General features: G+C 36.7%; 2 protein-coding genes across 7 annotated transcripts; both read left to right on the forward strand.

Annotated features, from left to right (window-relative positions):
- The first annotated feature begins 9,191 nt into the window (after positions 1-9,191).
- PKHD1L1 (PKHD1 like 1) lies at positions 9,192-168,526 on the forward strand. Of its 4 annotated transcripts, none has more exons than XM_078441749.2 (78): positions 9,192-9,397; positions 11,255-11,344; positions 20,801-20,945; positions 21,878-21,986; positions 23,022-23,079; positions 24,650-24,743; positions 27,635-27,688; positions 28,306-28,379; positions 29,637-29,679; positions 33,551-33,621; positions 35,049-35,159; positions 38,311-38,400; positions 40,476-40,744; positions 42,531-42,622; positions 45,651-45,810; positions 46,115-46,250; positions 47,061-47,204; positions 49,140-49,297; positions 50,279-50,392; positions 52,361-52,510; positions 53,523-53,647; positions 56,666-56,829; positions 58,006-58,178; positions 60,097-60,244; positions 60,745-60,899; positions 62,597-62,719; positions 63,653-63,758; positions 67,162-67,272; positions 68,836-69,000; positions 69,972-70,093; positions 71,690-71,822; positions 72,531-72,726; positions 74,805-74,947; positions 75,355-75,459; positions 76,167-76,355; positions 77,128-77,298; positions 78,331-78,554; positions 79,337-80,321; positions 83,375-83,623; positions 84,265-84,414; positions 86,326-86,500; positions 87,480-87,642; positions 88,540-88,696; positions 90,384-90,463; positions 90,903-91,032; positions 92,343-92,472; positions 95,707-95,948; positions 97,004-97,140; positions 99,178-100,207; positions 101,754-101,945; positions 106,191-106,342; positions 107,430-107,589; positions 109,662-109,833; positions 113,297-113,385; positions 113,741-113,889; positions 115,891-116,020; positions 117,904-118,022; positions 118,685-118,814; positions 126,208-126,381; positions 130,728-130,831; positions 131,744-131,873; positions 132,802-132,923; positions 134,448-134,538; positions 138,111-138,259; positions 138,342-138,464; positions 139,249-139,360; positions 139,441-139,557; positions 142,664-142,829; positions 145,801-146,033; positions 146,230-146,397; positions 149,299-149,456; positions 151,558-151,693; positions 154,584-154,928; positions 158,073-158,224; positions 158,632-158,778; positions 159,121-159,274; positions 162,840-163,106; positions 167,132-168,526. In XM_078441749.2, exons 1-78 carry the CDS (start codon positions 9,325-9,327, stop codon positions 167,140-167,142), a joined length of 12,768 nt encoding a protein of 4,255 aa, XP_078297875.2. In that variant the 5' UTR covers positions 9,192-9,324; the 3' UTR covers positions 167,143-168,526. The 4 variants fall into 4 exon arrangements, with proteins under 4 accessions (XP_078297875.2, XP_078297876.2, XP_078297877.2 ...); XM_078441750.2 differs by having other exon boundaries at positions 87,480-87,636; XM_078441751.2 differs by lacking the exon at positions 162,840-163,106.
- An 8,114-nt stretch (positions 168,527-176,640) lies between these two features.
- Positions 176,641-203,053, forward strand: EBAG9 (estrogen receptor binding site associated antigen 9). 3 transcript variants are annotated; one of them, XM_060611165.3, is made up of 7 exons: positions 176,641-176,841; positions 189,004-189,101; positions 192,451-192,529; positions 193,506-193,664; positions 195,329-195,436; positions 199,518-199,609; positions 202,516-203,053. In XM_060611165.3, the coding sequence occupies exons 2-7, from the start codon at positions 189,019-189,021 to the stop codon at positions 202,634-202,636; spliced, it is 642 nt and encodes a 213-aa protein (XP_060467148.1). In that variant the 5' UTR covers positions 176,641-176,841; positions 189,004-189,018; the 3' UTR covers positions 202,637-203,053. The 3 variants fall into 3 exon arrangements, with proteins under 3 accessions (XP_060467148.1, XP_060467149.1, XP_060467150.1); XM_060611166.3 differs by lacking the exon at positions 176,641-176,841 and adding an exon at positions 177,088-177,406; XM_060611167.3 differs by lacking the exon at positions 176,641-176,841 and adding an exon at positions 187,807-187,915.
- Positions 203,054-215,181: the final 12,128 nt, after the last annotated feature.

Genomic DNA, 215,181 nt, shown 5'->3' on the forward strand with positions numbered 1-215,181 from the left:
TATAAGAATAGTTACCATTGTTGAGGGCTTCCTATATGTTAAGCACTATTATAAGCATTTTACATTTACTAAGTCATTTACTTCCCAAAGTAATACTATCAGTAAGTTCTATTCTCATTTTACATAACAAGAGACTTGAGGACAAAGATGTTAAATAGTTTGTCCTGGCTACTGAGTAGCAGAGTGAAGCATAGAGCCCTGGAGGGCTGCCTTCAAAGCCTGTGCTCCCAGCCTGTAAGCCAACCCTTCTCCTAATCAGTACTTCAAACTCAAGTTGGAGAAAACAGGGGTGTGGCTCACTGACCTCAGAATGCAACTCCTCCAGCCTTTCGATACCAAAGTAAATGATCCACCATCCACCTAGGCATTAATGCCCCAAACTTAAGACATCACAGGTTTCCCTTGCTCCACCAATGCATTCCAAAATATAATTCCAAACGTAAATAACAATGCTATCTTTAACCTATACCCAGGCATCTGTCCATTTCTTAACAATTCCAATACTTCCTTTCTTTTTAAAAAAAATGTTTAATGTTTATTTATTTTGAGAGAGAGAGAGAGAGAGAGCAAGCAAGCAGGTGAGGGGTAGAGAGAGGGAGACAGAGAATCCCAAGCAGGCTGCACACCGTCAACACAGAGCCCGATGCAGGGCTCAAACTCACGAACTTTGAGATCATGACCTGAGCCAAAATCAAAAGTCAGACACTTAATCGACTGAGCCACATCCAGGAGCCCCTCCAATACTTTTTTTCTAATTTCATCCTCATTATCTCTAGTCAAGAACACTACAATAACATACTAACCAGTCTTATGTCCATTCTTGTCCCCAATTTAATCCCTTACTGCAAAGCAGGTATAGTGCATTTTCTGAAACATAAATCAAGGTTTAAAACTTGAACAACTGCTTCCTTAGGTTTTAAAAGCCTACTTTATCTTGCCCTCATATCGCTTTCCAAACTTACCTCATGCTTCCTTCCCCCTCATTTGCTATCTCCAGTTGCACTGGCTTTTTGTTCCTTCCCAGTTATTTATTTAATTGTTTGTTTATTTGTTTTTAGTTTATCCTTATTTGTCATTATTTTGAAAGGGAGAGAAGAGGGAAATAGAAATAAAATCCAAGCCATCACTTAAAAATGTGGCCATAGGCACTGTTATTTATGTGTCATTGCATCATGGCATTTGATAAAAATGTTTCCTGATTTTCTTGAGATATGATGAACATATAACATTGTGTTAGTTTAAGGTGTACAACATGATAATTTGATATATGTATATATCACAAATTGATTACCACAATAAGATTAGTTAACACGGTCATCTCTTCATATTATTATAATTTCCACAAAAATCAGGAACAAGACAAGGATCCCACTCTCACCATTCCTATTCAACATAGTACTAGGCGGCACCAGGATGGCTCAGTTGGTTAAGGATCCAACTCTTGGTTTCAGCTCAGGTCATGATCTCACCATTAGAGAGACTGAGCCCCATGTCGGGCTCTGCGCTGAGAGCATAGAGCCTGTTTGGGATTTTCTCTTACTCCCTTTCTCTCTGCCCTTCCCCCACTCATATGCATGCATGTGCGCTCTCTCTCTCTCTCTCTCTCTCTCTCTCTCAAAATAAATGAATAAACTCAAAACAACAACAACAACATAGTACTAGAAGTCCTAGCCAGAGCAATTGAGCAAGAAAAAGAAGAAAAAAAGGCATCAAAATCAGAAAGGAAGAAATAAAGCTGTCACTATTTGCAGATGACAAGATGTTATATATAGAAAACCCTAAATATTCCACCAAAGAAAAAAAAGCCTATTAGAACTAATAAGCAGATTCAGTAAAGTTTAGGAAAAAAATCAACATATAAAAATCAGTTACATTTCTGTAAACAAATAATGAAATATCTTAAAGAGTAATAAAGAAAATAATCCCATTTACAATGGCTTCAAAGACAATAAAATACCTAAGAATAAATTTAGCCAAGGAGGTGAAAGATCTGTACACTGAAAATTATAAGACATTGATTAAAGAAACTGAAGACACAAATAAATGGAATTTTGTTTTGGTCTCATAAACTGCAAGAATTAATAGTGTTAAAATGTACATACTACCTAAAGTCATCTTTAGGATGACATCTTTAGGGATTCAAAGCAATCCCTATCAAAATCCCAAAAGCATTTTTCACAGAACTAGAAAAAGCAATCTTACAATTTGTATAAACTACAGAAGACCCCAAATAGCCAAAAGCAATCTTGAGAATTAACAGAGTTGGAAACATCACACTTTCTGATTTCAAACTATATTACAAAGTTATAGTAATCAAAAAACAGTATGGTAATGGCATGAAAACAGACACATAGATCAATGGAACAGAGACCCCTGAAATAAACCACTGAATATACAGTCAACTAATATTGGAAGAGGGAATCAAGACTACTCAATGGGGAAAGAATGATTTCTTCAATAAATGGTGTTGGGAAAACTGGATAACCACATGCAAAAGAATGAAATTGGACCTCTTACATCTTTCCAGTTCTTACTCATTCTATGTTTGTTCCTTATTTAAGATAACTGCTCTAGATGTTACCTCAGTTGAAACTTTCTTACTTGACTGTAAGCTCCATGAGGGCAAGGACTTTGTATGTCTTCCTCATTGACACATTTCTATTACCTAGAACTATTTTTGATGATCAAGCATCCTTAATAAATATTTGTTGAATAAATGCATGAATATATATATATATATATATGAATATATATATATATATGAATATATATATATATGAATATATATATATATATGAATATATATATATATGCTTCTTAGTGAAAATATAAATTAAAACAATATTTTATTTGAGTTTATTGGAGTTTAATACACCTAACAGAATGCTGGGCAAATAGTAAGTGCACAATAAATACTTTTTTGATGAACTGAATATGACCATTATATTGTTAACCTACTTTCAAAGTAATACAAATTGTTAATTATCAGCAATACTTGGCCAGGAAATACTGTGGAGTGTTTCAAAATATAAAGTCAAGATTGAAAGCTTTTTGTTTACTTCAAAACAAATAACAAATGGTTATTACCATTTGCCAAGGGCATATAAGATGTTGATTTGTTCTCAGTTCTGTCTAGGAAATGTCTTCTCAACTAGGATTATCCTAGCATGTAGATAGCTATTTGGGGAAGGGAGGCTTAATAACGTTGTGTCTAAAAAAAATTGGGGTCAATACAGTTTCCATATTTAAATCTCCTATATAAGGTTTTGGGAAAATAAGAATTGCCAAATGACTCAGCCCTCTGAGAACACTGCCCCACTGGTCCTTCACCTTCACCTTATTAAATATTATACCCAGTGAGGCATTTTTCAAATTGGCCTGTATCATTTTCCAGGGCTTTGCCCTTGACACAAAAGTATGATTTACTAATAAAAATGTTTTCTTAATTAGAATTTGGAGGGGGGGGTTGCAAACAAAAGTAACTAACTGGAAAACTTAAGCAAAAGGAAATTTATATAAAGAATAATGGAAGCTCCATATTCTCACAGGAAACGTGGCAAATCAAAACATGGAAACAGGTAGGAACCAAGCCACTTTCTTTCTTTTTTTTTTCAATGTTCATTAAATTATTAATGTTTATTCACTTTTGAGAGAGAGACAGAGTGTGAGCAGGAGAGGAGTGGAGAGAGAGGGAGACACAGAATCCGAAGCAGCTCCAGGCTCTGAGCTGTCAGCACAGAGCCCAACGTGAGGCCCAAACCCACGAATCAGGAGATCATGACCTGAGCCAAAGTCAGACTCCCAAGGGACTGAGCCACCCAGGCGCCCCTGTACCAAGCCACTTTCTAAGCCTTGGAGGAAGGAACCTCAGAACAGTCCTGTGTGAACAGACCAGTCAGGGCACCTCTGAGGCAATGAATGAATTCCAGCATTTACTCTCTCAAGGCTCCTCTGCCCAAGGTTCAAGCTCCAAGGAGAATCTGATACTCTGGGTTCCCCCCACCACACATATACACACCTTGGGTCACCAGACTACATTTAATTGGGAAAGAGATTATTCCACAAAGGAGAAATTGGGATGATGTTTAAAAGGGAGAAAAGATAGTGCTCCCCACATAAAAACTGTCTACTTCAAACAACAGAAACAAAATTCTCAAGGCATTAAAAAACAAAATAAAACCCACATGCTTGCCTGAGAACAAAGGTTTGTTCTATCAGTAGGTTTTAGTCTCTTTACCCCTTTACATTTTTCTAGTTTCCTGACTTTTTATTAGAGAATGCTGCCAACAGTGTCACCTAGTGCCGGCAAGTGCCTTAAAGATAAGTGAGTAAAACTACTAGCTTTCCCAAATTGCCTACTCTCATGCCTGCACATGCACACCTCCAAGTAACTGGAGAAAAGACACCATTCTTGTTGATTTCACTTTAATTCAAGACTGCTATGACCACTAGTCTGATTGGCTGCCTGCAGGGAGTATTTTCCGCTGACCTTTTGACTCTCCAACTCTTCTATCTTGTGGTGGATAGAGTCTAAGATGGTCCCCAAGTAGCCCTATTTTTTCAGGAATCTGCTCCAATCAGTATTTCACTCCTGCCATTTTACTATAACTGTTCTTAGAGTTTCCAATAAGCTCCACATTGTTAAATCCCAGGGTAATTGATAGCCATTACTTCTTCCTCCTTGAATACTTCTCTACGTGGCTTCCCAGGCAATACTCTTGCCTGATGTCTCTGCCATTTTTTGGACCACCCTTTCTCAGTCAGTTTTGCTTGTTTTTCCTCATCTTTCCTACTACTCAATATTGGAGTTTCCCAAGGCTCTGTCTTTAGATCTTTTCGTCTATATTCCATTCACTAGATGATCACATTCGGCCTCATTATTTTTAAAACACATGCTCATGTTTATCAGATTAATATTTCCAACCTGAAGTTTTCCCTGAGCTTCAGATTCAAAAACCAAACTGCCTATTTTACATCTCACTTGGAAATCTAATAGATCTTAAACTTGATATTTACAAAGGTGAGCTCTTGATACACTCTTCAAATATACTCTTCCCACATTCTTCACCGCCTCTTAATGACCTCCATACTTCTAGATGTTGCGGACCAAACCTTGAAGTCATGTTTGCCCCTCCTTTTTTCTCTTACCCTACATATTCCTTGTCAGCAAATCCTATCGACTCAGTTCTCAAATATACCCACAACTTGACCACTTTTCACTACCAACACTGTTACCATCCTTTTCCAAGATACTATTATTCTTGCCTGGATTATTTGCATTCATCTCTGAATTGATGTCCCATCTCTGAATTGATGCATCTGCTCTTGCCCTAGTGCAACTAAATAGTATCTGAGTGCTTCTTTGAAAACATAAGTTTAAATCATGTCATATTTTAGCTCAGTATTCTACAGGGGGTTCCCATCTAACTCAGAGTCAAATACATGATCCTGCATGATCTGTCCCACCTCCCATTACTTCTCGGTCTTCATATCTTATATACTTTGACTTCCCTGTTCCTTACACATCAAAACACACTCCCTCCTCATGGCATTGGCATTTGTTCTAAAATGACTGGAATGCTCTTCTCCCAGATGTCCACATGGCTAAGCAAATTCCCTTTAGACCTTCAGATCTTTACTCGAAATTCACCTTCTCTGTGACAATTTCCTGGTCCTTCTATTTAAAACTTCATCATACTCAATCCACCCCCCTCCCCGCAATACACATGTGATATACTTCCCTCCTTATTTTTCTCTCTCCAGCATGTATCACTTTCTAACATACTATATATTTTACTCACTTATCTTGTCTATTGGCTATCTCCATTAAGAATGCAAGTTATGTGAAGACAGAGCTTAAAAACAAAACAAAACTAGTGCCCTATTCCTACTGCCTACAATACTGAATATTTGTTGAAAGCATAATAAGAGAACCACCCTATTTTTGTAGGTACCTCATTTTGTTCATCTCTCATAATTAGTTCTATATTCAAAATCAGGCTCTCACACACAGCTCATTTTCCAAGTAAGGTGAATTCATAGTGAACCCTTTATTCCTTGTAGCTCTGCAAGAGTTCTTACTAACTCCCTATACTTTCTCATTGCTTTCAAATTGAAGGATAAACAAGTTTATAATCTGTCTCTTTTTCACCATCAAGGCAGGTAGGACCAGGCAAAATGAAAATGAGGATTCCCTCATTCCAAAATTATTTAGGACTTCACAATGGTGACAGCATGGATTAAATGCATGGGACCTATGAGACTGCACGAGTCATATGCCCATGATGCTGGCCCTATTAGTGGGGCTTTCTTAGAGCTGGAATTTTTTTTAACTTAAAAAAGCAGCATGGGATTTAGTGATCAGAAGTCACCTTCCCCTGTCAATGGTCCATGATGAATCTGTATTACAAAGGTTTAAATATTCTAAAGATAAATACAATTTAAATCATTAGTTATGGAATCTACATAGTCATTTTTTCTGGTTCTAAGTTGATTTTTCATTACATAAATTTTCATCTAGTTATAATTATTTATTGTCACATTATCCTATCCACTTATATTAATATTTTAAGATAAAAGTATCACTGGTGAGGGGCGCCTGGGTGGCTCAGTTGGTTGAGCGTCTGACTCTTGATTTCGGCTCAGGTCATGATCTCACAGTTCGTGGGTTCGAGTCCTGTGTATGGCTTCATGCTGGGCGTGTGGAACCTGCTTGGGATTCTCTCTCTACCTCTCTTTCTGCCCTTCCTCCCTCTATCTCAAAATAAATAAATAAATAAAAATCACTGGTGAGATCTTTTGCAAGACATTGATTTATCATCTAAATAAGAACTTTTAGTTATTTATTTATTTTTATTTTAAGTAGGCTCCACAGCCAACATGGGGCTTGAACTCACAACCCTGTGATCAAGAGTCACATGCTCTACTGACTGAGTCAGGCAGGTACCCCATAAATAGGCACTTTTAAAGTGAGAAATGTTAAAGATGCTCATTTATTCAACAAGAGTTGAGTATAAAATCTATATATGCAAATTACAGTGCTTGGCTTTTCAAGAAATTTAGGCATTATGTGGCAGAAAATCAGGCTTTTTGTTGAAATATCAATTTTCCTAAAACAAATTAGCCAAATGATCAATTTGCTAAATGACCAATATGCCAAATTTACCAAACTAAATGAATGCAATTTAACATAAATAATTAGCAGCTTGAACAAATTGATTTTGGTTACTGATGGTGAAATATATAGAAAAATTATACACACATTTTTGAGTCTCACAACTGGGTTATGAATTATATATGGATATGTGTATTTTATATTTATATATACTTGTTTCATACATATATGCACTTTTCCCTATTCACTTTATTGATATCCAAAACATAGAACAGTATTCCTCCTTGTTATAAACAATATGGATTCCTTCTATAGGAGGACTTTCTATAGAAAAGTCTGCCTATTTCAATGGTTCCTGGTTATAAACTATTCTAGTATAGGATATGGGACAAAGTTTTTCATTAACTTCTGATTTATTTGTTAACACTTTTGAATGACATTTACTACCTTTTTAATACTAAAACCACTTAAAATATTTTAGTATTATTTCACCTATTCCTCATATTCTTTTTTAATATATAAATTCAGAAGCATCTGAAAAAAATAAAAATTTTGAATTAAATTGTATTTAAATTACTTTTTAATGAAATCATCTAAAGTTTAATTTAGGTTAACTTAATCTAATTCTAATTTAAAAGCAGCAGAAAGAAATCAAAATTAACCAAGCAATTCCAACTTTTATTCCCACAGTACATTTTATTTTGGTTTTTGGTATTGAAATATATATACACTTCTACACATTTCACAGCTAATAATTTAAAGTGAGTATTTTTGAAAATGCTGCTAAGCAATTCTTGATAAAGCTGGTAATTATTGCTATATGACATTGCAGTCTTCAAATTTAGTAAGTTTGGCAAATAATTAATCAGCAAATTGGCATTCAATGAGCTGATTTTCTGCTAATTGACCAACTTCCAGATAGAGGAGGAAGGGTGAGTAAAACCTGCAGAAACATCAATTTTCAGGAAGAAGAAGTAAGAGAAAAATAGAAGATGGAAATGATTGGAGAGGTAGGAAGAAACCCAAGACTCTTCAGAGGAATGGAATTTCAAGAAAGATATTACCAGTGTCACATGCTACAAAGAGTTCCCAGAGGCAGTGGTACCTTGCAGGCACTAGTTTCTGTGGGATGGTGACATGGGGAGTCAGTTTGCAGAACATTATGAGATGAATGTAATTAACCGGATCTAACAACAACAAAAACATTCAACCCCCGATGAGCTAGGTATAAACTCTTGAAGAGCAAGGGCCTAATATTATTATTTTTCATATTTTAGAGTTCTCGCTTCTATTTCTTCTCTCTTCCCTCCCAGCTAGAGTAGTCAGGTTTAGTAAACACAGGATACTGAGTTAAATGTGAATTTCAGATAGATAATGAATAATTTTTAGGATGAGTATGTCCTAGGCATTGCAAACCCTCACTAGAGGTGTGCTAAACTGGGGGGCAGTGGAGGGGTTAAGTGCATTGGCTCTGGAGTCACTGCTTGGTCCTCACTGCACTTAGCTACGTGGCCTTGGGCAAGTCACTCAAAGTTTGGTGCCTCAGTCCACAGCTTGGAACGATGGGGATAACAATAGTAATTGTCATTAATTTTAATCGTAAGAGTCCTTTGGGGATTATTGTGAGTTGAAGTCTCTAAAGCACTGGGCATGGTGTTTGGGACATGCAGAGAAATCGATACATATTAGTATGATTGTCAATTAAAGGATCAGCACTAATTTATATGAATGTGAAGGGGAAAAAAACGTGTGGGGTTTGTGCATTAGGTGGACTTTTAGGCCCACCTGGTGATAATAATTAAAGCAGACTGGCAAATGAAAGTGTGTAGGCCTAGAATTGAAGGGGGGTGGGGAGTGGGGCAGGATTCATGGAAAACTTGCCCATTGATCTCTGTTGCCAGATGAAGTGGAGTCATTACACTCATGGGGACAGCCTTCAGACGTCAGCACCCAGGTTTGCCTGTGGAGGTCTGATCACCACAGACCGGTCGGGGCGGGATCAGTTCTCCCGCGCAGGGGAGTGTATCTGCGTGCAAATCCCAGAGGTGCGGCGGGACGACCCGGGGCGGGGCGGGCCTCGGGTGGCTGAGTTCGTCTGCGTGCGTGGGAAGAGCGTGGCGCGCGAGCGCGTCTCCGCCCGGACCCGAGCCCGACACTGGCTGCAGCTGCGAGTGAGCGGCGCGCGCGGACTCTGCGGGGCTGGCGCGGCGATGGGACACCTGTGGCTCTTGGGAACCTGGGGCCTCTGGGAGCTGCTCTTGTGCGCCGCGGACCCCCGCACAGGTAACTCATCCCGGGCACGGTCCGTGCAGACGCAACCCCTGATCCCAGGGGTGGCGTGGGAGAGGCGGGACTGCCTGCCACCAGCCCTGCGCCAAGGCTGCGAGTGCGGCTGCATGGCGATCCTGCGGACCTGGGACCTGCAGGGCAGGCCTAACAGAGAGACAGAGACAGAAGAGAAGAGGGATTGCTCTGAAGTCTTAAGAGTTCCTGCGTGAATTATGGAACCTCACCGCCCCCACCCCCAAGTGACTCCATTGAAAAAGACACTGAAACTTGGCTGGGGGTGGGGATGGGGGACACAGTCTGAGCCCTCTCTCTTCTCACTCTTTTTGGGTCCCTTTCCCCCAAGGTGTGGAGAGCAGTGCCTCCCCCCCCCCCCCCCCCCCCCCCTTAGGACAGGAATGGATCTCTGTGACTGGTGTCAGTCACTTTCAGGGGCAGCTGCCCTGTGCCTTCAAAGTAATACCCAGGAGAGAGTTGGAAGAGATGATAAGATAAGAAATTGGAGTTGTCCGTGGAGATAACAGGAGGATGAACCTGAGATAGGTGAGGAGCAGCACCGTCTTGGAGATAGGGTTCAGAGTCCTTACTGGAGTTTCCTACTCTTGGCTGTGAGCTGGTGGGAGTTATAAATGTGCCTGAAGCAGGATCAGTCTTGGAGCTCTTGGCAAAGTCAGACCTAAAGTACAGACACATCTGAAGTCCATACTAAACTTTTTGCATGCAGGAATGGACTATACGATTATAATTTCTTTAACCTTTTCTCATATATCCATTTTAAACAGTAATTTGTGTGGCCTTTCTTTTTGGTCTCCACTTAAATTTTTCTACCTACTTTGAGAATTGTTACTGAATCTTATAAGTACCAGATTTGTATAGTTTAAGCAGAAAACGAACTCTTGTAGCCAATGTGTATCTTTGAGTTGTTTTAAAGCATACTTCCAGTTCTCCAAAGAAGCAGTCCACTCAGTGACCTTGTGTATGCAGAGGCCCCTCCCTGTTTCTAGACCTCTTTATCTTTCCCAAACTTGGTCCAGGCCAGCTATTCACATTGACCCTGCAAGATGCAGCCAGGGTGCCCCTTCTTTCAAGAAGCCAGTATGACCCAAGCAGTCTGGATGAAGTGCCCCTTCTTAGTCACCCATGGCCCCTGTGCTGTCTTCTGTGTGCTGTCACTCTGTGCTGTCTATCCTAACTTTTGGAAAGTTGGGACTGTCAATACATTTGTATATCCCCAGGAACCTTACACCATTCATTGAATGAGTTAGGGACCATTAGAGTAAGAAGTTACTATCATCAGGAGGCTGAAAAGATCCCAGAAATTATCTTCCCTAAAGTCTTACGCTGTCACAGAAAACAATTTCTTCTTAAGACATATCATTACCTTTTGTACCTGGACTATTCTTTCAATTGACCCAGCTTTGCACTTCTTCTGTGCTCTTATAATGAACAACCCGTTTCTCCACAGTATTATTTCTGCAGCATTGTCTGCTGCTGTGTGGGCTGCTAACTGTAGTTATGGAACTGTAGTTAGTGAGCACTACATGAAATTAAGGGTTGGAATAAATCTTTTGTAATATGATAGGTAAGAGTGATGAGAATGATCATGTATTATTCCCACTCTTTGTGGCACCTAAGATAGTACTTTGCATAAAGCCAATGGGTATTAATTAAGTTAATGACTTAGTTTCTGTCAAATCATTGGTTAGTAGTAGAGCCACAAATAGAATATGGGTGTATTTACTTTCAGTCCTGTATCTTCATGATGTTTTTCTTTTAACATTGTAATATGTGGTACCATTTGATGCTTGAAATGAGTACTTGATGCTTTTACTTCCACACTGTAATATCTTTCAGGTGGCTCCAAAATTATTCCCAAAGTCACAGAAATAATACCTAAATATGGCAGCATAAATGGAGCGACAAGGCTGACTATCAAAGGAGAAGGTAAGGTTGCCTCTTTTTTTCTTTTTCTTTTTTTTTGGCCAAGGTTCAAGCATTTTAAAGACTATATCACATTTAGAGATTAGTGGTTTAAAAAAAAATCCATAAGAGTTGTTTCTCCATTTGGCCAGAATATTAACTCTACCCCTTTAACAAGTAACAAAATCCCCAACAATCTCTACCATCCTGATCATCTGAATTTATATTATAATCACTTGCTTAATTTAACTTCCAAGATCTGGATTATAATGACTGAACTGAAAGGAACATTTTTTTAAAAATGTTTATTCATTTTTGAGAAAGCATGAGCAGGGGAAGGGCAGAGAGAGAGAGAGGGGAACAGAGGATCCAAAGCAGGCTCCGCACTGACAGCAGAGAGCCCAATGTAGGGCTCCAACTCAGGAATGGTGAGATCGCTACCTGAGCAAAAGTTGGACGCTCAGCTGACTGAGCCACCCAGGTGCCCCCAAAAGGAAAATCTTGAATCCACCTTTGCAGTTATTTGCTTTGTTCTTCATGGGTCTAATAACATTTATCTTAATCAAATATAATATTTGGAGGGCTTGGGAAGTAGAATGTTTAATAAGAGGCTGTGATGGATAACTAGAATGTTAATGAAGGCAGAAAGGCAATTAAAAGCAAAACTTTGGATGGCTTCTCCTGCCACCCAATCCTTTTCATATACTTCATCAAAGCATGGGTTATGTATGACTTTCTCCTTGCCTGGTCATGGGTGGAAATATAGTAGGCAATCAGTGAACTTCTTTAATGAACAACTGTTCCTAAGATTAAATATATGGTTCTTTTAGTCCTAAGGCCTTTGCATTCTAAATAATAGTAATATTCTGTTCATGGATTTTTGAAGGATAGGAAAGAAAAGCATTTTTGAAAATACAAAAAGCTATTATTTAGTCTTTAAAATAAAAAGACAAATGAGAACCTTTGGGAGTTAGAATGGACAGAGCAACACATTTAATTATTCTGTCATACATACTGAAATGTCTTTCGATACTTCTAAGTAACATTTCTGCAGAATTCGATCTCACAATGACATATTTAAAATGGTTTATGCCTCTAAATTGTGAAGAATATATTTTGGACTAACGTTTGATTGTTGTTGTTTAGAGCTAAACACCTAAAGCCAATGTATTTGCTGAAGACTAATTTAAAAGAGGCTTTATCCATAGTTTCCTTGTATTGTAAATTGCTGTTAAGATGTGCTTGAAAGCTATTTGGTTCTTAACAGAGTTTTCAAAGCCATAAAGAAATGCCCAGACTAAAACAAAGCAAAACACAACAAAATAAAACAACAGAACACCACTCAACTATTTCCTACTGCCTTGAGACCTAAACTTTTTCTGATCTAAAAACCATTCTTTGAGATTAAGTATGTAGACCCAGATGGCCCTTAGTTATAAATACAAAACAAAACATTCTATTCTTAAGGTGTTTTGGAAGAACATCTTTATGAATTTAGCTGTAACCTTTGCTCTTACATGGACTTTCTGAGTCACAGTGTATTGTGTGCCACTCGTGTCATGGTGAATTTCTAGTTTTCCCATCTGTCTCAATTGCTGGATGCTCTTGCTAGAGATAGAGGATCATGGGATAGTGAAATCCTATTTGAGTTGCAGATACCTGCATCCCCACCTTGATTTGTCTTCCCTCTTCTTACTTTACCCACGTACTGCAGGTGACTAAAAATGTGTTAGCATATGTCTTTCTCAGAGGCTGAGTCCAAATACTGTTTTATATAGGTTTTCAGGGCCCATGATATATACAGAATGTGTATAGAGCAATGTAATGAATTTACAAAACACACCAGACTTCCAAAGCTAAGTGAATGTGCTACTTGAACAAACTTTTTTGAAGAACTACATACACATACTCCATCAGTGCTCTCTAACCCATATTTCATGTTTAGAATTGCATGCAGACCTAATTTATTAATCACACAAGAACACTTTCTAAATGGAATTGTCACTGCTAGATGATTACCTAAATGTTGGTCCCATATGACTATATAAATACTTTATTTTTGTAAAAGTCATGATGAGAAAATTAAATGTTATAGAAATGTTCGACTTAGAAAGTGAGTTCCTGAAATTCCACCGTCTAGAAAGGTCTACCGTTAATATTTTGGTGTATCCATGTGACTTACGGCTATTTCCACATATCATATTCACCATTGCAGGCAGAAATTTGCTGCTGCATTACTTTGTTCTAAAGGCTAGGCTTCAGGAGCCAAAGATATAATTTTACAATTATGTGGCCTAAGTAAAAGTGTTTTAAATATTTTTGAAATGTTTATTTATTTGTGAAAGAGAGAGAGAGTGAGACAGAGTGCTAGTGGGGGAGGGGCAGAGAGACAGGGAGACAGAATCCAAAGCAGGCTCCAGGCTCTGAGCTGTCAGCACAGAGCCCAACGTGGGGCTTGAACCCACAAACCACGAGATCATGACCTGAGCTGAAGTCTGGTGCTTAAAAACCCCTAAAAGTGTCTTGAGCAATGGCATGATCATGGAAATAATTGTGTCTCTGTCTAGGAGGCCTACTTTAATGAGGAGTGTTATCGTTTTGATTAGTTCTGGAGTGTTTCTAACTTTCTTGGCCTTGTTACTTTATATTCATACCTTGTATTTCTCAAATGTCTTTTTTTAATATTTCTCTTAAGTGAGTAAGATGGAAGGAGTAATATTTTACTTTTGGCTTTTTTTTCCTAGAGATTTCCCTATTACATATATTTTTGTCTAACCGAAGTATTGAATTATATAGTTTTTATAATGTTATGAAAACACAGGGACTTTTTGGTCCAGTCTGACTGGCTTTTGTTCCATCTCTTCCCCTTCCCACTGTGTGACTGGGGCCAGTTACTCCTCTAAGCCTCAGCTTCCTCATCAGTAACGTGGGATATTAATTCCTACCTGTTGGGGCTGTTGTAAATATTGAAAAGGATGATGTATCTAAGGTACCCATAGATACTATCTGTTCCGTAAATTAGAGCTATTTTATTTTTATTATTTTTATTTTATTCTTGCATTTATGTTATAGGTTTGGTTCCATTCTTTAGGAATCATCCTTCATCACACTGCACCTTTCCTTCTCATTGTTTTGAATGTTACAACTTTGGAGTAGGTTTATATGCTTTCAACTCTGCTTTGTGTTTAACTAGAGAAACCCAAATAGCCTGCATTGTGCAAAACGACTACTGGCCTTAACCACACTGACATTTTCCATGATAGCAGCACAGGTTGCTATCAGGAGAACCAGGTTTGTGTGCCTGGCAAGTCTTATCTCCAGTTTTTCTGCAAAAGAAAAAAATACATCAACATGCCAGGAATTTCCATCTGAAGCTTCAACGTTTTCTGTTTCCAGGGTACACCCAACCCTTCCTGTAATCTTTGTGCTTTGGAGTACTTCCAGAGGTATCTTCTTCATACTCAATTATTTTTTAGAATTATACTTTTATATTGAAATTCTTTCTAGAGGGGATTCTTTTTAACTCTTTGGAGTTAGCTAAAACATTAGAAATATTTCTATAGTTGTCTTTTTAAGTAGAATTTATGAGGATATTTTCAAATCTTACAGATTTGGCCTATGCTTTCCCATAGATTTTACTCCTGGGAGATATGTCTATATATGTGACATAAATACTGTATAAAATTTGTGTATGACATATATGACATTAAATATATATGTGACATTAAGTATATAGATGACATTAAAACAACTCCTAAGCAAAAAAACCAAACAAACAATATCTTCTTTTGTTGGTTTTATTTTTTATAATTGTATTTGCCTTAAGAATGCTTATGAACAGATCTGTGTTACCATATCAATTATGTGACATGTGCCTAATAGGAAAATAAATACATGCATCACATCCTGAACCACACCACTAGTAAAACTTTCCATGCTTTAGTTAGTTTCCAGCAGCCCTTCTGTGTACTTCAAACTCAACAGGAACTCCAAAGATAAGCATTAGCTGGCAAAAGGAAAGAACACGTTTTCAAGTAGCTAGCTTTCCTCTGTTTTCATGTATCTTTTCAAAATTCCATTTTAGCAGTAACTGCTATCCTAGAATCAAAGCTTCAGATTCAATGCAGATATCTTTTACATGTTAAATTGATACTTATATTTGTACTTTAGCCTATGTTGGATAAGTTCTGTTTGTTTACGGTTTATGCTTAGAGGAAGAAAGCGGTATTTATTGAAATCCCTCCCCTTTGTTGAGTTCTGCTTATGTTTTCTATGTTTAAAGGACAGGAGAAGAGCTAAGAACATAGAGTCCGGAGGAAGTTATGTATGGTAATGGGTAATAGCTTTGTAATGAACATTTTTTAATGTTATTTTTCTCCCAATATCATGTGTGCCAGGTTGACATCTACAATTAGATTCAAATCCTAACCACCCACTTATTAGTTTTGTGTTATTTATAAAAAGGAATATTAATACTGAACTTAAACTTCAGGATTTTTGTGACCAGTAATAAGAGCAAATATCATCTGAGCTCTTAACATGTGAGCCAAGCACCAAGCTAAGCAATATATACAATCCTTGGTTAGTCTTCCTACAATCTAATAAGTATGTTATTATGTTCATTTTTCTGATGAGGAGACTTAAGAATGAGAGAGTTTATGTCTAAAATTCTAATGCCCAAAGTCATACTCATACAACAAGGACATGTGGAGCTGGGATTTTACCCAGGATGTCAGGGTTCCTTTAAAATCGCTATCTCCTGGGGCAGCTGGGTGGCTTAGTAGGTTAAACCCCAATTCTTGATCTCAGCTCGGGTCCTGATTTCACTGTTCATGGGTTTGAGCCCCGCATCGGGCTCTGCGCTGACATTGCGAAGCGTGCTTGGAATTCTCTTTTCTCTGTCTGCCCTTATCCTGCTCGTTCTCTCTCTCTGTCTCTCTCTCTCTGTCTCTCTCTCTCTCTCTCTGCAAATAAATAAACTTAAAAAAATAAAATAAAATAAAAATAAAAGCACTATAGTCTAACATGTAGCTTTACCAGAGCTGGGGCTTTGGGGCTTTGGCATTTGATGAACCTCTGGAACAGTATAGTCCTACTTCCAGTCCTACCTTAGACAAGGCAATATTCATGTTTTCTCATGGACTTTTTAGAACACCGAAAATGAAAAAAAAAAAAAAAAAAGAACACCGAAAATGTTCAATACTTTAAAAAGAAGTCACGCCACAGATATCTGTTAACCCCAATTCAGCCACTTCAACTATTAAAGGTTGTTAATTGTGAGCACTTGTGGTAGTAGTGATTGTTTTCTGAAACAAGCTGCAAAACTACTGACAATTTAAAATTTTTTTTTTTTCCAACGTTTTTTATTTATTTTTGGGACAGAGAGAGACAGAGCATGAACGGGGGAGGGGCAGAGAGAGAGGGAGACACAGAATCGGAAACAGGCTCCAGGCTCCGAGCCATCAGCCCAGAGCCTGACGCGGGGCTCGAACTCACAGACCGCGAGATCGTGACCTGGCTGAAGTCGGACGCTTAACCGACTGCGCCACCCAGGCGCCCCAAAACTACTGACAATTTAAAGCAAGTACTTAATATTTATTTTTTCTAACATTAGTAATATATACACAGGATTTAGAGTTAAATCTACATCTTTGGGTTTAATATTTTTCGTGGCTTGCAGATTTTAAGTTTATTATGGTACTGTGGGACAATATGCTATGTAGGTGATTAGGTTCTGAAATTCAGATAACTTATAAATTTACATTAATGACATGTATGCAAAGGAAAAAAATTCATAATTAAAAAATATTAGTCATCAATTTGGCAATAGTGCTGTTTTAATGTTAAGCACTTGTGATAGTTAGAAAAAAAAATAACATTTAAAAACGCACATACTTTTTAAAACTAAGAATTTAGGAATTTTAGATTTTGAAGTGGTCAACTACTGCTCATTTACTAACTTAACTTTATTCCAGAAAATATTATAACATTAACAAATTCATAGATTCACTCTGCATGTTAGAACACTAAGTATCTTTTAAACATTTTTATTAGAAGAATATTTAATTATAGGACTTAATCAATAGAACATTATCCAATTAATCTTAACCAAAGATATTATTTCTTGGGTTATTTTCAAAATTGAATGTTATTCCAACTATATAAAATACTTACCTGTGGCATAAAATTACTTAATGGATATTTAACTACTTCCAGATCTAGTCTGGAATTTTCATATATTTATAGTAAGATTAAAATAATTTTCATCAATTAAAAAATAATTTTCTACTCCGTTTCACATCATCTATTTCTCTGGTTCTATTGAATCACACCCATTAGCATGCAAACATACTGTTATTTCACCAACCTAAAAAAAAAAACAAGAGCAAAATCATCAAGTTTCCTCTTGCCCCACAACCCCCTTCTGGCTACCACCCACGTCTCTGCTTCTGTGTACCGTAAAACACCCCCGAAAGGTATAAGTTTCTCTTCACTGATTGTCCTCCAATATTCTCTTGACCCCATGCCAATTATTTATCCATTGACCACTGAAATAGCATCTTCACTGCTGCCCCTCGTCTATATTCTCAGAATAGAAGCTAGTGAATCTTAGAAAATGTAAGTCACATCACGCCCCTCCTCTGCTATGAAGCCTCTAGTGCTTTCTCACTCATAAAAATAATCTAAATGCCTCAACTTCTGGTCCCATGTCCTGCCACTCTTCTCACACATACTTCTCCAACCGTGCTTGCTAATTCTTGAGTCCAGAAACATGTTCCCAGTATAGGACCCTGAACATCATGTTCCCTCTATCTAAAATGCACGCGCCATAGATAGTCTCCTGGCTTACTCCTTCCAAAAAGCTTTCTTGACCATTTATGTCACATGCCTCCTATATCCCAGAAACAGGGTTTGAAATCAGAAACAAGAAGGTCTTGGAAACAGGCATGTGAAGGGGCTCATGGTATGAGCACAAAGTATACAGATCTGTATGTCTCAAGTTAGTTCCTGCAAGAGAGGATCCCCCACAGAGGAAACAGAGCAACCACGTTGATGGAGTGACTCATTCAGGAACTTCTCTCTTTGTCCACCTCAGTGCTTGTGCAATGGGCCCATGAACAGAGGGGCCATGAGGTGAAGGCCATGGGCCAATACCATGGACTCCCTTTTCCCGAGGCTAAGCTGCTCACTGCAGTTGCTGAATACCTGACCTGCCAGTAGCAGAGACCAATACTAAGCCCTCAATAGGGTCCATCCCTCAAGAAGTCCACCACCTATTTAGTCACAAGTTGATTGCATTACTCCCCTTCTCTCATGGAAAGAACAAAGATGATTATTGCAGGAACAGACACTTCGGATATAGATTTTGCCTTCTCTATCCACAGTGCCTCTGCCAGTTCCATCTTAGAGCTTCCAGAGTCTGAGTTATTGCCATGAAATTCCACAGAATAGTGCCTCATAACAAAGAAAACATTTTATAGTGAAAAAGTTGTAATTATTGGCACATGACCACAAAACCTGTGTTACCCTGAAAGATGTGGCCTAGTAGAATGATGGAATGGTCTATAAAAGATAAGTCAGCTGTAAAAGGGGTCTATAAAAGATCCCAGCTAGGAAACAACGTTCTGTGGGGTGAGATGCTAGCCTCCATCATATGCCATATGCATGGAGCCATGGCAGATACATGCTGCTGTTTCCCAAGAGACAGAATACTTGGAGCTGGGAAAAAATGGTTACTCTCTGTCAGTATTGCTTCCAGTGATCTGGAAACTGAATCTGTGCTTTCTGTCCCTACAGTTTTAGATTATGCTGGATTATAGAATGCTTTTTCTTTCTTTTTCTTTTTTTCTTTTTTTAAGAGAGAGAGTGTGTGTGCACATGAGCTGGTGGGGTAGGAACAGGGAGAGAGGGAAACAGAAGATCTGAAGTGAGCTCCATGCTGAAAGCAGAGAGCCCAATGAGGGGCTCAAATTTACGAACTGTGAGATCATGACTTAAGCCAAAGTTGGACACTTAACTGACTGAGCCATCCAGGCACCCCTAGAGAATGCTTTTGCCAGGGATCCCTGTATGGCTTCCACTGAACTGAAACGACCACTACTACTTGATCTGTTTGAATTCATCAAACATAATTAGCAGACTACTAGAGATAATCAGTACTGATGATCATGGAGAGGTAGGGTTGCTTTCCCTAATGGAGATAGGGAGGAATATGTCTGGAATTCAGGGTATTAATGGAGTATCTCTTGGCTTCTGTGTCCAGTGATAACTGTGAATAGGCGATTGTGGTAACCATAGCCTAACAAGGGCAAGGCAATTAAGGGCTCAGACCCTCAGTATGAAGGATAGTGTCACTCCATTAGTTGAAGTACTGGTTAAGGGTAAGGAAATCTATGTGTGGTAAAAAAAATAAAATGGGTATGGTAAGTATTCATTATAGCCTCAGGAACCATTATGTTAGTGTGGCGTGTATCTTGCCCCACTAACCTTCTGGTATTAAATCTTTAACAGAGCTCTTGGCTTGAAAATGGATTGTACTTAAAATGTGGGGCATAAGCATGTCTATATGTTGTGAAGAGTTGACTGTAAGAGGTGTCTTTTACACTCAGCTTCACATCCTCTTGTTCTCACCTCTAATGCTAGCCACAGCCATGGCAAATAGTCCCTCATATACTTTGACAAAGTCTATGCTTGTAGCTCTTGCCTTCTGTGCCCATAGCATGTCTTTGTCTATTGTCCCAGGGCTTCACTGATGCAATGACTTGGGACATTGGAATCCATATGGCATGTGGACATATGTGCAGCCCGAAAGTGCAGGAAAAACCCTTTTCCCCTAGGGAGAACTCTCAACTAATGCGGACAGGATTTGATGAAGTGATGTTTCTTGCCATTGATTCTTTGATTCCGAGAGGTAGTCTGTAGTTTCCTTGGAAGTTTCCAGCAAGATTGAACCCCACTTGTGCTTTTGGCTCAGGTTTTCTTTCTTCAGGTTTTATTCTTTTGTCCCAAAAGGGTCATCACTTGAATAAACCATTTGCTTGCAAGTTCTCACCTCAGACTTTGCTTTGTAGGAACTCAAAGTAAAGATTCCATCCCTTATAAAATAGTGTTCGCCTCATCTACTTTTCCTACCCCATCAGGCCTGCTTGGTTTCATAGCATTTATCCCCAGCAGATACAGCAATTGGTGCACGTCTGTTTTCTCCAGCCTTTCACACCCTACCACTGGAATCTAAGCTATTTAATTCCATGCCTAACAAATAATACGTTCTCAAGCATTACTTTTGTGGAGAAATGAATTGAAAGCAATTTTTTATGCTTCCAAGGAGGATTATAATCTTGGGATAAATACAAAATAGGTTAACTGCTTACTTTAGTACTATTCCTTATTATTTATTGATGATTCAGTACTGAATGACAATTGTTAGATCTTTGAAAACAGAATTCCATTAATAATAATTCAGTGTTTTTACCTTTCCAGGTTTTGCTCAAGCAAACCAGTTTAACTATGGAGCTGATAATGCTGAGTTGGGAAACAGTGTGCAATTAGTTTCCTCTTTCCAATCATTTTCTTGTGATGTAGAAAAGGATTCAAGTCATTCAACTCAAATTACATGCTATACTAGGTATGTTTTATACTACCTTTAATAAGAATATCTTTCTCATATACATATTAGTTTTATATAGTTTTTTATATAATCTGTATATTAATAATATTTTCTGATGATCAGCTGTCTTTATTTCATGTAGTTTAGACTATTTTATAACTTTATTGTATTGAGTTGTAATGCTTTTTCCACATATTGGCACAATAAGATATATTCTAAATCTTCTCCCAGGTTATTATAGCTATTATCTTATCATTGTTGATCCCTTTTAGAAGATAAATGGCTACTATTAAATCATAATGATGCTCCTCAAAATATCAAAATTATGCTTTCCTGTCTGATTTGATTAATTTTGTTCAAAGTCTTGACATAATCATTAAGATTAAAGATGATCCTTTTGTAGAGTGACATTTCAAGTTCTTTACTACCAGCCCAAAATGATGTTTGTTATTAGCAACTTAGAGGAAAAAATTAATCATTATAAATGGCAACTTTTACTAATAAGACAGGTAGCATGTATTCTAGAGGATTTCATCTACATTGAGCTTGTTGGCTATTTTTCAGCAGCAAAAACTTTCTTAGAAATTTGATCAAACTTTTTAAAAAGCAAATCATAGCATAACTGTACCAAGGTGACAATGATAGCGTTTCAAGTTATTATTCTTACATTTGTTAATACATTTGTTTTCCTCCTCAGTAAGCACCAGTGCACTTAGAATAAGCATTTGCCTGAGGTCCATGATGCTAGAATCTGCAGTACAGAGTTCAGGATGGACCTCTCTCCATAATATAGAATGGAATTCTAATAATATAGAATGGAATTTAGCTGTACGTCAATTAGAATTTTTGACACTTTGTTTTCAAAAATGACTTGTAGTCTGGGGCAGTATTTTTTATTGATGGTATACATGAAATAAAAGGGTCATTGCATTCCTTCATTTGCTTTGCAGAGCAATGCCAGAAGGTTCCTACACCGTGAGAGTCAGTGTGGATGGGGTTCCTGTTACAGAAAGTAATACCTGCAGAGGTCGCCTTGACAGCTGGGCATGCACCTTCAATGTACATGGGATCTCCTCTTTAGCTTAACGGATAATCGATCTCGTGCTTGCTTTCTTGCAGAACTGGGCTTTTATTTTTTAATTTTACAGATTGTTATCTTTTCCACATTTAAAAAATATACTAGCAGGTAGCTAAGGATAACTTCACTCAGTTTTAATTATCTTCTATAGTAGTGGAATCTCTTTTATCATTTATTTGTTTCCCTCTTTAGTTTTACTATTGAATTAAACTTTTAAACTTTAAATTGTTTCCTCACTCATACTCTTTTTTCTCTTTCTCCATTTCAACTCTTAGTTTGATTTTCCTTTTCTTATTGTCATTGGATTCACCTTCATTTTAAATAGCCTATTTTTCCTTTCTTTATAATTTCTAATGTAAAGAGATGAAATATAACTGCACGTACCATAGAAGTCATGCAAAATGTAATTACCCTATATAGAGTTATTTACAATAATACATTTCTTCTAAGGATAATCCATATATTCTTAAAAATTATGTGTGTCTATCAAAAGTATTAGAGTTTCCATCACCCTTGTGGGCTCCCTGGACTTCTGCTCTCTCCCAATTCCAATCATGTTTGTCACAATTCTTAAGAATTATACCTGCATTGCTCTAGAAAGTTATCATTAGCTTAGTTACTAAAGCTTACTTTGATGGACTTTTGCCAGGTTTTACTTCTGTTTATGAAATATGCTTTGTTATTTTTTCTCCATTGGCTTAAATAAAAGGAGGCTTTCTGTAATTTTATTTCACCAAATTCCTAAAAGTTGTTACCAGAGAACCTTATTACTAGGGTTTGACTTACACTGATAACGAAGGATGATTGAATGTGAAAATTCCAAGCTAAAAACATTTTGAAATGAAAGAAGATTTTTAGTGGCTAAGGAAAAGATCTTGAATCATCAGAATAATATTCTAAACTTTATTTTCTTATATGTAAAAAGATATATTTTGTCAGTCATATTATGGATATTGTTTAAATGTAAATAATGTAAGGAGCAGAGATATTAGCTTATTGACAGTATTATTTTACAGGCAAAAAGTTTCAGAACCCCAACAATAAAGAGCATCACACCTTTATCTGGAACTCCAGGTCTGTTATAAGACAGCTGAAATATTTTTTTTGGTTTTTGGTCTTTAATTTTTAGTATATAAAATTATTATATCTGATAATTTATAAGTAATATCTTTTTTATTAAAGTATTTATTTATTTTGAGAGAGAGAGAGTGCACATGTGTGAGTGCAGGAGGGGCCGAGAGAGGAAGAGGGAGAATCCTAAGCAGGCTTCTCACTGTCAGTGCAGAGCCCAGCGCGTGGCTCAGACTCACAAACCGTGAGATCACGACTTGAGCCAATACCAAGTTGAACGCCAAACCGACTAAGCTATCCAGGTGCCCTAAATAACACATTTCTGATTGTACAATAGCTCTCAATATTGTCTCAAAAATGATTTTCAATGGGTGCATATGAATCTGCTATAAAGTATTTAACTATACCCTTATTGGACATTTAGCTGGCTTCCACTTCATTATAGTTATAATTATACCAGTGTATAATCCCAACAGGAATATGTGAAAATACCCTTTTCTATACTCTTGACAATTTTAAGTACTAATTTTTTTCAAGTATTTATATGAAAAATATAGTAGCTTATTTCTAATTTTTCCAGTTCTTGATTTATGCAGTTAAATTTACTCATTTATGGGGCGCCTGGATGGCTCAGTCAGTTGGATGTCCAACTTCGGCTCAGGTCATGATCTCTCAGTTTCTGAGTTCAAGCCCCACGTTGGGCTCTGTGCTGACAGCTCGGAGCCTGTAGCCTGCTTCGGATTCTGTGTCTCCTCTCTCTGCCCCTCCCCAACTGTGCTCTGTCTCTCTATGTCTCTCAAAAAATAAATAAATGTAAAACAAAAAAAAAAAAATACTCATTTATGTATATTTATTGACCATTTGTATTTCTTCTTTTATAAATTACTTGTTCATCACATTGGTTTAATTTAATGCTAGTCAGTTTTTCCATATTAAGTTACAAAAATTCTTTATATTTTAAAGATATATATATCTTTATGTGGAAAGTATTTTTTTTAATTTACCATTTACTTTTAAATTTCATTAATGGTTTTTCCTGTCATTAAGACATTTTTTATTTTGTAAATTAAATCTATAGCTCTTAACCATTGTCATTTCTTCATTCATTTTATGCTGTAGAAGGCTGTACCACCCCAAATTATATAGATATTTTATAAATTTGTACTTATTTTTCAAGAGTTTTTATGGTTTTAGTTTTATATTTAATTTTTATTTCTCTTAGGATTTATTTATTTTTTTTGGTAGAGATCTTATTTATTTTTTCAAATATGTCATTCATGACCCAGGCAGTATTTATTGAATAATTCATTCTGTTTTTCATGAAAAACTTCTTTAATAAATACTTTAATAAATACTATCTATAAATACTTACAGATAGTGCTTTAATACCATAAATACTCATGTTTTATTGTATTTGCTAGAACTTTCAGAACAATGGTAAACAATAGTGATGAACATGGGATATAAGTATCTGGATGCCTGTTTTATTGGGAATACCTCTGATGTTGGGTATTAAGTGTATGGGTGTATGGGTAGATAATCTTACACAGATTTTTTTGTTTGTTTGTTTTAGGCACACTAATAACTATCCAAGGCAGAATCTTCACTGATGTCTATGGAAGTAATACTGCATTAAGCTCAAATGGGAAAAATGTTAGGATTTTGAGGTAAATTTTTGATGTGGAAACATATGCTTATCATGGTATCTCATGATGTGATATTCCAGAATTAATGGTTGGTCCAATGATATTAAAAATCACTACAATGTGATGGGATTAAGCAGTGTATTTTCAGCCATATTATAGGAAGAAAAGTAGATTATTAGGTGATTCATCCATCAACATGGAAGCAAAGGGCCAATATGCCATTCTTTTTTGGTTTGATGTAATTCTTTTTTTTTTCTTTGATGGATATTATTAATGGAAGGAACATGGAGGCAAGTTCAATAGTAATTGAGTTAGTCATAGAACTTTATTACTGGATAACTTGTTACCTAATCTAACTGCCTCAATTTTATATATATGTAGCTGTGCAGCTTGGAGGTTTATAGCTTAGTCAAGATCAGCGGGATGGGGGAAGACGGGGGGGAGCCGAAGCCTCCTAATATGCAGTTTGGCCCTTTTTCTTCTACACCATGGTGCATGGGAGAGTGCTGAAACTGAAAATAGTTAATAACTTATAGTGACAGTGTAGGATTTGAACACTGGTTCCTCTGTTTACCAGCTATGGACCAGATGGTAATATTGGCTACTTACCTAATATCAAGAAATAATTGTCCACATTTTGGACCAGAAACTAGCATTATCTTTCTGTAGCATAGGTGTGCTACACCTGTTTCAGTCCTGCCTTGGAAGACATAAAGCCCTCATCATTTGCTATAGAAGGAAGTACAGAATCAGTACTATGGCTTTGAAGAGGCTCCATGCTTATCGAATACATGTATAAAATGGATAAATAAATTAGATAACAGTTCATACAGCAATTAGAAGTTTTTTTAAATACTGAAAAGGTGATATATATGTATACACACATATGAGTATATAACTGTGTAAAGCAAGTAATTTGAAAGGTTTTACTAAATGAAACAAAGGTAATTTAGGTGGCATTCTGTGAGGTAGAACTCAAATCACATTTGTATGTATGTGTAATACTCTGAAAATGTTTATATTGTTTCCTTACATATAATAAAATAAGTACTAAATAGAGAAAAAAGTACTTAACATTTTGTATAGATAGTTTAGCATAAAGATTTTGTTTGCTTCCATATAGTTGAATGCCATGAATGACTTATATTCTAATTCTTAGATGGTATTTTCTAAGTCATCCTTTCGTATAATAATGCCAGGAAATAGAAAGCTTAACTTTCAAGAAGATTCCTTTTTTCGCAATTGTAGCTGAAATTTCTTGTGTTTAGTACAGGGGAATGGATAGAAATTATTTCATGAAATCACAGGACTGCAGTCAGCAGCGACCTAGAGATCAGGCTACCTAGTCCTTATATCCTGGAGACCCTGAGATACTATATATAAATGTAGAAAAACTTTTCACACATCTATTGATGTGAGAGGTGAAGAAGGTCTTAGAACTGCATTTATCTCATTTCTACCATCTTAATTGTGACACCAAGTACCCCCAAAGCAGTTTACTGGGCTTGATTCCCTTAGCAGGGAGTAGTGGCCATGTTCTGAGCAGGAAGTCAAGACACCAAGGTGTTTAAGCTGCTTCTGCTTCTCACAGGTCTTGTCAATTCAGCCTAATCTCCAAACTCAGACGAGGTACAAATTGTAGAGGACACATAAATAACTAACAAACTTGGTACCCACTAAGGAGATTTTGGTATAAAAGATAAGATGGAAAAAATTTTATATATTTAAGGCCAAATAGGGTAGTAATCCCACGGATAGGCAAATCCAGATCACTGTGGGAATCACTGGGCATGGTTAAGAGCACCTGCTGGAGTCCAACTGCCTGGGTTTGAATCCCGAATCTATTCCTTATGGCTGTACGCTTAAGCAAGCTACTTAACCTTCCTGCCTCAGTTTTTTCATCTATAAAATGGAAGAGTAATAGTTACTAACCCATAAGATGGTTGTAAGGATTAAACATAGTAAGTGCCTATAGGTGTTCGCTGCTAAATTTATTATTTAGATGCAATAAAGTGGGAGGTTAGAAGGAGAATATGAATCCATAAATCTCATACTGGGTACAGTAATTCAGTGTACTTGTATTACAAACCTAATGTAATGATAAAAGATTAGTGTGTAAGAGTATATTAAAAAGTGTAAAGTTCTCTGCAAACTCAAGTCCTAACTTTAAGAGTTCATGTTTGTATCTGCACTTACTTTGAATTTGGGATTTGTTGGCACGGAAGCTGGGTGGTTTGTTCTGAGTGCAGCAAAGAATACAGTACCAGTCATGCCTGCAGGCTTCCAATAGCATCGGGGTCTGTCATCCTTAAAGCAGTAGGTTGACCTGGTCATCTAGGGAAATGCACAGGCAGATGTTTCCCTCAAGGCTAACCCTGCCTCTTCTCAGCTTTTTATTTCCATTCCAGTGGCATTGAGGATGTTAGTTCTTTTCATCCTGATTACTCTGTGGGGTTTCTGCTATGGACCTTGTGTAATTCCTACCTGTAGGAATTAAAGGAACATACTTTGTATTACAAAACACAAAATTCTGTTTTGTATTTGACTTAATTGAACTTCTGATGGAAGAGTTCCCATTATCTGTTTCCACATTTTCTGTTCCTGTGGTATTATAACTTTCTAACACACCAAATGTATTATGATTATCATGTTTGTTATCAGGTCTTTCCCAGTTAGAATGTCAGTCCCACAAGGGCAAGATTTTTGTTTTATTCCCTGATGTGTGCCAGTATCTACAGCAGAGACTGCAACATAATAGATGTACAATAGGTGTTTGTTGAATGAATGAGCGATGGATAATAATAAGTGATTGTGAGAAAAATATAAGGTGTCAGCGAGCTTAGTCGGAGGAGAGCATTTTGAAATGACTTACTAAACATAACTTGATCTTTTCCAATAAAATATTTATACAGAGTTTATATTGGAGGAATGCCCTGTGAGCTTCTCATACCACAATCTGATAATTTGTAAGTAATTCAAATAATTTTATTTAGAATATGAATAGTAGGTATACACATGCCAGTGTAAATAGTAATATCTAGCAATACTGTATAGTTGAATACTCTAAAATACAGTTAAAATTATAATATTTTGTACGGTAAATCAGCAGTCATTTATATAGTTAGATGTAACCTGATATCCCCTATTGTCTCCAGTACAGTATGATATGAACGACTATTTAGATTAGTATGTTTTAGGATATTTTGAGAAATATCTGTGTGAAATGACTATTTCATTTGGTAGTATTTAAAAATATTTAAAAGGAATATCAATGGGGATAGCCAAGTTAACTACAAAATAATTATAAACTGAAGCTTTATTCAAGTATCTTCAACCAAGGCTGGGAAATATTTTCATTTTACAGAAATTTTTGTTGTAGCAACAGTTTCTGTCCTGATAGATATTCTAAAGTCCCTAAGATGTTTTCAAGGAAACAGTTATTTTATTTTATTTTACTTTATTTTATTTTATTATTTATTTGACAATAAATGGATCTTTATTATATAGATACTTAAGGGAAATACAGTATTTAAGAACTCTATTGTCAATCTAAACTTTGTAATTAACATATATATTTTATTAGGTATGGTCTAAAACTAGATCATCCAAATGGAGACATGGGTTCTATGATTTGTAAGACGACTGGAACCTATATTGGTAAATGTTGATCATCATTCTTCATAATTCTCAGAAATGCCTGACTGACTCTGTTTCCTTGTTTCATATTCTCTTAGACCTCCCCTGCCCCTTCATCCCTTTCTTTTCAACATTTCCTCTTTACCTTGGCTTCTTTTCAGTTTCATGTAGGCATGTATAAATTACCTTTTTCCTAAGGTTTACATTGAGGGTAAACTTCTTCAGATTTCTTTTTTTTTATTCTTCTGTCATCCAGAAAATTCCATTACTAATTTAGCTGTTTTCCCTTTAGCCTTAATTTTTATGTTGTTTTTTTCCCCCCTTGGTCTATGTACTCCAGGCACAGTTCTTTTTTTCCAGTTTTATATCGACATAGATCACTATGTAAGTTTAAGGCATACAACTTGATGGCTTGATACTCACATATTGTGAAATGATTGCCACAGTAGGTTCAGCTAGCATCCATTATAATCTTTAGTTCTAGAATGAGCTTCACTTCATTCTGTCTCAGAGCCTTAACAAGCCTCCTCCCATCTTGAGAATTTCCGATAAAATGTCATGTCTTCAAAACAGCCTTCACTGATGCCCTGCCTTCCACTCTCAAAGTTCACTCTCCTTCTCTTTGATAGCTTTATCACAATTTTTAGCTCTCTGTGTCATTGCGCTTGGCTCTTTCCTCTACTGCACAATATGCTCAGTTTGGAGAACCGAGAGCTCACCCTGTGTCTCTCATCTCCCTAGCAGAGTGTCTCCCCCAAATAAATAGCTGTTGAATGAATCAAGGAAATTTGAGTGGTATATGGTTATGCATATGTTCTTTTATCATCCTTCATTCATTATTATATTTCATCAGGTTTTTCTAGTTATATTTTTAAAAAATTTAAGTTTATTTATTTTTAAGAGAGAGAGAGTGTGTGAGTGGGGCACAGGCAGAGAGAGAGGGGGACAGAAGATCTGAAGCAGGCTCTGTGCTGACAGCAGAGAGCCTGATGTGGGGCTCGAACTCACGAACCATGAGATCATGACCTGAACTGAGGACAGACACTTAACCGACTGAGCCTCTCAGGCACCCCTCTAGTTACAATTTTGAGACATCTTAGTGTGTATATTTTAAAATACTTCTTTCAGATAATGTCTTTGAGGATTAATAAATGGTTGTATAATTACAGTTTTAATTTTAAATGTCTTTACTTTGGTTTTAAATCAGCTTTATAATGTATAGTTATTGTTCTCCTGTGATTGGGAATTTAATTGATTGTGTATTTTAATTAATTCCAGGTCATCACAATGTCAGCTTCATCTTGGATAGTGATTATGGAAGGTAGGTCATTTTGTAAATAATAATTTTCATAATTGAGTCAACTGGGTAAATAAAATAAAAGTATATATTTACTTTGTGCTATAGATCCAGAGATTAAAGAACGGCTAATCACTTTCTTCTCCCAAATTAATATTTAAGGGGTCCGTAACTCCCTTTCTCCAGTTTGTATCTCAGACACAGCCTTTCAACTGTTGGGAAATCTGGCATTACCTAAAACAACAAAATAAATCTTTGATTGTGATATTGAAAAGGGTTCTTTTATGTCTTACGGCTTTTCTGACTTAATTGTAATTCTTTTGATAACTGAATAGTTCAGTTTTGATGTGAACTAATGTAAGAGTAAATAAAATCCCACAGTTAATATTATCGCATAAAGGTATTCATTTAAAGCATCAAGACATACAGAGTGATGAAAGATGGCAGTTACAGCTCTCAATTGTCCATCTTAGCACCAATGTTAATCACTTATAATCATGATTTTTAATAAAGCTAGAAATCATCTTGGAATCAATCAAGATTTTATTTACTCTTAACATTAGTTCACATCAAAACTGAACTATTCGGTTATCAAAAGAATTACAATTAAGTCAGAAAAGCTGTAAGACCTAAAAGAACCCTTTTCAGTATCACAGTCAAAGATTGACTTGTTGTTTTAGGTAATGCTAGATTTCCCAACAGCTGAAAGGCTGTGTCTGAGGCACAAATTGGAGAAAGGGAGTTATATGTAGATATCCTACATCCTAATTTCACTAAGAAAGACTACCATATGTTTATAGAAATATCAGAATATGCAAATCTCAACACATGTTGCAAACCTCATATTACAGATAATAAAGAACATTTAGTCGCAGGCATGGTACTAAGCACTTTACATATATTGTCTAGTTGAATTCTCCCAAGAACCTATGAAATTGAGTGTTACCATCTCCCCTGTGTTGCACACTGGGGACAATGAGGCTCAGGAATGTTGAGTAATTTGCCCACGGATATTCAGCCAGTTGGAAGGAGTGCTGGAATGTGAACCCACACAGCTTAACTCCAGCCTCTGAGCATTCCGTTCCAGTGCTCTGCAAAGAGTGGTGGAGGGTTACAGCCATAGAACCACCATTGGATCACTACGTAACATCCTGATCCAGAATTCTTTGACCATGGCAGGATTACCCCACCTCTCTGTGCATTTGTAAATGTGTGGGACATCTGTTGGCTGTCACACTAACTGGGGCATGCTAATGGCCTTTTATGGGCAGGACCAAGATGTGCCAAACCTAAATGAATTATTCTGCCCAATGTATCATAGTGTCTTCCAATGAGAAAATGAGCCAGTTAACAGAAATCCAAATAAATCATACTATCAAGCCATCCAATACTAACATAGCTGTAGTAGATCAATAATAGGATAAGTCTTTTGATTTCTTTTTTGTTTCTGAAGAGAGATGAATGATTAGAAAAGATTGAAAAAAGATGAAAAAGATTGAGAAGAATGGCAATATTACAATCAAAGTAGGTGTTATTCCTCACAGACTGCAAAATAAGGATGATGTTTGATCCTTTCATGCATAGAACCGTAATTGAGTTGGTGAGACCAAATCCATTATCATTGTATTTGAGGATCATCTGGTTCCAGACATCCAGAAGGAATAGGTTTATAACAAAGTGATGATTGGATTGCATACTTTATTATAGACCAATACAGACTGGACCAAAACCATGAAGAATATTATTCAAGGGCAGACCATAGTGGATGGCATGTAAATGGTACTATGACTCACTGTTGTGATTTCCATGGGGCAAATGACATAGTGTCCCATGATTTACCAGCTTTTTTTTTCAGCAGGGACAGTACCTACATATGTATATAGGCAATAGGATTTTATTGAAAAAATTAGAAAATCATGTTAGAAGCAGTAATTACTGAGTTTTAAATGATTTCTTGAAACATATTTGCTTTTTTTTAATGCCACTGCCATTCTTCTTCAGGTGAAAAAGATGAATTCTTAGTTCTGAGTCTGTGTGAAAGGTATTAATTACCAAATCCATCATAGATTTCTCAGAGAAATAATTATCTAAAAATAGGTTTGAGTGATCAAGCTTGAATGTGATTGATAAGTATATATAAATCAGCATGTTGCATTAACAAGCCCTAAACTTTCAATTTTAAAAAGCCAGCAAATTTGCACGTAATATAGGCAAAAATATTGCTTAAAATAGTTGATTCTGTGATCTTGGTGTATAATTCCTTTTTTTTTTTAAAGCCAGTAGCTTTTCTTTTGTATTAATGTCTCAGAATTGAGGAAACTGTGTTTCTATATAAAACAATCTTAGGACTTTAAGGTAACTGGTAAAAATATGGCATATACTTTTTAAAAGCCTAGTTTTACGATTACATGGCATTAAAAAGTTAAATCATTTTATAAATTAAAAAATCCATATTTTACAAATTTCAGGAGTCTTCCTGAATATCAAATGAACCAATTAAAGACCATCGTGGCTTCCATTCTCTATTTCTTTTAATAGTTCACCTTCTCTCCTCTATTACCCCAAGTTCAAACAACAGCTGTTCCAAACTGATAAGGTTCAGATGAGGCTGTCTTAATTGAGAAATGCCTAGTCATTATCAATGAATTAGTGAAAATCACCTCAGTGTCATACCAAATAAATTACATTCAAATTTTATTTCAGGAGGCAATTTTCCCACCAACGTAAGAAGCAGGGTTAATTTTTCAGACGCAGGATCTGGCCACAGACAATATTTTTGGAGCTGGCATCATTTCAGATCTTTGAGAAATCAATTGAAAGGCTTATAGCATACAAACATGAATCCAGTATGAACTTCTTAAATAACTAACTTAGCATTCAGTATTTGCAGAGACCCTTTAGTCTTGCAAATGTGGATCATAGTGCTTGGGTCAGATTTGTAGTTCACTGCTGGTCTCAACCACAAGATTTGCCTTATCCTTTTAGATTCTAGTTTGGTGTGTTAGAAATATAATGAATGGGCTTTCAGTCTTAATATTTGAATTTCTTAACTTATCTAATTATGAATTACATTGAGGTAATTAAGGGAACAGCATTTAATTTCTAGGATCAGATTCCTTACCGTCCATGCTCTCCAGGCTATGAAAGTGCAAATCTTATGTCTGTCAAAAAATGTGAATAAGTTCTATGTTTGTGAAGGGTGACTTAACTCTGGTGCGTTACTGTTAACCTGCTTTCATTCATTGTGCTTTCATGCAGATTAGTGAGTGGCAGGAGAAGAGAACTGTGTAGGATACAGGATAGGAGCCAGAGGTCAGGACTCAACTTGCCTGACTTCAAATTCTATTTCTACCACTTACTCTCCATGTGATTTTGAGTAACAGAAGTAGATTCTCTGACTTGTACCTACCTCATGGGGTTAATGTAAGGATAAAATGGCATAGTAAGTTTAAAGCTTAAAAAATCTTAGATTAAAAGCTTAAAAACCTTAGCATGATATCTGATAAGTGTTCAGTAATGTTAGTTACTCTGATGTCAAATGGGTTATAAGAGAGGACAGACAAGGGCCGTCAACACAAGAGTCTGCATGAAGGGTGATCCTATTTTTTTACATTAATATGAATTCTTTACTGAGGTATAATTTGCATATAATAAAATGTACATAATTTAAGTGTGCAGTTTAGTAAGTTCTGACAGATGACTACTTGATTTGTATACTGTTATATTTATGTAACCAATAAGTACATCAAGATATAGAACAATTTTTATCTTCCCAAAATGTTCTGTCCAGCTCTCTTGCAAATTATGACATGATTTATATCACTAAAAAAATAACATTTTCCTAAAGTAAAGTTTATTTTAAAGTAAGGATTTTTACTTTTTTTTTTTTACACAGGAGTTTCCCACAAAAAATGGCATATTTTGTTTCTTCTCTAAATAAAATTTCAATGTTTCAAACATATGCAGGTATGTGACCTGTGTGTGTGTGTGTGTGTGTGTGTGTGTGTGTGTATGTGTGTGTGTGACAGAGAGAAAGAATGAGAGAGACAGAAGGGGGATATGTGTGCTTTCATCAAATCGAAGATAATAATGATTTAAGGGTACTATATTAATTTATGTATTGCTAAGAAAGGAAAAGCACACAAGATGGGGAGCCTAATAGGAAGCCCTGACATTAAGCTAAGTCCCTGAAAACTATATTTTAATATTTATTTATTTTTGAGGCAGGGAGAGAGAATGTGAGTGGAGGAGGAGGGTCAGAGAGAGAGGGAGACACAGAATCTGAAGCAGGCTTCAGGCTCAGCACAGAGCCAACGTGGGGCTTGAACTCACGAACCGTGAGATCATGACCTGAGCTGAAATTGGACGGTTAATGGACTAAGCTACCCAGGCACCCCTGAAAACTATATTTTAAATAGAAGGTTGAAAAACCAAGGGAAAGACAGAAGAGAAATTTGCATGTCTCTGCTTGGGCTGTGGGTTGAGGGAGGAAAAAAAATTCTCCACTGTCAGTTTAATCTACGAGGCAGTACTCTCAGATTTATGGTCTCGGTATGGTCCAAAAGAATCCTCAAGCAGATTATAATTTATTGTAATTTACAGAAATCTCAGGTTGGTAGACTCCTAGGAGAGTGTCAAAAGCAAACACAAACCCTCCTGGAAGAATTACACTTCAGTCCAGGTCAGGAGTGATTGATGGAATGGCACATTCAGATTTCAGAGATGTTCAAACGTGAAGAAAAGTGTCTTGGAATCAATCACATATGACATATCCTGGCTTTTTCTATTTAATGTGAAACTCACATGTAAAAATACAAAGAACTTTGATAGATAGAACTAATAAGAATAAATTTCAATAAGAATCTACCATATATCATGCACTGGCTGTTTTACTAATATACCTAAAATTTTTATATATGAAGCCAGAAGACTTCCAATCATAGTTAATGCATTACCATATGAGAAAAATACAAATATAAGATGTTGGCCCAGAAATAGAAGAAAAACTTATTATTTAAGAACATAGGGGTAAAGAGGCTGTTCTCTTGCCTTCCTGTGTTTTTTCTTTGTTTGAATCAAACAACTCTGCTCAGCCCAGGTTTTCCTTAATTTCTGCATTCTCCATTACCAGTATCTCTTTAGTACCAGTCAGCACTAAAGACTGGTTCCCACGAGATGTAGGTCTCTGTGAGAGCCATATTAATTGTCCTTTTTGCAGGGTTGCACCAGAGACCAAATTGAAACATTTAATTCATTCATTTAGTAATCCAGTGCCTGTGCTGTGCTATGTGCCAAGGCTAGGTAATCTAGAAAATTTATAAAACTCAAGCATTTGGGTTTATGTGTAATGTTCATGAAATTTTATTTAATGTGTTTCTCCTCCCTCTCTCCAGAGGTCACTATGATTTCCCCATCACGAGGAAGCATTCAAGGTGGCACCATGCTAACAATAAGTGGACGATTCTTTGATCAGACAGATTTCCCAGTCAGAGTTCTAGTTGGAGGTATTTCTTATGACTTTTAATATATTACATTATAAGAATAGATCCTAGCTTTTAAATAATTTGTAAGCAGAATAATAGTCTTTTTTCAATTAATGTCTTACATTTATTTAAGTTTATTTATTTATTTTGAGAGAGAGTGCAAGCTTGAGCCAGGGAGGGGGAGAGAGAGAAAGAATCCCAAGCAGGCTCTGCGTTGTCAGCAGAACTGTGACATCATGACCTGAGTAGAAACCCAGAGTTGGACACTTAACTGACTGGGCCGCCCAGGCACCCCCTTAATGTCTTACTTTTAAAGCTGAGTATTTTCACATGGGCATTTGGTTTTGGGGCTTGATACTTTACCCATTGCTACTTTTCAGTGAGGGCTATTTCTTGCAGCCTTACCTGACCAGGACTTGGGCTCTGAGTTCATCACCAAAGGACATTGTGTGGTAGCATCGTAGTTGCCATCCACAAATTCCCCACCATACTTTGAGACACATATACCCTCTATTTAGCAAACTTTTAAATGCCTTTCTTGAACTGTTGTATAATTCTCAGGGGGTTGGTTATGGGGAAATGTAAAGTACATGGGGATACTCTTCTCATTCCCTTTTCACTGACTGTGTTTTATCTGGACATCAGGAATCACTGATGATGTTGGCTCTGGAAAGAGCATGAATGTGTTCTATCTTTACAAATGTACATAGGGCTTGGTTCTCTCGTTATACATCATTTTTATGTGTCTGTCTGGTTGAGACCAGTTCAAGGCAGGGAGCTGTGTAGCTCAAAAGGAGATAGAGGATGAATGTAATAGAGGGGATCTGCCCACTTGGTCATAATGATCTTACCTACCTTGATGAGCAGAGGACTGCATGTCTGCCCATGCAATTGGGTACATACTTTTTCTGATACAGCCCTCTGCCATGGTACTTTCTACTTGTAAGGAATATACCCATGAGCCAACCAAAATGTGATTTGAAGAAAAGAAATTAATATAAAATAACCTCATCTAACATTTATATCTCTATCTCTATGAATCCTTACTGATCACCTGCATAAATATTAAAACTGAGGCAATAAGATTTTTAAATATCATGTATGTTATTTTGAAGTTTATATATAAATGTTTCAAATATTAAAACCAAGAACATAAAATATTTTTAATTTATATACTGTGTTTTAGGATCTGATATTGTGATACAGTTGACATACAAATATAACTATAGCATGCTAAATTTTTATGGTACTTCATTGCCATTAATGTGGCAACCAGGTTTAAGATTTTAAATCCTCAGTAATTCCTTTTTCTTTTAACTTGTTACTTTTTTTAAAAGGTGGTTTTTTTTTGCATTTTTTTAAATATAATTTATTGTCAAATTGGTTTCCATACAACATCCAGTGCTCATTCCAACAAGTGCATGCCTTAATCCCCATCAACTATTTAATCCATCCCCCATCCACCTCTCCTCTGGTAACCATCAGCTTGTTTTCCATAGTTAAGAGTCTGTTTCTTGGTTTGCCTCTCTCTCTCTCTCTCTCTCTCTCTCTCTCTCTCTCTCTGTTTTCCCTTTGCTTGGTGGTTTTTCTCTTAAATTCCACATATGAGTGAAATTATATGGTATTTGTTTTTCTCTGACTTATTTTGCTTAGCATAATACTCTCTAGCTTCATCCGCGTCATTCCAAATGACAAGATTTCATTCTTTTTATGGCTGGGTAATATTCCATTGTGTGTGTGTGTGTGTGTGTGTGTGTGTGTGTGTGTGTGTGTGTATACCATCTCTACTTTATCTTTTCATCACTTGATGGACACTTGGTCTGTTTCCATAATTTGGCTATTGTAGATAATGCTGATATAAACATTGGGGTGCATGTATCCCTTTGAATTAGTATTTTTGTATTCTTTGGGTAAGTACCTAGTAGTGCAATTGCTGGATCATAGGATAATTTTTTTTTAACATTTTGAGGAATCTTGTTCTGTTTTCCAGAGTAGCTGCATCAATTTGCATTCCCACCAACAGTGCAAGAGGTTTCCCCTTTCTCCACATCCTTGCCAATAGCTGTTTCTTGTGTTGTTGATTTTAGCCATTTGACAAGTGTGAGGTGATATTTCATTGTAGTTTTGATTTGTATTTCGCTGCTGATGAATGATGTTGAGCATCTTTTCATTGGTCTTTTGGCCATTTGTGTGTCTTCTTTGGAAAAGTGTCTATTTGTGTCTTCTGCCCACTTTTTAATTGGATTGTTCATTTTTTGGGTGTTGAGAAATCGTCAGTAATTTCTTGAAAATAATGATTTGTTTATGTATCTTTCCCTTGCTCCAAACAAAATGGGCTAAGCTGGTTTAATATACTGTTCAAATGCACTGTTTTCTAGTTCAATTACCTTGCATTCACAGAGCGTTCAAAATCATGACAGGTAGTGTTGAAGTATGTTTTCCAGGCCACCAGGCAAGACTTGGAAAAGATACCTTCCTCCATTTGCTAACCCTTGCCTCACTTTTCATGGGCTGTGATTCCCATGTCAGTAAATACTTAATGGACTCACCTTACATTAGGCTCTGACTGTGAGGGACACTTGGAAGTCTAAACCATAGACTCTTTGTTCAATTCAAATTGTGCTTTTGTATAAGTATAATCATTCTCATTTAGACCCTGTCTGTTTTGGTTTCAGTCTGCCTGTGAAAATACCATTTACAAATTATTATCTCTGTTGTTTTCATTTGGAGAACTTGGACTATAGGGCCATTTTATTTATTTATCTTACCTAAGAGGGCTGGGATCATCTGCTATTGCAGATTCTGAACATCATGAGTTTATTCAGCACCTTTTCTGTAGGAGACAAAATAGAAAGCTTCACTTTGGACTCAGAGTGAAATCTCTTACAGTGACATAGTTTTATCATTTTTTAAAAATTTGTTTCTCAGAAATTACAAAATTTTCTAACTCAGGCTTGTGATGTTTTGCCAGGAAAACATTACCATGTAAAAGTATGACAATTAATGAGTGATAAGCTTTCATGGAGAACATATAAAGGAAATGAAGAACCCCCAGCTTTGTTTCTTTGCTTATGCAACTTGGTTTTTATCAAAAAAGTATTTCAAGATAAGCTGATTGTGATTCACATTATGGAGCTCTGTAGTAATAGCTTTACACCTTGCTTCTTTCTAGGCCAAGCCTGTGATATTTTGAATGTCACAGAAAATAGCATATGCTGCAAGACACCCCCTAAACCTGATGTTCTCAGAACTGTATATCCAGGTAAGTTACCAGAAGAGAGAACAGCCATTTCTGCATTTATGTAAGAAGACATATATCATTAGGGCTTTAGTACATTCAGGCTGCTAAAACAGAACACCATAGACCAGGTAGCATATAAACAACCAACATGTGTATCTTACAGCTCTGGAGGCTGGGAAGTCCCAGATCATGGTACCAGCAGATTGGATGAAGGCCTGCCTCCTCATAGATGGCACCTTCTTGGGTCTAGAGAGCTCTGTGGGGCCTCTGTTATAAGGACTCTAATCCCATTTATGAGATTAGGTCCAATCTCATGACCTAAACAACCTCCCAAAGGCCCCCCCTGCTAATAACATCACATTGGGCATTAGGTTTCATTATACAAGTTTTGGAAGGGATACAAATATTCAGCCCATAACAATTAGTAACAAAAAATATTTGAACTATTTAGAATTTGTGGTGAGAATTATAATAAATTTCTTCCTAGTTTTTGGATCAGGAAATATTTGCATTAAAATAGCTGCATCAGGGGCGCCTGGGTGGCGCAGTCGGTTAAGCGTCCGACTTCAGCCAGGTCACGATCTCGCGGTCCGTGAGTTCGAGCCCCGCGTCAGGCTCTGGGCTGATGGCTCGGAGCCTGGAGCCTGTTTCCGATTCTGTGTCTCCCTCTCTCTCTGCCCCTCCCCCGTTCATGCTCTGTCTCTCTCTGTCCCAAAAATAAAAAAAAATAAAAAAAAAAAAAAAAAAAAAAAAAAAGTTAAAATAGCTGCATCAAAGCTGCACCATGCCTAAATTCCTCAGACACCCTACTGAAAACAATACATCTCTATTGAATGAGTTCAGTGGTGAGTTTATTTAAAATTAAATGAGATTACTAAATGTTGGTGCAGGCTACATGGAAATTGTATAAATGCCTTTCTGTGGTTAAAAAATAAATGGGAGAGGTTAAATCCTTACTTGTCTGGAATGTTTTAAGAGTGATAACGGGATGGGAGAAAGGGGACTCAAAATTCTTTCCAGACTTTGGCCTGTGACCAAAGTGACATCAGCAGTGATAGCACTGAGAGGCTGTGCCTGGATCTGAGGGTGTGTTTCTCATATCTTGTGCACAAAGTGAAATTGATTTATAACTGTATCACTGGTTGGTATTTGGAGCCAAGAAAATTACATTTATCAGCCTCTTAAATTTCCTTGTTTTGGATGACTTTAGAAAAAAATGACCAGTTTCAGAAGAGAATTTTGATAATCACAGTTGGTAACTTTAAAGAGAGTTGTGTATATCAGAGCACACTGCTGGTGCAGAAGTTTCAGACGCACAAACTTCTCTCTGAACAAACTCCGCTGAAGAGGAGGAGCCTTTGTTTTCTAGATCCAGCCGCTCCAGAACAGCTTAAGGCTGCTGAAAGAAGGCATGTGTCTGATTGTTGTGTTTCAAGGAAGAGAAAAAAAAAAAAAAGTGAGATGGCTCCCTTATGATTAGGAAAAAACTTTTAATTACAGAGTTTACATTGGCAAGTGTAGGTTCACTTTAATGATAATTCTCTCTGATTCTGTCCAAGAAGGAGATGAATTCATAGCAGATGTAATGTCAAAAAGAAGAACAAATAATGACAAATCTTAAAGCCAACACTGTCTGTTCCTTGATTACTTGTAAACCATTAGTAGAGTAACTTTTGTTAGAGTAATCAGGCAAAGGTTTTGAAATCAAATGGTCTGAACCGTGAAGTTTTGAGATTTAACTATATAAAACAACATGAGTCATGTCATAGGTAATAATTATTATATTATTATCTTAAGTAAAGCACTAATATCTAATCCCCATAGCAACCACACAAATAGTAATATCACTCCTATTTCACATATGTAGAATCTGAGGTGCAAATATATGAAGTAATCATAAATAAATTGTAGACTATCTTAACAGCACTCTAAACTGTGGATACAGGTATATGTACAGGTATGTGCAATTGTTTCGTTAACATGCATGCTCTAAAAATGTGAATAACAGTAGAATAATCTATAACTACCACCCACATAGAGGGCCATTGAGACACCACATCAAAATTCTGATGAGAATACTTTTTTGTTACATTCAGGTGGGAGAGGCCTAAAGCTTGAGCTCTGGAATAATAGTAGGCCAGTACATCTTGAAGAGATACTTGAATACAATGAGAAAACACCAGGGTACATGGGTGCCAGTTGGGTAGATTCAGCTTCCTATATCTGGCCTATGGAGCAAGATACATTTGTCGCACGCTTCAGTGGATTTTTGGTGGCTCCAGAATCTGATGTCTATAGATTCTACATTAAAGGTGATGACCGTTATGCCATTTATTTCAGCCAAACTGGACATCCAAAAGATAAGGTAAGGAAGACACAGAATACTATTCAACATTACAAAAGCGATATGGCAACCTTTATATGTATCTCATCTATTCTAATCCAAACCAATGCATATATTAAAAAGTTTATGAGAGATATTTTCATGTGATTGGGTTCTTGGCTGTTTTAACATGTGTTACATGAACTATAAAGTCATCATAGAAAACCCATGGCCTAAAAAAAAATGCTTTCCTGTATCTAAATTTGCTCTAGGAAGGGAAAAACATGCATATTTCCTTTAAATATCATTTTAATTATGGAAGAATTATAACCATACTTAGGCAATTTGGGAAAGAGTGAAAATATTTCACTATTCTACTACATCTATTTCACTGTTACTTGGTCATGACATTAAAGTCTATCATTTCTTTTTGTGTCTATTTTGTTTTTTTTTTTCAATAAAAAAATTTTTTAGCATTTATTTATTATTGAGAGACAGAGAGAGAACATGAGCATGGGAGGAAGAGACAGAAAGAGGAGGAGACACAGAATCTGAAGCAGGCTGCAGGCTCTGAGCTGTTAGCACAGAGCCTGATGCGGGGCTCGAACTCACAAACCGCAAGATCATGACCTGAGCTGAAGTCAGACACTCAACTGACTGAGCCACCCAGGCACCCCAACTTTGTTTTTTATATACATAAGATCACACATCCAATTTCATAGTCATTTTTGTCACATATAAATATTTTCACATTTTATTAAATAATTTACACAACACAATTTTTAATGACTGAAAAGTGTTTTATTGCATGGGTTTACTAAACCTGTATAACTTTGTGCATGTGGGTAAAGTTTTTAGTTTACTTCTGACTTTTCATGACCACAAATAATACTCCGTTGAACATTAGTGTTCATTAAATTATTCTGCATTTAAAAAATTTTTTTTTTCAACGTTTATTTATTTTTGAGACAGAAAGAGACAGAGCATGAACAGGGGAGGGGCAGAGACAGAGGGAGACACAGAATCTGAAACAGGCTGCAGGCTCTGAGCGGTCAGCACAGAGCCCGACGCAGGGCTCGAACTCACGGGCTGTGAGATCATGACCTGAGCCGAAGTCGGACGCTTAACCGACCAAGCCACCCAGGCGCCCCAAATTAGTCTGCATTTTAATTATTTCTTTAGGAGTTTTCATAAATGTGAAACTAATGAACCAAATCAAAAGAACATTTTATGACTCCATGTACATGGCAAGATTGCCCCCCAACCTGGAGGAACAAATTTAAATTGTTGCCTGTAATATATGACTTCTAATTTTACCATAGCTTTTCAGCACGTTTCCTCCAAAGATAGTATAATCTTTCCTGATGGGAAGCCCAGAATTTTCTCAATCTGGCATGCAGACCCATTTAGTGACCTTGGCATCTTTCAGACCTACTTTTGGTGATCTCTTGTAGATTAAACCCCTAAAACTTCTCCACAGAGCAAGAGGATGTTTTATTTAACAATATCAACCTTCCTCCTGGTATATATCTTTCTATTTTCCATCGCAGTACTAATTGTGGAAAAGCTGTGGTTTGTGTGTATTTATGGTATAGTGGTTCTGATGTTAGGTAAGGGTGGAAAGTATGAAGTGAACTTTGATAATTTTTAAACACTGGATTTCACCATGGATAACAGATCTTAGAAGAAAAATATGTAGTTTCACATTTTCTGTTCATGAAAGTTCTAGGACTGACAGAAATAATAAATGATAAACAAATGCTGAAAAGTTTATTAATAAGTTCTCCTCTCTCTCTCTCTCTCTCTCTCTCTCTCTCTCTGGGATAAGGTGAAGATTGCGTATCATTCTTCCAATGCCAACAATTATTTTTCCAGTCCAACACAAAGTTCAGATGACATTCATCTTCAGAAAGGAAAAGAGTTAGGTTTTTTAAATTTTCATTAAACTGTTATGTGGTATTTAAAAACTGTAAGTTTATATCTAAAAACATTGTCAATTTGTTTTATTGGTAGAAATGATGTTATTTCATTGGCTTAATTTATAATTGGTCATTCTCTATAATTTTATTAAAAATTGCTTCTGTAGTTCCAAGAATATTGACATTCATTTAACCAGGGAAATTTGAAATCTAAATATTTCTGTTGCAGAAATTATAATTTTGTGAAATTTACTTGATCCTGTTCTTAGTTTCTTACTAGGACCTTTCAGTCAATTCAGCCATCTAAGCTGAGCTCTTGAATATTTCTAGAGAAGAAACATAAAACCACATGAATTATTAACACAGCTAACATATATTTAATATTCACTGATTTAGATATTGGGCCAGGAAATTTAATACAAAAATATTCAAATCTAATCCCTACCCTTAAGGAGTATATCACTTAGTGCTGAAAGGTCAAGTCCAGGGAGAAAATGAGAGTTTCATTCAAATATGAGATACCATTCAAAAAGGCATACAGGATTCCTGGAAATCAAGAGGTAAAAGACATGATAAATTCAAAGTAGCTAAGTTACACGGAGATCTAAAGACTCTGTGATATCATCTTCCATTTATCATTTGTATGTGTTAGGTTTTGCTGCATAAGATACCACCCCGCCCCCCCAAATTTTGTAACTTAAGCAACTCAATTTTGTGATTGGCCAGGCAGTTCTTTTGGTTCTGTCTACTCTAGTTGGTGATGGATGGCCTAGGATGGCCTCACTTATATATCAGGAGCCTCAGTTGGCATGGCTGGAACTTAGATATTTGGGATGTCCCACTCCACATGGTCTCTCGCCTCCCAAGAGCTACCCCAGGCTTGTCAAATTTGTGAATGGGTTTCCAGCAGTGAAGAAAGAAATTCCTACTGTACATAATCTTTTTAAAGACTCTGCTTGTGTCACTTTTGCTAATATCCTGTTGGCCAAAGCAAATGGCCAAATCTAGATTCAAGGGGGGTGAAGAAATAGACTTCACTTCTAGATGGAAGGATATTGTTGTTTTTTTCCCCCTTCATTCTATCACACCATCTTTCCAGATATTGACAGCACCATGAAGATCTGTTGGAACTAGACAGAGAGGGTTGGGATTAAAGGTACCTGAAAGCAATTACGCTCAGTGTTCTCACTGAAATCTTAGTAATAATGACACGGGGAAAGTGTTCCATTCTTTCTATCCTCCTCCTTCTACTATCACTTCTTTATGTACTTAAACACTTGCTTTTTTAACCAGGATCAGTGGGCCAATTCAGGGTAAACGGAACACCTAATTAATCCCTACTGCTATTAAGTGTTAATACACTTTCAGGCTTTGCCTTGGCCGTGGAAAATGCATTTAGTTTACCTGCTTGGCAGGAGCGTAGAGCTTACATGAAAGTGAGCCCTAATACATCTGCTGTCTGCTTTCTGCAAGGCAGCTTGGAATTTACACACTGATACTTATAATGATGGCTGTGAATTTTGAAACTGAGGCCACTGTACTGGGCTTATTGCACAGTGGTCCCTAGACCTTTCCAAAGGTAGCTGCTCATTTGCCAAATTCATCCTACTCAGATAATATAGCCCCATCTCTAAGTGAATTTCTTTTTCATTACCCTGTTCTACTTTGAATCAGTTACTAATTTTTAATAATCCTTTAATCTTTAAAACTCTCTTAGTTTCTGTTATTCATATGAACAAAGAGAATTATATTTTTTACAGGATTTTGTGAAGATTAAATATGATGTCTATAAAGTGCTCAGTTTAGTGTGTGATACATAGAAAGTGCCTAATTAATATTTTTAAGCTGCTAACAGGGTACAGAATTTAATGGTTCTTCTCTGAGCCCTACTTCTTTTTTTTTTTTTAATTTTTTTTTTTTTAATTTTTATTTTATTTTTGAGACAGAGAGAGACAGAGCATGAACGGGGGAGGGTCAGAGAGGGAGGGAGACACAGAATCGGAAGCAGGCTCCAGGCTCTGCGCCATCAGCCCAGAGCCCGACGCGGGGCTCGAACTCACAGACCGCGAGATCGTGACCTGAGCCGAAGTCAGACGCTCAACCGACTGAGCCACCCAGGCGCCCCTGAGCCCTACTTCTTAGTATTGCCCACATTCATTTGGTAGAGCTGGCAAACAGATTCTCAGAGCAGCCAAGAGCCTGATGGAATCCTCCTGTATCAGTTCTATGAGGAGGATGACCCAGAGCCTCATCATCCTAGAAAGATGAGAGGTGATAAATGTCCCTCATTCAGTCTTTCATGAATTGTGAATATTTATTCTTCATATACAAAAGGGTATCTGTTAAACGATGTGAGGCAATTTAGAGGAACTCCCAGCTGGCCTCTCCAAAGATGGGAGCAATGGTGACATTGATTGAGATTTAAGTAGGTAACCAGTAGCTTTTCACTCACCTGTAACAGCCAGTCAGCAAATGCCTTATCCTGGACATGCAATTAGATGATCCAGCTTGTTGGAGAGGCCATGATCAATCTAATCAGTAATAGTTTCCTGAAGCAGTGTTTTATTTCCCCAGTTATAACTGGAGTCATTATTCAAGGAACTAGAAAGGAACTTCCATCCCTGACAACATTTAACCACTCAGATACAAAACATGATATGTCTAAGTTTGCCTGTTATTTTCTTATACACATTAGAGTATTTAAACTCTGTATGCCTTCTGTGTTTTATGCCAGGGAGTTTGCATTATAATCTACAATGTAATTTTGTTTTAAGCTCCTTGAGGATAGGATAGGGGAATGTATCTTTTTTCAATAAATATTTATTGACAAAACTGAATGAATTAGTCACGAATGGGGACAACTCTGTATCTCTAGTGCAGATACCCTACATAATTCATTTTATTTTAAAAAACTGCCATGAAAGTTTAATATTTAAAATCAGGGATACTACAACATAAATCATTTAATAGGCAGGTATTTTATATAGTGTTGAAATTTTATTCATTGGAAAAAATTTCATATTTTTCAGGTACTACATTGAAATCTTGCTGCAGGAGTATAGACTGAGTGCCTTTGTTGATGTTGGCTTGTACCAGTATAGAAATGTCTATACTGAGCAACAAACAGAAGATGCAGTAAATGAAGAACAAGTTATCAGATCCCAGTCGACAATTGTCCAGGAAATACAGGTTTGCTGTGAAGATAGATCTGCTTTGTAGAAAGTTAACGTTCCAAGATAGCTCTATTCAGTTATTAAATTTACTGTGGAAGATACTACTTGAGGGGAAAGCAGTCATGGAAAATTATTGACTTGTGGTTAGAAGTATCTGTATTATAAATGAAAGAGGCTGTTATTTGATAAGACTGAAACTTTAAAATATTTTATCATTTGCAGTAAAATAGAGCAATAAAGAAGCATTGAATAATTGACTATCATGCTTTTTAAATGTGCTTTTCTATACAGTGAAGGTTTTTTCTTTAACTGGGAAATAGGTTATAACATTGGAAAACTGGGAAAGAACTACTGCAAGGAGTGAAGTTCAAAAGATAACAGTAACCAGCCCATGTGTGGAAGCTAATTCATGTTCCCACTACCATTATAGATTAATCTATAACATGGAAAGAACTGGTAAGTTGCAAATAATAAAGGAGATTTCATGTCTCTTCATTTAGAGATGAAATTATAAAAATTTAGTCTAGTCTAGTTCTTTCTGGAAAATATTGTTTTAATAGTGTGCTAGACAAAGAAGCTAAAAATGTATTATGAAGAAAAACCTTTGGACTGGGATAAAAAATGGTATCAGTAAAAACAACTTCCTGGTATATACTATCATTTTCTTTTGTAATGATCACAATAAATGTATATCTAAGTGCATAGAAGGATTTTATGTATCTGTGACTCACAGGGATAAGTTAAGATAATAAGAATTAAATTCATCATTACAGAGAAGTAAATATTCCAATTTCTCAAAAAAAAGCTATGAGATACTAATTTATCTGTTAACAAAAACATTGAGTCTCTATATTTTATAATAAACCTGAAAATATAAGTTTTCTATTTCTGTTAATTGTTTTAATAAGTAAATATTAATGGGTGATTACTGTTTTCCAAATAGCTTATATAACAATAATAACAATGGTAATAACAATGCTTATTACCATGGGAATATTAAAACAATAAAATACGATCCTGATCTTTAGGAAATTACAATCCAATGAAGTAGTCACTATTATTGAACTCAAATTACTTTCAAAACACAATTTTATTAAATGATAATATATGATACAGACTACGGGTGCTTTAAAAATTCAAATATAAGACATCAGTGCTGGCTGTGGTTAGTGCAGAAAGATTGCAACTCTTTTCTTTTTTTTTTTTTAAATTAAGGCCCCTAATCATTTGCCTTTTTATTTTTATTTTTTTTTTAATTCATCCAAGTCTTGGTACCTGGTGATGCTTCTGACTTCATACTGCAATCAGCTTTAAATGACCTCTGGTCTATAAAACCAGATACAGTTCAAGTAATAAGAACACAAAACTCCCAAAGCTATGTTTACATGGTAACGTTTATATCAACTAGAGGTAAGCATGTATCTCATTTTGTACTTCTGTAAATTTTTCTCTAAGAAACAAATTTATATTCTCTAAAGCTCCACTGAAAAAATTAAAAACTCCATACTACGTGGCAATGAGAAAGAATGAAATATGGCCCTTTGTAGCAACGTGGATGGAACTGGAGAGTGTTATGCTAAGTGAAATAAGCCATACAGAGAAAGACAAATACCATATGTTTTTACTCTTATGTGGATCCTGAGAAACTTAACAGAAACCCATGGGGGAGGGGAAGGAAAAAAAAGAAAAAAAAGAGGTTAGATTGGGAGACAGAATCAAAGCATAAGAGACTCTTAAAAACTGAGAACAAACTGAGGGTTGATGGGGGGTGGGAGGGAGAGGAGGGTAGGTGATGGGCATTGAAGAGGGCATCTTTTGGGATGAGTACTGGGTGTTGTATGGAGACTAATTTGACAATAAATTTCATATAATAAAAAATTAAAAAAAGTAAAAAAAAAGTAAAAATTCCATAAAATGGCAGAGAAAGAAGTGGATTCATAGCCTTGATCACTTTTAGGAGAAATAGAAAATAAATGGTCAATTTTTTTTTCTATTGTAATTAAAATTTTAGTCCTATTTCAAGGAATGTACAGCTTCAATGCATGAGAAACACTATATATACCATAAATGCACTATCTGTATAATAGGCTACTTCATATTTAGAAAAAATAAGCAAAGATATGAATTCTGGAAATGAGCTTTAAGTAGTTAGCATGTCTTAGGAGACACTAGTCTAACCAGATCTTGCCTGATGAAAGGATTCTGTGGTCAAATCCACATGGGAAACTGCATAACCCAGCTTATCCTTGAAGATTGACAGGTCTCATTAGAATAATAAAATCCCTGAGAATTCCTACAGTGAGAAAAAAAAAAAAACATACAAAAACAAAAACTGAAAGAAAACATTTCACCTGTGTTTAAGACACCATTTACCAAAATTATTTTTACCTCTCTGTCCTTTTCAAGCAATAGCTATTAACTTCCTATTAATGTTTTGCATTTTCAAGTCTTAAAGTCAAGTTTAACGACCAAATTTAGTATTTGGGCTATGTAGTTCAAAAATAGGTCCCTGAATATGTATGTGTTTACTTTTCTTTGGGCAATAATTATGTTCCAATTCATTGTTTATTTCTCATTTTATAAAATTGTTTAATTTGCTTGTTGGATGGAGGGCAAAGAATTTCATTTAACATGAATTGAAATTCTAAAAATTTCCCAAAGTTTAGATTGTCAAAAATGCTGTATAAATGAAGATATGGTGATCCTTGTTCTCCGAGGAATACATCTATAGTTCAGAGAGAAATTTTACAGCTTCAGCAGCCTTAAGAAATATAGTACCAAAATCATAAGTACCAAATCAAATTCTAGGACTCTACCCACCAGAGGTCAGTGGGTTTCCAATGGTGAAGCATCTTCCCAAAGCAGAGATAAATCTGAGGACAAGCCCTTATTTCTCTTAAAGTGAGATTGTATTAACAGGCCTCCCAGGCCTCGGGCTATTTCCTGGAATTCAGTTTTGTACTGTATTCATGTTTAAAGAAAATAGCAATATCCCAACCTAGCCCTCTATACTATGATAATGGTACTGGGACAAAACGAAAAGAAGTTTTGGAATATCCCACTGGTCGTTGATCTTTACCTCATGGTCCCAATACCTCCTTTTGTTTATCCCGTAATACTTTATTTTAAGCCATGGATATCAAACCTTAAATGAATAGCACTTTACCTGCTATTTTGCTGTTTCTGCTACGGCTAAATCTTTAGCTCAAATTCAAGGATCCACATCTTCCCCATTCATCCCCCCTTTTTTTGTGATAATACAATAAAACCAATTTTGTTACTCATGGATATATTGGTATTTTATTAAATTAACATCTTCAAATCCTATTTGGTACTTCATCACAGGAGACTTTGATCTGCTTGGTTATGAAATGATTGAAGGGAACAATGTCACCCTGGATATTACAGAACAAATCAAAGGAAAACCCAGTTTGGACACATTCACACTAAACTGGGATGGAATCACTTCGAAACCTCTGACCCCATGGTCATCAGAAGCTGAAGTATGCTCTTAGCTAATTTATTAAATAGAAAGCTATTTAAATATCACCTTTCTAGTAAAACAAAAGAAAACAAAATAAACCCCACACTTTAAGGAGCGGTAATATACTCTTTTACTTGACATGATGTGTCGGAGCCAACCCATAGAGAGTGGAGAAGGGAGGAAACATCACAGAGACACAGGGGATGAAAGGGGGGGTTCTTAGATCTGTGCCAACAGGATCCATTGTATCTCTGTGTGGGGCAGCTGTTTTTGTAGAAAGAATGTTTGCTTGGGAGTTATTGAATTTTGACAACTATCTACACAATGAGTTTAGGTTAATATTTGTTTGATGATTAACATCTTTATCTCCTTAATTCTAAATGCTAATTATATCTGTGCTTTGCAAGAGAAGTAGATGTGGAAATTACAGGAAAACTTGTGAATAAATGTGTACCAATTCCTGTATAATCCAAGATCATTTATTATTTTTAAAATAACCATCAATACAGTCTTATAGTATCTGAATCTCTTCTTTTGAAAAACAGAATACATTGTATATTTTGTATATTGTATTTGCATATTTTGAAAAACAGAATACAGTGTATAGTTTTTTCCAGTTAATTTTGAGCTAATGGGGAAAACTATTCACTTGGAACCTGTTTAATTGAGTGCTAATTCATTTAGGTTTGCCTCATTGCCCTCTTTAAAAAAAACTACTAAACAAGTATGTCTACCTTACATAACAACGGTGTAAGCTAATGTTACCCAATTGGATGTAATTATTGTGATTCTAAAATAAAACTCTTGAAAAAGTCACTAGACACTAAAATTATTACATATTAACTTAAAATTATTTAGGAAATGATCTCATAATGATGGCTGAAGTATGGGAATTATGCAAATGTTCAATTATAACTAATTAGTGGAATGAGTAGTAATAGTATAAATGCTCTAACTCTTCATGAAAAAGAAGTTACTAAAGCTCATATTTTTAATTTAGTTTCAGGCAGCCGTAGAAGAAATGGTTACTGCCAAGTGTCCACTGCAAATTGCAAATTTTGAAGAAGGATTTGTTGTGAAATACTTTAGAGATTATGAGTCTGATTTTAACCTGGTATGGAATGTAAATGAACAGTGAAACTGACCAAATAAGAATTTGTATAAATGCTTGGAATCTTGTGATTCTCTTTGGACTAACATTAATTCCTATTGTCAAATTGCAAAAATAATTTGTTACGCATTTATTGGTAAGGTCTGCTTTATCATCTCCTTGCATTATAATGTGATTCATTTGTGAAATTCACCACATATGAATTTTCTCGATCAAGGGAAAGTAAGAAAGATGATGGACAATATAAGATCTATAGGGTGTTTTACTTGTTTACTTGGACGCAGAGTATATCCTGTTTCCTCATTGGCTTCTGAGCATATAATTTGTAGTAGAGCTTCCCTTGATTTTTGAGATTACCCTCTGGTCAATTAGTAAAATACTTGTCCTTATTTCTCTCTTGGTGAGGTATAAGAACTTTTCTTTGATGTACAGTAAAGAAAATTTCAGAATACTCTTATCTTCCTAATTCTTATTTTGAAAATCCGAGGAAGCCAGATATTCACCATTTCCAAATGAATACCATAAGAATAAGGACTATATAGGCTAGTGATTTGATTCAGATCAATACCTTAGAAATAAAAATGAATCCTTAAAGATATTTATCACATGCTTTAAATCACATGCTTTAAATCTGTTTAAATGAGCAGATTTATTAGTGAAAAAACAAGGAAAATCTTTCCATTTAATTGGCTCTCATTTCAAATTAATTTAATAAACATGCATGTACTTGGGTTCTCCTATCCTGAATGTAGTGCTAGCAGCCTTGGGAATTGCACAGTAATTTACACTATGCTCTTTCCTTTCTTCATTTCCCATCATCATCCTGGCACACATTCTTTGCTCTATCTTACTTTGATTATTTGCATTTCCCAGCACCATCTTCTTACATCCCTGCTTATTTCACTTATTTTACCCTCTCCCTGAAGCTCCTTAGTCCACCTTTCCTTTGAAATGAGTCTTGTTTATCTCTAAAGACAACTCATGTAATGCTTCCTCTGAGTTATCTTTCTTGATGCTTTATATGTGAGTTAGAGGCCTCTCTTCAACCTCATAATTATATATGTATAATACTTCAACATCAGTATTATAATCCTTAGTTCCTTTGTCCCAAACTTCATGGGATAGGAAATATCCCATATAGGGATAGTGTTCTTCACCACTTGAACCTTGAAGATTCAACAAAAAACAAATTAACAAACAATAACCTGGCACATAGTGAACACTGAATGAATATTTGTGGAGGGGTGCCTGGGTAGCTCAGTCGGTTGAGCATCTGACTTCCGCTCAGGTCGTGATCTTGGGAGTTTGTGAGTGTGAGCCCTGCATTGGGCTCTCTGCTGTCAGCACAGAGCCTGCTTCAGATCCTCTGTCCCTGCCTTTCTTTCTGTACCTCCCTCCCTCACTCTCTCTTCGTCTCCCTCAAAATAAATTAACTTTAAAAAAATTATAAAAAAATATTTGTGGAAGGAATGAATAAATATCCCTAAGAGTTCATGATATAAGGAGAAATAGGGGCGCCTGGGTGGCTCAGTCGGTTAAGCGTCCGACTTCGGCTCAGGTCATGATCTCACGGTCCGTGAGTTCGAGCCCCGCGTCAGGCTCTGTGCTGACAGCTCAGAGCCTGGAGCCTGTTTCAGATTCTGTGTCTCCCTCTCTCTGACCCTCCCCCGTTCATGCTCTGTCTCTCTCTGTCTCAAAAATAAATAAACGTTAAAAAAAATGATATAAGGAGAAATATAAGATTTAGGAAATAGCCAAATACAGGTACAAGGGATTATATGATTGTGGAGCCAAAGGAGTGATACGGGATGAGAGCATTAGACTTTCAAAGAAGAGAGAGAATATTTCAAGTTAAAGTGGTGTGGGAAGCAATGGATCCAAGTTGGAACTTGAACAAATTGGGTGGAGATGTGGGGGAATAAAGCAGGACAATAAGTCATGTTTTCATTTGAAATATTACTGTTTCTGTAGGAACATACTAACAGAGGGCAGAAGACAGCGGAAACTGATGCTTACTGTGGTCGTTATTCCCTGAAAAACCCAGCTGTTCTCTTTGACTCCACAGATGTTAAACCAAACAGACTACCATATGGAGACATTTTATTATTTCCTTATAATCAGGTGAACTCAACAAAATGATATGCTAATTTAATCTGTAAAATACCTTGATAATAAAATTTCCTGAAATATAAGACAGGGAAAACTGCTTGTCATGTGAAATCATGTCACATTAGACAGGTACTGTGGTTCACATTCTGGGGGCTTGTGATTTCCTCTTCTGTTGGTTTTCAAAAAAAAAAATGAAAAAAATATGTAATATCATGCACACGTATTCTGCTTTATCTTATAATTTCAGAGAAAATTACTTGCACATGAATTTAAATATTAAAACAATTAAAAATGTATAATCTCCTCAATGTATTTTATTTATTAAGAAGAAACAAAAATGGATAGCCATCATAGAGTGATCTTGGGTATCCAGTCAAGGAGAAGTGAAGGGAAAGCATGAGTAGAGATGGGAGTTTTAGGATAGGTATTTAAGATTGGCAATCATAGTCTTGTTTACCCTTTCTCTGGTTTTAAAATTCTCAGGTTGTGATATACATCCTCAAGTTCTAAGTTCTAAATATATTCGGTATGCTTAAGATGTTGTAGACCATTAAGATTGGTATTTAACTACCATTTTACAGTGACATGCATCTTTACCTCTAAATGCTTAGCTGCATTCACATCCCAATTAATCCACTTCAGTGTTTATCTCCTCTTTGTGTGTTTGGGCTTTTACATCCACTGTAGAGTTCACTTAGAGCTGGATTTAAATTTTACATTGCTACATGACTAAAGGGAGTGAATTATTTTCATTTTTTAAGGAAACCATATCTAAGAAAACAATCAGGAATTAATCCTTAATTGTAAGGTCGTTCAACTCCACTTCCTCTTCTAGAAAATCTTTCACAATTCTTCTATACCTAATTGGCTGAAATTAATTATCTCTGTCTCTGTGTTCTGAAATATTTTGTATGGAAAATTATCAATATTTATTTACTGGATTAGGTTGAGTTAACTTGAATTGCTATAAAACAACTTAAAGCTAAGATATTATTACTGATTTCTTTTTTAATTTTCTGTGTAGTTATGTTTAGCATACAAAGGATTCCTGGCAAATTATATTGCTCTAAAATTCCAATACCAAGACAGAAGCAAGATTACTAGAAGCAATGATATACAATTTACATATAACTTTACTAATGGAAACAAGTAAGTTACATTCTGTGAATGTAAAATGGAAGTTATAGTACAGTATATAACCTGAACATAAAACAAACCCACTCTTTGTTAACTTTTTAAATTTTTTTTCCACTTTTTGTTAGTTTGGGTTTTTTTGTTTTGTTTTCGAGAGAGAGTATGTACGCACACGAGCAGGAGGGGGGCAAAGAAAGAGAGGGAGAGAGAGAGTCTTAAGCAGGCTCCACACCCAACATGGAGCCTAACACAGGGCTCAATGTCACAACTATGAGGTTATGACTTGAGCCAAAAATCAAGATTTGGACGTTTAACTGACTGAGCCACCCAGATGCCCCACTTTTTGTTAGTTTTTGACAAATGCTGTGCAGCATAGATCTGACTGCCGTTTTCATGCCCTCTACATTAGCATCCTAACAGAAATAATTGTGGCAAAAATAAATAGATTATGAAAATAAGAATTGGTCTAGTGTTATCATCACCCATGACCATTGGAAAGGTAAAACAATGGTAAACCTTATAATTTAAATCATGTATTATTAAATCTAATAATGTTCCCACTTACTGAAGGCAGGTAGAAAGAGACTCCTTTATCACAATATTGTCATTAAGCTTTGATCACTGAAAACAAGGTGCTTTCTAGGTGTGAGCAGAGCAAATAAAATATTTCTTTTTTTTTTTTAATTTTTTTTTTAACGTTTATTTATTTTTGAGACAGAGAGAGACAGAGAGTGAACAGGGGAGGGGCAGAGAGAGAGGGAGACACAGAATCTGAAACAGGCTCCAGGCTCTGAACTGTCAGCACAGAGCCTGACGCGGGGCTCGAACTCACAGACCGTGAGATCATGACCTGAGCCGAAGTCGGACGCTTAACCGACTGAGCCACCCAGGCGCCCCTCAATGAATATTTCAAAATTAATGGAGAAGAGACACTTTTTAATGCTTGGTTTGCCAAAAGTTAGACACATAGAAATGCAAGCAGAGAAATATAAGGGAAGAAGGTAGATGTCTAAGAAAGCTATCTAATGACTATAATTGCCACACCCTCAAGCACAAGTTAGTTCTGCATAATTACGTTTTGTTTTTTATTATTATATCTTCTGAAATTTGTGTCAATCCACTTTTGTATTTCCACATAGAACACACATACAAATTTCACACACAATAGAGTCATAATGAAGACATACACATGCACATATACACCTTTTTTATTTGAAAACGTGTTCTCCAGGTACATTTTGCTATAAACATTCTCTGCATTCCTGAATTGAACAGATTAGATTGACAATTTTAGTTTTGGTGAGCATCACCTGCATGCATTTGACTCATTCACTGTGACGAGATTTTGGAACATTTTACGGATCTCGGTTCTTTCATATTCGTCAAAGCATCACTCACCATATTGCTAAATAGGTCTTTCCTTTTAACCTGCAATTTATCTACTGTAAAATACATTTGATAAGACTGATGGGCTTCCTTTACCCTAAATGCTATGATATCTTTAAACAAGAATGTCATGATTTTCAGAGGAATAGGGTTCACTGGGTAAAATTATTGCCAGTCAAGGCAAAGTAAACTCCCCTCCTCCTATTGTGTATTTCTAAATTTGCTTTGATTTAGGTTAGACAGGCCACCATCAAGTAGATGTGTTAGAGTTAGATTATTTTTAGTACAATGTTAGTGTTAGAAGTGCCATTGCCCCCCAAGAATTATGGTATAACCTTTCCAAAACAGTGATTTTTGTAGCTATAAATCGGGTTTCAAAATCTGAAAAGTGAAATATGATTTTCTTTTAGAAAACACTGTTATCTAGGGATGCCTGCATGGCTCAGTCGGTTAAGCGTCAGACTTCTGCTCAGGTAATTTCACAGGTTGTGAATTCAAGCCCCGTGTCAGCTCAGAGCCTGGAGCCCACTTTGGATTCTGTGTCCTTCTCTCTCTTTGCCCCTCCCCCGCTCATGCTCTGTCTCTCTGTCTCAAAAATAAATAAATGTTAAAGAAATAATAATAATAAAACACTGTTATGTAGCCACAAAGACAGTGTGCTGTTCACTTAAGTTTTGATAGCATTTGTAGTCTCTTTTTGTCTGATAAAGGGTCCTGTTCAGTATACTAAATTTTCTAAGTAGTAGTTTCTTAAACTTTAGAATTATATAATTAGGGTAGAATTCTACTGAGACCCTAAGTGGTTTTTTTTCATATTTATTTAAAGAGCACTTTATCTTGCTGTAGTTCCACACACAGTTTTCTAAAAATATGTTAGCTTAAGCTAAGCTTTGAGGCACTGAGGTGGATCCCATGATGAGTTTGGGAACCATGAAGGAAATTAAAATAGTAGGTGCTCAAACAAACTAGTCAGTTAATAATTACAGCAGTAGCTGATATAAAGATTATTGTTAAATTGTGTTTAGTTATTTTGATGGCAATATTTTTCTCTTTGTTGCAAACGCTCATAGCTGAATTGCTTAACTATAACTCATAGAATTCCAATGCAGTTAATATCAAGTGCAAAATCTGAATCTAAATTACACATTTAAGGGGTAATGTGCTTTACGTAAATCACTTACCACTTTTGTCTCGTATCAGGAGACAGTGCAACTCTAGGGAGCTCTTTTTGGGAGTAATAACAAGTTCCAGTTTTGCTTCTTGGTATTGAACTGAATTTACTGTTCTATCCTTGACATTTTTTACTAAAATAGTTTACTTTATTCTTGTGTCTCGTTTTTATTTATATGCTTGCTCTACACCAAGGCGCATACTCCTTAATTTCCTTACCTACCACTACAGAATATTTCACCTTCCTGTGGCTATTGCCAAGGCTACAAATAAAAGAAAACCTATATTTACAGTATACAACATTAAGTCTATTACTACCAGTTCAAATTTCTGTCTGCTGTTTCTTGTTATGGCTGCACCTCTGTGCTAATAAAGTGTGTTTAATGGTCATCTTGTGGGAAAAAAACCACTTTTACTCTTTAAGAATTTAGTGCTTTTTTATAGTGTATTGGTTTACATTAATCAACCATATTTCAGCTGGACCTACACTTGCATAGACCTTCTGGACCTCATACAAGCCAAATACACTGGGACAAATTTTTCTCTTCAGAGGATTGGTTTACAGAAGGCATCAGAATCACAGGTTTTCTATGTAGATACAGTATACATTGGACAGACATCTACAGTGTCTGCGTGGGATGGTATGTTGTATCATTTCATATCGATTCAAAACCTCTAAATCTATCTTGTAGAAAAATCTTACCATGGGAATTATTCTTTACATAGAAACATTAATCTCTAAATATTTGACTCATTCTTTTATCTGAATATTATTTAAATAATATTATTTTTTATTCTAAGGATAAATGTATCCTTAATGAAAACTTTGTCATTATGGCAAGAATTAGTCTTTCTAGTCCTGGATTCTGTTTATAGATATATAAACTGTGACAAATATTTTCATTTTGCTTTGTTTGATTTTTGAGAAACTAATCACAAAGATATGTGTTCCTAAAAGGCAGCTATTGACATTGGCATCTGTTTGGTAGGATTAAACTGAATATTTTCATGGACATCATGGTGATAATTAATAATACTATAAATGAAAAATTTATTTCTGGTAGTCTAAGCATTGTTTTATAGTCATGTCAGTAGACTCCTACATATGAGCTGTGATAATAAAATAATTAAAATTAAACTGTGATCTTTAAAAAAATCAACCTAATTCTAAACAGTCACCTTTAACACTGACTACTCACATTTTTCAGAGAAATTTTAAAATCCTTTCCTTTGGAACTACTTTCAAGTGCAAGGTCACGAGTCAACTGGTTAAAATTAAATGTACTACTTTAGAGTCACTTCTTTTGAATCTGCTCTCACCAGAATTTACATTCTGATCAGTGGAGCACATATATAAGACAGCTTACTTGGGCTCAGATGGATGTTGTAGTTCAACAGATAGCATGCATTTAGTACCTACTGTGTGCCAGGCACTGTACTAGCTATTAAAGAAATTGCTGTGGACAAGACAGCCCGAGTCCTGTCCTCATGCAGTGCACGTCTTAGCACTACGTTCAGGAACCTAGGACAGAGCAGAGCTAACAGGCCCACAGAAGGCTACATGAAACCCAGGGTTTGGTGGCTTTTAAATATTTTCTTTTACCTGATAAAGCTCATATGTTGACAGACTTTAAAACTTTATATTCTAGAAGTAAAAGTTTGCCAAGCTCCAAAAACTACTTGTCTTAAGATCTTCTTTCTAAAATTTGATTCTAAACAGCTATTCCTATTCCATGACATGGATATTATTTGATGATTTTCTTTTTTAGCAGCAGAAGCTATGAAATTTTATTTTCCATTTATTCCATGTTCTTTAGAAATGCCAAAGAGAAGACTTCCAGCATTAGCAAATAAAGGGATATTTTTAAAGAACTTTCAGGTGAATCAGACCAAAATTAATGGATCAAGTATTACCAACCAATATTCTGTCACCATGACTTCATATAATTGCAGTTATAATATACCCATGATGGCTGTGAGCTTTGCACAGGTAAGCTTAGAATGTTGCAACTTACTGTTTTCAATTTATGGAAAATTAGCTTTGATCTAATAACCTTTTTTAAAAATTTTTATAAATGGCTGACATTCAGATGGAATATCTTTTAATAGGACAAGATAATTATTCTAAGCATAAATGAAGAGTTAGAGGCTTGTTAGACTTGAGCATGAAAATTCACTTTAAGCATTAAAGTCTTTAAGAAATATATCTATGGGAAAAAACAAGGGGAAACTGTCTTAAGAAACAGATTTAACTAGAATTTTCTCTGTTGACTTAAAAGGAAACGCTATGGGCTCTTTCAGTAAAAGTTTTGAACAGAGATTATTGAAAGAAAATTTGAAATTCTGCAATATGTTCTTAAATTGTTTCTGTTAGAAACACCACTTTTTGCTTGTATCAAAATTGGTACTGGGAGGAAAAAGATAGCTTTCCAGAATTCCAAAAGGACCTGAATAATTTTTGTACTGCTTGAGTTATTTATAGTAAGATCAGTATTAAATACTATAAATGTAAGTATTTTAAAATGTAACGTCCTCCAAAACTATCCAAGGAATTAATATAATTTTCCACAGTGAATCAAAAACAAGTATAATAAGCTCTAGATTGGAGTTAAATAGTAATTAAATATTTTTGTGAAAGTCTCAAAGAGTGTTTTGCTTAATGATAGTCTGATTCTGTGATTAAAAATACAGGAAAACTCTTAAGTATTCCACAAAAGTTGCTTTACCCTATGCTGGTGCAATGTTGTAATCTTAGTATCTTCAAGATGAAATGTCTTGTAAATATGTTTCAGTCGTTTACTCTTAGCTGCACAACAGAATGTAGTATCAGGGGTTTGTGTTGTTAAATAATCAGTGACATCAGCTCCCATTTTTCAAGATTCCTCATTAAAATTGGTAATTGTATCCTCTAGCTTTTGTTATTCAGTCAAAGTTAAATTAAGGAATATGGGACATATGTTTGTGACCTTTTTTAAAAAATTCCAGTGAAAGATACACGCAGTAATATGCACATCTGTTAAATGTTATTTGTACTGATAAATAATCCAGTATGTGCTCTTTTGCATCTAGCTGCTTCTGTTTGATATTATGAGATTTGTGTGTTGCATGTAGCTGTAGTTCATTCTTTGTCATTGCTTTACCGTATTCCGTGGTGTGAATATACCACAATTTAACCATCCTGTTGAAGGGCTTTTGTCTTATTTCCAGTTTGGGGCTATTATGAATAAAGCTGCTGTGAACTTATGTCTTTTGGCAATTATGTTTACTCTTTTCTGTGGGCAGTGAGGCTTAAAGTTTTAAATTCCACAAGATTCACAGACAACCGTGAGGGATCTGAAGCAGGAGGATGTTATCATTTTCACTAGTACAGTCACTGTGTATGAATTTTTATAGCATGTGTCGCTTTTGTCAATTGATTGGCACTCAACGTTAGGCAGGTTTTTCTTGAGTCTGGATCAGAATCTGTGCTGATTATATACTTTGGTATATTGTTAGTTTTCTAGTCCCCATATGTTATTTCTCCAAAGAGATTTCCAGTTTTTTGATAGCGAAGACTTCATCTTATGTTTCTTTGCCTCCCCACAGTGATTAGCACTGTACCTTGAATGGGATGCCTGTTCAATAAATATTTGTTCGTTGAGTGATGGAGGGTACACTCTGAATTAATGAGGTATTACTAAGGTTCCAGCTGATTGCTGCACAGATGACTGAGTTGACTTTGGCCTCATTATTGCAGCTTTGTAGGTATGGCCTGTGTTGATTTATGTGTCTCTCCTTAATGTTCTGAGGAATCCTGAATACCTGAGGCTCATTTATGTCATGTCACAGGATTGTACGATGGTGAAATAGAAATCATGTTAGCTGTTGTTATGTTTAATCATTTTATCAATATTTATTTTGGAAATTAGATAATCACAAATGAGACAGAGAATGAGTCTGTTTACAGAGGAAATAATTGGCCAGGGGAGTCAAAGATTCGTATTCAGAGAATTCAAGCCGCGTCTCCACCTCTAAGTGGCAGCTTTGACATTCAAGCTTATGGACACATTCTCAAAGGTATATGACAAAAGTTCAGAACGGTTGGACAATGCCAATCTAGGCAGCCATAATAAAAATTTTGGTGTATTTCTTTCTAATATGATTTCCCTACATAATTTATATCCTTGAGATTATGTTAGTGACATAAAGCTAAATTATCCACAACAAATTATATTTTCACTGTTGCTTTATTGCCTCACCAGATATACCAGGTTACATTCCCAAAAGTTTGTTTTTCTTTTATGTCCCCAGCTTACAGGTTCTCTATAAAGTTAATCAATAATCAAAAACAAAAGTTTTTGAGCCAGAGCTATCATCTGAGGTACGTTACTCATGTAATTTTTGCTTCCAAGAGATTCATAAATTCTTGGCCTAAATAAGACACAAATTTCATTTTTACTGTATTGGAGGAGGACAGTTGGCTTACAATACGTAGCACACACTTCATGGATTTTAAGGGTGAAATTGGTTTGTGAATTTTTGACCCCTGCTATTTGCTGTCCCTCTGTTGAATGCAGGCCTTCCTGCCACTGTGTCGGCTGCAGATTTACAGTTTGCTCTCCAGAGTGTGGAAGAAGTGGGACGAGTCTCAGTAACACGGGAGGGAACGTGTGCTGGATACTCATGGAACATCCAGTGGAGGAGCACACGTGGAAGGCAGAATCTTCTACAGGTTCCCTCCTCTGGCTTGGCTTTTGTTTGTTTGTTTTCCATGTGTTGCTGGCTTATTGCATCTTGCCTCATTTTTTTAAAGAATTGGAGACTGTCTATATTTAAAAAATGCAAACTATAGACTAAACATTAAAAAAAGAGAAATTGAGGGAAGATTGTTCTAAGTTAAGTTGATTCGATGTTCTCTTTCATGGGGAATTGCTGTTGGTACTTTATTTGCTGTCCCCTCTGGAAAGAGACCAGGGATATGTGTTAGAAGACCCTTGATAGGGGCAGGAGGAGCCCAGGCAGGGCTTATAGGTTATCCTGTGTACCCCCAGGTAGCTCCTGTGGTAAGCTGTTATCTAATTACCTTTGCTTAGTTAGAGTGTGAAGGGGGTCAGAGGAGAGGAGTTGGACCCAGAGTATGTGAAGGAGAGGAATCTAGAGGAGTCTGGGAGCTCAGACTGTCAAAAACATTAAAAAGATGATGCTTTTGAGTGATAGTAAGAGTGTGAGGGAGGAAACGGTCTGTCTCATGCACTATTGGCGAGAAAGTTGATTTGTATGATCATTTTAGGGGATTATATAGTAGAATCTGAATATAGATACCTTCTGATTTAGCAATCTCAGCTATATAACTGTATAATACTGAAATAATAACACAAATATGAAATGATGTAGGCACAAAAGTAGTCACTGTGATAGTATTTGTAATAGTAAAAACCTAGCAACCTGGCCCCATACAGAAATCTACTTATGGGACCATTTTGAGAAAAGAAAAAAAAATGAGGAGAGAGGGGAAAGAGGAGACCAAAAAAAAAAAAAAAAAAAAAAAACCCGTATATAAATGTAACATATGATGTACCTTACATAGACTATGTGTGTGCAGAATAGTAACAGTCATAAAGATATGGAGGTAATTTAAGAAAACACATGGTCTGGAACTAGAATTAGCAGATTCTGTAGCTGAGTGGCTCTCGTGACTGGTCTTCCTCTTGGTATCATTGCTGATGTCTGTGCATTTACCCCCTTGTCTCTTTTCTGACCAGTCCTTCCCTGCTTGCTCATCACTTCTGCTTCTTATCACCACTTTAGCACACACAGGGCCCAGCGTGGAGACTCCTGTCTCTTTGCTAGCCACTGTATATATGAGAAGGCTGCCATATTGGCAGAGGGATTTTGAAATAACCAAGTTGTATGTATTGATTTGATTTGATTCATTTTTATCATTGGCAAAAAATATAATTCCACAAATGGATGAAAAACCAGGATAATCAGGGGTGAAAAATGCTGAAGGGGAAAAGTTGACTCTCAGGTGGAAAGAGGTATAACTCATTCAACTATTCAAAAATCATTTATCATAATGGTCACATTTAGGACAATCATAGAACATTTTGAGAAAATAAAATTTAGTAAATTGATTTTCCTTAGACATGCTTTATTCTAACAATTCAGTTGATTTTAGTCATTCAGTTCAACTTGTAATTGATGTAATATATTATAATGCAATCATGTTAGCCCTTTTTTGGGGGGGGGGAGTAGATTATGCTCACTTTGGAAGAGGCTCCTTTTTCAAAAAATGTGACTAAAGTGCTTTTTTGAATGATTTTTTTCATCTTTGACTTTTATTCACTTTCAACCTTGCTTAATTAAAAAAAACTAGTACAGTCATATTTATCATAGCCTTTCTAGTAAAATAATTCTGTGTAAAAATAGATTAATGATTCCAATATTATTGGAGAAAAAGCTAATATGACAGTTACGAAGATAAAAGATGGTGGCTTATTCAGACAGCGCATACTTGGAGACCTACTTCGTACACCCAACCAACAGCCACAGGTATTTCTGAAACTTTTCTCATGGCCTGTAACATAATTTTAAATATGTACCAAGTTTGTAATACATTAAAGACCTGTTGAAACAGCAGGAATGATGTCTTTATTTTCATCTGAATATTAACTCGATAATATTATTATGACTTTTGGGAAAATTACCTTTGTTATGATAAAAGTGTGGATTTCTAAGCTTGACTACTACCTGTTAGAATTTGAAAATATGCTTTTTAATTTAATCTTTAGTTATTCTGTGAAATAATTATTAACATTCCTACTTTAATGATGAGGAAATTAATATGTAAAGAATGTAGGTGACTTTCACAAGAGCATCCTTTATTGTCCTTCATAGCACTAATCACTGCTAGGGCGTAATATGCATTTACTTCTTTTTCTTTATGCTTATTTATTTATTTTGAGAGAGAGAGAGAGAGAGACTGAGAAGGGAAAGCACATGTATGTGTGCACAAGCACAGGAGGGACAGAGAAAGAGGGAGGGAGAATCCCAGGCAGGCTCTGTGCTGTCAGCGCAGAGCCCAATGTCGGGGCTCCATTGCACAAACCAGTAGATCATGACCTGAGCTGAAATCAAAAGTCAGACACTTAACTGACTTAGCCACCCAGGCACCTTGCATTTACTTAAAAAAAAATGTATAGTGCAATTCTCTGTCTCCCCCCCCCCCCACTAGAATATAAATTGAGTGACAGCAGGGATGTTGTGTTTAATGTTGTCTTAATGCATTTTAACACTTAGAACTGTGCCTTTGCATACGAGGCACATGTGCTGAATGAATGGTCAAAGCAGAGAGTATAAACAGAATAGACTAATTTTTGAAAACAAACAAGCAAACAAACAAAACCCAATCATTTGTTTAAATCTTATGTATATTCTCCATAGCTGTGCTACCCGTTCTCTGTTTCTGTGTTTCATTATTTGAAGGTTGAAGTCTATGTCAACGGAGGTCCAGCTAAGTGTTCAGGTGACTGTGGGTTTACGTGGGATTTCATTGTGACTCCAGTAGTCCGGGCCATAAACCCATCTCAAGGTAATCTCCCGCTTTTTAACTTGGAGTAGAGTGTGGAAGACGAGTAGCAAAAATGTAAACTAATAATGATTTTTAAATATACTGGTTTCACCACCTCAGGCATGCAGACATTGCTACATAGTTTTAAAAAAGATCTATCAGAAAGCTGTGGAAAGAGCATTAATTACTTACTTTTGAAAAACAAATGACACTTGAAGTTGGACTCGCCAGTCTACTTCTCTAGTTTCACCATGTTAGAGTCGGGTCTCTAAAACTTCACTCTGACGAGGCATTTTTGTGAAATTCTGCTTGCTAGGGTATTAACAGGAATCTTTCGTCAGATGAGACCACTTTTAGGAGATTTAGTACTAAAAAGCTGGTAATGAGACAGCTGCTGTTGAGTAAAAGAAAATAATTAGGTCCTAGACTTGAGAATTAGAGGAAAAACACATTGCCAAGAACTCAGTCTTGGATGACACATTGTACCATATCTTCATATTATGTAATTACTTTAAAAACGTGATTACTCTTTGTGTCTGAACTCCCCAGCACGGAAGTAAACAGCAGGGGCTAAAGATTGTAAGGAGTGGCTTTTCTTTTCAGTCAGAATGCTAAACTCAGATGGTATAATCACAGATTTAATCTTGGTAGCTAGTAGGAAAATTCATTTGCTAATTATATATAACCAAAAAAAAAAAAAAGAAAATTTAAAAAATAACTCATCTTTGTGCTGAAAGAATATGTTCTTCAGACTTCTTTACAGTAATGATATTACTTTGGGATAATTCATGTTACATGGGATCAAAACTATAAAGTATAAAAATTTGAACTTTAATTTGGTTGTGGTCCCTTGATATTTATATTTTTACATCTATCCTTGTATCTTATAATGAATTTCCACTTTTATATGTACTTCCTGAAAAAAACTGTTTCTTACTCAAAATAATTAACAATCTAAATTGTTTTTTTTGCCATATTTTGATAAATTTTAAAATAATGAAAAGATAAGTATAAATAATGCTGTAAAAAACACCTATCTTCTCTTCACTGAAAATTAATGCATTTAACAGTTTGTCATATTTACTTCCAATTATCAATTTAAGAAAGAAAATTTTATAGGAACAGCTAAAGTCCTCTTGAAACACAATCTCTGGTTCTAGTTCCTAAAGATCTCCCCAGAGACAGTCACAATAATTAATTTTGTGTGTATTCTTCCATGCCATTGTTAATACCTTTTGTAAAGAACTCACACACATAAGGTAATTTTAGTGTTTTTAAGCTTGTGAAAGAGATGTTAAAATGTAAACATCAGAGAAATTACACTGTAAATATTATTTGCATCTGACTTTTGTCATTCAGCATTCCTTTTGAGAAATATATGTATGTTTTTATGCATATCTAATTTGTCATTTTAAAATACTTCATGAATATACCAACTTATTTTTGTCTCTGTTGATGGACATCTAGACTGTTTACAAACTTTTGTTTTTACATATAATTGCATTGAGCTTTGTTGTACAAATCTTCTAAGGTGTACATGCTAGAGCTTATTTAGGGTACATGCCCAGAGATAGAATTGCTGGATAATAATTGAGTATGTGTGTATTCAGCTTATTAGATGGCCAAATTTCTCTCCAACATGCCTGTACTTCCAGCATATGTGAGAGCACTGTATTCCTCACATCGATGTCAATACTTAGATTATCAGCCTCCTAATTCTGGTCAATCTGACGGGTGAAAGAAATTGTCTCATCATTGTTTTAATTTGTCTTTTCTCTGATGAGTAATGCATGTAAGAATCTTCTTATTGGTTCTTGGACATTTAGAGTGTTTCTTCTGCAAATTGCTTGTTAACATCCTTTATTTATCAGATTGTCTTTTTTCGACTGACTTGTAGCTGTGTATTTTATATTATGTTTACTGATCCTCTAGCACATCCTCTCCCAGTATGTCACCTGCACGTTGTTTTAGTATCTTGTTTATGGGAACAGTCAAATCACTGATTTATTCCAGTTTACTTATCTTTTCCTTTATGGTTAACCATGATTTTTCAATGTTATTTAAGAAAACCATCTGTACATTAAAGTTAAGATGTTTGATTATGTTTTCTTCTAAAATTCAAGAGGTTGACATTTTTCATTCTTAGCTATTAAAATCCATGTGGAATCCATCTTGTATGTGATGTTATATAAGTAGGGTGACTATACCACTTATCGCCCAAATCTGGACACACTTTTTTTTTTTATAATATGTGAAGTTTATTGTCAAATTGGTTTCCATACAACACCCAGTGCTCATCCCAAAAGATGCCCTCTTCAATACCCATCACCCACCCCCCCATCAACCCTCAGTTTGTTCTCAGTTTTTAAGTCTCTTATGCTTTGGCTCTCTCCCACTCTAAACTCTTTTTCTTTTTCCTTCCCCTCCCCCATGAGTTTCTGTTAAATTTCTCAGGATCCACATAGGAGTGAAAACATATGGTAGCTGTCTTTCTCTGTATGGCTTATTTCACTTAGCATAACAGTATCCAGTTCCATCCACGTTGCTACAAAGGGCCATATTTCATTCTTTCTCATTGCCATGCAGTACTCCATTGTGTATATAAACCACAATTTCTTTATCCATTCATCAGTTGATGGACATTTAGGTTCTTTCCATAATTTAGCTATTGTTGAGAGTGCTGCTATAAACATCGGGGTACAAGTGCCCCTATGCATCAGTACTCCTGTATCCCTTGGATAAATTCCTAGCAGTGCTATTGCTGGGTCATAGGGTAGGTCTATTTTTAATTTTTTGAGGAACCTCCACACTGTTTTCCAGAGTGGCTGCACCAGTTTGCATTCCCACCAACAGTGCAAGAGGGTTCCTGTTTCTCCACATCCTCTCCAACATCTATAGTTGGACACTCTTAAGAATGAATGGAAAAAACAGTTATGAGTAAAATGCTGAGACAGAGGGTGTACCCTGGAAATATCTCAGCCACTTGAGGATGCATATTACCCCAGACAGAGGAAGCTTATTTTATCCCAAGTGGAAAGTGCCCACAAGTATTGTGCAGTTCATCTTTTTTCTCATGAATTTGTGATGGCAGTTCTGTCATACGATAAGTTATCATATAGGGATGCCTGTTTAATTTGTCATAATGATAATTTTCCTTATATCATTCCATACTTCAGACAGATATTCTGCTGCTAATCTCTATCAACACAGATTTAAAATATGAACAAAATATAGAGCAATTCAATGGGAAAAAATTTACCATTGGTAAATTTGTGTCTGTTTTCCCTGCTTATTTACCAGCTTATTGTTTATAGCCTTTAGATGAAAATAGGCTTATTTGTCTCTGCAAAACATTTGAATTCATAACAACAGATTCCTTGGTTTTTTTCTTTTTCATATTGTTATTTAAATTGATCATTTTCAGGATCCTTTGAAGAAAGCACAATTCTAACCATAGTAGGCTCTGGATTTTCCCCCAGTTCAGCTGTATTGGTCTCTGTTGGACCAGTGGGTTGCTCTCTTCTTTCTGTGGATGGTAGGTCCTTTGTAAAATTATTATTATTACATTTAATTGTTTTTCTCATAAGAGAAATTAGAGTCAAAGAGCAGTATTAAAATAGTCCTTCTGTAGAGTACCTCTGGGGACATGAAATTGGCAAACTTCTCTGGATAAATGCATTATGGGTTTTTTTTTTTAATTTTTTAAATGTTTATTTATTTTTGAGAGAGAGACAGAGTGTGAGCAGGGGAGGAGCAGAGAGAGAGGGAGGCCGAAGCAGAATCTGAAGCAGGCTCCAGTCTCTGAGTTGTCAGCACAGAGCCCAATGTGGGGCTCAAACCCAGGAACCACAAGATCTGACCTGAGCTGAAGTTGGACGCTTAACCAACATACCCAGGCACCCCAAATGCATTATCTTTTTAATCTTTGGTTATGACCACAAACTAGTTCTTTCAGTGTTGGACAGTGTGTTTTATCCCTTAACTGTTGATTTTTGTTCTTTTTCCCTCATAAAGTGATTATATAAAAGCTTTCCTTCTTGAGGTGCCTGGGCGGCTAAGTCAGTTGAGCGTCTGACTTTTGATTTTGGCTCAGGTCATGAACCCAGGGTCGTGGGAGCCGCATGTTGGGCCCTGTGCCGAGCGTGGAGTCTGCTTAAGATTCTGTCTCTCAATCTCTCTCTCTCTCTCTCTCTCTCTTTTCCTCTGACCCTCCCCTACTCACATGCACATAAGTGCACAAACTCTCTCAAATTTAAAAAAAAAAAAAAAGCTTTTTTTGGTGTGTCTCTGGGACACAAAAATATAAGAGACACCACTCTGGTATTCGATGGTGCCCATGCTTTGACAGTGTCACATTAATAATGCAGCAAAGAGACATGGTCATCCTCCCTGACTTCGAGTCCAACAAAATCTCTATCCGTTAACATAAAATTTCAAAATTATTCGCATTTTTTACTCTTGAAAAAGTGAGAGCCATGATTGTGTATTTCCCTAAATATTACCTTTCATAATTAATCCTAGGTGTTTTCCTTAATTTTAATAGGATTATATAAGCAAATGTGTCTTTCATATAATTTGTTTTTAATTCAGATACTCTATGCATTCTTGAGATCTAAGTCAGTAATGCATCTGTATTACAAATGTGCATATATTGTTCTAAATGAAGTGTGAAGGATAGATTTTCATTTAGTTTTTGATCACCTTTCTTGATGAAACCTGATATTTTACTTAACATAAATCACATATTTGACCAACAATTTTAGAATTATTGATATAAATGATTTTCCAGATTAGGATTTTAAAATTACTAGTACAATAATCCCCTCCCCACTTTTGGGGGGCCACAGTAGAAATCAGGAGTAAATTGTTCACTTTGCTTTTATTATTATTTCACCTACCTTTTTCTAACAGTGTCTGAATCATAACATCAGGTAGTTGGTAAAAACTTTCGCCCCATTCGTATATGAGTAGTTTTCCTCAGATATATTTCTTGGGATGTAAAAATGAAGCCCACTATTTATATTTGCAAATGTAAACTTTCAGTAATTTTATCTTACAAAAACATTTGTTTTATCATGTTTTTCTTTTGTTTCACGAGAAAATGAGATCAAGTGCCGGATTCTGAATGGCAGTGCTGGACATTTCCCAGTTGCTGTGTCCATAGCCGATGTTGGACTAGCACGGAACATAGAGGGTGAGGTACTCTACTTCATTTATCAGAATCAGATCTCACACATCTGGCCTGCTTCTGGGAGCCTAGCAGGTAATAGTTAATTGTTCTAAACAAAGAAAATTGCATACATTTCCATCATTTCGTTGTACTGTTTCTAGAACAGGGTGGAGGGAGAGGAACCCAAAGCCCCCTCATATAGAACAAAGGAGACTCCCCTTTTGGAAAGCACAGTAATTAAATGGCTGACCAATTCTTTTGTTTCTTATGAGGCACAAGTCAGGGTGACTGCTTATACTTACATCTTAGGTTATTGAATTAATATCATCAATTATTACATGTTTCTATAACAAGCTCATCAATTATGTCAAGATAAGATTTATTAGTTATTATTCTGCTTACCAGCTGCTCCATTTGTAACCACAGTCTCAGTGGAGCTACTTGACCCAGAAAAAGTTCCAGGAACAAATCGGGTAAAGGAAGCCTGACGCAGAAGATGAAAAAAAAATAACACATTTTTCCTGTCTTGCTTCATTTCCCTTAGTTTGGGATTTTTGCCTTGGTCTTGATCCTTTTGGTGTGTTTTGTGTTTTTATTTCACTGTATTTTTATTTTGTTGGGATTATTTCTGAGTTTCCCTTTTACTTAGCGATAATAAAATTTGGGATTTGGTAAGAGTCTTAGTTGACTTTAATTTCATTGAGAGTCTTAATTCACTTTCAGAACACAAAATGGTTGAGCATATAAAACCAGCATAATTTCTCTTTAGAATGAAGAAGACACTATAGAAAATAGCAGTTGATAGTAATGCCCCAAAACAGATGTTGGTTTGCAAATCTGTTATTTCATTAAATCACTTAGCCTAGTTTCCTTTATGGTTCCGGACTTCAGAGCTCAGGCTATACTATGTGGCAGTGATTACACACACTGAGCCTAGTCCTTGATCTATTTGACGACCCATCCATTGGATGATAAGAAAATTCTTGAAGGATGAGTTAGATTCTTGCCAAAGTTTCCTTTTGGTATTGTTGACCTGTTATTGTTGTTGTCATTTCCTTATGAAGGTGGTACTCTTTTGACTCTGTCTGGATTTGGTTTTAATGAAAATTCAAAGGTGTTAGTTGGAAATGAAACCTGCAATGTGATTGAAGGGGATTTGAATAAGATAACCTGCAGAACACCAAAAGTAAGACATCTGATTTTAGTTGTTTTTTTTTTTTTTTTTCTGAAAACTAATGAATTAAGGGACATCTCAGGAGAAGTTTAAACAAGTGACATATTTACCTAGGAACTGCAGCATTATAGTAACGTTCCTTCACAATTATTTCTTCAGCATCTTTCTGCTAAGATCCAAATAGGTATAATTATATCCACATTCTAGATACCTAACATTTAGAAAGACAGACATAGAAACCAATACTAAACAGTGTGTTCGATTTGAAATAATAGAAGTAGAAACAAACTGGGGGCGCCTGGGTGGCTCAGTCCGTTAAGCGTCCGACTTCGGCTTGCAGTTTGTGTGTTCAAGTCCCACGTCAGGCTCTGTGCTGACAGCTCAGAGCCTGGAGCCTGCTTCAGATTCTGTGTCTCCATCTCTCTGGCCCTCCCTCACTTGCACTCTGTTTGTCTCTCAAAAATGAATAAATGTCAAAAAAAATTTTTTTAAAAAGAAGTAAAACAAAGTAAAAATAAAATAGAGCGAGGAGAGGCTGTCAGAAGAGTTTCACAGAAAAATAGATGGCCTATCAGAGCTTGAAGGATGAAAGAGAGTTGATCAGGTAAATCTAAGTATGAAAGAACCTTAGCACTAACAGTCTAAAAAAATTCAGAGAAGCAAATCTTTTGGTTTTTTTAAGGACTATATATTTTAAATGTGTTAAAGTTTCAGTTTGTTGATAATAAATAAATACATAAATCTAATACCAAAAAAACACCCCCATGTGAAGTTCCTTGTGGAATATTGCATCTTAGCACTAAATTGTTGTTCTTTCTCTTAAAAAATAGTGTTTAAATTTAAACCAAGACTCTTGTTTGTTTATTATGTGCACAAAGATGCTGGATACGGTAATTAACATTAAAAAAATTTAACAGACTAAGTGGGGGTATTATGTAGTTGAAATCTATAGGAAGAGTAAATTAGAGCACGTGTTGGACCGAATGGTGATGAGAATCTGGAGGATAGGGTAAGTGAAAACATTGTTTAGATTTTGTGTTTCAGCTAAAGGCTGAGTGTGCATTAAGCAAATACTACGTGCTGGAAAAACTGTTTTTCCTAATTGGGAAATCTGTAGGTCCTCTATCAGTGAGAACACCAAACGTTTTTCTTAGGGGTCCAAGTATTCGTCTTGCATTGTGAATCCAAGTCAGCAAAAGATATAATAATGTGATTTGTCAATGAAGAGGAATAGATTACATGAGTGTATTTTAAGAGCAAAATGTCAAAACTTTTAGTATCTTATGCTTTATTAATTTAAAAGAGTCACTTGTCCAGAGCATCTTAACTATATTGCAGAGCCTTTAGGAATCCAGTAATATAGATACATTTAAGTTGGTCATAACCTCCCTCAAAACCAGTACATCATATACCTTTATCTAAAACATTAAAACACGTAGCCTTCATTTGACACCACAGCTTTCTAAATATCTGAAAATTGATTCTGATTCACAACTTTGAAACAAAACATCTTCAGCAGTTTATTTTGAATGGTTCTAGTTGTTTTTAGCCATCAGATTTCTTCATCTCAACATTGAATATTTTCTAATTTTTTTCTTCTTATTTCAGAGAACTGAGGGTACAGTTGATATTTCAGTTATTACCAATGGATTTCAAGCCTCAGCAAAGGATGCTTATAGTTATAACTGTTTGCAGACCCCGGTTATAACTGATTTTAGTCCAAAAGTACGAACAATACTAGGTAAGGAAAATTTTAATGAGATCAGTCATTTGACATGTGCATGAAAGATATATATGTATATGTAAGATGCATGTTTGTAAGATATATATACATACGTCATCACACATACATATACACCACATATATAAATGTAAACTATTTCTAGAAAGGTTTTTGAAGTATAGTTTCTCCTGCAGTTTTTTTTATTGTTTATTTGTTTTCGAGAGAGAGAGAGGGAAATCGAGCATACATGGGGGTGGGGTAGAGAGAGGGGGATACAGAGGATCCAAAGAAGACTCTGTGCTGACAGCAAAAAGCCCAATGCAGGGCTCGAACTCAGGAACTGCAAGATCATGACCTCAGCTGAAGTCGGACACTTAACCAACCAACTGGGCCACTCAGTTCTTTCTTAAAGCAAAACCAGCCACAAGTTCTATTAGTCTATTTATTATTTCACTTTGAACATGTGTGATAAGGAGAAAAATATTAAGTTTTTTAGAAAGTACTTTGCCATCTTTTTTTCCTCTGTGAAACAATTAGATATGAATTTTATCTCCATATGGCAGATATCAATTCTTGCACTGATTTTTCTTTTGCCCCTGCAAGCATTAGGATTTCCTAAATCTGATGAAGGATAAGAAATGAGTTCATTTACTTAATATGCAAATTTTATGCCACATAATAAGTGGAATCTTCTTCTAAAACTTCTGTTCTCTTTTAAAATAATAGGAGAAGTTAATTTAACAGTTAAGGGTTATAACTTTGGCAATGAACTCGCACAAAACGTGGAGGTGTATGTTGGAGGAAGACCCTGCCAGATTTTTCACTGGAATTTCACAGATATTAGATGTCTTTTGCCCAAGTTGTCTCCTGGAAAACATGATATCTATGTAGAAGTCAGAAACTGGGGTTTTGCATCAACAAGGTATAGTAATGACCATAAACTCATGGGGTTGTGGGACACATGGGGCTAACAGCTTTGGGATAAGAAAAGAAGTAGCCATTCATCTTCTAATATTTGCAGTTGCTTTCTTCACCCATCTCTATCTCCTTTTGCAAAAGATTCTGAAAATATAAAGTGCAATACGTGCTTAGTTTTGAGAACAATTCAGATTATGTTGTAGGATTCTCTGTAGAACTAGATTTGTGTATATATCACATATTTTCATTCATTCTGGAAATACTTACCGAGCAGTTAGTTACTTGTTCACTGCTGAATTCACAGTGCAGAATAAGAGGGACATGTCCTCTGCCATTAATAATACCCACAATTTTGTTGGGGAGGCAGATTTCAAACACATTACATCAATAACTTAATTATAAGTATGAAAGAGGCTATGAATAAGAGGTTGCAGGTCTGTAAGAGCATATAGTAGAGAGCACTGACTTTTCCTGAGGGACAGGAAAGCATTCTCTAGAAGGTGACAATTAAGCCAAGAAATGGGTAGGAGCTGGCCATCTGAAGGAGAGGATGGAGAGAATCTTTCTCCAGCTTTTTCCTGTAGGTAACTTCTCACTATTTTCTTCCTGGAAGCTGTTTGTTAAAATTTTGAAGTAAAATTTCAGTGCTGGCCTAAGGAAAGTACTGGTTTAGATACTTAGAAAAAGAGAAAACTAAAATTTAGGAATTAAGAAAAAAGCAGGTAAAGCTGAAGTCAGAATAGGAGGAGAGATTATTGCAGCAGAATCTTGAGGTGAAGGAAGATGAGCAAGAGCAACCACGAACGAACCCCAGAACTACATCCCCCCTTTGATTAACAGGGCAGCTGGTTTGTGCTTTTGGCGTGATGGAGATAATGAATAGAATTGATAGCATACACAGCTGGGTGTTTCACTGGCAGTTTAAGAAATACCAATCCAGGGGCACCTGGATGGCTCAATGGGTTGAGCATCCCACTCTTGATTTCAGCTCAGGTCATGATCCCAGGGTCGCGGGATTGAGCCCCATGTTGGCCTCTGCACTGGGCATGGACCTGCTTAAGATTCTTTCTCTTGCCCTTTGCGCCTCTCCCCCCACCTCTTCCTCAAATAAAAAAATAAAAATAAAAAAATAAATAGCAATTCAGTTGCATAGAGGAAGTGAAATAAAAGTTAATACAAAGATTCATTTTACTTATGGTGAGAGCTAGGATGTAGGAGTCTACTTCTATGTATCAGGTCAGAACAGCATGACCTCCTTGGAGACACATCGTCTGTAACAACGCAAAACAAATTTAAAACTCATTGAAATAGTGGGAAGGGAGATCATGACAAGTTTCCAACATATATAGAATAATAAATTCAAATTAGTTGCATACAACTTTTATTTCTTTTTTAAAATTTTTTTATATGTTTAATTTTTGAGAGAGAGAGAGCATGAGCAGGAGAGGGGCAGAGAGAGAGGAGACAGAATATGAAGCAGGCACTGTGCTGACAGCTCAGAGCCTGACATAGGGCTCAAACCCACGAATGGTGAGATCATGACCTGAGCCAAAGTCGATGCTTAACCAATTGAGCCACTCAGGCGTCCTATTTCTTAAATGAAATGTATGGAATTTCATTTCTATACTCTTACAGATCATGAATGCTGCCTTTATGTTTTACTGTAATGAATATGTAAAATATTTTAAAGGATAGCATATATTTCTTGTGACCTCAGTTCTCATAACCATATTTATTTCACAATATTTTAAGTTCCTCCATCTGAAATTATTCTGCCATGGGATTTTCAGAAAACTAATTTTCATTGTTAGGGAAAAACTATTATTATATACATTATGATTATATATATAGTATGTTGTTACATATGTTATATGATTATATTATTATATATATACACACATACATACAAACCATCCAACCAAATTAAAGCCATGATAATTATCAGATTATCTAGTTTGAAAAAGTAATGTCTAATTAAATACTCAACTTCTTCCTCCTTTGAAATGAGTCATATTCTAATGAGTTTAGCAACAGGGCGCCATGGAAAAGTCACTGAAACATCTACCAATTTTTCTTTTGCAGAGATAAGTTAAATGCTTCTATACAGTATATTTTGGAAGTGACCACCATGTTTCCACAGAGAGGCTCTTTATATGGTGGAACCGAAGTCACTATTATGGGCGTGGGGTTCAGCACAATACCGGCTGAGAACACTGTGCTCTTAGGTAAGAGTTTCATCCTCACCAAAGAGTGTTATCCCTTTTTCTGACTGTAAAGGATGTGCTTATAGGTGCTGAGTTATTACACAAATACTGTTCAATCATGGAAACGTTATTTTTCTATTAGTGTATAAAAAGTTAAGTGTGGTTAAGGTAGTAAAGAGAAATTGAGTAACTTTTTAAATTTTAATAAATATTTTACATTTGATGCATATAAAACACTTTAAAAAGCTAAGGTCTCTGTTGTAAAAATAATCAGTACACAAACATGATAACTATCAGAAAAATATCAAAGATCCTGCTACATAATGTGGAGTTTTTGTGGCTCCTTTACTGTTTACTACTTATACTTCATTTCTATATTTTACAAAAAATATTTGAGAAAAAATTTCCCCCATCTTTTTTCTTTCTAGGGTCCTTCCATTGCAGTGTGATTTCATCATCAGAAAATGTCATAAAATGTATTCTTCATTCAACAGGGAATACATTTAGGATTACCAACAGTGGAGAAGATTCAGGTATCAGCCAACATTTGTATATTGTAAATAATGGAAGCACTTTACCCTGATATTGATTTTATTTTCATTTATTTAATACTTCAAAGTATTCAGAGAATAAATATTGCTATTTATTTCTATAATTGGTCAGTAATTTGTCTATACTTTATCTCTTTGACATACGGGGCTACATATAGAATGAGCCAGTGGTAGACTTGAGTCTAAAACGCTAGACTACAATTGCCAAGATGAGGAATCACCATTCGATTTTATTGCAGTCCCAAACCTACTGAGTGTCTGTTGTTTGTTATTGGTCATAGGTCCCTAAATAAATATTTAAATTGACGTTATATAGATTTTCGCATGCCTCTATGCCTGAGAAAATTATGTTTAAAAAATTGACCATAGCTTTAAAAAAATATTCCATGTGACATTTCTGAACAACTTGTTATTGACTTTCTGATTTTTTTCAAACTGTTTCTTGATCATCAGTTTTGGAGGTGAGTGGCTTATTTTTTTCCTTAGCTTCTCATGATCATACTTTCCATTATTTCTGTTTATTTTTGTTACATGTTTAAATTATGCACATAAAAAATTTAGGATGTTAGCCTAAAAGAGTTTTTTGCTAGTAGCTGTACAAAAATGCAATATTTGCAAAGATAATTATTGAGAATTTTTACTCCTTTTCCTTTTTTCTTTTAAAAATGTGTCTCAATTCTTGCTCCTAGTACATGGATTAGGTTATGCCTGGTCACCATCAGTCTTAAATGTATCTGTGGGAGACACAGTGACATGGCATTGGCAAACACATCCATTTCTCAGGGGAATAGGATACAGGGTTTTCTCTGTATCCAGTCCTGGAAGTGTAATTTATGATGGCAAAGGATTTATGAATGAAAGAGAAAAATCTGCATCAGGTATGTTTCCACTTTGTTGAATTTGTGTTATGTTTCTTTTTCCTAGATATAATAAAAGGATATTGTTTATATTTAAAATACTTTTGTATAAATAATATGTATAAATACACAAATGATTTGTTTGACATTGTATTGCTATAGTAAAAACATTAAAAATTTATAAACCTATTATAAGTGAATGTAAGCAATGTATTTTGTATATCAGAGATGATTTCTGATATCAGAAATGTCTTTCTTCATTCTGGAATAACCAACCAATTGAAAAAGTATTGAGATAAGCAAAATACAAAGAAAACTGGAGTATGTTTTAATCACACCAAACTAGTAGCACGTAACAAACTTCTGTCGATTGGAATCAGCCTTAAAATCAGTATTTCTCCTAGAACAATTCAGTGTAAAGTGTACTGTTAGACTGCCTGTTTTGTTTTATATATATATATAATCACTTTGAACTTTTTCTCATGAACACAAAGTATTGTTTATTTTTCACTGCATGTTGAGTTTTTCTTTAAAATTTGGTAAGTTATGCCATACTTAATGTGGTTTTCTAGAAAAATTAATGCTGGCTCTTGTCTTCCTGGAATGTAATTTCATTATACAAGATGGTTCTTTTATAACCAGTGAATCATTTTTTTACTACTTCCTGTTGAAATGTCATGTGCGTGAAAAATAATAAACCTGTCATCTGCATGTGTGTTTGATCATTTGAAATTTCTTTTTGAGGATGCATTAATTGCTTGTATTTATTACATACAATCTTATTTTATGGCAGGTTCATTTTCTTACCAATTTACTTCACCTGGAATCCATTATTATAGCAGCGGGTATGTTGATGAGTCTCGCTCTATTTTTCTCCAAGGAGTCATTAATGTTTTACCAGCTGAAACCAGGCACATTCCCCTGCACCTGTTTGTGGGTAGCACTGAAGCTACATACGCTCCAGGTAAGAGGGTTAAAGATGGAAACTCTGTTACTCCAGTGACCCAGGGTGTATGTGACCTTTCTGGAGGAGGAGGCTGATGACTAGGTCTAACACTGCTTCTGTCTCTGACCAACCACACGACCTTGAATAAATCTGGACTGTTCTAAGACTGGAATTTGTTCTATAAAATGAGGCCCATGTTAATGTTGTCCTACCATTCTCCCAGAATCCTTGTGTGCCTCAAATGAGATGTAGTGTGAAGAAGTTATGACACTCTGAGGGCACCTGGATGGCTCAGTTGGTTGAGTGTTGGCTCATGTCATGATCCCAGAGTCAAAGTCTCCAGCCCTGCATTGGGTTTCACACTGAGTATGGAGCCTGCTTGAGATTCACTCTCTCTCTTTCTCTCTCTCTCTCTCTCTGCTTGTCTTCCTCTGTCCGTCTGCCCCAATCATGCTCTCTCTTTCTCTCTCTCTCTCTCTCTAATAAAAAAAAAAAAAATGGGCCACCTGAGTGCCTCAGTTGGTTAAGCATCCAACTCTTGATTTCGGTTCAGGTCATGATCTAACAGTTTGTGGTTCCAGCTCCATGTCAGGCTCCGTGCTGACAGTGCAGAGTATTCTTGGGTTCCCTCTCTCTCTCTTTTCTCTCTCTCTCTGCCTCTCTGCCACCCACCCCCACTCACACTTTCTCTCTCAAAATAAATAAACTTCAATAAAAAATAAGGTTCTGACCCTCTGTATGTGCCCCAAAATATATTAAGATGTGAAATGATGTTAGTGTTTTATTTTCCCTATAGAATCTGGCTTTAGAAACATTGAAAAGGAAATTATTTTTATATTCACTTTTCTCTCTTTACTGCACCATCCTTGTCCAGGTCTTTATTTTAACTTTGTATTTCCTGAGCCCGTCTTGTCATTAAAACAAAAGAAAAGAAAAAGTTTTAATGGAATATAAGCCACCACCATTAAAATAAAGAGTAATGCATTCTGAGAACGGTTCTTGTTTTAGAATATTTATACATGACTTACAGGTAGTTCTTTTTATCTAAAGGACCTGTGAGTTTGCACTTGGGAAGCTCTGGGACAGACTGCCTAGCAACAGAACCCCAGTGTGGCCTGAACAATACTGGGGTTAAAAATTCAGATAGATTGGTCTTTGAGCTTTCAAGTTGTTTTTCACCATCTATAAGCAACATTAGTCCATCTGCTGGAACACTACATGAATTGATAACAATTACTGGATGTGGCTTCAGTAATCTCACATGTGCTAATAAGGTAAGAATATAATGATCTCCTTTTTACTACTGTGTACTCAATAAAAGGAAAATGTTTCATCCATAACCTCATAACGTAATTCCTAACAGCTTTATTGCAATATAATTCATATACCATACAATTCACCCATTGAAAGTGCATAATTCAATAGCTTTTAGTATATTCACAGAATTGTGTATCTATCCCCACACTCAATTTTAGAACATTTTACCTTAACCCTTAGACATTATCCCCAACCTCTCCAACCCTTCTAGCCCCAAACAACCATTATCTATTTTCTGTCTTTATGGATTTCCCTATTCTCGACCTTTCTTATAAATAATTGAGTAATGTATAAATAATAGAATGACAATAATAATAAAATAGAATGTATAAATAATAATGTGGTCATTTGTGACCAGCTTTATTCACTTAGTGTAATGTTTTCAAGGTTCTTCAATGTTATATACTATGTTTATCAGTGCTTCATTCCTTTTTATGGCTGAATAATATCCCATTATATAGTATACACATTGTATTTATCCATTTATCATTTATGGGCATTTAGATTGTTTTCACCTTTTTGGCTATTATGAATAATGTAGCTATGACCATTCATGTATGGTCATAATTTAGTTTTAAGATTGATCCAAGAGATGCTTTAATCAGCCCCCCAAATCAGTTTTATGAGGAAAAAAGTTTGCACACGATTAAATTTTTAAAATTCAGTTGCTGTTAATATAAAATTTAAGTTCACTCCAGAGTAATGTATTGACTTGTTTCCATATTCATCTTACTTTCAGGTTACGATTGGTAGCTACCCCTGTATTGTAGAAGAAAGTAGTGATAATTCCATTATTTGTCATATCGACCCTCAAAACTCAATGGACGTTGGCATCAGGGAAATTGTCACATTAACTGTCTACAACCTGGGCACTGCTCTCAATACGCTGTCCAGTGAATCTGATGGGCGTTTTGTACTTTTGCCAAACATCGACATGGTGCTGCCAAATGCAGGATCAACTAGCGGAATGACCAGAGTGACCATAAAAGGCTCTGGATTTGCGGTTTCTTCTGCAGGTGCAGAAGTCTTTATGGGTCATTTGCCATGTAGAGTTCTGTCTGTAAATTACACAGCCATTGAGTGTGAAACATCTCCCGCTCCCCAACAGCTAGTGAAAGTGGATCTTCTAATACATGGAGTGCCTGCCCAGTGTCAGGGGAACTGCAGCTTTTCATACTCAGAAAGTATCACTGCTTTCATAACAAGAATCCTCCCAAACTCCATCAAAGGACCTGGAGAAGTTCTTATTGAAGGAGACGGTTTTGGCACTGCCTTGGAAGACATTGCTGTTTTCATTGGAAACCAACAGGTCAGAGCAATAGATGTTAATGACAATAACATCACCGTGCTGGTGAGTCCTCTCCCAGCTGGACTTCATCCTCTTAGTGTTGTGGTGGGAAGTAAAGGTGTGGCTCTGGGGAACCTTACTGTTAGCAGCCCAGCAGTTGCATCTGTCACACCCATTTCTGGAAGCATTGCTGGTGGAACTCCTTTGGTGATCACAGGAAATGGCTTCTATCCAGGCAACACCACAGTCACTGTTGGGGATGAACCTTGTGAAATTATTTCTGTCAACTCCAGTGAAGTCTCCTGCAGTACCCCAGCAGGGATGGTTGGGAGGGTCGATGTGAAGATCTCCGTTAATACAGTTGCTTATCCACCTCTGTCATTTACATACACCTTGGAGGATACTCCGCTTCTCAGAGAAATTGATCCAAGGACAGGTACTCCAATGCCTTCCTTTTATTGTCTTGATATGATATTATCAGTAATATTTACTAGTGTAGAAATGGAATAATGTTTATCTGTGATTATTAAGATGTGTTCTTAGACAATCCACTTAACTCAATTAATACATGGGATTTGAGTTCTGTGTAGTTTCCGTTTTGTGATTATTTTTTGCACATTCTTATGATGAAATTTTTAGTCAAATTCCAACTTCTATTTTGAAACAAAATCCCCATTAACATGACCTGAATTTCAAAATGAGGAAGAAATAGATGGGTATCTAGGAGTTGAATTGATAATTTACGTCATTAATGCTGGTATGGCACAAGAAACAACTGTTAAAATTCAGGGGTAGGTGATCTTACTAAACATTGAGACTTTTTCTATGTATCTTGTTTCCATGAAGCTACAATTGAATACTAACTTATTAACTCAACAGAGTACTTTTTAAGAAGGTAATTGGCCCATTCAGATGGAAAAAATATTATGAAATAAGATTTGCATAAGGATTTAGCATAACTCATTTTTCTAAGCTAAGAATAGATTGAGATGTCTTCTTAATTTTTTTTTGTCATTATTCTATGCTGTTTCTGATAATCAAGGTGTTGGAATGCTTATCATCTACATAATGAATTCTGGAGAGGCAGCTATAGTGTAAAGGTGAGAACATGGCCTTGATGCCTAGGTTCAAATCTTGGTTCTTCTAATTTATAGTAATACAACTTTGGACAAATTTTTTTTAAATATTAGTTTCCTTATACATGCAAGTACCTACCTGATAAGGTTAAATAAATTCATTCATAAAATGTAACTTAGAATGGCAACTTTAATAAGAAAATAATTAAATGTTAGCCTTAAAAAAATTTTTTTTTACATTTATTTATTTTTGAGAGACAGAGACAGAGCATGAGCAGGGGAGGGGCAGAGAGAGAGGGAGACACAGAATCTGAAGCAGGCTCCAGGCTCTGGGTTGTCAGCACAGAGCCCGACGCGGGGCTCGAACTCACAAACCGCGAGATCATGACCTGAGCCAAAGTTGGACGCTCAACTGACTGAGCCGCCCAGGCACCCCTAAATGTTACCCTTTTAAAAGGCTATTTAAAAATAATCTTTTTAAGTTTATATTACCAGAAAATGTGCCAGGTTTGGGTAAGATGTATTCTCTCCCTTCGAGAAGTTTGCTAGTGAAATTTTCTTTGATACATTAAGTTTTCTCATTTAGGAATTTTTTTTAAAGTGAACATTAATATAGCAATAACATACATTTCCCCATGTATTTGTAATCATTGCAAATGATGAATTGGATATTGGCATGTGTTTGTATTTCTGTGAGCCATTTCTGTTCCATCTTTTTGCCTGAGTGTATCCTTCTTTAAAAAAAAAAAAAAAAAAAAAGGTTTATTTAGGGACACCTGCCGGGCTCAGTCGGTTGAGTCTGACTTTGGCTCAGGTCATGATCTCATGGTTCGTAAATTGAAGCCCTGCATCAGACTCTCTGTGGTCAGTGCACAGCCTGCTTCGAATCCTCTGTCTTTCTCTCTCTGCCCCTCCCCCAGTTGTGCTCTCTCAAAAATAAATAAAACATAAAATAAAAATTTAAAAATTAAAAATAAAGTTTATTGATTTTGAGAGAGAGAGAGAGAGAGAGAGAGAGAGAGAGAGAGAGAAGGAGAGAGGCAGAGAGAGAGGGAGAGAGAGAATCCCAAGCAGCACAGGGCTCAAACTCTTGGAACCCTGAGATCATGACCTGAGTCAAAATCAAGAGTCAGACTCTTAACATACTGACCCACCCAGACACCCCTGAATGTCTCTTTCAAGCAATGTATTTGAAGTTATGGAACTTGCAGACAAGGGAGAACTGAGCTGCTTTATTTACCAAAGAGATAGGCAATAGATCAAACTTAGAACAACACTTCCATTTGAAAGGTGAAAATGCTAGACAAAATTAAAAATTTAAGACTAAAAAATCATTTTTTTGGCTTGTATCTTAAAACTGTTCCTAACATGAAAGATCTTATTAATTTCTGTGGTCTTTAAAATGACCATTTAAATGTCAGTGGTCTTTACTATGGTCAGTTATATGGCCATTTTTACCATTACTACTTGAATTAAAATCAGCCTACTATTTGATGACTCTATGTGTAACAAGTTATGTTGGTTAATATCTATTCACTTATTCTTTAAATATGAAGGCATTCATTTGGATGAACTATGAAAAATTCCATGTGTTTAATGCCCTTAATGCATTTTTGTGAAAAGGAAGAAGGATTGAAGTACTTTGTTCTTTGTGCATTTATTCAAGGCATCAACATTCATCTATAATTCTTTAAATTAATTCCTTGTTTCTGTATTTACTATCTTACCTATCATAATTTGTTTATCAAGTATATATATTGAAAATATTTAAATTAAGAAAAATAATCCATCCTCAAAAGAGTTGCCAATATCAGGAAAGTACTAAAAATAAAAAATTCTACGCCTCATTCATAAGATATACTCCAACTCACCACCCTGCTCAGACATTCATACTTTTTTTTTTATTTTGAGAGAGAGAGAGAAAGAGAGAGAGAGAGAGAGAGAAAGCATGATCAGGGGAGGGACAGAGAGAAAGGGAGAGAGAGAATTCCAAGCAGGTTCCACACTGTCAGTGCAAAGCCTGACGTGGTTCTTGAATCCATGAAGCACAAGATCATGGCCTAAGCCGAAATCAAGAGTCAGACACTTAACCCACTGAGCCACCCAGGTGCCCCAGGCATTCATACTTCTTAATTCTAAATCTTTTTCTTCTCTCTTCCCCTCTTCTGCAGTAGCCTGAATTAACATTAACAATAGCAGAATAACAATGTGCTGGAAAATAATGAATGTTGAGATAATTTATAGTAAATATACTATAGATTATAATATATGGTATAGCCAAACTTTGTATTTTGTTAATATTTTTTAAGCTTTAAAATACTGGATATTATTTTGTTTATGGAAGTAATTAAGTATATCTTTCAATGCATATATAAGTACTGGATATATTGTTTTCTTTTTTTTTTTTTTAAAGGTCCACCAGGAACCCAAATTCAAATCACTGGATCTAATTTTGGTATTGATATCTTGGAAATTTCCGTGATGATAAACAACATCCAGTGTAATGTAACCATGGTCAATGATAGTGTATTGCAGTGCATCATTGGAGATCATGCTGGTGGCACCTATCCTGTCATGATGCATCATGAGACAAAAGGCTTTGCTGTGTCCACAGTTGTATTCGAGTACCCACTTACTATTCAGAATATTCATCCAAGCCAAGGTAGCCATGAATGTGTAGGAACCTAAAAATATTTTATATTGTTTCAGTAAACACTTAATCTTATTTAAAAAAATATTCTTTAAACACTGCTAAGATTCGTAGTTCCTATAACGCATTGAAGATAGTTTGGTTTATCCATCAAATAAACATGTGCATGTATCAATGAATCACTTCAAAATATTCATTTACTGCCTATATTTCTCTTAGTGTTAACATAATTTTATAAAATCATATTTAGACGTCACTGACCTATAATTACGAATACATAAATATTTTTTTCTATTTGAAAATTATTTTAGTGGTTAAAGAAAGTATAATCAAGGTACTCTTAATTAAATAGTAATTTTGCATTTATGTTTTGACTACTCTGAAATTCCTTTTGACATCTCTGGTAAATAAAATTTTAGTTCCTAGAAGTAGTTGAAATAAATGACAGGATGTAATGTTTACTCAGTAAAGGTTTTAAATTAATACCATCAAAAGGAATTCTGTTGCATTAATATAATATATACTATATAATTTCAGTTCTAAGAATCATTTCATTTATTATAATTTACTTCCATTTCAGGTTTTGAAATATGTACACAGAGGAGGTTTTCATTTCATTAGCTGTGTTTTTCCCTTTTATTTTTCTTTATTAGGGAGCTTTGGTGGTGGTCAGACCATGACTGTGACAGGCACTGGGTTTAATCCACAGACCTCAACTATATTAGTGTGTGGCTCAGAATGTGCAGTTGACAGGCTTAAATCCAATTACACAACACTATTATGTAAAACTCCACGTAATAATGGTAAGTAGTCAGAAAAAAGAGTGGCAGTCTCTGAGAAATGGCTAATGTTAAAGAAATCAGAGTCTAAATTTCTTCTTCTAAGATTTGGAGGCAATTGAATCACCTTTATGACTGTCCTCATTTAAAAAATTTCTTTTAAAAATTTTTTTAACATTTATTCATTTTTGAGAGACAGAGAGGGACAGAGCATGAGTGGGGAAGGGACAGAGAGAGAAGGAGACACAAAATTCGAAGCAGACTCCAGGCTCCGAGCTGTCAGCACAGAGCTCGACGTGGGGCTCAAACTCACAAACTGTGAGATCATGACCTGAGCCGAAGTTGGACGCTCAACCAACTGAGCCACCCAGGCGCCTCTGACTGTCCTCATTTTAAACAATTTCTGTAGAACTTTGTTTTCTAGGTTTATATGTCTTTCAAGACTCATGACCTTTGGGCTAGATTAAATTGTTTATAATAAATTGTGGTTTTTCAGTTTATCAGGTAAACTGAGCATGCCTAATGGAGAACACATTTTTAATTCCTATTGAACTGTTAGATTTCCGTTAAAGATAGGAAAGTATAATGGTTATGAGTGTAAACCGTGATAATGCATTGCCGAGATTCAAACCCAAGCTGTGTCTTTGGGCAGGTTATTCAACTACTCTGTGCCTCAGTTTTCTCATCTGTAAACTGAGAATAATCACATTTTCCTACTTTATTATTGTAAGGTTTAATAAGTTAATGTATGTAAAGTGGATGGAATGATATCTGAAACATGAGATGTGATTTGCTGTTGTTATTATTATTACTCTTATTTATTTTTATTTGGTGGTTAAGAGCCCGGGCTCCCAGGAGCCCCTGAATTTCATTTTTCCACTTACTGTGTCACCTCAGTTAAGTAACTGAACTCTATTTCAGTTCATGCATCTATTAAGTGGAAATATTATTAACCCTAATTCTTGGGTTATCGTATTATTGTGAAGTTTAAACATCTGGTATTTTAAGTACACAACACATTTTAATTATCCAGTGAAATTTAAGATGAAACAAAAGGAATGCTCTAGGTGAATAAAAAATATGGTTTATACACATTTAAAAAAATTAACAAAATTTGAGGAAGTCTTTATAAACATTTTTACTTCTTCTCTGACTTTTTAAAAAATGTTTATTTTTGAGAGACAGAGGGAGACAGACTCAGACAGAGTCCAAGTGGGGGAGGGGCAAAGAGAGAGGGAGACACAGAATCCGAAGCAGGCTTCAGGCTCTGAGCTGTCAGCACAGAGACAGACGTGGGGCTCAAACCCATGAAACATGAAATCATGACCTGAGCCGAAGTTGGACACTTAACCAACTGAGCCACCCAGGCACCCCTGACTTCTTAAACAAAGAATATTGAAGAAAATATAACACTTTTATGAATGAGCTTATTTATCATTTCAACATCAGTTTATATGCTGATTTTTTTTTAATGCAACAGTGCTGTCAAGATTTGTCGAGGTTTTTGGGGCTGTCTTGATGCCAGCTCTGCTTCTTTGTACACTTTCGTACCAGGTGTCTGTGTTCTTTCTGTCTCTTAGCTCACTTCCAGCTGTCAGTCCTTGCTGCTCTCAGCCTGTGTGTCTTACCAGTTCTCCCTCCCTTCCTGCTCTGATTTGTGGTGTCGCATCCTCTAGGGCTGGAAACCACAGGGAGGTTTGTACCATCATCTACAGTAAGAGTCTCCAGGAAAGGGTCTAAGGGGTTTTCTCTTTGACTACATGCATGAATTTTGACATTTTTTGGCTATTGCTAGAGATCCTTATTAATTGAAAAATAGCCTGTGTATATTGGAAGTGATTACAGGAAAAGGAAGATGTTATTGAAAATGAGAGTTTTGGAAATGAATAAGGGCCTGATGGCAGAACTGTCCTCAGTTCGATCCTCTTCTCATAGGCAGAGGACCTGAGCAAGCCTGTGAAGTGAGTGTGGTCAATGGGAAGGATTTGTCACAGTCCACGACCCCTTTTATGTATGCCATGTCACTGACTCCACTCATCACGGAACTATCTCCCAAGAGAGGCAGTACAGCAGGGGGCACCAGACTTGCGATCACGGGATCAGGCTTCAGGTACTGTCTTCACACACACATACATCGGTGTGTATAAGCTCAAGGCATCACTCTTCCTTTCTCCTATGCAAGGACAGTGCTTAAAATACTCACGTAATGTGTACCCATCTGCTCAGAAGTCATGCTTGAGGCACATCCTAGTACTAATAGCCAACATTTATCAACTACTTACTCCATGTCAGGCACCTTCCTACCCCACAGAAACTTCCTGCCTTACCATCTTAGATATTTTTATCCCATTTTATGGCTAGGAGACTGAAATTAGGTTAAATAACTTGCCCTAAATCCTAGTCAGACCCCAAGTATAAATCACATCTTGTTATGTTTCCCCCACTATCTCATCACCAACCATGATCTGCTTCACTGAGTTGATGAAACATGTCTTCCATCATGTCCATTTCATTGTAAGTGGCCGGATTCCTTCTTCCTAAACATATTCATTATTTGGCTCAGATTTATATACTGCACTGTCATTATTCTTCAAGTGGATAAGGCTGACTTCAAAACCGCAGATCATTTACATCATAGAAGGCAATTTTAATTTCTCAAGTACTTAATTTCTCAAGACCTTGGACTTGAATTTTTACATGGATATTAAATTCTGAAGTCTTTGACTTTAGTGAAAATAATCACATAAACAAAAGGATCCCTGAAAGTCTTTACCAAAAGTGGCTCTTTAGAGACCAACATGGATTCTTTCAATAAATTGAACCCAGGCAATTTTTCTCCCAGCACTGGAATGCCTGCTAATTTGTACAGCAGCTTTATGTCCTGTCTTCTTAATCTCTGTTTACTTTTTTTCTTAACACATAGTTTGAAGACTTGCTATTGAAAAAAGTGTCAGTCTGCACTTTGATGGATCATAGAGTAAGATCATTATTTTTGCAGTAGTGCATATCATTAATAGGGTTTGAAAATGTTACCTAGAAATTTGAGGGAAGAAAGTCAGTGTTTTGTTTGTCCCCTTTTTTCTTTACAGTGAAAATATGCAGGATGTTCACATCACCATAGCTGAAGCCAAATGTGATGTTGAGTATTCCAACAAGACGTATATCATCTGTGTGACAAATGCCCACACCCCTTCAGGGTGGGCTCCAGTTAACGTCAACATCAGGAGCAATGGCATGGCCAAACTGGTAAAGGTGCTGTTGAGTATAGTACTAATGACAGTAATAGAAAAGTAGAAGAGAAAGGAGAAATAGAAAACATTATGGGAGATGACATAATTGTTAATGGACTTTGTACTCTGTTAATGTCTCCAAAAAATAACTGAAATGTAACTATGCTAAATTTAAAGTAACATGTTTTTGTTGCTTGTTATTAATATTTTATGATTTCAGGTTTTTACTTATTCTGGATTGTAGGCTAATTGGTAATTGATTTTTCACTTTATAATTATTGTGAAATAAACCGACAGACAGCTGTGACATATTTAAAGTAGATTAGACTTGGGGCACTTGAGTGGCTCAGTCAGTTAAGTGTCTGACTTCAGCTCATGATCTCACAGTCTGTTAGTTTAAGCCCCGCACTGGGCTCTGTGCTGACAGCTCAGAGCCTGGAGCCTGCTTCAGATTCTGTGTCTCCTCTCTCTGCCCCTTCCCTGCTTGCGCTCTGTCTCTGTCTCTTTCTCAAAAATAAATAAACACTTAAAACTTTAAAAAAAAATCAGGTAGGGGCGCCTGGGTGGCTCAGTCGGTTAAGTGTCCGACTTCAGCTCAGGTCGTGATCTCGCGGTCCGTGAGTTCAAGCCCCGTGTCAGGCTCTGTGCTGACCTCTCAGAGCCTGGAGGCTGTTTCAGATTCTGTGTCTCCCTCTCTCTCTGACCCTCCCCCCCGTTCATGCTCTCTCTCTGTCTCAAAAATAAATAAACGTTAAAAAAAAATTAAAAAAATAAAAATAAAAAATAAAAAAAATCAGGTAGATTATACTTTGTAACAAATGAAAATGTTTCCTGGTTTAGGTTCCTTCTTGTTTGAGAAGTTGAATGAATCATTCTGATAAAACGTCTGTATTTAAAAGCTTCTCGTATTTTATTACAGGATGATGCTGACTTCCTGTATGTCGATGCCTGGTCTTCCAACTTCTCATGGGGAGGAAAATCTCCCCCCGAGGAAGGGTCTCTAGTTGTTATTACAAAAGGACAGACAATTTTGCTGGATCAAAATACACCTATTCTGAAAATGTTGCTTATTCAGGGTAAATTTCTGACAACCTGCTTATTAGATTCTGTCTATGGAATATTTCTGTGAATAAAATTTAATTAAAACTCATGATTATGAATATTTATAGTGGTATGATGTTTTTAATACAATATGGAATACTGTGTTCTTTAAATTGAACATTATAATCCATTTGTGGTATGCTGTTATTTAGTGTGTTGTAACCATAATCTTTTGATGAAATGGAATGGAAAATATCAGAGTGTCTTGCCTTCTTATGGGTAAGCACCTTCTAAAGTTAAATGTTGTTTTGTGAAACTTTTGTTTCAATAATAATGTATGTGCATGTGCCTATGCCTCTCCACATGTGGTGAATCACAATAGTAAAAGGTATTTCCCATTCAGAAAAGGCCTGGTATAGTGGGCCCCAGGGGTTATAAAATCAGAGAGATTTGCTAAATTCTATGCTAAATGACCACCCCAACTCCCATTGGGTGCCAGGTTGTGACTCTCACCTTTGTCTTTCAAACTACTTTCGTTGTACTTGGGCTTCTCTCTGCTTCTTTATATTCCATTAGTACAGAGGAGGAAATAACCAGAACTGTTACAACTGCATGTAAAAGCAACAATGTTTGGTGAAAGTAAAATGTTTTGGGCTTTCAGGTATCAACTTTGCCATAATGGCTTTAGCTGCTCAAAAACCTTTGTATTTTGTTTTTGTTTTAACTTCCAGGATAATAGTGTGTTTCAAGTATTTGAAGTTATTAACTCTTGGACCTTTGGACAAGTAAAGTTTTACTGTTCACAAATTTACATCAGTCTCATAAAAATATATCTCAGCACATTCTTTCATAATGCTAATCAGGCTATAGGTGTTGCTGGTGCAAATTAGTGGATAGGAGTTCAGAGCTAATGTCAGCATTGTAATGATTTCTATAAAAAGCGCTTTTCTTTAATTTTTAGTTTAACTTAACTTTTTTTTTCTTTTTCTTTTCTTTTCTTTCTTTCTTTCTTTTTTTTTTTTTTTTTTTTTTTTTAGAGAAAGAGAACACAAGCAGAAGAGAGGGGCAGAGGGAGAGAGAAAGAGAATCTTAAGCAGAATACATGCTCAGCATGGAGCCCAGTGCAGGGCTCAATCCCATGACCCTGGGATCATGACCTGAGCTGAAATCAAGAGCTGGGCGCTCGACTGACTGAGCCACCCATGTACCCCTAATTTTAATTGTTTTTGGCCTTAATTTATATTTTGAAGACTTGTGTTTATAGAACATGTAGCTGCACTATTTAAAAGCATAGAAAATAACAGTGGTCAAAGGAAAATAATCTGTCTAGGGATTTAATTTTCCATCAACTCTTGGGTCTTGTCTGAAATTTTTGTATTTTATATTGCTAAAAAGCTGGAGTTAAAGTGACATGCATAGTGATAGCAGATAAGAATAAGAAATTAGGGCTGGCTCAGTCCGTTAAGTGTCTGACTTTGGCTCCGGTCATGATGTCACGGTTTGTGAGTTTGAGCCCTGCATTGGGCTCTCTGCTATCAGCACAGAGCCTGCTTCCTCTGCTCCTTCTCTCTCTGTCCTTGCCCCACTCACGCACATGCCCGCTCTTTCTCTCAAAAATAAATAAACATTAAAAAAAGAATAAGAAATTAAAATTTTATGTGTAATTTGATAAATAGCTTTTAATAATTCCTTTGTTATATTTCAAAATTGTATGGTTCACAGGTGGAACTCTAATATTTGATGAAGCTGACATTGAACTCCAGGCAGAAAATATTCTAATTACAGACGGAGGCATTCTTCAGGTATACGAGAGAACCTGATATGGAATCCTTGCTAACCTCTTTCCATCTCTTTGTAAAATACCACTTGTAAAATGGATGGTTAATTATAACAAGCCCTCACAAGTTTATCTTTATGTAGGTCTCCATTACTAGTGTAAAATCCCCTTTTTGGGAAAATGTCTTCCAGAGTGTTCTTGTGCTTTTAATGGGAAGAGAATAGCATACTATCATAGAGCCAAATTTTAAATAGAACAGAAAAAAATAATAGCTCTGAAATGTGGCTAAAGTCAATCAGTATACTTTCCAAAGATCTGACTAGAAAATGTAAGGTTTATCTTCTGGAAGAAAGATACTAACAACCGAGCAATCAATTTCTCAAAAGAAAGGGTTACTTTTTAAGTGGTTAAAACTGTGGATATTGACTTAACTTTCCGAATGATGCCTGTGAAATCCCTTGCAGATTGGGACAGAAGCATCCCCGTTTCAACACAGGGCGGTCATTACCTTGCATGGGCACCTGCGATCTCCTGAGCTCCCAGTATATGGCACCAAAACTCTGGCTGTGCGAGAGGGAATCCTGGATCTGCATGGTAGGGCAGCCAAAAGGGCTCAGGGAATTGGTCCAGGAGATACTAGGCAGGAAACAAGGGATAACCCTCCTGACAACTCTCTAAAGGAAAACTTGCCAAGCTTCTCCTGTCTTTACATGTCCCCTCTTTGTTCCTCTTTATCTCTGCCTTCCCCTTATCCAGGGCAGGTCAGCCCTTCCTACTACCAAGACTCACAACCCAAGTCACTCCTGGGGACACCATTCTGGATCTTCTCTACACCGTTCTGCTTCTTCCTTTGTATGTGTTCCCACAACACCTTTTGCCTATTTCAGCACCTACCAGAGTACATAGTGATTATTACTGCTTTCATTTGTCTATATACAAAGCATTAAGTCTGGAAGCAGAAGATTGTAACTTCTAATGTTTGTATTTTAAAATGGGCTCTTTCTAAAATATAAGTTTATAGTTGTACTTCTATATGACTATATTCTGGAAAATTACCAGCAAATAAAAATGATTATGATCATGTTTGAGGTATCAGGCTTACTTATTTAAAGGAAGCATGGTGTGAATCCTTTTTATGTTAAAGTTTTCTATGTTGCAATAATCTGTTTCTTTCATAAATTTAGAATGTATAAACACAATCCCTATTATGATAATAACTGTCACCCTGCATTGTGCTAAATAAATAATGTAATTTTCAGAAGTTTACACATTTCATTTGTCTCTAGATTATCAATATAAGCAATTTATATCAACAATGGCAAAGGTAATAGGCTGCTGCCTGTTTTAACAATAGTATCAAATCACATTTATATTGTGTTTTTATAAAGATGATTGTTTTAAATGGAGTATATCATTGGAGAAGGATGATTTTTAGTTTTATAGACCCACACATGTTATCATAATGTAATTGTTACTTTTATAAAGCAAGCATTCCAAATATTTCTTTTTCTTTTTTGAGAAAGGTATAAAATGCCAAGGTAAAATGAACCTTTCCAAAGTTGATTCAATCCAGGCAAATATGAAAAATACATAAAGCTCTCACTATGCAAGAAAACACGTCTTTAGACATACTCAGTCTGGGGGCACCTGGGTGCCTCAGTTGGTTGAGCATCCGACTTCAACTCAGGTCATGATCTCATGGTCCGTGAGTTCAAGCCCCATGTCAGGCTCTGTGCTGACAGCTCAGAGCCTGGAACCTGCTTTGGATTCTGTGTCTCCCTCTTTCTCTGCCCCTCCCCTACTTGCGCTTTGTGAATCTTTCTCTCTCTCAAAAATAAATAAACACTGATTTAAAAATTAAAAAAAAAAAAGAAAGAAAGACTCAGTTTGTCCGTTGGCTCCAGGTCTACCTGTTTCTGTGATCTGGACTCGTCTGGCTCATACAGCAAAGGCGGGGGAAAGGATTTTGATTTTACAAGAAGCAGTAACTTGGAAACCAGGCGATAAGATTGTAATCGCAAGCACAGGTCACAGGTATGATGTCTTCTGGGCATGATAACTTTGATTTAGAATAGAGATTTTTTTTTAACTCTGCAAAAGAGGGATGATCCAGAAGGTCTACAACTATTTGATTTAAATTTGAAACCTCTAATAAAGAAATATAAATAGCCAAGTACGTATTTGCTAAATGTTAGCATCAGGTTGAACACCACTGTGTTGTTTTAATTGGTTAATTTCTAATAGGAAAAAGTATAAATTTGAACCTATAAAATGTATACTAATGAAATATTTTAGTTGTTTTTCACAGATAGATTCCCATGTAAGATTTTGCTTGAAAAAAGCATTCTGCTATTAAGTCATTTAAAACCTCTGACTTAGAGCTTTAGCTAAATACATTAATGAATGCAAAAATGTAAACGAGCTGCTTTATTTGGGGTCACCAGAGAACACGTTGTCAGGCTGCTGGGAAACTCTTTCATATGTTACAGTCTTAGCAGTGGTTCCCATGGAGCAAGGTTGTTAGTAATGATTGAAACAAAGAGAAGAAATTATTACAGATTGAGTGATGATTAACACGACCTTTTACATGTCTGACATTTTACAATTGAAACGGCCTATGACCCTGAATTTCTGCTTAATTATATATATTAGCAAACGAGAAATAAAAAGAATAAAAATAATACAGCTACACCAAGAATATTGGTGGGGAAAGGGAGCAGGAAGAGCTTTATTTTTGCTTTATTGTTCAAATTATGGGTAATAGCAAAATTGGGTATGGTCGTGCTTATCAGGTAACAAGTAGTAATTTATGGTAAGAAACGGCTAAATTATGTTAAGGTCGTGACTCAATTTAGAATTAAAATTCAAGATGGCATTTTGATTTTGCCATTTTCCAAGTTAAAAATAGACTTGCAGATGTTAGGAAGAGTTAAGTATATACTTAGCTTTATAAGTGCCCTTTTTTTTTCCTGCCTTTGGAAGAAATTTTCATTACATAATGGCAAAATAAAAAGCAGCAAAATGAGAGGGCTTCCGAGTAGAATAGAAGGTTCTTGTTTATAGCTTTTCCGTGTGAAATAACAGGGTAAATTTAGAATTTAGCTTAGAGGTATTTAATTTTAAGGAACAAGAATTAAGAAGTTTCCCACCAAACTGAACTCATTGTTTACTATTTCATTCATACGTTGTATTTAAGAATTTGTAAAAGCAAGTGGTTGAGAAAACTACTAAAATTAGTCAGCCTGGACCCATTTCCCAGCAATACCACTTGCCAGGTCTGCAGCCATAGTATTTCATCTCTGTACTTCAGGAAAACTAGAATGCTAATAGTGTCTATGTCAGAGTTATTGTAAGAATTAAATGAGTTAGTATGTGTAGGCACTCAGAGTGAAACTGGCTCAAAGTAAGTGCTGTATAAATGTTAGAGATTATTACAAAGGCATAAAAATTGTGTTCAGGTGCACATAACATATTAAAATGCTTTGTACAACCTTCTTTTCTAAAGAAATCTGTGTATCATCTGAATCCAAGAGAATTTGGGGGAGGCCATCCTAAATCCCTTTCCTATATCGCCTAAGGGATCTTACGCTCTTGGTATACCCTTAGCTCAAGCATCATTAATCCTCACCTCCCCATGGCTTCCTTTGCCCACAGTTCCTTCTCTGAGTCTTTTGTACTTTGGCTTTCTCCAACCACTCACTGTCTTGAAAAATAACTTTATTCTCTTATCTTTTCTAGCTGCTTCCATTTTGCTTAAAAAAATGATTAATTTGCTTAAATATTATGCCCATTTTTTTCATTGCATTGTTGTTATCCTTTTTTTCCCCTTAAGCCCTTACAGTCTAGTTTTGATCTTCACAAAAACTTTCCCAGTGACTTTCTGACTATCAGTATCTGTCACTTCCTGCACATCACCAAGTTCTTTGGGTCCTGCCCTTGAAATGTCTCTTCCATCAGCTTTCCCTGCCCTTAGTTTAATTTAGACTCTGTCCCTAACACCTGGAATATTACATCACCTTCCGATGTGGACTCCATTCCTCTATTTTCCTCCCCTCACTAATTCGTTCTGCATTAATTTGTTAAATCAATCAAACACTGTTCCTGAGTTGTGACAGGCACTGTACTAAGCGCTCAGCACACAAAATGACTTAACCTCTGGGTGCCTTACCTGCAGGAGCAGCCAGGTAGTGGAAAGGACGAAGAAGCAGATAGGAGAGCCACAGCAGACATGATGGGCCTGCAGTGTGGCAATGGTGGGCACTGACAGGGCATGAGGTAGAGTGTGTTGGGAATCCAGAAGAAGGGCTGGGAAAGTTGAGAGAGGTGTCTTTTTACCCAGTTTGCATGTGACGTTGTCATTTGAACTAGTATTTAAAAGAGGAAAAAGATTTGCCAAGGGAGAGATGAGTCAAAAGGGAAGGTCAGGAAGACACAGAAATAACTCCCCTAACCTTACCTCTGTTGAAAACACCAGTCACACACTTCGGTAGATAAGACACAATCAGGCACGGGCACACATGTCTCTGTAAAGTCAGGGGTACTTTCTACTTGGCATCCTTCGCTCTGTGCCTAGAAAACCAGCTAGACACTCAATAAATGTTTGCTGAATGACTGAATACATGAGTGAGTATATTATAGAATCGAGAGGTCCTTTTGCTGTGGCTGGAATTGGAGGTGTTTTGAAGAAGTGGTAGAAATAAGGCTTCATATACTTCCCCTCAGTCTTGTCTTTTCCCTACTCAGAAACTTCCAATGGCTTATCAACCTCAGCACTGTTGACACTTTGGGCCTGACAAGTCTTTCTTGTGTGGGGTAGCCCCTTGTGTTATAGGATGTTTAGAAATATCCATAGCCACTCCCCACTAGATGCCAGTCGGACCCCCATTTGTGACAGCCGAAAATGTGTCCAGGCATTGCCAAATGTCTCATGGGCAGATATAATCATTCGCAGTGGAGGACCACTGAGTGTGATCTTCAAAGTTTTAAGTGAATGGCTTATTTGAATACTTTATAGGAATTAGTCCAGTTCTCTCTAAACAACTGCAGCGCTGGGAACATATTTATTTAATTGAAATGCATTTATAAAATTTGCTCACTCTAAGAAAGAGTTAAACACCATTTTCGAATTCCTCTTCAGAATATTGTAAGACATTTAAAAATTTCCTAGTTTATAGATGGAGTGTTCAGAGAGCATAAAAAAAATGCACTGAAACAAGATTATGTTGATTTAAATTAATCTGGAAAGGTTTTTTGTTGAAATTTTTACAGACACGGTCAACGAGAGAATGAAAAACGCACCATTGCATCCGTATCTGCTGATGGCACAAACGTAGTGCTCACTGACCCGCTGAATTACACACACTTAGGAATCACTGTCACACTTCCTGATGGAACTCTGTTTGAAGCAAGAGCGGAAGTTGGAATTCTCACAAGGAATATTTTAATAAGAGGATCTGATACTATGGAGTGGAATCACAAAATTCCAGCATGTCCTGATGGATTTGACACTGGTAATTTTAGCAACCTGAGTGTGTCAGCTTGTAAATTGTTTCCAGACATTGTAAAAGTGCTCCCTGGGAGAAAAATCATCCCCAGTTAAAAACTGCTGTTGAAAGAGAATACTAGGTTATGCTCTAGTACTAAATAAACCTCAAATGGCATTTCTCTTTAAAATGAGAAAGGTTTATTTCTCACTCATGTGCACGTGTCCAATATGCTCATTGTTATGATTCTAGGATATAGGCTGATGGAGACTCCACCTCAACATAGGCCTCTGTGATCTCGGGGACAGGGCAATGGGATGGCCAGGGAGTCAAGCAATAGCAGTTAATCACTTTGGTCCTGAAGAGACGTGTCTCTTCCACTCAAGTGTCATTAGACAAGAAATGATTCCATAGCTTACCTCAGTTCTTATATGTGTGCCTGTGTGTGTATGCGTGTATATATAGATAGATAATAGATAGATAGATGCTTTTATGTAATAAAAATACCATTACAATATGATGTATAGTTAAATATTAAGAAATATGGTTTAAAGATAGACTTTTCTTCAGTGGGTTATATTAGAAAAGGTTCTCTGGATTCAGTGTCACATAACCTACATTCTGATTCCAGTTCATGAAACCTAATATCATCCTGTTTAAAATAAGAATGTTTCCTGTTCTGCCTACTTACTGTAGGTATAGGAATTAAGTGGCAATATGCATATTCTAGTGCTATACAAATATAGGATTTGCATTATGTTAATCTCCAAATATTGGGGCAAAGCTTCAGAGATAGTAAGAAAAAAATATCTTTATTAGTATTAATTTAACCAGTCAAATATTTATTTAGTATCTTTGAAAAATGCTGAAATAGGTACCTTAGGGAATGCAAAGGTGAACGAGATAAGGTACTTACCTTTCTTACTCTCTAGAGGAGGAAATGATGTGAATGCAAATAATATCCCAGGATGAGATTAAAATTATGTATGAATAAAAAGGTATAATTAGGTATGGGGGATCTATATAATTAGAGGATTTTGCCATGGTTTTTCTTTATGATATCTTAAAAAATATTTTTCAAGGTGAATTTGCTACACAGACATGCTTCCAGGGAAAGTTTGGAGAAGAGATAGGAAGTGACCAGTTTGGAGGCTGCATTATGTTTCATGCTCCTGTCCCTGGTGCTAGCATGGTAACTGGAAGAATAGAATACGTAGAGGTAAGACGCATTGTTAGTAAATCACAGTGGTTTGCCAAAAGTTATCCATGGCAGTGACTAAGCACTGAACTCCTGCTGTTGACCAGATGCTGCTTATGATCTGGTAGAGGAGACAGAGAAGTAAACAGACAATTTTGATACACCCAATTAGTCACCCATTTAAATCATGCCAAAATTTTGTTTATTTTTCTCACACCCCACATAAAATTCATCAGCAAGTTCTACCCACACAGCCTACAAAATATAATGACCTGCATCCACTCTCCCTCCACTACTGCCACCCAGTCCCTCACCCAAGCCACCGTCGCCTCTCACCTGGACTACTATGATTCCCTCCTAACTAATCACCATGCTTCCACCCTTTCTCCAATAGAATCTCCATGCCACAGCCAAATAAACTTTTTAAAGTATAAATCAGATCTTGCTGCACCCTGTTCCAATGGCTTTATATTACACCTAAAACAAAAAGCCCAAGTCCTTCCCATAGGACCCACACGATCTGTCCCCCAGCTGGCCTCTGACTTTATCTCCTGTGACTCTACCCAGGCTCATGCCATACTAGCTGCATGGGCCTCCTTGTCAAGCACATTTCTGTCTCAGGTTCTTTGCATTTGCTCTTCTTTTTGCTTGGAATGCTCCTCCAGCAAATGCTTGTATGGCTCACATTCATTTCGGTCAGGTGTCTTTCTCAAATGTCCTCCCTTAAGAGAGGCCTTTCCTTACTCTCTTTATTTGAGATAACTGCCCAAACCTGTTTTCCTTCATTTACTCATAGCTCCTGACATATATATATCTATTTTCAATCTCTCTCCCTAGAACATAAACTCAGTTAGTTCAGAGATTTTGTCTTTCTGGTTTTCTACTGATTGTCCTGTAGCTGAAACTGTGCTTGGCATACAGCAGGTTCTCAACTGATTGTTAATGTAACCAATATGTGAAAAAATGAATACGCAAGTTATCCCCAGGAGATTAGGAGCCCCTCTGTAACTTACTCATATTCAGTCTATATAATCAAAATTTAGCACAGTTTTTATCAGATGTTCAGTAAAAGGGAGGAGGATAGGAAGGATGAAATGATGAAAGGAAGGAAGGGAGGGAGAGAGGGTGTGTGTGAGAGAGAGAGAGGAATAGTAAAATCCGTAAATCTATTAAATTGGAGACACCCAGACTGCAAACAACGTATTGAGGGTGGTAGAGGCAACACCTGTATCTCCCTCTTTCTAGGATATGTTACACATATGTGACATCTGAGATATGGACTAAATAAGGTCAGGGTCAATCTGTGTATTGATTGTTAGTAATAGTTTTTTATTTTTAGATGAAAAATGAAAATAAATAGATGCCCTAATATTTTTTCTAACATTATGGGATCATATTACTCCTGCACATTTGCACACGCACTCCCACACACTGGTATCCTCTGTATTAAATTAATGGATTATAGACCTACTGAAAGAAAGCACAGCACAGTGGTTAATAAAAGCACCAACCTAGAATCAGACCACCTTTAATGGAGTTTAAATGGAGTTTTATGACCATGAAAAAGATTCTTAGCCATCGTAAACTTCATCTGTAAAGTGAAGTTGGTGACAAATGGCTACCTTGTAGGACTGTGGTAAAGATTGATCATGCATATAGGACACAGCACAATATCTGGCAATCGGTAAACATTCAAGAAATATTTGTTATTATTATATAAGAATCAGAGTGAAGGAGAAAAATAAGTCTTTGAAAGGTTTTATATTGCCAAACATGGAAGTTTAGTAATAGATTGAGGTGAAAAACAAGATTCAAAGATGGCTTTTGTTCATTCATTCATTTGGTAACAAGTATGGGCTGTTATATATTGAATAAAACAATGTGGATTGAAGGTCAAATAACAGATTTGAAGGATAAACATTAATAATATGGCAGATATAAATGTATCGATAATAATTAATGTAAAATTGGAGATTGTTATGAAACAAGAAAATATAAGCCAGGCAAATTATGAGTCTTTGTGTATCACTAAATAGCTATGATTTCTGGGCTTGACAGATATTCCATGCTGGCCAGGCTTTCCGCTTGGGGCGATATCCAATTCATTGGCACCTGCTCGGAGATTTGCAATTTACATCTTATGTAAGAGGCTGTGCAATTCACCAGGCCTATAACAGAGCGGTTACTATCCATAACACACATCACCTGCTGGTTGAGTGGAATATTATATATGATATCAAGGGAGGAGCATTTTTTATAGAAGATGGTATTGAACATGGCAATATTTTGCAATATAACTTGGCAGTCTTCGTGCAGCAAAGTACTAGTCTTTTGAATGATGATGTGACCCCAGCTGCATTTTGGGTAACCAACCCAAACAACACCATACGACACAATGCAGCTGCTGGAGGCACTCACTTTGGCTTTTGGTACCGAATGAACAACCATCCTGATGGGCCATCCTATGACCGAAACATTTGCCAAAAAAGAGTTCCTCTTGGAGAATTCTTTAACAACACTGTTCATTCTCAAGGCTGGTTTGGACTATGGATATTTGAAGAATATTTCCCCATGCAAACAGGATCTTGTACTTCTACAGTGCCAGTGCCTGCGATATTTAATTCACTTACTACTTGGAACTGTGAAAAAGGAGCTGAATGGGTCAATGGAGGAGCCCTTCAGTTCCATAACTTTGTGATGGTAAATAATTATGAGGCTGGAATCGAGACCAAGAGGATTCTGGCTCCATATGTTGGGGGATGGGGTGAAACCAATGGAGCAGTGATTAAAAATGCAAAAATAGTTGGGCATCTTGATGAGCTGGAAATGGGGTCTGCATTTTGCACAAGGAAAGGCCTGGTTCTCCCATTTAGTGAAGGCTTGACTGTATCTTCTGTACACTTTATGAACTTTGACCGTCCCAACTGTGCAGCTTTGGGAGTGACATCCATCACTGGAGTTTGTAATGAAAAATGTGGAGGTTGGAGTGCAAAATTTGTTGACATCCAGTATTTTCACACACCAAACAAGGCTGGCTTTCGATGGGAACATGAAGTGGTACTGATTGATGTTGATGGTTCACTTACAGGTAATGTTATATTCTAATTTCTGATAATATACATTGGAAATATGTTTATGTTTACACAGAGAGTTGAACTGTCAAAGCAGACTCACATGAGTCACAGATCTTACCCAGCATCAAACTTTGGCAATGATTTAAAGATATGGGTCAGCACTAGGCACAGATGAGACACTCTTTTTGTGGAAGAAGCCCAAATTGTCAGGTGTAGCCTTTAAAAATATCCTTTATCCTTTTTTTTTTCCTCTTGCATTTGCACTTTGGTTTGGATTAACAGCAAATTTTGAGGAATATTTATGGGAACTTTGACCACAAAGGGAATTTTTTTGCTTATTCATTTTATATTCAGTTAATTATACAGATAAGAAACTGTTTACATGATTACCCAAATTCTCTAAGCTAATCATGCCCCATCAATGTATATATTCCAGGTTTATTTACATAAGCAATATAAGCAAACTAGAAATATCCTGCTAAAATACTGTAAAAGAAAGGAATAAGTTACAGGGCTACTGTTAACTCTTTCCTCTTTTTTTTTTTTATTTTTTAACGTTTATTTATTTTTGAGAGAGAGAGACAGAGTGCGAACAGGGGAGGGGCAGAGAGAGAGGGAGACACAGAATTTGAAGCAGGCTCCAGGCTCTGAGCTGTCAGCACAGAGCAGGATGTGGGGCTCAAACTCACAAACCATAAGATCGTGACCTGAGCCAAAGTCAGACACTTAACTGACTGAACCACCCAGGCGCCCCAGTCCTTTTCTTACCACTCTAAATTCTGAATTTGAAATTAGTTCAAAGAATATGTTAACTGTAGTACAAAATTCAACATAGAGCATGCCACATTTTCTGTAACTATTCATAATTTCTACAGTTTAGTATCTGTACACATTTTAATGATATATTTGTCTAAATAAGATCACAAGGATTATGTGTGGGATTCTGCATAATTCTTTAAGAGATCATTGACAAGTAAATCTACAGATATTAACAATTTACTTTTGAAAGACTTTGTAAGATGGAAAAAGATTCATCTCAGTATTCAAATAGACTTAGTTCTCAACTATAGTTGTTGACTTTTGACTGTTGTTCTAAATGTGGCTTTTAGAGGGAGAACATTTGGGTGATTCTCATTTATAAAAATTTGTATAACCTTTATTAGTTTAATTCATTCAGCTTGGGTATTTAATGGTAGTTGGCAGTCCATTGGTTAAGAGTACAGGCTCTATGGTCAGACTGCCTGGATTTGAATCCTTCTGTGTATCCTTGAGTAAGTTACTTATCCTATTTCCCATCCTTATTTGGCTCTCATGGATTCTTCAGATCCTGTGTTTCATCTACATCTACAATAATCTCCCTAACCAAAGAATCCACTGCAAAGCTTCCATATGAGGTCCTATTACCCCATGCCAAAAAAATAAATTACCAGGACTTTTAGATTTTGTTACTGGTACTATGGGTCACAGTAGCTATATGTTGTAGACAGTTTGGGGTTTTGTTGGTTTTTTTTAGTTTTCTAACATGATACAGGAAACATGCTGTTTATGTCCATCTCCTAGGTCACAGAGGACACACTGTCATTCCATACAGCTCATTGCTGGACCCTTCCCACTGCACACAAGAAGCCGAGTGGAGCATCGGGTTCCCTGGGGCTGTCTGTGATGCCTCAGTCAGCTTCCACCGTTTGGCATTCAACAAGCCTTCTCCAGTATCTCTGCTTGAAAAGGATGTGGTTCTCTCAGACTCTTTTGGTAAGTGAAATACAATAGTTTAAACTAGTAACTTAAATATTTTTCTATTTTCATCATCATCTTTTTGAGTTGTCACTCACTATTTGGAACATGGAAAAATTATAATATTTTTATTAGTCATTATCAGGCAGGAAACAAAAAACCACCCAAAATGGGCATGTGAGGATATGGAATAAATGCATGGACCAGCATGATGTTCTGCTGCTCAAGGAACCTCCAGATAATATTACTACAGAGAGTAGGAAAGTTGACATAGTCCTTGGAGCAAGACGGTAAAAATACACTGTTGTCCCTGCTAGTGAAGGCAGAGCCTTTTGATTATATTTGTTGATTGAAATGGGTTGGAGGGGCATTTGCTAGGTCAATAGCTGTACACCCAGGTGCCAGGGATTATTGGTTCACCGATTTGTTTTAGTAATGATATCATACCTGGAATATCAGATGAGCTTGACATCATTACCTGACTAGGTTGAATTAATTTGCTGTCATTATTCATGATCCCTCTGGCATTTGCACCAGCCAAACAAGTTAAATGAGAATGTGCCCTTTGGTCGAGAGATGCAGGAGCCCACCGAGAACCCCTTACTTCCTTACAGGGAGAGAGTCAGGGGACTAATGAGCTCATTACACATTCCTCTCTGCCTCTCTTCTTCCTCTGCTCCCCACTGTCCAAACTCATGAAGAATAGTGGACAGTAGATCTGCAGGGGAAACAGTAAGTACGAAGCAATTCTTTTATAATTTATTACGATGTTATCAGCTATTATATTTAACTTTTAAAACATTCCTACTAGAGTTTCTTCCTCCTATGAATTGAAAAGGTCATACAGCAACTCTCTGGGTAATGGTTATACCCACTATCTCAGTGGCTTAAAGACATGAACCCAGCAGCCATTCCTTTTCTTGTGATTACCAGATGTCTGGGATGGAGCAACATCACTTAAACTTTTAGAGACTGTGGTACAATAAACAATATTTTAAGCAAAGTATCTATGAATGTTTTCTTCTGATTAAAAACTGAGAAGCTAAAACAAAAAGGAACCAAACACCAAAAGCAAATGAAGCTATTTTGTCTGATGAGATAACACATTAATATTTCCCATTACTATGTTATCAAATAGTTACTTATGATAAAAGTTTTAATCATATCTTCAAATACTTTATGACTGAACATTGGCTTTTTATAAAACGTGGTCTAAGATAATTTTCCAGAGGACTCAGAGATGTACAAACCACCCTGAGGAAATTATTTTAAATATACAGCATAATAAAAAATATATATGCCTTTAACAATTTTTCAGTAGTAATATTTAAACATTTTGAGTCTGTAGTTTAGGGTTTGTTTTTTGTCATTGTTGGTTTTTTGGTCGTGGTGGTGGCGGTAGCGATGATTTTAGAAGTTTTTATTTGTGTTATTATTCATTTTTTAAAAGTTTATTTATTTTGAGAGAGGAAGAGAGTGGGGGAGGGGCAGAGAAGGAGAGAGAGGCTCCCAAGCAGGTTCCATGCTGTGAGCATGGAGCCCAACTTGGGCTCAAATCCACAAACAGTGAGATCATGACCTGAGCCGAAACCAAGAGCAGGACGCTTAACCAACAGAACCACCCAGGTGCCCCGTTTGTTTTTATTTTTGATTTAAGAAGTCTAATATTTCTGAATTTATGAGACTATAGCTTTCTTGTGAAGTCTCTCTGTGCCTTTTTGTCTGATCCTTTCAGGAATAAAGATTTTTATTTAATTACTAAACTGAACACCTTGGTGGCAAGATCTATAAATTTATCTTTCTGTCACCCACATAGCTCAACACAAGACATTGCGATAGTGGAGACTCAGTAAGCATTGAATTACAATGGAATTAGTTGTAGTACCCAGACCAAATTACAGAGTAGAGAAAACATCATGCCAGGTATTTTCCTTTATAATGTGACATAAAAAATAAATCAATTTTCATAGTCAAGCAAATTTGACTATTTTTATTTTATCTCCATTAAATCCAGATAAAATTACTTAGTACTAAGAATTAAAAACAAAAAAAAAGATCACTTGTTCTCATTTTATATATATACTAAACGAATCAAAAGTTCAACAAATATACTAGAAAAGTGGGAAATAAGATTTGATATAACTTTACATATATCTTTAGATATCTTTATCAAAGGGTCTTATACATGGTGATGTGTGTATCTTTATGTATATATGTATGAATATACATATCTTTATGAATTCATATGTAAAGTTAGACCAGATGGCAAATTAATTTTTGACACTGTTAGTGATACTATAGACCAGATGGCAAATTAATCTGAGACACTTACTTTTAATGATACTATTTTTTTAAATATCAATTTCAAATTTCAGTCCAAGATGCTTAAAATCAACATGCTGAAAATGAATGCATCTGAAAAAAAATTAAGAAAACAAAAATAACTATTAAAAATGATAATTAGTTTTAGTTACAAAACAATCATGAAGGAAGTTCAGCTTAAAGTATAATTCCATGCATCAGAAAAACTTTGGTGGAGGTTGGTTCTGCCAAACATAGAGCAAATTCTAGGGGTTGTGGATGATTTTCATGAACTCTTATCTAAGTCAGCTATTGCTTCCTGACAGACTGTCCCCAAACTTAATAGCTTAAATCTACAATCATTTGTTTTCACTCTCGTGTCTGAGGACTGGGGGTTGGGTGATCTTGGCTGTGCTCGGCTAGGATGCTTTGCCTGAAGGTGAGGAACCAGTGGGCTCTGCTCCTCCCCAACAGTTGAATTCAGGTTGTTCCATGTGTGTTTATTCCAGAGCACATGCTGAAAGGAGAGCCAGCTCCCTGGGGCAGGATCTCTGCATTGCAACCAGAGGCTCAAGATGGCAAGGCTCACTCAGCTAGCACTTTTCAAATGGTTATGAGTGTCTGGTCCCCCAACATCAATAGGCCTGAGGAGTCTACACTGCACTTAAGGAAGAGAGAGGAATAAATACTCACTGAATAAAATTGAAATCATCATAGTTCTTCTCATACATTGGAGGTCATTTGGAACTGTATGTTTTCAGGGTCTCTGCTCATGACCTTTTTAAATGCAGTGCTAATTAACAAGCTTAAGAATTAATGAATTTGTTCCTCCTTAATATTGGAACTTTTTTGCCTCATTCTCCAAAGAAAAAGGATGAGAGTTTATTTTATAGTCTTTCTTGTAGCTTCCTCTTCCTAAATTTATAAGGGAAGAGTTTGCAAATTTAGCATAAAGTTCAATCAGAGATGACAAGAGAGAGGGAAGGGAATGGAAAAAATAGAATGTAAGCAATTAATCATAGATCTCTTCTTTACATTGTAAGAATTCTTTTCAAATCTTTAGCTGAAGTTGTCAGGCACTCTCTCATGAACAAGAATTACCAAATTAAATATTTTTTTCTCATAACAGGTAGTTTAGGTCCCAAGTTTGTTGTTCACAAAATTTAGGGTATCATGGCCACTGTTCATGGTAAGTCTGGTGGCAACCTAGATCCTTAAGAGCTTTAAATCAAATCTTTCCATTAGTACTTGTTACTCAGATTTTGTTAACTCAACAAATACAGGAAATCTAATAAAGAATTAGAACTTATATTGACATGCCCTGCAAATGAAGCATCCTGAAGAATTAAGTTCTTAAAAGAATAGCAACACAGTACATATTTTTTAAAAATTTTTATGTATTTATTTATTTTGAGAGAGAGAGAGAACGCACGCACAGCGCAGGCACAGAGAGAGAGGGAAAGAGAGAATCCCAAGTAGGCTCCACGCTGTAAGCACAGAGCCTGGCACAGGGCTCAATCCCACGAACCATGAGATCATGACCTGAACCAAAATCTAGAGTCAGACATTTAACCAACTGAGCCACCTAGGGACTCCTCAAAAGAATTATATTTTAGACCAATAATACTTAAAGAACTGTGTTAATATATTTAAACACTTTTGCCATAGTGGTCATAATCATCATCATGTTTGAATTTTATCTTTCCCTAAGGAATAATGATGTCATCTCAGTTCAGAATTTTAAGTGAGAAAGCATTTTGTATTTTAGTTAAGTGGAATATTAAACATTGGGGCCTTCAGTTAACAAAGACATTTAGAATATAAGTAATGAAATGCTATGTTGACTTCTTCAGAGACTTCCGTTGACTTGGCTAATATTTGACATTTGCACTTCTTGGTAAAAATAGGAATTTTCTAGAGATAGAGATCACTATTATTTGTTTGTTTTGCATTCTGCTATAGGCACAAGCATTGTTCCATTTCAGAAGAAACGACTGACTCATATGTCTGGATGGATGGCTCTGATTCCAAATGCAAAGCACATTAACTGGTATTTTAAAGATGTAGGTCACATAACCAACATATCCTATACATCAACATTCTATGGATTTAAGGTAAAGAGCTATAAAATTCATCTTCTAATAATTATGATTGCATATAACACGAATGCAGCATGGAAGGTGCTTGCCTCACATGCTGACCTGCACACACTTCATGACCCACCCTCAATCTAAGCAGCCAAAAAAAAGGAACCTTGTGTAGGAATCGAAGTCAACAATCTCTGCCATATTCCCGTAATACTAAGCTGGTGTCCTTTTATTATCACCATAATAATAACTAGCATTTATTGAGTGCTTATGATGTTCCAGGTACCAGTCAAAGGCTTTATAATTTGTATTATTAAAAATTTTTTTAATGTTTATTTATTTTTGAGAGAAGAGAGAGACAGAGCACGAGTGGGGGAGGGACAGAGAGAGAGGGAGACACAGAATCCAAAGCAGGCTCCAGGCCCTGAGCTATCAGCATAGAGCCTGACACCAGGCTCCAATCCATGAACTGCGAGATCATGACCTGAGCTGAAGGTGAACACTTAACCGACTGAGCCATCCAGGTGCTCCTATAATTTGTATTTTCATGTATCAAACACAAAAAACAACAGGCCAAGTCCTCTATGCCTACCACCTAGATCTATCTGAATCTAACATTCTGTGTATATTTACTTTTGATTTTTTTAAAAAAAAATAAATATTTTTAGATAAAATGGAAGTCCCCTGTTTGGCTTACCCTAATCTTATTCCCCCACTTTCCACCTCTGGTGGTAAACAGTATCCTGAATTGGGATTCATATTCTTCTACTTATACTACAGACGTGTAGCCAAAAACAATACCTATCATTGTTTTAAATGTTTCAAACATTATAGAAATAAAATATTCTCTAGATATGTGTGTATGTGTATGCATATACAGAGAGAGAGAGAGAGAGAGAGAGAGAGAGAAAGACTTTTGTTGCCTTAGGATATAGTTAGCATTATTTCCATAAATGTGTAAATGTTACTAAACAAAATATGAATGCAAAATGACAAACTAAAACCACAACTTAGGTCTTAATATAAGCTGTATCTATATGTCATCAAAATTAATGTATATTATGTAGGATATTACCATATAAAAGAAATCATATTTGGGGGAAAACTTTTATAGGAAGAAGACTATGTAATCATATCTCATAACTTCACTCAAAATCCTGATATGTTTAATGTTCTTGATATGAGGAATGGCTCTTCAAATCCGTTGAGTTGGAATACTAGCAAGAATGGAGACTGGCACCTTGAAGCAAACACAAGTACTCTGTATTACTTGGGTATGTGTTCATTGGGCAGAAGTGATTCTTTTATCTAATGCTTTGTCTAAAGGAAGAGAAAAATAGCTTAATGAGCAAATATGCCATACAGTGTCCTGCATATAGCAGGAATCAAGAAATGTTTGCTGAGTGAAAGGATTAGAGACTGAATTTATGTTGAAAAGGGCCTTGACAAAATGAACAAATCAGGAGACTATAGATGCTGGAGAGGATGTGCAGAAACAGGAACCCTCTTGCACTGTTGGTGGGAATGCAAATTGGTGCAGCCACTCTGGAAAACAGTGTGGAGGTTCCTCAAAAAATTAAAATAGACCTACCCTATGACCCAGCAATAGCACTGCTAGGAATTTACCCAAGGGATACAGGAGTACTGATGCATAGGGGCACTTGTACCCCAATGTTTATAGCAGCACTCTCAACAATAGCCAAATTATGGAAAGAGCCTAAATGTCCATCAACTGATGAATGGATAAAGAAATTGTGGTTTATATACACAATGGAGTACTATGTGGCAATGAGAAAGAATGAAATATGGCCTTTTGTAGCAACGTGGATGGAACTGGAGAGTGTGATGCTAAGTGAAATAAGCCATACAGAGAAAGACAGATACCATATGGTTTCACTCTTACGTGGATCCTGAGAAACTTAACAGAAACCCATGGGGGAGGGGAAGGAAAAAAAAAAAAAAAAAAGAGAGGTTAGAGTGGAAGAGAGCCAAAGCATAAGAGACTGTTAAAAACTGAGAACAAACTGAGGGTTGATGGGGGGTGGGAGGGAGGGGAGGGTGGGTGATGGGTATTGAGGAGGGCACCTTTTGGGATGAGCACTGGGTGTTGTATGGAAACCAATTTGACAATAAACTTCATATATTGAAAAAGAAAAGAAAAGAAAAGAAAAGAGCCTTGAGTTGAATTAAGAACTTACATTTTATTTTTTACAAGAATTTTTTAACGATTTTATTTATTTATTTATTTATTTATTTATTTATGTATGTATGTATGTATTTATTTATTTATTTATTTATTTAAGAAAGTGAGCTGGTGGGGAGAGGGGCAGAGGGGGAAAGAGAGAGAGAGAGAGGGAGGGAGAATCTCAGGCAGACTTCATGCTCAGTGCAGAGTCTTACACTGGGCTCAATTCCACAACCCTGAGATCATGACCTGAGCTGAAATTAAGAGTTAGACGCTGATGGGGCGCCTGGGTGGCGCAGTCGGTTAAGTGTCCGACTTCAGCCAGGTCACGATCTCGCGGTCTGTGAGTTCGAGCCCCGCGTCAGGCTCTGGGCTGATGGCTCGGAGCCTGGAGCCTGTTTCCGATTCTGTGTCCCCCTCTCTCTCTGCCCCTCCCCAGTTCATGCTCTGTCTCTCTCTGTCCCAAAAATAAAAAAAAAATAAAAAATAAAAAAAATAAAAAAAAAAAACGTTGAAAAAAAAAAAGAGTTAGACGCTGAACTGGCTTAGCCACCCGGGTGTCCCAGAACTTACATTTTATGTTTGAGATAACACCAACACTGTTACACATGGCCCTGACATTTATTTCACAAAATTAGAGGAAATGAGTACAAAGGAAGCTGTCAAATATTTCGTTTCCATTTTTATTATTTTATTATTTGGGGCAATTATAAATATTTAAGAATACATTTTGAGTTCCAGAATACTTGTTTTGTCAAGACAGTTTGCTTCTCAATAAGACATGTGCATTTCATCAGAATTTTTCCATATGTATTGCATACGTTTGAGCTCTACCAAGCTACTATCTAAAGAATATTTTCAAGTTGCCATGGTTTTGTCTACATTCAAGTTCTTTAGTCATCTTATGAATTTACTGTTTTTAAATTTTTTTTTAAATGTTTATTTATTTTTGAGAGAGAGCACAAATGGGAGGAGGAGCAGAGAGAGAGGGAGACAGATGATCTGAAGCAGGCTCCACACTGACAGCAGACAGCCTGATGTGGGGCTCAAACTCATGAACCCTGAGATCAGGAACTGAGCTGAAGCCAGACACTTAACCACTAGAGCCACCCAGGTGCCCTGATCATCATATTAATTTAAAATACTTTCCTTCACCTCCAGTGTCAGGAAGAAATGAACTTCAGCAGAGCCAGCCCATTTCTGGGACCCTGGATCCTGATGTGAAAGATGTTATTATTAATTTCCAAGCTTACTGCTGCATTCTCCAGGATTGCTTTCCTGTACATCCCCCATCAAGAAAACCAAATCCCAGGAAGCGACCAGCCACATATAAGTATACAGGCCTTTTGTTTGTTAATACCTTTGATAGCACTTGATGGTTTTCACACCTCACTCTTGGTTGAGAAAATAATGCCCTGGACCTACACAATGCCTTGTAAGTCACCAGGCATGTCCACACTCATTACTTCACTTGGGCCTTATAACCACCCTGATGAGAAAATGGAAATGTCTCACAAAAATTATGTGTGAATGTTACTGGTAATCTCAAACTTGCAGAATGTTAGATATGGATTGCTAGGCCAACTCACTTATTATATATGTGAGAAAGCGGGCACCAATGACCTTTAGTGAATTATGCGACTTCACAAAACTTTTGATGACACTTTCAGAATAGCACCAGAAACTAAGTCTCCTCATTAATCCAATGCTTTCTTAGCAGGTCATGTCTTCTTTGTCTAGAATAACTATCATGGCCAAATCTTGTAATACAACTTATTTTAGTTCAAATGTTTGATTCCCTAATGTATGTTCATTCTCCTAGTTAAAAATGATTTTTCTGTCTTTGAAACTTACATAGACCTTTACCTTTATGTCTCATGTGAAATGTCATCTCTACCTTGTATTATAGCAATTACCATACATCATGGAACTAGTATGTGATGACTGTACTAGCCTTTAAGACCCTTAAAGGTATGATCCTGATTTTATGTTATTTTTGTCCTTTATGGACAAGTAATCATAAAAATAATGTTAGTGATGATAAAAGCTAACATTTAGTGGGCACTTAAGAGCCTACTACTATGCATCAAGTATGCCTCAATATTTCTTATTAGGTGAATTACATTTCAAAATATAGACATACTACAGTAGCTACTATACAAAAAGAATAATTGAATTTGTTTATATATTAACCCAATCATTAAAAAAAAATGTGCTGAGCACCTGCTATGCCCCAGACACTGTGCTGAGCATTGGGGAGTCCATTGTAAACAACAAAGATGTGGTCCCTGCCCTCATTGCACTCACATTCTATCCAAAGAGATAGATGCCAACAAAAGAAAGCAAAGAAACAAAAAAGTAAAGAGAACATAAAGCACATGAATGTAAGTTGTAATAAAGGTTATAAGGGCAATGGTTAGGGGCTGGGACAGAGAGCAACATGACAGGGACCTCCTTTGGGTGGAATGGTTAGAAAGGATGGGAAATTCCAGCTGAGAGCCAAAGGGTGAGGAAGAGAAGACCATGGGAAGGGTGGGAGTGGAGTGTTCTAAGCCAAGGAAGCATCTTGGCCCTGAAGTGGGAAAGAGTGTGGTATATCTAGGAACAGAGAGAAAATCAGCATGGCTGGACCCTGGTGAGCAGAGGAGAGTAGCCTGGAAATATTGTTGGAAACAGGTAGACATCAGACCATTCAGCTCAGGCAGGCAGTTAGTATTAAGAAGTAGAAGCTTTTAAATGATTTTCAGCTGAGAAGTAACATACTCCAAATTGCATTTTGGAAAGACCACTTTTGCTACTCTGTCAGCATTACAGAGGGACAGTGAAGTAAGGCTCATGAAAAGACTCTAGAGAGCTTTGTAAGAGACATGGGCCATCAGGGTTATTGACCAAAAAGCCCTTATGTAGTCTAGGGTAGAAAAAATAGTTGAAAATTTAATTAATATTCATTATGACTCACATAATAGGTTTAGATTGGTCTAGACCAGGATGTGATAGAGGAATATGTTGTTATGCTACGTGAATAAGTCTTATATAAGGGTTTTTCCCTTTCATAGTATGAGTTCTGCTCTCTCTAGAAATGGCTATAATTGGATTTGTTAATTAGTATTATGCAGATAATGCTATCAGTAAAAACAAACAGAATCTTGATCCAGAGCTGGTACCTCAAGATTAGGATGTAAAGCTCTAGCTATTCAACACACATATGCTTAGTTTAAGAAGTATTAGGCTTCATTTCATTGATTATAACAATGGGCAGTAAGAAGAAGAATGTATAAAATGCATGGTATAGTGCTGGTAGGGGTGAGAATGAAAGGCTATTAATCTTGAGAAGAGCTAGATAAAATCAATTATCCAATCTGTACAATGCTGGCCAGGTTATTTAGTTAGAAAGATACAACCTTAAACAAACCTTCCCTAAAATTGCTTCTTGAAGAATAATGTATTATTGTAAGTCTAGCTGCTAACCTCACTTTTAAAACTATTAAAACAAATTTTTATAACAGAATTTTTGATTAACACATTTCTTAATGATAAAATTAGTAATTCAAATGTATACTACAAGTACAGTTTTTTTTTTTTTTTTTAAATTTTTTTTTCAACGTTTTTTATTTATTTTTGGGACAGAGAGAGACAGAGCATGAACGGGGAAGGGGCAGAGAGAGAGGGAGACACAGAATCGGAAACAGGCTCCAGGCTCCGAGCCATCAGCCCAGAGCCCGACGCGGGGCTCGAACTCACGGACCGCGAGATCGTGACCTGGCTGAAGTCGGACGCTTAACCGACTGCACCACCCAGGCGCCCCAGTATCATAGAATTTTTAAAGTTTTTACTAGTTAAGGAAGCAACCACTGATTGTGAATGTTTTCCAGTAGGAAAATATCATCAACTTTATAATAATATTCTTTACAACAATTTGGACTTGAGGTGGTTTCTGGAAAGTATAGTGATGAAAAGAGGAGACTGCCTCTCCCCCAAAGCACTTTTTATATCTATTTCAGTTTAACATAACCCTCACTCTGGTTGTACACCTACCATCCCTGACTCCAGCCCAGGGGCTTAACCTCATTGACTCATCGTTGCCAATTCACATCGCCAATTCCATCCCTCCCTTCACAGAATCTAACTGACCATATCCTATTTCCCCTTTCCCCATGCAGTAGCACCACATGTAAGGGTCTTTAAATGGACAAAGGATGCATTCCTTTTCTTTTTAAAAAAAATATTTTATTTTATTTTTTGAGAGAAAGAGAAAGAGAGAGTGAGCCAGAGAGGGGCAGAGAGAGAGAGAGAGAGAGAGAGAGAGAGAGAATCTCAAGCAGGCTCCATGCTGACACAGAGCCCAATTGCAGGGCTCAAACTCATGAATTGCAAGATCATGACCTGGGCTGAAATCAAGAGTTGGGTGCTTAACTGACTAAGCTACCCAGGTGCCCCAGGATACATTTCTTTTCACTTTCTGTCATGTGAAATCTTATAAGGAAATTAAGTAATTTACATCTTAGCCAAAATGAGGGTATTACAATGAGGATTTAGTGGGAGAAAAAGTGATTCAGATTGTAGATGGAAAGGAAGTTTTCTTCAATGGAGAAAAAAAAAAGCTGTATATGTAATCATATGTGTTAAGTGTCCTACCAATTGCACCTATCAGCTCATCTGCTTAGTGACAATGTATAAATTCTCTAATTTACATTCTGTCATCCCCGAAACATCTATTATAGTGGTACACCCTAAGGAGATGGTCATTAAGTATATAGAGATAGTACTTAATGGAATCATTTCTCTTCTCTTTTCAGCTTATGGTCAAATGATTCTTTTTGGCAATCATCTCGAGAAAATAATTATACCATACCTCACCCAGGGGCAAATGTGGTTATTCCTGAAGGTAAGTATATAAATGTAAGTAAATGAAATGCCTATATTTATGTGACGTTAGGATAGATACGACAATAGTTACATTCCACCTTTAAGCAGCACACCTTGGGGAAAGAGCAAATGTGAAGAGATGGATTCTATTATTGTGTCCTGGGTACCAGACCTAGCCTTCTGGGTTTTATGTGGATTTCAACCTGAAGATTAAGGATAACATTTCCTGGGAGAGAGAAGAAGAAGTCATTGTGTGGAAAAAGGGTTGCAAACTTCAAAACCAGGGCTCACTGATAAGGTTGTCATTGTTTGTATCTACAGGCAATAGTTTATGGATTATGTTATATTTCTCATAATAAAGCATTGTTTTATAGGAACATGGATTGTAGCAGACACAGATATTCCGCCAATGGAAAGTCTCATTATTTGGGGAGTTCTAGAACTGGAAGATAAACACAGTGTGGGAGCTGCAGAGTCTTCTTACAGAAAAGTTGTTCTAAATGCTACCTACATATTGCTTCAGGTAGGAGGAAGGGTCTTACAATTTATACCTTTATTAGTCTAATTCTAGGATGTTGGAGGTTTACTGAAAAAATTATAGGGGTGCCTGGGTGGCTCAGTCGGTTAAGCGTCAGACTTCAGCTCAGGTCATGATCTCATAGTTTGTGAGTTCTAGCCTCGCGTCAGGCTCTGTGCTGACAGCTTAGAGCCTGGAGTCTGCTTCGGATTCTGTGTCTCCCTCTCTCTCTGCTCTTTCCCCGTTCGCTTTCTGTCTCTCTCTCTCTCTCTCTCTCTCTCTCTCTCTCAAATAAGTTAACATTAAAAAAATTATAAGAACATATGTTCCATCGATGTGAATAAAAAACACAACTGGCTCTAACCTATGATATAAGTCCAATATATTTCTGCTGCCCTTTAAACTGGTGGCCACACATTCCTTAGGGAGTAATTATGCTAGTTTTTACTGTGAAGTTTGCCCATTTTTAATCCTACGTAGAATATTTGTATTATTGTTAGGTAAAGCTAAACCCACAACTTGCTCCAACAACCAGAGAATCCGATTCCAGGAGTTGTGGAAAAAAATAAAAAATTTAAACCTTTTCTTTTTCTTTTTTTTTAATTTTTTTAACATTAATGTTTATTTTATTTTTGAGACAGAGAGAGACAGAGCGTGAATGGGGGAGGGGCAGAGAGAGAGGGAGACACAGAATCGGAAGCAGGCTCCAGGCTCTGAGCCATCAGCCCAGAGCCCGACATGGGGCTCGAACTCACGGACCGCGAGATCGTGACCTGAGCCGAAGTCGGACGCTTAACCAACTGAGCCACCCAGGCGCCCCATAAACCTTTTCTTTTTTTAAGAAAACAGTGTTTTTTAAAATGAATGGACATAGATGGAATTATGACAACAGGAGAAGATTACTAAAAATATTTCAGTTGTTTGGAACAATCACCTCATTCTCTCATAAAGCTCAGACTGTCTTGAATATGTAACAGTATAATTGGTTGAATTGTTCTGTCAGTTTTTATTGTTAATTAAAAAGAATGGCCTAGCCAAAAAGCTGTTAAGTGTCCTAAGAAAATAAAAGTAGTAGTAACTTTTCTTTGCTAAAACTAGGCCTTTACTGCTTTAAAGATATGCAGTATTTTAGTATTTAGATGCATGAGCTTTGAGGTAAATTAAAGGTACGACTGAGTCCTTACCTCAGTTGGGAACCTTGGGTAAGTTATTTGACCGCTTTTAGCAACAGTTTTCTCGCTATCAAGTGAGAATAATAACAGCAATTCATGGGCTTAGTGTAAAGGTCAAATGATATAATGTATGTAAAGCCTTACACATTATGCCTGGCAGAGAATCAGCAAGCATTTAGTAGTAGCTATTATTATCAACAAAGAGGGCTCCTTAAGAAACGAAATAGATGAACATAGGGGAAAGGGGGAAAAAAAAAGAGGGAGAGAGGGAAACAAACCATTAAGAGAACAAACAGGGTTGACAGAGGGAGATGGGTGGGGGGTAGGCTAAATGGATGATGGGCATTAAGGAGGGCACTTGTAGTAGATATTGTATGTAAGTGATGAATCGCTAAATTCTACTACTTAAACCAGTATTACACTATATGTTAACTAAAATTTAAATAAAAATTTGAAAAAACAAAACAATGAGGCCTCCTAATGGGCACAGCTTGGAATTAAGTGTGAGGAGTGTACTTCATATATGTCATATTGTGCTAAAATAAAACGTCATCTGTCCAGTAGCACTAGTTTAGGTCTAAGCAGGTCTCAGCTTTAAGACAGTGCTGACAATAAGTAGCTAGTAAGTCCGACTTTGAAAAATCATTTAAGCAGCCTATCCCAAAGTGACAGGGTTAAATCAAGGTCGCTTCCAGATACAATACTGTTCTTTGTATAACAAATTTCATTCATTTTTACTAGAGGAGGCTACCGGTATCTTTCTAATTCCATTTTTATGGGTGAAATTTTTTTCTGCCCAATTTTTAAGTATTAACAATTTTCTGCTTCACTGCAGGGAGGTAGATTGATTGGTGGCTGGGAAGATAACCCTTTTAAAGGAGAATTACAGATTGTTCTTAGAGGAAATCATTCTACTCCAGACTGGGCACTTCCAGAAGGACCAAATCAAGGATCAAAGGTCTTAGGTATGTATTTCCAGATACCAAAAGTATCATGTCAGTTTTGAAAATCTATTTTTTTTTAATTTTTTTAATGTTTATTTATTCTTTTTTTTTTTAATTTTTTTTTTTTAACGTTTATTTATTTTTGAGACAGAGAGAGACAGAGCATGAACAGGGGAGGGTCACAGAGAGAGGGAGACACAGAATCTGAAACGGGCTTCAGGCTCTGAGCTGTCAGCTCAGAGCCCGACGCGGGGCTAGAACCCACAGACCGTGACATCATGACCTGAGCCGAAGTCGGACGCTTAACCAACCGAGCCACCCAGGCGCCCCTAATGTTTATTTATTCTTGAGAGAGAGAGAGAGACAGAGACAGAGTATGAGCGGGGCAGGGTCAGAGAGAGGGAGACACAGAATCTGAAGCAGGCCCTAGGCTCTGAGCTGTCAGCACAGAGCCCGATGCGGGGCTCGAACTCACAAACCACAAGACCATGACCTGAGCTGAAGTCAGACGCTCAACCAACTGAGCCACCCAGGTGCCCTGAGAATCTATTTTAAGACATATGGCACTAAAATACTTACCAGTTCATGATGTTATGGTATCAGAAGACTTTACAGACATTTATTTATAGTAAAGCATTATAAAAATAAATTTAAAAATGTTTAAATAAATCATGTCACACTAAAATAGGTATAGATGTGCGTATTTGAAACCAAAATATAATTCATTGCAAAATTAACATTAATCTCTCCATATGTGTATTATTTCTCCAATCTGGTTTTCTTTATAACTGTCTCTTTTTATAAATAATCATACTTTCTCATATCTTAGTGCTTTTCCCTTAAAAGGTAACTTTTCTACACATTATTCTACTTATAGTGTTAATAATCTGTGAATCAGTTGACTGCCATCAGTTATCCAGTCACAACTGTTGCTGAACTTTATACTTTCCTGTTGGATGTTTATGGCTGTACGTATTCCTATCTGAGCCTGGAAAGTAAAGGAACTGAGAGGGTTTATTTGGTCATGATTAATAACCAAGTTTATTAACACTGCTGCATATCTGTTGGAAAGATACATACAAGCATGTGCTGCAGTCGCTTTGCCATACAATTTCTAAACAGTGACCATCAGTAAATAGGGGCATAAAAAATGGCTTTGACTGAAGGAGTCAGCTCTCCACTGGTAAGTGTTCCAAGGCAGACAAATTCCATCTTAAAAAGAACTTGCTTTTATGTGTTTATTTTTTTGTTTCAAAAGTAACATTTCAAACAACATAAACGATATCAATAAAAAATATTAAGAAAAAGTATACATCTTTCCAATACTACCCCATCATGAGGAAACTAGTATCTAGTATCATGTAAAAAATTAGCAGTTTTTACATGTCTTCTCATGTTCTTTATATATGTGTACATTCATATTGCATATATTGATTTGTGGTTATAGTATTGTGCCTTTTACAAAAACATGGTCAAACTAAATATATTCCTATGCAGTTTTCTTTCTCAGTTAACATGTTATGGATATCTTTCTACGTCAATATTTACAGATAACACTCTGTCTTTTTATAGCATATTACCCTAATGTATTAGTATATTATAATTTATTCCATCATTCTCTTATTGATGTACATTTAGATTTATTCCATTTTTCCAATATTTTCTAGGATTATGGTGGGCATTCTCATTCATGTATCCTTGTGCGCTGGCTTTAATTTCTATGGACCAGATTCCTAGAAGTGGCTCAAAGAGCCAAAGCCATCTTGTATAACCCTGAGCAGATATCCAACTTCATTCCATTCATTCTAAAATATCCAATCATTTATTAAAATGAATGGTTTCATTTTATCTTAGCACCTAACTCAGTACTATGTGGTGAATAAATAGAAGCTTTTCTATTTCAGGGGTGTTTGGTGAGCTGGATCTTCATGGATTTCCACGTTCAATATATAAAACTAAGCTCTCAGAAACTGCAGAGGCTGGTTCCAAAGTCCTATCTCTAATGGATGCTGTGGATTGGCAGGTACAGGAAATATTATGTGGTGGGAACTGAATACACACAGGGGGTCAACTTACAAAGGTTTCTTTTTTATTCTCATGCACATTTTTTTTCCATAGGATTGATCAGATAAGAAACATATATTTTGCATTAACTTGCACTCAGAAGCTGACCTGATAGTAGGCATTTAAAAATTGGGATTTTAAAGGTCCTTCAGAATATATAAAGAACACTATTTATCTTTAGTTATGAAAGGAAAATATGAAAGTTTTTGAATGGAAAAAAATTTTTTATGTGTGTCTTTCCCATATTTCAGGAATATCAAGTAATAGTTAATTATATTAAAAAAACTGGCAAAATTTAAGAATATTGTACTGACCAGTTTTTAATGTAAATATGAATATATTTGCTTTGATCTATTTAATTTCTTAAAAGTATATTGCCTGTGATTTTATTTAGTGACTGAATTAAATTTGAGGAGATGTTGAGATAAATCATAATTTAGAATTCTTAATATCAAACACAAGCATATTTATTTTTAGAGACCTCAATGTATGTTTGTTCTTTCCGATAATACCATGTTGCTAATCAGATATAAATTAAATTAGAATTTTAAAAGTTATTATTAAGAAATAGAAACCTATTTTGAAGATTGTTCTTGAATTTGGCACTTGAATTTTTCTAAGGAGGGAGAAGAGATTGTGATAACAACTACAAGCTATGATTTCCACCAGACAGAAACTAGAAGTATCATTAAAGTCCTGCATGACCAGAAAATTCTGATTCTCAATGATACCCTTTCCTACACTCACCTTGGTAAGTAGCTGTTCTTTAAATAGATATGTAATTAACATGCCTTGAAATGTCCACATTTTTAGTGATCTCCTTTGCTACTGTATTGGCTTCCAATAGTCCCTGCTATATGCATTCATTCATTCAGCAAATATTCAGCAAAGACTAACATGTAACGTCCCATGGGGGTAAAGTTAGCACTTTCTGTTTTAAGCAAGCTTCTAGGTGATTCTCATCCACGTGAATTTTGAGAACCCTTGAGCCAAGAGAATCTTTGTCCCAATTTGTTTTGTTAACACATTTCTCACCTATAACTGCATTTAGAAAAGCTACAACAAAATGGTAGAACCATAATTCTCAAGGATAGAAGGAATTCATCAGAATCATCTGAAGATGATCTTTCAACTTACAGGATCAGGGCTATCCCAGCACCCACTCTTTCCCCATTTGACATTCTACTTTCATCTGAATCTAAGAAAGTGGTAGCAGACAGGGGTGTTATGTTAGAAAAGCCATACAGATGCTTCTGGTACTCATGAGAACTTCAGCTATAATGTGGCATGATTGATAGGCAGATGTTTGACGTTCATGGAAAAGAAACTTCAAAGAAATTTTAATGGCAGTATTTTGATGGAAGCATATGTATCTATCATTCTATGTCACACATTTTTTTAAATCAAAAGGAAAAAGCTTGTTGACCAACACTGTAATTATAAAACAAGTTGTTTTTATAAGTTTGACATTATAGATTCTTTCATTTAAACTACCAGACATTTATTTCTGTTGAAATACACCTGCTTGCCTTAAAATTTTGAGTAAGAGTTCTAGAAGTGTAGAATGTAATTTAGATTATATTTTACAAATCATTAATATATAAGTGTATAGACTGCGCTTGATATGCTACTACACATTTGTAAAAAAATGTGATCAGTATAAAATATGCTATAGGAAAATTGGAACAAACCAAAGTTCAGGCATCATAAAAGATAATATCTGTGTGCTTCTGATTATCCATATGACCTTGGACAAATTATTTTACTTCTCTACTTCATTTTCTCAACTTGGCCTTACAACAGTGATTTAATTTATAATTTGAAGTTATTGTTATTGTTACTACAATATTGGTATTGTTACTACCAAGTAAACAATAACTTCATAATTGCTGATTATAATCATACTTTTGGTGTAAACAGAAGAAATGCTTTTTATTTATTTCATTTTATAAATTAAAAAGTATTATGGGGGGATCTAAGATGGCAACGTAATAGGAAGATGCTATAGACTCATCGTGTCCCTTGAACACAACTAGATAACTGTCAAATCATTCTGAATACCCAAGAAATCAACCTGAAGACTGACAGAACAAACTCTACAACTAGACAGAGAGGCCACATGGAGAAAGAAAGTAGGAGGTGCAGAGACATGGGTTAGAAGAGAAACGAATCACTGTGGAGGTGCTGTGGAGAGGAGGGAGCCCTGGTCATGGAGAAAGGCAAGAGAGAGCATAGCACACAGGGGTAAGCACGAGGAGAACACTTCCTCAAAGTTATTGCCTAGGAAAACAGAGGGGCTGATTTTCGTGAGTTTTTGCAACCAGCAGGTCTGGAAGACTAGAGTTTTAAAGGTATGTGGGCATGGCTTGTATAAAGCCCTGAAGGTTCTACCCTGCTCCTGGAAAGAAGGCAGGCAAACAACCTGGGAGGCAGCTGGCAGAATCTGAGGAATGCCTAAAACACAGGGAGAGACTGTTCCCTCTTCTTGGAGCAGTTCTGTGAAAGGTAGAATTCATGGAGATGCGTCTCTGTCTCAGCCATCCAGGGGCCTCGTTTCCCTTCCCTGTCCCTCAGCATAGCTGCAGAGCCACATACAGCTGGTCTCTGACACTGGCTGCCTGGCCTGCCTCTTCCGAGTCCCACACCCCTGTGCTCTGGCGGGACTGCCCTTCTTGGTCAAGCCAGCCTCAGTCACAGGGCGGTGGGCCTCTCCCTCAGAAGACCAGTGCAGGTCCCCATCACACCATGTTCCTAAAGCCTGGAGTTTTAAAAGTCAGCAGGCTTGCCTGGGATAGAGCCCTGAGGGCACTACCCTGCTCCTGAAGTGAAGGCAGGCAGACAACTGGGGGGTGGGGGTGGGGGACAGACAGTGTGGAAACAACAATCTGAAAAATGTCTGGGACATACAGCAGGGAGATTATTTGCTGTTTTGGGAGTGCTTCCCTGAGAGGGATTGTGCCTGGAGACTCCTCTCTGGGGACAAAGGAGCTGCCTAGCACCATTTCCCACCCCTGTCCCTCAGCATAAACACAGAACCACCTTCAGTAAACAGCACAGCACCAACACTGGTTGCCTAGTCTACTTACACCAGCTCCCACACTGCTGTGCTCTACCAGTATGGCCCTTCTCAGTCAAGTGTGCCCCAATCCCAGCATGGTGGGCCCCTTCCTTAAAAGACCAGCAGAAATTCCTGCCCATACTATGTCTCCTGACCAGAGACTTCTGCAGGGCTTCAGTTCTAGTGGAAGTAGCATCAGGTCTCACTTAACAGGCAGACCAGAGCAAACCTACTTAAAACCCGGCACACTATGGCCAAGTACCAAACACTGCCCACTGCAGGCAAGGAGAGCCTCTGCAGACAACTAGCCTGAAGGATAGCAGCCAAAACACTATAGCAGTGTACATCCAGCAGACACTAGAGACATGATCTTTTCCTCATAAAACCATCTAAGAAGCAGGACACATAACAGACTTTTCTAACACAAAGAAGAAGACAGAAATTTAGACAAAATGCCAAGATGGAGGAATTCATCCCACATGAAAGAAAAAGATAAGGTCACATCCAGAGATCTAAGTGAAACTGATATAAATAACATATCTGATGGAGAATTTAAAGCAACAATCATAAGGATACTCACTGGGATCAGGAAAAGAATGGAAGATGTCAGGAAGGGACTTACCACAGATATAAAATAGTTAAAAAAAAATTGAAATGAAACATGCAATAACTGAAATTTGCAACTGACTGGAAGCAATGAACACAAGAATAGAAGGAGAAGAGGAATGAATAAGTGATATAGAAGCTAGAATAATGGAAAATAAAGCTGAACAAAAGAGAGAAAGAACTATGGATCACAAGAATAGATTTAGGGAACTCAGTGACTCCCATCAAATGTAACAACATTTATATTATAGAAGTCCCAGATAAAGAAGAGAGAGAAAAGAAGGAAGAAAATTTATTTGGGGAAATAATAGAAAATTTCCCTAATCTGGAGAAGGAAACAGATATCCAGATCCAGGAGGCACAGAGAATTCCCATCAAAATCAACAAAGCAGGCCAACACCAAGACATATTGTAATTATATTTGCAAAATATAGTGATAAAGGAAAAAATTCTAAGAGCAGTAAGACAAAAGTGGTCCCTAACTTACAAGGGAGAGTTCATAAGGCTAGCTGCAGATCTCTCAACAGAAACCTGGCAGGCCAAAAGGGAGTGGCATAATATATTCAACATGCTGAATGGGAAAAATCTGCAGCCAAGAATACTCTATGACAGCAAGGCTTTCATTCAGAATAGAAAAAGACACAAAGAGTTTCCCAGACTAACAAAATCTAAAGAACTTTATGACCATTAAACTAGCCCTCCAAGAAATAGTAAAAGGGACTCTATGTGGAAAGGAAAGACCAAAAGTGACAAAGACAAGAAAGGAACAGAGAAATCTCCAGAAACAAAACAAAACAAGTAATAAAATGACACTGAATACATACCTATCAATAATTACTCTGAAGGTAAATGGATTAAACAGTCAAATCAAAAGACATAGGGTGTCAGAATGAATTAAAAAAAAAAGACCCATTTATATGCTGCCTACAAGAGTCTCATTTTAGAACTAAAGACACTTGCAGATTGAAAGTGAGGGGATGGAGAAACATTTATCACACAAATGGATGTCAAAAGAAAGGCAGAGTAGCAATACTTATATCAGACAAACTAGATTTAAAAACAAAGACTGTAACAAGAGATGAAGAAGAGCACTATATCATAATAAAGGGAACACTCCAACGAGATCTAATAATTGTAAGTATTTGTGCCCCCAACATGAAAGAACCCAAATATATAAAACAAGAACAAACATAAAGAACTAATTGATAATAATACAGTAATAGTAGGGGCTTTAACACCCCACTTACAACAATGAACAGATCATCTAAGCAGAAAGTCAACAAGGAAACAATAGCTTTGAATGACACACTGGACCAGATGGACTTAACAGATATATTCAGAACATTTCATCCTAAAATAGCAGAATGCACATTCTTTTCAGGTGCACATGGAACTCCAGAATAGACCATATACTGGGTCACCAATCAGGCCTCAATAAGTACAAAAAGATTGAAATCATACCATGTATATTTTCAGATCACAATGCTATGAAACTTGAAGTCAACCACAAGAAAAACTTTGGAAAGACCAAAAATATATGGAGGTTAAAGAACATCCTGGTAAAAATGAATGGATCAATACAGAAATTAAAAAAGATATTAAAAATACATGGAAACAAATGAAAATGAAAACACGATGGTCCAAAACCCTTGGGATGCAACAAAAGCAGTCATTAGATGGAAGTATATAGCAATACAGGCCTACTTTAAGAAGCAAGAAAAATCTCCAATAAATAACCTAACCTCGTACTAAAAGGAGCTAGAAAAAGAACAATTGAAGCCAAAATCCAACAGAAGGAAAATAATTGAGATTAAAGCAGATATAAATGATACAGAAACTAAAAAAATAGACCAGATCAATGAAGCCAGGAGCTGGTTCTTTGAAAAAATTGATAAAATTGATAACCCCTAACCAGACATATCAAAAGGAAAAGAGGAAAGGGCCCAAATATATAAAATCACAAATGAGAGGATAAATTAACAACCAGTACTACAGAAATACAAACAACTGTAAGAGAATATTATGGAAAATTATATGCCAACAAATTGGACAACCTAGAAGAAATGGATAAATTATTAAAAACATATGTACTACCAAAACTGAAACAGGAAGAAATAGAAAGCTTGAACAAACTGATAACTAGCAAAGTAGTTGAATCAGTAGTGAAAAATCTCCCAATAAATAAATCTCCCATCCTGAGCCAGATGGCTTTATAGTTTAACTCTGCCAAACATTTAGCGAGTTAATAACTATTCTTCTCAAACTATTCCAAGGAAACAGAAATAGAAGGAAAACTTACAAACTCATTCTACAAGGCCAGCTTTACCCTGATCCCAAAACCAGACCAAGACTCCACTAAAAAAGAGAACTACAGGCTAATATCCCTGATGAAGATAGATGCAAAAGTCAACATACAGAAATCTTTTGCATTTCTATACGCCAATAATGAAGCAGCAGAAAGAGAAATCAAGGAATCAGTTCCATTTACAATTGCACCAAAAACCATAAGATACCTAAGAATAAACATAACTAAAGGGGTGAAGATCTGTACTCTGAAGTATAAAACACTGATGAAAGAAATTGAAGAAGACACAAAGAAATGGAAAAACAGTCCATGCTTGTGCAATGGAATAGCAAATATTGTTAAAATGTCTATATTACCCAAAGCAATCTATACTTTTAATCCAATCCCTATCAAAATACCACCAGCATTTTTCACAAAGCTAAAATAAACAATCCCAAAATTTGTATGGAACCACAAAAGACCCTGAATAGGCAAAGCAGTCTTGGAAAAGAAAAGTAATGCCAGATGCATCATAATTCTGGACTTCAAGCTATATTACAAAGCTATAATTATTAAGACAGTATGGTATTGGCACACATACAGACACATAGATTAATGGAATAGAATAGAAAATCCAGAAATGAACCCATAACTCTGTGGTCAACTAATCTTCAACAAAGCGGGAAAGAATATCCAACGGGAAAAAGTCTCTTCAACAAATTATGTTAGGAAAACTGGAAGCACCATGCAAAAGAATGAAAGAGGACCTCTTTCTTATACCATATACAAAAACAAATTCAAAATGGATTAAAAACCTGAATGTGAGACAGTAAACCATTAAAATCCTAGAGGAGAACACAGGCAGTAAGTGCTTTGACATAGGCCGTAGCAACTTCTTACTAGATATATCTCCTGAGGCAAGGAAAACAAAAGTAAAAATAAACTATTGGGACTTCATCAAAATAAAAAGCTTCTGCACAGTGAGGGAAACAATCAACAAAACTAAAAGGCATCCTGCACAATGGGGGAATAATGGCATATCTGATAAAGGGTTAGTATCCAAAATATATAAAGAATTTATACAACTCAACACCTAAAAAACAAATAATCCAATTAAAGCATAGGCAGAAAACATGAAAAGACATTTTTCCAAAGAAGACATCCAGATGGCTAAAAGACACATCAAAAGATGCTCAACATCACTCATCATCAAATCAAAACTACAACTGGTGTGATATCACCTCACACAAGTCAGAATGGCTAAAATTAACAATACAGGAAATAATAGGTGTTGAAGAAAATGTGGGGAAAGGGGAATTCTCTTGCACTGTTGGTAGGAATGCAAATTGCTGCAACAACTCTGGAGAACACTATGGAGGTTCCTCAGAAAGTTAAAAATAGAACCATCTATGATCTAGCAATTGCACTACCTGGTATTGACCCAAAGGATACAAAAATAGTAATTCAAAGGGATACATGTACCCTGATGTTTCTAGCAACATTATCTACAATAGTCAAATTATGGAAAGAGCCCAAATATCCATTGACTGATGAATGGATAAAGAAGATGTGGTATATATGTATATACATACGTACATATATACACAGTGAAGTATTATTCAACCATAAAGGAGAGTGAAATCTTGCCATTTGCAACAACGTGGATGGAGCTAGGGGGTATTAAGCTAAGTGAAACAAGTAAGTGTGAGAAAAACAAATACCATGTGATTTTACTCATACGTGGAATTTAAGAAACAAAACAAATGAATATGGGGGGGGAAGAAAGACAGGAAAAGCAAGAAACAGACTCTTAAGTATAGAGGACAAGCTGATGGTTACGAGAGGGCAGGTGTGGGGGGGGATCGGTTAAATAGGTGAGAGAGATTAAGGAGGGCACTTGGGATGAGCACCGGGTGTTGTACGTAAGTGTTGGATAACCAAATTCCACACGTGAAACCAATATTATGCTATATGTTAACTGGAATTTAAATAAAAACTTGGAAAGAAAAAAATTAAAACTATCATAATTTCAGTCTGCCATCTATGTATGTTTAAGCATGCAAATCTAATTAATTCACACATTTGTGTTGACTTTTGGCATATTAGAAATTTATGTGGCCTGTGAATTACAAAGGAACTGATAAACACAGGTATTTCTCAGCATTGGTAATAATCTAGCTGTCCTTTCTGTTGTAGCTGAAAGATACCATGTTCCTGGAACAGGTCAGAGCTACACGTTAGCAGCTGATGTTGGGATACTGAGTAGGAACATCAAAATATTTGGTGAAGATTACCCAGGTTGGTTCAAGGAATCTTTTGGTGCACGTGTCCTGGTCAGCTCATTCACTGAAAATATGATGACATTTAAAGGTTGGTACAAATTTGAAAGATAACATGGTCTCTTCTATGTTTAGTCATTTCTTAAACAATTGTCACTTCTTTTTAGGATCACACGTGTTTAAAAAATTCAAGTGAGTACATTTTAAAGATCTTACTGGCTTTAATCAATGGGTTGTGAATCAGGCAGTGTCTGATCTAGCGGATAAAAAGGAGCTCCACAGAGCTGTGCAAAATGAAATACTTTTACAGGCAGAAGGGAGCAGGTTACTTGCCTCTAGGGGACGTCAGGGGCTAATCAGGGAGATTACCTAACCAGTGCTGATCAGGTGATTCCTGACTGACTGGTTTAAGATTCCATTTCTGGGAGTGGAACTGTAATTAAGTTCAGTCTCAGTTTGGTGACATGGGGCCGAGCATAAGCAACTCCCAATTTGGGCCTGTTGTCTTGTTTTTAACACATGGGAGAATGAAGCCTTGAGAGGGATTATGTAAACCCAGGTGCTACCCTCAACAACCAAATCCCTAACATTTTTCTACTTATTTTATCTTCATAGACAATAAGAATTATTAAATTAATAATGACCTTAGGTAACAGCCCAGCTTCTCACCCAAACAGAAATCATTTGATAACAAGCACAATAGATCTGTTAATTTTGTTTGAAGGAAAATTTCAAATATATACAAAATTTTCAAACATAGAGAAATGTGTAATGAACCCCAGTGTACCCATCACTAGGTACCACAATGGTCAACTTTGGTCATTCTTGTTTCAACTATACGACCACCCACTCTCTTCAAGCCCCTGGGTTATTTTGAAGCAACCACATACATTTTTTTATTGAGATATAATTGACATAACATTGTATAAGTTTAAGGTGTACACTGTATTTATGTTGATACATTTATATATCCCAATATGATTACCATTGTAGTGTCAGCTAACATCTCTTTCATGCACATAATATGTCTTTTGTGTGGCGAGAGCAATAAAGATCTAGTCCCTTAGCAATTCTGAAGTTACAATACAGTGTTGTTGACTGTAATCACTACGTTGTACATTAGATCTCCAGAATTTATTTAGCCGCAGGCTGCAAGTTTATACCCTTAAACAACATCTTCCTAATTCCCCACCACTACCACCCCAGCTCCTGGTAACCACCATTCTACTCTGTTTTTATGAATATGGCTTTTTTAGATTCCACATATGAGTTTCATACAGTATTTGTCTTTCTCTGACTTACCCCACTTAGCATAATACCCTCAAGGTCTGTCTGTGTTGTGGCAAATGGTAGCAAATGGTAAGAGTTCCTCTTTTCTTAAATGGCTTAATAATGTTCCATTGTTCATATATGCCCCATCTTCTTTATCCATTCATCCATTGGTGGACACTTAGGTTGTTCCCATATCTTGGGTATTGTAAATGAAGCAATCACATATTATTTCATCTAAAAATATTTCAGCATGTAACTTTAAAAGACTTTAAAAATGTTTGTAAGAGGGGCGCCTGGGTGGCTCAGTCGGTTGAGCGGCCGACTTCAGCTCAGGTCATGATCTTGCGGTCCGTGAGTTCGAGCCCCGCGTCGGGCTCTGTGCTGACAGCTCAGAGCCTGGAGCCTGTTTCGGATTCTGTGTCTCCCACTCTCTGACCCTCCCCCGTTCATGCTCTGTCTCTCTCTGTCTCAAAAATAAATAAACGTTAAAAAATAAATAAATAAAAATAAATAAAAATGTTTGTAAGTATCAGATGCTAAAATGTTAATGTAATTCCTTATATCAAATGATTATTCAGACTCCCCCAATTTATTCTTTCTCTTTCCTTCCTTCCTTCCTTCCTTCTGCTTGCATTCCCTTTGTTCAAATCAGGATCTAAATAAGACCATGCTGCAATTGGTTGTGAATTTTATAATTTTTTTAAACATTTATTTATTTTTGAGACAGAGAGAGAGACAGAGTATGAATGGGGGAGGGTCAGAGAGAGAGGGAGACACAGAATCTGAAACAGGCTCCAGGGTCTGAGCTGTCAGCACAGAGTCCGACGCGGGGCTCGAACTCACAGACGTGAGATCATGACCTGAGCCGAAGTCGGACGCTTAACCGACTGAGCCACCCAGGTGCCCCTGTGAATTTTAAATCTCTGATTCATGTATCTCTTCTTGCAGTTTATGTACAAAAGAACCTAGATCACCTGTTCAGTAGTATTTCCAACAGTCTAGAATTTAGTAATTCATCCCTAGAACTTCACTTGTTCCTGTATCCTTTGTATTTTCTATCATAGGTAGTTTAGAGCTAAAAAATTGATCATACTCAGACCCAATTTTTAGGCAAGAATTCTTCATGGTTGACGGTGTACTTTTCCACTAAGTAGACATGTAATGTATGATTATTCCGTTTGTGTCTGATAAGCTTCTTTTGTGAAGTTAGCAGCTATTAATGATCATTGCCTGGATCTGTTAAATCACTGAGGTTTAAAGTGGTGATATTTTAATTCTACCACTCCCTTCTTATTTGTAATCTAGAATATTTCTGTAAAGAGAAGCTTCCCCAGACAACTATTTGACTACCCTGAGAAATAGTTTATATACGAAGTGTAGGAAAAATGCCTGATTCTTTCCTATTATTACCTAGTTCTGAAGTAGTAAGTTGGTGCCCAACCATTCTCCAAAGGTGACAAAGCATCTTTAATTTTTGTTTGTTATTAGTGTCATTATGAGCTCTGTGGATTTAAACATATTTGGTGTTTTCTAATCCATATATGGATTGTGATTGTTAATCTTACTGATATTACAAATGCCCAGTTGCCATTGACAAATGAAAATGGCCCATTACTGACCTTCAAAACATTTTCATGTTGATGCCTAAGTCCTTTTGATTTAGGTTTCGTTAGCTTCTTCAGTTTCTGATGTGACAAACACATGTCTTTTGTTTTGTTCTTCCGAGCCTGAGACTAAGTCATTCCTCCAAGTAATGCTGATTCTTTTATTTGGAAACTGATATTTTGATCCCACAATCTGGGTTCCAGGATTCACTCATTTATTCTTGACTTGAAATGTTTAGCAGGTCTTCACTTGTTCATAATTCTGCCTATTATGTTTTGCAACAGTTCTAATTTCAGAAAGCTTTTAAACTGAGCAAGAAGTCATCCCAGTATAGCTTCTACCTGTTGGCTATAATATGTCAACAGGAGCTTAACTGATGGTAACAGTAATGATGATCATGGCACAATATTCCAGGCACTGTGCTAAACATTTAACATATATTATCTCATTTAATCCGCATAGTGCTATGCATAAATATTGTCCCCTTTTAAAGACAGATAAATAGATTATTAGAGGGATGAAATTGCTCTGACCATGGATACTAATCCACACCTGCCTCACTTCAAATCCATGATGGATCCAATACTCATGACAATTTTTCCTTGCTCCTATAAATTGTTTTGTGATGTTATACACATCTATGGCTTTTATAGGCCCAGATGATCTGTAGTAACCATTTCTTCTCTGTCTCTAGCTTATGATTATGTTCTTCATCGTACATCCAATTGCTGGCTCATGGGTTTTGAGACAGGCTTTTCCCTTGCAGTACAAAGTAACTCTTCTCCACTGCATTTTATTAAATATCAGTTTTTGAAACAGGAAATATCCTCTACTGTTGCTTATGAGCCATGATTCTCTGTGGCTCTATTTTCTTATATAGAATATAAGAATAATAAAACTTCCTAACTCATAGGATTTGAATTAAACCACAAATTGTCTTTTAAGCCCTTAGTGCAGCACTTGGCAGAGTAATCTCTCATGGATTGCTATTGCTATTATTACTAATTTATGAAATTGTCTCTTGTCACCTCAATGGTACTTATGACAAACTGATGAGCAGATACTTACAATGCTTATTCTGGAAGGGATTATGTAAAGATAATGCCCTTAAAATCTCTTTAGAGCATCAAAATTGAACTGTTGGGTAAATTATATCTTGTGCTTTATGTCATGCGTTCTCAAAAGGGACAATATCACTACCAAGGGGATGAAAAATGGCTCTTAACAGGACCAAAAAACTTACATGAGCAATGGTTTGTGGCCCCCAAAGAGCCACCATATATTAACAGATATATAGTATATCTGAGGTATTGAAATTTCATGGGGAGGGGAGGCTATTAGAAAAAAGTCCAAAAAGGCCCTTGTGGAGGGCAGTGAAAAAAATTCCAGAAATACTGCCTTATTTAGATTAAAGGAACAAAGAAGAACAAATGAAATTTCAATGAAAAAGTTAAAAACAAATTTGTTATTTGGAAAATTACAATTCTTATAGCTTACAAAAACACAAATTTTATTATTTCAAGAAAAAAAAATGTAACTCTTTCTTCCCTACCCTGCCAGGAAATGCAAGGATAAGCAATGTGGAATTTTATCACTGTGGTCAAGAAGGCTTCAGGGATAGCACAGATCCAAGATATGCAGTAACATTTCTTAACTTAGAACAGGTTTGTACTTGAATTTTTGTGTATATTCAAAATGAAACATTTTGATTTTGATTTGATTTTCATTTAACTTTACTAAAAATGCCATATCTTAGAATTGCTAAAACTATGATCTAATGTAACTTCCTTAGATACATTTCGCACCAACTTTTTTAGACTCATAGCATTTCATTTACCCACGTCACGCATTTAAAGTCAGTAAAAAAAAAAAAAGGCAGAAAGAAAACACAGAAAAAAGGAGCACAAAGGTGAAAGAATTAAAGATCTGTGATATTATTTCATATCTCCACTTTATATTGCAGTGACCAAAAATACTTCCAAATAGTTTCTATTAAACATAGCGGGGTTTGCTTATATTTCTCAAATGAAAAGTATGTGTGCATATCCAAGCCTCTGTCAAAATAGATGTGCTTAGAAGGCTGGTGATTGAAGAAAAAATGAGAGAGAACATGTTTCTTATGGAAATGAAAAATAATGTTGCAGGTTTGAGGTTGCAGCCCCAGTCCTACTCATTGACTGGTTCCTACAGACGTTTGACTGTAACCCCCTGCCTAGAGCATCACCTTTTTTAATTAAAAAAAGTCCCTGCTTAATCATATAATAAATTATTCTGAAAAATACTTTTTAGTTCCTTAACATTTTATAGGTAATGATAGAAAATAAATGCATAGAAAAGTACTTCAGAATTTTTATCTACATTTAAATATGCATTTTTGCTTTACTTAATCATAATTTGAAGACATGGAAATTTCCAGGATTAAAAGATATACAGGGAAATCATCTTCTTTCATGGAAAGTAAATTGAGTATTTTATTTATGAGCATTTATTTCCTGAAAATCACTTACTTCAAATTTTTTCTTCAAATATATTTAATTTTATTTGTAAAATTTTCACTGAATCCTGATGTTTCATAGATTCAAGATCATGGCTCATCTTATATTCGAGGCTGTGCCTTTCATAATGGCTTTTCCCCAGCAATCGGTGTGTTTGGAACAGATGGAGTGGACATAGATGACAACATCATTCACTTTACAGTGGGGGAAGGTAGTATGATAATATTTTTGTCCAAATAACATGCTTCCTGAGACAATCTTATCTGAAGACTCTAGAGCCATGCTGTTTAATTGATCTTCTTGTGAGCATGGAAATGGCCTATATCTATGCTAATACGGTAATTACTAAACCACATGTGGCTACTGAGCACTTAAAATGTGGCTACTGTGATTGAATAACTGGATTTTTAATTTTAATTGTACTTTTTATTTTTTTTTATAGTGAGAGAGAGAGTGCGAGTCGGGGAGAGGGCAGAGGGAGAATTCCAAGCAGGCATGGAGCCTGTCATGGAACTCACTCCATGATCCCGGGATCACGATCCCAGCCAAAATCGAGAGTCACATGCTCAACTGACTGAGCCACCCAGGCACCCCTAATTGCACTTAACTTGAATTGTACTTACTTTATATTGAAGTAGTTGCATGTGGCTATGGCTATCATAGCCATAGCAGTACAACTCTAGAATTATTTACCAGACCATGATATCGTGTGAATCATCTAATCACCAATAGTTTAAATTACTATGACTCTTAAAATACTCCTCACATATCAATCAAAAAGATTATTCACAAATAAAGGTTACTATTTTTTAAAAATTGGACTTGGTTTTAGGGGGTTATACTTTCTTGAATATCAATATAAAGCACAATACAAACTCATTAATGTGTATAAAATTGATGTGTTTGGTAAAATCTGAGGCAGAGCCTGTCAACCCACATATTTAATAGGCACCCCAGAAGATTTTAATGCAGGTAGTCTATTAAAGAGGTAGAGTTCAAAAGGTGTACTCTAGAATTTAGGAGGTTGATTTGTCAGGCTCAACCTAGAAAATGAATTTCATGGAAACATGAAAGACATTCCCCATAGGACTCATTGCAAATTTTTACGTATTTGAGGGGATTTTATTAATTTTTTGCAGGAATAAGAATATGGGGGGATGCCAACAGAGTTCGAGGAAACTTGGTGGCACTTTCAGTTTGGCCGGGAACCTATCAAAACAGAAAGGATTTAAGTTCAACTCTCTGGCATGCAGCAATTGAGGTAGAGTGATCACATTTATAGTTATACAAAGGTATACAAAATTATAATTTGTAATTTCTTCACTGAAGATTATAAATTCTGTAGAAACTGTAATTCTCAAAATACTGAAAACTATTTCTTCCTTAAAGATTGGTGAACTAATAAAATAAGCTAAAGAAAGGAGAGAATAAACTTTCTTAAAAGATGTGGAAAGCTCCCACAGCCATTGGATTTTTCTTTGTGTTGATGTCCAGTGGTTTAAATATTCTCTTATTTCCTTGTTTCTCCAACATTAGTTATCACTTTGAAGTTCTGGTACAGGGTCTCTCTGCTGTTAATTGACTGAGTGCCCTGTCGATATTACTACTTTGAATTTAGTTTTCTTCTTCGTAAGGAAAATTAGAGTAATAGACTACAGAATCTTTAAAATCTCTTTCTCATCTAAAACTCTAATGATTCTCTATGCAAAGTTATTTAGTCTAATCGGTATTCTTAGCTGAACCCTTCTTGTTGCTCATAAAGTTTCTTCAATCACTGTAGGTTGTTAGGGGTAGGATGAGAAGGCAGGCAAGCAAATAGAAAGTACAGAGGAAGGGTTTGGAGGAAATAAAGCTCCATCTTGTTTTTATTTTACTTACCTATACCATAGGAACCAAAAGGAATTTTAAAAATAGCTCTCTTCGGAATATGGGGTAAGGATTGAGTTTTGTTTTTGTGCAACTATTAACAATTACCTTAAAGTAAAACCTAAAATCCTGAAACATATACATTTATGATAATGTTCTCTTTCATCTATTTATAGATGTGAAAATGTCATCCAATGGCAATTCTAAATCTTTAAAGTTTTCTGTACCTTTTGAAAGAAAAGACACTAATTTTACTTTTATGGATTTCACTTGACTCTGTTCTCTTATCATAATATTTAAAAATAAAAGTGCTTAATATACTTTAAATAGTTGAAGTTTTGGCTGTTTCACTGACACCAGAGGCCAAAACTAAATCTTCTGTACTATATGCATTTCATTTTTTGCCACTTTGGTCTCATAAAATAAAATTGTTCAGTGACTGCCTAACCAGTTTTTATTATAGCAGATTTTATTTAAACTAGTGAGTGCTTCTATTGAATCTTATGGTCTACTGTAATTGCCTTAGTTGTTTTTTTCTTAATAAGTTAAATTGGTAACATAATATAACCAAAGAGTGATAAAATCCTACTAACCTTGCTGTAGTACTGAATTTGGCCCTTGGCTTATAATTATTGAGTGATACCCAGTGGATTTTGTGACTGAAATAAAAAAAAAATATCTTTCATGTAGTTTTCTAATGAAATCTAAGGCATAGTATCTAGTGATGATTTTATACCAAGAACCTAAGGTAATTTCAATACTTCATTTATAATGTAAATTTGGACAGGGTGAATAATGAAACACATTTTTCCTCCTAAAGAGTAGTCATAATTAGTTTTCCTATATATGTTGATACTTGATCTCTTTGTATAGTTGTATAAGAGCCTGACCCATGGCATTTTCTTTATCACTGTGCTAGGTAAACAGAGGGACCAATACAGTCTTACAAAATAATGTCGTGGCTGGATTTGGAAGGGTGGGATACCGTATTGATGGTGAACCTTGCTCAAGTAAGTCTTTTGGCACAGAGCCACTAAAACTAGGAAATACCGTGTTCAAATTGGTTAGAAAGAAATAATTATTGTTTGTTAGTTCAATATATAGTATCTCCTCCTCCAGGACACTAAAAGAAGTCAACAAGCTAAATTATTTGAAGATACCATTGGGTCTAAAGAAAAAAGGAATAGACTTTTAAGGATAATTACTCTTCCATGTTTATGATTGAAAAACTCTAGCAGTCACTTCAATTCTTGATGTGGCTGGTGTTGGACCAGTGAGTGCCTCATCCCACTACTACTTTCACAAAAGTAACACTTTCAAGCATAGAGATACATATCTCTAGGGATATGACACTGTTTCATGCTTCTTCTTTAGAGGAATTAATGTTCACTCTTCCTGTGTTTAAACCTACAAGCATGAAAAAGTCAAAGGGCATAAACAGTTCTCGGATACATTTCTATTAGATGAGTAAAAGTCCAAAATTAACCAAACAACTACTCTTTTGGCAAGGCTGTAGGAAAGCTAGGACATCTACACATTGCTGGTTGAATGACAAATATAACCAACTCCTATAAAGGGGACCAGGGCAGTAGCTGCCAAAATTATAGGAGCATTTGCCTTTGGCTCAACATTTCCACTTCTGGCAATCTAACATTTGCCTCTACAACACTTAGAAAATGACTTATGAACAATGTGATTCATCACAGCATTGTCTGCTAGCAGGAAACTGGGCCCTGCCTCGTGTACAATAACAGTGGACTAGTTTTATAAAGCCAGACATTGGAACACTAGGGACCTCTCAAAAAGAAGGAAGAAGATACATATTGATGTACTGATATGGAGAGAGAAATCCCCAAAGATATTCTTAAGTGATAAATGGAGATTGCAGAACAATATATATACAATATGGTTTTGTTTGTGATATGCTTTATGGAAGAAAGGAAAGAAAATATGAATATGTAGGGTATTTGTGTTTAAAGAGACACAAAGTGTAAAAACAAACAAACAAAAAAACAAGGTGAGTAAGATCAGGGTGACTGGTGACTTATTATTGTATAATTTTTTATAACCTTTTGGTTTTTCAGTTAGTTAAATGAATTATCAGATCAAAATAAAATAAATACTAGAACTGCAGGGTTCACCTCTTGAGAAACTTAGGGGAAATGGGACTTTCTCTGAAGACTTTATATCCCTTGTACATCTGGTTTTTATATCTCAGTATGGTTGTTTTTAAGATTGTTTGAGTCAGTATTTTTTCTGTAAATTCAAAAATCATTGGGCTTAAGCTAATATTATTCTTATGCAAAATACATTTTGAAGGAATAAAACAACTTCCAACAAATTCCTTATTATATGCTCTTATTAAATATTTTAATTCCCAACAACTTAAAGGTTTTCTTTGACTAAAATTTTACAATATGTAGTTCTGCAACTTGTTTGAAGTAGTCCTGGATTTTTTTAAATCAAAATACTACCTGTGAATATGAACATTTACTAATATGTGTGTTTCACCAGCTAATTAAATATTTAGGAATATTTAATTAGTGATATTCCTAAATAATTGAGAGTGTTTACAAGGAAGTTTGGGATTTAGAGAAATTGAAATAGGAGACATTACTGAGGAATTGAGGGTTTATGCTCATGGAATGGGACACCAACCTATCCAGTCCACCTCCCAGGCAAGTAGGAGGCTGGCACCAAGAGGCCCACAGTGAGAGGCCAGGAGGTGGGGAGGGGAACCCTGACCCACACTGGGGTCCCAGGGGCAACACTGCGTGGGACCAAGGGAGAGACATGTGAACAGCTTCTTATGGAGAAGACAAAACAGAATCCAGGCAGTTGATAAGTAAAATGTCAATCCCAAAGCATTAGGAGGAAAGGAAAGTCAATAGAAGATAGGAAGAAGTCAAACACCAGGAGATTTGGACAAGAGAACTGGTACTAAGTAAAGTTCAGGAGGTGATGCTGCTGTATATAAGGAATCCTTCAATGTATGTATGCATGGTTGGGAGGGAGTTATTAAGGTTGCTGATCTGACTTGGACATAAATAAAGTTTCATAAATATCCACCTCAATTATCCTATATATTTAAAACAAATTTTTTTTAATGTTTATTTATTTTTGAGAGAGAAATAGAGCACAAGCAGGGGAGGGGCAGGGAGAGGGGGAGACACAGAATCCAAAACAGTGTCCAGGCTCTGAGCTGTCAGCACAGAGCCCAGCGTGGGGCTCAAACCCATGAACTGTGAACTCATGACCTGAGCCAAAGTCAGACACTCAACCGACAGAGCCACCCAGGTGCCCCATAATTATCTTATATATTAATAATGAGTATAGCGTCCATTTATTGAGGCACTTTATGTGGGTTATTTAATTTCAGTTTGAAACTACTCTCAGGCATTAAAACATTTTTTAAGTTTATTTATTTATTTGGAGAAAGAGGAAGAGGCAGAGAGAAAGAGAGAGAATCCCAAGTAGGCTCTGCACTATTGGTTCACAGTCCGACATGGGGCTTAATCTCACAAACCATGAGATCATGGCCTGAATCAAAATCAAGAGTCATATGAACACTCAACTGACTGAGCCACCCAGGTGCCCCCAAAGTTTTTATATATGAAGACACTGAGGTTCTAAAAGGTTAAACAATGTTTCCAAGGTCATACATACATTAATTCAACAGGTAGTTAAATGAGCACCTATCTCTGCATTACCCTCTAGACTCTGGGAATACGGTGATCAATGAGGTAGACAGACACAGTGTGTTCTCTCATGAAGCTTACATTCTAATAGGACAGAGGAGATGGACAATTCATGAATAAGTAATAATAAAATAATTTTAATTGCCATGTGGAGAAACTGAGGTGCTACTTTGAATCAGATAGTCAAGAGAAAGCCTTCTAAGGAAATGACACTTAACTTGAAAATGGGGTGACCAGAAGGAACCAGCAACAAAAAGGTGTGTAGGGGAAGCATTTTATAAACAGCATGTGGTATCACTTGTGTTTCAAAATTAGCCTTCTTTGAATCCAAACTTCATGTACTTTCTCATGAAATTCATGTTTGGTTTAGTCAGATATAGTAAATTCAGTGTGCTAGCAACTAAACCAAACTTATGCAAATGAGTATACAATCATTCTACTGGTAAAGGGACAAGTTAAATAAGATTAAATACTGAGTAGAGTAAGCCATAAATGGCCAAGCCATAAAAATATTTGATCATGTTTAAATTTGCATAAGAATTATATATAGTAAAACCTTGGTTTGCAAGCATAATTCATTCCAGAAACATGCTTGTAATCCAAAGCACCTGTATATCAAAGCAAATTTCAAGAACCATGGGCTGAGTCGTAATCACGTGACATTTGGCATCATGTACTACTCATATTGCAAAACATCACTCATTTATCAAGTTAAAGTTTATTAGAAATGTTTATTCCTCTTGCAGAACACTTGCAGAACAAGTTAATCGCAATCCAGGGTTTTATTGTATTTAATTTTTAAAAAATTTAACTTTAACCTGTACTGTTCATAAAGCTCTAGGACATGACTTATAATATTCTCCGTTTTCATATTTCCTTCCAAGGTCAGTCTAATCCCATGGAAAAGTGGTTTGACAATGAAGCGCATGGAGGTTTATATGGTATTTATATGAACCAAGATGGCCTTCCTGGATGTTCTCTTATACAAGGATTTACCATTTGGACATGCTGGGATTATGGAATTTATTTTCAGGTAAATGTGATCCAATATGGTGCTTGTTTATCTTGTTTTATGATTGTATTTTGTGCTATGTGACCTACAAGTTGTTTTACAGACCACAGAGAGTATGCATATCTATAATGTGACTCTGGTTGACAATGGAATGGCCATTTTTTCAATGATTTACACACCAGCTGCTGTATCTCACAAAATTTCCAGTAAAACAGTGCAAATTAAGGTAAGAAATGAATACAGCCACAATAAGAAGAAAAGGTGAACGTTTCGAAGTTCCAATAAGAACAATCTCCTTGATGGGGCACCTGGGTGGCTCAGTTGGTTAAGCATCTGACTTTGGCTCAGGTTATGATCTCATGGTTTGTGGGTTCAAGCCCCACGTTGGCCTCTGCACTGAAAGCTCAGAGCCTGGAGCTTGCTTCAGATTCTGTGTCTCCCTCTATCTCTCTGTCCCTCCCCCATTCATAGACACACTCTCTCTCTCAAAAATAAATAAATGTTAAAAAAAATTTTTTTTTTGAAGAATGATCTCTATGACTTCATAGCTTGGCTAGTCCAAACATCCTCCCCTTGTTCTCATTGTCTTCTGCCAGGAAATGCTGTATCCTTCCCTCTCCTCCATGTTCTCCTCACCCCTTCTTGCTTGCCACCTGCTAATATTGCCATAGTTAAATTTTCATTTCCTTTGTGAAACCTTTCCTGAATTTGCTTAGATAGTATTGACACTTTCTCCTCTTTTTGTTTCTACTTTTTCCCTGGGCATATTTCTGTCACAGAAATATGTCATTATATATAAAAATTTATCTGCCTGTCTTCCCCCTTCCAATTTGACTGTAATTCTATTCAGGGCATAAAATCACATCCTTTCATCTTGGTTTTATGAATGATCCATTCCTCAAACTGAAAGGCTGTGTTTTGCTACAGTGGAATTTAGAATTACCCATTATAATGTTTTTCTTGAAGAAAAGCTATTATTTAAGCTGTACTGTTTGAATTTTTTTTAATAGAGCTCATTAATTGTTGGAAGTAGCCCTGGATTTAATTGCTCTGATGTCCTAACTAACGATGATCCAAATATCGAACTTTCTGCTGCCCATCGGAGCACCAGACCTCCATCAGGTGAAAATTTTAGAAATTTAATTTTGGTGTTCATATGAATGCATATTTGAATTTTATTAACTTTCTTTCTTTTATAACAGGTGGGAGAAGTGGGATTTGCTGGCCTACCTTTGCTTCAGCACATAACATGGCACCCCGGAAGCCCCATGCAGGGATCATGAGTTACAATGCCATTAGTGGCCTTTTGGATATCTCAGGCAAGTTTAAACATAGTCTTGAAAAATCTACTTAATCAAGTTCTATAAAGAATATGTAGAATATATCTCATAATGTTTCACTGTAAATAAAAAAAAATAATGATTAAATAAACTTATATATGAATCTGCTCAGTATGAGAAGCAAAGAAATCAGATTATCAGTCAATTTGAAGAGTGGTCCCCTGCCAAATTTGTATATGTTAAAGAAGTCCCATTTATTTTACCTTCTAAAACAACAGAAATAACACTGGTATAGTGATTTAACATTAATTAGTTTCTATCAATTATAAAAGCCCTTTTATGTAAGTAGGGTTATATATTATTATCTCTCTTTAGAACTGAAGAAATTTAAGCTTATAAAACCTAAGAGCATAGTAACATCTACTGGCTATATTATTCTGTTCCCTTATTTCTTCAGTGCTTCTTCCATAGTTGATACTGCTTTGTGATCATTTATATGCTTACTCCCATTGACCCATACCCTTGCTTTTCCCTCAGGCTTCCTTTTACCCAATCATCCAGTCTTATTCTTTCCAGGCCCCTGACTAACTAGCTGTGTCATTTACCACTGCCTGTAGTCCATGTTTATCCTTACCTCAGACCACTCCACTCTTCACACGAAGTGGATCACCCTGTGTACTACCCAAATTTCTATCCCATAGCAGAATCCACCCACACCATACTCTTTCAAGGCCATCCCCAGTTTGAGCTGAAATGCACAGGCATTATATAATAGAGTGATTCCAATATTGTCCATTGCTCAGAATCTTTTGAATCCTTCTTCTACAGTCTGCCATGACAATTCTTACCATTCTACTTCATTTAAGGTGGAACATTATTTTTCCCAAACTTGGAAAAGCCATGGCAGCAACATGGGAGAATACCCTCATCCATATTGACACTCTCCCTTGTCTAGCTTTATATTCTTTACCCCTGATCTAACACCATCACAGTTTACTCTCCAATATATACTCCTAATTCCTGCCAGTACATGTTACTCAGCTTGTGCGGTTCCTTTGGTATATAACTCCTCTCATCCCATAGCATGCTTAGAGCTTTCCCAGTGAGGCCATGTTGAGACTTGACCAGGCTTACTGCTCTGTTTTCTAGAAGGGGAGGCAGAGACAGATCCTGAAAAAGGCAAGATTTTCCTTATAAACAACTACCTCTTTTGAAGTCTTGTCAGGATTTCAAACAAGTAGGGCAGGGCAGCTAAGCTCTAATAAGGAAGAAGTGGACCACTTGCACAGATCTGGACATTCAAGGGGAACCCAGAGTTTCAAGGTTGAAGTTCATCTTCTTCTATATTCCCATCCTAACTCAGGGTTCCATTTCTTTTCTATTAGAGCCATGACTTTGAAGTAGGAGACTTGCCAGTCTGAAATTCCACCTTCTAGGAACGTTCTGCTGGTTTTGTGATTAGATCCTGAGGTTTGCTTTGAATTTGTGATTGATCACCACAACTTACATTTTCTTTCTTCAAAGCATCAGTGAGGGTCAACAGTTGACTTCTTCTAGTTTCCTTGTAATTACTATTTCCCCTCTTCCACTCAAATGCCAAAGTTACTGTACAAGCCAGAGCAATTCTTTCCACTTAGATATTATCCCAGTTCACCACAGGTGAAATCTTAACAATTGCACTGTTACAGCATTCCAGAGACTGTCAGTACTACACCTACCACCAGTAAGGGTGTCCTCATTCCCATCTAGACAGCAAGTGAACTAGATTCATCATTGCATCATTACACTATATATCCCAGGACCACTTATGGTTCCAGCTGTCTAAATCAGGTGGTCTAAAAGTAAAGCCAGAGATAGGATTCTTGTGCAGGTGGTTTATGAATGATGCACGTTCACAAGAAAGGGAGTGAGGGAAGTAGGACAGGGCAGAGGAAGGAGTAAGCAAGGATATGGTCCCAGCTGGAGTCTAGCTCCTTCTTGAAACCTCGCAGGGCTGTGCAATGTGAGCTGTACCACTTAGTTTCCCCCTCTTGAGGCAAGGGAGCCTTCTGTATCACTTGCCAATCACGCATGGTAACCTTTTGGTGGTGGTGCTAGGAGTGCATAATCTCTTAAGAGACAGAGCTGTCATCTGATCTGATCAAAGGCAATTCTCCAGAGAAGGGGGCAGCTGTGAGTAGTTAGCAGCCAACACAGGAACTAAGGGGCAGTGCACTGGGCCAGGAAAGCAGATCTATACAGCTTACAAACAGTATCCACTACTTTGCTATTTCATTAATATTCATCTACAGGCTCATATTCATGTATATACAATATCATCTTAGGAAAAAAGTATCAGGAAGAGTAGTAGATAGCACGTAACTGATTTAAGAATTCTGGAGTCACCTTTTTTTTCTCCTATTTTTGAGTTATTGGATTTTAAGTACAATGGAGATTAAGTTTTGGATTCAATAAATGTTATCTTCTGGTCACACAATATATGAAATAAGGCCAAAAAAACCCAAAAAACAATGTGTCCGTTAGTCTTTGCTGCATAACAAATTACCACCCAAATTTAGAGTCTTTAAACAACCATTTATTAGCTCATAATTCTGTGGATTGGCAGTTTGGGCTCTGTTCAGCTGATAGTTGTCTGCTGGTCTCATCTTGGATTATTCCATAGGCTGCCATCAGTTTGCAGGATGGATAGGGAGGAGTTGTCTAAGACAGTCTCACTTCCATGTCTGGTGGTTGGTGCTTGCTAATGGTTGGGCTGGTCTTTGACCAGAGTAATTGGGCCACATTTCTCCTAGTCTCATTCACATTCTGGAAATCACAAGACTCCCCAAGAACACCAAAAGAGAGCAAGCCCTAATACACAAGACTTTTCAGATCTACTTAAATCACAGTTGCGCTTGTCCCATTAGTCACAGCAAATCACATATCAAAGCTCAGAGAAAATATGAGAGGACTATTCAATGGTATTGATATAGGGAGGCAACAATCTAACATAACTAGTGGAGGACTAGCTACCACATAAGGAAAGAGCTCCCTGTTCAAGGTGGTGTTAAATGATGCGTTTGCTGGAATGTACATGAAATGAAACTGATTCTATTACTTTCTTCATAAAAAATTATTTATTACTTTTTTGTTATTTATGTTTTAGGTTCAACATTTGTTGGATTTAAGAATGTTTGTTCAGGTGAAACTAATGTGATATTCATTACTAACCCTTTAAATGAAGATTTACAGCATCCCATCCATGTGAAGAACATACAGCTGGTTGATACCACTGAACAATCAAAAATATTCATACACAGGCCTGATATAAGGTATAATATATGAAATCCCAGTTTTTTTCTTTCCTGTATTTATAGCTTTGCCTTGTCTTTTTCCCCCATCATAGATCTGAGAAAGTTGCTATATTAAAGTAAATATTAATTTCTATAAAATTTTAATCAGCATCATGAAAATTAAGGCTAATGCATCTGTATTTTCAGTTAAATTGAAAAAGTAGGCTTTGATGTGTATATTTTCTCACTCTGTTTTTTCCATGCATGATAATACCATCATTCAACATAAAATATTGAGACCAGGTTAGGAGCGTGTTGTACATTAATATCTCTCCATAAATAATCATTAGGAATGAGAGACATCTCTATCATTTCTTCCCTTTTTCTTACCTCTTTTGTTACCCGTTGCTTTCCAAATATCTTATCATGTTCACTCCATCATGCACTTTGAAATTAAATGTCAGTCATTATAATCACTGTGACTGAGAATATGCAAAAACTTAGCACAGTGACTTTTTAATCACAAAAGTCAGTGTCAGACTATTTCTAGAAGCTGAGCCACTTAGATTCTAAATCTTAAAAGAAGATAGCCAATAACTGCTACACTTTGTAGGAGATGCAAATCAGGAATTTAGATGTAAGACAAGATTGGAGGAAAGAAATATTTTATGAGAGATCTTTGACCATTTTCAGTATAGGAAGAAGACAAGGAATACTGCTAATTAGATAGACATCTCTTCACAGAAATGCAGTGTTTTCATAAATAGTTTGACTTCATCCGATTTTGTGGTTTTTTTTTAATTTTTAATTTTATTTTAGAGAGAACACACAAGTTGGGGAGAGGGGCAGAGGGGGAGAGAGAATCTTAAGCACTTAATCTTAATTTCCATGCTGAGCGTGGAACCTGACACAGGGCTCGATTCCACAACACTTTCATGACCTGAGCTGAAATCAAGAGTCAGATGCTCCAAAGACTGAGCCACCCAGGTGCTTATCATCTAATTTTGTTTTGATGATAACTGCACACCTCTTCATTTAGTAATTAATTATTGAACTGTAGTATTTTTGGCTCAATAGAGCCTCCCCCCACTAGCAGATTATTAGCTCCTATTTAGTTATCATTGAATCTTTCAGATGTAATATATAATTTTAATAACTAGGTCATGAAGAAAATACATTTTAAAATAGTCTTTGAGCTCTGTGCTTTTATTAGGATGCTATTGATGTTCTCTCAGATCCCCTTTACAAGGCCCTAGTGCTTTAAATGTTGGCCAATAATAACCTACAGTTGCCCACTTTTCCAGAAAATTGCTGTTAGCCAAACAGGAATAGCCTTGGGGGGCTAAAACCCTCCCTAACACCACCTTTTTGCAATCCATGGAAAATGACTAGTTTATACAGGAGTTCAAAAGGGCAGCCTCCTTATCTCCAGGTGGAAGCAACTCTCAGTACAGTTAATGATCCAGAGGTACCCCTGAGATAAGATTGAAACTAGCCCACAGACCACAGTCACCTTGTTTTCTTTCCCTTTCCCAATGTGGCTTCTCTCCTTCTTTTTTGATGGTACTCCTTCAATAAATCATTTGAACAAAAATCTATATTTCAGCCTCTGTTTCTTTGCAATACGAAGTAAAGACAGAGCCCTAATCCATAATATAAGTGTGCCACTGGGTACTCTTCCCACAGACTTGCTCACAAAAGCACTCTTCGCATACTTGAATACAGAGAACACATGAACTATGTATTCAAGTCATCTCCAAAACTGTTATAGTACAGTAGTATAGTATAGTAACTTACCCCACATGTCCCCCTTACAGCAAAAAGGGAGCAAGATGCTAAACACTATCTAATAGATCTGAGCTTTCCATTATTATTTTGTTGTTATAACTCTGGAATAAGATGTATTTCCCCATACCATGTAGCACGACATAGTGTAACTACACAATATACCATGTATACTATGCAATGTGCAGTATTTTGCAAATTAAGCACCTATTTTACTATTAGAAACAGCTAACAATCAACACTCCAGGTAGCTCAAGTTGAAGGCAGAATGCCATGTATGGTTGAACTGCATAATGAATGACTTTATAGTATTTCATCTCTTACAGTTTGGGTATTTACATAATGGTTACTGGAATATATAGCATAACAATTATAATCCAAGTATATCTGTTTCTATCTACATAAATAAAAGTCTATAGGAATATATACTAATCTGCAATTGGTAATGGCCTAAGAGCTTGAGATAGGAAAGTGAAGGAGACTGAACTTTTATTAAGTATTTGCATTATTTTATACTAAGCATAGAATACTTATAAATGTTAAAGACCCATGAAAAAAAAATAGGAAGGGAAAAATAATAAAGACTTCCCTGCCAGCACAGGGATTTTGTATGTCCTGCACAACAGAGTAACTGTTCACCTGCTTGATGGGACAGTGTTAGTACACTGTGAGCAATGTAGAAAGATGAAATCTTCCCAACGAAATATGGAATAGCAAAATGGAATTCTAATTTTATATCCTACAGGTATAACTTGTACTTTTGAAATTCCAATGAATTAATAATAATACCAACAGAATGGAAAAGCAGACCTCATTACAATACTAATTATATATGCTACTTGGTCCTACTTTGAATCCTTTCTGAAATGATAAGATTCAATCAATCAAAAATTCTTTTGGATACTTTTTTTTTTAATTTTTTTTAATGTTTATTTATTTGTGAGACAGACAGAGACAGAGTGCAAGTAGGTTAGGGGCAGAGAGAGAGGGAGACACAGAAGCCGAAGCAGGCCCCAGGCTCTGAAATGTCAGCACAGAGCCCAACACGGGGCTCAAACTCACAAGCTGTAAGATCATGACCTGAGCCAAAGTCGGACGCTCAACCAACTGAGCCACCCAGGCACTCCTGGATACTCTCTTATCAAACACTCAATTGAGTGTTCCCCTAGAAACAGGGGAAGGATACTTAATCTAAATATTCATCTGTTTTACTTTTTCTCCACAGTAAGGTGAATCCATCTGATTGTGTAGACATGGTTTGTGATGCCAAAAGGAAATCTTTTCTCAGAGACATGGATGGCTCCTTTCTGGGAAATTCTGGTTCAGTGATACCTCAAGCAGAATACGAATGGAATGGAAATAGTCAATTTGGAATTGGAGACTACAGAATTCCTAAGGTGATGCTCACATTCCCAAATGGAAGTAGAATTCCTGTAACTGAGAAAGCACCTTACAAAGGTTCGTTGGATATTATTCTGTTAGTCCTCAAGTTTGTGAAACAAAGTACATATGTTTTTATGTTTACTAATTGGGGTACTCAATCAATAACATATTTTCTACTTACTAATCTTACGTAAATGAAAAATATAGTCTGTTGATGCTTTTGCAAAGAGATTGCTTTTCCTTGCTAAAATGTATATATCTGTTTTTCTAGGAATTATTAGAGATTCAACCTGTAAATACATCCCACAATGGCAGGGCTATCGGTGCTATGGGATGGAATATGCAATGATGGTTATTGAAAGCCTGGATTCTGACACAGAAACTCGAAGACTCTCACCAGTGGCTGTAGTGAGCAATGGTTATGTTGATCTCATTAATGGTAGGTATTCAGTGTAAACAAATTAGAGTTACTCAAACATTTGCTATTTATTACATGCATGGAGACATCACATATAAAACTAGCAAACATCAGGATTGCTTTACTTTCTGTTTGTAAGAAAAGATACGTGTGCAGGAGAGATGCTTGACACCTAAACAGTTTCCCATATTAGAAAGCAAGGACAGTTATTGCAAATTGACCATCAGAAGAAGAGGAAAGTTATTCCTTGAGTGATCTTCATACCTGTATTAATAAGGTGGCATAAATATTTGAAGGAAAAATTGGCCTGTCTCCAAAAAGACATTTTGCCTTACATAAATTAAAAAACAGACAGTGTGAAAAAACAACAACAACAACAACAGATAATGTGTTATTTGGAATACTTGAGAACAGGTATTTCCAGCCCACTTGTTTTTCATTTTCGTGAATCTTTATAAGGCTTAATCTTGAAACAATGTGTTTTGGTTTTTTTTTTTTTTTTTCTTTTCTTAATTCCTTTGACTGTCAAGAATATCTTGACAAGCTCCAGAGTTTAGGCTCCTTACATTCTGGTCGTGGGTGGCTCTAGTACAGAGGGACGGCAGTGGCCTCCATAAGAATTCAGATCAACTCAGAAGTCCAGGACTTTTTGAATACCTAAGATGAACTTCTAACATCTGCAGAAAACAGAGGGCAGAAACTCATTGTATTACCCTGAAATAGTCAGAGGCCCAAAGATTAGTCCCTAAGAAGGCTTAAGAGTCTTTTAAGTGCCGAAGGGGCCTGTAACCTGCCTGAGAAAGATTTCTGTGCCCTGGCAGTGTCAAAACATGTACTGAAATACCCCACGATTCAACAAAGTGGCCAGTACGCCACAAAAATACTCATTTTTTAAAATGAGTCGAAGAGAATACAATGAGCTAAATCAGGGGTGTCCCAAAGTTACATGATTTCAAGTCTTTCCCCACTTCTGTGGCATCAACAATTTGCCTGGTTTCTCTGACCTGCAATCAACCCAGTTACAAGTGTTGCCTTTAAATCTTACAAAGCAGAGAGCTTGTGGGAAGAATTTTAGACCAGTCAGTGAATAATGGAGATGTTTTCTAATTACTCTTTTTAAATGGTGGAGAAAGATTTTATTCTATTTATTTTTACATTTTTCTTTTCTGAAAGACAATACAAGCTTTCTACTTACAATAGTGACATGACATTTCTCTTAAAAATAAATTTAAATTTTCATTAAAAAAATTTTTTTTAATGTCAATTTATTTTTGAGTGGGGGAGGGGCCGAGAGAGAGGAAGACACAGAATCTGAAACAGGTTCCAAGCTCCAAGCTGACAGCACAGATGCATCACATAATGTGGGGCTCGAACCCATAAACCGTGAGATCATGATCTGGGCTGAAGTAGGACGCATAACCGACTGAGCCACCTAGACACCCCAAAAATAAATTTAAATTTTTGAAAGTGACTGTCAATTTGAAGAAGTCTTAATTGATAGTAACATTGCAAAAATTATGATGATATTGAAAGAATCACGGAATCATGAGATACACTACATTAGACTGGAAAAAAAATTTCCAAAGATAAAAGTTACTGGATGCCACTAAAGTTTCCTTTAAAATTTTAATACTCAATTTCATCTATTTTTAAAATATGGCTTTTGCTACTCTAAATTTTTCATTTAATACATAGAAATTTCTTTCTGTTCGTTTTCAAAACCCACAAAGAAGGTTTGTTTAAAAGTAGAATTTATATTTTGGATGCTAAGAGAAAGTTCATATTCTACATGAGATTCAGAAGTTTATACTGATTCAAAATTTGATTGAAGTTCAGTTATAAATATTGATTAGAATTCCAAGTAAGCCAGGAAATTGAGCAAAGCTATTGAATAAATACATCAAGAAAATTTATCATTCCGTATCTCACTCAACGTTTTATAACCCAGCTGAAGTGAAATAGTTTGCTACAAAGGTCATATTATGCCTGTTCTGGAAATGTCTGGATTCCACTGTCTTTTGGCTTTCTAGAAGGATTATTGAAGTATTATTTCTCAGATCATTAATGATGTTGACCCCCCAGTGGTGCTTATAATCCCAGTCTTTAATAAAAAAATGTATTAAAATAACAATGCAGGAAGATTAAAGACTTCATAAAAAACATACTTAAGAGTGTGTCAAATGCACAAATTAACTGATGAAGATGAGTGACTGAAGGAAAAAGTTAATGAATCCATGGGTTAGCCGTGTTTCCAGGTACGAGCTCTGTTTTTAACAAATTAATGGTTAACAGCATATTTCTCACTAAAGAGGCTCCCCACCTGAATTCACATTTAATAAGTAGGAGAAAAGATCAAGCACTTTCTTACCATGTGGCCTTGGCTTTAATATGATTATTAAAGTAGAGATTCATAGAAACCTGTTTCCTTCAAAGACCTTCTAGTGCAAACTCAACACACTAACTTCCCTTTTTTCACCCTGTGCAGTATAAAAGTATGGGTAGTAGGGAGAAGTGGCTTCCCTGCCTTCCTTTTTTTTTTTTTTTTTTTTTTTAATTTTAATGTTTATTTTTGAGAGAGAGAGAGAGACAGAGCATGAGCAGGGGAGGGGCAGAGAGAAAGGGAGACACAGAATCTGAAGCAGGCTTCAGGCTCTGAGCTGTCATCATGAGATCCATGAGAGTGTGACCTGAGCTGAAGTCAGAGGCTTAACTGACTGAGCCACCCAGGCGCCCCTCTTGTCTTCCTTTTTTTAAGCTAAGGTTTGAGAAATGGCTTAGATCGCTGGATAGATGGGTAGATGGATAATGGATGTAAATGCTGAACCTGACCACTGCAATTTGTTTTTAATACAATTAGTCTTCAGACTTTGCACTAAATATATTCATAATATGGAACATGAACGTTTACTTATGTGGCTTTAGGCCCACAGGATCATGGCTGGTGTGCTGGATACACATGCCAGAGAAGACTGTCCCTGTTTCATAGCATTGTGGCTCTGAACAAATCTTATGAAGTTTACTTCACTGGCACCAGTCCTCAGAATCTTCGACTGATGTTGCTTAATGTTGACCATAAAAAGGTAACACGAGATAGAAATAATTTCTTGAGTTATTGGTGTTGCTTATTGACATACATTTCTATGTGCTAAGGACTTTCTATCCTCCCCTGTTCTCTTGAACATCGTCAGCCCTACAGCTCATTTTCAAGGGTCATCAGCGTACTACTAAAAGTCCTGTCAATCCAGGTTTCATCAGCCTGAGAGCATAGATGCATACCAAACACCCTTCCCCCATATACACTTGATTCTCTGCTCTACGTCTGAGGCATGACAGTGAGGCCTACGATTTGTGTGATGGGCAAGCAAACCTGAAATTTCACATAAAAATAGTGCACATCCAGAATTGGTCACTGGAATTATATATTTATTTTTCCAGGCTGCTATTTATATATTTCAGAAATACACCTTTGGAATTTACCTGAGAGATCACAGCATGTTGTTTTAAATATCTTCAATCATATCAAATCTTGGCTATAAACTGAATTCAGGTGGGATGATTACATTTATATATATACACCGTGTCAGTGGAAAAGAGTATGAGGTTAAGCAATAGTCTCATAGTTGAGATTTTCTTTTCTCAGAGTATAAGACTCGAACATCCCAAAGTATTAGGAATGTGAAGAAGGGATGTGGATAAGATAAAGCAGAGGAGTAACAAAGAGAGACACCTGCCTCTTCTCAGATGATACCAACCTCATCCTTTCAGTTGCTGGAGATAAAACCTTGGACCCATTCTTGATTCCTCTCTTTGGGTCATATTCCTCATGCAGTCCATCTGCAAGTCCTGTTGAGTCTCCCTTCAAAATATCCAGAATCTGTGACCACTTCTCACCACCATCACTGCTACCACCCACTTTGAGCCACCATTATTTCTTCCCTGGATTAAGGCAGTTGGCTCCCCACGCCTGCTGCTGCTCTGTCCCTGCCTGCTCTAGTGTCTGTACTCACCTCAGCAGCCACAGAGGTACCTCCAAAATATAAGTCAGACCAGGTCACTCCTTGCCCCAAGCCCTGCAATAATTTCCCCATTGGGCTTTGTACAAGAGCCAGAGTCCTCTGACTTCTCCTCCAGCCACACTGGACTCCTAGGTGTTCCTGCTACCTACCACCACCTGGGCCTGTGTTCCAGATGTTGAGTCTGCCTGGAACATTCTACCCCAGGTGGCTAACTTCCCCTCTCTACAGACCCCCTCCAATCCCCCAATGGGCCTAGCCTGTTCACCCCTCCCCAGCTGGCTCTCCCAATTATCCATACTCTGATCTCCCTTTCCTTTTCCCATAGCACTTACTGCCTTCTAACATGCTTCATATTTTACTTTTTATTATTTCTACTGTTTATTTGTCTCTCTCCTCACACTAGAATGTAAGCTCAAAGAGGGCAGGGACTTTTGACAGCTCCTAGAATAGGGCCTGGCTTAGAAAGGCATTCAAGTTTTGAATGAAAGAGAGTATTTTTAATTTTAAAAGTAACTGCAAAGTAATGTGACTGTTAATGTTCTGAGATGTTGAAGATAATTTCAAAAGAAGATTCCCAAACTATGTATAGCTTATTATATTCCTTATTAATTTCTCCCTGCCCTTGTGAAAGCTAGTCTCCTTACTTTATGATTACATCTGATATTATGAGATGTGAAGAATATAAACATGGAAAATGAACAAAATTGAATCAGAGAGTATAGTTATGTTGACTAATTTTTTAGTCTTACTACCAAATTTGTCTCAGAGGTAAGCATTTTTTTTCAACGTTAACTAAATTTGTTTGGTTGCATTATAGAGCACTGCTAAATTCCCTGTTTCACCCTGCCCCTGAAGCTCAAAGCCTATTTTGAACTTTTTTACCTTTGAAAGGAAATGTTTCTTTTAGAGATACTCCTTTACTAATTCTTTCTTACATTATACTTTTCTACTGAGAATCATCAATTAAGAGTTAAGCTATAATGTCAGTATGAATGGTTGAATATAAGACCATTTACAAATTTTAACTCAGTATTTATCAATTCATAAAACTTAGTTTTAGTATTTTACAGAAGATATATATAGTTGAAGGACATTTTAAGTGCTAAATTCTAAATATTGTTTCCTTGTTTTCTTAAGAAATAAAAATGTTGTTTATTTTTAACAGGCTGTCATGGTAGGAATTTTTTTTCACACACTTCAGCGTTTGGATGTGTATGTGAACAATACATTGGTTTGCCCCCAAAATACAATATGGAACCCTAAAAAGAAACACTGTGAACTTAAAACACATCTGCACACAGGTATTTCCTCAGAAAAATATTTAATTATGTATAAAATTCTTTGTAATGTCTCATTATTAATATTTCTAGTTCCTTAGCCATTGACAAATGAAAAGAGAAAATATTTTTTGCCACGGTCCACCAAATTCTAAGATGTATTCATTTATAGCATATGTATCCTGAAAGATTATTCCTGATGGAATTCTTATCTATCTGTACACATGTGGATTTTGTGTATGAGGCACATTCATTGGCCCCCCTGAGAACATTTACATTCTACACGTAGTTCAGTTAATCCTATATACAGAAGAGATTTTGCTTAGAATGTTTACCCTATTTCTGCTTTACTTCTATTTCATAGAGGTCAGAGCCAAAATTAATTGGCAGTCACCAGAAATACTGCCAAGAAAGCTAGTATAACATCAACCAAACACCATGAAGTCAATATAATAAACTGGATTTAAATGAAATATAGGGAAAAGGCTAAACGTCCATTTATCAGTATTTTCAAGGCCAGGATTTATATCTTCTCATTGAAGTCTTTTTGTTAAACAAGGTACTTATAAATCCAATACCTTCCATTCCACATGTGCTACTTATCATTTTTAGATGTGCCCCATAATGTTGGTTAACAATTCCTCAAGTGAGTGCTGTAGGTCATAACATCACCTAGACTTCAGAGTATGAATGGATAACCCATATCTATTACTGTCTATGGAGCAAGTCCTATTTCTACTAATAGTCTGAATAGCTAATGTTTCCAGAAATGTTCCTGTGTGCCAGGCACTGTTATAAGTGCTTTGTATATAATACCTCATTGTTAAATATTCTAATAATAATCCTGTGAGGTAGGCAGAGATGAGTAAACTGAGACAACAGGAGGTGTCTTTGCCACAGTCTCTGTCATAGCTCTGGCTGCCATAACAAAATGCCACGAACTGGGTGGCTTAAAGACAAATTCATTTTCTCTGAAGGCTGCAAGTATGAGGTCAGGGTGCCAGGAGGGTTAGGTTCTGGTGAAAGCTCTCCTTCTGGCTTGCAGATGGCTGCCTACTCACTGTATCTTCACAGCAACAGCTGTGGGATCTCCTCTTATGAGGGCACTAATCCATCATGAAGTCTCCACCCTCATCTAAAACTAATTACCCCATCTCCAAATTCCCTTACACTAGGGGTTAGGGCTCTAACATGTGAATCGGGGCAGGGGGCACAGTTCAGTCCATGGTAATATCAGAGATGGTGAGGGCAGAGCAAGGACTTGAACACAGAGAGTCTAGCTCTAGAAGCCATACACTTAACCATTAGGCCATATTGCCTCCTTGTAAGCTAAAAGAGTCTGTGTTATCACTTTCTATATGTAAACAGCTACTCATATTTGCAGCTTCATTTCATTATTTTTAACTCTTTTGAAAAACAACACTTTGGGTACCAAGTACCCTATCATTCAAGTTGGGGAAATAGAAATGATCTCAACAAGGACTATTTAATATAGGGAATTGATTATACAGGTGTTGAAGGGCTGAAAAACAGTATTACCACTGCCTTCTTACAAGATTTTTTTTCTGATATAGCATTGTTTATAAATGAACATTTTTCCTTTGGCACTTAGAATGCAAAATAATTTCCCTGTATTATGAATCTATACATATTGTTTTAGATTACCCAAAATGTTTCATTATGTATGTCTCTGCATCCTTCCATTACTGTGAAGACATGAGGAAGTTACCTGAGATAAATGGTGTATGCACCTCTAAATGTAGTTTGAGAGAAGTTTCAATTTATAATATAAAAGCATATTCTTCAGATTCATAGAATGTTTAAACCAAATTGCATCTAGAACTTACACTAGTAGCTCTGAAAGAGATACATAGTGATAATGAAGTGGCTTCTTAATACCAACTGCTATGAATGTCTATTACATTCATAAGAAATATCTTCTTCTTTCTAAAACTTTAATTTATTTTTTTATTAAGCCTCACTATGAATGTGGTAAGAAGCTACATGTCTCATTCTAGTACTATTATATAATTCCTTTGGGCTCTGTTAGAGGATTTATTAGCTTAGACAGTTTTGACACTCTGCCATAAATATATGTGTATGTATATATATATATATACACACACATATACATAAACACATATGTATATGTGTATATATATATATATATACACACACATATACATAAACACATATATGTGTGTGTGTGTGTATATATATATATATATATATATATATATATATATATATATTCACTCATTTTATATATATATAAAAATCTCAGTCACTTTTCCAAAAGTCATTTCCGAAGTAGAATTTGTTTTGCATTAAGCAAAGATTTTTCAGGCTGAAATGTAAACCTGTTTCATTGGTATAAAATCCTTCTGAGATATTTTTGTATATACTTCATTTGTATTATATACTTTTCTCCTTAGTAAAAATAGAAGCACTGAGTTGTAAAAGCTCCTTAAGAGTTGATATATAGCACTGCATAAACTAGATAGCTATTAAAGTTAAATTTACATTTTTAAATTACCAAATGCCTTCGGTAAAGCCTTTAAAATTCTGAACATGTAAATAGTGTTCCAGGTACAATATAGGCTCTTGGGTTCATAATTGAATTTTATTTCTCAATTATACTGTATCTATGGCTAATTGTTTTTAAAATAAATTTAATGTATAATGATGATTAACGGTATTGTTTAAAGTGTTGACTTTAACTTTGCATGTCAGTTCTAGAAGTGTTTTTTTAAAGGTGTTACTGTTTTTAATATGCATACTTTCCTATGGAAGAATAATGTTGAACTTTTTCAGAATTTCCTAAATTTAACAAATATTAAATACTACTAAATACATGGTTATTATGATAATATAAAGATTTTTACTGTGCTGTTTTGGCTTTTTTCCTTCATAGAGCAATTCCTTCCTAACCTGAATTCCACTGTCCTTGGTGAAAACTACTTTGATAGAACCTACCAGATGCTTTACCTTTTGGTTAAAGGAACTATACCGGTTGAAATCCACACCACCGCGGTCATATTTGTTTCTTTCCAATTGCCTGCTGTTACAGAAGATGACTTCTATAGCTCTCATAACCTGGTTAGAAATCTTGCCTTGTTCCTAAAGATACCAAGTGACAAAATCCGCATCAGCAAAATAATACAAGGGAAGAGTCTGCGGAGGAAGAGATCCACGGGACTCACAGTTGAATTGGAGATTGGAGATGCTCCTCCTCAGTTCATAAACAATGATACCACAGGTATGAAGAGTAGGTGTTTGAGAGAGAAGAATGTAATAGTATTATAGACCCACGATGACCCTACCAGGGCCTGGTAAACCTGCCCTCAGGAAATCCCACCAACCCCACATCCTGAACCCTGTAAGGGCCTAGAGACCCTTTTCCTACTCTACCCCTGTAATCCCAAACTGCTTTGGAATTATGAAGGAACTATAGCCTCTATTTTGTTATTGTAGCAATTAGTAAATTCAACAAAAGGATTTGAGCGAACACAGAAGATTTGAGAGGTGACATAAGGAAGTGACTTTATAGCTGAGAGATTAAGCATAAAAAGAATCAGTCTATGAAAAGAGAAAGGTAAGAATGTTCAAGTGTAAGGAAATGGCAAACCAAAAGAAGCTCTCCTCTTCATAAGCTGAAAGGACTGTGGATGTTTCCTTAAGGAGAAGAGTAGATCTTTGGAGATGCTGAGCGGTAGTAAAGTCACAGATTTACCCTAGCAAATGCAAAGGTGCGAGAATATGTCTGTCTTTAATTCCTGTGACTGATCCAATCAGTGTCCCTAGCCGTCACCCTTTTCCCTGTCCCTTACTCTCCATACCCCCATTTTCTAGGTATCAGATGAAAATCAGCTCAGCTGTCATATCAGAGGTATCTTTGCTGCTTTAAATTATGTCCTTAGAGTGACTCAGTTTGGGCATTTGGGTAAATGTTCAACCCTTCAGATTTTTTCCTTTCTATCTGTTTAATTTGGTATCTGAATACGGACTTTCCTGTCTTCAGACCCCCATGTGGCCTCTTGCTTTCATAGTCGCTGCTATAGGGTAGGTAGTCGCAAGCCTCTCTTGAGGTGCAACTGTACCGTCCTGGCCTCTTGGCATGCTTCTCCGGCATGTATCCCCAACCATGCCATTGCCTCCAGTAATCAGGCACAAGTCTCAACTAGGCACACTCATCTCCAAAAAGATGAGATGTAGATCCCTGTCAGAGGAAGATTAGCATTGAGCTAATGAAGCTTAAGCTTCCAGGCCTTTCACTTGTACAAGTCATGGGAGGGACTTGAACTTTTAAGACTCTGGGAGAAGGGTCCATTTAATAATGTGGTCTAATCATTGTTATTATAAAAGTTGCAAAAGTAAGCACTTTCCTTATTCTTTTTCTTAAAGAGAGCCTCCAAACTATATAAATTTTAGACCCAGAAAATCTGGATCTATCTGATCTCTGTCCAGCATCTTTTTCATACACACCTGGACTCTATCATGTATAAACCTGGGTACTGGGTAAAGTTCTCACCTTCTGTCTCTAGGGGACATGACTCATGGCTCAAGGAAAGCCCTACAACTTGGCAAAGAGGAATTTCACAGCAAAATATTGGGAAGTGGCAAGAAAGATGTGCACGTAGTAAAACTCCTGGCTCTCCATGTCCTTCACATAGTGTCAGGATATCCAGGAATTCCCAGGTGTCTAGAAAGGGGTCCCTCAAGGGATCCCTACAGAGGGGACCTCTCGACAGACAGATTGGTCAGGAATAAAAGCTCTTCAGGTTAAGGACTTTGGTTTCTTAAGGTGGCAGTTAGCGGAAATGGGTGCCTTCATGTGTCAAGCAGCCAGAGAAAATGTGTAAACAGTGCAGGCAGGTCGGACCTGCCACGCTGCACCAAAAACCAGCGAGGACGAGTGGTAATAGTAGTCTGTGGATATGAAGCACCTTTGTACTGCTACCCCTGGGTCACATGAGCCCTCATGCCTGGGAAGCCATCTTGGAGGAGAGTATATGGAGGGAATGGGGGGGAAGAAGGAGTCTGAAAGACTGAGCATTTATTCAGAGGGTCTAAGTCAACCAAAAGAGACCTGTTAAACTGACAGGACTGAAATTCCCTAGGACCACGATTTTGAAAGTGTTCTGTGAGATCAGCTGCCTCCTTCTTCGTGAGCACACTGAGCTTCATGGTTCAGCCTTAATGGAAGAAATGCAGTGCTCCTCGTCCTCAAGGCAGGACTCTGGATCTAGAAGGCACTGGATACCTAAGCACGAGGTGTTGTCAAGATTCAGAGTACACCAAAAATATCCTGCATAGAGTTGTTTTTTAAAAGATCACCCTGACTACAGTGTATAGAATGGAGTGGAAGAAGGAGAGAATGGATACAAGAAGCCAGTTTAAAAGTTGTTTTAGTAACCCCCTTCCCCCAATGATGGCTTTGACTACGATTTTGACAGTGGGGACAGGGAGACTGAGAAATTGGTAACTGATTATACGGTATGGGGGAGAAATGAAGTAGAAGAAGGGATCAAGCCAAAGTAGCAGGCTCTGACAAATGAGTATGGTGAATAGAGGTGCCCCTTCTTAGGTAAGGAGCTCTGTGGGGTCAGCAGGTCTACGAGGACCCGCCAAGCTAGACAAAGACAATAGAAACTACCTGTAGTGTTAAAATTAAACTTGAAAATCAAGGTCCAAAGCAAGTAACAATTTGTGGGTAATGTAGTGTTAATTTCAGAATTTACTAGCAGACATTGTATAGATTCGATGATGCTAATTATCCTTACATTAGAATTCTATTTTAAAAAAATGCTATGTGGCAATAAACTTGCATGACAGTGCTTCACTTCTTAACAAAGAAGGACATGGGAACATATTAAATTAAGAAACATAGGGGCGCCTGGGTGGCGTAGTCGGTTAAGCGTCCGACTTCAGCCAGGTCACGATCTCGCGGTCCGTGAGTTCGAGCCCCGCGTCGGGCTCTGGGCTGATGGCTCGGAGCCTGGAGCCTGTTTCGGATTCTGTGTCTCCCTCTCTCTCTGCCCCTCCCCCGTTCATGCTCTGTCTCTCTCTGTCCCAAAAATAAATAAAAAACGTTGAAAAAAAAAATTTAAAAAAAAAAAAAAAAAAAAAGAAACATATTTCCCACTATGCTGTCATTCATTTTTCTTGTGTCTATTTTATCTACCTTTGGTTTTTCTTTAATTGCAGCTTAAAAACATATTCTCCAGAGTTCTCCATTTTCCTAAGCTCATTCATATGACTTTGTCATGTTGAGCTCATGTGCAGAGAAAAAGCTAAAGCATTCCATAATTTGGATGGAGGAGTGCAAACAAAAACTAAAGTGAAAAACTCTCATAATTCTATATTCTTAGATCCCATATGACATATTACTGTTTCCCCATAGGTCAGATGCAGTTATCTGAACTCCAAAAAATTGTTGGTTCTCTTGGACAAGCTGTAATTTCAGGAAAAACCAGTAGTATCCTTGGATTTAATATTTCTTCCATGTCTATCACCAATCCCATCCCCAGCCCAAGTGACTCTGCCTGGATTAAGGTAAGAAAGGGCAACTAGAAAAATATATCTTAGGTATTTAAAACATTGCTGCTTATTTCTTATTTTAACTCTTTATATTTCAATGCAATAATTTAGAGAGCATGTCTTTCTAATTAACGTTGGCTATTTTTAATGGTATACTAAAATGATAAAGTAGTTGAAAAAGGAGCATATCTTCTAAAAAATTATTTATTGGTATAAAATGGTATAAAATGTGATTTTCTTTGAATATTTATAACAGTGCTTCATGAATTTGATCAGGGGGAAATATTTTAAGAAAATTAATTTCACATATTAAGCATATTTTTACGCTTATTACATATTACACTTGGCTTAAGATGAATTTGCTATTGACTGTAATTTATCATGTGAAAACCACTTCATCACTCATGACCGTTAATTTACAGGTGACTGCCCAACCAGTTGAAAGGTTTGCATTTCCTGTTCATCATGTGGCCTTTGTGTCCTCGCTCTCAGTGATCACTCAGCCCGTGGCAGCACAGCCAGGACAGCCATTTTCTCAGCAACCTGCAGTAAAGGCAGTAGATTCAGATGTAAGTTATAACCCAGAGCTTTAACTGAGTGAAGGAATTAAGCTATAAATTCTGGAAGGTGAGCCAACTTCTGTAATCCTGGTATGCTGGCAACCTGAGGATTTCACTACCCCTTGAAAACTGGACTAAAACCTGTGGATATCATATTTTACTGTTTTAAAAATGTTCCTTTTCAATGAACTTGTTCCACTGCCCACCCATATTTGTGAACTCCTTGTACAGGAGAAGCTTCTACAGATTTCAAATTTGTATTGAGGCATTTTAAATAATATAGTTTTGCATATCTTAAAAAAAAAGCATGGGAACAGGACAATTATAATTCGCTATTACTTTTTTCTTTAGGGTGATTGTGTATCAGTTGGGATTACTTCACTGACTTTGAAGGCCATACTAAAGGACTCCAATAATAACCACATCACTGGTCTTAGTGGAAATACAACAATTCCATTCAGCAGCTGCTGGGCCAACTACACAGACCTTACTCTTCTTAGAACAGGTGAGTGTACTATTTTGGATCTTCACATATACATCCACAAATAGGGATAATTGAACAAAGCATTCTATAATACTCTGATCAATAAATTATAGAAATTGGAACACTATACCTGCCTTGTTTCAGAGAACATTTCAGATAACATCTAGCTTACAAAAGTATCCAAAACAAAATAGAAATTAAAATAGGTAATTAAGGAAATTAAACAGATAATCTGAGGCTGTGCATCAAAATTATATCATGATTCATATTTTTATCCATTTGTTGATTTTTCTAAATTTTCACTAAATATGCATTACATTTATAATAAAAACAAGCAATACATAGATTTTCAAATTGAAGAAAAGGGAGGATAAGATAGGCTAATATAACTTTAATGCCCCATGCAGGGGTTCAGAGTTGGACTGAAAAGTGAGTTCTAAGCTTTCTGAAAGCCATTACAAAGGAGAAAACATAAGCATTATGATTCCACAGTGCCCATCAGGAAAAACCAGTAAACAAACCAGTTGTTGCAGAGAATTATAACTTGCTCTGAGATCAGAACAAATGTGTCCTATGAATTTTCATAAAGTATACCAAATGAATCTGTATGAAGTGATATCTTCAATATTACAATAAATAGTTATAACTTCCACTGTGATGTTTCTTATATTATCGTTATACGGGTTGATGGCATAACTCCAATTGGTAAAAGCCTTCCTACTGAGGCCAAAACAGATTGTAGACTATCTACTGGTGATAGATTGTAGAGTATCTAAAAAAGAGAAATAGATAAATTACTTATACTTGAGACAGGCTTCTGTTAATCTGTTTACCATTAGTCTGGGCCATTTAAGAACTTTATAGGCCCTAACTTCTGAAAAGTTATATTGGTACTCCCCACTTCTTACCACTGTTCTCTCACACATATATACATACTAAAGGTGAGAATAAAGGTAAAAAGTGAAGAGTAAAATAAGTAAAAGGAATTCCAATAATAGTCTGATTCTTTTCATATCAACCAAATATCAAAGACAAAAATCATTGCCCCTAATATCTTTTTTCTTATTTTTTTACTTCTTCTTGCTTTGATGGTACCCTAAACCAGACAAGCTTGGTCTGCCTACTAGGCAGCAGTATCTCAACCCAGTGTTCGATGGGACTCAAATGAAAATGAGTTGTGATCCTAGACAGGTACCTAGAATGCCCTATACACTTGCTGGTTAAGGGCAGAGCCTAAGTCTTTCTGAGTCAGTGTAAATGGTAGTAGAACTGGGATCCTCTTCTGGGAAGTGAGGCACTTAACAAGAACCCAGGTGAAGAGAAGGTTGCCCACTGCCTCATGAAGGTGGACCCAAATGGTACCCAGTGGCAAAAACCCAACCTGGATGCTATGTTCTTCAAAGTGCCACTTCCAAATAGCAATGTTCCAAAATAACCAGTATCACTGGAATGCTGAAACAATAATATAAGTTTTGGTGTTTTATTGTGATAACAAAATATCATTCCCCTTTTATACACTAAATTTTCCTTCCTAGTGCAAAGCTTCCCTCGAAGTATTTATCTGACTGCTATGGAGAACAGCCATTGCTTCTAATCTCTTTCCTACTTTCTTACTTTCATCAAGTGTACGGTCTCAGTTCTCTGGTTGTATATAGTAAGGAACACCAACGACAGTCATCTCTTCATTATCTTTAGATCAGTTATCTAGTTTGTAGATTAACCACTATAAAATTGTAATAACAACAAAGCACATGAGAAAAAAATAACAAAGCATCGTTTTTGTAACTCTTTCTGGTAGGCAACCCCCATAGTTACTGGAAGTGGGAAATCCCCTTGCAGATCAGCGGAGAGCCTGACAGTGTGGCCCCACACCCTCTTCTACTTTTAGCTCAATAAGAAGCAAAGCAGGGGCCAAGATAGAGAGGAGGTATGGGTTGTGGTTTCTCACACAGAAAATGGGGATGTGAGAATTAAGTGAGAAAAGGGTGGAAGAAGAATAAAGTAAACAGCTGAATCTGCATCTTTGAGCAATCTGGATAAAAAATAGTATTCCTAGTGGATAACAACATTTGGGACATGTTTACCTGGCAACCTATATGATATAAAGTGCTTGTTTCTGTTCTTATTGCTACATAACATACCAGCCCCAAATCTAATGGCTCAAACAACAACCATTTCACTTGCTCACAACAGCGTGGGCCAGGAATTTGGACAGGGATGGCTTATATCTGCTCAGTGATGTCTGGAGCTTTAGCTGGGATAGCTTGACTGAAATCATATCCCTAAGGTTTTGATTCTGGATTTTAGCTAGGTTCTTCAGTTCTCCTGCAGGGAGTGGCCTCTCCACAAGGCTCTCTTGGGCTTCCTCACAGTATATATAAAACATACTGAAAATACAGTACATTTTAAGAAAAAAATACGCCTGCCACGAAACTTCAGTTTTTTTCAAACTGAAAAAAGGAAAGACTTAAATACGCCATTGTCATGGATTGTAATGGTGGCAGAAAATTCTATAGAACAAGGACCGTCTGTCTTGAAAGTTACAGAATGCACTGGCATTGTTTGTGAAAGCACAATGAGGTCAAGATCTAACTATACTCTGAAAGAAAGGAAAGGAAAGGGAAGGGAAAGGAAGGGAAGGAGAGGAAAGGAGATGGAAGGGAAGGGAAGGGAAGGGAAGGGAAGAAAGAAGGAGGGGGAGGGAGGGATGAAGGGACAGAGAGGAAAAGAAAGAAAACAGAAATGATTTTTTTAAAAAAAGATAATAGGAGAGGAATGAAAACTTCAGGGTTGGACAAGAATTGCAAACTCGGTATGGTAGCCATTATTAATGACAGCAGGAGTTGTAGAAGCAATTATGTCAAGGAAAAATATATTGGTTATCTCATGTTCAAAACCGGGGAGATTTAACATATGGATTAAAAAATATTTGGATAAGCTTTTTATGTTCCACATTCTAAAAATATCTAAAAAGTTTCCTTAAGCTTGTCTGCATGGAAGTAAGAAGAAAGGGTCACAATCGTGCAACACAAAAATAGCATCTGACTTAAAGGAAGTGTGAAAAACAGTAAAATTGTTGAATCAAAATGGAGGGCATATGGTTTTTGTTGTACTATTCTTCCAACTCTTCTGTGATTGAAACTTTTCAAAATAAAAAGTTTAGTATTTCGGTATCCACCCCCATCTCCCCCAGCTGAGGCTGAGGCTTCTCTACTGCAGGCCAAGTATCCAGGGATGGAACAGAGGCTCAGTATTTTTACTTCCTTTCCCTACTGTCCCTCATTTTAAGCAGCCTCTCTCTAGTCCTGAGCACTAGGAAGATACCCCTAAGAAGCAAGTACTGATGCTACAGAAAGAAAATCTAGCCAGATTTCCCCTGCCCACAGTTGATGGGCAGTTGGAACTCTGACTCTGAGACCTCCTCTATGCGTGTTTATACTTCAATGAATCTATTTGGCTCAATTTCCAAAAATACTTCATTAGGAATTATACAGTACGTTTAAGTCAATGAAAACTTAACTGGGTCTGTGTGAAAACAAACAAATTATAAAAGGAAGTCAAATTCTATAATGATGTTTCTTCCTAGGAAAAAATTATAAGATTGAATTTATACTGGATGATATTGCCCGGGTGGAATCTGGGACTCTGAGCCTACCAGCACAGTCTATCGCTAGTGGTGTTGGCACCAATGGTGGCAGCAGCAGCAGTGGCAGCAGTGACAGCAGCAGCGGCAAAGCATCGACTGTGGGCACAGCTGCGCAGACAGTGATTGTAGTAATTAGCTGTCTGATGGGAAGAGTGTTGCTCTTGGAAACATTTATGGCCACAGTCTTGATTTTGAACATAAATCTAGGTAAGCATAGTTCAGTTCTTATGTAATGTATGTATATGTCTCCACATACTGAGGTTCCAGTAAATGGTTACTAAACAGAGATCAAGGGCACAACCATTGTGCATGACACCACTGGGAACACAGAGACATGGTCTTGGCCATTGAGAAAGTAATAGCTTCAGTGGTGGAGATAAAGACAACCTTACAGGAAATGTTATTCACATTACATGACGGCATATGGGAATGTGGGGAATGAGAAGATAATGGTGGGCTCTGTTTCAGTTACAAGGGGCAGAAGCTCAGCTTGAATTGGTTTAGGCAGTAAAATGAACTCACTTAACTGAGAAATCCAGTTGTGATTTCTGCTATAACTAGACCTAAGCACTTACATGATGTCATCCAAAAATTATGTCTCTCCATCTCTGGGCTCCATGCTCCTTGATGGTAGTAGATTCACTCTCAGGCAGACTGACCACCCCCAAACCTCATGGCAGGGGTACCACCTGTGTCTTCATGTACGTTCTACCAGCCCGGCAGCTAATGCAGAAAAAGCAAACGTCTTTCTCGACACTTTCAGCAAAATCCCAAAGCAGTATCATTGACCTAGTTTGGGTCACACATCCATTCTTTTTTTTTTTTTTTTTTTAATTTTTTTTTTTTTCAACGTTTTTTATTTATTTTTGGGACAGAGAGAGACAGAGCATGAACGGGGGAGGGGCAGAGAGAGAGGGAGACACAGAATCGGAAACAGGCTCCAGGCTCCGAGCCATCAGCCCAGAGCCTGACGCGGGGCTCGAACTCACAGACCGCGAGATCGTGACCTGGCTGAAGTCGGACGCTTAACCGACTGCGCCACCCAGGCGCCCCCACACATCCATTCTTGAGCCAATCACTAGGGCCACCGGGTGCTGTGTACCCCATCCCAGCTAATGCCAAGGTCATTTTTCTCATCTCTCAGGCTGATACTTCTTAGGCTTCTTTCCTTCAAGCTCCACGTCCCTTCAAGTTGCCCTATGTCCATCCATAATGTTACAGATCTGTTCCTCCTTTAAAGTCTTGGGGCTCCACTTACAACTTCTTCTTTTTTATTACTTCTTTCTTGACCTTTTATAATAGCCTCCTGAATTCCTGGCTTCCGAACTCCTCACTTTCAGCCTATCCTCCATATAGCTGTCAGATTTATGTCATGTAGTGATTTGTCATGTCAGATCCTCAAAGATTCCTCACTACATGCAAATTGTAATCAACACCAAAGGTCCTGAAATCAGTTTTGAAGATTTCCTCCTGTGACAAATCATTCCTAGAAAAGATTCTTACCATCCTACGTATTCCCTCCCTTTGGGCTTTCTCTGCTCATGGCATCCTGCCAGGCCTTGCTGAAGATCCAGCTCCTCCACCAGGTTTCCCTTCTTTCTTCCCACTCACTAATACATGTAATTCTCTTCTCCCTTGTTCTCCAGTTATGCTTTGTTTCTACCATTATTATAGCCTTTCCTGTGGTATACTTGTATTAAACTTACACAAATTCAAATCTACCTTCCTTCACTAAATAAACTGTGAGTACTCAGAAGATAAGACCACATACCGTATTTATCATAGGTGCTAAAAATGTGGTTTAGTTGATTTTAAATATTAAAAGGGGGACAAGTCCTGCCTGCCAACATAGGAGGAAATGTTGAGTTGGGGTAATATAGGCAAACAGTAAAAAGCTTAGATTGGCAGGTATTAATCAGTTTGCAGTTGATCTAATAGGGGAATGATGAAGAGTTTCTGACAGATTAATGAGATGAAAGTATCACATAAAGAATACTGATAAGATTTAAGAAGATGAAAACGGTTCTAGAGATTGGTTGCACAGCAGTGTGAACATACCTAACGCTACTTGTCCACTTTAAAAATGGTTAAAATTTGGGGTGCCTGGGTGGCTCAGTTGGTTAAATGCCCGACTTCGGCTCAGGTCATGGCCTCACGGTTTGTGAGTTTGAGCCCCATGTTGGGCTCTGTGCTGACAGCTCAGAGCCTGGAGTCTGCTTTAGATTCTGTGTCTCCCTCTCTTTCTCTGCCCCTCCCTCACTCACTCTCTCTCTCTCTCTCAAAAATAAATAAACATTTAAAAAATTTTTAAATAAATAAAAATGGTTAAATTTTATGTTATATGGATTTCACCCTGATTAAAAATAAAATTTAAAAAATAAGGGTTGATCTATACAGAACCAATACAGATCTCCAAATATCAAAAGATGATAAATATTCTAAGTTTTAAGATACCTAATTAGATTCTTATATTTGAGTAATAATCAAAATCCAAAGAAAGATTTAAGAAGAAATTTGAGATGGGGTAATAATTTAAAAGGATACTGAAGAATTTCAAGCAATAAAAGCCAAGACCAGAATTTAAATTTAAACATAGATAAGGTCAGGATGAAGGGACACATTGAGGCTGGTTCTGGGAGTAGCAGAACAAACTGGAGGCTGGGGTTTCAAGAACAATGATCAAACAGGAATTATCTGTTCTTTCCTCTTAATGGCAGAAATTAATTAGGAGACAGCTGTCAAGGGAGAAGTGTGGTTTGAAGAGACTCAGTCCTGGCCTCTTATAGCTGAATAAGGGTGGGTTTAGAACTAAGGGACAAGAGGGAAATGATCAGCACACAAGTTATTGTATTTTTATGCCAGAATTCTAAAAGAAGCAAAACCAGATGTCCATTTTACAATAGCATGACAGGTACTGCTTGAATTTGTTTCTTCTCAGAAGCATTAAACTATAAGGTATAACTACTGCTTAGTATATCTTTGTGCATTTTGTATTTACTCACTAAATGCATTGTTTTCTAATTATCCTCACTGACTTTCAGCCTGCTTGTTCCCAAAAACTTTGGAATTATATAAAATTCAGAAAATTCTATTTTCAAGTCATTAGTAAATAATATTGTTCCTGGCATTTTCTCCTCCCCCCTCTTCCCCCCCTCCTCTCCCTCCTCCTCCCCCTCCTCCTCCCCCTCCTCCCCCTCCCCTTCCTCCTTCCTCTTTCCTCTTTTGAATGTTTATTTATTTTGAGAGCAAGACAACATGAGCAGAGGAGGGACAGAAAGACACAGAATCCAAAGCAGGCTCCCGGCTCTGAGCTGTCAGCACAGAGCCCAATGCAGAGCTCAAACCCATGAACCTCAAGGTCATGACCTGAGCCGAAGTCAGTTGCTTAACTGACTGAGCCACCCAAGCGCCCCTATTCTTGGCATTTTCTTTAGGACTTTTTTCCTCCGGATAGAAAAATTAATCATCTTCTCCCTTGCTACTAAATAATCGCTCAGTAATCTATCCTTCAATTAAAACATAAAATGATTTAAACACCACTGTCCTAGTCTTGGGCTACTATAACAAAATACCACAGACTAAGTGGCTTTCTCATGGTTCTGGAGGCTGGAAATTTATTTCTCATGGTTCTGGAGGCTGGAAGTCTGAGATCACGGTGCCAGCATGGTGAGGTGAGGGCCCACTGCTAGGTCACTGATGGCGCCCTCACAGGATAGAAGGGCCTCAGGAGCTCTGGGGGTCTCTTTTATAAGAACACTAATCCCATCATGATGGTTCCACTCTCAGGACTTAAACACCTCCCAAAGGCCCCACATGCAAATACTATCTCATTGGGTGTTAGGTTTTCAATGTAGGAATTTGGGGGTGGGGTGCATTCACACCATACCAACTATTAATGAAATGAAATGCTGGGATTTTTATAACTTTGCATTCTGAATTAACACTTCTATTTGTAAGAAAGTCATGAAGTTCCACTAAATAAAATGACATCTTGAATGTGAAAAATACAAAATTTAAGCACCATTATTGTCTCTCCCCAGTTCCACAAAAAGAGTGCATTATTGATTCTAACAATACATGGTCAACTTTGAAATACTAATTTTTTAGTACTGCTTTTGCCCTATTAACCATACCATGAAATATTAGAAATGTTAAATGAATGAAACATATTTTAAACCACACTAGATGTTACTGCTACTTAAAAAAATATTTGTATTGTTTTCACATTTCAGGATGCAACTAAAAGTGTGCTGTTCTGAAGAACAGGCTGAAAACAAAAACACAAGAGCTGCTTTTTACGAGCTATTTTATTGCGCAACAAGAAAAAGCCTATAGCGTTTTCAAGAAAATAAGCGAAAAATATTTTTATAATATATAAAAATGTACTAATTAGCTTTCATGACAAAAATCAAATTTCTTCAAAATATAAGTCTTTTGATTCCTTATATTCATATGTTCTTATTTCATTTAAAAAAAAAAAACTTTAAGAAATCTTTGATTTGGAAGCAGATATGCCACCTCCAAGTTGCTATACCTACAAATCATAGAGTCCTTTATGTGTGCAAGAGCTTGTCTAGTTTTGACTTACCCACTTTTAGGTCAGATTGGAAGCATTTTGAATTTGTGTATGTACTGGGGGATCTGACTTCCTTTATCCATTCATGACGCTCTGATTTCCAATGATCTAAACCATTCTAATTTCTTAGGATTTTGGAGAAATGAGATTTGTTTTATACCTTTTTCAGACAAAGTTGCTGATTTTCAGATCTATAGTAATCCTGTAAATTCTAGATTGCCCTGGATTTCTGGGCCTGCCAAACCCTGGCTACCATTCTAAGAGTTTTTGTTGTTGTCTCTGGAGCAAACTTTTGGAAAAAGCCCAAATTATCTCTGCTTACGTTCTTCCCACTCAAAAATGCCTCAGCTATGAGTGTAGCTTCCTACAACCCCATGCTATAGCACAAGAAATACGTATTTTTAAGAGAATAAAATAAGGGAATGCAAAAAAAAATCATAATTAATGTAGATAAGTTAACCAAAAGCTCTCATACTATGAAAATTGTACTTTTTACTCAGAAAATTCTAAAGGAAATGCTTAATTTTGAGGAAGAACTATCAATAAAGGCATTGTAGCTATGTCCAGAGCAAGAAAAGCTGATACTCAGAAAAGTTACCTTCCAGCAAGTAACAACACTAAGGAAGCATTGGGAACAGCTGCGAACATTCAACAAATTTCAGACCTTTCTCTTCTGTCTGCTATTTCCTAGTATATTCACCCCACATCATTGTTAATCTTGGTTAAGAAAAATAGTAAACATTTACCAGGTAGCAAATCCAAATATCTTTGTATAAATCTGGCATTTTGTTCAGTCAAACTGAACAAATCTATTTAATCAAATCTATCTATCTAGTCAAATCTATTTAGCATTTACTAGATACGAGACATTCTAGTGAGAAGACTACAGGGAATAAGATGCTGTCTCTACTTTCTACCAGCTCACAAAGTAGTTGGGGAAATAGTCCTGGAAAAAGGTAACACTGATGCAGTACAGTATGTGAGGACCACAGCTCAAGGGTGATGCCTGAGATGAGTGTTGAGGAATAAAGCATGAGATGAACCAAGGAAGGAAGAGAGTCCTGGCAGAGGTGTGGTGGCAAGAACGAAGGCTGAACACCAGTAGATGGTGAGTTCCTTGAAGGCAGGGCACTCCTTATGCAGCATGTCTTCCTGCCGTGTAACAAAACATCCAGCACTAGTAGATCCTGATTCGCTGTTTAGTGGACAAATGAAGCATGGAATGTGGGGAAATCAGCAAGCGGTCTGATGTTACTGGAACACCAATCTGACATAAGGAACGGCACCAAGCAAGGCTGGAAGGAGAGACAACAGTCTTCTGTGCCATGCCATCAGAGGAGCTTGCATTTATTTTGTAGGTCCTAGGGATGCAGTTTTAACTAGGTATTAAAATAGAAGTTTTGGCTAGGATACATTTTAAAGGGGGGGGGGGGTGTACCAAACAAAGATGTACAACCTTTTTAAGTAGGTAGCCCAGAAGAGTAGATTGGAGGATTTTTGGAGAGCAGTTTTTTGGAAATAGCTATGCTGAGAGACCCTTTGCAAAGGGGAAGGATTGGATGTACTAGCTTGCAATGCCAAAGCAAGAGACAAGGATTTTAATTAGGCTTATGGAAGCTCAGAGGTTTGAGGCACGCAATGGATTGGTGTCGGACTCATTGCTGTTAAGAATCCTAGACAAAAAGGTTTTAAATAGCCTTCATTCATAAGCTGGCCACCTTTTAAAAAAAATGTTTCTTTGAACAATGCTGTCTTAGAAATTCATTTTTAATTTTTTAGAAATACTTTTTAATGTTAGAAGTGGCTATTTACTGGTATATTAGGATTGTTCTATCCACGATGTGAAAAATTCATAAAAATAAATATAATGCTTCCACTTTGCTCAATGTAAGAAACAGGATAAGTTAATAAGAAAGAAAAAAAAAAGAATGTCTTCCTATATTTCTGATAAGTAAAACATTTATGTCTTGTACTACTGTTTCTACTCTTTTCTAAGCTCTATCACTTTTGATCATTGCAGTGACTCCCAGACGGTGCATCTACTACTACCACTGCGGTGCCTGAGTGGCTCAGTCGGTTGTGCGTCCGACTTTGGCTCAGGACATAATCTCATGGGGTCAAAGCCCCTCATGGGGCTCTATAATGACAGCTCAGAGCCTGGAGCCTGCTTCCGATTCTGTGTCTCCCTCTCTCTCTGCCCCTCCCCCACTCAGGCTCGGTCTCTCTCTCAATAAACATTAAAAAAATTAGAATACTACTAACAATAACAATAAATAAAGATTCACCACATGCTTACTATGTGTCAGACATATGCTGAGTGTTCTATATGGACTCTTTCCTTACAATAACCCTGTGAAGTCATTGTCCCCTTTTCCAGATGAGGACACTGTTGAAACCTAAAAAGATTTACTAAAATGCCCCAGTTCACAGAGCTTCCAATGGTAAAGCTAGGATTCGATCTACCTCCAGAACCAAGTGGCAGCATTTCACTGCTTCTCACTTTTCTTCAAGCACTGGAAAGTGTTTCATTCTGAAGAAGTTTTTCATAAAACGTATTTATGTCTAAGACACAAATTCTAGGTTTATACTTTATGACCTCTATGGCCTCAGGCATGTTCTTAGTTTTTCTCATTCTCGGTTTCTTCACACGTAAAATGTGGAAAATATCTACCTTGCAGTGTGGTATTTGAGGACTGATGATAGCATGTATATGAAATTCAATAACAGTGCCTAACAGGTGGTAGGTGGTAAATGGTAGCCACTCTTGCTATTTTTAGTACCATAATGTTGCCTATATCATGTCAATCCCTGGCCCAATAAATCATTAGACTTATTACACCAGAACAAGGTCTAGCATGTAATAAACACTGTGAGTGTTAATTAAATAGACTCTTAGGCTGGGCACAGGCCACCTAGAATAAAGACTAGTTCCCCATCTCCCTTGCCATTAGGAATGACCAACTTTTGTGTAGTAAGTTATAAAACTGGAAATAATCTTGTGGAATATTGTAGAAAGTTAAAAACTGGCTGTTAGGCATCGCTTTGCCTTTTCTTCATCCTTTTCTGCCGTGTGGAACAAGATGTGTCCTTGGGCCAGGGAGACAAAGGCCAGCCCCTGAGTGCTCAGTTGCAAGGAGCTTGAGTCCCCGACAATGTGGTGCCCTATACCAGCCCTTGCTCTTGCACGGTTTCCTTGTTACTTGGCAGAAATACTAAACCTAAACGACGTATCTCCTGGTTTCAGAAGATTCTTGAAAGAAACAAGAGAACAGAGAATTAATCCTTCCCATCCAGGGATGTGGGCAGGGATAATACCAGGGCAAGAGAATAATTTAAAATATCACATATATCTTTGAAGTTTTTGCCTGTATCCTCCAAAACAGAAGTGCTTAAACCTTGATCTGAATCCATTGCATATTTGGTTTAGGAAGCCTACCTGAAACAGGTGAACCATCACACTCTTCTTCCATGTTCATCAGTGGGCATTTTCAGCTTCCTCAGGCCAGTACCAGCTGCCAAGAAGTGTTCAACTTCCAATGAAGGAAACACTCACCTCTCCAGAGAGTAGCTACAAACACATTTGTAAGACCAAAAGGAAAAGTACCTGCTGTAGGGGTTACAATAGGTATTTGAATACTTGTGGGCAATCTGACCAGCTGTAACAAGCCTCTAGCTGTCTTACTTACAGGTCCTAATAGACTACTCTAATTATGATGATCAGATTATTCTAAAATTAGATAACTCCCTATGAAAAAACTGTTCTTTCAGGCATTCTGTTTACCCATGACAAGCTGATTTTATTAGAGAAGTTCCTCCAGGTTAAGTGTTCTTTATGTTTTTCACTTCTCTAACATGCTTAGCACACGCTGTGCCGATGGTCAATGTTGAATAAACTGTTTCATTAAACAAATGAGTAGGCTGCACAATGAAACTTTTCCTCTACCAGATTTTTGAGATAAACAAGTCCTTCCAAATATTATAGAAATTGCACTTTATCTTCACTTACTGCCTTAACATTTCAAATAACAGTGTATAAAATTCACATCCAGTTAGACAACACAAGTTGTGGTTGCTATGGTAATGGGCTCAGAGCCTATGAGCAGAAAAAAATAATTCCTTTTGAACAAGATATTTATTTGTGTGTCCAGTTACGTGGCAAGAGTATTTTCCTTTGGCTTTTCTTTACAGTAATTTATTCAGGCAGATGACCTTTTATGCATATAAGTTCTCCTGAGGAAGAGAGAAAATAAATATATTAAGTTTTTATATTGAAGCAGTATATACAGAGAAATGTTTTTAATAAGAATTGATGGTATGTCTCACATTTTAAAGGGCCAGACATGGTCACAGGGGGATCCAGGAGCAGCAATTTGAAATGAAGAGACTAAAAAGCAACAATCAAGACACATGTCCTTCCAAGTGACTTTGAATTGATGGACAACAGCAAATCTCTATTTTGAACAGGACCTTTATTGTGAAGAAGCTTTAAAAATATTTATATTAATCATACAGCAAAGTACCAAGCTAATTTGGAGGAAAGAAAAAAATAAAATACAAAAGACTAGTTAGAGATGATTATGAGAATTCTGGTGTGCTAAAATGATAGATACTGAGAAGAAAGAATGGACAAAACTTGGTAACAGATACTATTAGAAGCACAATATCCCAGAAGTAGTGAGAAAAAGCATGGAGAAGGTAGGGTTGTAGGTGCTTTCCTTGTAACAGCTGTTTTCACGTTCTTTTTTTTTTTTTTTAAGTTTTTATTTATTTTGAGAGAGAGAAAGAACGAGAACGAGTGGGGGAGGGGCAGAGAGAGAGAGAGGGAGAGAGAGAGAATCCCAACAGGCCCTGTACTGTCAGCCCGGAGCCTGTTGTGGGGCTCAAACCCATGAACTGTGAGATCATGACCTGAGCTGAAATCAAGAGTCAGATGCTTAACCAACTGAGCCATCCAGGCACCCCTCCCCTTCTGTTTTTAAAATCAAAAGGGCAAAGGAGTTGAGGGATGTACTCAGAATGTAACTTTAAAATTTAGCATTCCTTCTTCTTTCCCCCTTTTTATATGTTACTAACAAACATGTCTATTTCTGGCTGCTGGTAACAGAAAATTCACTCCTCTTTTTCCTGGAAGCACTATGCCCTGCTGTGAGCTGAAAGAAGATTCTGCTAGACTTGAAGATGATAAAACTTTCGTTGACCTTACTGCTTTGTTTCCAACACATTTCCACATACATTATGCCACTTGGTTTGCAAATTAAACCTATAAGGCAGGAATTATTAATCTAATTTTGCAGATGAGAAAACTAAGCTCAAATGTGTTTAAGGCTGAAGACACAATGTCCATCATGCTACAGCTGAATGAATTAGGCTTTCATTGTTCATTCAGTGTTGTTTCATTTTTAAGTTTTCAATTCACATATGAAACAGATTGTGTTATAAACTGTTACTTTATATTGGTTGTCGGCATCTTAACACATTTACCCTTAGAAATAATAAATGGCCTTACATTTCCAGATCTCAGATCACATCTACTTAACTCATAATATAGCTGAACTATATTACAGCTCTAATAACAACATGGACATTAGCCAAAGAGGTATTATGTTGTTGAACCTCACTACTGGAACACAGAAGTGAAGAGTTAAGGGTATCTTTTTATTTGAATCCATTTTCTTTCCTTCCTTCCTTCCTTCCTTCCTTCCTTCCTTCCTTCCTTCCTTTTAGAGAGAGAGCACAAGTGGGAGAGAAGGGCAGAGGGGGAGAGGCAGAGAGAGAGAGAGAGAGAGAGAGAGAGAGAGAGAGAAATCTTAATCAGGCTCCACGCTCAATGCAGAGCCCAATGCAGGGCTCAATCTCACAACCACGAGATCATGACCTGAGCCAAAATCAAGAGTGGGGTTGCTTAACTGAGCCACCCAGGTGCCCCTGAATCCATTTCTAATAAAAGACATGGATTATTTTTCTCTATTCCTATCCAGGCCTCTTCTAAAGGTTAAGTTGTTTAACCCTAAATTATTCTTAAACCTTGGGTCTTCCTGTATTTAGCAATAAAAATTACTACCAATTGAATATACTATAGTAATATTTGTGATGGAAAATATTTAAATCCTTCACAGAAAGTCAGTTTTCCTTTAACAGAAAATAAGAAAGCTGCTTCAGACTTTCTGTCTTCTCTATTAAGCAACTGATATTATGTATTAAATGGTGATGATGGATATTAAAAAATAAGTTATAATTTTCCAGAACATTAAAATGTATTATTTTGAAAGCAAGCACGATTCTCTAGAATAGAAAGATCAATAAAACAATCCATTAAGATTATCATCAGAAAATCCTTTGCTTTCAAACGTATCTATTCAAAACTGTCACTCTGTGAGCCGCAAGGCTTTGTTTTGCTTGATCGAGAAATGAATGTGACTTTATAATCTGTATTCAACCACGAACAGCTGCTCATTAATAAAAGGCCATTAAAGTCCAAGTCAGAACAGCAGGTCTAAAATTATGCTTGAGGAAAAAACCATCCCTTTAGTGAAAAGACAGAGAATTGGGTTGGGGAGATCTGGAAACACTGGGCTGTGTTTGCAAGGTCTGCCCTAACTACTGGGCAGGGATGGGAGGACAGTTGACAAAACACTACTCAGACCCACATGGAGAGCTCAGAACAACAAAGCCCATACAGGCTTTGAACTGGGAGATTAAATGGTGAGCTGGAAGTTGATAAAAGTGAATAAATCAAGTTGGTGATTAGGGATTGGGCAGGGGCAAATCAGAAGCCTCAAAATGGGCAAAGTGTCTGAACACAGAGCAGGTAGAATTAACTGCAACCCATGGAAGACAGGCAATTCAGAAAATTTTTCATATACCAAGTCTATGCCTTATCCTCCTCCCACTTGACATTTGGTGGTCCCTATTCCCACCCCACCCAAGCCTTGGGCGGAAGACTGGACCTCAAATTGCACACTCCCAAAGGATGGTCCCCATGTAAGATCCCAAGTTATTGGCAGCTGTGATTCCCAATTACAGAATTACTAGTCAACAACTGAAGATGATTTTAAATGTGATTTCATAGGTATTTTCAAAGTAAACCAAGTCTGCAATCTTTAACAAGTTTTGTTTTGTTATTGTGTTGGAAAAGAAATATTCAGTAACTAGTTGTTTCTAGAAAAATATATACCTTTTGTTTTGTTTCATTTGCAAATGGCAAATTTAATTTAAAAAACCCTTAAGAATAAAAAATATCATAGGGGTATGATAGTTTGAAGCAAAGATATGTGTCTAAGAAAAAACATTTTGAAAATATGTTTTTGTCAAGATGTAGGCTATTTTGGATTATTGATTAGGGGAATCCAAAAAAAAAAAAATTGAGGGATTTTGCATTGTTAGGATATAGGCATGTGAAGAGATTAAGGTTAGAATAGGTGTTTAAAAGACTGCAGAGGATTTAGTGGGTTTACGGAGGTACAGTAACTGGGAATGATGATGAAATAGTGTACTAGTAGTATAACAGCAGCAGCTGCAGTAATAGCTATTGTGTATGTATGCTTGCCACGTGCCAGGCTCTGCCCTAAGAGCTTTGAACCGGTTAGCCATCCTAGGAAGTAGGGACTATTATGTGCACAGGCTGCTTTCAAGCAAACAGGCTTGAGCAATGGAGTATAAGAAGGGCCCACAGAGACCCCCTGGCTGAATACAGACAGACCCATCAGGGGTTCCACCTTAAAATATCCATAGGCCCTAACTGACCAATGGGCTACTTACAAATAGGCACAATTACCAAAAAAGGGGGAATTCAGTACTTCACCATACCTCCTTATCTTCCCCCTTTAAAAACAGTCCCAGGGACACGTGAGAGGCTCAGTTGGTTGAGCATCTGCCTCTTGACTTTGGCTCAGGTTATGATCCCAGGGTCCTGGGATGGAACCCCATGTCAGACTCCATGCTGGGCTTGGAGGCTGCTCAAAATTTTCTCTCCCTCTGCCTCTCCTCTGCTGTGCTGTGTTGTCCCCTGGCTCCCCTGTGGTGTATTCGAGAAAGTTCTATCTCCTTTGTTCTGCCTCATACACATTTTTTCACCTCCAGGGCCATTGTCCACCTGATCGTGTCTCCACATTTGGGGGCTCCCATCCAGTGGTGAGACACCCCATTATGGTCATGTTACTGATGAGGAAACTGTGAAATAATGTATCCAAAGTTACATAGAATCATTCTAGAGCAAAAGTTATAAACATACAGTTCATCTCTTGGGGATAAACAAGTTAAATTACAAGAAATGTGGTACAGATTGGAGTGGGAAGGGTACTTACAAAGTAAGTGGGTAGGTGAGTGCTGGTTAGGTGACTTAAATGATTGTAGTAAAAAAAGAGATAAAAAACCAAAACATAACACGAACTGCTTTCAGCCTCTGACCACATAAACTATTGCTTTGCGACAGTGGAGCAGATAGTTTTCTGACGGCCCCTCGCCCACAACAAGCAAAGAATCCCGGCCTTTTAACAGCATACAGGACAAAAACGGACTTGAAAGAGAGAACCATAGAAAGAAAGAAAATCATAGTTTGGCAGAATGGCTAGCCTGCGCTGCAAGCGACGAAAAAATGCAGGAACAAGGTTAAGTGCCACTTTTTAACTCCTAATTAAAGGGAATTCAATAACTTGGAGGAGGCCAAGTCCTGAATTAAACTAAATGTTTCGCACCCCTAAAGTGGAGGAATGATTGAGACCTGGCTTACCGACAGCCAAATTACCCTGAGACAGCCGCAATTCCCCCATTTTGCAATCTAAATACTGCTCTCCCTTGATCCCATCTGGTAGGGGGATTCTGTAGGTTGAACGAAAAAGGGGCTTGGTTGGAGCGGAGGAACTCTGCACAGAAAGTAGAGCAACACGGAAGGAACCCAGTCGTTCTGAGACGGAACAGTCCGTACTGCCAGCAACAGACACAGAAAACCTACCCGTAACCTAGCCTCTGCCACAGACACGCCGGCCACCGCTCTCCCCGCCCCGCCGGCGCTCATTGGCTTAGCCCGGTCGCCGGACTCGCAGTCTCTTGTCTATTGGGCCAGACAGGACCTGGGCGGGGTGCGGAAGTGAGGGCCCGGAGACCACCGAGAACCGCCTTCCAGGAGGGCGAAGTAGGAGGGGCTGGGGGAGTGTTTCCCGAGGAGGGGGCGGCCATGGCAGCTGCGCGGCGGCAACGGCGGCTGCGACGGAGCGCGCGCCCGGCTTTGAATGAGCGGGGCTGGGACTGAACGGGCGGAGCGCGAGCTCGGGGAAGCGACCGGCAGCGCGCGTGCGCGCGCCTTGTGTGCGCGCGCGGCCCGCGGCAGCTCGGAGCCTCCGCCGGGCGGGCGGGGAGGGGGAGGGGCAGGTGAGTGTGTGCGGCTCGCGCGTGCCCGCGAGGGGCTTCCCTCCGCCACTGCCCCCCGATCCCAACCTGGGGCTGGGAGGGGGGTCTTCTGCCTTTCCCTGGTCAGCCTTCTTCTTCGTCCCGCACTTCCTGCCCTCCCACCTTCCTTTTCGCCCCTCCACCCGGTTTCTCCCCTCTACGGCCGACTGCCACTCTGGGGTACTGTTTCCGGGTCGGGGTGACCTCTGGGGTGAAGGAACTGCGACTGGGAGCAGGCCCTGGGCGTGCAGCCCTCACCACGCCGCGCTCACGCGTGGAAGGCACGCCTGCGGGACGCAGGCGCGGAAGCCCTCGAGTCTCCGAATGGGCCCCCGCAGGTCCTTCCTGCCCTTCTTCTGCAGGCCTTGCTCCTTCCCAGATTTTTCCAAAATCCAAATCCCAACCTACCCCTGCACCCACTTCTAGCGATTTAGAGTGTTTCTCTGAGCGCCGTTTGCATGGCGTTGGGTTGTGTAACCTGAAAATGCTCTTGTTTTTCTCATCTGTACAGTGGGTATGATTTTTTTTTTTCATCAGCCAGTTTCAGGTGGGTGACCATAAGTGAAAGCATTTTAGTCATGAAACTCCTACCTTTTGAGTCATTCAGGAGACCTTAACTCTATCAGCCCTCCTTGTTAAGAGTTCGGGTGTCACATATTTGAGGGCCTTTAAGTGGCAGAGATGGTACCTTCAGCGTTCCACTGTACAACCCACTCCCACGTTCCACTTCTAGTTCCCTTTCTCTTTGGTTTTTCACATGTGAGTTCAGGTAAATTTTATTTTTGCAGTCTTGTGATATTCCTTAACCAACTTGAGACTTACCAACTTAATTTGAGGCTGCTCCGTACTATACTAGATCGTATGTATTTTTTAAATTTTATTTTGGTATTGAAAAATTTCAAAAATATGTTTTTAGAATTACAGCAATTGAAGACTTAATTTATTCTGGTGTGTACTAACATAGATTTTGGCTTGGCGTGTTTGACAAATTGTGATCTAGTAACTCTGCTGAAAGGGTCTCGCCGGCACTTTAAGGGTTACAAGGAAGGAAGATACATTTAATCTTGTAGTTTCTAACGCAGTGTTTTTTCACAAGTGTGGATGACTCTTTCTCTTGACTGAGTGGAGTTCTCATTCCTGTTGATTTCCTAGAGATGTTCATTTCTCCAAAAGCCCTGAGGATAGGTTGCTTCCGAATTCTGATTCTTTTCCTGCTGTATCTTAATTTTTTGCATTTTCTTACTAATTTTAAAGGAAATTTTAATTTAAAAATCAGGTTTTATTAGCATTTTCAGTTTTGAAAGTATTTTGAAGTAACCAAACTGCAAAGTAGCCTAAGATGCATACTTAACAAGTTGATGACCTTTCAAAAATTAAACTGAGACAATAAGTACAAAATTAAAAGCTTTGTCAAATGCAATATGCTGTGGGGAGAGCCTGGGCTTTAGGGTCAGTCTCTAAATCCTGAGTGAGTGAATCTGAGCTTCACTGTCAGCCTCATCTGTTAAATGGGTATAGTGGAACTTAACTTCCTTTGTCCTTAGGAGTCCAGCAACGTGATAGAACATAGATTGTCTACAAATATGTCTTGAACATACTGAATACTCAAGGAATGTTAATTTTCCTTCATTCAACAAATATTTGAGTACCTGCTATGTGCTTATCTATTGGATAAGATCTAGAAATAACAACCTGAGCAAGACTGATGAGTCCCTGTCTCTTTGGTCCCTTACATTGTCACAAGCCTGTGACAGTTGAGAGCAAACTAAAGGTTTCTCTGTACTGGGTCAATAGTTTTTCCCATCACCCAGGGTAGCATCTGTTAGATAGTAGGTGCTAAACATATATATTCGTTGAATTGAGTGGGCACATTAAGCAACTGTGGGTCTCAACAATATTCCTGCCTGCAAATGAGTGTAATTTATAAAATCAGAAGTATAGTTAACTTGAGTGCATTTTCCCGTTTCATTGCAACTGGTTAGAAAATTTAACCTGGAAATTATAATATCATCACTGTGTTACTAAGAATGTGCATTGTTAGTGAGGTGTTCTTGGCCTTGGAATTAAATAGACCTCCGTTTGAATCTGAGTCATTGGGTGTAGGAACAGGGAAACATGGGCTTACTCTTAGTGCTTCAGTTCTATGAAATGAGAACAATATTATCTACCTCATAAGATGCTTTTATGGGTTAAGAGATAATTTTTAGATAATGCTTAGCATATAGTAGCTGGTCAACGAATATTGGTTCCTCTCTTTTGATAATCACAAAAGCAAATTTTCCACAGAATGAAGATATTCTTCATTGCTGGGGAGAGAATTCTATTGTCAGTAATAGCCCCACTTTCTGTTTTTCTGTTGAACAAAACTTTATTTTTATTTTAGAGAGTGAGAGTGTGAGAGGGGGAAAGAGACAGAGAGAGGGAGGGATGGAGGGAGGGAGAGAGAGCAAGAAAGAGAAAGAGAGAATCTTAAGCAGGCTCCATGCTCAGCAAGGAGCCCACCTAGGGCTTGATCTCTCAATGTTGGGATCATAACCTGAGATGAAATCAAGAGTCAGACGTTCAACTGAGTGAGCCACCTAGGTGTACCTGTTGAACAAAACTTTAAATTTTAATTTCAGTTACCATTGAAATCGGCCAAGTTGACAAATACTGAACAATGACACCCAACAATATTTGTGGCAAGGTGATGACAGTGGTTGCAAAGGTTCTATATGAAATTTATTTTCAACTGTGCGTGCATGTATATATCCAGAGACCCACACCTTTCCCCAGTCCTTAGATATTAAATATCTTCTCCCTGATAGAGTATTTCCTCAGTTCTTTTCCCTTTTCCCCCAAGTGCCACATTCCATACAGTCTCTTTTCTAGTTATCTTTTTTTGTTATAATTTTTCTGAAATTTTAGCCTAAATTTTTATTTAGGGAAATTTGCTTTCTTTTGGTTGAGAGTTTTATTTTTGACAAATCAGCTTTAAAGTGAAGCTTTTGTTCATCTTAACTAGTCAGGTCATTCTGTTCATAATAAAGCAGTTAAACCTTTCAGGTCTGTCTTTGCAGCTGATAACTGAAGGTACTAGGTAAACAAGATTCCCTCGGGAAAGATGGTACAGGGCAGATAAGGTATATAGAAAAAACTCTAGTACAAAATATAGAATATAAGTACTGTAAGAGAAATATACTGGAATTAAGAAAACTTGATAATAGCCCAGCAAGAAATAAAAAAGGCTTATGCCAGGGAGATTGCAGTGGAAATAGAGAAGAATATGGGCAGTACTAGGAAATGGAATAAGGCCTTTTGACAGTTTGGACATCAGAGACTAAGAGAAAGGAGCAGTCAAAATTATTGCATTTTTTGAAATCCAGCAAACCAGTAATTGAGGGTTTTGTTGACAGAAATATTTAAGTTACTTGAATAGTTAACTTCTTAATTTTTTTTTTTTTTTTGGTTCATACTCTTTGAGTCACTATTTTTTCCGTCCTCTCAATTAGTAAGCCAACTCTGAATACAGGCATTCAGTAAATCATTCCATTCATGTGGAGATAAGGCCTCCGGTTGTACAAAAATTTGTGAGCATTGCTAAGGGAGCCTTTTGGAACTCTGTTACTATAGGGTCTACTTGGCCTTTCTGCCTTTTTAATTGTAGAAATGAAAGGAGCTAGCTGTGTGTTTTGCCCTTCTTTGAAGGGACTGGCAGTAGTGGCTCTATAGAGCAGTTAGGTCAGGTACCATAAGAGTTGACTTGTATTTCCTTGTTTGCTTGTGTTTCTTTTTTTAATAGTTTATTTATCCTGAGAGAGAGAGAGAGAGAGAGAGAGAGAGAGAGAGACCAAGAATCCCAAGCAGGCTCCATGCTACCAGCCTAGAGCCTGATGAGGGGTGGGGCGGGGTGGGGCAGGGTGAGGTGGTAGGGAGGGCTCAAACTCCTGAAACTTTGAGATCATGACTTAAGCTGAAACTAAGTCTGAGGCTTAACCTACTGAGCCACCCAGGTGCCCCCTTGCTTTCTGTTTTTGTTTTGTTTTTATTTGTTTTGAACTTTTATATTAAGGCATAACATACAAACAGTATATATAGTATACTGGTGTTGTTACCACTCAGATTGAAATGTAGATCTTAGTTCCCTTATGCTTCCATACAACTCCTCCACTAGAGGTGACCACTATTTTTTACTATGTTCTTTTTAATTTAATATAATATCTTACTAGTTGAGAAAACGGTTACATGCTGTTTTCAAGACTTTAGGAGGTTATTACTCATATCTGGTAATTAAAAACAAAGAATACTGTCTGCTTTAATCCATACATGAATGAAATATATTTTAAAACATCAGGTTATTCATAGAGGGATGGTGTATTTATCTAGGAAGATTTGAAACATATTTATAAGTTTTATTGCCTATCTTTAAAAAAAATTTTTTTTTAACATTTATAATTGAGAGACAGAGTGAGACAGAGCATGAGCATGGGAGGGGCAGAGAGAGGAGGAGACACAGAATTTGAAGCAGGCTCCAGGCTCTGAGCTGTCAGCACAGAGCCCGATGTGATGCTCGAACCCACCAACTATGAGATCATGACCTGACCCAAAGTTGGACACCCAACTGACTGAACCACCCAGGCGCCCTTTATTGCTTATCTTTATAAAAAAAGTCAGCATTTTAATTTTGGGTAGAAGTAACATAAAGCTCTCTCTGATTCCATGATAATTATTACTTAAGTGAGGTTTCACCCTCTTTTAAGTAAATATATATAGAACTGATGTCCAAACATAGTGTTTATGCTTTTTTATTTTGGAAAAAATAATGTATCAAATTATGTTTTCCTTTTTTTTTCAAACCATTCTACTCCAAATAATGGTATTAACCGACTGTAATGATTGTTTCCCAAGTTGTTACTAATGGACTCGGAGGCAGATGAGTTTTAGTTGTGTGGCTTATTGCCTCACTTTGTGCAGAAAAGTTAATTTCAGTGTATATTAGTTTGCTGATTGAGGCCATTAAGAAGTTGGATGATATACTGATATATTCAAATTATTCCAACATAGGAATCCTATTCTAAGTGCTTACTTGGTAATTTTCCTCCTGTGACAAATAAAAGGCAAGGAGCCGCTAAAACTCGAAAATTGCATTGTCAGAAACACTGCTCTGTGTGTGTGTGTGTGTGTGTGTGTGTGTGTGTGTGTGTGTGTGTGTATGTGTGCAGTTGTAATTTCTTCTGATTTGATTTAATGTTATTTGCTCTACCTTCCGACAGTGGAAAAATAGTCATCTTTTATTGATTAGTGAACTGTATTTTCATTTTCTGTCTTGTATTTAGAGACTCTGAATGTGGAAATGTTTACTCATTCTCCTTGGCAATTCATTCTTCTCATCACTCCCAGTCCCATCCCAAGATACTACTGATCCACTTTCTGTCACTATAGATTTGTTTGTATTTGCTAGGGTTTTTAAAAAATATATGGAATCATATATGTTTTCTGTCTGGCTTTTTTCATTCAGCATAATTATTTTGAGAAACAGCCATGCTGTTGCTTCCAGTAGTAGTTCATTACTTTTTATTGCTAAGTAGAAATCTACTCTATGTATATACTATGGTTTGTTTATTCATTCACCTGTTGACATATATATTTGGGTAGTTTCCAGTCTGGAGCTATTAAATATAAAGCTGCTGTTCTAGTACAAGCTTTTGTATGGGTACATGCTTCCATTTATCTTGGGCAAATTCCTAGGAGTAAAATGGTTGGGTGACCTAGTACGTGTTTGTTTAACTTTGGAAGAAACTGCCGACTATTTTCCAAAATGGCTATACCATTTTACATTCTCACTACCAGTGTATGAGAGTTAAAGTTGTTCCACATCCTCACCAGTACTTGGTATGGTCATCATTTTTTAATTTGATTAATTTTAATAGGTATAAAATGGTTTTAAACTGTGGTTTTAATTTGCATTTCTCTGATGATTAATGTTGTTGACCATTATTTCATATACTTATTTATCATTGTATATCTTTGGTGAAGTGTCTGTTTAGACCTTTTGCTCATTTTTTATTTTTAAATTTTTGTTTATTTATTTATTAATTATTTTTTTAAATTTACATCCAAATTAGTTAGCATATAGTGCAACAATGATTTCAGGACTAGATTCCTTAATGCCCCTTACCCATTTAGCCCATCCTCCCTCCCACAACCCCTCCAGTAACCTTCTGTGTGTTTTCCATATTTAAGAGTCTCTTATGTTTTGTCTCCCTCCCTGTTTTTGTATTATTTTTGCTTCCCTTCCCTTATGTTCATATGTTCTGTGTCTTAAAGTCCCCATATGAGTGAAGTCATATGATATTTGTCTTTCTCTGACTAATTTCGTTTAGCATAATACCTTCTAGTTCCATCCACATAGCTGCCAGTGGCAAGATTTCATTCTTTTTGATTGCCAAGTAATACTCCATTGTATTTATGTACCACATCTGCTTTATCCATTCATCCATCCATCAATGGACATTTGGGCTCTTTCCATACTTTGGCCATTGTTGAGAGTGCTGCTATAAACATGAAACAGCACACCTGTATCCCTTGCATAAATGCCTAGTAGTGCAATTGCTGGGTCATAGGGTAGTTCTATTTTTAGTTTTTTGAGGAACCTCCATACTGTTTTCCAGAATGGCTGCACCAGTTTACATTCCCACCAGCAGTGCAAAAGAGATCCTCTTTCTCCACATCCTCACCAACATCTGTTGCCTGAGTTGTTAATGTTAGCCATTCTGACACGTGTGAGGTGGTATCTCGTTGTGGTTTTAATTGGTATTTCCCTGATGAGTGATGTTGAGGATTTTTTCACGTGTCAGTTTGCTATCTGGATGTCTTCTTTGGAGAAGTGTCTATTCATGTCTTTCGCCCATTCTTCACTGGATTATTTGTTTTTTGGGTGTTGAGTTTGGTAAGTTCTTTATAGATTTTGGATACTAACCCTTTATCTGATATGTCGTTTGCAAGTGTCTTCTCCCATCCTGTCGTTGCCTTTTAGTTTTGCTGATTGTTTCCTTCGCTGTGCAGCTTTTTATTTTGATGAGGTCCCAATAGTTCATTTTTGTTTTTGTTTCCCTTGTCTCCGGAGACATGTTGAGTAAGAAGTTGCTGCGGCCAAGATCAAAGAGGTGTTTGCCTGCTTTCTTCTTGAGGATTTTGATGGCTTCCTGTCTTACATTGAGGTCTTTCATCCATTTTGAATTTATTTTTGTGTATGGTGTAAGAAAGTAGTCCAGGTTCATTCTTCTGCATGTCGCTTTCCAGTTTTCCCAGCACCACTTGCTGAAGAGACTGTCTTTATTCCATTGGATATTCTTTCCTGCTTTGTCAAAGATTAGTTGGCCATATGTTTGTGGGTCCATTTCTGGGTTCTGTATTCTGTTCCATTGATCTGAGTGTCTGTTTTTATGCCAGTACCATATTGTCTTGATGATTACAGCTTTGTAGTATAGCTTGAAGTCCAGGATTGTGATGCTTCCTGCTTTGGTTTCCTTTTTCAAGATTGCTTTGGCTATTTGGGGTCTTTTCATACAAATTTTAGGATTGTTTGTTCTGGCTCTGTGTAGAATGCTGGTATTATTTTGATAGGGATTGCATTGAATATGTAGATTGCTTTGGGTAGTATTGACATTTTAACAATGTTTGTTCTTTCTATCCAGGAACATGGAATCTTTTTCCATTTGTTTGTGTCTTCTTCAATTTCTTTCATAAGCTTTCTATAGTTTTCTGTTTATAGATATTTCACCTCTTTGGTTATATTTATTCCTAGGTATTTTATGGTTTTTGGTGCAGCTGTAAATGGGATCGATTCCTTAATTTCTCTTTCTGTTGCTTCATTGTTGGTGTATAGGAATGCAACTGATTTCTATGCATTGATTTTATATCCTGCAATTTTGCTGAATTTATGAATCAGTTATAACGGTTTTTTGGTGGATTATTTTGGGTTTTCTTGCTCATTTTTAATTGAGTTATTTGTTTTGTCACTGAGTTTTGAGAGGTCCTTATATATTCTGGATAACAGTCCTTTATCAGATATGTGCTTTGCAGAGATTTTCTCCTAAGCTGTGGCTTTTCATTCTCTCAACAGTGTTTTTGAATTTTGACAGTTCAGTAACTTCTACAGTTATTAATTTTGATGTAACCCAAGTTATTGATATTTTCTTTGATGGATGGTGCTTTTGGTGTCCTATCTAAAAACTCTTTGCCTCACTCAGGGTCACCACGATTTTGTCCTTTTTGTTTTTGTTTTGTTTGTATTTTTTCTCTTAGAAGTTTTATAGTTTTAGGTTTTGTATTTAGATTTTTATTCATTTTGAGTACTTTTTTAAGTGATGTGAGATATGGATTGAAGTTTGTTTTGTTTGTTTTTGTGTCTAGATGTCCAGTTTTCCCAGTGCTATTTGTCAAAAAGACTGCCCTTTCTCCAATGAACTGACTTTACATCTTTGTCAAATTTCAGTTGTCCCTATATATATGGGTCTATTTCTGTACCTTTTATTCTGTCAGTCTTGACTCCAACACTACACTATTTTGATTACTGTGGGTTTATGTAACAGGCCTTGAAATCAGGTAGTATTAGTCTTTCTACTTTGTTCTTTTTAAATGTTGTTTGGCTCCTATAGGCTTTTTGTATTTACATTTGAATTTTAGAATTGTCAGGTTTTAGAGAAAAAAAGCTTGCTGAGATTTTGTTTGGTATTGCATTGAATCTATAATTTGATTTAGGGAGACTTAATATCTTTATTTATTTATTTATTTATTTATTTATTTAATATATGAAATTTACTGTCAAATTGGTTTCCATACAACACCCAGTGCTCATCCCAAAAGGTGCCCTCCTCAATACCCATCACCCACCCTCCCCTCCCTCCCACCCCCCATCAACCCTCAGTTTGTTCTCAGTTTTTAACAGTCTCTTATGCTTTGGCTCAGGGAGACTTAATATCTTAACCATGCTGAGTCTTCAAGCCCTGAAAGATCTTTTTAAGTTAATTCAGGTCTTCAGAATTTCTCTAAGCGATATTTTATAGTTTTCAGTATGTAAGTCTTTCATTACATTTGTCCTAAGTATTTCATATGTTTTGTGCTTTTATAATTTTTTTTAAATTTCAATTTGTAATTGTTTGCTGTTAACATATAAAAATATGGTTGATTGTAGATTCCATTGAATTTTCTAGATAGACACACACTGTTTTCCTTCTTCCTTTCCAATCTGGTTTCCCTTTTTTTTTTTTTTTTAATTTTTTTTTAACGTTTTATTTATTTTTGATACAGAGAGAGACAGAGCATGAACAGGGGAGGGTCAGCGAGAGGGAGACACAGAATCTGAAACAGGCTGCAGGCTCTGAGCTGTCAGCACAGAGCCCGACGCGGGGCTCAAACTCACAGACCATGAGATCATGACCTGAGCCGAAGTCGGCGCCCAATCGACTGAGCCACCCAGGCGCCCCTCCCTTTATTTCCTTTACTTATTGGATTGCACTTGCCAGAACCTCCACTACAGTGTTGGCTAAAAGTGGTAAAAGGAGACATGCTTGTGCTATTCATAATCTTAGGTATGAAGTGTCCAGGTTTTCATCATTAAGTCTCATGTTATTATATAGGTTTTTCATAGATGTCTGTGACCGGGTTGAGAAAGTTCCCTTCTATTCCTAGTTGATAGTGAGTTTTTACTAGGAATGGATTTTGGGTTTTGTCACATTCTTTTTCTACCTCTGCTGAGATGAATATAGGGTTTTTCCTTTTTAGTTTGTTAATATGGTGAATTACATTTGATTGTCAAGTGTTAAATCAACCCTACATTCCTGGGTTATTCCCCACATGGTCTGAGATATTATCCTTTTATATATTGTTGATTTTGATTTACTGATTATTTTGTTAAGAGTTTTATATTTCTATGCCCCTCCGCCCTTCCCTCCCTCCCTCCCCCCCGCCTCAAAAATAAATAAACATTAAAAAAAACTTTAGGAGCATCTGGGTGGCTCAGTCAGTTAAGCGTCCAACTTCGGATAAGGTCATGATCTCACAGTTCGTGAGTTCAAGTCCGTTGTTGGGCTCTGTGCTGACCACACCGAGCCTGGAGCCTGCTTCAGATTCCATGTCTCCCTCTCTCTCTGCACCCCCCCCCCCATAAATAAACATTAAATTTTTTTTAATTACCAAAAAAAAGAGTTTTGTATCTATGTTCTTAAGGTATTAGCCTCTGGTTTTCCTTCCTGGTAATATCTTTGGTCTGGATTAGTATCAGTGTAATTGCTGGCCTCAAGGAATGAGTTGGAATTCATTCTCTCCCTTTCAGTTTTCTGGTAGTTTGTGTAGAGCTGGTATACTTTTTCCTTTTGGTTTGGTAGAATTCACCAGGGAAGCCATGTGGGCCTGGAAAAGTCTGAACCACAAATTCAGTTTCTTCAATAGATAGATTTTCAGGTTATCTATTTCTTCTTGTGCTTTTATAACTTGTTTCAAGGAATTTGTCCGTTTTCTCTTATATGTCCAATATAGGCATAAAGTTGTTTGTAGTAAAAGCTGTTTAATATCTGTAGACTTTCTGGTAATATCACCTCTTGTTTATGATATTGGCATCATTGTGTTATTAGGGATGTATATATTTTGGATTGTTACGTGCTTTTGAGTAACTGACCCTTTTATCATTATGAAAGGACCATTTTTATGCCTGCTAATACTATTTTCTTTGAAATCTACTCTCTGACATTGAAATAGTCGCTTCAACTTGTTTTTGATTAGTGTTAGCATGGTATATTTTCCCCCATTCTTTCACTTTTAGCCAACCGTATTTTTATATTTAAAGTACATTTCTTTTTTTTTTTTTAATGTTTTTATTTATTTTTGAGACAGAGCATAAGTGGGAGAGGGGCAGAGAGAGAGGGAGACACAGAATCGGAAACAGGCTCCAGGCTCTGAGCTGTCAGCACAGAGCCCACCGCGGGGCTCAAACTCACAGACCGTGAGATCATGACCTGAGCCGAAGTCAGACGCTTACCTGACTGAGCCACCCAGGCGCCCCTAAAGTACATTTCTTGTAGGTAGCGTACAAAGATCTTATTTTTTTAATCTAATTTAATAACCTCTGGCTTTAAATGGGATGTTAGACAATTGGCATTTAATTAGAATAGGTTTAAGTCTTTCATCTTGCTGTTGGTTTTTGACTTGTCCAATCTGTTATTTGTTCCACTTTACCCTGTTTTCTGCCACCTTTTTTTTCTTTCCTTCTCTTCTCTCTTCTTTTCTCTTCCTTTCCTTTCTTTCCTTTCCTTTCCTTTCCTTTCCTTTCCTTTCCTCTTCTTTTCTTTTTTTCTTTAGAGAGAGAGTGCGCCAGCCAGCATGAATGGGGGAGAGAGCAGAGCTGGATGTGAGGCTCAGTCTCACCTAACTGTGAGATCATGACCTGAGCTGAAATCAAGAGGTGGATGCTTAACTGACTGGAGCCACCCAGGCACCCTCTGGCACCTTTTCTATTGACGATTTTTTATCTCCTTTGTAGGCTTACTAGTTTAACTGGAACTTGCCCCTTAGAAAATATGATTTAATTGATTTACTAGGGTTAGGTCCAGGTATGATTATTTCTTTAAAGAATCCCAAATACGTGAACCACTGGACTAGATCATCTCTCTGGTTACTTCCAAGTTATTAGCTATGTGACTTTGGGCTAGTTATTTGACCTCTCTTAATCAATTTCCTCATCTATATAAAGGGCATAATACAATGTATCTATCTAAAAGTTAAAAACATTTAAAAATATTTGTGAATAGTACTGTTATGTTCATGTGGCTCAGACTTCAAAAGGCACAAAAGACGGTATACTGTTTTATGGTTTTTTTATTTTTTATTTTTTTCATAGAAAATAAAGATAATTGGAGTTGAATTAAAAAACATTCTGAGAATATTGAAAATTTAACTATTGAAAATTTAAAAACCTAGTTTCTCAAATTGTCAATATGATTTACATTTTAATTTTAAAATTCACGGTGTTATATTTGTGGTTTCTAAAGAAAAGTAAAATGTGTCTTATTTTCACAGCTCATAACAGGATCTTTCAGCTTGACTTCAGAATGGGAATATAGCATATGAAATCAGCTTAATGTATTTATTTTTGTGCTTTTCCCACAGGTTTTGATTCCCACCATGGCTATTACACAGTTTCGGTTATTCAAAGTTTGTACCTGCCTAGCAACAGTATTCTCATTCCTAAAGAGATTAATATGCAGGTAAACAAATTTTATGTTCAAATTGATCTGTTTATCCTTTTGCTGATTTTGGATACCTTCATAATTATAAAAAGACAGGGCAGACGATATTTAAGCTAAATAACTTGATTATAGTATTCATTCATTATTCTTTGATATTTTAAAAAACATTTTCTCTACTTCAGATCTAGAAAGTGGAGTTTTACTTCTTTTCATTCTTTCAGATTCTTACCTCTTCAATTAAAATCACATTCTCATTCCTACAGAGTTTCAGAAAAAAGCAAACCAACTTATAATAAGAGAGTTTATATGTACATAATTATTTCATTACCAGAATGTTTTAAGGTGGTTAAGTGGAATTAGGCATAAGTATTTCTTTATATACCACAATATGAATGTTGTTTTTATAGTAAAAAAAAAAAACAAAAACAAAACTTGAACAGAAAAATCCCAAACAAAACAGTTTTGTTTTGTTTTTTTTTTAATCTCTTAAATAATATTCCAGAATGTGGAATGTGGACTACTTAGTCCCAGTCAGTTAAGTCATTCTGCTTCAGTAAGTCATCCGAAGATTGGAATTCCTTCTGTTTTGTCATGCTATGTACCCTAGAGCTGCAGTGCTGTATGCTGAGGTACTTCAGGGCTTCACATTAAATTCACAGGGGTATCATCAGGATATTTTTACATTTCCAGCAAAACACACAGTGAATGTGTTTTAGTCAGCATCTGTTAACCCTGCACAAACTACTAGTTCGAGGTAGTTCACATTAGATCCTGCAGCTGTTTTGATGATATTCTTGAATGTTTGAGATAAGTTTTTGTTTACTTGTATTTTTGGTGGCCTAGCTTTGCAAAGCTAGGATTTAGGTTAGAATTAAAGCAAGTACTGAACCAGAATTAATGTGGAAGAGAAAAAGAGGATGGTAGTAGCCAATCTGATTTCAAGTTTTGAGAAATTGTGTCCAGTAGACATACACACATTGCATTAGTGATTGTGGATATTTAAGAATGAAATAAAAATATTTTTCCTTAAACTTATTTATGGTGTTTTTTCAAATGGCTACTAAGTAGTTAGGACATACATAAGTATTAAATTGTTTGGTCCTAACTACTTAATTAGTGGAACTGTTAGGGATTTGTTTTGGCCTAGGGGTACTGTGAAAGAAAAAATACTGACACACAGAGTAGGGTAGTCAAAAGAGGAAGTAGAAGGCTGTTTGTTCCTTTTGTGGCAGACTTGATTTAGAAGTTGCACACAACGATTCTGTTCTCAGCTTATTGTCCAGAGCTTAGTCATATGGCCACCTAGCTTCAAAGGAGCCAGGAAATATATTCTCTGGCGAAATGGCCATTTATAACTACTAAAACTCTGAGGATTAAGGACATTTATTGTTAGAAGTAAAGTGAATTGGGATTTTTTTAAAAAAGAGGTCCATAATATGGCAGTGGAAACGAGTGGACGAAATAGAGTGAAGATGATCACTGGAGGAAGAAAGGTCAGGAAAGAAATGGAAAATTTAGGTGATTGTTGAATTCACCCAGGAAGAGAATGGGATTTGGGAAATAGGGAAAATAGTGAACTAAGTGCTGAGATCATCAGAGCATGAGGAGGAATGGCCAGAAATTCATGAGGTAAAGTAGGATAAGAATTGGCATTAATTGGGGTGCCTGGGTGGCTCAGTCGGTTAAGTGTCTGACTTCAGTTAAGCATCTACTTTGGCTCGCGTCATGATGTCATTGTTTGTGAGTTTGAGCCCCACATCGGGCTGTTTGCTCTCAGCACAGAGTCTGCTTCAGATCCTCTGTCTCTCTCTCTCTCTCTCTCTGCCCCCCTCCCCACCCACAATGTCTTTTTCTTTCTCTCAAAAATAAACAAACACTTAAAAAAATAAAGCATATCTTTGAAAAAATAAATAAATAATGGGCATTAATTGCCAGAAGGCTAGAGGTTAACAGAAGATAAATTATAGGTGTTTTTCTCTTTGCATATGTATTTTCTAAAACTAAAACACTTTTAGTATAAGAAATTGCATTTGATTTTTAAAATATTAAGGATAATTGTTGCCATTATAAATTTCACTATAATTCTTAATAATAAATATATTTAGGATTGATTGTATGTTCATTCTGAAAGAAAGCTGATTCATTTTATAGAATAAGCTTTTCTTAAGTGTCAGGAGGAACCTAGATCATGTGTTATAAAATACTGGGTTTGCATTATAAATTTAGTAGTAGACTGTATTATCTGTTTATCCTTTAAATAAGATATGATTTCTAATCTTGTAGTAAAAATAGCTAACTTTACCAGTTAGCTCTAAGTGGATTTATAGATTATTTAAAATGAAGCAAGTGATTAATCATTTGTAATAGCTACCAATTTTTTAGTGTCTTATTATATACCAGGCACTGTCTGGTGTCTAGCCGCTGGAAATATGTCATTTAATTAAATCTTCACAACAACTCGACAAAAGTAAGTTTGAATACCTGCATTTTACAGATGGGGATGTTGAGGCTGAGAGGTTAGTTGATTCTAACTAGACTCATAATTAAAAGAAGTAACATTGAAAACTATGGTTTACATAGTTTCCTTATTAACCCATGCTCTTTTTTTTTTTTTTTTAAGTTTATTTATTTTGAGAGAGAGACAACGGGCAAGCAGGGATGGATCAGAGAAAGAGGGAGACAGAGAATCTCAAGCAGGTTCTAAGCTGTCAGTGCGGAGCCTGACTCAGGCCTCAATCCCAAGAACCGTGAGATTATGACCTGAGTCGAAATCAAGAGTCAGTTGTTTAACTGACTGAGCCACCCAGGCACTCTGATAACCTGTGCTCTTAACAACTGAGTTACAATACGTGTCTTGTTTAATGTAGTGCTTTTCCTACTAATCCTTAAAACTTACCAATTACAGTTTAATTCAACCCAGTGATTTTCAAACTTTTGAATAGTTTAATAGGTAATCTTACCAAAAAAAAAAAAAATATATATATATATAAGACAAAAGCCAAGCCATCTTGTTGAAAATGGCATAGGTGTCCCAGAGCTTCACCTACAGAGCATGGTTTGAAGAGAAAGCATGGTTTGAAATCACTTGGCATTTTTGTTTTTGTATTTATATTCCTCCTGAATTTATCTATAATTTGAGTCCTAAGCCAAAAAGCAGTTTTCTCCAGTCGAAGATTTTAAAAATATTGAAAAGATACCTGATGCATGCCTTTTCTTTTCATATTTTAGTGAGCAACTGTTAATTATTAAAATAAATAATCGCAAAATTGTAAAAGATCTTTTATAAGCCTTCAGTTACTGTTTATAATTCTTTTACCAATGCTTGTTCTGGTAGTTATTAAAATAAATTATTACATTTTCATTTTAGATCTGGTAGAGGACGGAAATTAAGTGGAGACCAAATAACTTTGCCAACTACAGTTGATTATTCATCAGTTCCTAAACAGGTAATTTTTTTTAAGGTTGAATAAGGGTTCCAGAACCATAGTTTTTAAACTGGACTGCAGACCATTAATTAGTATGTCATGAGGTTAATTTGGTAGTCAAGTCAGGATTTTTGTTATATTTTTTAATCCTAAAATCTTTTTTTGGTTCTTCATAGTATTTTCTGTTACTTTGCTGAGATTTTCTATCTTGTTTTTCCATTGATTTCAAGAGTGTTTGCTATTGCTTGTTAAAGTTTTTTTATAACTACTTTAAAGTCTTAGATAATTATAACATTTATATTATCTTTCCATGCAAGTTGAAATTTATTGATTGCTGAATAATTTTGAGTTGTTTCACAGACATTTTGAATATTACATTTGAGATTCTGTCTTCTATAAATTCTATCAAGAATGTTGATTTTTTTTTTATCAGGTAATCAACCTGGTTAAGCTTAGGATGCAAGTTTCAATATTCCTTCCATGGACTGTAGCTTTAAATGTCAGTTCAATTTTTAAAGCATTTGCTCTTGTTTTGGTTTTGGTTTTTTAATGGATAGAACTGATTAATTTCTAGTAAAAGTAAGTGTTTTTTTAAACTTTTGGTTTAGTTTTGGTATGTGTTATAAAATTTGTATTTTCCTTTTGGTCAGAAAGTTTGAAAACCAATTGTTTAGACAGCCTATAGTTTTTTTTTTTTTTTCTTTTAATGTTTATATATTTTTGAGAGAGAGGGAGACAGCGAGCAAGTGGGGTAGAGACAGAGAGTAAGGGACATGTAGAATCTGAGGTAGGCTCCAGGTTCTGAGCTGTCAGCACAGAGCCTGACAAAGGGCTCGAACTCATGAACTACAAGATCATGACCTGAACTGAAGTTGGTTGTTTAACCGACTGAGCCACCCAGGCTCCCCTAGAAAGCCTATTTTTCTAATAAATGATGAATTGAGATGTTGATTAGGTTACTCCTTTGTGACTGACAATATTTGTCAATGAAATGTAGACAGATGTTGAAGAGTGGACGTCCTGGGATGAAGATGCACCCACAAGTGTAAAGATTGAAGGAGGGAATGGGAATGTGACGACACAACAAAATGCTTTGGAACAAATGGAACCTGACTATTTTAAGGACATGACACCAACTATAAGGAAAACTCAGAAAGTATGTTAAAGATTTGTGCTTTTGGAAGTTAAACTATTAAACTGCTTTTCAGATTCCTGTAGTCAAAATTAGTATAATTGGTATTTGTCAGAAAGCCTCTTTCTGATGATCAATTTGTTGTGTTTTCTGTCATATTAAACAGGTTGATATATTCAACCTGCTAGACGTAGATCTAGTAAGTTGTACCCCTACATCTGTTAAAGTTTTATAAATATTACTGAAATCCAACTGTAGACCAGATTCTAGATTCCAGTCTGTTCTGTAGAGACTAAGCTGAATAAGATAAAGTTCTGACCTTAAGAGAGTTCACAGGTAGCGATGTCTACAAACTGATGGGTATAGTTTCCATTGTTCATAACCATTATAAAACTGATGTAAGGCTCTGAAAGCACAATAATTGTGAGCTTATGTTAATCTTCCACACTTTAATTAATCCATTTTGAGTAGGATATGGAAGATCACTTAAAGGTGGAGGGGAATTACTAGGAAAAGAACAGTGACTGATTATTTTCCTTTCTTTTTATCAAAAATAGTACATATACTTAAAAAATTAAGTTAAAGAATATAGAAGAACTTTTAATGAAAAGCAACAAACTTCTGTCCCATCATTCCCCATAGCCAGTTGTACTTCCCATAAGCAATCGCTCATAACTTTGCCTGTTTGGGTTTGTAATGTTTTTTATCATATCTATATATAATATGATTAAGTTGCTGTGTCTTGATTTACCAATCACAGACATTGTCCATTGGCTTCATACTATCCTAGATGAGGTTTGTTTCATACTACTCTCACTACTATTCCCCCTCTTCCAAATATTATGATGTTATTATTCCAGTCTACCTCACTAGTCACTCTGATATTTCAAAAAAATAAATAAGTAAACCTATTTAGAGTTCCATTTCTTGTTCAGTCATGCATAGAAAATATTTTTTTAAATATACTTTATAAAAAGAGGACATTATTTATTCCACTCCTCTCTAATAGGGTTTCTTACCCTCTTCTACCTCCCAACCAGTTTCAGCTGTAAATTTATTTTGACAATTTCAAGGCTGATAACATTTACATTCTGTAATCATGATTGTTTTTGTTAAGCTGTTCAAATGTCTCAGTGCTGAAAAGCATTAAGTTGTGTATTTTTCAAGGAGTTTGAGTTTCTTAGTAGATGAATATCTTATATTTTGGAAGAATACTGCTGTTCTTAATAGAAATCCAGAGTATTACACTAGTACCTTAATAAATTAATTAGACTGAAAATGTTTAAGCTACACAGCTAATACTACTGCCTTGAAAGAGTTAATACATTCATCATTAACCATATGCTAAGAGAGCTTTTAGAAAGATGTAATACGTGTTCTTATTTAATACAGTGACTAAAAGTGCCAACTTCTATTTTATGGGGCTAGTGAAAGAAAAAGAGGAAAATTTATTCTTTTTAGAAAAAGTAAAATGGAATTTTTATTAATATGTAAGTGATTTGTATGACAATTGCTTAAGAATTTTGATACTCTTCAGAGATTTAAAAAAATTATATTATAAATTTTAAAAGAAGAAAGGCAGGACATATTTAAAATAATTATAAAATACTTTGGTCACTTAATTATCTTGTTTCTTTTTACATGATATGTAAAATACTCCTGTAATTCTGTTTCAATTAATCTTTCAGATAATTATTAAGAAGAGAGAACCATTAAATTTTGGCATCCCAGATGGTAGCACAGGTTTCTCTAGTAGATTAGCAGCTACACAAGATATGCCTTTTCTTCATCAATCTGTAAGTATGTAATAGTATCTAGATAAGAGTTTGTTTTTATTTGTTTTCTTGAAAAGAGAAGAAAAAAAATCAAAATGAAGTGAACATGATATTTGTATTTCTCTGCTTTGAAACAGGTTTAGCAGATTGAGAGAGATTAATCTGGAGTTTTACCAATCTTATCCTTTTATGAGATTGTAAATTTCATCAGCAACTAAGATCAGAGTCCCACTGTATACATAAAAGATCGAGACAATATGTTACTTAAAAATATGACCTTTAGGGGCGCCTGGGTGGCTCAGTTGGTTAAGTGGCCGACTTCGGCTCAGGTCATGATCTCACGGTCCGTGAGTTTGAGCCCTGCGTCGGGCTCTGTGCTGACAGCTCAGAGCCTGGAGCCTGTTTCAGATTCTGTGTCTCCCTCTCTCTGACCCTCCCCCGTTCATGCTCTGTCTCTCTCTGTCTCAAAAATAAACATTAAAAAAATATATATATATATGACCTTTGAAGAGATTACCACTGAAATTTAAACTTAAAAGCAGGTAATTTTAAGTGAGTCATGAATTGTTTCCCTAGTAGAGTATATTTACATTTAAAGTGTAAGTTGACTTATAGTTGGTTTTGACTTGAATGCATCAGTTTTAAGGACAAAAGGAGTAAGGAAAATACATAACTGTTTCCCAACCTTGGAAGTATCTCAGAATCAGCTTTGAATTTTTTTTTTAATGTTTTTATTTATTTTTGAGAGAGAAAGAGAGAGTGAATAGGGGAGGGGCAGAGAGAGAGGGAGACACAGAATCCGAAGCAGGCTCCAGTCTCTGAGCTATCAGCACAGACCACGATGTGGGGCTCAAACTCATGAACCGTGAGATCATGACCTGAGCCGAGGTCAGACACTTAACTGACTCAGCTACCCAGGCATCCCTTTGAATTTTTTTTTAAAAACACTAATGTCCAGACTTCTCCCCAGATCTAAGCTTTATCATGCTTTGATTAATTATTGATTAATTTATTATATTAGTTATTGTATAACAGCCCCACACTTAGTAACTTAAAACAGTAAACATATGCTTTATCTCCTACAGTTTCTATGGATTGGGAATCCAGAAGTGACTCAACTGGTTGGTTCTGGCTCAGGGTTTCTAATGAGTTTCCAGACACATCATTAGCTCGGGCTGTAGTCATCTGAAGGCTTGACTGGAACTGGAGGCTTCATTTCAAAGGTGGCTCATTTTACATGCCTGGCAATTTAATGATGGTTGGTTGCACAAAGCCTCAGTTCCTTGTCACGGATCTCTCCACAGGGCTGCTTGAGTTTCCATATAACATAACTGCTGAGTTTTCCAGAACAAGCAGTCCTTGAGAGAGAGAGAGAGGACATGCAGAGATGAAGCCACAATGCCTGTTTGTGACTTAGTCTTATGAGGGACACACTGTCACCTCCAATTATTTTATTCATTGGAAACTAGTCAGTAAATCCGGCCTACATGCAAGGGGAGAGGAATTCAGCTCTACCACTTGAGGAAGGAATGCCAAAGAATTTGCAGACATATTTTTAAACTACCACCATCTTATTTGTTTGTTTAAGCTGCACAGGTGTTTCAGAGTACCCTCTCTTTGGAGGACCCATGTTTATGTATGTTTTTAATTCATTAATCAAAATCTGTTCCTACTAATGTGAGACAATGTGTTAGGTGCTGGTAATATAGAAGAAAGTAAGCAAAACAGGCAGAGTCCTTGCTTCAAAAGAGAGCAGTCTGTGGGGGAGTTTCAGTGTTAAACAAATGATCACAAATGATCACACATAAATAATGCAGATTTTGATAACTGCTGCGCAGTTACATCATGCTATGAGAGCATAATAGTACCATAGATGTTTCTCTAAAAGAACATAGCATGTTTCTTATTTTATATTTCTAAGTTTTATACTTTATTCATATATGTTTGATCCATATTGGTAAAGTGGTTCAAATTTTTCCAGTGAATTAGTAAAACGTTTGCCACTTAACTGGAGTTATAAGTTATTATAACACTAATATAGCTCATTATGAAGTTGTAAATATGTAATTCCTTAGAGTTGGAAAAGGTAAATAGGGTAGGTGGAGAATCTCCAGTGCTATTTCCACATATTTTCCTCCAAGCAGATGAAATAAGGGAGTATTGCTTAGGAGAGAATGGTAATCTACTGCACTTTGTTCTCTGCTCCAAAAATAACGTATCACCCATTCTACCAATTAGGCTTCTTTGAAATTCCACATTCTATTTTTTTTTAATTTAGTCATCTATATTGTTTTGATAGCTTTTTATAGTAAGGATATTAACTTTTTTCTGTCACCTTTAATAACTTTTTAGTTTGTTGTTGGCTTTATAATTTGGTTTGGATGTTTTTGATTGGCAGATACTTGTTTTTATGTAACAAATCAATCTTATTGTTTAAAACTTTTTTACTTAGAAGGCCATCTTTACTAAAGGACCAGATATCACTCTTTTTTTATGGTCTTAGGAGTTAACTTTTTAAATATCTAAATGTTTTATACATAGAAAGTCAAATATCTCAGTGGAAAAATGGATATGAAATAGACATAGCCTGATAACGAAGAAATGTTCTCAAAGAAATCCAAAGTAAAATAATAAGACACAATTTTTAAATCTTAACAAAGTAGTGAAGAAGAAAGAAGGCTGTTGGCCATATTGACAGATGACAGGAAGACAAGGCTTCACCTGCTGCTGTTGGTGGGATAAATTGGTATAACTTTTCAAGAGGGTCATTTGTATTTGGTTCAGTGGTTTTAGTTTTTTTTAAATTTGATTTAGCTATTCTAATTTTAGAGATTTATATTAAACAGATAATCAGAAATACACTAAAAAATTTTTAACAGAGGGAGTGCCTGACTGGCCCTGCCCATAGAGCATGTGACTCTCAATCTTGGGGTTGTGAGTTCGAGCCCCACTTTGGGTGTAGAGATTATTTAAAAATAAAATATTAATTTTTTTTTTTTTTTTAGCAGAGGATGGTATTACATTTACAGTTAGGAGAAAACCATACAATTTACTTCATTTTTAGGTGTAAGCGCTCAAAAGAAAATATAATAAATCTATTCACAGATTGACACCAGTTATTTTATGTTCATAGTCACTTCCACACCTAAGTAAACATTCCGGAATGAGCATTTTTATTGTTTGGTGGAAGAAAAAGTGAACTTTTAGAGGTCTGGCCTGGGGAATAGTGGAAGGTAGTGGCTAGCCTACTGGTATCAGGTAAGTAGGACAGGCAGAAGGAAGCACAATGTAGAAGTACTCTGGTGAAGAGTAAATTTTGCCTGATTTATTGTGTTTGCCTTGGACCCACATAGTAAGAGCCATTGAAAAATCTGTATGTTACTTGTGCTTAAATGAAAATGCCTGTGCCGGCTTGGAAACTTCAGTTCCTCAGGTTGATCTCAGCACAGCGTAGTGAAGCACCTCTAATCCCGTCTCCAGTCAGTCTGTCTCTTCTCTTGTCCCCACCCCACCCTGTCAGCTCACTGAAAAGAGAGAAACCGAAAGAAGAAATGTTCTATTCTTGTCCATTCCAATTTAAAGTAGGCAGAAAAAGAAAAGTCAGTATAAAAGGACTATGCTTTAAAACATAAAATAGGAAGAAAGCTGGACCTGCCCAGGACTGCTGAGTACTGAAAGTCACACATCACAGGAAACCCCTGAGTTCCAGGCAGACCAGGGGCCAAATCATCTGGGCCTTTGATAGGACATGAAGAAGACACAGAGGAGTGACAAAATCTGAGTTATGTTTTAAAAGATACCCTTCTTAGGGTGCCTGGGTGTCTCAGTCAGTTAAGTGTCCGACAGCTCATGTCATGGTCTCGTGGTTCATGAGTTCGAGCCCCACGTCGGGCTCTGTGCTGAGAGCTCGGAGCCTGGAGCCTGCTTCAGAATCTGTGTGTCGCTCTCTCTCTGCCCCTCCCCTACTCATGCTCTGTCTCCGTCTCTCAAAAAATAAATAAATGTTAAAAAAAAATTAAAAATAAAAGATACTCTTCTTGATCCCTAACGGGAGAAAGGAGAGCTCTTTACTCTCATAATTTTGTTTTGTGTTTTGTTGTAGCCTGAATTAGGTGACTTAGATACCTGGCAGGAAAATACCAATGCATGGGAAGAAGAAGAAGATGCGGCCTGGCAAGCAGAAGAAGTTTTGAGGTATTTTAGTAATATTTACACTGCAACTCGAGTAGAGGAACCAGATTTGTTCATGTTACATTCAAAGTCAAGAAAGCTTATTCTGCCAAACATTTTATTTTTCTTAAATCTTTCTCACTTGAGCTTAGATAATATGAGATTTTTTATTTCAGACTACATATACTATTTTACATGATTAAAACTTCACAGAAACCAGAAATTTAAAGCATTATAGAAACAAAAGAGTAATAATGTTATTAACGGCAAATGAGATCTTTTTCATATATACATCATTTACTATTTGCTTTATGCTACCTTCCTTCTAAAACATAGTTACCTTTTGAAATGTGAGCCACCACTGTATATTCCTCTAAGTCAGCAATTCTACCTTTAATTTTGTTTCTCTGTGGCCTAGAATAGTGCCCATCACTGCACATTTGAATGGCAATGTATATAGCACTCTACATTTGTATATGTATCTTATTAGTTGATGTACTCGAAAGCCCTGTGAATTGTAAATAAGTATGTCAGGTACTGCCCATTCTACAGAGAAGAGAATACTATTCTAGAGGTCTTCAGGTTTGTTTTCGTTGGTGTTTATGTTCTTATCTCCGTGTTTTTGTGAGCAATAAATATAATTCTTGCTATTGCTGCATTAAAGAGTAAAGAGAAAATTTACCCTGAAAGAGTTTGTGACCATCATCGCTGATGAAAAGCTCAGATATTTAAATGTGGGTAAATTATTTTTGTGTTTTTTAAAGATATAGCAAAATACATTGATGTAAGTTAATTTTAAAAGATAGTTTTTATAATAGGGATAGAAAATAACAACTGATTTCATTGATTTCATTTTTGTATTTCTGTCTTTATCAATTAACTACAGTTACCTTGAACAGACAGCAGAGGGTGCAGTTAAATAAATGAGAGTTACGGCCTTTTTTTTTTTCCTTTTTTTTGGTCTTGTCCTTCCTATTTTAAGCACTTTTTTTTTTTTTTTAAACAGGGATGGGTCACATTTTAATAGTAAAGTTATGAGAGTTTTAAATATTTAGCTTTTACTTAATCATTATTCACTGTAAAGGAATTATTTTTTAAATTGTAAACAGCCACACTTATGTTGCATACATCATCAAAAAAGATGTTACTTTTTTTTTTTTACTCTATTTTTGGATAAATCATAGATATAGAAGTCTGAGTGTTTTAGAATAAACAGTGGTCATTAGCCACAGGATAAAGGAAAGGCCATTCATTCTGAATCCAGTAATAACGAGAGCACTGTACAGTTTATGAGTTCACAAGTATCCTAACATTCACTGTACCAAAACATTTTTTCCACCCTATCCTCTTGCACTCTGAACAAAACAAGACAAAAAAAACCAAAACCCTAAACTTAGTGTTTTATGTTCTATGACAGCTTAGGAGAAGGGGCCTATCAGTCAGTAATATATATGCTTCATGCTGCAAGTTGCATAAGTTAGAGTCGGAGAGACATGAAGGAGTCATGCGGTTTATTGTTCCCAGAAGAACACTGCAAATTGTTAGTGTATTCACACTCCATGTCCTCTGACTCAGTCCATTTCCCATTGCCAATTTAATACTGCCAGTACTGTAATCAATATTGTTAAGGAAGAAGATTCCTATACTTTAGAAATTCCAGGTGTGTATCTGGAGAGGAAAAATAGGTTTTCTCTGCAGTAATCTCTAAATTGCTTCATTTTCCAGGAACATTAATTGTTGATATTTACACTTAAGCTAGTAACAAGGTGAAGGCTTATTTGTTTGCAAACAGCCGGCCCTTTATAATTCTTTTCTTATCTTCCTTTTTGCCACTGACATTTTGACTGTTTTAGGGCAGATTATCAGTTTTGCTTGAAAGGTATCAGAGCTAGTGAAATGTAGATTTTTTTTAAAACTATTCTTCCAAAACTTTGTGAAGGTCAAAGTATTGCCTAAAATAGCTCTGTACTTTCTTGAATTTTGGTCATACACCTCTCTGCTTACTCCCACTTACAAATATGATGAGACAAAGATTTCGCTTGCCAGAGTCGGCTTCGAGCTGCCCCATATATAGGTAATCCACACTGGATTTTCCTGTTTTATAAAAGCTTGTGTTGCCTATGCCACGTACAACTGTGACCTACCACTTCCCTCCTCAACCTTGCATGTTTTGACTTATTTTCTCATACCCTCACCCAGAACCAGCTTCGGTTCTTTTCTCTCCTCTCCATCACCCCCTGCTACTCTCACTCCCCACATGAGTCAGTCAGATGACAAAAGAGAGGCTGGTGATTCTAGGTCTGTAGAGTCAGGGAGGAGCCAGGGAAGAGGTAAGGATCTCCTAATGTATACTCAGTAAATACCCACCATTCTGCCCCTTCATCAGTAGAGCTGGCCAAGTGTTAATCTGTAAATAGATTTCTAGCTTCCAGTTGGAAGGCTGGTGTGAAGTTTCCATTTTCTTTGGGCATTGTGTTCTGCACATCTGTGTTCTTGACTTCCTTTAGCAGAGTGTTTTTAACTATTATAATAATAGAAGATTTAATCCTCAACATCAGGCTTTTCTGAATGCTATCAAAAAGAAGGTGTGGTGCAGTGGAGGTGGTGGTTTAGTGAAAATAATCTGAAGAAGAGGGATTAGAAGATGTGGGTTCTTTTACTTAAGTTTATGACTTGGGGCAAGGCACTCGGCCTTTGTTCTTCATTTTACTTATTTGTAAAATAGAGATAATACTCTTGTTTTCCAAGCTTTGTTTTAAGGATTAAAAGAAATACTAGTTTTGAAAATCTTTGAAGTTTTCAAAGCAGTGAGAAGAATGAAGATTTTTTGAACTTACATTTGATGATAGCTATTTCTTTCTGGAATTTATTTGCCATTTTACTTGTGTGGTATTTTCTAAAAGTAAATTTAGGACTGTGTTTCTCTTCAGGCAGCAGAAGATAGCAGACCGAGAAAAGAGAGCGGCGGAACAACAAAGGAAGAAAATGGAAAAGGAGGCACAGCGGCTGATGAAGAAGGAACAAAACAAAATTGGTGTGAAGCTTTCATAGCAAATGCTCTTCACACATCATAGTGCCAGGAGGAGAAATAGGAGTTCCACAACTCGAGCAACATTTCGAGGGATTTCAGAGTATTTTCAAGAATACAAACACATTGCTTGGTTTTATTGCATTCATCTGGCCATCTAGGACACCAGGATTCTCTCAAAGTACCTTGAGCTCTTAGTGATTGAGACTCAAAAGAAGAAAAAGACCTATGAGGCAATATTTTTTTTCAACATGCTCCAAGTGTAAGACAATTGTTTGCTGTAGAGAAATTATTACAAATGGAATATACCAGTACCTCTTCTAGCTAGTGTTTCTAGCTGAATAAATGGGTGTAAATAATTTTATGGTGGGAAAGAACTCTGCTCTCTATAATGCTTTCCTTCATTGTGCATAATGATAAAATAAATAATTTTAAATATTTTTTTGTTTCCATGATTATCTGACCTAAATCAGACAAACTGCAGGGCTTTAACTTCTTTATTTTTGTTGTCAGAAGCTGGTGTTGACATACATTTCCTCTAAATTGAACTGGTATTGTTTATGTTTAATATGACATTAAGGGATTTGATGACTTTGGTTTTCAAGAAAATCACATTAAATGCAGTACTTTTATTTATCATATATATTTTATACATCATTGTTTCTTTTAGACGATGTTGTAATGTTATACATATTTGTAATTTATATTGCATGTATAAATTGGAAATCAGCAAAAGGACAAATTTGCATTATTATAACTTGTGAGTTTTAAAAACTAGTATTAGTAGTTTTTCCCTTTCGTTAGAGATTTTAAGATGTTACAGTGTTTTAAGTACCTTAGTCCCTTGCACAAAAGCCATTAAATTCCAAATGCAGAAAGCCTTCAGTTCTAAAATTTCAAAGCTTTTAGGTGATTTCTGTATCAATTTTTTATATCTGACATAATGCAGTTCACCATGTTGTTGGCTAAGATAATATTATGGATTCATTAAATTTCAAACTGAGATAGGAATAGCATTTTTATTTTTGGGTGTTGACTGGCTCCAAAATCGTTTCAAGGAAAAAGATACATACTGTGTTTACGGGAAAGAAATAGATTTGATAGTTTAAAATTCCATTAATTTTTCTCCCCAATTAAAATACATCCAGTCTGATTTTCTATGGCTTTAGAATTTTTAAAGATTTTTACTTTCATAAAAGTTGTTGCCCAAAATTAACATTCTGTGGGTTTTTTTTTTAATGTTACAAGTACTCTGATCTGTTAGAATTTAAAATATTTCATAGTAAAATCACAGACTATATAGTGAGATCACCCTGGGTCCTTATCCTAAGCTCCCAGACTAAATATGATTGTAGAATCAGTTGAAATTTAACTTTGGTAAAAAGCTGCTTTTTACAGTCCCAAGCCACATTTTCAGTCATTAGGTTTATTGAGTTTCTGCCAATATACTCCCAATTATATAGAATTAGACTTAAATTTTTAGTAATAAAAGTATTCTCTTCCCTTATTTGTATTTATTTATTTTTGTTCATGGGAATGCTACATGATTTCTCTAAATTTGGCGTTCATAAAGGATAACCTCTCTTTTAGCACAATAAATTTTACAGCTTTTTCCCAACAGTTGACAAGTATTAAAGTCTGCTGTGGTCATGACTTTCATGAGTTTGGGATTTTGTTTTTTGTTGGTTTTTTGATTTTTGTTTAATTAGAAGTAAAAACTGGTTAGAAATTATAGTTTGTATGATTAATTCGAGATTTTTCTTATGGAAAGAATGAATAACAATTCTGGGATTTTTTTTAAGCCTCTTTTGATATGTAAACTGAATACCTGTGTTCAGTTTGGGTATAATATGGTCCCGAAAGAAGTTGTGTTGTTAAATACATATGATAAACACTTCATGGTAACAAACTGGCTCTTTTAGCTTTGAAATTTATAGTCTCTGTTTTTGTTTGAATTTTAATTAAGAATTACCAGTTCTAGGAGCTTATTAGTAAAAGTAAAAAAGAAATATGGATAGTCATATATAGAATTAGTGAAGTGCTACCCATTATTTGAATTATGCATTTCATGTATTGAGGTACCAAGTAATGTGCAAACATGTGAAACTTTGTTTTGTGTGTGTGTGTACACACACACACACTATATATATGTATACGAACTATGTGTGTGTGTGTGTGTGTGTGTGTGTGTGTGTGTGTGTGTGTGTATGGTTTCCACTTATTTTCCTCTTATTAAGCTGTAGCTAGGGATATCTTCTAGTTGACTCTTGGCTCTTTTTTAGTAGCATAATTTAACTGAGTCAACATTTGAGAACTTAAAATTCAGCATTTAAATTCCTCAGTTTTGACGTGCACTTGCCTCTGGCCAGTATGGTGACTATTCTCAGTTGAAGATTGGTGGTTGGGAAGAAGGTGGTAGCTACAGAAACTGGTATCTGGATCAAGCATCCAACACCACTCTATATGCTACCAGTATAGTGCAAATCTAACCATGGCCAGTGTTCCAAAAAGCCTAAGTTTTGTCATTAATGATGTAAGTACTAAGGGATGGTCTGGGCCTGATATATCTAACACACATCTTGTTTAATCCTGTGTAGTTCAGCTTTAAGATAACCTACTGCAACTATTTTCACAGTCTTTAGCCCCTTGTTTAAAAGAAGTCTTTCATAAGGTGTGTAAGAAAATTAAGTTACTGTGGTGAGTAGTCTCGGCTGAAACCACATTGAGGGGTGAGGGTTTGCTTCCGGGAAGAAGTTTCTCCCCTCCAGTGAATTGGAGTGCTGAAGAAGATGGTGGGTCCATGAAGAGCTTATTTCAGTAGTGAATAACTTAGTAAACTTGTGTTTACCATTTACAAAGATTTTTAAAATTTGAGGTCCTCTCTCCTAATAACAAGGAGCCTTTTTTTTTCTTCATGTAATTTACTTCACTTTAACCAAAGTTGTTCCAAGGTTATAGGATCAACTTGTGATTCCTTTTGTATTCAGCTGTTTTTCACTTTGCTTCCCACCTCTTACCTGCCATGCCCCTTAGTCATGACCATTGGGCATGCTCAGTAAGTAACTGAGGTAAGTTTTGAGAGTAGTAAGATGCTTTTCTTTCTTTTTTTTTTTTTAATGTTTATTTTTGAGAGAGAGCGCGTGAGCAGGGGAGGGGCAGAGAGAGAGAAGGAGACAGAATCCAAAGCAGGCTCCAGGCTCTGAGTCGCCAGCACAGAGCCCAACTCCCGGCCTGAACCCCGAGCTGTCAGGTCATGACTGAGCCAAAGTCAGACGTTTAACTGAGCCAACCAGGCACCCCAGAGAGTAATAAGATTCTTTTCACCAAAACTCTTGGTTTTCTAGAGGTGGAAACAGACCCTATTCTAGGAACACACTTTCCTACACACACCTGGCCCCCCAACACACACCTTTCTACCCTGACTACCTGCTACTGACCTTGCTAATCCACCAGCAGGATCTTTTGCATAGAAACTCACTAGAGGGTTGCCTGGTTAAGCATCCAAATCTTGATTTTGGCTCAGGTCATGAATTCACAGTTCGTGAGTTTGAGCTTCATATCATAGTTTGGGGCTTGCTTGGAATTCTCTCCTCTTGCTGCCCCTCCCCTGCTCGCTCGCTCTCTCTCTCAAAATAAATTAAAAAAAAGAAAAAAACTTTCACCAGAAGTCTGTGGCCAACCAGTCTGTGGCCTTCCTTCCAGGAACTTCCAAGGATATTAATGATTTGCTATGTATTGATCTGATTGCACCAATTGTGAGAGCTCAGAATTCTCAGAGTTGTAGCAATGGTGCAGTATTAAAAAATTGCCTGAGTTTGCAAATCATTTGAATGGAGATGGTGGTTTTAAGTACTGAGACTATTATAGTGCCTGGCTCATACATAAACACTCAGCAAGTGGTAGTTGTGAGGCCCTGTACACTTCCCACATTTTGCTGTGCTCTATTGGCAGCCCCCTTCCTGTGGACAGTGGGAGTTGACTGATTTTGCCATATTACTTTTAATATACCTTTATGGTGAACTACAAGTTTAATTACAAAAGGGAAAGCTTTATGTGTTCAGAACTGAGAATCTAATTATATCAATGACTTCTCACAATCCAGTAAGGTAGACATTACCCCATCTCACATATGAAGAAACCAGGCAGTTGCATGTTTGAATAACAGGAAAATAGCAAGCTTTGAGAGCAGATGACCTTAGTGGTTAATCAGCATTATTGTGGACTATGATTTTTAAGGCCTCTTTGCTGGAAATTACCACCTGACAAAGTTTGCCATCAGAATTTCCTTTCTAGTTCTCAATAAAAATGATGTTACAAATTATAATAGATAACACCTATTTTTGTTTCCTAAGAACTTCTTTAATAAGGAAATTAGCTTGGCTTTTATTTTCATATAAATAACTGTAGTTGAGTGCCAATGCCATTATGACTGTATTCCCAGTTTACTTGGGTCAGATATTATATAATCAAGGCAAAATGAAATATGGTTTATATTCATGCAGTTGTAAAACTATGACTATTAGGTCACTTGATTGGGTCATTATTTTTTTTAAATTTTTTTAACATCTATTTATTTTTGAGAGAGTGTGAGTGGGGGAGGGGCAGAGAGAGAAGGAGACACAGAATCTGAAGCAGACTCCAGGCGCTGAACTGTCAGCACAGAGCCTGATGTGGGGCTCAAACTCATGAACCGTGAGATCATGACCTGAGCTGAAGTCGGATGCTTAACCAACTGAGTCACCCAGGCACCCCGATTGGGTCATTATTCAATGATGCCAAGGTCACAGTTCTTGTGCATGTGTAGGTCAGTGCTGTACCCAGAGACCTTCCTGCTACAAAATGTGTCTATGACCTTGTCCAGTTATGTTCTTAACATGTGTCTTTAGGATCTGGTTGAGAGTGTAAATGGCACAGAAAAAATCATTTCTGTGCATAGGAAATTCAAAGGACATACTCTAAGTTGGTGGTATGCTGAGAGAGAGCATTATGGTTTCTTATTCTTATGTCAGTTTAGCTCATTATAAGATAATAACTTTTGCCCCAAACCAGTTTTATTTGTTAAAATTGTCCTTCATTTACACATCAAGGCAGTTTCCAAATGTGTTGATTATTCCTAAATAAAATCAGTGCTTACCTATTTTATGGAGACAATGTCATCATCATTAGATATATTGGCCTGTGAAACAAATTTTTAATTTTTTTGACTATTTTTTGTAATGGTAAATGAAGATGTGCATAAGGATATAGATATATTTAACTTGTTTCATTTAAGTTTAAAGCACATAAAAATACAGATGTTTTTTATTTCTTTTTGAAGCTTCACAGTGCACCTGAACCTCATAATTGCCTATCTTGATTAGAAGGAACCCTTATGGAGTAAGATAAGTACACGGGTGAGGGGTGTCTGGGTGGCTCAGTCGGTTAAGCTTCCAACTCTTTATTTTGGCTTAGGTTATGATCTCACAGTTTGTGGGATCGAGCCTCATGTCAGGTTCTGCACTGATAGCACAGAGCCTGCTTGTGATTCTCCCTCCCTCTCTCTCTGCCCCTCTTCTGCTCGCGTGCGTGTACTCTCTCTCTCAAAATAAATAATAAGTACATGGGTGATCATTTTAAAAATTTTTTTCTGTATACTACTTTCAGTGGGAGATGTGAACATTATTAAGATTGCTTTCGTTGTTCATTTTCTCTACATAACCAATAAGCCAGAAATAATGTACTGGTTCAGAAGAATTAAAGGTCAGTTTAAAATGCCAGTACCTATTGTTTACTGTAGAAAGTAAGGCTGGAAAACCATTTCAAACACTATGAGCTATTTGATTGTGAGGAAGGGGAAGGAGGGCTTTACCACACCATCAAATTGGAGAAATATTGCAGTTGTTAATAGTTCTCATACTCCAGTTCATTACAGTTCTACTCAGGCAAAATTTTTCAAAGTTATTCAAAATTACTTTGACCAAAAATGACAGCTTCCGGGAATGAAAGTAAAACTATCCCTGAAGGCAGATCAGAAGATCACCATGGGGAGGAACTCTAGGGCAGTGAGGAGCAGAAGGCAGGATGCCTGCCTCTAAAAGCATTCACAAGGGGGCTGGCTGTGGGCTTTACAGCCAGAATCATTCTGCATCATCATGGTCCCAAATGTTTTTATGGCCTCGGTACTGAGAATGAGAGATCGTCTTCACAGTTAAACCAAGAGATCACTGGCAAACATGTATGAGAAAAGATTAGAAAACATCTCCACGAGTCCTAGCTTCAGCAAACACAACACAAAGGAATAAAAGGCATCCAAATTGGCAAGGAGGAAATTAAACTTTTACTTTTCACAGAGGACATGATACTCTATATGGAAAATCTAAAAGATTGCTAGAACTGATCCAGGAATTCAGCAAAGTCACAGGATATAAAATCAATGCACAGAAATCGGTTGCATTTCTACATACCAATAAGAAGCAATAGAAAGAGAAATCAAAGAATCAGTCCCATTTACAATTGTACCAAAACCCACAAAATACCTAGGAATAAACCTAACCAAAGAGGTGAAAAATCTATAAACTGCAGGGAGCTTGTGAAAAATTGAAGAAGACACACAAAAAAAATGGAAAAGTATTCCATGCTCATGGATTGGAAGAACAAATATTGTTAAAACGTCGATAATACCCAAAGCAATCTACATATTCAACGCAATCCCTATCAAAATAACACCAGCATTCTTCACAGATCTAGAACAAACAAACCTAAAATCTGTATGGAACCAGAAAAGACCCCAACAGCCAAAGAAATCTTGAAAAAGAAAACCAAAGCAGGAGGCATCACAATCCCGGACTTCAAGATGTATTACAAAGCTGTAATCATCAAGACAGTATGGTACTGGCACAAAAACAGACACTTAGATCAATGGAACAGAATAGAGAACCCAGAAATGGACCCACAAACGTATGGCCAACTAAACTTCGACAAAGCAGGAAAGAATATCCAATGGAATAAAGACAGTCTCTTCAGCAAATAGTGTTGGGAAAACTGGACCGTGACATGCAGAAGAATGAACCTGGACCACTTTCTTACACCATACACAAAAATAAACTCAAAATGGATGAAAGACCTCAATGTAAGACAGGAAGCCATCAAAATCCTAGATGAGAAAGCAGGCAAAAATATATTTAACCTCAGCCACAGCAACTTCTTGTGTAACATATCTCTGGGGGCAAGGGAAGCAAAAGCAAAAAACTATTTGGACCTCATCAAAATAAAAAGCTTCTGTACATCAAAGGAAACAATCAGCAGAACTAAAAGGCAACCAATGGAATGGGAGAAGATATTTGCAGATGACATATCGGATAAAGAATTAGTATCTAAAATCTATAAAGAACTTCTCAAACTCAACACCCAAAAAACAAAGAATCCAGTGAAGAAATGGGCAAAAGACATGAATAGACACTTCTCCAAAGAAGACATCCAGATGGCTAACAGACACATGAAAAAATGCTCAACATCATTCATCATCAGGGGAATACAAATCAAAACCACAATGAGATACCACCTCACACCAGTTAGAATGGCTAAAATTAACAACTCAGGCAACAACAGATGTGCTGGTGAGGATGTAGAGAAAGAAGATCTCTTTTGCACTGCTGGTGGGAATGCAAACTTGTGCAGCCACTCTGGAAAACAGTATGGAGTTTCCTCAAAAAGTTAAAAATAGACCTACCCTACCACCCAGCAATTGCACTACTATTTATCCAAAGGATACAGGTGTGCTGTTCCAAAGGAGCACATGCACCCCAATGTTTATAGCAGTGCTATTGACAATAGCCAAAGTATGGAAAGAGCCCAAATGTCCATCGATGGATGAATGGATAAAGAAGATGTGGTATATATATACAATGGAGTATTTCTCAGTAGTCAGAAAGAATGAAATCTTGCCATTTGCAACAAGATAAAAAGGTAAGTATCATATGACTTTACTCATATGAGGACTTTAAGATACAAAACAGATAAACATAAGGGAAAGGAAGCAAAAATAATATAAAAACAGGGAGGGGGACAAAACATAAGAGACTCTTAAATATAGAGAACAAACTGAGGGTTGCTAGAGGGGTTATGGGTAAGGGCCATTGAGGAAGGCACTTGTTGGGATCAGCACTGGGTGTTATACATAGGGGATGAAGGACTGGAATTTACTCCTGAAATCATTATTGCACTATATGCTAACTTGGATGTAAGTAAGTAAATAAATAAATATTTAAAAAAGGAGGGAAGAAAGAAAGAAAACATCTCCAAGAAGCCTTCATTTGTTTAGGACAGGAGAGGACAGAGCCCTTTAGTATTACTCAGAATACTAGTGCAGGGAACTGAGAGGTATCTCACAGGGGCTCTTACATGAACTGGCTGGTATTTAGTGAACTGGTTTTCTAGCTGTTCTCAGAGGTGATACTGAGACCACCGCAGGGGAGGAGAGGGAGGCAAATGGCAGGGCTCCGGGCTAGGTGTCCTGTGCCCCAACTTCACTTTTATGTGACTTACGTATGGGATTTTTATGTTGAAACATTAAAAAAAAAAAAAGAGCTACACCTTTTGGGGTGCCTGGGTGGCTCTGTTAAGCATCCAATTTTGGCTCGGGTCATGATCTCATGGTTCATGGGTTCAAGCCCCACCTTGGGTTCTGCACTGACAGTGTAGAGCCTGCTTAGGATTCTCTCTCTCTCTCTCTCTCTCTCTCTCTCTCCCTCCCTCCCTCCCTCCCCCACTCATGCTGCTCTCTCTCTCAAAAGAAATAAACTTAAAAAAAAAAAGAGATACACCTTTTACAAAACTTAAACCCTACTGAAGTATTCACATCTTTTAATACCAACTTTTCGGAGTAGCATTTAAGTCTTTTTGAGATTTTAAGAATTATTTGGAATTATTGTTGTAACCATTAGTTATAGCCGTTGTGACTGTAAGAGAATCAGCAGTCACAGCACAGTGTGTCTTCCAGAGATTTAAAAATATTACCTGATATACTATGGTTTTACTCTATGTGGACTTTCTAATTGTTTTTGTTTGGAACAACTGAGAGTTTGACATACTTTCAAGATTTGATTGTTAATTTCCTAGGTTATTCCTTCATTGTGCACACTTTGCCTGGTAAGATTGGGAATAAATGAATTTTGTAGAGTACACAAGTAGTAGAATCAGAAGGGCTCACTGAGCCAAAATGGAAATTAGAAACTACCCCTAAACCTTCTAAAATGAAAAGTCCTCAAGAGAAAAACATATCAGACCCAACCACTACTTAGGCAAGGCCTATGACAGATTCAAATCACAGACTTCCTTTCTCTCCTGCCACAAATGTCAGCAACGCTTGGCATCTGAGTGCAATGCATTTTTCCCCCTTTCCGAACAGCTCGACTTGGAAAGGTCAGCATATCCCTTTGGGAAAAAATCTTTTCTTATAAATTGGAATGTTTGCACACATAACTGTAGGAAATGTTTAACATTTGCTTTGATGGGACAGCAATTTGTTCAATAGAGTAGAATTGTTCTTCTTTTTCCATGTTCCTGCCTATTTGTTCATCACAGGCACACAATTACTGAAAGCAACTTTGAGTACTTCTTTCTATGAGATCAGATCATCCTGTCCACAAAACCAGCCAACGCCTTGGGCTTCCGAAAGGCAAGCTATGTTCCATCTTTTATTTACTCCAAGGGACTCATTTGTGAGAGACTGTTCTGAATAAAAGCAGTAATTTTCCACAGACTGAAACTCTGAAGAAGGGGAGGAAGGGTGGGGAGACAGAGGGTGAGGAAAAGAAAAACAGAACTGGTCCAGGATCTCCTGTTTCACCTTCGCACACATTCGTTTCAATGTGGATAGAATACTCAGCGTCCAATGTTTCAGATGAGATAATTTTGTTTGAATCTTTTGTTTTACTTAAAGAGGGACACAGATCATTATGACAACAAAGCAATTCACTGTTCGTGATCAGCTGCCTCCAATTTGATAATCAACATAAATATTTGTGGTTCATGGAGAATTCTTCACCAGAGCCCATCTTCCCATCCATCTTGAATTGATGAAGAACAGTGCTGAGTTTGTGTGTTATATTCGTTTCTGTAGCAACAGTGGATACCAAAAACAAGTTTATAATTTTTCTGAAGGTAAAAATGCTTTAATTTAGCAATGACTAAAAATAAACATAGGGAGGGACTGTAAGGAAGAAAACGGCATCTAGGTATTGGTCTAGGCTGGACTACAGGAAGGGACCTGAGTCAGCACAGCTCATTATTTTGGGACACTTCCGATTATTCACCTCCAGAAATAGTTTCCCTTCCATTTCAGCCAAATTCCTCTATGGTGTGCTAAGTGCCCATGTGTGCCCTCAGGCACGTGTGTATTCCAGTAGAAGAAATGTCCTACCAGAGACAAACTACCTGTCCACACGCTTGCCCTACATCCTATCCCTTCTCATCTTCTCTCCTTCACTTAATCCTTTCTCTCCTAGGTTATCAATTTCTTTCCATTTCTCAACTATGAAAGCATACAAACGTGTTCTATATCCTCTCAATATTGAAAAATAAAACAAACACTTGTAATTCCTATCCCCTTGTATCTACTACCAACTTCCCTACTCTCTTTGACATTGAAACTTATTTAAAAAATTAGCGGCACACGTTGATTTCTACTTTCTCTCTTCCATTCACTCTCCAACCCACTTCAATCGTCTATTTCTTCAAAGAAAATGATCTGGACAGTCACTAAGAGTTTGTCAAAGCCAGTGGGCATGCATCTGTTCTCCTGTTACTCAACTTCTTGGTTGGATTTCCACAGTTGACCACTCCACTCTTGAATCGCTCTCCTCTCTTGATTTTTCCCAGTACTACCTTCACCTGGTTTTTCTCCTACTTTTGGGCTGCTTCTTCTCAGCCTGGTTTGTTGGTTCTCTATCCTCTATCTGAATGTGGACATGCCCTACGACTCAGTCTTTGGCCTTCTTTCTTTCCTTATACTCTCTCTGGATGATTTTATCCATCCCATCATTTTAATAGTATGTAAATGCTGAAAAGCCCCAGGTTTATAACTCCAGCCCCAATGACTCCTGTGATTTTCACAGTCATATGTAAAATTATGCACTTGACATTTCCACATATATATTTAATATATATTAATTATTATTCTCCCTAATGCATTTCTCTTTCCATTCTCAGTAAATGGCCCTACCATTGACTCAGGTGCTCCAGAGTCATCCTTAATTTCTCTCTTTCTTAAACTCTACCACTTCCCCTCCCCACATCCGATCTCTCTGCAAATCACCTCAGTTCTAAGTTGTATCTTTATTCAAGTTAGTCTCTATATCCACTTCCACCTCCAAGTTGTCATAATCACTCATCTAGACTATTTCACTGGTGTCCCTGCTTCCACTCCTGCCTGCTTACAACGCCTTCTGCACATGGCAGCCATAGTTACAAAAAAAAAAAAAAGGAAGAAAAGAAACAAGAAAAAAACCCCAGATTATATCACTGTCCTGTTTAAAGTCCATTCATATTTCTCATTGCACCGGGAAGGAATTCAAACCAACCCTAACATGGTTACATGGCCCCATATGAACTAGCTTCCTCTCCACTTCTCCCAGTCGCCTGCTTACTCCACTTCTTCCTCCACTCTAGCCACTCTGGCCTCCTTGATGCCCCTTCACATGCCCAACCCCTTTCTGACTCAGAACCTTTGCTTTTGTTCTTTTTGCAACAATTTACTCCCATATCTGCACATACCTGGCACTTTTTAATCCATCAGTACTAATGTTATTTCTTCAGAGATTTGTTCCTTACCATTATTCCTGTTACTCTTGGTCAAAACACTTCATTTACTTGGAAGTACTTAGCACTTAGTACTTACCTAAAATGATTTTCTTCATTTATTGGCATGTTCTGTGTCTTTCACAGACAGAACCTAAACTCCCTGAGGGCAGAAACCTTATCTGTCCCTTTCAGTATTGGTGACTGATCCAGTGAAGTGCCCAGCACCCAGAAGTATTTGTTGGGTGAATTAATTCATTCAACGACAATTTTTAGAACCCCTACTATGCATACTGTTTTAAGTTCTTGACATACATCTGTGAACAAAACAGAACACAGATCCCTGCCCTCAGAGACCTAGTATTTTAGTGGGGGAAATGGGCAATAATCAAGACATAGAAAGTCAAAATACAGTATGTTTAAACGTGGTAAGTGCTATGGGAAGAAGAGTCTCTGGGTGAGAACTTAGGATATTCTCTTCGCTTTGTGGTAGAGTGGAAAAAACCATTTGCTTTGCAGACACTTGAAATCCTGGCTTCTAGAGATGAACCATGAAACTGTGAGCATTTTACCTCTTTGAGGTTTAGCTCCCTTATCTGTAAAATAGAATAATACCCCACCTCACAAGGGACAAATAAAGTAACAGAGATCAAATATTACCTCATCCTTCCCAGCCACCCTATTATTCCAAGGGGAGGAAGCATACGGTGCTAGCACATTCTCCCCCTCTGCATCCCTGACATGCTTAAAGAAAATCAACCCAACTTTTCTGAAAATATTCAACACATCTTAG

This window comes from Panthera onca, chromosome F2 (assembly GCF_046562875.1).
Source record: "Panthera onca isolate mPanOnc1 chromosome F2, mPanOnc1 haplotype 2, whole genome shotgun sequence".
In the NCBI taxonomy this organism is placed as follows: domain Eukaryota; kingdom Metazoa; phylum Chordata; class Mammalia; order Carnivora; family Felidae; genus Panthera; species Panthera onca.

What these genes read in the sequence shown, in the direction of transcription:
- PKHD1L1 (XM_078441749.2), top strand. Translation starts at nt 9,325, where the DNA reads ATGGGACACCTGTGGCTCTTGGGAACCTGGGGCCTCTGGGAGCTGCTC. An exon ending in CAATTGTCCAGGAAATACAG is followed by an intron (nt 45,811 to 46,114) that starts GTTTGCTGTGAA and finishes ACTGGGAAATAG; the next exon opens with GTTATAACATTGGAAAACTG. An exon ending in TAACCTGCAGAACACCAAAA is followed by an intron (nt 70,094 to 71,689) that starts GTAAGACATCTG and finishes TTCTTATTTCAG; the next exon opens with AGAACTGAGGGTACAGTTGA.
- EBAG9 (XM_060611165.3), top strand. Translation starts at nt 189,019, where the DNA reads ATGGCTATTACACAGTTTCGGTTATTCAAAGTTTGTACCTGCCTAGCA. An exon ending in ATTCATCAGTTCCTAAACAG is followed by an intron (nt 192,530 to 193,505) that starts GTAATTTTTTTT and finishes AATGAAATGTAG; the next exon opens with ACAGATGTTGAAGAGTGGAC. An exon ending in TGCCTTTTCTTCATCAATCT is followed by an intron (nt 195,437 to 199,517) that starts GTAAGTATGTAA and finishes GTTTTGTTGTAG; the next exon opens with CCTGAATTAGGTGACTTAGA.